This window comes from Homalodisca vitripennis, chromosome 8 (assembly GCF_021130785.1).
Source record: "Homalodisca vitripennis isolate AUS2020 chromosome 8, UT_GWSS_2.1, whole genome shotgun sequence".
Classification (NCBI taxonomy): domain Eukaryota; kingdom Metazoa; phylum Arthropoda; class Insecta; order Hemiptera; family Cicadellidae; genus Homalodisca; species Homalodisca vitripennis.
In genome coordinates, this window is record NC_060214.1 from 68,854,322 (window position 1) to 69,112,478 (window position 258,157).

Sequence of the window (258,157 nt, forward strand, 5' to 3'; positions counted from 1 at the left end):
TTACATGTACGCTCACTGTGGAGCAGCTCTGTGTGCAGCAAGTAAACCCGGCAGTATCCAGTGACAGCACCGTTGAAAATTCGGCAATTAAAGGGTTAAATCTCAAAAACTTTTATGCCCTTGTTGTTGATTATGGATGATGTATAATTTTAAATATTTAATTAATACCCACCAAAGATTTTTTTAATTTTCTGATATTTTTATTATTTTGTAGAAAATATCTCAAATTTTTTTACTGTACTTTATTGTTTACTTAAAATGAACATACTTTACAAAAAAAAAAAAGAAAAAAGTGACTGTATACGTATTTGTCATATCTTTAAAATGAGACATCCCGCATAGTTATACAACCAGAAATAAAGGCATACAGGTGTTTGTAGTATACCATTGTTCTTATGGTACTCAAGGTCATTTCAATACAGCTCGCTCTTAAATCAGCTATCCGAAAGATGGCAGTGGTGATACTTGCTTCAGACATAAACCAACTCTGCAGAGAATCTACACACCTGTAGGTAAATATATGGGTAATCTACCAGCCATGTGCTGGACATAATTCAAAATCCACTACCAACAGATTTTAGTTTTTAATTCATTACCCTTGCATCAGAATGTTCTAAAGTGAGTCACTGTTCTTATTTTGAAATGAAATTCTGTACTTAATTTAACCCCTTAATGGTTTCTGACAATATTTTGTTTCAAAGAGTTGGCTCGAAAGAACTGCCACAACAGCCGGCTTAAATCTTAAATATAGAAATGTGGATTATGGCACATTCAAAAACAAAAGCCTCCAGGTAATTCCAAACTTTTTTATTCATGTATGTACAATAAATAGATACATAGAATAGTAAATAAAGATTTACATCAATCAATTAAAATAACAATTAATAAAATAACAAAGTCAAAAGTTCATTTAGTCAGTCTGATTTTGCTCCATTAGAAAATATTATGCTCTTTTAATCATGTTTACATCATTTACAAATAGTTCTTTAATATTTCTTATCCAGTATCGTTTGTAAACTTTTTAAAACACTTTTTTAAATATGAAACTCCAATCTAAAGTTTATACATATTCTCAAGTACATGTAATTCCTTAAATCTATTACTGTATTCTGTAAAACAATTTCCTAATGAGTTACTTTTATTTTCTTACCATATATAATACATAACTTACAAATACACTGTTTAACACACTTTTTTACAATCAAATGCTTCCTGCAATGAAAGTTTTATAGATCTCTGTTACACTATTCTCACTAATCCCATAAGGCAATATGTGAATGAATAAATGAGAAGTTTTAAAGGTTTAAAGTTACAAATTAATGGACATTTTGCAAATCGGACCGGTTTAGAAATAATTTCTTTTGTAACAACCGATTCTATTGATAGTAGCAATTTATTACCATTGACAATTTTGCATTTACTATAGAAATATTCTACAATCAAATTTTACAATGAGTAAATTAAAGTAACATTTTCTTTTATAACTCAAATTTAATATTTACAGCTTGAAGAAAAGCTAAAGGAACTGAAGCTTGAGAGAAAAGAGAAGATGAAAGAGCTTATTCTTGCCAGCCATGTCGCGCTGGACGAGTTGTGGACAAGGTATGACCTTCATTAATGCCAATTTATAAATCATGAGTTGAGTAAAGAAACTGGAAATATACATAAAGTGACATATAATCGTTAATGGAAGAAAATTCCCCTCTTTTGACACACTTGACAGTCTTTTAAGAATATCAATGAAACAAAGCAAAAAGTAGTTATAAAATAAATCAATAATTAGTTTGTTTGTTGTTTGTAATGGTTTTATTTCTGACTTGGTCTAAAACGAAACTACCATATGCCTCTAAATTTAGTAAACAAATATATTACTGTTAGTATTATTTACTAAAACTACTCACATAAGAACATTACAGGATCATAATAAACACGTTTAGACAATAATCAATAAATAGTTACAGTTAACGAACATAATAAATGAACAAAAGAACCAATAGGGTCAACACCCTATTACTTAATCAATAGTAATAACTCTACTACTATCAGTAGAATCGGTTGTTATTTACTTTTAATACATATATTACTTTTAACAAATGACTATACAAATATTTTTTTTAAATTGGCTCTATATATAAATTTAAATGTTATCTGATTTTATTAGTATCATCCATCATATAGTTAATCATTATATTCTTATGATTTAGTTTTATTAGTTGTTATTCCTGTCATATAGTTGTCGTTCTATAATTTATTTTACACTTGGTTGTTTTATAATATATAATTTTGTTATACTTATATTATACATATATTTCTTTTAGTTTTACTCTTTTGGCTTGGCCGGCCATATACTGCTGTTATTTGAAATTGTAAAATCTCTGTTATTGCCTCTGAAATGTTTTGCCTATTCTAGCGTTATTTATCATCATGTTGTAAATTGTTCGTAAAAAGTGTTATCCGTCAAATAAATAAACAACACTCCAAAACATTTGTTCATGGTCTTGAATGTAGCCATCTTTCTCCTAGTGTAATCTATGGTGTTCTTTTGAAGTCAAATACTTGTGCCAGTGAAGAAGTATATGTTTCAGATGATTAGTGATAGTTTAAAGTCTGTAATGTGACCTTTAGAAAAGTTAATATTTTGTGTTTGCACTGTTATCTACTTTACTTCCACACAGGAATTGGTTTTGATGCTTCAGTACATTCTCATAACGCCATAATGAACAGAAGGACCTTCACGATGTTCATTTTGCCGCAAGGGGTTCATTTATAATGGATATTGTATCTTGTATTAGGTGAATGGCTTACATAACTATTTCACACAAGGTTATGTAAAATTTTTGTTAAAGTATTTCCTTATTATATTATTCTCTCTCCTAAAAAATTATCTATTTGGCATTTGGAATGTTACTGGCAGGACCCATTCAAAAGTACGGTGCCAAGTGAAGTTTGTCCTCAACACTCAATTTATAGCTTTAATATTCATTTCTCTCATGGCTTTAGTCCTAACTGATGTGATTTTACTATCTGTATTACAGTGTTTCTGACGAGGAAGACTTCATTTTTATTGTTTTCTCAGTAGATAAAGGACAATTATTTGATTTGTTTGCTTGGGATGTCCAATCATAAGTCTACTCTGTGATGACTGCCATGGCAGCATTCGTGTAGGAAATTTAGGAGAATTTATTTACTCATCAGTTCAAGTCGTAACAACAGTTAGTGAACAAATCAGTGTCCCAATAATTTGGACTTAAACAAACTATGCCATAGGGGTTTCAGCATCCTTAATTTCTTTTTAGCATACAAATAAATCATCTTAAATTCCCTTTGAAAACAATACGTTTACACTACAAAAAAAAACCTCTGAGTGAATATATCAGAAAAATTGACAACTAAAATGATTTTGGCTTGGTGAGGATACAATCACGAGGCAATTTGTTTTACTTTCCAAATACAAAACGAAGAATTCCGTACAGATAGGAAAACCACATCAGTTTAATACATGTCTCACCCTCATCTCATGGAAGAGATGAACATCAAAGCTATAAATGGTATGTTGAGATCAAACTTCACTGGACAATCTAACAAGAAAATACCTAAAACCAAAACATAAAATCAATCGTACATTGATAAAGTAAAAGACAACTCATCTATTGGTAATAATCAGTATACTGACGCTACAAACACATTTAACAAACAACCGTCTCATTTAGTACGCACAGAAGAGTGGCAAACGAAGAAACTGAAGAATCAAAGTCAAGTCCTGAAATAAGTAATATGGATAACAACGCAGACACAAGAAAACTAACTTATCAACTAGGGAAAGGTCGCGTTACAGACATCTAACTACCTCACCATCTACATCTACAACTTCACTGCCACAACCTAGGTAATCAACCTATTAAATAAATTCACTTTCCAGTAGATTTACTTACACTTCAATTGGTCAAATCATACTGACTAAATTTGTTGTGAAACAGCTATAAAATAAGTATGTACTTTCCATTAATTCATTCACACATAACTGACAGTACTGCAGTACACAAAGCTAAATCTAAAATTAATTTAAGTAGAATATTTGAATTAAAAAAAAGTTACTAACAAAATGATCCCCAACATGTCTGTGTATACATTAATACATATTTAACAATTTTGTACATAAAAAAGTGAAAATCTGTTGTAAGACAACTTAATTATCATGAATATCAAATAAAAAAAATGCAGAGCATTTTTTATATTGATATAATTTTTAATAACAATAGTTATGTTACAGGGTAGAATAAATAATGAAGTATATTATGATGTAATGTATACAAATAATGTATTAGTGAATTAAATATAAGAAATAAATTACTGTACACTTAAGATGAATTAACAGTTTTATGCGCATTCGAACAATTGTTTCAGATCTATGCGTTTAAAAGTGATTAAAATATTAGCTTTATGAAAATTTAAGATGATTAAAAATTTAAAATGTTCAGTCTTATGTTATACTCAAAGCAAATAATAAACCATACTAAATAAGCTTATTTATTTTTGCTTAAGCAACGTACTGATATTTCAAACTTGGTTTTAGACCCTGCGAAGTTTTAACCTCAGAATAATAATAAAGTACATACTATTATACATAATAAACAAATATTTACTATTACAATCTCGATTTTAAGAACACTTTTCTCGAATTCTCCCATTTCTACTTTTATTTTTATCAAACATAGAAAAGTATCGTTGCAACTAGGTAGCAACAGTTATTAGTAACAGACTTTTAAACGTACATCATGATACCTGCACTCGTTAAACAAGACTCATAACACATTTTTGTAGCTGTGTTCTAATTGTATTATGATATGTTTAACCACATGTGAGATGCTTACTATGAGACACACAATAGTAGTAGATAAAATTTCACTTTTCGAGAGTTAAAATGAAATCATCCGTTGCTAATTTGCAACGTTTGTTACGTCATGTTAAAGTGACACAATTTATGAAGATTCACAGTTTATTATTCACTGATATCATGACCTATTAGAAAAATCCAGGTTCTATTTATTACTCATTTACAACCAATAGTTTTACAAACTACAGAAAAAAGAGCAAATAGTTTCTAACAACTGTTCTGCATTAGTACTGTGCAGCATTTCGTTAAGACTCCAAAAACAGTTTCGACTAAGCATGCATTAAGATCACAACAAAATATTATATTAAAAGTTGTTAACATATAAAACAATGCAGTAGTGACATAAAAACTTTAATATTTCTTAGAAAATTACAGTAGTACAACACTCATTGCTGTGTTGTAAAGAGAACATTTAGTCATAATATTTAATAATATGTTTTAATTTATTACATTAAGTATACATCTATAATCCACTGACTTATTTCCAATGAAAAGGAGTTTTAAAACGATTATAATAATCATGTTGTGAAAAGAGAAGGTAACATGTTATCTTTCTAGATTATAAAATTAAAAAACTAAACCATTTATCGATCCAACAAAAAGATACCCAACAGAAAATGCATTGAATCTCTTATAATTGAAACAGCAAATCGTAACTTTCTCCTTATTGTGAACTATACATTTGACACAATAGCCTTTGTTCAGTTGGCTAGGAACTAAAGCAGGAAAAGAGATGAAACAATACCTGCGTAAACCCTCTATGACTGACGACAGTTATTATGTACCATGTATAGGTGACCTAGTATAACACATACTTCATCTTAGATAGAAATTACAATGAATTTGTGCCCAGATCAACTATAACCCAGCGGGCTGGTTAAGCGAATAGATGCGATTTCTTCTACAGCATTTACCAAATACTTTTCTGATTGCAGGAAAAGAAGTGGGTGACCTACTTGTTTATGAGGCCAGATATAACCTATGATAATCGTTCGCCCCCAAACGCAGCGTTACACTTGGGACACTTACGTTGTCTAGTCTCGTACCGAGTCCGTAAACAGTCGTAACAAAACACGTGGAAACACTTGCTGAGAACAGCGTCCTTCCGTTTGACTTTGCACGACGGACACGTTAATGTTTCTTTGTATTCTCGGATCTCCTCCATCATCACCTCGTCCAGAGTTCCAGCCAACTCAATCTTTTTCATGCGCTCCGTCCGCCTCCGAAGCTGCACTATCTCCTCCTGCAGTCGTTTTGTTTTGTATGCTTCCGCCTCCAACGAACTTGTCTTTTCCGCCACCACCTGCTGAGCCTCCTTCATCTGAGCATGGTACTTTTCTGCAATAAGCAGACCAACAATGTTACCATAATGTTCAGATATTTCGTTAAGAAATTCTATAGATGAAAATGTAAAGTACATCATGTGGGACTGCTTTATTTTAAAGTGCTCAAAAAGTAATCAAAGTTGAGTTTGAGAGTTAAAAATTTAGAATACTGACCTAAGTGCAATTTTAAATCTGCCGCAGACTGGGCGGATTCTATTGCTTTCCTCTTGTGCATCTCCATGGCCTGTTGCCTGAGAGCCAGCTCCTTCTCCGCAGTGGCTAGTGAGTTCTGCAGTATCCTCTCCTTCTCCTCCAGTTTCCGTACTACCACATTGGTCGCTTCTACTTGCATTGTCAGAGTAGTCACCTGAACAAACAACAAGGATTAACACAATCACGGTTTACAACCCGTCCCGCCGTTCTGGTGCTGTGTGCAACTGATGCTGTCTGACATCAAGGGTCGCATTTTAAGCCCTAACATTTCTAAATAAAACCTGGTAGTCAGTTACAGTTAGTGATAAGTTGATGAAAAATATAGAACATTTTGTACATACTAATAACAAACTATTAGTAAAATCAATCACGATTTTGATTTTGACTCAAAGACTGAAAAACAAACTGTACATACATGTATATGAAACCATTATAAAGCTAGAAAATAAAAAAATCTATAAAGCGGTTACGCTCACAAATTATGAAACTCAGGTCTATACATAAAAGTTTGGTAATACAAGTTTTGTTAATACAATTGTACATGAATATATGTTATATACATATTTTCTTACTCAAAATAAAATTAACTATACTGCAACAATGAAATAAATTCCATATCACTTTTTGAAAAGCATAAAAAGTTACTTTTTGCCATTATTCAAAACTAATAAAATGTTATATGGCAAAAAGTATAAGATATTTTTGCAGTTTTAAAAAACCATAAAATAACTCTAAATATATGAAATATTACCAAATTTACAAAAAGGAAATGCAATAATGCACACCAGTAAGAAAAATCTAAATCCACAACATACACAGTGTTACTTGACTAGCTAATCTTCATTTACATCAGCTTGAACATTGCTGAATTAGGATGAATAATAACATATTCAAACAGGTATAATATTATTTCACAGATATTGTCTATATCTGACCCATCACTAGATTACTTTATGAGACCTGCTCCACCAGTTCCCTCAAATCACTTGAGGTCAGAGCACGATCTATTACTTAAATGTAGCCTACAATAAACCAGTCTATTTACCAAGCCTACATTGTTACTTCAGGACAAAATAGTGCCAGAAATAATGTTTAGTAAGTAAAAAAACAATAAAAAAAACTATGTGAAATGAATTTTAGTAAACTCTAATAGCCTACTCAGAGCCATTAATTTATCAAACAGATTTCAGTATAAAGATATTTCTTTATTATAAATTTGCACTATTACATATATCCAACAACACACTACACATTTAATATGACACTAAACACGAATAAAACTACTAAAACTTAGAACAATTGTATACAAGACGTAAAAGTAAACAATGCCGGCAAGATGGCATTCACAACAAACAGCTGACATTTTCATTTACGTTTAGAATAATCAACTTGCTACGTTACAACCATAATAAAAAAGAGGAATAAAACTTTAGTTTTGTTTGCATTTTTCGTCCCGAATCCAATGGTGGATGAATCAAATCGATACGTTACCGACAAAATTATGTCGGTTAACAATACCGAAACGGCAAAAGGCAACATAATTTTGTTGATTAACACTACAAGGATTAAACAAACAGTCATAATAGCACAATTTATCTTGCTGATTACACCAATATTATCTTTTCTAGTAAATCTCAAATTTAAATTTACAGAATCCCCAAAATAGAGGGAGAGTTGATACAGTACAAGGTCGATGGTACTGATAAAAAGTGCAAAGGTCACATACAGGATTTGAGAACCTGCACTAGCCTTAACTCAGACCCAAGATCCAACGTCTTAGACCGCTTGGCCATCAGTAAACCCCCAGTATGAGGCATAATGGGTTTTTAAATATGAAGATGTTAAATACATTATGTTTAATCATTTTGAAACTAGAGACATTAAAAAAAGTATTTACCAGATAGTTTGTTTATAGCAAGAAAGTATGATGTGTTTTATGATAGGTTATTTGCCCTCTCTAATCATAAATACTCATTACTTAATTGTTTTTAAAATTCTAGACAATTTTCACTCTAAAAATAAACCCTACATAAGATTAAGGAGTGCAAATGGTTTTAAAGCTGTAATAATAATAATTACTTTAAACACATTAAATGTCCAAAAGACTATTTATATTCACCTGTAAAACTGCATAGTAAAGTATCTTTGTCCATTAAAATTTTATTCACACATTTGATATACATTATTTATCATGTTACCTGCCACACCCAGATTCTGTCATCTTTATTAAACTACTACAAATAAACAAAGGGCCTTAACAGACACTACCAGCAGGTTTCGACAGGGAACAGAAAGAATGGCTAATACAATTCTCTTTATCACCAACAATTCTTTCAACCATGAGGACAAATTTCTCTTTAAGCAAACTAAAAAAGTACAGAAAATCTTTCCTGGAACTTTTTGACCTTACGTTATTTATATACAGGGTGTTTCACGAAGATATACAGAAACTGAAAAAGGTCATTATACTTGTAAAAATAATGAACAAAGTTTATATAAACATGGGTCCGTATATGCTTCGTTAGCCAGTTACGGCTAGCGAAACATTTCACCCGGATTTCAACTCAACAGAAAAGTACATTGAAGTGGGCGGAGACACTTTTTAAAATTTACTGCAATTTGGTTAAATAGGTTTATATTAACGTTTAATTTTACTTTGTATTGTTATGAATAAAAAATGCATTTAATCAAACGTTTATTCACTTTCTGTATACTTTATTTACATAGTTTTGTTTAGAATAAAATGTTCTGTAAGTTTTAGTATAAATTTTGATTTTTCTTGGTAAAATAACAAAGTTATTGTTGCCTAAACATTAAAAATGTGTTTTTCCACTACATTCTTTTGCATTTGATGCTGATTTTTCTCAAACACTACTTAACTTGCAGTTCTAGAGATGTTTTATTGTATTTATCAGGTAAAAACCCATAAGAAACCAATTAAATTTGCCGCTTAAGGTACCTTAGCAGAAATTCAGGAAGACCTTGTTTTACATGGTGAGTTGAAATACGGGTGAAATCTTTTGCTAGCCATAACTCGCTGACAAAGCATTTCTGAACCGATATTTATATAAACTTTTATATTAATTTTACACAGTTTTTGTATATCTTCATGAATTACCCTGTACATATAACGGTTTGTGATTTGATTGTCGGTAGGTCAATGTAGAAACTGTAATGACTCATTTCATACACCCATCTCACATTCATTTCAATACTTAATTTAATTTAGAAATTTATTAGTAATAATAATTAAATAATTAAGGAATAATTATTTATAAATTGTCTCAAATTTTAATACAAACAAACAATAATAAATACAAAATTAAATATATCAAAATTAATCAAAATTCACCTTATTACATATAAAACTCAAAAGTTATAAAGTGAACTAAAGTCAGTGATACAGTGTGCAGGGATGATTGTTGAGTGAAGAGAGCAGAGGTTTAAAAGTTGAGAGGAGAGAGGGATATAGAAGAAGTGAAGCAAGATTATTATTTTAAATAAAGAAAACGGTTACATTTTATTCAGCAGTATTTGATACAAAAGAAAGGTTAATTTATTAAATTCATATTATCACTGAAGTACAGAGAAGCAGAAGACAGACATTGGGTGAGAAAATTCCTTTTAAATTTAACAGTGATCCATTGGAAGAGCATAAAACCCAGGAACATTCGATTTGGCAAACAATTCAAAATTAATATAATTAAAATTTAACAAAATTATTTTTCAAATTACAATATCTTTTATTAAAAACAATACCTAATATTTCTATTTCATTAAGCCAGCACGACCACCCTGCCCTAAAATTTAAGAACTGTATTTTAAAAAAATTTACCATTATTGTATCCTCCATCTTGTTTCAAAATTCAAACCTATATGTTAATTTATCATCATTAAAGTTCACATTTGTATCATACTGAGTTATTTATTATTTCTAGCTATAATCATCAGAATACAAATTAAGTTTAACCATTTATTTAAAATGTATAGTAGCAAATATTACAAAACTATACAGAAAAGATAATCATATTTTTAAGCTAACTTAAGAAAAAAAGCGCAGACTTCAACTGATCAAGTAAAAATAGAACAAACTTGTACTTCTTAGTAAAATCCTTTAAATAACCAACACAGTCTTAGAAGGACTGATTCTTGTATCTCTATGGAGTAACAAAAAGTACAATCACTGAGTCAGTAAGGTGGAACATCCTTTGCACTTTTCTTTTCTTGTAAGCTGTTGATGTGATAACTAAGAAGGTTGCTAAATGATTTGGTCGTTTAGTTACAACAAACATTATAACACCTTAAAAATAATTAATAATAAAAATGGTGTCCCAAAAAGTTGTCTGTACGTGTGAACATCCAGGAGCTCAATCATGGTGGGTAGTTTTATACCAATTGCATAGCGATACGTGAAATAATAATTTTAAACAAGTAAAAATAAAGGCAACACAGATTCTCTGAAGTCTAAAAGACTGATAGTGTTGTTTAAACACTGGTAGGTATCAAGACTATGTGGGGTGCGCAAACCACTAACAATGAATCAGATGGGAGTTGAGTTGAGTCAGTTTGACTAGTATCGTGATGTGCACCAAACGAGTACTGTAGATGGTAGGGGAGAAGTAGTACACTTGCAACACGATTCTGTAGTAGTTAACTGTGAGAGTACACACTTAGTAATTTGGTAAATTTTATTTATGTATAATATCTTTAAAGAAATACAGAAATAAAAAAAATTAATGAAAATTACACTTTATGTATAAAGTAAACATTTTAAGTAAACTTTCCAACATAACTAAAGAACATCTACTTTCAAGCATCAGCAGGGTGATACCTGATCAAACCTGTGAAAAACGAATTTTTAAATATTAACTATATATGCACTTTGAAGTGTAGCCTACTTTTGTATTTAATTTGTTAAAAAAAATATACATATTCAATTATAAAAATACATGTCAAAAAGGATAATTATGATTTATATGGTTATTGAATAAAACATAAATTTTGTTAGGTTAAAAATTTTAAAATTCAAATTTAAATAATAAATTTTGAAATCTTTGAAAATCCCTTGTACTTGATTGATTACTTGAAATCAGTAAACTCAATTTGTGAAACTATGAACTGGTATTTTTTTATAGCTATAATTGACTTAAAATTGTTTTAAGGTAGTTCTAATTATATTCTATAATCATTTAGTAAGTTTAAATCTTGAAAGTAAAATCTTTACATTTCAGACAGTTACAACAATTTATTATGTATAAATGTATATAACATCCACTGGTAAGTATTTAAACTAAAAAAATGAATAGTTTCCTGCTTACCATTAGTATTTTGTAAGGAATATTAGAACAAATTTAAATCACATTATTTTCAACAAGGGTGACACTAGTTTCACTCATAACTTACAACAATGAATTTATTATCAGAAATAATCACTATTGGTTTGAAACAAATAATTTTATTACATTTAGTTTGTAAGTACCTGAACAGATTGGATCTGTAAAAGTGAAATCCCTGATAGACTACACAGTCTACTGACTGAGAGGAACTCAAATCACCAAGAAACCTTGTGCAAGCTGTTACTTGTATATGCCAGTTTGTGTTTGAACTAACCTTGATTATCTTTCTGATAACAAGTGGTGGCTAAGTTATAACAATAGTATCCTAATAGTCTGATTATACATTGAATCCAGGATCAATAGAGCTAGTGACCAATACCAGATTATAAACTTACACTATTTACCACGTTCTTCAATTTTAATGTTACCACACTAACAGCTACTTTGCTGTATCCTACTATATTTGATTTAATAAAGGTGTTTATTTATTTACTGGTGGGATAGCTAAAATTAATATTTTGTTCATAACTCTACAGTTAGAAAAATATACAGGGTGACACAGAATAATGGGAAATTTTTAAAAAAATTCTAAAAAAATAAGAGTGATGGAAGAAAATGGTTTTATTTGTATTAAATGAAACATCAAAACTTGCCATTTATAAAAAACTGATGGAATTTATGATTTTTTAAAAACAACATCCCTTAGGTGGAGTCCTTGTCTACGAATGCATTCTTGAAATCTGCGGTGGAGATTCCTCATTGACCGCTGCAACATCTCAACTGGAATACTGTTAATTTCATCCCGAATTCTCTGTTTTAACTCATTTACAGTTCTTGGTCAAATTGTGAACACTTTAGTTTTGAGGTAGGCCAACAAAAAGAAATCGCACACGGTCAAATCTGGCGATCTAGGGGGCCAGGAAACGTTACCGAATCTTGAGATGACACGGTTACCAAACAATACTCGCACAGCTTCCATTGACTGTTGTGCAGTGTGTGATGTCGCACCATCCTGTTGAAACCAGGATTCTTGAACGTCTGGAAAATTGTTCAATTCAGGTGTAACGCAACCTTGTAACATTTCCACGTAACGATCAGAATTGACAGTTACTGCAATCCCCCGTTCATCCTCAAAAAAATAAGGTCCAATGATCCCATGTAATGAAACAGCACACCATACTGTAACCTTATTAGCATGTAAAGGGCGCTCATGAAGTTCATTAGGGTTTCTGTCTGCCCAGTATCGGTAGTTCTGCTTGTTAACATAACCTGTGAGATGAAAGTGGGCCTCATCTGACATCCACAACTTGCTTAGAAATTCATCTTCATTGTTTATGTGTGTTAACATTTGTTGGCAGAATTGCAATCGCGACTGGTAATCAACTGTTGCACTGTCTGCAGCTTGTAGGGGTGAAATTTTAATTCTAAATGAAGAATTCTGCGAACACTCTCATGGGACATTTCAACCGCAGCTGCTTGCTTACGAATCGAACGGCGTGGACTCCTCAATACAGATCGGCGTACAACATCAATGTTCTGTAAAGTACGAACACTTCTTGGTCGTCCCGTTGGTTTCTTCTTTAAAGCTGATCCACTCTCTTCAAAATTATTAATCCAACTTCTAATGGCATGTTTTGACGGAACAGAATCATGACGTCCTAAGTTGTAAAAACGTCGGAACTCAATCTGGGCAGCTTTCAAACTATCACCGTTTTTATAAAACATTTTTATAGCTGTTGCCCGTTCCACTGGTCCATGGCTACTGTAATGGCGGCTTGTTTACTTGGTCACTGTCACTGTTCCGCAGTGCTGCCACCTGCTCATGGCTGCCACGACGCGTTACAAAAATTCCCGTTATTCTGTGTCACCCTGTATTAACTGATTTTTATGTTGCCATATTATTGGGAATTTTACAATTACTACAGTACGAAATATATTGCAAGTTTGGCCATTGGGCTTTATTATTTATTAATAACGTAAAAGGATCTCAATTAATAATCTTAATAATACTGTTATCACAAGTATCACGAGATAAAAAATATATCATCAGCCTAAGTGCATCAAACAATAATTTACTTGACACAATCCATGTTTGCAATGATATGTCCCGTACTATAGTATTACTATTAACATTTTAATTTTCAACATTTTGAAAGCCACAAGTTCAGTAGTCAGAGAAAATTCAGAAATCTCAAATATCAGATATTTAGCAAACATACCACTAAAACTATTTCAGAGAACATGTGTTCTCAGATGTTTTGGGATCCGGAAGCAATCACATTTGTAGTTCTTCCCCAAGAGCTGATTTTATGAATCATAGCTTTGAGAATACAGAATTGGAGATCCTACAAGGCTACAAGCTCAAGAAAAAAAGGAAAGAGGAATTTTTATTTTGTATATATTTATTTATTTGTCTAATATTACTGTTGTCACCTTCAAAATAGTCTTCATTAGATATTATGCACTTGTGCCAGCGCTTCTTCCAATCCTCGAAACACTTCTCAAACATGATCTGTGAGATAGTCTTTAATTCTTAGGCTCTGGCGAGCCTTTTTCTGTCTTAAACTGAAAGGATCCAGAATGCCTCCATTGGGATGATTGAGCCTTAAATTCAATGTCATAACCGTAAACCCATGTTTTGTCATCTGTTACAACACAATTCAGAAATTCTGCATCATTGTTGACTTCACTTAGTGACTCCTGAGCAATTTCCATTCGCCACTGGTTTTGTTCAAAATTCAACTGCCACATATATTATACCCAAAAAATGTTAAAAATTTCATGGCATGTGACAATTGATATGCCAAAATCATTAGTAACTTCTCTGATGGTAATATGGTGATTGTTAATAACCAATTTTTTTTCACATTTATGCTGAGGTGAAAATGCTGAGGCGTGCTGAGGTGTCAGGAACGTTCGTCACCTTCAATGTCTTCACTGCCATCTTTGAAACGTTTATACCACTCGTAAACCCTTGTTTTACTTATAGCACTGACCATAGGCCTTTGGTAAAATTTCCTACACATTGTTACAATTAATTTAATTTTTCACACAAAATTTGATACATTTTTTTTAAACAAACAAAAATTACCGAGTTCATAAAACATGTCGAACCTTAGCACCTGCCAATGAAAAAGTAAACAATGAATATACTAGGAAAATTTATTAAAATTCAGGAGCATGAGTACCAACACAATAAAAAAAATATGATTGACGCTCAGACTCTCTAAGTCCATTAACCACGGTAAAATCCTTTACCCACCTGCATAAACGTAGCCATTTAGCAATACATAAAAAAGGAATTTTATTCAAAGGTCCAGTATACTTAATATTCGCAAATCAATCATCTTAAAAACTGATCATTCACAGATGATACGAGGGCCATCCGGAAAGTAGTACCCGTTTCCGCCGCGTGAGGCGCTGACGACGCGAGTGGCCGCCGGTCAAGGTCAGATCGCTTCAGTGGCTTGTCTGCCTTCTCTGTTACAAGTTTCGTGACGCTAGCATTGCCTGTGTTGTTTCTGTGGCAGTTCATAATGTTAAAAAAAATTGAAAACACCGCCAGTTGTGAAGTGAGGGCTGTAATAAAATTTCTCAACGCAAGAAACGTTCGACCTTGTGATATTCATCGCCAATTAAAGGAAGTGTATGGAGACAATGTGATGGAAGAGTCATCTGTTCGGCGCTGGTGTCGTAATTTCAACTTGGGGAGGGGGAACACACACGACGATGAGCGTTCAGGGAGACCATCTGTCATTACAGATCAACTGCTGAGGTCAGTAGACGAATTCGTGAGGAACGATCGGCGCGTCACAATTGATGACATCTGTGAACATTTCCCTAATGTTTCTCGAACAATTGTTCATGAAATTGTCAAAGACCATCTGCATTATTCAAAAATTTGTGCAAGGTGGGTCCCTCGCATGCTTACAGATGAGCACAAAACCAAGCGTATGGCTGCTGCATTCACATTTTTGGAACGTTATTCTGATGAAGCAGACACGTTCTTGAATAGTATAGTTACTGGTGATGAAACGTGGGTTTGTTATGCTTCACCTGAGAGTAAACGACAGTCAATGGAGTGGCATCATACTCATTCACCAAAGAAACAAAAAAAATTCAAGACTGTTCTGTCCACCAGGAAACTTATGGCAACCATTTTCTGGGATCGACGTGGTGTACTGCTTATTGATTTTATGGCCCGTGGAGACACTATTAACGCTAATGCGTATTGTGAAACATTAAAGAAATTACGGCGGGCAATACAAAATCGACGGAGAGGTCTATTGTCTGATGGCATCATTATCCTCCATGACAATGCCAGGCCTCATGCAGCGGGGATAACACAACAACTTCTGCAGCAATTCAATTGGGAAATTTTCGACCATCCACCGTATAGCCCGGACTTGGCCCCTTCAGATTTTCATCTCTTTACAAAACTTAAAGAGTTTTTGGTGGGAAAAAGATTTGACAGCGATGAAGAACTTAAAGAAGGCGTGACTACGTATTTCAATCGGCTGGCGGTGGAGGAATATGACGCTGGAATACAAAAACTCGTCACACGTTATGACAAATGCTTAAATTTGCTTGGAGATTATGTGGAGAAGTAGTTTAAGGTATGCTCTTTTCAATAAAAATGTTTATATTTGTTAAAATTTACTTTTGTGTCTTTATTTCACAAACGGGTACTTCTTTCCGGATGGCCCTCGTAGAATGGCAAGACTGAAGGGCTTAGGAAAAACATTTGAATACAGATACGGAGAATGGGAGGAGCCTCAGTCTGAAGTGAAAAAAAAAAAACATTATTTGCAGAAGATACAAAGAAATTCCATGGTCAGGAGGGGGAAGAGATCTCCTGTGAATATGAAAAAATCTTTAAATCCCACTGACTGAAGTGCTTTTTAGAGAGAATGAAAGGAACTTAAAAAATCCCAACTGGAATGAAAAGAAGATTGGTTTTTTTTAACAATACAGGAGACTATCAAACATGGTACATTTTATGAAAATACCCGCACTCTGCCTATAGGAATCGTAACTGTAAATCCTCTGAGAGAGAAGTAAAAATGTGATGTCTAGCTAGACTAGTGTAAGAATTGTCCTATGATACTGTGATTTATCAAATCAGTACCTGCTCTTTAAGTACATCCTTCTCTTCCCGAGCCAGTTTGTGCAGTTGGTTGGACTTAATCCTTTCAGTCATCAGTTTGAAGTTGGCATCATCCTTTTCCCTCAGCTGCTGTATGAGCCTGGAGTTTTGCTCCTGCATGTCCTCGAATGCTTGGCCCGTCACTTCCATCTCGTTCAACAGAGCTTCTTCTTCCTGCCAGCACACTCCCTATCAAATTAAAACTCATAACATTCAACATTTGATCCCTAGCTATTGAATGAAATAAGGGGATTCACAAAACAAAGGGTGTACGGTATTCACAGAAGGAACGGGTAATTTGACCTAGTTTTGTCACAACAGGGTAGGCAGACTACAGTTTTACAGTGAGAAAAACAAATTCATTCAAATAAACATTGTTATAGTACAATGTTACAATTTTTGAGTAGTTACTGATTAAATTAGTTCACCTATTAAGGAGTGACAGGAACAGTGATTCTCAAACTCCTTAAAAGTTAATTGAAATAAAAACAACTGGTTGTGAGTTGAAACAAAAGTAGAATGGAACTCAGCTGTTAATAGTGAACTACACATAAATTGTTATCCATTTCAGCTGTTAGTTCAATTTGTACCCGCTGTTTTAAAACATTTCCACTCACAATGTGTCAATCTGTAGTACACACATGAAAGTTGGTTTGTTACCATCATAGCACTCTAATCATAAAAAAAGAAAAAAATTGTGAAAGAAAGTTAAAAAAGGTTTTATACAGTTTCAAGGAGTCAAAGATAGTAACTGTAATACCTTTAAAGTAGCTTTAAAAATACAATTTATGAATTAAATGGATATAAAATAATTTTCTCACACAGTTTGGCTTTTTGAAAAGTTTTAATACTTAAAAAGCTATGAGTAAAATTCGCTGGTCGTCTGTGTGGCTGATCTTGGGAAGGAGTATTTTGGGTAAATACCCAAAACAAGAAACAAAATTGTCCCCTCTATAACTTTTCAAAGGTCTTTGGTTGTATAAACCATCGAATTTAATATAAAAAATCAGTTATTAAAAACAATAAATTAGCTTGGTCTTCTTGACATTGGGAGTAAAAAGAGCTAAACAATGGTAAAATTCATCTTCCCCCATATGGTCATACACTGATATTACCATCAGATGAGTGTTCATACATGTAAACTAAGACGGCAAGTTCCCAGGAGGGGTTAACTTCTGGCTGGTTTATAACTGTCAGCTCGCCATGCTGAAAACCCTATCATTTCGGAAGTAGTGCAGATTTTTAAGATTTTAAGTAGAGGTTTCATAATAATTTTGTCTTAGAAAAAAACCATACGTAAAAAAAAACTGTGGCTACTGAAATCTGAAAGTTTTTTTTCTAAATAAAATTTAAAATCAAAATCAAAATTGTTTTTGAATAAGCTTATTCTAAGAAAAAAATTATTAGTAGCCTACTATAGTACATTCAAAATCTAGATAAAACCAAATTGTTATCAACTTTTTTTATAAAATTTTTTAAAATATTTTAATAAGTACAAGGGCCATTCAATAAGTAACGAGACAAATTACTACTAATAAGAATGTTAAGTTCAGCTCTAGTTCACTTTACACTTATTGCAGCGTCTAAAGTCTAACGCTGTGACAGATTGACTCCTGAAATCAACATCCATCCAGATTCTGAGTAGTGGTAATTGGTTTCGTTACTTATTAAATGACCCTCGTAACTATCAATGTTCAAATTTGATCAAAACCAACTTTTATTGAAAAAATTATAATACAAGGTTGGAGCAAAAATCCTACTCACCCTATTATTGAATTAAAATTTTTTGACAGCAACATTAAATTATATTCATACATACAGCCATTTTATAAATAGTAAACTCTAAACAACAAAAATAAATGTAAAAATTGGATTTTCAACATTTTAAATACCAATTAGTTAGCCGTCAGTACATTGATTGGTACATTACAACATATAATGTACGCCACATAACCTTTGGCTTATATGCTATACAGAAACATAAACAAAAGTGAACAGATTAACAAAATAGCTCACTTGTTTATGTGTGGCAACCTGCTTTTGTAGTTGGTATGTCTGCTCTTCTAGATGTTTTATCTTCCTCATTGCATCCTCATCAGCAAGTTTCTTCCTCTCCTCTCGCTTGCTTTCCTAACAAATACATTACATTTATTTAATTATTAATTTTCAAATGCAATGTTGAATTAAAATATTGAGATAATACAGAAATTAAGATAAACAGAGCAAGCAAAATATTAGCAGATATAAGTATGAGAAAATGAGTATAACGAAATTAATTCTCTTTAAATTAAAGAGGACAAAATTAATGCTGGGACTCAAAAACTCATCTTCATTTGTGGATAATTGTATTACCAATAATAAAGACTCTGTACGGTTTCATCATCATTAATTTTTGTTAGTATTCATCTCATTCCACTCTGATTACTTGGCACGCAGTCTTTTCCTCCATGTTCTCTCTCTTCTAACGTTTAATATTCTTTTTCACAGCTGTACTTCTCCATATCACACTTCTCCATTCCCAAATCTGGCCGCTTGGCTGAGCTCTTGGTTTTTCGTCGGGTATTTCCCAAATAAACCTCCTTTACCAGAATATGTTTTAACTCTTTAAGTGCCAAGAAAAATTTGGGGGTTGTATAGGTTTCATTCTTAGGGCATTGCACAGGTAAAACAGGCCAGACACAAACAAATAAAAAACATTTTACATAAGTAACAATACATATGTAACTAGCCTTGTATTTGAGATATTTGTTGAAACTTGTGGCAAATTCAATAAATTGATCCAAAAATAAGAAATTTTTCTAAGAAACAACAAAGAATGGAAATAAATAATCACACACATGCATGTGCGTACACACATTTCACATGTATTTAACTGCCTGTATATAGATTGCTATCTAATGTTAAGAGTTTAAAGCCCACATCTTTTCATCTTGTTTTTCTTTTTTAGAGATTCTTCATTCAATGTCTTAATTCTTATGCTATTCTGTCTCTGTCTGTGTCTGTAATTCGTATCCTTCTTCTCTATTTCAATAGTTTGCTCTTTGATCTTTTTTCAGTTTTCAAACACAATCCCCTGCTCCGTATAACCAAATTGTTAATGCGTTCTTAAAATATATTTTTATCCGAATCTAAAATATAATTTACAACAACCCTAATATAAATCCTTTTTTACCTGCAATTTCTTGAGCTGCTGCCTTGTGTCTTCAAGTTCTGCTCTTATTTTCTTCTCAGAGGCCATCAACTGTACTTTGTCTCTCTGCTCCTTACTGGCACCCTTGTACATGTCCAACAGGAGTTTCATCTCCTTCTGGTCGTTCAATGCCTTCCTGAAAAACCACATTTCTAACTTAAAAACTCTTATCAAACAAAAGAAATTGGCTCCTAATCTATGAAAATTGGCCAGTCCATATTTTGCAAAACCTCCACAACTAAGCAGTACGTATTTAGAAAATATTTTCTAACAAACTTTACTGGTACTTTTAAAATTATCTGTACACAATACAAATAATTTCATTGATTGCATTAAAATAATGTATAAAAACTATCACAAGTATTAGTAACATAAAAAAAGTTGATTAACTACTACTGTTTCTGATAGTCCTTAAATTGTTTAGAAACATCTGAACATTTTGATAATAACCGGGTGGCGGCTTTACTCCCAGGATTAATTTCAGTGAAAACACCAAAATAATCTAAATTATACCTGAAGTAGTTCATGCAGTCTAGTTTATATCCTTAAGCTACATTTACACTGGTTGCGAGAGAACTTGCACAACTGCTGTCACATAACGTTAACAAGGATAAGCAATTTTACTCATGAGAACTATCACAATTACTGCAACAGCTGCATTGCTGCTTGTTGCGGGAGTCAATGCAAAATCAGTTCACACATAACAGTGATATCTTGGCAATGTTTATAATTGAAATTTTAATGTTCGACACTGCTCTCCAGTTTTTGAAAATAACTGCCCAACATTAGTCGTGACACCACTTGCGTACGGATATGTTTACACTAGACAATTCTAATGTATGACCATGCTCTCCCATTCTTGTGTACAACTGTTGCGACAGCACTTTGGACTAGCAATTTTAGTTTTACCGGACACAAAATTTATTCAACTTCTTGCCAGTGTAAACGCATCTTTATGTGATTAAAAAGTAAATATTGGTTCTATATTTTATATTAACAAACAATAACCCGAGGTTTTACTCACTGCAAAAACCAAATGATACAAAAATTTGTACTAGATCTCTGACCAAAATTTTACCAATTTGTAAATATTTTCAGAGAAATTACTCCATTTATATACGTTAAGCACTTTTATGATTCAGAAAGTAAGTCACAGAACTGATAGACATATCTATATTAGACTTTATTTGTTTCTAGCGGCAGACTTACTTGAGCTGAGCCTTGAGATCTCGAACCATCTCTGAATCAGGGACCTTAGCCCGGTGCTGCTCCCTATGTTGCTCCTTCTTTATCTCCCGTTTGCCTCCAGGAGTCCCGGCAGCAGCTCCAGGAGTTCCTGCTGCTCCCTCTTTCTCCTTCTTTATTGTTGGTGAGGTCAGCTGTTTGTCTTTGTCTGCTTCTGCGTTGGCCGGATCTTCAGCCTGACAGACAGTCTTAAAATTTAAACTGCTACCATACTGATTATTGATCAGAACTAATTTCATTTGAACATAAATTGAATTTGCTCAATTTTAGTACAATTATCCTGCATGATCCAGGCTGTTTTTAAAACTATCTGAATAAATCATGTTAAGTATGGTAAGAACATCCATTATTGTTTAGCTTAACACACAAAACCAACCATTGGACATGTTAATATTACTTAGTACTTATTATTTTATATATAAGGATAAACCAACAATATAACATTTTGAAAATGACAAAACATTTATTTCAGCCCCTTTATTTTATTGGCTAACATTAAACTATTGTTGCTTGTCTTATAGTTTTAGGATTTTCTCAGCAATACCAAAATTATAATTAGTGAAAAATTTATAATTTGGTAATTTATCCCTCCAATTTCAACCTCCATCAAAACTCATTCCTTTCTTAAAATAAATTTATCATTCAATAGATTGTATGTTTATACAACATACATTTTCACTCACCAACCAGACTATAAACAATTAACATTGTTAGGAACCAATAAAAACTTCTTAATCCTGAATGAAAGTCCTTATATAGAAAGGAAACAATGCCATACCTCTGGCTCCTCATCCTGAGGCTCTTTCTTGATGTTGCTGCTCGGCTCCTCCTTGACCTTGTCCAGTGGCATGCTAGCGGACTGGTTGGACTCCTCCTCCTTGCACTCCAAGCTGGAGCACTCCTTCACCTCCACCCCTCCTTGCTGGCTCAGCCGGTTGTTCAGCTCCTCCAGCTCCTTCTTCAGCTGTAACAGAGACAGTTTGTTTCAAAATGAGGAGAAACAATGTTCTGGTTGTAAATATTATTCGAATCTTCATTCAGATTCCATCTCTTAGATTCCAACTTCAACACAGAGGTCTCCAAAATTTAAAACCTCTAGATTCAGAGCTTCAGTCTACAAAAATCAATTCTAAAGTACCTCAGTGAACATTTGTTATCAGTGAGTTGCTCGAAGAAGACACTATTCTTTGTCCTCCAAATTACATCCAAGCATCTCTTCAGATTTGCGCAGTGTTTGTCATCATTGGTACAATAAATACTTTATTATTCAACCTGGATTTAAGTATTAAAAAATAGTCATAATAAGAAAATCCTTAGCCAACTAATTTTACTTTACACCTGTACATAAGTATACGAAAAAGTAATGTAATGGTCAAAATTTGTCTTTCTGCCTCATTATCATCAAAATACAGTACAAGTCTGATTAACTGAGTGTTTGTCACCATTGGTAAACAAATACTTTAATAATCAATTTGGATTTATGTCTCTTTACTTTAATTTACTTAATACCAAGGCCATCTATATTTGAGGTAATGCTTAGTAGCACCAACATATCTCTGCCACCTTGACCAGCCTTTTCCACTCCCTCTGTAACTCCAATTATATACATATCAGACTTTATTTGGCTTCACCATCTGTCGGCCTTTCTGGAAGCGCCTCCTTCAGGGTTTCTTTCTTCTCCTCTTCTGAGTATGAGTATATGTCCAATCTACTTTATTTTTCTGCAATTTATCTCGCCCATTATGTCACTACATTGGCAAAGATTCCTGATCTCCCTTATAAGCTTTCTTTCCAATTTACCTTGTTCATGTGTTGGTCAATATAAAAACTATTTACTTTTATAATTAAACATGTTAACCAACTCATTTTACTTCCCCCCAATACAAAGTATAAGAGAAGTATTGTATTGGTCAAAAGTGAGTTTGTTTCAGTAAATTACCCAAATACGGCCCAATTCAGGTACTCATGATGGCATACTATGGATTTGTGTTTTTAACATTGAAACACAATATTATTTTGTTACCAAGAACAGTAACACAAACTAAAAAACAGAGAGTTGTAGACCTACAATTAATTTTTTGGGATCATTGACACTGCTCTGCTTCTATATTCTTCAATCGAGAATACAATTAATTTTTTGGGATAATTGACACTACTCTACTTCTATATTCTTCAACCGAGAATTAATTTAGATTAAATGTGATCTCAGAAGAATCAATGCTTCAATTTTACACAAATCAATTTTAAAGTACCTCAGTACATGTTTATTATCAGTGAGTTGCTCGAAGAAGGCACTATTCTTTGTCCTCCAAATTACATCCAAGCATCTCTTCAGATTTGCGCAGTGTTTGTCATCATTGGTACAATAAATACTTTATTATTCAACCTGGATTTAAGTATTAAAAAAATTGTCATAATAAGAAAATTCTTAGGCAACTACTTTTACTTTACACCCTCAAAAAGTATATGAGAAAGTATTTTAATGGTCAAAATTAGTCTTTTAACCTCATAATCATCAAAATACAGTACAATCTGATTAACTGAGCTAAATGGGACCAGGACTACCTTGGATATGGATAAAAGTTGAATAATGCAGACATGGCAATAAAATATTCTAATTTACATCAAGTTGTAAAAATGGATTATTTATATAATAAATTACATGACTTACCAAACTTGTGTATTAACGCTCAAATTAACAACATCTACTAGAGACAAGTAAATGGTGCAACATGTCGTCGCCACAGTGTTTCCTGCTTGCGCACATAAAAAACAGACCGTGTATTTTCAGCCTGATTTTGGACACAATTCCTAAAAGATTATTAACTTTTTTCATCAGATAATCAGACTTCTACTGTATGAACCAATTCACTTACTCATGACTGATGACGACATACTATGAATTTATACATGGATTTAGGCACATTTTGAAATTCTTAACACTATTCTGCCCCTGATTCTTCAAAACATCTACAATGTTTTTACACTCAAATTTTTTTGGCATTTTTGACATTATTCTGCTTCTAATTCTTCAAAAAATCTACAATCGTTTTACACTCAAATGTAGTCTTAATAGAGGCAAAGCGTCAATCTAATTTGAAGGTACCTCAGTAAACATTTCTTATCAGTGAGTTGCTTGAAGAAAGCACTATTAATTTGCTATCATATTCAAGCAACTCTTCAGATTTGCGCAGTGTTTGTCATCATAGGTACAAAAAAAAAAAACACTTAATCAACATTTATTTGTATGTCTCTTAACTTATATTATTATTATATTAACTTAATAAATAAAAACCAATTAATTTTACTTTCTCTTTTAACTACGATGAAGTATTTTAGTGGTGAAAATTGGTATTTCTTCTTTTCAGAAGTGTCCTATGACACAATTTATGTACTGATGACCGTACACTATGGATTTATAGTGTTTCAAATCTCAAATCTACTGCAAAAGAATGGTTATCGTATAATAGTGAATTAAACAATATTCTCACAAATTCAAACACAAAAGATGTATTTTATTCGGTTTTATTTCAACGTTTTTACATTTTCTAACAACAAAATATTAAACCAATTAAATTTTGGTAAATTAAAACAAAAGGGTTCAAGATCAGCATAAAGTTTACATAACATAAATATTAAATGTTTATAAAGTTACAGTATTATTGCAAAACACAACTGGTTGTATGGTTTTTACGCAACGAATAAACAGGTAATTGCACTAAATCGTGTTTACACATATTCTATTTTTATGAACAGTAATAATCTGTACCAGCAGTTCATATTGATTTTATGTTCATTCTTAATTAAAGAACAATCTTTCTAGATGTTTCATTGTTGCATGATGTGGTAATGATGTTAGAAGAAATATGAAAAATCTAAAAAAATTAAACCGCTTTATACTACTAAAACTTTACCTATATTGATTTATTTTAATGTACAGGAGGTTTTATTAACATTGATTTTTAAAAATTTATTTGTAATTGAACTAAACTTATGAGCCTTTAACCCTCCGAGTGGTGAAAGACGCTGCAGCGTCTATTTATTTTCTATTATCAGTGGCAAAGACGCTGCAGCGTCTATTTACGTAAGCCTTTTTTGTTAAGCGGTTTATAAAAACATTCCATGACGTATCCGCGCTGAAGTGGTATGGATAGAAAGAACAGATTCCAATGTTTAATTTCATATAGTATTTTATTGTACTGGCTATACGTTTTGTTTACTGTATGCCGATTTTAAACGCCCTTGGCCAGTCGCGGTAATAGAACAGTCGCGGCTGGATGCAAAGAAAGACTATGTGTTGTCCTCCTCGGTAGACTAATGGATATAGTCTCGGCTCTCTAACTGAGAGATTACGGGTTCAAATCCCGGGGAGGGCCCATCAGGAATAAACATAAAATAGCCAGTGTTCAATGAAGCCGTCATAGCTTAAAGCTGAGGCTTAAAAAAAAAGAACAAAAAAAAGAAAAAAAGACTGTGCTTTATGTGGACCCACAAAAAAAGAGGTAAAAGCCACTTTTGGTGTCCAGCCTGCAATTGTGGAGTTCACAGAGAGTGCTTTCCTTACTTGGAACATTATTGGAGGCCTCTAAGGCCTGGAAGAAAGAGGAGGAAAGAAGATGCCTCAGATACAGACTAAAATGTCAAAAAAACTGGTGTGCATAGTTGTTTTTATGTAATTAGTGTTAGTGTTTTTTTTTTAGTTCATTAAAACTGTGCGTTTTTCAAATTGAAATTAAATTTAGAACAAAACTGCTATCATGAATAGTTTATTTTGCTATTTTTTAATTTCATAATTGAAGCCAAAAATAAAAATAAAAATTTTCAAAAAAATATTTTGGTTTTTCAACTCATCTACTTTTCAACTAAACTAAGGTAAGTAAACTATTTTAACATTGATACATTGTGTGTTTTGTGCAGTTTAATTTGATATATAACATGTCATAATTATATAATTTTTAGAGCTAAAAATATGTATATATTGATACAATACAAAATGTGAGAAAAAGTCCCGCCACTTGGAGAAAAAGTAGTTGCCACTGGGAGGGTTAATGGGAAAGGTTATTACAATAATTGATATGAAAACAAATAAAAATATTGAAATTTTTTGTACATATCGGACGCATTTTGACAATATTTTCAGTGTTTAAAAATAACACTCTACAAAACAAGTTGATGGATATACTTATTGAATACTACAGTTTTAAATTCATCCATAACACGTGTATTAGACAATGAAACTACTACTTTAGTGTCCATGGTTAAAGAAGATAAACAAAAGTATACCTTGTTGGCACTAAACTCCTCATTTTAATTGATTGCAACAGGATCACGGCATGTGCACTTCACACCACATGTCAAAACACAATTAAGACATTTTTCTCATTGAACTTCATTCTGTGCATAAAAATTTCAGATTTTTCTATTAGCATTGTAAAATAAAATACCATGAAAGAAAACAGGAGTTCTCAATTGCTGTGAATATGTTGAATTTTATAATTTTATAGTTAAAGACTTCTCATTCGAGATATAGCTACCTTCAACTTCATCTCTTATTGATGAAATTCCACACTACAGCAGTCCGTAATCCCCTTCTACACCTCCCATCCAACACTGATGCTAGTTTATATTATTTTATGAAATATATCTTATCAATTTCAAGATCTGTTGCAATAAACAAACACCATTAAATGTAATAATAAAGAAATATGTGTACAGAGGAACCTCAATAAGTCGGATTAATCTTATCCGGGTTGACGAAAATCCGGGTTAGCCGGAGAATTAGGTAAAAATTAATAAAATACGGTATACTTACAGATAAACTCCATTATACTGTAATTGTAAAAACATCAAACATATGCACATTTAATTATTATTAATCCTTACAGTACATTTATAACTGTTCATTTCCTGGTAAAAAACTCAGTCAGCTTTGGTTGTGCCAATGTCATCTGCCGCTTGCGTGCTGTGCGATCCCGCAGTCTCTTCAACATGAGCAATTCAGCCGGCGATGTTTCTGCCTGCCGCTCGAAATAAACCATTAGTTCGTTTAGTTTGGTCACTGCATCTCCATGACTCATCACTGGATCTTCAATGTCCCCGTCTGCCTCCTCAGCATCTGATTCATTAGCATCAGGTAAAAACGACGCGATCACTTCCTCGTCAGTAAGTGGCTCATAGCCTCCGTTATTGTCTGCCCCTAACCACAGAGTAATGTCATTTTCAACAACTTCAGAGCAGCCATCAATATTTTGGAACATATCCCAAGTTCTTGGGGCTGGACATTGTCTGGAGAGTCATTTTCCATATTACAGTTCCCCACTGGTTTTCAGGCAAGTCGCATACACCCTTCCACAGTTTTTTCCAAGATTTAATTAAGCTGATTCTATAGTCACTTGTTCCCAAGATTCTGCAATCATGTACATTACAGTTTTCACATTAAATGTTTTGAGAATTCTCAACTACACTGTGTTCACCTTCATTGTCAATGATTGTGCTTAGCATCTGTCTTCTGTAAACCGTCTTGATTTTCTCGAGAACCCCCTGGTCCATGGGCTGTAATAGCGCTGTTACATTAGGGGGCAAAAACTTGACGGTAATGTCCCCACTGACCAACACATCTGCAGACGGATGTGAAGGAGTATTATCAATTAGTAGGACAGCTTTAATTGGCAACCCACAATCTTTTAAATATTTTTCGTCACACCTGGCACAAAACAATCAAAAAACTAGTTTTTAAAAGTGTTGCAAGTCCATCCATGCACTTCTTTGAGACTTGTAGATAACTGGTAGAGAATCCCGATTTACGTTTTTCAGTGCTCGCGGATTTTTCGCTTTTCCTATTAAGAGTAGAGGAAATTTATGCTTCCCCGAAGCATTGCTGCAGGCCATTATTGTCAATCGGTCTTTGCTTTTTTTTATCCCTTTGCGTCTTTTTCAGTTTTTGAGGCCAAAGTTTTGCTCGGCAACATTCTGTAAAACAGATCCGTCTCATCGGCGTTATATATTTGATCTGCCATAAAATTTTCTTCTTTAACAAAATCCAAAAACTTGTTTTTATAGTCATCAGCAGTGCTGTTGTCCCCAAATAGACTTTCTCCTGTGATAGATAGTTGGCGAATACCATGCCGTTTTTTCCACCTATCCAACCATCCTTGACTCGCAGTAAAATTTGGTTCACAATCAGGCAACTGTTTATTCAGCTTGATTGACTTTTCTTGAATGATAGGCCCAGACACTGGCAAACCACGTTCCTTTTCCGCACAAAACCAAACATACAAAGCGTCGTCAAGAATCTCGTTTTTAGCTTTCTTAGCTTTGCACCGATTGCCCAAACTGTCTTTTGTTATCATCTTGAAACAAAATTCTTCGATTTTTGTCCTATTTTTTTCCAATCCGATACTGTAGATGTACCGACACCATAAGATGTTGCAATTGTTTTTAAAGATTCGCCTCTATCAATCCTACCTAATGCCTCTAGTCTCTTTTCCATTGTCACTACAACATTTTTACGTTTTGTTGCCATCGCGTAGATAAAAACAAACGCACAACACAAATGAAGCACACTATCTGAAGCACGATTGCAGAACAGAAGCAAACAATACAGTACACTACACACACAACACGGGCACAAGCGAGCAGAGCGAGGTAGGAATGGTACTGAGGGGCCAGGTGGTAGCATGGGAGAGGATTTGGGGAAATACGCGTCTGTTATTGTTTCTGAGAATCCGGGACAATGACCGCCACTCGGCCACCGTGTGCCATGAGTCACACACTCACTGTCGTATGGTCCCATAAAATACTGATGCAACATCGATTCACGGATACTATACCACTCAAAAATATTACGTTTTTATTATTGAAATGTTTGTCTGATTTTTTATTTTTTAATTGAAAATCGGTCCAGGTTAGCCGGAATTCCGGGTTAACGGGGGCCGACTTATTGGGGTTGTACTGTACTTATGATTTCATTCATCTATTCTTAAGGCAACACGTCAATCCAACAGACAATAGTGGCCGTAGCCACATCATAGCAGGAACAGCTGGTGGCCAGCAGCTAAAATGGCAAAAGCCTCAACTGTCATCAGACTGTTATGGTGCAGCTTCATCTAGTTTCAGATTTATGGCATCATCTCCTTAAATCTTTTTTATATTGAATTCAAAATCCAAATTAGCTCACCTTAGGAATCTCAGAGTTGGCGTCCTTGTACTTGCGTTTGTACCGATGGACCTCTCCCTTTAACTGTTGGTTGTGATTCTGTAATGATGTTATCAGGTGTCTCATCTCTCGGTTGATAGGTCCAGTCTGCTCGTTGGCTGCTAGGTTCTGCTCAAACTCTATCCGCAACATTTCGTACTCCTTGCGCAACTGAGCCAAGAGATCTTCCAGCTGAATCACTTCCGTCCGTAGTTTCTTCTGCGCCATCAGTTCTTCACTCTGAAATTAAGATTTTCTTTTTATGACTGCAATTTATCTACAGTGCTGTTGCTAAAATAATTATCAAGATATTCCATAATCCATTTTGACTCAGCCTGTCTTGGGATGGTTACAGCCATACTTGCAATGAATTAGTTGTACAGAGAACAATGACAGGAGAATCTTGCATTTTGTAATCTTCACAATTACTCACCTCCATCATCTCAATCTGACGTAGATGTGCATTCTTGGAAGACTGCAGCTGCAGCCTGGCCTCGTCCAGCTGGGTCTTGAGCTGCATGGACTCATTGTACAGGACAGAGAACTGTGATTGTAGACACTTGTACTCTGTAGTTTCCACAATCACACTCTCAGGTAGTTGGCGGATCTGACCACAGAAAATAATGTACATCCATTTAATAAGAAGTGATATAAGAGTAACATTGGAATTGGTTGTCCATTGAGAAAGAATTCAACATTGACAATACAACAGTTATATTTTACAGGGAAACATTAATTAACAATTTCAATATTGACTGGATATCGCCATACTCACCCTGTACATGTGCTAAAACACATTTTCCTTAATGCTAAACCGAAGGCACTCAAACTTTGCAAACATGTATTTTTTTGTTATATAAATATTCTTACACACCATCAATTTTCTTATTCTGGGCTATGGGCACCCAGAGCTAGCTTTCTTGTTTAAATTTTTGTACATATATACACAATATACAAGCCATATGACAAAAAAAAACGAATAATAAAGTGATACTTGCACTAAAGTAAAAATATACAACACAGGAAAGTTACATCAAACACAGTTAACAATAGAATAACCTCAATTCTTAACAAAATTAAAAATCTAATTTTGGCACCAAGTGAAAATACAAGGCAAGTTTCCAATAGTTGCTTGCCGCAAACAGCTTGTTTGTAATTCTGTTAACCAAAACAAACAAACAGCTGATTTTGTAAAATAAATGCATACCAAAGTCGTCCAAACAAAAATGAACAGTTAATTAAAACACTGAGAAAATAATATAACATTTATATAATTATTATCATTGAGAAAAAAAATTGATCCCGGCACAAAAAAAATTACGGTGCACAAAGAGCGGACAGGTGCTTGCCACACATTGCTATTGCATACGCGAAGCGCCTATAAATGCCTGCACCAGACAATGTGTTAAGTTACAACTTATACAAATAAAACAATGAGACCTAATTCAACAAATTCAAAGTTGAAGATGCATATATAGATGCTTTGTGGTAAGACAAACAAATGCGATATGGGTGCTCATGTGTGATTTATTGTTTCCTACAATCTTCTTAGACTAAGATGATTTATAGGGATTATGGTTAGTGAAATGCTGTCTGGCTATATTGCTGAATACTTGGTTTTACAAAAACCTCTGTGGTATATTTGTAATAATTTTAAATGGCTCTACATATTTACAAATAACATGTACAAAAAAATACAACGATTTTGTTGTAAATAATTGTATTTCAGTCCTAATAATAATTTTTTAAATGCTTGACTTTATTTATCAGTTTTAGAATAAACATGTATATTGCTCATTGTTATAATACACAAGTACGCCAATTAATTTATTAAATTAGTTTATTGTTTGTTTAGTGTGTTCACTCTGGTCCATTGACTGTTGATTACACTCAGGTATTATCAACAATACTGCAAGCACCTTTCTACAAATAAAGAATAAACAGCTTACATCCATCTTGAGTTTCTCCACCTCCTTGAGAGCTTCCCGATGCTGAGTGTGGAGTTTGTCGAGTTCCTGCAGCCGGTTGTTGGCCAACTCCCTCACCTCCTCTATCTCCTTCTGCAGCTCTTCCATCTGTCACATTGGATTCACATTCTTGGTCAACAAATTTGTACTTCTCCTGAATAGGCAATAAACTATGGAAACTCATCTTACAAGATACGCTGCTGAACTTGGATATGTTTAACATTTTTAAATACATATATGAAATAGAAATTTTCTCCCCGTCTTTAATTCTTAGAGCTTCAACTTACACAGGTTTCATTGTAGAGCTATTAGCACAAAGTTGATAAAGAAGATTTGAAGATCATGGAAACCTACACACACACTGTAACCATAAACACTTATTGTGCAGGGTTTTTTTTATTTATATATATATTATATATATATATTTAAAATTTTATTATAAGTTATTTTTATAAATTCTTAATAGTACTCTTTTTGAATTGATAAAATTAACTTTATGGAATAAGCAGTATATTTCCGAATTCGAATTACATGTACACTTTCACCATTTGATCCCTAATTCTGTCAAATTTAATAGCTCAAATTCATTAATCACAAATTCCCCCCCCCCTAAATTGATTTCACCCTATTTGCTCTTAAAAACTCTTGACATTCATGAGATACAAACCTTCTTCTGCGACACTGTGGTGGTGACAACCGGCTTGACCACACCTTTCTCATCGCCGTGTATTTGCTGGTAGGTCTTGACTTTCTCTATGGCCTCGGCCAGGTGGTTCTCTAACTTGTCGTTGCGACTCGTCACCTTAGCCAACTCATACTGCAGATCGTCGACACGGTTCAGAAGCTCTGCTGCCTCAGTCTCCTTGCATGTCACTCGCTCTTGGAGCTCTGCCATCTATATACAACAGTAGTTTAATTTCTGATAAAACTAAAATATACAGAGATTAACACTAGGCTTTATGGTGTGATCCTGCCTTCTGGTATTCTGGTTCCTGATTTCCGAATGTAGGTTTTCAAAAAATATTAAAATAGTTGTGCAATGCCGAGAAAAGAGTAAAAAGCTAATGCTGCTCTTAATTTACCAATTGAAGTTAGGGCAAAGAAACCATAATATATTAATATATGGAATTGGAGACCAAAGAATCTATGGTGAATGCTTACTTATTATCAATATTAGTTAAATAAAGCAGGCAATCTGGACAAGATCGCTCAGTAAACAAAACTTCAAGGTACCACTTTAATAAATTTTACCTCATTCATTTAGTTAAATTAAAAAGTTAGGTGACAAATTGCTAGAAAAAGGCAGTTTGAAGCAAAGACAAAAGTGCAAAAAACAAAAATGTAAAATCCATTTGATTTTCTCTTGCATACACTAATTATTAAATTCATCATACTTCTAGCTGGAATGCACAATAAGCAAGTACACAGTATTTTTGAGTCAAGTTTGGTGTTGACTGACCAACAAAAAACAAACATCGTGGTTAGATTAGTGTGTCTTTCATAATTTGCATGAAATTAATCCATGTTAACTTATGTCTATTATTATCTGCTTTAAATCAATAACAATAGAGATAAAGAAATAAAAATGTTGAAAACAAAAATTTAACTTGTACTTTATTTAGTGCCTGTGTTAATTTTAGTGTCAATTAAATTAATACAAACCACACTCTAATTTGTCAGTTTTGTTGTAAAAAAAAATTTCAAAAGTAAAGATAGATGTACTTACATAACAAACTTATTATTACTATTCATGTGTAAGGAAGTTAAGATACATAAAAATAACCATAAAGATGGTTTAGATTTTGCTGTTTTAAAATTTCATAAAAAATAATGGCAACAATTTTCAGATCATAGATTGATTTCAGATCTTACTACTAAAAATTTTAGATACTGCTAACTTAACTTTCTGTCAATATTGTGTTGCCATACATTTTTAACCCTATAAGTGGCAGTCATTTGTGGTCTCAGTGGCAGGCCGTCTTTGGGTAAATTTGCCGTGATCGTTAAACTTATTTTTAGAAAATATTATCTAAGTGATAACCTAGCAACATTATATATTTTTGTTTTCCTTATGAACTATAGAATAAGAATAAATATAATATTTGGTGCCCTTACCATTATTTTCATTATTAATATCATTGTAGATGTGTAAAAAATTTTTTTAGAACAAATAATTTTTTAAGTTCTACTGTCCGTCACTTTGAAACTACTGGAGCTACAAAATAATGTCCAAATTCACAGAATATACACAATTTTATTCTAAACAAATTACTTCTTATACATTTTTTTCTATTTACAAGAACAAAAAAGTTAGATGGGAAAAACTAAATCTATGTATAAACTGGTTTTTTTACTCCCGAGTCACTAGAAGGGGCTTGTCTTTTCCTCCCAGTAGTGTAGGGCCTATAATAGTATAATAGTGGCTTAGTTTGTCACACAGTATATTTCGTAAATATAAAACAGGAATTGTCTTATCGCAAACCCCTCCCCATCCTCAGACAGAGGTCAAAGTCGAACGACCTAGTAGATAACGTGACTACAGATTTTCGCCGCCCGTTCAGCTTGTGCGCCGCATTCTTGTACTTTTTCGTGCCGAAGTGTCTGTCGCTTTGTTGTACACTTCCGTTATTTTACTGTGTGTGTCATAGATTGGTGATGGGTGACACTATGAGAATTTGGGATTTACCCAGGAGCGAAGAGGGGGCCATTCGTTTTTTACAAGATCATGACTAAGTTGTCTACATCTAAAATATGCGTTGCGGTCGGCAGTTGCTGCTGAAGGCGGAAATCCACTAGACTCACTCATCCTTGATATTGCTGCTTTCTGGCGTCACAGGAAACCCATTAACAAATAATAATCATTGTAAGTTTGTAATTGAAGAGTTGCTTTTTCGTTCTATAATGTTTTTTTTTCTATAAAATTTATTTGTTTGTGTTGCTCATTACTGGTGTAGTCGGTATAATTCCCAAAGTACCGCAAACATTTTCCATGACGAACGAATAACCTAAACATTTACCCGGTAACACGAACAACGTGATAAACAATAATATACTGACAATAACAGTACGCAAAGTCGCCAAACAAAACAGTGACGAGACGAGTAGACAGCTGTTCTCTTCGTCTGCCGCCAGGTCATACGAAAACCGTCGCAATCATTTAAGCCAGCAAACATTAGTAACATGAATACACCACTATACTGTATGATATGTATAGGAAATTTCATGGAGAATGCGATAGTTCAAACTAGGCCTAAAAATAATGGACGGTTGCGCTTAAATGTGAAAGCGATGGCTGTGACGGCGCTTGCCACTTCGCGGCGGCGTGAATCATACGTCTCAGACGGCGCTTGCAAAAGTAAAGATAGATGTACTTACGTAACAAACTTATTATTACTATTCATGTGTAAGGAAGTTAAGATAAATAAAATAACAATAAAGATGGTTTAGATTTTGCTGTTTAAAATTTCATAAAAAATAATGGCAACAATTTTCAGATCATAGATTGATTTCAGATCTTAATACTAAAAATTTTAGATACTGCTAACTTAACTTTCTGTCAATATTGTGTTGCCATACATTTTTAATGGTTAGGTGTTTTTACAATCTGTTTAACAATAAGAAGAGCAACTCACACTGATGATACTAAACACCTGCTTAACTAATACATAACTAATAATACTACAAATGCTAGTAGTTCTCACTTTTAATGAAATGGTGTGATACTTCTTGTGCAGAGAAGTGTTCAGGGCAAGCAAGTTGCGATTCTCCGCTTGGGTCTCGATGTTGGCCTGCCTGATCACTTCGTCCACATTTGGGGCTTCATCTGCACAAAGAAAGCTTTATTACTAGGAATAGCAAAAACATCACTGCCATCTATCCAAGTTGTTTTTATTTTATGCTGTCAATATTTTATGTGCAATTTATTTCAGAAACATAAAGATAGGATTTTATTGAGTTTTTTTATAGATATCGATTTCAGTGTAGTATCTAATAACTCTTAATGTAGTTTTTCATGACTGTTTCGGCCAACAGACTGGCAGTGCTATCGTGGTTTCACATGAATGTCATGTTGAACACATGCGATACACCTATGCAAACTAGTGACTTTCGTTAGAACTATTACAAGTAGTGTATGTTCCCAATAGACAGTGATATTTTTCTTTATTTACAGCTTTACTTGACACACTTTTATCTCAACTGTTTATTGATTTCAAACAGATAAAAAATCAGCTGATTATTCCAAAATTATAGAAAGTAATGCCTGCTGTAGTGTAGTACAGATCTTGTTTATATTGTTTCATGGCGATTCATAACATTTTATGTTTTAAAAATAATGGTTTTTATTCTCGGTTTTAAAACAGAAGTCATAGTACTAGTCTAAATATATTAAATTTTTATAAAGTGCAAAATAGTGAGCAAGCCACATATTTTGTCAATAACCAATACAACGGATGGTTACAGTATTTTGGTACTATCATAAAAAATAGGCTGGAATTGGGAAACGGCGATGACTAGACATCTGACTCATGACAGTGGCAAGGCTAACAAACTACAGCAGGAGTTATTTTGGACTTATGAAAATCACAATGCTAAAGGATTAATGAATCAATACTCAGAATACAAGATTTATTATCGGTTTAACATAAAAATTAAAATATAGTGAAACCAAAAATATTTTCAACAACAAACATCTGAATGACATGTGTATCCAAGTAGACAAAAATTTAAACTATACTGATCAAACATAAGTAATAATTAGAAAATTGAATTCTGGTCTCCAATTATTGAAAAGAATATAATTATTATTTTTGCAATTAATGCCTTTTTATAATGTTATATTATATTCACATTTAATTGCACACATCTTATTGTATTTTGCTATCAGTGATGGGAGTTTCCATGTAAACTTAGAAAGAAAACTGTTTATTAAGAAGTAAGGACAAATAGAATAACTTTAATTTTATTTATGAATTTTAATTATTTTAGTATTGTTAACATACATAACAAAAGGATCGTGTATCTATAAATAGTAGTATTTTAAAATAAGGTATTAATATTATTCATTGTACCAAATATATTTTAATCATATTAATAAAGAAACATTTTTATTGATTACTGGTACCTACTAAACAGCAACATAATATTATTAGCAAAAATGTGTTAAAGAGGCCAGTGATAACCTTCAAATCATGTTCATATTCATAATGTTTATTAACAATAAATAGCAAATCCACAAAACTTTCTTAATAATTTTTTAATTTAACACCATTTTTCTAGTACTTATGATGTACTGATTCCATTATATATTAAACATTAAACATTATACATTAAATAATGATTGATGAAATTATATTAATCATAGTTAAATCCCTAAATTATATGTTGTCACAGTTGATTTTGATGGCTTTGATTTGTTGAGTCTGAATATCTTTTCTACACCTTATAAATTTTAATCTGTCAAGAGTTTTAAAAACAAGAAAAGAAAAAAATTTCCAGTTGCAACACATATCCTGCTGGTATTACACCACCAAGTTGAAATAAAAAAGATTTTAAAGAAAAAACTGCTTGAAAAAAGAAAACGCTTAAAAAAAAAGCTAAAAGGAAAACGGTTTGGTAATGTCGCTCACCACCATCCAACTCTCCCTTGAGAGCGAGTGTGATCTTCTCATTTCTCTGCATGAGACGGTCAAAGGCTTGGATGACTTTGGCTACAGCCCTCTTGGATACTTGGACTCTGTTGGCCAGTTTCTCATCCAACTCCTCCTTGTCCCATGTAGACAGTTGCATAAGAAATGATGTTGTAGCCTCACTTTCATCTACGAGCAGAACAATCCAAATGTCATTAATTGTAAACATCATTAAATTGTTTTATTTACTCTCCTATTTATAGTCTAAGTATGTGAATTTGATAAATTTGTAAGATAAATTTCTTAACACTGATGTAATCTTTACACTTTGTATCTTAATCTTGTAATGTTACTTTTCAATCCTTTATTTATCCTGAAAATGAATAAAACATATGATTTCCTATGCGTAAACATATTTTGGTTATAATCCAAATCTTGTTCAAACTAAATTTAATATACCTGTAATCAATTATAGTTTCTTGTACAATTAATGTTTGATAATTATATTTGATCCCTGGTTTGTACTAACCGTAATGCATAATGTATTCCTACGCAGCTGTGGTTTGGCACTTATAGGATGCATTATGAAAGTAATGCAAATCTTCTAAGAGAAATAGATTTATTCATCTGATTGTTACAAACGGTTAAAATTCTTCAAAATAGTCTCCTCCAGCTTCATTACACCTATGGAGACGTTTCTGCCATGCCTTGAAATAGAGTTTGGGGGAACTGTCTGTTTTGCAAAATGGTTCCAGACGAAACGGTTATGTAGCGAGAACCGTTCTATTCTGAACGGTTCTACAAAACTGTCTGAATTCGATAGTTCTCCCATTTCCCCAAAGCAGTACTGCTGTTCCAGCGAGCGCTCTCACGCCATGATAAAATTGAAAAACAGACTTCGTCAAAATACACGGCCAACCACTCTTACTGCTAGGAGTGAATTGAGACTGGGCGCGTTTGGAAGGACATAACACCTACCACATTATCTGACTGGTCCGAGCGCACTGCGATAAATAGTCGCGTCAAAATAAAATCATGTGCATTACCTTCATAATGCACCCTGTAACTGTTACATGCAGTTCCAGTCTAACAACACAAAGAATTATTTAAAACATTTTCAATTTGAAACATAAGTGTACACTTCCAACCAGAAATATCGCAAAATTAGTATTGACTCCTGTTCTATGCGTTTAGCAGACACAAATAAATCTCAAACATGAGGCTGTTTACAATCAACTGCTCTGGTATTAGTGAATCAGTGGATCATTGCATCTTAAGGTTATATATACTTGTCTATTCCGCATATTTTCAGCATTTTAGGGCTGTTGTTTATCCCGCGGAGCATTTAGTATGTGAAGTAAGGTGAATTTCAACAACTGAACAAGTGCTATCAACTTATCTATAAATTACTTTATAATAGACTTTTAAATTTAAAACAACATGAATAAACTTTATTATTTTTTATTACAACTCACTAGAAATATTGAAATATGTTTGCGACTCAAATAAATTTTTTTATAATCAATTATTTATAAAATTGTCAAAATACTCTAGAGGCTAGAGATTCAAAAATTGGCTTAAAGGGTTAACTGTGGTTCTATTTAGGTACAATAGTTGCGTAATTTATGACACTGTTAATGTATATATTGAGTCTTAAAAAAAGTTAATTTGATATATGATATAGTAATAGATTACAAGTCTTGCTAGCTGAGGTGGATACAAAAAAGCACTTGAAACCTGTATATTTTGAAAATAATTTTAGAGTGTACAAATAAATAATGAAGATGTCACATAACAACTCACTCTTATTCTCAGACTCGTCAGCTGTTTCTGCATCGAACCGCTGCAGAAGGACTCTGATATCCTCGTTCAGCTGGTTCCAGTACCGGTTGACTACATTGAGCACAGCATCATCCTGAGTCTGCCGCTTCTCCAGCTGTTCTATCCTCTGTCGCAGCTCGGCCTCTAACCTGTTGCGCTGCTCCAACCTCTGTTTAACATAATACAATTTTATTACGTTACATTAATTTGAGTAAATTATTTATTGCCATTTGGCAAAACAGCAAACCCCCAATAAAAAGAGAACAACACCATATTACAGTATTAAGATGTCACAGTTGAGGCACAAGTTAGGCCTACAGGATTTGTTAAGCTCATTATAGACTTCAGACATTTTTGTTATTCTTTATTGCACAAAGTAAGAAATTCGTAACACAATGTCACTATAGTGGTTTCTTTTGTACTGCCTGAGTTGACGTTGACGTGTCTTAAAAAGTGAATCATGCCTAGTGTGAAGAGGAGCAAAGTTGTCCTTGCTTCAATACCGGGCCATAAAGGCATTCCTGGGAATGAAACAGCAATCGCTCTGGTTTAGATAGGTTCTGAAAACTTTTAGGTAGATCCGAAGTTGAAATATGGAATAACCTCCAACTACAAAGAAGCTCTTGTAAATGCCTGGGAAAAATATAGTGAGATCCAAGACAAGAGAAAGACCTCAAGACTCAGGCAATCAAAAATGTTTTTCTCTCTGTATACTAAAGGTTAGATTTAGTCTCCTAGATCCAAGTAAGGAGGATAAACTACTAGAACTTGGGATACTAAAATGACATTTTTCCTTCTTTACAAACATCTGCTAAAGGTAGGTTTAAGCCAGATTAATGAATACAGACTTTGTAGAGAGACAGAGTAATCAGCAGAACAAATTACAGGGCGGTGCGTGTAAAACGCTTCTTGAACCTCTTTTCATTACGCAAAAGAGTATACTAAAGGCAGGGTTGAGGAAAAATGTGCGTTATCCAACTGAGTCTCCCTTTCAGGAATCCTCCCTACTTTCACTACGACAGTTATATATAACAAATTTACTAATTCACATCTACAAAAATGCTAATACAATATTACCAGAAATTTTGCACTCTTACCAAACAAGATATTCAGAACATGTTGGTAGGTATTCATGTAATTAGATTAGATAAATCCTTTTCAAAAACCAATTCTTACTATATTTCACATATTTTATTTAGAAACATATGTAACAAATTTCAGCATTTAAATTTATTTGAATCAGGTAGTATTACAAAATTTAAATATAATGTCACAGAACTGTTGTTACAAATTGGAGTCCAAGGATCTGAGACTTCATTCACTCAGACTGAGGACCAACCTGACCTTGACCCCCTCCCCATCCCCCGGCGCTCGTCATATCACGGTCTTGTGTATGTGGTCTTACTTCTACCGATGGTTTTGTCTAATACGACAGTATTATCCTTCATCACACAACTACATTTCTACATTTTATGCCTTAAAACACACCGACACGTAACAGTAACACTTTTTTCGACATCGAGATAACATAAACTTTTTTGTACGACTCTAGCCTATGCACAGGCTGCTTGCCCAAATAGGCTAATTTCCATTGTAGAATATGTGTTAATATGTAATATATAGTTTACTTAAATTATATAAATAATATTTATCCAACTACTGTACTTAAAATTAAATTGTTTTATTTTATCGCCACTTAGTAAGTATAGTAAAAGGGTAATTTACTATTTATCAACTGTAAATAAATCTAATATCTTGGTGTATATGTTTTTGGAAATAAAACATGTTTCTATTAAAAAATTTTAAAAAATCGCTGAAATGTTCTGCTGTTTGTAAAACCAGGAAAAAGTTTCAAGAGACTTATCTCTAGGACACATGGGTACTAGAGAACTAAGCCCACAAATGTAATTGGTTATTTCACAAGCCTCAGACTTGAGGGCTAAATATAAGTAAGAGATGCACAAAGACCCTCTTAGGATTAAATGCAGGAACTAAACTCTTCCCACGTATATAAAGAGAACTCTGGTATGATAGCTGTGGATGTTACTGATGAGCAGGCAACATCTTATTCAGCAACTTCCTATTCAAAGACATCAGTTCTTTTCTACAGACATTTTCTGGAGAAACTGAGTATGAGGCAATTTCTGTTCCCAATGTCAATATGTGGAACAATCTACTTATAGTTGTTTTTTTTTTAAGCTATGGGCTCTAAAATTGAGAATCAGCAAGTCATTATCTACTTTTATTCATGAAGTTTTGCATATTTTAAACCATTAAATGAAATTGTTACAAAATATGGAAGTAATTTACTGCTACTATTATGAATATGTTACCTGAGCAAGTTTCTTATTCTGGAACTGAAGCACTTTAATGTCCATCTCTTCGAGCGTTGATATGGGACCAATGCGTATTGGCTCAAACTGGACCTTCTTGAGAGGAGGCTCATCATTACTTCCACTATCACCATCTGCACCTCTTTTGGTCGACATAGTGTGATGATTGAGATAAGTTACTTAAGGGAGGATACTAAATTTAATTTTTCTTTTCAGGTTCTGAAAAAAATAAAACATCTTACATTCAATATAAAAAAATGTGTACAAATATTTCATAGTTAATTAGTTCTTTCTTGTAAAATCATCTTAGGATTAAATCAACAATGACTAAACAATTCTATGAACATGTATAATGTTACATCTGTATTATTTCCTTAGAGAACAAAAATATGCAATTTTACGAAAAAAATACATATTTTGTTTCAATATGCTGGCTGTTCAAACGTTAACCAAATACACAACTCCATTATTTATCTACAGATAAACCAAAAAGTATTTTCGATTACTTTATAACAGTCGATGATGCTTACCAATTTCAAATATCGATACTATTGAATAGGACATTTACGCCATGTAGATATTCATAATTAATCATTGCCAGCTTTCTTTATTTAGACTAGTTTAATACATTAATTTCTAAGATTAAAAAACTAGCCTAACCATATTGTTCTTTGAAATGTTTATTAAACGTTATTTGGTCCGACATTTTGCTTTCAGTCCTTTGGGCGGTCATGAATATCGATAATTCCATATTATTCGATAATCATCAACCAATTGAGTTGGTGGCTGCTTATTATACTGCAGCCAAAACATCTTGTAATTCATAATTTTTTTTATATCTCAAATGGTATATTGAATTACATGTCAATTCCAAAAGTTTTTTAACCAAGAACTGGCGATAAAAATTTATTGGTGTGTTGGGATAGTACTGATCAGAAATGGCCCTGGACATCTGTGTGGACTTTGCCACCATCCCATACTTCTAGTGGGAAAGAAACAATCCCTCGAGATAGTACTTACATTCAAGCTCAGATCACATAAGCGCTTGTAAATGTTAACTTTAATTTTTAATATTTATAATAGGTACATATACAGTAGAGTCCCGTTAATCCGACCTAATTGGGACCGACGAGCCCTATTCGGATTATGTGATTGTTCGGATTAGCCAGAATTACAGAAAAATACGGTTTTAAACTTGAGAATGGGTCTATTTTGTTATAGAATTATCAACATTTTTTATTAAAATATGTTTTATGACTGTTGCATTGCATTTCTTGACAAATAAACGTATTTGCGAATACTAAGCACATTTACCGTATTTAGTGTGAGAGTTCTATTGTTAAGCAATGTGAGCGTACTGGATATTGTACGGGTCCACGCGCTACGGGACGACGAGAACCTGGGTGATAAAGGAGAGTTGGTGCCACACGCAGACGGTGCAGCAGCGCTTAACCTTGCACTACGATACTTAGAGCAACAGGCTACTGCTACACCTGCCGATATAATGTTTATCACACGATGGTGAAACTACGCGTCATCCAATAGACTCTCTTCAATGCGACAGAAGACAATAACTGAATTTTTGTCTTTTAACAAATTGTACTCAATAATAATATCAGTACTGTACATCCAATTTTTGTTTGATTTCACTTCTTAAACAGTAATTTAACTCATACTTAACCTATAAGTTTCAATTTGGTACTGTATTTAACTTCATTATTTATGTACTGTACCATACACAATTCTTAATAAAATACTGATTTTCATTTTTTAGGTAATTAGTTCCTATAACTGTTCATTATCGTTATAAATAATTCCTCCTGGACCTGTTCGGATTAACCGACGTTCGGATTACACGTGTTCGGATTACCGGGACTCCACTGTATGTATTTACCTACTTATACAGTTTGACACTCCATTTCATTTCAATACACCAGCAGTTCTAACTTTACCAAAAACGTACAACTCTGTTAATTATAAACCTATAGGAAAAATTAAAGTGTTCTGGAAGGCTTATAAATTTTCCTTAACCTTCTGTTATAAATAATTTTTATCTTGAACAGTTTTTCGAGATATTATGTACATGTAGATCCCATACTAATATTTCAGTTGTCATAAAACCAACTACTTCTTCCATCTTAGCGGGAAGGACTATTCAAAATAGTGACACAAATTACTATATATTGACACACAAAAATGTTCAGAAAAAGAACTTATACAAATAATTAAATACATAAGCAATCTATTCCAATTTTAACCAAAGGATAATAAATATGGACGAGAAAGATATTTTAAATACAAGGTCTTCCCATCTTATATAGAGTGAATATATAGCATGAATATAATAAAATACAACAAAATATAACTATAAATAATTAATAGAATAATTAAAGTGTCTTGTGTTACTATTTAATATAACGGTAGGCTATGCTATATCATAATTAAATTATGAAGGGCCAAATAAAAACTTGCCAGATTACAAGGAATTAAAAAATTAACTATGCACAGTTTTCAGTGTAGTTATGTAGTTTCACCACTCACAATTTTAAAAAACAAATTTTAGAGAAAAAATATTAACTCACTATTGTAATAAGAAAAGACAAACACAAAATACTGATAACACTTGCTCACGATGGAACTTTTCCAAGATGGTGAGTTACAAATGAACAAAATTATTCCATTATTCTGTGAACAAAACTTTCTAAAGTTTATTGTTCAGATGTAAACAACAGCCATTTTTAGTTTTCAAAAATTGTTTAGCAAGAGCTGTTTTTATTAATGTTGTATAATTTATTTTACACATTAACATTAGTGTACACTTTAACAACTCTAGATGAAAAATTTGATTATTTTCTCAGTGTTTTTTTGGGCAGGGTTGATATTGCTTTTCCTGTTAAGTATGTGCCTGTAAAAAAACCAAAACTAGGTACTCCTAAGTGGTATGATAAGAAACTCAGTGACCTTAAACTACAGTGTCTTGATGCTTATAGTGACTTTAAACGCACATGTTCTGCTTATGATAGAGATTATTATAAAAGTTTGAAAGATATGTATAAAAATAAAATAAAAGAAGCTAAGTTAACACATAATTGTGATAGGATTCTGAATGTCAACAACAAACCTAAAGCTGTCTGGGCAATTATCAATGAGAATCTTAACAATAATGATAAGGCAGTTAACCATAGATATAAAGATGAAACTTGTAATTCAGATGGGTTTAATGTTGCCTTTTTAAATAATGTTACTTCTGTGATAAATAGTATTCCAAACTCAAATCAGAGTATGTCACAATACCTGAGTAAAGTTACCAAAGATGTGCCTGTGTGTGCTGTAAATAGATTTAGTTTTAGTTGTGGGTACTTTGGGATTATACCGACCACACCCAGACATGAATCGTTATTTCACATTTCGTTTCTACTGATTACTAGATTAGCGTAGAACAATATTTCGTCAATATAAAACAGGAATTGTCTTATCGCAAACACCTCCCCATCCTCAGACAGAGGTCAAAGTCGAGCGTCTAGTAGATAACGTGATTGCAGAGTCTCGCCGCCCGTTCAGCTGGTGCATCGCTTTGTTGTACTTCCGTGTTTTACCTCTACATTTCTCCAAACACAAAAATTCAACAAAAACAAACATTTACCAAACTAAACTTTTTATTAAAAAAACACTCAAAACTTGTTTTTATTCTTGATCACATTCCGCCACCCAAAATGCGAGTGCCTCCGGCCATCAGCGCGGGCTTCGACAGCACCTTCGGTGCTGCCCCGCGCTGATGTCGACGAAAGAAAAACATCCCTCGAGATAGTACCTATCAGTAAAATATCAAATTCTAGAGGGGCTAATCAGAAATATAAATTGAATTGTAATGGAAAGGCAATGATGTACCGTGCAAATCACGTGATGCCGCGCGGCCTGCCGTAATCAGGATTCTCGAGAAAGATAAGATAACAGCGACAACAATACCGATCACAATACCTGGAAATGCTTGTAAGTTTGTAATTTTGTAATTGAAGAGTTGTTTTTTCGTTCTATCATGTTTGTTTCTATAAATTTCTATTTTTGTGTTCTTCATACTGGTGTGGTCGGTATAATCCCAAAGTACCTAGTTGTGTTACAGGGGAGGAGGTTTATCAAGCTATTCACTCATTAAGTAACAGCATAAGCTTGGATGTGTACTGTCTGAATTCTTTAGTTTTAAAATTGGCTGCTCCGTTCATTGTTGAAGTCCTTAGCTATTTGTTTAACTTGTGTATACAAAGTTCAACCTTTCCGCTGTGCATGAAGTGGGTTAAAGTGGTGCCATTGTATAAGTCTGGCGCAGTTTCAGATTGTAATAACTATAGGCCAGTGTCAATAGTCCCAGTTATATCCAAAGTCTTGGAGGTACTGTTAAATAGTCAAATTGTTAAGTATTTTGAGGGTAATTTATTGTTTTCTGATTTCAGTACGGTTACAGATCTAATAAAGGTACTTGTAAAAAGCTGTTGTAGAGTTTATGAGGGACTGTATATATGGTATAGATATGAAAAACAAAATGTATGGTCTCAGGTTTTATGACATGTCTAAGGCTTTTGATACTGTATCACATGCTAAACTATTAAATAAGTTAACTTTCTATGGTTTTGATAAAAGTTCCGTAAAACTTGTACAATCTTACCTTTCTCTAAGGCATCAAGCAGTATGTTATAATAACTGTTACTCTTAGTATCTTCCTGTAGCTTCCGGCGTGCCCCAAGGTTCAATTTTGGGCCCGGTTTTATTCATAATATATATTAATGATTTGTCTGCTTCTCTTGAAATGGATTGTGTGAGATCATTTGTTTTTGCTGATGATCTTGCTTTACAGATAAGTATTGAAAGAGATACCAATTTGTTACCTGATAGTGTGCTGTTAAGTGTTGACCAAATAGTAAATGATTGGTGTGCAGCAAATTCTTTATGTTTGAATCAGAGTAAAACCCAAAATCTTATGTTTAGTTTAAGAAATGATGTTGATATATATATAATATTAAATTTCTTGGTGTTTATGTACAGTCTAATATTAAATGGAATGTTCATATTGAAATGTTATGTAAAAAGATGGCTAGAGGAATTTTTATGTTGTGTAGGTTAAGATCAATTGTTAATAGAGAAGTGTTAATAGCTGTTTATTATGCCCATATACATAGCCATTTAACCTATGGAATTTTAGTATGGGGTAATGATGGGAATGTATAAAGGGCACTTGTATTACAAAAAAGGGCTGTGAGAGTTATATGTCAGGTGGGGAATAGAACTCACTGTAAACCATATTTTAGACAGCTTAAGATTTTAACTGTTTTTTCTATTTTTATATTGGAATGTTTGTTGTATGTAAAAACTCATTTAAATTCTGTGCCAACTAATAGTTCTGTACATGGTTATTTCACAAGAAACTGTAATATGCTTAGATTAGATCAGTACAACTATCATTCCACTAAATCAAACTTTTTAGAAATAGGCAAAAAAACTGTATAATTTGTTACCAAACCATATCCAACAACTTAGCTTAAGACCTTTTAAAATGAAAATTAAATGTTTGTTGTTGGATTTCTGCTGTTACAATATTGAAGAGTTTGTTAGTTTAATAAGTCAGGTAGATAGACTTAGTAATTAGTCAAATAATCATTAAGCCTAAGCATGACGTTGTGTCGCATTTGTGAAAATGTTTACCACAATAAATTTTCTGATTCTGATTTATTTAGTTGTGTTTAATTTTACATTTGTTTACTTTTGATGTTATTATATACTCAACAATGAAAGTATGATAATTAATTATTATAAAGCTTCATATTTACGTATTTCTAAAAAGGTTTGAGCTAAAAGCTTAAACTTGGTATTTTTTAGTCACAGCACTAAATAAGTAGGCTATTCCAAATTTTAGCAAATAATATAAAATGGTGAAGAAAATATTTTATTTAAAATAACCTCCGTTGATTTGACTGATGACAGAACACATAAAACAATACAATAGAATATAATAAAACATTCTGTGTCCATATTAATTCCACCAAATCAATAGAACAAACAATATAAATTTGTATTTCGATTAATCTGTGTTAAACATAATAATTAAGGGTACCAGTAAGATTAAACGCCGGGGCGGCAAATCACGAATTTGACGTTACCAACGTATTCTGCTCACCCTCCTGAACAAAAAATATATATAGTACTAGGGGGTGCAAATGACAAATAACATGATTTTAGGGGGTATATTGATAAGTGGTAAAGTTTCTAATGTTTTAATGTTCAGTTTGTGTGCTGTGTCTGGATAATCTGTTTACTTGAATATTATCTGCGGCCGGGACTGATAGCAGCCTGATAGCATACCTGTTATCTGAGTTGTCCGGGGCATAGGTCAGTTCTACACAAGATATCGTGTTCAGTAGGTCGGATTGAGTGAGTGAGTTTACAATGATGAATCAACCATCCACTAGTTCAACCAACCCTAGTGAATTGTGTGTGTCGGAGTGTTTCGTAGGGCACGTAAAGAGCTTACGTTTTGACCGAAACGAAATTATCTCTTTTTTAATAGAACAGGGCATTTTAAAAAATGAGTGTATTTGTTCGTCGTGCGGTCGAGTGGTGTTTTTAAACCGGGAGACTGTGTCGTTTCGTTGTGATAGACCACTTTTTTTTGCTGCTGTTTAGCTATATCCGCCAACACACTAATGGTAAGTGTTCTCTGTTAATATCCATCTATATATTTGAGTTTTTCATGATTTATTTAGTTTTTAAACTTTACATAATTGCCTTTGCATTACATTTCAATTTATATATTTTTGATCAGCCCCTCTAGAATTTTATATTTTACTGATAGCTACTATCTCGAGGGATGTTTTTCTTTTATTGACATCAGCGCGGGGCAGAAGCCCGCGCTGATGGCCGGAGGCACTCGTAATTAATTTTTTTCTCGAAATTAAGAAAAACATTATTAATTTTGAACAAAATTCTGCTCATTTCTGTAATTTCTCATTTACGTTTGCAAAGATGGCGGCGCAACCGATGACGTCATCACGAGGTTCAATCATTGGCCACAAAAGGTCACGTGACGCTAGACGTGGATGTAGAACATGGAGATATTACTGGAAAGTTATTTAATTTTTTATTTTCTAGAACTTCGTTATTTCTCATTTCCACCCCATCAAACCTTATACTTTTTTTTATATAGGACGATTCCAATAAGTTAAGAACGCAAAACTCGTATTTTTCCGCCCCGGCGGTTAATATGATAATTACCTAATTAAGATTTGGCACTATTGACCAAAAATGAAAATATTAAAAGAAGTTAGCTAATTATATTAAATAAAATTGATAAATAAAAGACAGACAATCCAACATTAAACAAAACTAATAGGCCTGAATGAAACAAATATGAACCATATTGAAATATAATGATTGATGTCTTGGATACAAATTAATTATTAATCCTCATAGCATTGATAAATAAGAAATGATCCTTGCCAGACAACTTTGCTTCCCCCTCCTGTACATATATTCAGAATGTGTCAGCCTAAATTTGAGGATCTTATTACAGCTCTCCAAGATGTTGTGTCAGCTGTTAGCGGGTCAACAAAATTTGTGATGTGATTCACTGTGAAATTATTAGTCTCCCCGCTGCTTATTATAATGCAGCCTTCGCAAAACCATAATTTTAATTTAGGCTCTAGTAGTTTCCTTTGGATGGTTTATCTGAATCACATATCCTGGAAACTATGGTTGATGACTCATTTAAAAAATGTGTTTTTTCATGTGCCTAAATAAGTACTGAATAAAGAAAGGATTGTAATTCATTAGGGCAGGGTACGATAAGCGGAACCGGTTTTTTATATCGAAATTGGCAAACGATATTACTTAATCATAACCATCGATATAATCAATCGATACTGACTAATGATTTTGAACAATTAGCCTAAATAATCTATATCAACAGCTGTAAACACTTTCAAATAATACACGTAAGGTAATATTTCAATTTTACACAAGTAGCCTAACATTTAATTATTAGAAATGGCAGTCAATTTTAGAAAATTACATTACTTTGAAAGATGATAAGACGTTTTTCGTGGCTTCAACATGTTGGACTCGTACCGAAAACCCCATTATGTGACATTTGTTGGAAAAAAAAACTGTAACTGTGAGAGGAGCAAATATGGTTGTCTTCAGGTTTCCTAATTTTGGTTATAATAATTTGTTTGATCACTGCAAATATTAAATTCATACGTTAATTTAAAACATATGATTGTTATTGAGGACTATAGATACTTTTATATCAATTGATAGTCTAGGATTTAAGATGCAAATATTAGGTATCGATGATTACATTATTCGATATCAAAAACCGGGTCCGCTTATCGTACCCTACCCATTAATTATGTAACTGTAGCATATTAGAAAAACTAGGCCTAGACTGGGCATAGGCTAATAGCCAATAATGAGATAGTTTTCTTAAGAAAGTCTTAAGAAAACTGGGCTTCTGACAAACTTTCTCATTCTGGATCTAATCCTGAGCAGTTTGAAGGTTTGTTTGGGTTTAAACTGCTATCAGAATTCATGATGACCATTAACATATGTTTCTTAACATCATTGAAAGTGTATGGAGGACATAATCCTCTCATTGTAATCCACCTTAAGAACTTCTACACCAATCTAATTGAGTAAGTTATCGAAATTTAGTCTGCCATGTAATGGACCAACTATAGAGTAAGCTACATATACGTGTATTTCTAAATGAATTCAAACTTAGCTATTCTCTTGTAATTCATCAAGAAAAACTTACCGATATTAATCATAAAATCTTCTTTAGAATCAGGATTCACATACTATGTCGTTTACATTTGGAAAGACAAACCTAATATGAAGCGGCAAATCCCGCAGCCATAAATCCCACCATTGATCTAAATTCCAGAAACAAATCTAATCCTGTACTTGAAATACGTTTTAATAATATACAAATGAAAGGGTAAGAATCGAAGACTACACAACAATTTTACAAACAAGCTTGATTGACTGGACGTGAACAGTTCTACCACCTAGGCAAAGTCAAATTAACTTAAATTATTCCAGGTGTAGTAATTCCAAACCTACAGTATATTACAGTACTTACATACTTAAAAATGATTTATTTATGCAATCCAACGTAATTTACATAGTATGATGCATATATCAAGTATATTAGAATATATTAACATTAATTACTGTTCTTACTTGAAATTATAGTTGTGCGCTATCTAACATAGACTATAAAAACAATTTTAGGTACAAACAAAAGAAACAATTAATGCGAAATTAAACCTATATTAAAACATGTTACATTCACCTAATAGACTGTATAATCAAAGCATTGAGCAAACACTAATAAATAACAGTGAAAATACTCCAAATGTTTAATTCACTATAAAATAAAATAATACTCAAGATAACATGGCAGCGCTATCTACAAATTGCTGCACAGATATTGTCTACTAAAAACTAAATCCAAATAAACTATGAGATAATCTATACATATTATAACATCTGTTCATGTATCTTATGGTTACTCTCCAAATCATTTTACTCTTTTGATGAGTTGTTTTGCTGTTTAGGTGAAGGAATGGACTCCAATCTCGTGTAGTACCCCCATCTTGCTTAGAGTTTTATTTTAAATTGTATTTGAAATCTTAAAAAATTCTATTTACAATGTAATTTGCAGTTCATCATCGGGAAATGAGTTAAGAATCAGTCCAATGTATGATTTAAATCCTACAAAAATACATAAATATAAAGATTTGCTTTAGGTAATACTTTCATCAACCACAACATATTTAAACAGAACTAACTTTGGCTGAATATTGAAGGGAAGTGTAGCCTGAAACAAATGAACTGGCCAACTATCTTAAACTATTAAGATCTAAGGCTTTACTATTGATCCGCTGCATACGCGAAGAATCCAAATCAACAATATTTGTAAAGTGCTTGCCAATGTTACCTTTCTTTTCAGAAGATAAAACAGCATGTTATCTTAGGAGCATATGATCACGATTTAACATGGTTTGTTTCATTGTCTTATTGGCTATGGGTTATTACTCTGAGGTTATGCAGCAGGCTGTAATATGACTTTTCCTACAGAAAACAATAGATTGACACGGTTTTTGGCCAGTACATTCTTCAGAGCCCGGTGTATATTAGGAACAATTTAGACTCTTCAATCTAGAGGTGACATCCATCTCTAATATTCTTGGGAGGATTAATAGAAACTAACCTTATTGCCGTCTCAGCAGGGCGAGAAACTGCTTTCTTGTGCTGGCACTAAGAATAGGTTCTCCGGAGAACAAGAGGTTAAGCCCTTATGGATTAACTAACTGGGAATTATATGACCGATAAAGCGACAAAGGATTCCCGAATTTATCTGTATGTTTAAAATGAAATAAAATAAATTAATTTTCTAGTATAAAATAAATATTAAAAGAGCCTTAGAGATATCCACTTGAGAAGAAGGCTATAAATCAAACATTATAAAGTTATTTATTTCTCACAGATGACCTTACAAATTTCAAAGTTTCATAAACCTAGTCACTCATCTGTACTTAATTCAGAGACTATTTTGATATTTTTGAATGGGTTGTATTTCTAAACAATCCATCCCCGTTCCAACAAAAGCAGTTGTTACTTATTGTATTATAAGATTGTATTATGAACATCACTGTTATTATTTTTAATGTATTGTGTCATATACATAGAGCAGTGTTCTTGCTTAGTGTATAAGTGTTGTACTGTTGTAGGACTACTCTAGAATTAATATTAAATAAACCTATTAATATTATCAAGCAATTTGTTTGTTCTATATATTTATAATAAATTGATACTAGATTAACGTTAGTGTCACTTATATATGAAATTATAACAGAATTATTTTTTCAATTGCTTGATCAGAATTTTTAATTATAGTTTATATTGGGGCTTCATGGGTAACTCACAGTGACAGAGGCACAGGCATAGATAAATTACAGAGACTACTAACAGAGACTAGAGAGTGTTGACGAACTGTTACAGTTATTGGTAAATTGATGTTTTTAACGACAGTATTTACTTTGTGAACTGTGATATAGGAAGAACACAAGTCGCATTGCAGTATTGAGCCATTTAACAGCACAGATTTGTTACCTTTATCAGCTTATAAAGGTTAGTTTTGTTACAACATATATGATCAATTTTTATTTTCCATGTTGAGGTTATGTTGCCATATGGCTTTAGGGGTTTAATTAGGCATAAAAGTTGTACTAAAAATCTAATCATATATTAAACACAATTTATAAAATGTGTAATCATATATTAAACACAATATTCTTCCTCAACTTAGTTAAGCAAAACAGTATGAAAACAAAATTGAGACATCTGAGCAGCCAAGAATTTTAGCATATGATAACTTGTGAGTAGCATATGATAACTCTTCCAGTGAGTAGAATGCTCTCCTCAACAACCAAGTCTTGACCCTGGACTTGAACACTTCCAGCCGTAGATGTTACTTGTAGAGGCAGTACATTAAACATTTTCATAGCCAGTACAGGAAAAGAGTTAATCTTTTTACCGAGCCTACATTAGGGTAAGGAAATGGTGTCCCCTCCTTGTAAACTACGAAGGTGAATGTTGGCTCTGGTGGGCAAACTTTGTTCGTTGCTCTTAACGTATAGCAAGCTGTTTAGTATGTACTGGCTATAGACAGTCAAGATCCCCAGTCTGGCAAAGATGGGTTTACAATGATCAAGGTACCCAGATAAAGAGATGATGCGCACAGCCCTCTTCTGCAACCGGAGCACCTTTGAGCAGCCAGGCGCATGGCCCCACATCAGCAGCCGTAGCTTAGGTGGCTATGAAAGAGTCCATGATAGATGGTGACAAGATGTTCCGTAAGAAGGAGAGTCAGCTTATGCAGCAAAAATGTCACACAGGCCAACAAATGTCGGTTAGCTGGAACCGAACATTTAACTTGTTTATCTAGGATCTCACATAGTTTATCATATTCATTGCCATTTTCAAATTCCAAAACATTTGTTACTTCTTGGTGTTTATAGTTTACACTGAAAATAATTGTTATTAATTAATAAGTTGAAATCATGTGTTAAGTTAAATAAATTGTATTTATCGAATTTGGATAACAACAATCAATTTATTACAGTAGTTAAAAATAACCAAATAACAAGTAGGCCACTTATTTATTCTAGCCAAGTTCAGTAGTGGATGTCTCTAAATATCTGTTTGTAACCGGGCCAAGTCCTGAGAATAGTTCCGTAATCCATTACAAAAAAAATTAACAAACAGCTCTCTAGCAAGCAATTTAGTTGTATACATACACTTATGTTTGGTGATTTAAAATTCGTAATACCTTTTTTATTGTTCCAAGATATAAAAATAGACAAACTAAAATAGTTTTGTATTTAACCACTGGTATGATTTCTACCAAAAATATGGATGTTGAAATTCTTATTCAGACGGAAAATAATCTTATATAGATGGCTTTGTATTCAGTGCCATGTTTAGGATAACACCTAAGAAAGCCTTTATTTCTTCTAATATATATATGTATATATATATATATATATATATATATATATATATATATATATATATATATGTGTATATATTATATGTACATATATATACATAGTCATATGTTAAACATATTTACATAGAACATATTGTGGTTTTGTTGTTTGTGGGTGTTTGTATATATATATATGTATGTATGTACACGTGTATAGTGAATACAATTCACTTACTTTGAAAAAATAAAAAATACTATTTAATAAAACTCGGAACATCCTGATATCTGAATGTTAGTCATTTTCAACAGTAACAAGCATATCTATATAGCAGGATGTTAGTATTTCTTGGCTTTTCTATACATATCAGAATATCTGAGCAATAGTAGCTAAAGGGTTAATGAAATTACAAGTTGTTATTTGACTGGATTCCAAGAATATCTGATTGAGGTGCATAAAAGGCAAAATTTAACCACTAGGTTACGTTTTCTTCGGTACTCTTGGGAGTGTGGTGGTATCTGAAGCCAAATTCTTTACAGGAACGTGAGTGGTGTAATGTTTACTCCTCACGTTCCTGTGTCCTCTGAGAGAATTGACTTTAAAAAATCACCACATCCTCAACAGTATCACTCATGTTTCATATTCCAAAGATGAATCGATACACCAGAATCAAAGCAGCAGTTCGCTGGATGGTAACATGAATTTGAAATTCAAGAGAACAATTTCAGCCCGAGAAATTAATAGTACAGTGTTTAGGGACAGGAAGGAGGTGTTGCTTATTGTTTTTACTGTTTGTGACATAGTAAATTCTTGTGAGGCATAAAAATTGTGCTATGCAATCTAAAATAAAAGGTGTGTGCATCGCTTAGTAAAAGGATGTTTTGAGTTTCAAAATATAGTAGAAGATTTAAAACATAACACAAACTCAAAATATTAAAGAGGAACAAGCAGAGAAAAAGAAAGAGTGATTCTAGATGAGAAAAGAAAATTACACTCGAAAGGATGAAGAAGTACTGTAGTGGGTGGAAAGAATGAAGAAAGACAATTCATAAATTGACTAAAGTGATCTTATGTTGGCCATAAAATGTAAGTACAGTAATTAAATAAAAAAAATGTTTTGCTCCATGATGAAAAATGCTGAAAAAACCAGTGTAATCTCAACTGATCTGTGAATCTGGAGAGATTAGTTGTCAGAAATGCTTGTATTCTCCATATCTTAATAGTTGCCAAAGTTATTATCGTGTAAAGTAGTGTGTGTAAATAATTGTGTTTGCGTGATTGAGCTTTCAAAAAATCAGGTATTTTCTCAATGCCATCATGAAGTTGGGTGAGACATAAGTTATTTGCAAAGCTGGTTCATCCCCAATAGTGGCTTAAAACCTTAGAATGTTGGTTGTTGGAGGAGGAAGGAAGGAGGAGATGATGGGTTAGGATGTGAGAAGGAGGATTGGAAGAGAAGGGAGAGATGATAAAGGGGGATGTTGATGGAAAGATAGGTAAGATAGAGAGAGTTGGAGGGAGGAAGGAGTTACTATAACAATTTATTTTGTGAAAGTAACAACATTTTTTCTTCTTTTGTTACTATTTTTTTTAGTAGCATAAAGATTCAGTAACACTACGTTTTGAGATCTGCAATGTGACCTTTTTTTAAGATGGTTACCCAACCTAACACCTAATACAATCTAGGATAAACAATAAATAATATGAATAATAAAATAATAACAAAATAAAATAAATAATAAAAAAATAAAACGAATTGGGACATACATAACTCAGGAATCACTAGAAATATTTTGTCAATTACTTGTAGGTACATTACCTCTTAAGACATGCACGAGAAAACAAACATTAATTATTAAAAAACTGAACTAAAGAATACAAATCACATAGGTCTGCATACAATCACTAATAACTGACTAATTCTTTTCACAATCTTTTCATTGTTAAGAATAATATTAAACAAGAATTTATTTTGATTAGATGTAGTCTAAAAACCAAAATTATTCTGGAAAGACTATTGTATAATGGATGCGGAAAGTTAGTATCAAATATGGTAGCTTGTATTTTAAAAAGTACTAAGAGTGTACAATGTGCAATTTTCATTTTATTAAAATCATACTTTATCAATATATTTAATAATAAAAAAATACTTTGAATCAAAAATAAAAATGTTGAAAATAAATGGTGGTTTTCTTTTGGTTACAGTAAAAAAGGTAGGAGTATGTCACGTAACAGGCTTTGCAGAGCTCAGTCCAAAATTTCAAGTCTGTGGCTCATTTGATTATTGACAGAACGACAGACAGTAATATGGTAAAGACGTTTTTACAACCTCTTGCAAAAAACGGAGATATTGTGTCAGCCTACTGATACAGCCTTCTGAGATGCTCAGCAAAATTCCATGGCTGGACATGCAACATCAATAGAACTCATTCTTAACTATGTAGAAGTGACTTAATGCAAAATTTCAAGTTTGCAGATAAAATCCTTCTTGAGATGTGTTACCACGTGATACATTAACATTTTTCGTTATTTCATATCAGCATTTAAATATGTTGGGATAATTAGGCTACATGTGTTAAAATGTTATATACATATACCGCGTTTATTGATAAATTTATGTAGCGAGCTATTTTCTTGTTGCCATCATGATTATCCATAAGACCAGTGTAAAAATATTTGCTAATGCGCAGTTAAATCCTAGGGAGTAATTTGCACCATAAACAAATTAAATGTTCTTCATATAAAAATGAAGCTTCATATGTAATTTCAAGTCTATATATAATTTTGTTTCTTGAGATATCATGTGCACAGACATACAAATTTCATTCTTTCAGTCCTATGAGTGATAAGCTTCGCTAATGCTCAGTCAGTTTAAAAGGTGTTTGTCTCTCAATGAGGAACGAAATGCCAGAATTGGTTGATTAAATTTGGGCCAGATAACTTGAAATACTTTCAATAAGTCTTCTTAAAACTACATCTTGTCCAACTATCTTACTTTAAAAAGTTGGAGCCTGTCTGAAGCAGTGATTACTTACACAACTTTAGCAAAACTGTACCTAGCTTTATCGATTGTTCCTGATCGTTTATGTAGTTTGTATTTTGTGGTATTTTTGTATGCAATAAAGTTTTATATGCAACTGCAGCAACACATTTTGTACTCTTTGTTGACCTTTAAATACAACTTAAGAAAAATTAATGTTTTAGCAATTTTGTACTATCCAATGTCTTTATTTTTTAGTATAGTATAATGAAAGGAACTATATTTGATTTACCCGGAAATTGTGCTTCATACTCTCATTATGATCCTATCTGAGACATAGTCTCGCTAGGAACTAATCATGTTTGCGTGAAATTACATCCACTTTCTGGCCTTGTAATGTAATATACTATTTTGTTACTGTCACTGAAACTTTTTGAAATATACCAGTAAAAAATGTCTATACTTAAATTCTTGTAACTGCCAATTTAGATAATGGATATAAAAATATCTATTGTTCTCCTTACAACTTGTTTTTAATGTTCCTGATTGTTACATTTGAGTGGAGTAAAATATGTTAAAATGAGAAAGTTTAAATTGTACTGTAAAATTTACAATCCTGGAAAAAAATTAACAAGTAGGGATTTTTTACGTTTTACTTCAATAAACCATTGTTGATTTTGTTTTTTATGTAAATATAATAGCTTCTTTTAATTCTTTGTTGTGAAATTTTATTATTGATTGACAATTGGTGATCTGAAAAGATACAGTGTTATGGACATTTGCCGTATAATATGTGTTACAATTCAAAGGTTTTGGACATTTGCCGTACAATATTTGTTACAATTCAACGGTTTTGTGAACTGGTATTTGGAGAATCCTCAAGATGAAAAATCCTAAAAGATAAGAATAAGCATTTGAGAAAAAAATAGCTGTGCATAAAAGACACGAATGTATACATGAGACAAAGCACAAAAGTCACAAAATATTTCAATAAAAAAACCAAGACGTAACACAAATATACCACTCAACTATTTATTTTTGACTTTTTTATTTCAAAGACAATTCAAACCTATACGACTTACCCACTGAGGTAACTAGAACGTCATGTCAGCAGAAATTTCTAGTAATACACTGTCACACCAATGTCAGTTCATACATATAGACAAGCATTTTTTAACCTTTCCATTGTTTATTTTTTTCATACGTAATCTTATAATTTAGGATCTGACTCCTGAAGAAGAGGACACTTATCAAACGTTGTATTTGTGTTGTAATAATAATAATAATAATAATAATAATTGTAATAGTAATAATACTGTTATCCTTCTGTTTACTGAAAATGTCACCAAAAGGGAGCAAACTTCCTCCAGAACAATTTGTCATAAAAGCCAGAACTAGATATAACATTTTCTTTATTTGTTTTCATTATAAATATTAGAATAAAACAATGTTTCTAATTTTAGTTATTTAACTATGGTTAATTTTAGTATCACAAAAACCATCCCTGAAAGGAAGTTACATCTTTTTGGTTGAAATCTGGTTTTACACTAAAATTCCTCCCGTACTACTGAATAGTAGTAATTTTTTAATAACTAATTTGGTTGCAATATTGAAACAGTTTTTATACTTTCAAATTGGGTTTTTGTAGCCACGAAAGAAAGGATGGCAGGTTAACTTGCGGCCATGTGAATAAAGAAGAAAGTCCTTTTTGCATATTATAATGCCCCCTTTACTCCAAAGATGTTTCACATGGGGTTTTGAATGCCTTGCATTTATATTAGATCAGATCATATCAATAACTTCATCTTTCCTTCCCTTGGTGATGTATCATAACAGTATGCCGTGCTCAGTGTTGCGCTTGTTTAATTACGGTTTCAAGGAGATGTGTAATTGCAGTGCTCTAGCGCAGTAATTGTGAACAATCGGTATGACAGGAGTTTAGTTCCTGTCAATGTCTTCATCCCCGAGGTGATTGATTGCTGCCATCCATCTCTGTCACACTTGTGTGTACACCAGACTGTTATCGTGTCTCGTCAGATCTGGTTCTTAAATTTTACTGTCTGATAATTGTGCACAGTATACATGGGTCGAAATATTGTTTTTTTTGGTGATTAATAATTATTTTTTATCACTTCTCTAAAGAAAGGTTATAAAACTGGTAATCAAAGAGATGTGATGTTAGGGTCAATTTTGAACAAAGTTAATGATTTTTGTAACTAATCCTTAATCTAATAAATATTTCTTGTTGTAATTGTAAATCGCTGTGTATTGTTAAGGGAAAATTAAGTTATAAATGTGGTTTTAAAAAATGCTACAGGATAAGTTAGAACTTGAGTTTTACACCATATGGACAATTTCAAAACGCCTTTGTGGTTGTAAAGTTATGGGAGATTATCCATATGGGAAAGTCTAATTTTAAATATATTTTCAATACGCATCCAAACAGTTTTTAGTTTTTATGTAAAAAAATCTTAAATCTGAAAAGCTTTGTAGATATTTCTTATTAATTTATTAAAGATTATACCTTTTAGAATTTTAAAATGATAAAGTATAAACAAGTTTGTGATTTGTTATAAGTTAAAAAAAAGCTTTTGGAGGAGTATTAAGTACATATTAAAAATGAAACATATCCCATAACTCTACAACCAAATAGGAGTTTGAGCCTTAAGTTTGCCGTTATGAAGTAAAACGCAAGTTTGTTTCATTACAACTGGCTCCTAAATAAGAGAGTAAAAGTTTGAATTGGAACATTATTCTGAAGAGAATGAAATCAAGATAGTTTCCTGTAAATCTAGCTCCAGTTTTTATACTAAACAATTATCAACAAATACAAGTTTGTTTGTATTGTATATCTTTTGTATAAAAAAGGACATTTGATGAAGTTAATACAAGCACTGTACACTGAGAAAATTATTTGTAAGATCGTCTCATACAAGAAATTGTTAATAAAAGTTTTTGGATTTAGAATGCTGTGCAATATTGTAATATAATATATAATTGGATATGGCTGGAATTGGAATGAAAGAAACATCATTTTGCCAGACTTGGCCTTGATATTGTGTATGTTTTCCATTAAGCCAATGCAGTGTGCTGGAAACTGCCCAGGATCTGGTGAGGGCTGTCATAAGTTTGAGGAATTAATTTGGTGAGGGGCCAACTCGGATCTTGTTGTAACAGCAGAGTTGAACTGGGGACGATAGGGGTAGTGGATAGCATAAACCCTTATGCCAATTTCAAAGAATCTTACCGTAATGTATTTCAAATAGATTTGTTTTATTAAATAATTAATTTTTATTGTTTTATAAATACAGAAAAATAGCATCTCAAAAAAAATACTCTGCCAAAAAGTCGTGCACGGTGTTGTTTCTGAGAAATTATTAATTTATTAAAAGATTTCTTCCTTCACATTCTATTTGTATGAATCTTGTATTGTACTTTAAAGCTGTTATGTTTTGTGTTATTAACAAGCATTGTTTTGAACAGAAAGCTTGCTATACAGTGAATAAAATATATCATCTCATTTATTTTTCTAATTTAAAATGAATCTAAAATTTGAAAAATGGTGGCTATATGACAGAGCTGTTACTGTGTGGATACTTAACGGAACACAGTCTGTTTTCTTTAAAACTATGGACTGGAATTATTTAGTATAAAACAATATGTTACAAGATCACTTTTTAAAAAAGCTAATAGCCAATAAATTTGATAGTTATGGGAAAATAAATTGAAATTTAAAGAATGTAATTTCGTTTTGTACATAATTTTAAATGCCACATTTTTTATCATTACCAAAACTGAACATTTTTAACAGGCTTTAACATATTGTATTTATATAATATAATTTTGAGATAACAGTCCAGTGACCTTGTATTTCAAAAAAGTTTACTCATTTTCAGTCTATTCATTATGTCCATTTGGTGAGAAGGGTGGGTATAAGTTTGTTTCAACTTTACAGTAGTTTGTTATAAATTTAAAACAGCTTAGTTAAAACCCAGTAGATACAATATAGATTTTGGGATCCATCGCTAAGAACAATCAATTCAAAATTTGTCTCTACTTATACATTAGTAATAGCTCCAGGAATCGGTGTTTGATGAGAGGAGGGAGCATGCCTTCTTATTTTAAAAATACACAAAATTACATATATAATTATTTTATTACTATTTATTTAATAAACAATCATGTATTTGATTTAAATGTAATGGAGAAATAATTATTCTTTACTAAAAAAAGAACAGTGCCAGAGAAAATTATAACGAAAGATCTATTGTGAAACGTAAACAAAAGTAAGTTGTATGAATGATTATTGTTCAGTAAAATGCTTTGTATGAAAGTGCGACGGGCACATTCAGTTGCAACTGATGTCTTTTAACGCCACGCTGAATCTCCCGGGCTTCAATGTTGCATTTATCAATGCCCTATTATTGCGCTCGGCGGTGATTACCTTCTTTTAATCAACTGTTTTGTCTACAAATAGCATTTTCCAAAGGCTTTGTGCTTTATCTTGATAAGTCTCGCTCGCTAGCGCCTGAATAGTGCGGTTGGCAATATGGATACAGGTACGTTTTGTTGTGATAGTATCACATTTTTGAAGGCGTTTGTCAAAAGCATTCGCAAATTAAATGAATGCACTATTTTAGGATCTTTTTCTCAACGTAAATATAGAATATAACGTATTGTATTTCTAGATTACAGAAAATATATGTTGTGTTGACGTATGTAGTGTAATGACATCGAGTTTGACCCCATAAGGCCTATGTTTAATTTCTAAACCGTTTTTACACCTTAATTTGTGGTCATAGGTAGAATCGTAGTTGATGACTCATTTTAATCCAAATGCTTTCTAATTTTTCGTGTATAATGTATTGTTTTTGAGTGTTTAAACAATAAACTACAAAAAGATGTAGATTTCTTTTCTGAAAAATGAATAAAAGTATTTGAAAGTGTGAAAAGCGTTTGAATGTGTATTAATGACATCTTAAAATGAAACATACTCCATAATCCTACGACTGCAAATAAAGTCGTAAAAGTGTTTCAAGATAACATTATTCTTATGGGGCTAAGTGAAGTTTGTTCTCAGTAAGCAGGCTCTTGTACTTATTTGATCAGCTCTTAATTGGCATTTATTTTAATTGGGCATTCCCTCCCGGCACAAATGGAAGAAATGTACATTTCACGAGTGGCTGTTATCTCGAATTACATCTCGAACTGAAGATTCGTTATCAGTCATGAAAGTTGAATATTACAACACTAATGGTACCGGTATGTGACTCTTTAATGATGGTATGTTCTCTTAACACTTTCAACAATGTACTCGTAGATATCCTCGCATATTCTGTTTACATACAAAGAGTTATAAACGTATAAAGATCGTTTTAAAAATGTGGACTTAGTTGGGTTGTTTATTTGAAATTATTTATGTGGGTTTAAAACCATGTATACTTTTGAATTTCGTTGGTTTTTTGGTGTCTTGGAGACATGATCAGTAAAAATCTAAAAAATGTAAGGTCTGTCTTAAGCTGATTGTAGATGACATGTTTCGAGAAAAACTACCTAAACACTAATGATAAAAATATTTTTGTAGTAAAATATGTACACTACAAGGTAAAGCAGACCTGGTAGGTTTTACGAGTTTGAAAATGTCCTAAATTTTAACTATTTTTCAAAATTGGCAATGTGCTGAAAAGTGACAAATGTAACACATGTTTAGAAAGAGTATCTCTTTGGTAAGCTTGGATAAAAATTTGGATTTGCAAAAACTTTTAACGAGGTAACAGTAAAATAACCGTGAAACCGTAAAAGTTTGACATTTTGCACCACCATGTATACAATAAGCGAAATAAATAAAAACTTTTTCAAAATGATCAGTGGATGAATAAGAAACATTTAAAATGAGGTACGGCTCGGCCTACATTTACATTTGAAAATGTTTAAAAACTGAGCCCCTCCCCCTCCCACCATAGTGCCATTTTGAGCTATTTTTCGGCATTAAAAATTTATTTTCTCAAATTATTTGGAGTCGAAATATGGGGGTTTCGTTTAAACGAAGGAGGTAGGTTTCTCAGTTCAGCCGCTATAAAACACCCTATATATTACTAGACTTGTAAACATAAACGTTGACTTGCCCTTCAGACGGCAGCTGTAATAGACCCTGGTATTTTGATAAGCAGACTGTGTTTTAATACGTGACTGTGACATATTGATGAAATATTGCAGTCTGGTGATACAGTTTGCGCAGTGTAGTGTAGTTTGTGTATTTCATTCCCTGTCTTTCTGAGCAACAAACAAGATAATCAGTGGCGATATATTCGTGTGTCGAGGATCAAAATGCTACTTCTTACTTTTAATTTATAACTACTGTAATGTTATAATACTTCAATAGTTATGACAAGATTTTAATGGAAAATACATTTTTCATACTTCCACATTAAATTTATTTAAAAAGCGCTTTCGCCGGTTAAGGCATCATCAGTTTGAGATTGTTTACAGAAAAAAACGTGTAAAATAAAAAAAACCATGATAAAATAGAATAAAATTTAAAACTAACTGTAAAGACCAAAAACTAATAAATTATAAAAGAATTATGTAGAAAAATATGGTTTGCAATTCATAATTTTGAAATGGATCTCTTTTTTCACTAATGGTATAAAAATATCACTGAAATTTACGGAAGGTTGGGAAATACAATTATCTTTTAAAACTGTCATACATGCACTTTCAATTTTATTTCTTTTAGTCCAGGAAAATTCTTTAAACACTACACTAGATGATTCAAAATTTATATGATGATTTTCCTTTACTGCATGTTCAACTAATTTAGATTTTTCAATGTTTTCTTTTTTATAATTATAAATATGTCCTTTTAGCCTAATTTCCACTGGTCTTGATGTTTGGCCGATATACGTCTTGTTGCAACCACAGTCAATTTTATATATATCACATTCTTGGTTTCTTGTTGTTTGTTTTTCGGTTTTAATTTTGTTAAGTAGCTTCTTATATTATTTTGTGACTTAAAAACAGTGCGGATGTTAAATTTATAATTTATCCTACGAATTGTTTCTGATGTTCCTTTTACATAAGTAATAGTTACGGTAGTGAGATAATAATTAGGATTGTCTTTTTTGGTAATTTGCTTGCAGCTTTTGTTTTTAGCCTTAGCTCGTTCAATAATTGACGGAGGGTAGTTGTTTTTAATCAAAAGTTCTGTAGTATAATTTTCCTTTAAAATTATGTTATTTTACTAATTATGTAAAGATTAGTAGTTATGACAAGACTACTAAATAATAAGAAAACAAAGTATTGGTTTATGAATATTCATATTGTATGTTATTTGGGTGATTCTTAATTTAAAAATATGTCTAGTGTAAAGAATTTATTTTACTTTTGAGTTTTCCATGTTGATTATTCAATTATTAGTCAGAGTCAAATATACCATCAAATATTTAAAGATTTCGTCTAGGACATGGACCAAGTCAATGTGAAATGGTTGTGTATCATTTGCACAACCTAGTTGTACGGTGAAATACCCGCGCCGAGTGTTTCAGTTGGTAGAAGTCGGCGCTGGTTGAAAGTTGGCAAACAGAAGTGTAATATAGAGCGTATTGCTGTTCCCTTTGTTTCTTTTTCTTTGCGCCAGAAAGCCATTTACGCCTTCCCATTCCGAACTTAGGACGTAGTGTAGGTTAACTTTCTGTTTTGATAAATGTGTGGGTTAACAAGTCTCGGATATACTTTGGTATTAATAATCAAAACAAATATTGCTCCCCTTGCAATCAATACATTAACCTTGATTGCTTTAGTCACACTATCATTGTAAATTTGCATAGCTTTAATACACCGCTACGTAGTTAGTTAAAACATAATAGGTTTTCAAATGTTGGGAATTTAAATGTTATATTTTACAAAATACAACATAGCGAAAACAATCAGTAATACATACTGGGTATTCATTTTAACTGTAAAGAAAAGTAGAGTAAGGTGAATATGTCTTACTTTACCAGGCGAAGATAGGGCTAAGAAGCCCTAACACTTAACCTGGAGACCAAAGGTGACTTCCGAACCACCATCAACGGCCGGGCAGGCGGGCTTCTTGCAAGGATCGCTCAGCGGTCACCTATCCAAGCAGCAGACACGCTCGACGTTGCTTGATCCGGTTATCTTGCGATAACCGTTGAGCCCGCTACACTGCGCCATTGGCAACTGTAACACCATTGTTATCTCAAAAACTATTAAATCTATAGGAAAGTTTATCTGGGGGACTTTTTCAAACGTTATTTTGTATCAGTAAACTGTTTACGAAATTGCACCTGTTAAAATAAAATAAACGTAAGCTGTGTTAAAATGGTTTTGTTGTTTTCTTTTAATTAGTTACAATTAATTGTAAAATCTCGACAATCGCTCTGGATATAAGGGACAATATGAACCGCCATTTTGTTTACATTGGACCATTCGGATTTGTGTTCTCAAAATAGTAACGTTTAATTTAATACTATTCGGCCTAATGCACTCATTGAAAATGCTGACTTCGTGTGAACCGATATGGTGAAAAATAAGGTAGCCGTATTTTCCATAAAAAGAAGATATTTGAATGCAATGTTTCAATCACTATAAAACCGCCCCCATATAACTGAATGAGTGTGTCGGCTACGGTGGTCATTATTTTTGCAGTATTCAATTTTTATAGTCATGTTGGCACAACCGTAACGCCATTCGTTTGTATTACTCACACAACGTGTCAGAGCGTGTCGTTTTTAAAAATTTAATAAACAGCTTCTACACGAATAAGAAAAAATATAACATTTAAGATAGCCAAGACACACAAACAATGTTATGTTTTTTAATCTAATAAAAAGGGAAACAAGTGTTTTATAACTAACTATTTGTATAAGTATATTAATAGATACAGACATAATTCCTGGGTAAATGTACTGTATTAAGATGAAGATTCCACAAAACACTAAATATAAATTTTATTTATGTTTATCATAACAGTAACAATTTTTTCTTCATTTTTAGACTATAGTTAGTTTTAGAGATGTTATTGTAGCGAGGTATTTTTCGGAATTCGGCAGCTCGTCTTAATGGCTATGGGGTAGAGTTCTCACCTCCAAGTAAAGAGAATAACATTAAAACTATAAATAATATGTATTTAATAAACTACCTATAACGCTTTTTACATGAGATCAAGTGAAACTACAAAAAAATGTTAATAGCAAAATATCTAATCAGCGTTTCCATAGCAGTCTTAGCGGACGTTGTTAGAATCATCCGATAGAAAATCAATTACCAAAGTCTCACCGATCAATATTGGCAGTTACTCAGTATCAAAATAGACTTGCAGTTATCAGTGTAGTCTTTAAATAGTTATCAATAGAATCTCTACAGTTACATTTTTGCGAGATGGTCACCTCATTGTTACAGAACTTTAATTTCAACAACACAATCTGTAGTAAAATGTTTTGTTCACATTGAAATGTTAAATCTCATTCCGGTAGCTTATCGATGATCGATATATCGATGTTTGTACTGTTAGCTCTCGTCTTGTTGGTGATGTCAGCGAATGCCGTCAGATAATTGGCCAAAGTAATGTGTTCACTCGGTGAGATCAGCTTTCCGAATTTGTGTTTTTGTGTGGCGTCGTGAACTTTCTCTGTGTTGTCTTTGTTGTTCTGCTCTCGCCCGTGGTGGTCCGAGTTTTTCTAGGCTAGATCATGAGTCGGTTCCTGTTTAAGAATTGGTCACGGCAGGATTTTTGCTTCCTAAGCTTTCGGAGGAGATGATCAGAAAGGTCTTGACAATTTGGCAACATGAATTGTCACTCTAAGAAATGAAATTGCTATCCAAATGCTCGGTAGGTGGAAATGTTAAAGTTATTTATTTCTGTAAATAATATTAATTAGATTTTTAAGGTTTAACATAAGTTGAGCTAATTGGATAAGCGTTAGCGATTGTGAATGTGCCAGCTTTATCAATTTATGTGGCAGTTATTTATAAAAAAATCAAATAAAAAATGCACAAAACAAAATAGACAAATAGTCAATAGACTTTTTGACAAACTGAGATACCAGTAACATAATAACTAAAGTATTTAGCTCAGTGGTGTCAGCTACAATTTTAACAAATATACACTAGTATTAAAAAGGATAGATGATAAATACAAATACAGATGGTAAAATAAAGAGCAGTATTAGGACAATGTTTTAAATCATGTTTATAATAATAAACAGACTATATTACAAAAGATTATGAAATCTGATTGATTAGATATTTGCATTATTGTAACACTTAAAAAAATTCCAAGCTTTCATGCTCAAGTTGCCAGATCTTAAGCTTCTTGCAAAACTTTGCCAAGTTCTAAATAATCTTAAAATACTGTGGTAATTTATTAAAATACTTAGGTCCAACATACTGGAAGCAATGTCTGAAAATGGATTTATTACCTTGGGTAATCTAAAATTCGGTTTCGAGAACTTCTAATCTCACGAGGAATATTTATGTTAACCCTATCGCCACTCCTTAAATAAAATGACCGCAGTACTTTGTACACATAACATTATCATTTGGGGTTAAAACTGACTACATTTCCAGTATAGTAACCAGTTTTTGTAGACTAAAAAAGTAATTTATATTGATAATTAGAGTTCAGTAAAGTACTTATTGAACAGCCAACAATATCGCTTACTGCAGTGTCCTATGGATACAACTATAAATATGACTTTATACCACATAAGGCAGACTACATAATTAAACAAGAAATAAAAACTATAATTACATACTAAAAAACATATTCAATAATAAAGAAAGTATTAAAAGACATACATAATAATCGTTTGTATAATTCGTTTTTGTTATACGGTACCACAAATGGTAGTCCCTAGATCTGGCCATTGGATGGTGCTGTTAATTGTTTTTTTGGTAAGACTTTTCTGTTTTAGCTTTCCTGTGCCTAGTTTATTCCAGTTTTCTGAAGTTTTCAACAGGATTTAACAAGCCGACTACTGTAATGGGCTGTCCTTTCTCAATCTCTATGCATGTAAGTGTAAATTGTTAGTATATCGGAAGGAGATACGGTAGTGAGCGTAAAAATAAATGTTTTAAGCAGAGCTAGTATGTTACGTGTATGCATGCAACATGGAATTGTTATAACTACAGAGTACAATCCAAAAGAAATGAACCTAATTCATATTTTCGTAGGAGGTACTCCTTTTTACATGTTTGAAGATATGGTTCTTTTTATAAGCTCACCGCAACAAGAACAGTTCTATAAATTTGTATTGGTCGTGTGTGCTTGTTTGTCGCAACATACGCAGTAAAAATACCCCAATATATACAGCCGGTACACGATCTTGTCGGAGTATTTATTGGGGAAGTCTAGGATGATCCGATCAGCTAGGAGATATGATAATATGCCAACCACACTGTCGTCCGACGGACTTCTACTTGTGCGTTCTTGATGGTAGATAATGTGAACCGAACTCAGCCAAGATTTGTGGCATTGGCATTCGAACTTTCCCCGATTACAGAATTGTTCAAACTTCTCTCCCACAGGAAGGTGGTTGGTTACTGCTGTAGATAATTTGGTATCATCAAGTTCAATTGACCGTAACTGTCGTTGAGATTATGAAATGTTCTTCCAGTTGTATAATTGGCCGAATTGAAGTGTACGTTTCGCTGCGAATCACGGCACAATCCAGCGTCATTTACTACAGCGAAAGAGACATTCCAAGACGGATGTTTGTGAGTACAGTCGACGTGATGTAACATGTAGTCACAAGTTATTGCTCCGTCCGACAGGCGCTTGTCGAATCGCTAAGTACGGCAGGCGCCCATGCCCAGGCGTACTGCACCGCACGACAATGGCGTTATGAAAAACAGCTGATGTTGAAAGGTTAGCCCACTTTCGCTTCCGCTTCCGGCAGACTCACCGCTGTTACCCGGCACTCAGCGTCACTCTTGCCTCCCTTTGTTCGCGTCACACCGCAGGTTAGCCTCGGTTTCACGGCCCCCGCCATGTACCGTGTACCTCGCTCGGTAGCCAATCACTGTCGTGAGATTGCTCGTTACTGAGACAATAACGCAGGGAGAAAGTAACGGAGTTGTCGTCAAGTGGCAGAGTTAGTTGTGTGGGTATCTGCTGTGAAACTGGCTCATTCAATCTTCCCTATCAGTCCTGGGATCGTCGCAAGCGTCTGCACATTATTTAAGACCGAATTCCTATCCTCCTTTCTTCAAACTCTTCCTCATTGCAAGGCTAATCTGGAAAAAGGATTTAAACATGATAAGACATGACAATCTTCACTTCCCAGTCCACCCAATTACTTTATGAACGAGTGGCTCGTTATGATAAATTGAGACTTTACAATATGCTTCCCAACGTACTAAAAACAGTTCAAGGTACCTCAAAGTATCACCTCATAGACTGGACATACTGCTCTGTTAAAAAATTAAATTAAGCATTTCATAATTGTATGCCTAATAATTATAATTCTGATTGATTCATGGTGTAATTTTGTTGTAATGTCCATTATATTTCTTTATTAAATTTTAGTATACAGAGTCTTTTTAAACTTGCGTCTGTATTTATAAAAAGAATTAAAAAAGATATAAACATGGAGTTTACAAGAACAACTCATTTCCATTAGGGGATTTTTTACTTTTTAAAATCAACCCTTCCCCCATCCCAAACTTTAAAAACTCAAATAGAATGTTTTGACCTTCACTGTTACTTAGGAGTAAGGCTGAAGATCTCTAAACGAGAGGTCACGGGTTCGATTGTGGGGGAGGTCAATGCAAATTTGAAAGTGCACTGGTTTATTATCAAATTGGCATCCTTCGACCTCTTGATAGTAGTATAGTCTGTCCATAAACTACTGCCTTACATACTGACAGTGTTTTGAAGTGCCACACTGTACATACCGTAGTATCTTGACCAATACTTTTTTATTGCTCCTAAAAGTACTAATATCTAAAGAACTAGTATTGATATTTAATAACAGACTTCGTCAACAGTTATTTTATAGTTCTATTGTATATTTATTATATTTAGGCGATCCAAGAATGCGTCCGAAGATATGAACTTAACCAAAAAGAAGTACATGCTGCTCAAAAATGATCGTTGGCGATCCGGGATCGATATCTGGAAAATGTGGGAAAATATGTGGAAAGAATAACCCACTTGTGTATATACATTTATTTTACGATACATACTGTATGCTTTTTAGTTATTTTATCATATACGAGTATGTTTGATAAAACAAGATAACTCAATTTGATACGTATTAATAATAATTATACACCGCTTAGTACCAACACGTGTGGCCTACATATGTACAGGTATAGTACTCGAAAGTGTAATACGTATGATGGGATAATTGAATAGCAAATTACAAGTACGGTACAACTTTATTAGCTCATAGCAACGCAATTAGTTGGTTTCGCTATGATAGGTTATATCTACATAACAATATACAGATTGGCTTACATACAAGTGATTATGCAACATAAATGTGACTCATATACTGAAATTAAAAGTTTTTATTACTTACACACCCATAGAAAAATTATTTTAGTTTTTTTAAAAATAAAAACATGAAAATTTGGCTACAATTATGAAATTAATACGAAATTTCAACACATTCCTCGACCTTTATTACTATTGAAAACAAGAATAAAATTAAACCCCCAGTTCTGTTATAAAATTAAATAGCAATAACTGCAATGGAATTGTATATTATGAATGCACTCACATGTACAGATTAATTAAAGATTATTATTACTACCATTGTATTCTACATTAAATTTTGAGTAAGTAAGGATAGCTCTTAATGGATCTGAATCTTCAGAAATGTTAACTAAATCGACTAAAAATGGGAAGTTTCAATAAATAATATACTCGCAGGTGAACAACTTGTATTCCTAACTATCAAATTTAAATACTTAACAGTGAAATGTCAGTTAAACACTGCAGAATAACGGTAATAAAGAATCTCTTTATGAGTCTTCTTTCCAAAATGAGGGTAATGGGTCTTAGTTGTAAATAAAACTGCGTACTGAAGCCAATTTGTTTAATGATTAAAATGTAAAGTTTCTTTTAAATAAGTGAATACGTGGTAATTTTGTTGTCGTTTCACAAACACAATAGTGGTTATAACTCAGAATTTAGGGGTAGGCTAATATAATTTCTATGCCACCCTATATATCGTGACGTTTTGAAATATAAACTATTGAATTTGATTTTTTTTTATTTGTTTCGCCCTGAAGTAAAAGGATACGAGGAGAAGACGCATTGTTGGTGATGATCCAAAACTGCTATTTTGACACATAAATAGTGTACTGTAACAGCTGATTCAGATCAACACCGTTACCATGGTTGACTCGGGTCGGGATGTGTTGCACAATCAACTTGTAAAAAACAAACAGACGAATTGGAAGCGCAAAAAGTGAAACGGATTGGTCCGGCGGAGATCGGTCAGACGGAACTGCGGACTGTGGACCGGAGTCAGCGGGTGGGAACAAATTGACGTACAGGACGGCACGGCACGGCGGGGTCGGTTACGCCCTCATTTGATAGAGTTGTAGAATGACTTTAGTACGTGTTGGATACAGTCATATTGACCGCATGGGTCCCTGAATGATTAATCATACTTGCTGATTTTATAGCCTGGAATAAATACTCAACAGCAGGTTAACGAAATACCACAAACTTTTGCTCACGAAACCTCAGGCTGTCAATCTTTGTTTGTAATCTAGCTTTTTTGTCATCACAAAGTGATTTGATGATTGTGTAACCGGTATGGGCGATTCAGATACTGTCGATCATATTGTCATTTCCCGACCGAAATCAATAAATTTCACGTCTTTGTAATTATAGAAACATAGGAGACTTATCCTAAGATGCCTTTAAAAAGCAATGTAATGTATCGTGCTTGATCTAACAACTTTTTTTCGTTTAAATAATATTTTTAATCTACTACAATCTGGTTTAAATCTAGGTCATTTCACGACAACTTTTTGCGTCGCATCACATATGATTTAGAGCTGCATTGGATTGGTAAAGGTTTGAATCAATTTTGGAACTTTTTGATTTTGCAGTAATAAAATATTTCATTGTATTAACGGATTAACTATTTTTTAGCTAAACTTTATAAGGGCTATCTAAGAGTGTACTACAGTAGGTTCAACTCATAGCTAAGTAGTTGGACGCAATTCTTAGGACGTTAATTTTAAAGATTAAAGATCATATCCGGTTTCTTCTGTGAGTGGAGTACCCCAAGGATCATTAATTGGTCCTTTGATTTTTCCCTTTTTAACTTGGCTAAAGTTTTGCTAATGTTACCTGCAAGTCGATGACTTACAAATATACTTACATTGTGCTTTAACATACATTGGTCAATAGTAAATGCTGTGTATAACATAAAATCTGACGTAGCTACAATAGTGAGCAGTATCAAACAACATGTAATGCGTATTAGCGGCAATAAAACTGATCCTGTTTCATATGCTATAAAAAGGTAATTATGTAGAAGGGTTTTAGGCACTTACTGTAGATTGGAAAAAATCTAGGGATAACTGTCAGTATTACTTTGGCATGGACTGAATAAATATTACAAACATGTAATGTAGTATTTTGTAATAATTGATGAACTAAAAGTCACAATTCTCCAATAATTTTATTGTTATACACGAGGCATTTCAGCATCAAAGATGCCATCGTCAGGTGTGAAACAACAGTTTGAATAATATAAATATTTAACATTTCAAATTAATTATCAGCCGAGTAAAGCTTAATAAAAGATTTGTTTAATTTAAAGTCAACTAAAATAAATATTAATTTATGCATAAAAGTTTGGGTCAGAAAGAATTTTGTTATATTTTAAAGGAAGGGTGAATATTTAATCGGTCCAAAAAATCATAGTTCAATATTTTATCTTTATGTTTTGTTATGTATAATGTTTTATAAGCGCCAAGTTCTTCTTGCTTATGGACTTGTTTTAATAATGTTAAATTTGTAAAACTGTGATTTGTTTCTAATGCATGTTTGGCCATAGCTCATTTTTGAGTTTGTCCGTATTTGTAATATCTTTCGTGTTCTTTAAATCTTTTTTTAATGGTTATTTGTCTGGCCAATGTAAATCTTATCACAGTCTTCACAGTTAATTTAGTAAATTCCACTTTTATTTTCATTTAAAATTTTATCTTTTGGATTTCCAATTAGATTCTTTATCTTATTCGTTGTGCAAAATATTATGTTCATGTCAACATTTTTTCTGAATACTTTTATAATTCCTTTATTAAATGGACCATAATCCATGGATTGCCAGTTTAGTTTTTCTTCTTGTTCGCTTTTTAAAGTTGTTCTTGATGTTTTTAATAAATTCTTCTTTTGTTTTTATTTTAATAAACTGTCAATTAATTTTATTGAGTATCTATTGAAAACTGCTATACTTTTTATATTTCTTACGTCATTAGTTTATTTAATGGTTTTTTAAAGTTTTGTAAGTAATCTATTTATCATGGTGTGGAAAGCAGCGTTTTTGGGAGGGTGGATTGTTCGAATCGTGTAGTATGTATCTGTTGTTGCAAGTGGGTTTTCTGTAAATGTCATATTCTATGCCGCCATTATTCCTTTTTACTAATACGTCTAAAAATGGCAATGATGAATTTGTTTCAATTTCATAAGTAAATTTAATAGTAGGATAAAATGAATTTAATTGGTTAATACAATTTTGAAGATCTTGGTTCTTATTAAATATGGCGAAAATATCATCAACATAACGTAACCACACTCTGGGGAAATACGTCATATTTTGTTTTGCGTTTAATTCAAAATGTGCTAGGAAAATGTTTGCAATGAAACATGATAAATGGTTCCCCATTGCTGTTCCTTGTTTCACACCTGACGATGGCATCTTTGATGCTGAAAGGCCTCGTGTATAAAAATAAAATTCTTGGAGAATTGTGACTTTTCGTTCCTCAATTATTACAAAGTACTACATTACATGTTTGTAATACTTATTCAGTCCATGCCAAAGTAATACTAACAGTTATCCCTAGATTTAAAAAAATGCTTTTATTTTTCAATATTATTTTTTTGAACATGAATTTTAATTCAGTCATGTAAAATAAGAAAGGGCTAAATTGCCGTGATCATGTGACTTATTCAATGCAAATAAATCAATGTACATATTCAAGCGGCAGCTAGCACTAAGAACAGTTCGAAATTGATCGGCACGTTAGCACGTACTAGCTGCGACACTGGCACGATGCATCGTGTAACGTGCACCCAGCATATGTTACTCCCTCTAGCGGCGTTATGTCGTAATGCCGTTTGGTATAAAGTGGCGTCTAATATAATAAATGGCGTACTCCATTGGTAACTTTATCAGACAAAGTGAATATTTAATACAGAAGCAGATGTAGAACATATTACAAATTGAGAAGAAAGATATACGTAGAATGGACCCTTCTTAACCATTATAGCTTCCATCATATATGTTTGTTGATTGCACACCTGTCATTTTATATACAAAGTGTTGAATAGCATTATTTTTTCATGTCCTTGATGTGCTAGGAACCTAAATTAAACAAAATCACTGCCATAACTTGAAAAATAATTTTCCTTATCACTAGATCTACACGGATCAATTATTTTAAGTTTATTGACATCGTGTTTACTAACTGAATAACATAAAATAAAACAAGCACCAAACAGCATAATGCGGACGTTCGTATCTGAGTGTTAACGATCAACCATGCGCGATTTGTAGAGACGAGAGCTGATTTGGTACAGACTACGAGAAATCCAAAAACCACTAAACAGGAATAAAAATGAGCTTTAGAAATGTATAGTTAGTTTATAATGCGATTTGACCAGTAATTGTACCGGTAAAATGAACTTAAAGCAGGGAATGTTTATCGACGCGATTTGCGTCAACTGCACTTGGTAAAAGTCTGAGTGGACGCAAATTGCGTCGTTGGACGCTTGGAGGGTTAAAGCATACAGCACGATAGTCTAAACTGTAGACTAGTGATGGATGATTTTCCCTCTCGTAGTGTAGGAGCGAGCCGAAGAAAGCCGAAAATCAGAAGCTCCAGTGACACGCTCGGCCCTGGCATTAAGGCACGCGATTTCCCCCAATTAACAGAGACTGACTTGACGTTTGACGTGCGAGTTGCTCCCGTCATTGACGTGACTCTCGTGCTCATACACCGTCACGCCCGAGCTCTTAGGAAAGCGTGTGCAGCGTGCCGAGCGTGCACTTTCCATATCCTTCCAGTCTGGTTGTTGTGGCGAGCTTATCAGGCCACGCTTCAGTGTGTGACCTTCTAACAGAATTTTGGAGAAGGCGGGAACAATACATGTTTTACCGTTATTGGGTTGATATTAAAATTACCAATCTTACTAGATTTTTTCAATCTCATAGCGCATGTATCTAGTTAGAACACCACGTTTAGAACCTTAATAGGTTCTGCTTGTTTTGGTTATAGGATAATAATGTGGCTGAGCGTTAGTGAAGCATATCAATCATGAGTACAATACATCCCGAGAACGAGTTGGGCCAACGAATTGAAAGTTTGCAACTTCAACTTCATCTCTACATAGGCAAAATCGAGTAGGGTAATTAGGCATGTCTCCTCTCGGGATTTGGCTGAGCGTTGGCGAAGCATATCACTCATGAGTACAATACATCCCGAGAACGAGTTGTGCCAACGAATTGAAAGTTTGCAACTTCAACTTCATCTCTACATAGGCAAAATCGAGTTGGGTAATTAGGCATGTCTCCTCTCGGGATTTGGCTGAGCGTTGGCGAAGCATATCACTCATGAGTACAATACATCCCGAGAACGAGTTGGGCCAACGAATTGAAAGTTTGCAACTTCAACTTCATCTCTACATAGGCAAAATCGAGTAGGGTAATTAGGCATGTCTCCTCTCGGGATTTGGCTGAGCGTTAGCGAAGTATATCACTCAAGAGTAGGCCTATATCTCTAGAATGAATTGAGCTATCGAATTGAACATTTGCTTACCGTTTGGTTTAACCTTCTGTGGGGAACCTTTCCAATAAGAACTGGAGAGTTGCCCAACCAAAGATTCTTCAGACATGGATGAACACTGGTTTCCAAGACTTTGTGTGGTGTCAAACGTGTTGTAGGTATCTTGTTTCACCACGGTACCAAAGTTCGAGATGGGAAATCACTGCGCATGCGCATTCGTCACTTAATTCTAATCTTCATAACAATAATCTGATTATTAATGCTCTAAATTAATTATATCATGTATTAATACACGAGAGCAGAAGATTCGATATTAGAATTGTCAATGTATTTGAGATGTTAATTATATAATATAACATATAATCATTATGTTAAAGTTAATATTGTCACATTGATGAGTTTTTCTATAAGACTTAGGTACATCTTGCGCTTATCGATTGGAGATTTTGAATGCAACTTCATTTCTACATAGTCACGATCGAGTTGGATGATTATGCATGTCCCTTTACGGAATTTAGCTGAGCGTTAGCCAAGCCTATCATGTATGGGAATGTCTCGAGAACGAATAGAACTGTAGGGCAACTTTTTGGGCAATAGTTAGGGGAAGGTAGTTGTTGTTTTTGACAATAACAACGGACCATATCAGATCAGAAGAATGCTGTCGAGAAAACGCCCATGGCATCGAAACTTAGTGAAGCCTGTTACGCGATACGGGGTCTGGCCGCTAGCGTACTCTCCTACCTCTTAGAACAATACGACAACAGAAGCATTACACCACAATGTGTAGGTTACAATAGGGTAATGCTTTATATTACTTACCTTAATGCTACGATTCGAAAGCAGTTTTTAGAACAGCTGTTCATATAACAGGCACCATGATTTTCCTAGAAGAAGTTGTCAAAGATGTTGAACTTTTATTGCTTATACCCAACACACCTAAAACACGAATATTAACACAGCGTATTTATTTGTAAGTAAAATTTAATTTTAAAGATACTGCACTATTTAAGTTGTCTTTATATTTTTGTGTATTGATTAAATTCCCAAGCACCAGGGGAGCAGAAAACCATCTCAGATTCTAACGCCCTACACGAGATAGAACGGCTATCAAATCTTATCAGGAGCGGTCATATATCCACTACACGATTGTATAGAGAATTCCTGAACATTTCACAGACTGGACCGTTATATTCTCCTAGTACTTGGAACACAGAGTTAGTTTAGCTTTTCATTATTTAACAAAATGTAAATCTTTGGTTTTAGATACATAATTGAATTAACTTAGTTATGGTTTTTATACTTGCAAAACAGTTTTTATAGTCAGTTTTACCATAAAACACAGTAAACTTATATTTTAAAACATTTTACACACCAAGATAAAATTTTAGCTAAACAAAATCACTTACACCAGTTTCCGTGTAAAATAACACAATTTGAAACTAAAACATGATAGTGCTGAATAAATACCCGAATAAAACGAGACTGAAACTGCTCTCATTTGTTTGTTGAACTTGATGCAAACTAATAAAGACTGAAGAACGATCCAATTCGATAATTGCAAGCTATAAAGTTAAATAACGCTGTCCATAAACTAAAACTCACGGGTTGATGTATAATTTGAAGGTTCCTTACCAGTAATAATGATTTTATATATATATATATATATATATATATATATATATATATATATTCTAACCGTTGTATACCGATCGGTCACAACTAGAAATAAGCAAAAATAAAAAACCTTTGAATGTGTTTACAATAGTTAAATTCAGTGCAATCAAACATGTATCCTCGAGATTTCCTATAAATAGTTATGCTATGTTAATGGCTCAGCCAAATTACGTAGATAGACGAGTCTATATCATAAAAAGCGATGTTGTCTAACTAGATTAGATGCAAAATTTCAGTTCCATAACTCAATTCGTTCTTGAGATATATAGCGGCAAACAGACACTCGTATGGCAGGTGTGGAATGTTGTCAGAATCTTAGTGTTATAAAAGTATACAAAATGATAGCTCAATTCATTCTCGAAATATTACTCTGAGGGAAAGTATACAAAATGATAGCTCAATTCATTCTCGAAATATTACTCTGAGGAAAAGTATACAAAATGATAGCTCAATTCATTCTCGAAATATTACTCTGAGGGAAAGTATACAAAATGATAGCTCAATTCATTCTCGAAATATTACTCTGAGGGAAAGTATACAAAATGATAGTTCAATTCATTCTCGAAATACTACTCTGAGGGAAAGTATACAAAATGATAGCTCAATTCATTCTCGAAATACTACTCTGAGGGAAAGTATACAAAATGATAGCTCAATTCATTCTCGAAATATTACTCTGAGGGAAAGTATACAAAATGATAGCTCAATTCATTCTCGAAATATTACTCTGAGGGAAAGTATACAAAATGATAGCTCAATTCATTCTCGAAATATTACTCTGAGGGAAAGTATACAAAATGATAGCTCAATTCATTCTCGAAATATTACTCTGAGGGAAAGTATACAAAATGATAGCTCAATTCATTCTCGAAATATTACTCTGAGGGATAGGCCTTGCATACGCTTGTCAATACCTAATGAAAAAACATGTACCACCATCGAACTCAGGTTTTCTCATATCGAAATTTAGTTTCATACAACATTTAAGTCTGTAGGTCATTTAGTTTTCGAGGTATCGTGCGGACAGACAAAAAAGTATACATACGGACAGACTGACAGATATAAATGAAGTAATCTTTTTCTTTATATGGCTGCATTTATTACCAACTGAAATTTTTATAAAAAAGCGCATTGTCCATTGTGGGTAAGGAATAATATTTTATTTGATACATGTCGTCTACAATGGATAAAGTGTGTTTACAGGTAAATGTTTTTTTACTTTGGTCATGTATAAATGAAAGTTTTGAGTTGTAAATCCCAAAAACAAAGATCCGTTCATAACATTTAAACGCCTGTCAAGTTAGTTAAAATCCACATAGGTAGCTAATCCATAAATGGTTGAAAAACTACTTTTTTAAGGTTTCCACACAAACTATCGCTCCAAAATTACTAAATATAAAAATAATTGGATTCCCCAAAATATTTTCACGTACCTGTATTATAAATTTCATGTTTCTATAAAGATACATGGGCATGTGATGCCATACGTTGTATCTGCTGGTGAGTAAGTCAATGAATCCATCAGCCTGTATAGATTTATGCTGTAGTAATGCGCATATTTTCCAATTAACCCCTGTTACTGTTTGTCGATGAACACCCCATTGTTGGCTGTGAAGTATGGCTCAATGTGGCGGACGTCAATTGGCGCAGAACAGAAGCCGTTATATCTTCATAAAACGCGTTATAAATCACGCGGTGCGCCGCGTCACGTCACAGTGGCCGATGACACGTCACTGTGGGTGTGATGGACGGATGTGACGAAATATCGCCACTGCAGTAACACTCACACTCTGTTACAACACTATCATTGTTACAATTGTTACACCACCTGGTTTGTCAATTGTACCGTTGACTATACACTAGTCTGTGAGGAGACAACCGATGCTACAGTATGTTGCTGCTCAGAAATGTTCGGTTTGCGTGCTATCTAGCGGCTAATAACAGAAACAGTAACTACTTCTACAAAACACGGTCGTATTGAATATTTGAATATTCTTCATTAGTTAAACTCTGACAGTAGTAACAAATAAATACAGTTATATTTATGGAAATCGATGACTAAAACGTGCTTTAAAATAGATCACGTAGTTAAAATACAAGTTTTAAGCACAGTGGCGCCATCTACACATCTTAGGGTACGAATACGCAGACAGAAACGTGATGCAATACGATACGACGCGAAATAATCAAATACACCTACTAATATATTGGAACTAAATGCACATAGAGGAAACCGAAATATGTGTTTTGTGCAAAACCTCAATATTCCCAAATTTACTTGAACGATACAATTGTTTCACGTTTTTTTTGTTAGGTAAGTTTAAAAAAAATTATGTTTAACTACCTGTGTTAGTAGACGATATCAAATCCGGTATTTCTGTAATCTTAACCCTTTTAGTGCCAACGTCCTAAAATTAGGACGTTGGATAATTGTATGAAGATTGCCAGCGTCCTATTTTTAGGACGTCGGCAGTTTATGCATAGATTGCCAGCGTCCTATTTTTAGGACGTTTTGTAAAAAAAAGATTAAAAATATATTTAGTAATTAAAATAAACATATCAGTAGTGTTTTGGAATCACAATAAAACAATCTTTCCAAGTATTACTTTGTTTAATTTAATTTTTTTAAATTTACTTTAATTTTACTTTTTTAATTTTTTAAAAAGTAAAAAAACAAGCAAAAAAAACTGTTGTGTTTGTAGTGTTGAGAGCCCTAAAGGAGGAGGAAAAAGAAAAAAATCCTTGTATATGTGTGTTAAGTGCAAGAGAGGGGTGCACACAAAGTGTTACCCTTCACACTTCTGCTGAGTTTTTTGTTTATGATTTTTCTATGTGTACATATATGTAAATAGTTACTTGTTATTTTTAGTGTTTATAAGTAAACAATTAATTTTTATTCTTTCAAAAACAAGATACGATAATGAAAAGTGAAAATATTTGCAAGGTTGACTAACTAATATTGTTATAGTAACCAGAAACATTAGTTGACATTTAATTCACAAAATGGAATGTTTTCCTGGTAAGTAAAATTTTACATGTTTTTTTAAGTTAGCATTTTCAAATTTTGAGATTTTGTTCAAAATTAAATGAGGAATTGAGTCATGTACCTAATGTTGTGCTAATGTGATTTTTTCTGTACTGTATTTCAAGTCAAACTCAAAAAATATATATTTTTTTTATTTTTTTACTGAGTATTTTTACCTTAAAAAAATAAATAAACAAATTTGGTTGTATAATTAATTATATTTTTGAAAAATACAATTATCTAGGAGTAATATAAAAAAAGAAATAGGAATTTATCTTAAAAAATGGTCCAGTTAGAGTTTTTTTAAAGAAAATGAGTAATTTTTGGCCAAAAGTGGCTGGAAATCTTGGTACAGACAGGTGTGTGAAGGCCTGGCACTTTCAGTATAACTGTAACAAATTATGCTTGGCACTAAAAGGGTTAAAATCACTTTAAAGAACATTTCTTCTTTGTTTGTTTTATTTTTAAAGCTCTTTATATAAAAAATTATGTTTTCGTAGAAAATAATAAGTATTTGTTATTTACAGTGTATAATGGTCTCAATAAGCGTAATCACTAAGACATTTCTAAATAAAACATTTGCTAAAAAAACACAACAAAACTCAGTTTAAAACTTTTTTTAAAGCGCAGTTGTAGCCATCTATGATGTCCAATTATTTTAAAACAATTTGTCTAGTTTCAAAGTGAAAGTTAAATGTTACTCGTATAATTAAAGCATGGAAATGTCATTGCATTATGATTTTTTACTTAATACAAAAAGGTGATGGTGTATGGTTTTGTGTACTTTAAAAAGTTTGGAGGGTCATGTGCTTATGCACTAAAAAGTTTTAGCAGATACATCACTCGAAATTCAATTAGAAAGAACACTGCCTATAGGGAAAATAGCACACAAAACAAGGATTGTTTACAAACAGGAATGCTGATGAAACTATATATCAGTTTGGTAGCCACCAAACACCGACCAAACACGATGAAACCGTTGTCTGTCGAACTTTAGTCAAACAAAAATCGGACGGTTTCGTTACTCAAAGTTCTTTAAACACGCCGGAGCACTGGTTTCCAATACGTTATCTGATGTATAGTATCTGTTTGACCGCGGCACCGAAAGTGTGAGTAATGACGGCGCAGGCGCATGGGTTTCTTAATTTCAATCTACCTAACGTTAATCTGATCAATAATACCATGCACTTAAAGTGAATTATAAGATCAGAAGTTTCTATTTGATGTTCATGTATAAAGGTTTTAGATTCCATTCTAAAATATAACGTGTAAATTATTATTGTTGTAATATTGTGCTACCACATAATAGATGGCCATTATATTACGACTAGTGATAGATCTAACAGAAATACGGCTATTGTATTCATGTGTATGCAATACATTTCGTTGTAAAATTTAAAAATCGTTCCTTATCGAAAAATTTGATCGATTATTTACAAAGAAATCATTATATACAAAAGTGACAAAATGTAGTGACATACGAAAAATCTATCAAGAATATAGAAAAACAATAAAAACAGTATGCTGTTGTTTGCACTGCAAATTTTACCAAATAATGTTTATAAATTTTTTATATTTTGTTTAAGAGAAATCTGTTTTTACTGTAATTTATTGTTTATACTTTGTAATAAACTATGAATTTGAAGTTTTTTTTTTGCAAGAACATAATTAAAATAACTATGTACTACTGTGTAAGAATGGATAATGATGAATTATAAAATTATGCTCGTATTTACCAATATTGAAAAATATTGCATATTTGTTTAAAGGTACTTCGTAATAGAAAAATTTGTTCGAATGTGTTCAGCTTTGGAACTTTCAAAGATTTACATGTTCAAAGCTTGGAAAGGAATTACTGCCATCGAGAATACAGTTAAGGACCCGCAGCAAGCGATTTGTCTGATTCTAGCGTTACGTTGTAGCGAATTGACCTTGCACTTTACTCCTTAAGAACAATGTTAAACTTCAAAGACGAGTGTGTTCTAAAGTGAGTACTTATTGAATATTTACATGATGAAGTACAATGAGGTTTGAATCTCTTTTACCATATAGTTTCCCAGCAATTTTATTCTTTATTTTTTTCAGAAAGTTATAGGAACTATTATGCTTTTAAATAACATACTAAAAATGTAATAATTGGTTTATTTAACAATAGTTTATTTGCTAAAACACAAGCAACAATAGTCTCGCAATATAACCGTTAGTGGTACAATAACGGGAGGTGCATTAAAATGATATTTAATTCTCCGCTCAGTCATATAAAGCAAATTATTTACAAACAATAATTTCCTGTTTTTGTGTCGACAACGACGGAAAAGGTATCGGGTATTGGTATGAATATAACTATTTAAAAATAACAACATAACTTAAGTTTGGATACTCATTAATTATATCTCTTAAATGAGACAATTCCAAAAATTCTATGACTAAAATTAGGATCGTAATAAGTTGAAATCACGATGGGCGCCAGTACAACATAGACGTTGTGGAATAGATATTTTTAGACACTAGGTAAACCATTTTGACTCACGAGAAAGACCTCTTGAATAGGTCTCGACAATTAGAGACGTATTGTTGAGGTTGTAGGTCGACACTAATTGACTGCACGTCGGCTGAGCTGGATGTCCACAAGACAGCGATGTTTGTCATGAGAAAGACCTCTTGAATAGGTATCGACAATTAGAGACGTATTGTTGAGGTTGTGGGAGAAGGAGGTCGACACTAATTGACTGCACGTCGGCTGAGCTGGATGTCCACAAGACAGCGATGTTTGTCATGAGAAAGACCTCTTGAATAGGTATCGACAATTAGAGACGTATTGTTGAGGTTGTGGGAGAAGGAGGTCGACACTAATTGACTGCACGTCGGCTGAGCTGGATGTCCACAAGACAGCGATGTTTGTCATGAGAAAGACCTCTTGAATAGGTATCGACAATTAGAGACGTATTGTTGAGGTTTTGGGAGAAGGAGGTCGACACTAATTGACTGCACGTCGGCTGAGCTGGATGTCCACAAGACAGCGGTGTTTGTCATGAGAAAGACCTCTTGAATAGGTCTCGACAATTAGAGACGTATTGTTGAGGTTGTGGGAGAAGGAGGTCGACACTAATTGACTGCACGTCGGCTGAGCTGGATGTCCACAAGACAGCGATGTTTGTCATGAGAAAGACCTCTTGAATAGGTATCGACAATTAGAGACGTATTGTTGAGGTTGTGGGAGAAGGAGGTCGACACTAATTGACTGCACGTCGGCTGAGCTGGATGTCCACAAGACAGCGATGTTTGTCATGAGAAAGACCTCTTGAATAGGTATCGACAATTAGAGACGTATTGTTGAGGTTTTGGGAGAAGGAGGTCGACACTGATTGACTGCACGTCGGCTGAGCTGGATGTCCACAAGACAGCGATGTTTGTCATGAGAAAGACCTCTTGAATAGGTATCGACAATTAGAGACGTATTGTTGAGGTTGTGGGAGAAGGAGGTCGACACTAATTGACTGCACGTCGGCTGAGCTGGATGTCCACAAGACAGCGGTGTTTGTTATGAGAAAGACCTCTTGAATAGGTCTCGACAATTAGAGACGTATTGTTGAGGTTGTGGGAGAAGGAGGTCGACACTAATTGACTGCACGTCGGCTGAGCTGGATGTCCACAAGACAGCGGTGTTTGTAATTGATTAATGTTGACAACTCAGAATCCATTAGACGTTGCCTTTTGACGTCAACACTCGGCTCCCGCACAATTAGTGTGGAGGTGCGAACACTGTGCAGGCGCAGGTGTCACCCGCCGGGCAATTGTCGCCTCAGATTGGCTTAGAAGGGCTAACTTGATTTGTGGGCTGCGAATTGTAACGTTACCGGGCAGGCTATTGTCGTATTTAGGTACCGTGAGTGAACAATTCCTAGATTTTGTTGGGAAGGAAAGAAATATTCTTTTGACTTTTAGAGTTTTGAAATTTATATAAAAAAGTGCAAGCTTCCAAAGATTGCAAGATTTAATTACAGATGTCATCTTTCACACACTGTTGCAGTAATATAAACTGATACAAAGGATTTTCGAAGTACCCAAGAGAATGTATCAAAAGAGTCATCGTCAGACTGATGGACTGTCCTTTGACCGTTCTACTCCAAAATCAATACAGTTCTTCCTTGGTCCTAAAGAAATTCATAGAAATTCAAAGTTAATTTACCGTGGCTGGTGTCTGCGTTAGTGCCTGCGTGCCACCGTCCCACAGTGGAGTATTTGGCTCTGATTCGTGGCCAAAACTGTTTTGACGCTATTATTAATTTAGAAACGCTCCATTGTTATTTAAAACGTTATTTTTATACTAGTGTATGTATAGACTAAGGAAATTTCAATGAAAACAATGAATTTTTAATTAAAATTAGAATTTATTTCTGAAGATGGTGGTTTAACTAAATTACCAAAAAGACAAATTTTTATGGCACTTTTATAAATTTAACAATGACTTAAAACTTTTTACAATTGTAGTATTTTGTATAAGAGCATCGTTTATGAGTTAATTTTGAAATATATATTACAAAATTATAAATAAGTTAATTTTTTGTAAATTAATGGAATTTTACAATAGTTTAAAGTACATTCCGAGAATAAGTATTACAGAAAACAACTGTTCTTATATTTATTCTATAATATTATATTTATTTTATAACTCCTCACAGCTGTATTCCCCAGAACTGCTTCCTTCTCGCTCTTCACCAGTTTCCTCTTCTTCGCTGTTAACATCAAGAGAAGTTTGTTGTCTCCCTGGTACAAGAAGACTCAGTGTTTCGCTTGAAAATGGCTTGCTTTTCTTCCTTGCAATCTGGCGAGAACAGCTCAACAAGGGATCGCTACTTAAGAGTAGTCTGTTGAGGACGTCTCTGTTACACATTTCGCGATTGAATTTTCTGGCATATCGCATTCTGTACAACCTGAAATGTTTGTTTCGGGCTTCAGCTGCTTCCTCGGAAAGCTGACCAATTGGGAGGATAGCATTCTTTATGATAGTAGCTCCATGCATCAAAACTTTATGCATTGTTGGAGTCATCGGGTACCACCCATAAAGCTGTACATACAGCTCTGCTGTTTCACGAGTGTACCTTTGAAACTTGTCATCATCGATGGCGTGTCCGCTGGATATGGCTTCTAAGATGACTTTAAGTTTTTTTATCAAATTTATGTCAATACCTGTGATACGAGAAGCTGTATCTGGATCTGAGAAAAAACGTCTTGACGTGTTCCCATCGTTTGTGTTGCCGAATCCTTGTTTTTGGAACATCGACAAGTAGTCCCATTTCTTCTTTGAAGGCTTGCTGAATCCTTTTTTTAGCTTCAAGTACTTTTTGTTTGGCATCTTTACTTCGTGCCTGCCAAGTCTTAAGACCAATCTTATAGCTTAAATGAAGAAGAGACTCAAAAAATCTAATTCTTGTGTGAAGGACTGACAAGCCAAACTGTAATGCCTCTGTGTTTACATCATTTACCTTATTTAGGATGTTGAAGTCTTTTAGATGTTAGACCACATATGTAGCAACGCATGGTAGATGTTACTCCTGTAGCAGCATTGCAGACTTTACCATCAACCATAGTTAATAACATCTTATGACTTATTTTAGCCACTCCATGTTGTGTAGGAACTTCGGTGATGGTCAGATTTTCAGCTTGTTGTTCGATATACTTAATTTCTTCTGTAGTAATGTCAACTGTTTCGTGAACAAATCGTATGCGTATAGGTCTACAGAATCTTGTAGAAGATGGGGTTGGGTTTTGCCAAACCACTTTTGGTGTTGAACCTGTATTAGAAACCAACTGTAAAGGGACTAGTGAACTCTGAAATATATTGGCATCACTTTCATTATCACTATTGAATTTTTGTTTAAACTGTGACTGCTGGGATCCATCACAACCCCATTTAGATATTAATTCCAATTTGAGTTGTTCACTTAAAGTTAATCTATTTATGACTTCTTCTAAATATTTACACAATCTTAAAATAGTATGATCTAGTAAAGCCTGTAACTTGACTTCTGCTAATGTCTCCGTAACACAAATTGATTCGTCTTTGGGATAGCATTCTTTTTTGGCTTCTTTAACTAAAGAGTAACATGGATAAACATTTTTATTGTACGATCTTATAGTTTCGTACTGACTTTTTGTAAGTTCGGCATCTACTAACATAGACAGAGCTTGAGATGGTGAGTTTTTCAAGGCTTGGTTGTTTTCTAAATATCTAAGGGATTTTTTAAATTTTGATGCTTTTGTAGGCGTTTCAGTAATCTTTTTTATAAGATCAGCAGCATTTGTATTACCTGACGCTCTTTGGGTCATAGAAGCAGCATAGACCAGTTCTTCAGGAGTTGATTGGTGTCTAAGCTCTTCAGTTTTCCTACGCTTTGTCCTATCACTACATGAATTAAAATCCTTTTCAGGTCTTCCAGAAGAACATGGAGAATAGTTTGGAACTTTTACTGTTCCCTTCAACCAGTCTTCATTTTTATGCAAAAATCTATCCTCTTTGTTATTACTTGAAGCCCACCTTTTTTTTAAATCGGACTTAAAATATCTTAGAGATCGATTTAGCGTTTCTCTTACCTCTTCGGGACACTTGCATATATCAGCAACTCGGTTCTCCATGTAGTGAAGTCTTTCTTCCATTAACCTGCTTGGAGATTCTTTTACCAGGTCATAAAGAAAACTGCGGGAGATTTCCTTTTCCATTTTGAAATCTGAAAAAATAAATCTTTTTTAGTCATAATTTTAAACGAATCCTGCATATTAAGGAATGCAATTTATAATACACTACTGTATTTTACAAATGTAATTTTGAAGGAACCGACTTTAATTTTTCTATAATATCCAGTTTGCCATTTGCATATTTAATTTTATTGTTGTGAATAACAAAATAAGCTAAATTAACTGCATTTAAAATTTTTAAGTTTTTTTTTAAGAAACATACAGTTCTACATATAAAGTCTAAATTAAACGAATAAGCAAGCAGCATTATAAAAGGATGCAAATTTCCTTTTAACTATTGTGTTATATGTTACAGAGGCTGACCACAACGTACATTTCAGGAAAAGTATTTTTTTCCTAAAATTCATTGACCCATTTAAAATGGTTTAAATTGAAATGGCTACAATATGCAATGTATTTTATTTCTCTTATAGTTTCTTTGTATACTAAAAAACAAAACTGTATATAGCAAAATGGCCGACAAGCCCCGACAAATATACTATTGCATTAGTAAAATAAAATATAAGTGTTTTTTTATGAGAAATTTTATGAGTTTTCGCTCAATTTCATGATTCCTAATGATAAATACTACAAATAAAAATCAAAACATAAGGTACTTACCTACGTTCAAACGACCACCAATTTTCAAATCAATATGACGATGTTGATAGCAATAAATAAATAAAATATAACGCTGTAATTAGTAGAGCAAAATCACGTCCAATCCACGGGAGTGCAGAACTCGACTGGCTGTCACTGGGACCGGATGTGACTCACGCTTCTGAGACAGGCGATACTCGACGCGCCAATTAACTACCTTCCCAACGACACCAAACACATTATTGTTTGGTAAATTTTTATTTTAACCTTTTTGGCCAAGTTTTTGGGTCAAATACCCCACTGTCGGCTGAGCTGGATGTCCACAAGACAGCGATGTTTGTCATGAGAAAGACCTCTTGAATAGGTATCGACAATTAGAGACGTATTGTTGAGGTTGTGGGAGAAGGAGGTCGACACTAATTGACTGCACGTCGGCTGAGCTGGATGTCCACAAGACAGCGATGTTTGTCATGAGAAAGACCTCTTGAATAGGTATCGACAATTAGAGACGTATTGTTGAGGTTTTGGGAGAAGGAGGTCGACACTAATTGACTGCACGTCGGCTGAGCTGGATGTCCACAAGACAGCGGTGTTTGTCATGAGAAAGACCTCTTGAATAGGTCTCGACAATTAGAGACGTATTGTTGAGGTTGTGGGAGAAGGAGGTCGACACTAATTGACTGCACGTCGGCTGAGCTGGATGTCCACAAGACAGCGATGTTTGTCATGAGAAAGACCTCTTGAATAGGTATCGACAATTAGAGACGTATTGTTGAGGTTGTGGGAGAAGGAGGTCGACACTAATTGACTGCACGTCGGCTGAGCTGGATGTCCACAAGACAGCGATGTTTGTCATGAGAAAGACCTCTTGAATAGGTATCGACAATTAGAGACGTATTGTTGAGGTTTTGGGAGAAGGAGGTCGACACTGATTGACTGCACGTCGGCTGAGCTGGATGTCCACAAGACAGCGATGTTTGTCATGAGAAAGACCTCTTGAATAGGTATCGACAATTAGAGACGTATTGTTGAGGTTGTGGGAGAAGGAGGTCGACACTAATTGACTGCACGTCGGCTGAGCTGGATGTCCACAAGACAGCGGTGTTTGTCATGAGAAAGACCTCTTGAATAGGTCTCGACAATTAGAGACGTATTGTTGAGGTTGTGGGAGAAGGAGGTCGACACTAATTGACTGCACGTCGGCTGAGCTGGATGTCCACAAGACAGCGGTGTTTGTAATTGATTAATGTTGACAACTCAGAATCCATTAGACGTTGCCTTTTGACGTCAACACTCGGCTCCCGCACAATTAGTGTGGAGGTGCGAACACTGTGCAGGCGCAGGTGTCACCCGCCGGGCAATTGTCGCCTCAGATTGGCTTAGAAGGGCTAACTTGATTTGTGGGCTGCGAATTGTAACGTTACCGGGCAGGCTATTGTCGTATTTAGGTACCGTGAGTGAACAATTCCTAGATTTTGTTGGGAAGGAAAGAAATATTCTTTTGACTTTTAGAGTTTTGAAATTTATATAAAAAAGTGCAAGCTTCCAAAGATTGCAAGATTTAATTACAGATGTCATCTTTCACACACTGTTGCAGTAATATAAACTGATACAAAGGATTTTCGAAGTACCCAAGAGAATGTATCAAAAGAGTCATCGTCAGACTGATGGACTGTCCTTTGACCGTTCTACTCCAAAATCAATACAGTTCTTCCTTGGTCCTAAAGAAATTCAAAGTTAATTTACCGTGGCTGGTGTCTGCGTTAGTGCCTGCGTGCCACCGTCCGTCCTTTCAAACTCTGTTACATTGTCTGCTGTCGTTTGCAGATGACTTTTTAGAGTAAGATATCCTAGAGTAACATCTCCTACAGTACTTTTTATATATTTAATAATTTAAAATAAAAACCACATATGGAAATGTTTGAACAGTGTCCGATGTATGATTCGGAAGACATTTTTAATATTTATGATCTCATTAAAGTGCGTATATTTTTGAACGTACATTAAGAATTACCTTTATATACCTGTATAACTAGAATTAAACAGTGTAATACCGGACTTCAGCACTGATCCATCCAAATTTAGTATAGTGATTTTACTTTTATGTTCTTCAACATAATCAGGTCATTATTACATTTTCCAATGGTATTTCCAAGATTTAACTATGAAATAATTATAAAAATAATAATTTGAAAAAGCATGGATTACCATTACATTCCAGAAATTCTCGGAAAACGTATTCATTTACATTTCGTCCTGCAGCCACAAACTCCTTATAAACAATGCCACTAGAATAAAAAAAGAAATGATCATGGTTTTTATTTTGGATTTGCCTAGTTTTGCTTCTGAACTGATTCTCATCTGATAATGCTGTATACAATCTAAAAATTGTGCTCACGATAAAGCATGTCCATATGCTTTCTTCAATTTTGTAACGTTTTAGTAATTCTCACCACGTAACAGCCTGTTTGATCGCATAACGTTACTTTTTATCCATTTAATTAATTTTAAAATGCACATCAAAAACCTTTTTTGCAAAAGGTTTGTTTACATCTGATTTAACAACAATAGAATAAAAATATCAATCCTCAATGTTTATCAGCTGTTCAGTTAAACATGTGTCTCTACTTGTCAGAATTATAGTGTTCGCTATAAAACTGTAAGTCTCATTACAATTATTACAGTTTCAGGACAATAATTAAGGAGTCTTTAAACGATAACATAAAAATGCCAACAAAAAAAATATAAATGTGCTACTACTTTTATATATTTTTTTTACAGTGTCAGGAAAATAATTGAGGAGTCTTTAAATGATAACGTAAAATGAAAAAAAGATAAAATACGTTAATGTGCTACCAATTTTATATTTTATTACAGTTTCAGGACAGTAAGTAATTGAGGAATCTTTAAATGATACCATAAAACTAAAAAAGATAAAATACACATTAATGTGCTTCCATTTTGTTTATTACAGTTTTAAGAACATAATTAAGTTGTCTAAAGTGATAATATTAAACATAAAAAGATGACAAACATTAATGTGCTACAACTTATATGGTTTATTACAGTTTCAGGAACATAATTGAGGAGTCTCTAAGTGTTAACATAAAACGCACACATTAATGTTAAATAAACTATTATTATACTTCTAACATATACTCACGTTAAATGTTTATTTTTAGTATTTCATCAGGGAAAGGGGTTTCATGGTAGAAGGAGGCGAGCCGACGCGACGTGACCTTTCTTTAGCCGAGGTTTGGCCTTAAGTCTCGGGTAATGGCTGAATCGGTCTTCTGTACTAGCTTCGGTCACGCGAGCTTTCCTACGTGACTTCCACTCGAGAAAAGGAAGTTTTCTCGCATGTGTGGGACACACCTGACAGTTGTTTACATACATTTGTAGAATGGCATATTTGTAGTGATATGTTTTGTCATATAATATACATGTAATTGTACATTTAATATGAAAAGTGATTCAGGATCAGTTTCGTCATTAAACGTTTTACTAAATTATTCGTTTGTTAGAAATGTAATTTGTTGAATACTAATGAGCAACAGAATGAGCTGCATTACGTTTGAATAGTTTATGTTCTTTAAACATGATTACCAAGCAGTTGGTTGAGTTATATAATAATTATATTGTAAAATCCAGCCTACTATGAGTTTTTGTTTCAGAACTCCAACCATTACATTCATTTGACGGTTAAAAAAAGTATAATAGTTCTCGTAATGTTCTGAAAAAATGTGGTTGTCATTTTATTTGATTTTTAAAATTAATTAAATTTGTAATGCTCATTTAAATTGTAGACGACTCCAGTCTTAGAAATCAAAATGGTTTAATTGATTCCTAGCCTTTTAGTGAAGTTGTGAAACTTTTGCTGAGACATTGATGACAGAGCGGAGACGGGGACGTCGTGACTCTGTGACAAATGTCAACTGTGATCAAACTGACGGATCTCGTGTGTCGAGTATCTCGCAGCGCACGCAAAAACAACACGCACGCAAAAGTAGGCCAAACATTCTACTTGCATGCGAGAAATATTACTACTTGCTCTCCGGTTGGCTGAAAGTGAACGATTGAAAATAAAAGAGTTGAATTATCGAGAGGACTGTCCGATTGAACTCGCGTTGTAGACCGGAGTGATCCGTTCCTGTCGTCTACACTGTGATTCTTGAAGAATGAACGGAATCCAACCGTCGAAGGAACTGATTGTTTAAAGGAACCCACGATTGTTAGACCGGAGTGATCCGTTCCTGTCGTCTGCACTGCGATTCTTGAAGAATGAACGGAATCCAACCGTCGAAGGAACTGAATGTTTAAAGGAACACGATTGTTAGACCTGAGTGATCTGTTCCTCTCGTCTGCACTGCGATTCTTGAAGAATGAACGGAATCCAACCGTCGAAGGAACTGATTGTTAAAAGGAACCCACGATTGTTAGACCGGAGTGATCCGTTCCTGTCGTCTGCACTGCGATTCTTGAAGAATGAACGGAATCCAACCGTCGAAGGAACTGAATGTTTAAAGGAACACGATTGTTAGACCTGAGTGATCTGTTCCTCTCGTCTACACTGCGATACTTGAAGAATTAATGAAATCTAACCGTCGAAGGATCAGACTGATTGAACGAACTCACGATTGGTTATGCCGGAGTGATCTGTTCCAAGAATGTCGTTGTTATTTCGTGGTTGGACTCCATTTTCATGAAATAAAATGCAGATTTCCTAGCATAAAAATTATGAACAATAGCAGTTTTGCAGGCTAAGCCCTACTACATGAGTCAATGAGCACAGTTACGTCAGATAGGCGGTGGCGCTTGAAATAGCGGACAAACCATAACTTCAATTTTTGGAATAGTTTGAAATGCTCACTTTTCAAATGTCTTTATGGGCGATTTAAAAGTAGTCCAACAATCACAAAAACCCTATATACACTTTCGTAACCCTTTCTTTAGAGTATTAAAGTTTTTTAAATATATAAATAACGAATGGTTTCGTTCTCTGGCATGTTGGTAAGACGATCGATCTGTCGTAATTATGACACATAAATAATTGTACTCACAAGTCAAACCCGTTGAAAGGCACGTGTTGGTTTAACCGATAGACTTGTTGGTTCATTCAATATTTTATGTTTATCAACATGCAATATTTAATGCATGATGCGTTAGAAGCATTTTACGACTACGATTCGTTCCATAATCTTATCGTAGAGGGGATTGGCTTATATAATGAAAAATTTAAATTTAAATGCACACCTTGTATTTTTAGCTCATGTTAACTCAGAAAACAAGACTACATTCAGAAACAGTGTAATAAAATAATTACTTTATTGTTTGATTATAATTATATACTTCATGTCCCTAGGGAATCATAAAATATGTTTAAAGAAAGGAGCATTTACAAATTTTCAAAACGTTTATCAGTAAACTATACAAACGAGTTAAACATTTAGTTTATACTCAAGCACAATAATCGAGTGGGAATTCAAAATAATACTTATTGGATTGTGGGGAGTCTTCTGCTGCAGGCTTAGAATCGATAGAATCTTTCTGCTGCAGGTGCTAGATAAGTGATCCATCTGCTACAAGAATAGAATCGATAGAATCTTTCTGCTGCAGGTGCTAGATAAGAGATGATCCATCTGCTACTAGAGTAGATTCGATGGAATATTTCTGCTGCTAGTGTTAGATTAGGGGTGATCAATCTATTACTAGAGTAGATTCGATGGAATATTTCTGCTGCAGGTGTTAGATTAGAGGTGATCAATCTGCTACTAGAGTAGATTCGATGGAATATTTCTGCTGCAGGTGTTAGATTAGAGGTGATCCATCTGCTACTAGAGTAGATTCGATGGAATATTTCTGCTGCAGGTGTTAGATTAGAGGTGATCCATCTGCTACTAGAGTAGATTCGATGGAATATTTCTGTTGCAGGTTTTAGATTCGAGGTGATTCATCTGCTGCATATGATAGATTAGAGGTGACTTTCTGTTGCGGGTTTTAGATTCGAGGTAATTCATCTGCTGTAGGTATCTTGGCCACAGCGTTAGACAGTTCAAAACTCTAAAAATAGCCGATAGTTGTGAATTTACTTGTGTTGTAGTTCGATTCATATTTTCACACATTGTTAAACATTTAGCAATGGAAAAGTCTATCGATAATTAATTTACCTAGCATTTTACCCTTATTAGTTTTTTTTTTTACGGTAAGTTAATAATTGTTTATTGTGTATATGTGTTACCTAATAATGTGTATGAGTTTGTAAATTGTATTTTAACTATTTATTTGTAAACTTAATTATGTTTATAGTTATAAAAATCGTAAACCTTGTTATTTATTATTGAAATGCTATTTCCCGGAGTGAGTAAAAAGGTTAGCAACAAAAAAAAAGAAAGAAAAACGAACAAAGGACATAGTTATAGTTGTTGAAAAGGACAGGAAAACATGTAGGCATTGTGCTAGGATTCAATCAAGAGTTGATCACAATGGTCAGTTCCTTGAACGATTGAATTACGTTCATTTCAACGGAGTTTGACATTCGGATTAGACTTGAAATAAATAGTATACAACTAAAACTCATAGTAAATAATAATTATGATATGCAAATTTTAGTGATGTTGGAAAATAGTTCAATTTAATAGTTTAATAACTATTGCTGTAGGTAGTATATTTATTATGTAAAAATTCTAAAATGTATATATAATTGAGTGTCTGAAAGTTTTTTATTTGAAAAAATTAGCTAAAATTGTATATATGTTGCAAATTTAAGTGAGAAAACCAGCGACATCAATGAAGTTTAAAGGTGTATTTTTAATGATTATGCTAATTTCTTAATTTTCTATTGTTCAGTGGATTTTTTTTTGTACAGAGCGGAGCAAGTCTCTGCTTCCACATGGCATTATTTTGTGTGTTGTATTTGTGTCTGTTCTTTTACGCAGTTCGATTTTAACTGGCCGTTTGGTGTGTCATGAAATACTTTTAATTTTCGGTTTCAATTCAATCAAGATTGAGTCTCAAAAATGGCAATACAAACTGAATGGGTCGGAAATTAAGTCTAAACGGAGGTTATAATAAATTATCATAAAAGTTTATAGTATTTAATTATATGTAACTTTACCTATCGGGTGATGAATTTGTGTCATCCCACGTTTCTGGGATGAGGAATATCACATAATGTAAATACATTACAGGATTATGCAGAAAGTTATACAAAGTATACAGATATAAGCAATCATATTTAATTGTAGCCTGTTTAAGGTTATTGCACAACTAAGTATATAATATACGGAACACTGAAACTGTAACACTCGCTCTTAGGCTAGTCGTTAATTATCTGACTACTTTCTTTCGTATAGTGTTATTTTTACGTCGTTCACAGTTTGGCAGCTTTAATAGAAGTTTTTTTTCTTATTTTCAATAAATTTACTCATATATTTCACTTTTGGACTATTAATATTATTTTTATAATATACTGTAACATTGGTTACTCCTGAACTCCTCTCAGCATTTTCTTGTTGCATATGACTTTTAGTTTATGCCACTTGTATTTATTTGATCAAAGTATTTGTAATATTCCAGAAGCCGAGGCCAATATACAGTAAGCACACAACCTGGATTAGGAATTTTTTTCTAATAAGGCCATCGTCTTTCAGCCGCTTTGGTTTTGGTAGGGGTCAACATTGAAGGGTATCAAAAGGGTTAAAAATATGAAACGGTAATTTTTTCTCCGATATTTTTCATAGCTTTTACACCAAATAAGTGGTTCACTGAATGTCTCCTTATTCCTCGGAACTTTCTTTTATTTTTTGTCGATTTAAACACAGTATATTTATACAATTTACAGCAGCACTTCACTCACTCAAAGTACTGTATTTTTTGCAGGTGAATTCTTCATTTATCAACAGTGTCATTATATGTAAGTAGCCTATTTATATTAGTAAAACATTCTTAATAGAATGTTTGACAATGACTCCTACAATGGTTAAAATAAGTAAAAAATGTGTGGTTTCCACCTAAGACGCAGTACTCAAGGAGCCGTACATTTTAGAAGCACAACTCGGTATTTCTTGAAATCGATAGAGGATTTTTTCCTAAAAATATGAATTGATCATCAACCACGACAGTTTTGTTGGAGCTCGAAATGGGAGGGTATCAAAATGGGAATATCATATGAAATGAATTTGTTTCTTTAATTATATATTTCCTAGTTTACTGTTAAAACAACATGAGTAATGATTATAGGCTATCACGCCGTCTGACAAATAGATAGAGTTGCTACTTCAAGGGACTACATGTCGTTAGCGGACGCTGATTTTAAATTTATTTGTGTCTGAAAGTTGTTATTAATTTTGTCAAACTAAGAAGAATATTGTCTAAAAATGTATCATTTCATATGTTTAACCCTTTTGATACAACCTCATTTCGACCTCCACCAAACGGATGACGATGAATTTATTTCTTAAGTGAAACTTATCTATTGATTTCAAGAATAACCTGCTCGTGTCCTTGGCTCCTGGTCTTTTTTTAGACAGAACTAAATACTCCCACCATTCACGTTAGGTAGCGGCACTTAAAGAAATAAAGTTACTTTTTTACTTAGTGAGATATAGATTAGTTTTTATACCAGAGAAACAATCGGGTTTAATTCAATTTCGTGTAACAATAAACAAACAAAACACAAAACACCGCACTTGTGCAACGGTTTCTGTTAATATTGAGTAAAATTAACTGTATTTATCTTCTATTGTGAACGATCTGAAAGAAACTGCCGGTGCTACCTGTGTTTAGCGAACCGTCAGAAGACACAATTTATTTGTGCTGTCAAACATACCGATTTGAAAAGGCACATCGTGCCGGCGCGCTCTCAAAGAGAACAAAAGTGCAATTAACAAATTTGTTTAATTCATGACGGCTCTGCCGCGCCGGCTCAGAACTTTGATAATTCTTTTGAACAGCGTTTGTTTGGGAGTGAAATAACTGAACAGCACCGGAGTAGCTGGTAACACGGATCGATGGGTGCGAGAGAGGTGGAGGTGCGCGCGCCACCTGCCAGCAGTCGATTGTCGCATTCGGTTGTTGGGTATCGATAGTCGCAGTGCACCAAGATATCACAATTAGTTGATATGTTCCAACTCAGTTCTTGTTTGTGAACAAACCTGTCCGTGTCCGTAGCAAACCATACCATAGTGGGCACAAAAAAATTACAATTTAATATAATTAAATAATTTGTATCATTCGACTGCATGTACCATACCTTATGGAATGTTTTTCACTCCTTCTAAAATGCTAAATTTATGAATATACTGTAATGGTCTTTAGACTGTTAAAGTCCATTTCGATCCTGCAGTGTGCTGGTCACAGACAAAATCTGGTATAAAGTGGAAACCGTAATAGTGACATTTTATGTCGTTAATAGCTGTGATACTACTAAAGAAGATTAACGAAACAGAATCCACGAAGATCTATTAGAACAGGATAGAATAGTAGAGTACTAAAACATTTTTTATACACTGTGGGCATGAGTAACGGAACTGGAGGCTATAGGAAAACCTCATTTCGCGGGACCAAACGTGGATTCTTCAAAGTTCAGAGAGGACTGCAACGTATTAATATATAATAAGATTGAGTGCAATCAAACCTAAAGTTCGATACGTTTCCTCCACATTAAAAATCATTTACTAAACATTTTTTGTTTTTAGAAACAGGAGAGGCCGATACCCTTTTAAAAATTATTCTGTCCGTCCTCATGGGCCACTGGCCTGTGCGAGGATATTATCAAACAGAATGAGGAAAGAAGACGAGAGTTTAATTTAACTCGTAAAAATATCGATCTTATCTGGATTTCAAGAGAATGTGGATGATCTCAACTAGTTAATTGCTGATTGCGGAATTAGTCAAAATGCAATAAATATCTGCGGAGAAATTTGAATATCCATCAGCTTACATCTCAGGGATTCGCAATTCAGAACAGATGGTATGTTATTGAACAACAAGAAAAGCAAATATCACAAGCTTGATCCTTGAGGTGCTCCTGAATGGGGAGAAAAACTCTCAGAATATCTTTTTCCAAACAGAATAAGGATTTGGTTTGGAGAATGTTTAGGAGAAACAGCGAAGGCTCTTAGGAAAGTGCAAGCTAGATGAGACAGTAATTTATCAGTCATTATAGGGATGGGAGTGCGAGTATGTAAAAAGAAAATTAGTACTTATTATTTTGTTAAATTATCTACATGTTGTTAATTTATTTCAATCATATCGTGTAAAATTTTACTGTATGCAGACGATACCACAAGTATGAATTCAAGTGAAAGCGTTTATGAGCTGATATCATTCAAGCAATCAATGAATGATTCATTCAATCGTGTTGCAAAATGGTTTGTGGATAATCATGTGTAATAAATCATGATAACACAGAACACATTATTTTCCCGCTTAACCATAATATTTTAATACGTCATACAGTAAAATCAGGAAGTGTCATTCTCAACATATCTTTCCTAGCTAGAATATTGTACATGTTACGTAAACGTATAACCTTGGACATGTTAATAACTACTAATGACGCATCGCTTCATTTACTGGTATGGTATAGCTCTTTGGAGTAACAGCTGTGTATCTAGCAAAGTATTTGCATGGCAAATGACGGCAATACGAATTATAAAATAAATGGATAGAAGAAAGTTACGTGTTCATTTTTTAAAGACGTGGACACTGTAACATTATTATATTTGTGAGAGTAAATGTCTTCTATAGATTTTGAAAAAGAAAATTTAGAACTAGAATACGAGGCTTTTTCATACAAATGGCGCGAGACAAAACTTCATGATAGAGTTTTTAATAAAATACTAGAAAAAGTCAATTACGGTACGTCATATTTGCTTACAAATAAAGTTACTAAACAACTTACTATTAGCTGATTGTTTAATACATTTAAGAGAACTATGAGTAATTTGAAAGTAAAGCGTATTGTTGTTTTGAGCAACAATTATTCTTAATATCCTCGACATAAACGTTTGGTGATCAAATATGTTTATTGCTGTTCTTACTGTTATACAGTTTTGCTATACTTTTCTATGTTGAATCTTTTTACATTGTTAAGTTTATTTAATTTTTGTATTTTATTATTGATTATTGGCAATTTTTGTGTTGTATATTATGCAGCTATTATTTAATTTTTAATTTTTATGGTTATAGTCAGTGTTTATAAACATTGCAATGTGGCAGCACAATAATATATTTGATTAATTTAGGTGCTATGCGAAATTACTTTACATGTATAGTATTGAAAGTATACAGTAAGCTTAAAAGGAACATTTCTTATTTTGCCGTTCTCTGTAATTACAGATCAGCACAGAGGTTATCAAGATAATACATTTCAGCAAATATTGAGTATGCAGTACTTGATCTTTAGTGTAACATATATATATATATATATATATATATAATATATATATATATATATATATATATATATAAAAGACGAAGTCACTATCTAAGTTTTGCTATAGATTTCAAGACCTGACTGTTATAAAACAAATCTTAGTTGATTTTTTAATGTCTTGGGTCTTTTAGACGAATTCAACTATGGCACCAGAAATACCTTAGACCGGAATAAACAAAAATGGCCATTCGTTTACACTCATTGACCCAAATAGGCTTCTCACAGACCTGCGTCCGTGTATATATTTGTGAACGTAGCATCCAAGCAAAATCAACTTTCGTTTCAAAATGACATAGAGCCCCATTATTGAGTGAGTTAACTGAAAAGCTAAGAACTTCGACTTCAGGATTCCTCCACGCTGGCCTAAGATAGTTAGTTACTGTAACAGTTTAGTTGTTATTAAAATCGTTTATCATGAAATATTTGAGCGAAATTCGAGTTATTTTACGGGTATTTTTAAAAGTTGTTTTATTCTCCGACTTTATTCCCCAAAACCGCTCTCTAAATTTAAATATAAAATAGATCAGGAGGTTAGAATATCTTTCAGTGACTATCATTTATCTCACGATTGTTTAGAATTACATGTAAAAAAATATGCTCATGGTGTCTCTGTTGTTCAAAATTAAATTGCGTGCGATGACGCAGGTAACTGCTAGTTTTACATAAACCTCTCAAGTAGTTTGGATGTACTGTATATTACAGTATATCGTAAAAAGGGTCGTTAAAATGTGCTTTAACAAATGTTAAAATTTCTGCTTTAAATTAGAAAAACTTGTTTACCTTTACGAGTATGTGTGGGTCAGACCACCTGTGCAGTATGTATAGCGGGAGAACGGTTTGGTGTATTGACATAAAACAAAGTGCTTTCCTCATAAACCGCCCATGGAGAGTCCATTGAAAATATGTTCCTCAACATCTATGTACAGGGTGTCTCAAAATTAATAGTCGAGCGTTTGAGTATAACAATGTTTGAATGTAAGCATAGAGAAAATCATACACAATTTTAAAGGTCTTGTTAAATGGAACCCATTGACAAAACAGAATTCACTCAATCAATCCGTTTCAAAATCGTGGTAGCTTTTTTTGATCTTGAAAGGTGTGTTACACACTGTATTTTGTTATTATTGTCTAAACACAGTTCAGCTATGGAACGGAATCTATCTACAGCTTGCAACACCTCTTGGCCACTGATCAAATTTACACCATTCCTGATTCGCTGCATCATATCTTCGAGTGTTGTCGGCCGTGTAGTGCACACTAAGTCTACACGTAGACACCTACACGTAGAAAGGTAGAAATTCGGACATGTCAAATCAGGAAATCTTGGAGGATAGTTTGTTGCCAGGACCACCTCTTCCGAACCGATACATCTTCCGTGGTATTGTTCATTGACAGTTTGTTTAACGTTGTTGGCGGAATGAGGTGGTGCCCCATCGTGCATGAACTACATATTTTTCCAAACCTTCATCAACTAAACCTATCAGTAAGTTAGGCATTTGATTAATCAAAAGGTTGTGGTAAGAGTTTGCAACGAGGCGAAATGCGAAGAAGTAGAGATCCACAATTGTCCTTCCAACAATGCCATACCAGTGCAGTACCTCTGATTATCAACCTCCTGCACCCAACGTGGGTTCTAAAATGGCCAATATCTCATGTTGTGGCGGTTCACTTTTTTGCGGAAAGTTGCCTTATCAAACCACAGTAAATTAAGAACGTGTAACAGAGTGTTTATTTTGTTGACTCATTGCTCTAGTCCACAACAAAATATTAATTCTATGAAAGTAGTTATCACCATACAACTCTTAGTGTAGCGATAACCTGTACGGGTGCATTTTATTGTCTTTCAAGATCTTCAACACTGACTTTTGGCTCACACCTGAATACAAAGCAACTCCCCTGGTAGAGTCAGTAGGATTGAGCTGAACCGCTGCCAAAACTTCTGGTGCCCTATCACTAGCCAGTGTTTATCCTTTATTTTTGCCTCGTTGCACCTGTCCTTTTCACGTACACTACAAGCAAGTCTTTGAACGGCCATTCGCGATTGAGTTTTCCCTGTTTGGATAATGTCCAGCGTAGAGATACGCTGCAGCTGAGTATTTCTGAAAAAATTCAGCTAACACAATTAGCATTTGGAATCCTTCTTCATTGTGTATGGCACGTCAAAGAAACATAATAATTCACAATAAAAACACAAAAAGCATGTAAAGTAATTAATTAAAAGCTGTTGAAAATTAAAACCTACTAGGTTCGAATAAAGGAAGTAAACCAACAATGACCCAACACAGTTGTTAGTGGCCAGCTGATAACTATCAGCTGATAAATCAATTATAAGATTAATTTTACAGAAACTCAAGTGCTAAGTATCAAAAATACTGAACAGTGATCAGCTAATATAATGAGAGAGGTTATTGTTTCGTACAAAAGAATGAAAAATTACATTCTTTAATTTTTTGGTTTCAAAGGCCATTTTATTTAAAAATCCGTAACATCAATCAATAGGACCCTACCACATATTTTGCTAACAAACTATCTTAGTAATACTTCTTAAAAAAAATGCGTGGTCTTCATATTAACAGGAAGCAAAATTAAAAAAGCCCTTTTTTGTTGTACGGATGTAAATAGCGCTTTATATTGTGCGAAAGCGTTTAGTGCAACACTATCTAGACGATCGTGTATCACGCAATCTATGTTTTAAAATAAACCTTCTAAAACCAACCTTCCTCACCGCAGCCAAAAATATATTTTTGCGGAATATTCAATAAAAGTATAAGAATTTGAATGTCTGAGGTCAAATTGAGGTAATTTATGATTTAAAAAAACCAATGTTTGTACTTTATAATTTTTATTTGTAGAGATAATAATGTAGATTCCAACGTAGTACGATCGGTTTTGGATGTAAATGGCCAAAGTGTCACTAAAATACTTTGGACCAATTAACTAGGTGGAAACAGAGTTCTGCTTATTTTTAGAAAATCACTGGAGATACTATGAAAGTTTAAATACACACTTTGTTCGTATTAACAAGACCTTTAAAATAATGTACAACATTATCGATGTTGCTATTTTAACTTTTACTTAAATTTTAACTTAAACGAATTTTGCTAAATTTGAGTTGGGAGACTAACATCAAAATACTCTTAAAGTGGTCGTGTGGCATATAAGAATTAAACTGAGTTTCTTGTGAGCAAGAAATCGAAATCAGAATAAGCAAAACTCAAACGGATAAAAAAACATTCAAGGGGTTCTGTAAATTTCAATATATAGAAACGGTAGCCATTTTGAAACTTATTGAGATACGTGAATTCTGTTTTCGTCAATGAGTTCCTTTTAACTAGACATTTAAAATGATTTAAAATTTTTTAGATTCGAACACACTCTTAATTTTGGAACGTCCTGTACATCGATTTGGATTTACCAATGGGTTAATTATGGGGAAATCAGTTTGTTTTATGTCAATACGTCAAACCGTTCTCCTACTATACATATTGCACGGGTACTCTGCCTTACCCAGTGTTTCTTTTGATCTTTATAAACCTTCTTCAATACTTTAATCTGTGGTAATCCGTTAATATTGAAAATGTCTGTGGTTATTGTGTTGTCAAGTTCAAAAGAGAATGCGAGTAGACGTTGCATTGAACCAAGCAGAAGCATCTGGAAGTAGCAAATATATTATGTTTCATAAAAAGATGTATTTTAAGCGTTTTAATAAATTATGTTAGCAAACAAATTTGTTGTGTTATTTACGTTGTGTGTGGAACTTTACTAACACTTTATGTATACAAATAATGATGAATAGGCTTTTATACAAATTTTTAGATTTTTGTAAAATTATAAAGCATTGTTATAAAAACAGAAGTAACAACAATATGTTGTTTGTGGCAATAAATGCACGAGTTAAATTATTTGTTCATATCGATAGTGAAATCGTTTCGATGATGACTATCGATATAAGTAATCGTCGAGAAAAGTACCATCGATGGTTTGCGTTCACCGTAACCGTAGCGGGAGCAGTTGTCAGTGAGTGTCGCGCAGCGCGAGTGGGATGTACATGTCAGCGTGATGGGCGGGCGATGTCGCGGGTGTGCGCCCCCCATTCCGGTCTGACCCCGCCGGAACACCGCAAGTGGCGGAGACTGCACGGCCTCCAGCTGCCCTTGCACCCCCAGCAGGTCGCGGGCTGGCTGACCCTCTTCGTCTTCGCCGCCGCCGTCTTCTTCGTCCTGGTCCCGGCCCTGGGAGATCCCCTTAGACCCCTGGCCTTCTCCGTGCTCGCCGGCCTGTTCTCCCTTCATCTGGTATCGCACCTGACCGCGCTGCTGCTGGACCCGGCCGACGCCCCCCTGCGGAAACTCAAAGTCTCCACCCTCGTTCCGGAGTTCGACCGCACCAAACACGCCCACGTCATCGAGAACGGGCGGTGTCACCTGTGCAACATCAAGACCTCGGGGTCCAGGACAAAACACTGTAGCGTGTGCAACAAATGTGTGGGCAGATTCGACCATCACTGTAAATGGCTGAACCACTGTATCGGGGGAAGGAACTATGTCGCATTCCTCGTGTGTGTGGTGTCCGCGGTGGCTGCGAGCGCCGTCATCGTCGGGGTCGCGGTGGCCGAGCTGGTACTGTACCATGTGGACCGCTCCTGGCTCAATCTCCCGGGCCGACCGGTCCCCAGAAGCTCCACCTTCGACCCAGCTGACCTTCAGCTGGAGCTTCACGACCAGGTCTTCCTCTTCATCGTCGGTTCCATCGGCGTTCTCGCCGCCATCACTGCCGGTCTCCTCCTCCACCTCTGTCTCTTCCACGTGTACATATCCATCCTGGGCATCACCACATACGAGTATATCCGTAGTTACCGCCAGCTATCCACCGGAGCGACGGCCAGCACCCTACCGTCGGCCAGTCAGAGCGAAGCTGAGTCAATTAAGAAGCTCGGGAGTCGCCCGCCGTCACGAAGACTCTCGCGCGATTCCGTTCTCAAAAACAGTGATTCCAATTGTTCTTTTAGAGAAACCGAAAGCAATAAGTCTGTAGATTTCCGCCCGAAAGGTGACATCATCCATCCCGTTATAGTTAGGTCTAGTGGTAAATGTAGATGGAGCGTTTGCTGTAGTCAGAAACGCGAATTAAACCTAGAGTCGACTAGAGAAAAAGACATTTCACCAGGAACTTACTCTTTCCAGAGGGGCTCCCCGCTGGAAAAACGGTGCTCGGTGGAGACTGTGGAGACCGCGTCCAGAAGGCATTACTGTTGTCCGTCCAAGAAACAGCGAGAACAGAGACCGTCCAAGAAGACAGTGGAATCCAGAGGGTCTTGTCGGGGTTGTCGGTACTGCAAGGGTGACGTAGAGACTCCGGCCGTGAAGAAGACTATCGCCCCAAGGACCAGACGGCCCCAGAGACTGTCCACCGTGGCCGTGAGGAGGTTCTTGACTAGATTGATCACCAGAGGGCCCGAGGTCGCAACCTCCCCTGTGAGGAGGAACCAAGTGAGACCCTCCGTTCCGGAGAAGACTCAATCCATCAGTTTCTCCGCGGACGTGTCTCCCTCATCAGAGACCGTTCCCAAGCAGCCGGAGAGGAGCGCGTCTCTGCCCGCTTTACCACCCCCTACCAGAAGACAGATCCAGACCGTGTCCTTGAAGGAACTGGGGGAGGTCCTGGCCTATGTCCAGCAGCCACGAAAACCGTCCCTGCGCCGCCACCCTCTTCGCCGCAAGAGCATCCCGACTCTGAGACCCACCATGTCGCCAACTCTGTCGCCCATCCACGAGTCCGGGTTGTCCAACCCTTCTACCCCTCAGATGACCGACAGGGCGCCCCGGCCCCGGCCTGCCAGCTGGCTCGCCATGGACTCCTACATATAGTAGCCTTATCAGTATCATGTAGCCTTTACGGACAATAACGCCAGAATTGTGTTCATTTCGCAGTGTACGGAATAGTTTTACTTGGTAAGTACACTAGGGTAATATTTAGTTGCCTTGGAATCACTTCTTAATTGTAAAGTAATTTCGAAGCGATTGTAGTAAATAAGTAAAATATGGTCTCCCTCTAAATACAGTTATCACAATCATTTGCTTGTTTCTAGATGCCTCATTAAAGAATTCCTTTTTACCTTTAAACCCCTTTTGAGAAAAGTATGTTTTGAGCTTATTTTAGGCACACCTACTATAGCAAATAATATGATCTCAGGTAAGTGAGAGTATAATTTCACCGAGCTTTTGTTATTTTTCGTCTTAGTTCATGTGGAATCGGAAATAATAAAAACACTCACAATTTAGTCTGAATGTAAAATGGGCATTTTCCTCTACAAACCAAACTCACCAACCAAATGTGACAAAATATCTTTCTTTTATCGTCATGCCCTTGGATTTTATAGAAGAAAGTATTGTGTGATCTATTAGAATTTTGGTTTTCAGTTTGGTTTTACCGAAACTTTTGGTTTTCGGATAACATTTGTCAAAAATTGATTTGGTCGACGAAGTAGGAACTGATTTTATACAACTTTGGTATGCATATGTAGTTCGCAGAGAACCTTTATAAATAATAAATAACTCAAAATTTGTTCATTTTTAAGATTTTGACATACTTTTCATATTATATCGTGACATTGTAAAAAGCCGTTTCTTGTAAGCAGAAAAAAAACTAACGTTTATTTATAGTCCTTACTTATATTAAATAGTACAATTTTAAGTACATGTTTCTCAAAGCAATTGGGAATATATAGCTGATTTTGGTTTTAATTACTTGTTTTTTATGACATAAGTTTCTTACTAAATTTTTAATATTACTGGTATATAATCTATTTTTATACTAACACTTTTTTAAATTTGCTTTTAAACATATAAAATGTTAGTTTTTTACAGTTTGAGGTTACTTAAATAAAGGCAGTAAAATTATTTCTTTTGCAATTTTTGTGGCACAATACATTACTAAAATATTTCTACTGCTGAAAAAGTGTTCTTAAATATTCAAAACCAATGTTTTTTTTAATAACGAGGACCATTAAATATATGTTTATACGTAATAACAAGCCCTATAAATATAGGTTTCAGGATCTTTGTCCTGTTGGATCTCCAAAATGTTTTAAAAGCTTTTTATACTTTGTCTATCCGGGGTTCATCAACTAACCTGTTACCATTATTTTGAAACAGTTTATTGCTGGCGGAATTCTCGATTTGTACACTAATTCAAATTTCACTAATTTTTCAATGTTAAAGACACACTGGAATTCCAATATTTCCTGGATATTGAAATTCGATTGTAGGATCAGCGATAATAAAACATTCACTTGGATAATATAGCAGCTCACTTGGATTTTGAACTCTTCCACGCTTAAATGTGTTCAGAATAAAAAAGGCCATGTTTATTATAGTAATAATTATTCTCAAATAAAATCTGAATTCTGATGTTATATAAATGTTATAGTCAAAAGTAATATAGAATAAAGACACTACTTTTTCCTAAAACTAATAATGGTTTTTTCAACAAGATATATAATTATTAAAATCAAACAAATAGACATAATTTTAACCAGAGAAGACCAAGAATAAAGAATAAATAACGAAAATGTATATTTTTAACAAAATGATCAACCTACTCTTCTAAACAAACAACAATTTTACTTTCCAAAGTATACTGTACAAGATCAAATGTTATTTGTACGTAACATTCAATTGTAACCTTGATAACAAATAACGCTGGAATAGGTTGAGTTTCATGGATTCCGCCAATGTTATTTGTTAGACTAGTAACTTCTCAAGAAAACACAACATACAGTACAAGGTTGTTTGTTTTTTTAATTTTGTATAGCCCAAAACGAAAAATTGGCATAAGTCAAGATTTTTGTAAAATGTGCTTTTACAAAACGATTTTAGTTTGGTTTTTTTTTGAAAGAAAGTAAATTAAATTGTGGAAACTTTCAAAATTTCTTCGTTAGTAAGGAAATATAAAAGTACAGTGTCTTGCAAATAGAGAACTTGTTTATCTTATATGTAAATTATCTATATTCTTTCAGACTCAGTACAAGCAAGGCAGCCATAGAATGTGATTGGATTGCTGTCAATTAATTGTCTGGCATAATTTAAATTGTGGTTTTGTTCTTAAATGTACCAACTGTAAAATTCAATTTTTGTAGACGTCTGAATTTTCAATGTTCATCTAAGTAGTACTGTGAGTGGTTTTAAGAGAAAAGTTTTGGAATTTCCTGAGATATACATACTTTACCTATAAACAAAAAAGGGATTTTTTTATAAAGGAGAGTCCAGTCCCTTTTTGAGCCATATTATTATCTTACCAAACAAAATAGGAGAACAGTTCATACAGTACGAGATCGATGGTACTTATAAAAAGTGTTACAGCCATAGAAATGTAGCCTGCGCTATCTCTAACTCACGCCCAAAGTCCAACGTCTTAGACCGCTCGGCCATCGGCACTCTTATAGTTAAAAGTCTACAAGTTTGGGTTAACGATAAGCCAATATTTTACATTCTTACCCTTTGGTCATTTCTTCATTAATTCAGCATCTACGCGATTTTATCTCTGGAAACAAAATTGAATTAAAGTTAGTACATTTTAGATGGGCTACGATTAAAAATTGAATATAATGATTATGGCTGTTTCGTTGCTAAACGTTTTAGTTAATCTAACTTTTCACATATATTGATGTTCATACGGATTTGGACCACAGAAATATGAATGTAGCATCGTACCGTCGTAACAAGAATTCATTGGTACCATACCGATAGTTACCTAACTGCTAGTCATTATTTACACCTGTTAAATACCTTTTCCAAAGTAAAACCTATTTAAAAAAATATATAAATTCTCTGTAGTAAAAGTTCTTATATAATTGTATACATAAAGTATTAGATCAGCTCTTTTCATTCACAATACAATATCAATTTGGGGCCCATTAATTAATTGAGTATAATTAGGGGTAATTCACGCCTGTAACTGAATTGTAATTTAACATTGTATATTTGATATGCACGTATAATTTTAACGTGTGGAAAGTTTAGATTAAATGGTCAATGTGATGTAACTTAAATAAATAGTGCTTTTTCCAACATAACTCGCTGTTTTTATCATAGGAAAAAGACTTCCCCCAGCACATTTTAGAAATATTAAATGTAGTTAATGTAAAATGCACATGGTATAAGGCAGGTGATATTATGTAGAGTATGTGCATATTCGGGATCGGAGCAACCTGCAGATAGTGGTTTACAACGTCTAGAGTACTGTATGTTTGTAACGTAACTGCTAGACCTCTGCACCGCGCACACATTACAGAGGTTATAAATGTACGTATAGGATAACTTAGTTGAGATGACGATGTGTAGACAAGGTTGTGAAAGGAGTCGTGTATGTGGCAGTGTCACTCAGATCTACAGCGTGACGTGACTGACAGTAGTGACACGTAACTGCTAGACCTCCGCACCGCCCACACTGTTACAGAGGTGATAAATGTACGTACAGGATAACTTAGTTCAGTTTACAATGTGTAGACAAGGTTGTGTAAGGTGTCGTGTATGTGGCAGTGTCACTCAGATCTACAGCGTGACGTGACTGTTGGTTGTGACACGTAACTGCTAGACCCTCGGCACCGTGCACACATTATAGATGTGATACATGTACGTACAGAACAAGTTAGTTCAGATGACGATTTGTAGACAAGGTTGTGTAAGGTGTCGTGTATGTGGCAGTGTCGCTCAGATCTACAGCGTGACGTGACTGTTGGTCGTGACACGTTACTGCTATATCCTCGGGGCACCGTGCACACATTACAGAGGTGGTACATGTACGTACAGGACAACTTAGTTCAGATGACGATGTGTAGACAAGGTTATGTAAGGTGTCAAGTGTGTGGCAGTGTCGCTCAGATCTACAGCGTGACGTGACTGTTGGTCGTGACACGTTACTGCTATATCCTCGGGGCACCGTGCACACATTACAGAGGTGGTACATGTACGTACAGGACAACTTAGTTCAGATGACGATGTGTAGACAAGGTTATGTAAGGTGTCAAGTGTGTGGCAGTGTCGCTCAGATCTACAGCGTGACGTGACTGACTCTCGTGTCACGTTACTGCCAGATACTCGACTCGGCGCCTACAGTGCTTTAGTGTTTTTGTTATAACAGTTGATTTAGAGTTGTACTTTTACTTAAATTTTCATCGTCTAAGTTTAGACGTATTTAATTTGATTAAGGACTTAAAACGTGTTGTGACATCACTACGAAATAGTCTGATAACAGTGCTTTCAAGTGTTTTATCATATTCTAATTATGAAATTGTGTTGTTGAGATATGTTATCACTTCAGTGTTTTAATGCAACATTTCAAAACTTGAATTAGATCATATGCGAATATAATACGTATACCCGTGTAAACAGTCATAATTTGGATAGTTTTCGAGTTTACCGTGATTGATTTTTTAAAGTTACAGCTTTATTATTTTCTTAGTTACCTTTAATAGTATATAACTTACAGCAAAATGTGTAATTGAATTGTTATATGTGTATTCAAATAGTGGTGTTTCTAATACTTTGATTTCAAATTTTTACGATTACCGAAATACAGTAAGCATTCAGGAATGCTTATAGCATTTTAAAACTTTTTAAATAACAAATGTTTTGTACTTCGAAAGGTTTTCGACATATTGATTACATGTAAATGCCATATGAATTTTTCCTAGCAAGTCCCCGGCATTTGGTATCCCCAGGCCTCTAGCAGGTTCCAGCAGATCCCCACAATTTGCATCTCTCGACCTCTGAGAGCTCTAAAATCTTCAGAACCTCCCACTTCATAACCCTATGGGAGTCCCTTGGTTGGATTACGCTTTAAAACTACCTTAACCTTGCCGTAATTTGCAGAAAATTAATTTAATGCCTGGCTCATTATTTTATTATTATGGTTTAAAATTTAAATATAAAATTAAATATTTTGTATCTAGACAATCCTGACGGAGGATCTTGACTTTTTTAATATGGTTGTATAAAAGGTTATATAAATGAAACTAAGTGTGACAGTTCCACTTCGGTGTGAAATCCCAATTCATGAATTGTTTTTAAACGTGTAGTAAAGTGGGTAAAAGTGACACTTCATTTTATTTACACCTCCACACGTGACTGGATTTATTACCCATACAGCGACGAGTATTTCCAATTATTCATCAGTTACCAGTGCATTCCCGTGGGATAAATGAGATGTAGAGGCGTCTGTTATAGTAACACCCAGGCTCTGAAAGGTGAAACGTGTACTGTTAAAAATATTTCAAATAGATTTTGCAATTTTCGTTTCTATATGTGTGAGACACCATACTGGATGAATTTTCAACCGATTTCCTTCAAAATCAGCAAGTAAATTCTTTTATGAATCGTCTTGGTTGAGTTCGAGAACTCGCAAAATTCAAGGTGGGGTTTTTGTGTACGTATATTACAAATGGTTGGAAATTATAGGATCGCTTAAAAAAAAGAGAAAAAGATGCTGTAAATGTGTCAAACTTTCAATCGAGTAAAGTAAAACTATCGTAAGCAGTTTTGAAAAAAATTATAATTGAATTTTAAACTGGTTTCAATGATAAGTGAGTGGAATACTCAAAGTGTCGAAATTCACGAACACTTCCCTATCAAAAAATTAGAATTGTAAGCCTGCTGTCAGAAATTTCATTTTTAGCGTTGAAGAAGTGTATTAAGTGCTTAGAATTGTAAGGCTGTGTACTAAACTGTTTATTAAAAATATATTTGTTTATTTTCGCATACACGAGTTCAAAACGCCGCTTATCTACTAAACTTTTCAGTAAATAAGAAACGTGCAATGAAATGTAGCGATAATTATTATTTTACGTTATAATGTTCACGTAGAAGCGGTTGTCATAACAGTTCTAGGATCCTGGTCCTCTGGCATTTGAAGCATTTGAGTAAACTACTGCAATATTAAATAACACATGAAAGTATGAAAGTAAATAACAAAAACTTTGCAGAGAGATTAATCCTACTTCAGGGATTTTCACCACTGGCTCAAAATGACTTAAAATCTACTCCAAAACTACTCACTTAAATGCCATGTAGTTTTGCACGTTGATTCTCTTTCTCATAGATGGTTACAGCAGAAGGAGAGGTTACTGGATTGACCTTTATTGCGAGCTGTAATAGTACACAATGCTGTGAGGATTTCACTTGGACTCACCAAATTTAATTACGTTGGCTTTGTTGGTAAGCCTGTCAACACCTATATCTCAACGGTATACCACATACGTCCTAGGGTGATGACGAAGTCTGAACAGGACTAGTTGGCGAAGTCCTTGCCAGTTAGAGAAGTCCTTGCTGAGCCAGTGAACTGTAGACCAAGGGCGGCAAACACTGACGCACTAGCTAACGGGTATTCAAGTAGTATAAACGTACGGCTTAAAGCTTATAGAAAGATAAACTTTCTTTGCGGAGAAAGTAATTAAATATACACCTACAAGGATGGTAATACTTAATTAAATACTTTTATTTATTTATTTTATTTTAGGGAGAGGCAGGAAAAATGCAATTACGCACGCAGGTGGCCAGCCTGTAGTGTGGGACTCCCCTAAAAACGGGTTTACCCACTAAAAAAACCTCCTCTACTCTTTAGGATTCTAACCTGGGATTGTTTATCACATTACTTCAGGCTAGGCCTAAATTTGGCTTAAGGCCACTTCGCGGTCCAGATCCACTTTCTTTTCCAGGAGGATGCCCCGGACGAACTGTGACAAACAATCCCAGTTAACCTCATCGTCCATAACCTTTTCGCAGACCGTGTCCACCGAAAAAACGCCGATTTAAATAAATACTAAAACTAGCCTATATAACAATATTTAATTTTTATAGAATTCACTTTGTATTTCATTTAAAAGGCGACAGTCTTTGGAACCACTGCTATAATGGGGGGAAGTACGAACTCTATAGCGTGTATCTTTAAAAATTTACTTCAGGCACGTCAACTCTACTGAAGTGTGGCTTAGATTATTTTTTGTTCACTGTTCGTAGTATATACTTGGAATCTTAGGATAGTGTCAAGAACCACTAAATGGGTTTAAACTTGTACGTGGCACTAATAACATTTTTATATTTCAAACTTTCTCTTGCATTGCGAGGATTTCTTCTTGCCTTGCGAACTACTTTCATAGGGGCAAGGACATAAAGTACTTCATCGCTTTGTCGGTGGCCGAATAAACAAGGTCATTTGTAAAACCTGTTGAGGTCCTTTATGTTTCTTTCTATCCTGGAGGATATAATTTCACTATCAACTGGAGTACAGGTTTTGTAGGGACTCTTCGTATTGTCAGGCGACAGTTCAGTTAGAGATGTAATTTTGTTTCAGGGCTGAAAGCTCTTAGGACTTTCTTACATTTTACACGTGGACTAGTCATGCATTCAACCGGACATTAATCTTGATTCTAAACCATGTTCATATCGAGATTGACAGCAGAATTTGAAAAGTTGAATTCTGGTGTTTATAAACTGCTATCGTTCATAATAGTAATTAGTCTGCCAGCCACTGTAAGTTTGAAGTGATAAAAATGTATTTTCGTAAAAGAAATACACGATGAAGGGTGTATTTTGAAGTGAACTAATTCAAAGAGCCTTCTCCCATGCTAACGATAGAACATTCGAATACATTGCAACAATTCGAATGCTTTTTATTTGGTATTCGAATAAGTACAAATGAAAGTCATTCGAATTAATTTGTCCCGCTTGGAGTGCTCCAACAAACGGCTGAACTAATCACTAAAAATAATGTTTACCACTTCATTAAGTATTATCCAAAATTTAATTAACTATACCAAGTCATTTCGAATAAATATTCAATAATTAAAATTTATTACAGATGGAATATTTCAATGTTTAAATTATATAACAAAATTAAAAAAATAGTTGATTAAAATTAAACAATTTCTTATATTAATGTTGAGATGAATTAAGTACTCGTTAAAGATTTAAAGTACACGGCAGTCAATTGTTAAATAGTCCTCATTAATGTACATTTGTTAAGATTAGTTCAAAACATTCATTGAGGAAGTATTTGAATAGAACAGGCTTATTGGAATTAGTGCATACTTTTGTTATTCCGTCACTACTACATGCTAATGTAACAAACTTATTATTTTAGGTGTAAATTGTATATAAAGTACGGTGACAACTTTAAAACAATTATATTGCTATCTGTATGTTACACCGATTTTGTTGAACAGAATATTGTGAACATTTTTGCATATCAAAACATGTACTCAAAAGATACTCAATTCTGTAATGTGTGAAAAATAAAAAAAAAAAAAATTCGAAGGATTCCACTTTGTTGAAAATTTACTCATTGTAAAGACAGAAAAGCATAATGTGTAAAGTAAAGAAAGGATGTTATACGATATCTTCCCGCAGAAACGTTACTGTTACTTATGTTCATGCGCCAACATGTTAAATATATTCTTTTGATGAATATTACCAATATTTTGAAGTATTACGAAGTAAAAGCGTGAATTCAGGTTACTTGCTGAATGTAACGAACTCTATTATTTCATTAACATACTAGCAGAAGGAATTCATGAGATATAAAAACGACTGACGTGATGGAAGCGATGTTGGACAACAGTCATCGGCCTCTCGGTCAGATGACAATGCGAGAAGAAAGAAAAGAAAGAAAGAGCGTGTTCGTGACAATCTGACTGACTAGCTCATGACACGATCGACAAATTTCACATGCCGTATTCTGATTACTTCCCCGAGAAATAGTCACCATAAGGTCGCAGGCGATAACCACTACTGGTTGCTACACATATTCCATTGTTTTATATAAAGACCCTGTCCTTTGTAGTCCGTCTTTGGGGACGGACAGATTTGGAAGGATAAGCATGTTTATGTACGTTTTAAACCATGTTAGAACAACAGACATGCGACGTCTAGAGAACTGGTACTGTTCACACCTTCATCCAAAACATTGTGAAGGACACTTCAAAGTCCGTTATTGGCGATGGATAGATTCGAAAAGATAAACATGTTTATGTACGTTTTAAACCATGTTAGAACAACAGACTTTCGACACCTGGAGAACTGATACTGTTCACACCTTCATCCAAAACATTGTGGAGACACTTCAAAGTTCATTTTTTGGCGATGGATAGATTCGAAAAGATAAACATGTTTATGTACGTTTTAAACCATGTTAGAACAACAGAGATGCGACGCCTGGAGAACTGATACTGTTCACACCTTCATCCAAAACATGGCCAAGGACACTTCAAAGTCCGTTATTGGCGATGGATAGATTCGAAAAGATAAACATGTTTATGTACGTTTTAAACCATGTTAGAACAACAGAGATTTCGACACCTGGAGAACTGATACTGTTCACACCTTCATCCAAAATATTGTGGAGACACTTCAAAGTTCGTTTTTGGCGATGGATAGATTCGAAAAGATAAACATGTTTATGTACGTTTTAAACCATGTTAGAACAACAGACTTTCGACACCTGGAGAACTGATACTGTTCACACCTTCATCCAAAACATTGTGCCAAGGACACTTCAAAAGTCCGTTATTGGCGATGGATAGATTCGAAAAGATAAACATGTTTATGTACGTTTTAAACCATGTTAGAACAACAGAGATGCGACACCTGGAGAACTGATACTGTTCACACCTTCATCCAAAACATGGCCAAGGACACTTCAAAGTCCGTTATTGGCGATGGATAGATTCGAAAAGATAAACATGTTTATGTACGTTTTAAACCATGTTAGAACAACAGAGATGCGACACTGGAGAACTGGTACTGTTCACACCTTCATCCAAAACATGGCCAAGGACACTTCAAAGTCCGTTTGGTGATGGATAGATTTGAAAGGATAGACATTGTATGGACGTTTTAAACCATGTTAGAACAATACAAATGCGCGACGTTTCGAGAACTGGTACTGCTCTTTTCTTCAGGTGTCAATTCTTAAACATAGTGAAGAACACAACAATGTCAAAGAAGACAACAAAACAGGTTCTTTTTTCACCTGTTATACAAACAATGAGGACAAATGTCGGTATTAGTGTTGTTCTTTTAGATCTTCTGTATATATACTTAACTTTTTATTACAAAAGGAAGGGAAGATTAGTGGGATTTCCACAGCAAAGTGTATAGCGTAATGTAAACAAAATCGCGACCACGCAATGCCGGGGTTTTCCCAACTGGCGCAATCAATATTCATGACATTCCCGTGAGATAGTATTGCGCCATTGTTTGCGGCCGCCAATTAAACCTTTCAGCGAAACTGAGAGTGTTAAATATGTATAATATGTCTGTTTCGAAACTTGTTTCAATTCTGCAATAACAAAACAGACCGCCAGTTTCGAGCATTTTAAATCATATAACGTCCCTATAGTCCCCTCCATATCTTTATATATATATATATATATATATATATATATATATATATATTTATTTATTTATTTATTATTGTTCGTGTGTATGTGACTGAACTCCTCCTAAACGACTGGACCGATTTTGATGAAGTTTTGTGTGTGTGTGTGTGTGTTGAAGGAGATTCGAGAATGGTTTAGATTCATGATTTGGTCCGATTTAAATAATTTATTTAATTAATTTTTTATTTATAAATTGTGGTTGATGTTAGAGTGTTTTATATTGGATCCGGCAGATTGCGCTACGACACGTAATATAAAGTGAACTGATACTTTCAGCTGTTAACACTAATTTCAGGTGAAGTTCATCAAAGAGGTAGAAACATTTGTTTACATTGAAATTTTAGTAACTATTAAATTACTGTGAACTGCTTGATCAGTAGTGTAATGCAGATTGCAGAGACGAAGTTATTATCTAATTTTAAATTTTGATTGCGCCAATGATCAATAATCCATCTAATGCCATGGCAATGCTATTTATACGCTGTTATAAAAACTACCTCATCAAATTAACCTCACTACCTCATTACGATTGTGAATGTTTGCACATTGTGTCTGGCATTTTTACTGTAGTTATTGAAAAGCAAATGGGGATAACATACTCTTGCCCTTATACCAGAAGCATATACACCTTATACATATTTATTGATCGGTATAAATATCAAAATCACTTAATCACCAAAATTTAATCTAGTTGAATTCCGAAACCAACATATGAGACCATTGTTTTGGTTAGTGCAACAGCATAAATCAATTGTGGAACTGTAAATAGATTAGACCGGGGTGGATTTAAACGACCAGAACAGACTCATATTGACCGCAGCAACTTTTTAGTTGGACGATACACTTTCGTCATTGGGATAAAAAGGCTAACTCTTATTGTTACTGAAATCGTCGGAGCACTTCAATAAATTATCATGGAATGTTGGAGGGAATACGAATCTTATGTAAAATGTTTCACTTTACGACTTCAGGACCCCAAAACACTGTTCTTTAAACTTAAATCTAAAATGGATCAGGATATTGGAATAGCTTTGAGTGACTATCGATTATCTCAGGAGTGTTTATTATGTCATAGATAAAGAATACATGAATATATTGTCCGAGTTTTCAACTGGAAAATGCGTGCGAAGCCGCGGGTAACTGCTAGTATTCTTATAAATCCAAATGACGTTTGCGAATACAATTTACAAGATTTTTTTAAACAAAGAAACTGTGATTATTATTATTATTGATTACGTGTATGTGCTAGTGTGTTGCCAAACATTACTTAATCTTGTACTGTTTCGCTCCAGGTATCGAATAGCTATTTAAGTGGTATTTCAAATATTTGTTAATTTATACAAGTTGTTATAGTTTAATGTCAAGCTTTTATACTAAACTACAAAGTTTGCGTTTCAAATACGTCACCCATCCTGTTAACTTGTTTATGATTTTTTTTTAATTCCAATTTTATATCGTTAGCCAAAAACATACTTTTCCTTGTAAATACTACCATATGGAAAACTGTACACTAACGATATTCATCTAACCCTTTAGTCAAGTAACGGCCTTAATGTTTATTGTCTCTCGTAATGATATATTGGATACGTAACGTAACTATTCGATCACGTGATTGTAGTAAATTAGGGTTAAATTATCAGAGTACCACTTTTACTATGGGAATGTAGGGGAGTTTCAATCCAAGATTTATACTACGATATTTCTTTGCTCTAGTTCGGGACCGTTTCTCAAATTACTTCATGCTAGGTTCACATGGTTATTATTAGCGAGCAAAAATACCTTCTCTAACCGGGATTCGAACTCGTGTCCTTGGTGCGGGAAACCCGGACGCTAACCACTTAGCTATCGGGGAAGGTGAGGTTACCGATAGAATATTAACTTTCCGCTATACTACAAGCGTCGGGAGTTGGTAATTCTGACTCTTGTCCAGTTTAGTACCTAAATCGATACATAATCCGTATATATTTGAGAAGTTAAGTGGCAGGTACGACGTTTGTTGTTAATTCGCCTGTATAATAAATACGTTTTACATTTAACTTTATTTCAGATTTTCTATCAATTAAAGTTAACTAAAAGTATTTAATAATAACATCATCTTAATCTCTCTAAACAGATTAAAGATAAATTGATTAAATTGTATATTTATCACATAATAATAAAAAGCTATATTAAGATTTAAGTATTTAAATACAGTACAACATTTCCTTTTCCTTTATTGAAGCAATAAGAGTCTTGAGTTATGCACTGGAAACTCGTGTAAAGTGTGTAAATGGTTTCCATTTAATCCTCAACGTGTTAACAGACGATACGCTGCATATTACGTGGCATGTATGGATGCGAGGTAGAGCAATCTCCTCAGCAGAGATCAGCAGAGAAGTGTCTCGTGTATCAGCGGCTGATACCGGCTCAGCCTCTGCACGAGTCCCATTTGTCGACGTTTCGCTGATATCGCTGCTTCAGCACTTGATCCTGGCATCGGAAATATTGCTTTTTCTCAACACGCAAATGTGAAGTTTTAGTCAAACTACAAATTTTTGGAAATGTTTCATTATTCCTCATTCCATATATGCTGATCATGTTAGTTATTTAAAGGTATTTACGATGAGTCTATTGTTTAATCTTCTTAATAAGCCGTACGTTCAAAGCTATTCAATTCAATGCATATAATTTACCATGTTTGTAGTAATAATTTTCCAACGTGTGATAATAACATACCAATACAACGAAGTATCGAAGAACCTGACCAAAACGTAACGAAGTCCTTATTGAAATGACTAACTCTTTCTGGATTTGTGCAAATTAGCGCTTTAGTAGCCCTTTGATAGCCCTTCGCAGTTTCCGTCTCACAGACGAATGCGCATGTAACAAACTTACATTTATAAAAACACGTCGGACCCTTAATATTTCTACATTCACTTCTACGTTAATTTTCATTAATTTCAAAATGTCTTCGTGGTTGATGAACTGTACATTACGTAAAATATGAACTATTTATAACTTGAACTAAGTTGTGTACTCGTGAAATGATATGCGTTTTAAGTTATTTTTTGCAATAACTCCACTAACTAACTACCTGTCAGTATACGGTTAGTGTACTTACGGTACATTTTTGCTTTTGAAGAATACTTTTATAGTTTAAAATCATAAGTATAGAAATCTGTACTATAGGCTACATCGTAAATCTTAAAAGGAGCAAAACATAGAAGTCTCATGGCATATGTTGAATGCGCTATCTGACGAACAGGTTTAATACTGCTATTGCAGGAACACATAGCTTACTAACCAATCCTGTTGAATGGTCCTTTTACTAATCTCTGGGCGTTTTAGCCTTGGAGCGTTTATTACGAGCACGTTTAATTCTACCATTCAATAAAACTTGCACTGGTTAGATTTTCATGTCAGCCAATGAGAGAAAGAAGCTACAGATTACTTTGAAATCGCTTTTTGTATGTGATTCAAACCATGTTTAGGTACGACTCTCCTGTGTGGGTCAAATGTGAGGTACCCTAGGAGTGGAAGGGGTGAGTGGACAATAGCAAATATTCCCCTCCCCGGGGTAAACTGGCTAAGATCCAAGGGTTGAGATCCATATTTAACTTTGAAAGGCAGATATATATATATATATATATATATATATATATATATATAAAATTTCGATAAACATTGAGTCACAAAAATTACTTGCTCCGCCGGGACTCGACCCCGGATCTCTCACTTGCCGGGTGAATGTGCTACCATTACACCACAGAGCCCTTACTTTTTAGATAGGCCGTATCTGTCAGATATGCGTTTAAATAACGAAATTAACGTATGATCGGAAGACCAAATACCTGTCAAACGACTTTTTTTTACATTAATTAAATTTGTATAAATTGTAATAGCCGAATGTATATATATATATATATATATATACATATATATATATATGTATATATATATATATATACATGTATATATATATATATATATATATATATATATATATATATATATATATATATATATACCAATAGCTGGTAAATTGGACTGTACCTCCAACAATTCAATTTACCAGCTAACCTGTAGGTTTTGTCCCAAGGACTACATTGGGCAAACCTCTAATTCTTTGCGGGTAAGAATGACCGGTCACCGTTTTTCTATCAATCACAAAGACGACAAAAAAACCAGTAGCCTTACACGCTATTCACCATAACAAAAGCTTTGAGGATTGTTACAAACTCAAAGCTATAAGCAAAATTACTCCTTGTGAAAACAGCTCTCGAAATGATTTAAATTTAAGGAATACTGAATTGGCACACCAACTTATATTAAAATCAAAACAACCATATGGACTTAACATTCGCTAAATTATTGTTTTCCACTTGAATAATTAGATTGTGATACAAATTTACCTAAATTCAAAATTATTTTATATTATATTATGTTATTATTGTTAAATTAAAAACAACTAATCAAACCTTGTGTACATGTCAAAATTGTATTTACATTTAGAATGTTTATTATCAGGTGTTTCTTCCATTGTTTGTTTATTTTATTCTGTGTTATTATTGTGTACTTGAAATAGTTGTTAATACAACGAAATATTGTACAAGATAATTGTAGTTTTCTTTTGAACTGCTTAAGAGACTATATATATATATATATATATATATATATATATATATATATATATATATAGCATGTTCTACAAATGTGTTTTAAATCCTGTCCATCCGGATTTACTTATAGTTTACACGCCTAACTTGTAGATTAAAAACTCCTAAAACACTATGCTGGATTGTAGAAAATGTACATAAAACGCGACGTTTACTTTTACATACAAGATAGAAAAGAGATCTTAACGTTGTTATGAATGAAACTAAATCATACTCTATATGATGTTATTGTGTTGGAAGTTGTTTTCAAGTTGGTGGTGTTTAATATAGGAGTATTTGTAGAGGAGGGCATCTCTTAATGTTTAAATATCCACTCCTTTTTTACGGGTAAAATGAAAGACGACTGAAGAACATTTTCCCTTTTTATATTCAATTCTAAACCGATAAATCCAAAACAAAAAATGGAAAATTTACATTAAAATGTTTGTTTTTAAATTTATTTATCCATTTGCCCCAATATTTAAACATTTGAATTTTTAGTAGCTAATATTGTAGGAATGTGCCTAACGGAAAAGGATTGAAACCTAATTCGAATTATCTTAAAAATAGGTTTGATCTTGTTTCTAAAAAAAGGACAAGTGATCCAACATTATCTTGCATGAGGTTTTGTTTTCAGAAATGGAAATAAGAGGAACATAATAATATCAGTATGAAATTTAGTAGTGTAGTGAATGTTTAGAGAAATATTTAGATGTTACTTAATTGTCTAAAGTGTGAAAGAGATTCTTGAATAATATAACCAAAATATAAAATTCCATCTTTTAAAATACCATAGTTTTTTTTTTATACAGCGTTGCATTGGAATTTCGTACGTACTTTAAATATAATCAACATAACATTTAAAATTTGGATGGTTTGACTTGATTTTTACTCTCCATTTTGGGAATAGGAGCAGTACGAAAAAAAGTTCACTCGGCCTAATAAACACAGTTTTATTTTAATGATTGCAAATATGAGGGATGAATGATAACTTCTTTTGAACCCTCTGTATTTGTTTCAAACGTGACACGCTGAAAAAATGTCCAGTGGGAAAATTTGATGGGAAAATGTCGGGAGAGGATTACAATTAGTTGAATGCCCGCACGTGAGATCGCTTCGTCCTTGTAACCCCTGTAGCTCTGGTACTACGCAGTACCTGGAAAGTGCGCAGTTGTTACGGGAAATATTTCATTATAACTCAATGTGGGCGTGTGAATTAAATCAAAACACCGAGTACTCCAGATAAAGTGTGAAGATGCTCGATTTATTAAACCCCCAAACACGGTAATATATCACAACAGTCGATACGGATAACGTGATAAGCGTCAGTACATGCCTCTACACACAGGTGCTTTACCAAGGCCGAGAGGTTGCGTAATACACATACATAGCTGCTGCTGCTGACTTACCGCACACCACCTGGCTCTAGCCTGCCGCTCAGATATCTTCACTTTATAAATTAGTATTTTGAGATTTATATAATATAAATACATTTATAGATCCATTTTAATGCTTTCACCTCACTTAAAGTTGAATAAAGTCGTACTGGCACAGGAATTCTTCTGTATTACAAAGCCAGTGTCGAGGTTAAATATATTACACGCATTATAAAAATCGACATGTATTAATTTACTTTGATATCCATTATCCAAACAAATGCATGAAATTCATACAGTAAAACATGCAAAACTGATCAAGGTAGCAAAATCTGCGATTTTATATACTGATTCAGAAATTCACCAAAATATTGTACTATTTAAAGTGATTCATACTATAAAAGTTAAACATGTTCGTTTTAAAATAGAGAACGAAAAAGAAAAGTTTATAGTATCCTATGTAAATAATTCCGTTTTGAAAACATTTCTATTGTAAAAGCAAGAAGATTAAAACCAAAAGCGTAAATATTATAAACATTTGTTTTTTTCCGGATTGTGTTTTTCTCCTGTTGCGTGAACTAAAATGGAAAGTGAAAGAAGAATATATTGCACTAGTAACTTTGTCTGGTAAATCTATTACAATTATAGCTCTTCTTCGTGTTTTCAAATTGTTGGAGGTCTCCAATAAATAATGTTCTCTGACAAATCGCATTGAATAGACTGTCTTTTAAACGGCATTTCCGGACAATTTATCAATGGAAGAATAATGAGATTGGTACAGATTTAATCATGCCTCCCATCTGAAAATCCCCCCTCCAGATTTACTGGTTGGGACACTGCCGGCTAGGCGGGGGGGGGGGGGTGATGGGAGGGGGTTGATGGAGTACAATCCAACCTCTACCCGTTCTGATGGTGGCTCATATCTTGAGCTCGGAGGTTGGATACAATGGAGGATGATAAGTCTATTGTAGTCCTTTGTAGTCCAGAATAAGCTAGCATTACGACTAGTTTAAAACCTCTTTGCCCTCTCCAATAACCACATTGTGCTGTACTTAGTCTGATTTTACTTGTAGGTCATTTCCATCGCGGTAACACGATTAACGTATACATACAGGTTTAAATCGGTTTACTTTTAGTTTTGACACACTCATATTTTTTATGTTGTGTATGTTTAAAGTTGTACGTGATTTCGAATGAAAGTGCAATTTACTTTATGGGAAATGTTGTAAAAATAACAAGGTATGACTATGTACACCAGATGTTGCTCAACAGGCGTCGCGAAGGTTGCATAAAATCAAGTATATCGCTCATTTCATTGTTTACAAACTTATTTATTGTGCGATGTTCACGACGGTTACCCGTAAGACGAATGTAAAAATGTTCGCTAATGCTCAGCAAAGACCCATGGAGTGCCATGCACCATCATGTTACTCGATGTTGTCCATATAAGCTTCATGCAAAATTTAAAATCTACAGGTCAGTTCTTTCTCGGGATATCGTGCTCACAGACTGAAAATAGACATACAGATACAAACAGAATTTAATTTTCCACCCCTTTAATAATAGGCTTAGCTAAAGCTTTGCCAATAATGTGTAATAAACTTATAGTGAAATTGTAGACTCTTGGAGCAATTGGAAAATTCTTTAAATATTACTAAATGTTAATAAAAACACTACTTTTTCCAAATTGTTTATTTTTTTAGAGTTTAAATAAACTCTTGTCAAATCTAATTTTTCATACTGGCTGAAATATTTCCAAAATTTTTGTATTTACATTTTTACACAATATGTTATTTTAATATTAATTATAACAAACAATGTGTAAATATTTATTTGTGGAGTTGCCTGAAGATGAAACCTTTGGTTTCGAAAGGCCTCGTCCAAAAAATAAACAATTTGGAGAAAGTAGTGTTTTTATTAACATTTAGTAATATTTATAGTGAAATACTTACCCATAAAGCGTGGACAAGACCACTTAGAATTCAATTGATGTAAATAAGTAAAATCAATTGTGTAGTTTTAGCATATCAATCAATTTTTTTCTAAACGAACCAAACAATTAAACATGATATTGTTTACATGTACAAGAAACGATAAATTATTCCTATCTGGCGGCAAACTCTGAGTGGAATAATAACACAATTATGATTTCTTGGTGTTGTTAATCACGTGTTATCAGCTGTTAGGAAATGAATGGGCTAGATAATGTGTTGGCGGCTCGACTAATAAATAAGCAGAAACTATTTTGAACAGAGAGGGTGTATGGTGTTCATATCAAGCGAACTGTAAAACGACTTGTGTTAATCTACAAGTCCTTAAGGAGTTCCTAAAGAGCGACCATGTCCTGATAGACTCTCAGATGCCTCGGTTTTAAGTGGTGGTGGTGGGGTGTTATGTAGCCATTTGTAAATGTTGAATTTACGTCAAACGGTGTGAAGTTGTGCGCATAATTCTAAAGTTTTAATTATTACAAATCTCAATTTAAATTTAATCGTTTCTTTCAGTAATAAAGCGAGTCTTTAAATCGCAACTCGTAATTATACTTTATCTTTTAAAAATAAACAACCGACGGTAGCTGATGAACAAACACTGGTGAATTATGTTTGATTTATGACTATTTCCATTTCGGAGAGATGCACCATAATGTAGATGGAACTATTCCCATTCTTTAGAGGAAAATAAAGTTAAGCCTTAAAAGTTGCCTCCTTGTTGTAAAGATCAATAAAAATTGTGTGAGACTAAGCTGTTTTTGAAATGGTGGTTTTACTTACTAAATTTATATGTTAAATATTTTGACTTGCTGATACAAATCCAATTGCATAATAACAACAAATAAACAGTTTTTGGCTTACTGTAGCAATATAATTGAAAAGGATGCTGTATAATTAAAAGGAAACGATCAGTTTAGTTTTTGTTTTAGTTTTTAATAACACGAATGCAAAATTAATTATTGAAAATTAAAAAGAAAAGATCACTCCAGTTTTTATGGTAGATTTACGTAATAACAAGAGATCAGAAGTTATTGATGAACACATTAAAAAGGAAACGATCAATATGCTATAGTTTTTAATGGCCATTTTTTAATAGCAAGAGTGCAAAAGAAATTGATTAAAAATTAAAATAAAACTATTATTTTAGTTTTTATAACAGTTTTAATAAGAAGAATGCAAACGTAATTGATTAAAACAATAAAATGAAACAGCCAATTTAGTTTTTATGGCAGTTTTTGATAAAACTAATGCAAAATTAATTGATTATTAAATTAAAAGAAAACTATCTCTTTAGTAAACTATTAAAAAGGAAACGATTATTTTAGTTTTTATGACAGTTTGTAATAACAAGAATGCAAAAGGGCGAGGCACGGAAGAGAAGAAAAGCGTGACGCGGAAGTGAATAGAATTATTGATCAGTCACCATAAATTGAGGAACTGCTGGCAGGTTGACCTTTGAACTTGGCCAGGGCTGAACATTTTTGCATCACTTCAGGTTAAAATAATGCATTTAAAACAGATTTAACAGCGATTCGTGACTATTCTGGAGAATTTTATGTTGAATTTAGTTCTTACTGCGCATTATGTTGCATGATGTTGAATAAACTAATGTATATTAAATAATTCGAGTCCACGTTTCGGAACTTGTATCTCGTACGTTTCACATGGAAAACCTTAACAAATTTAGTTCAATATTAAAAATATGTTTAAACAGTATAAAATATTTAAACATACGAGTATACAGGAATACTCATACGTTCGTAAAACAATCATTAGTATGACCAATTTTATTTATTATGATAAGCAGGGGATCCTCTTAATGAATTTTTCTTATAAAAAGTGTTACAATCTTCGTCAGAAATGTACTTTTTCCCAAGATTGCAGGAAGAAACAAGACATTGGGATTCAGTAAATCAAACCTAAATAAAACTTGTCCCTTTAGGGGTGCGACCGGTGTTTAGCGGTGTTAAAATTATTATTTTATTTCAGAGTAATTTATGATAACTTTCTTGAAATCAGGAAAAATAAATTTTTATTGGTGAGATTACAAAAAATTACAGGCATTTAAAGTAATAATTTTGTTTGAGAATTTTTATAACCTTACTGAAGGATGAAGGTTATGAATTTTTATGACTTAAGGAAATAACTAAAATAAAATATACGTAAGGAAATTCTATGTTACTTTGCACCATGGTTACTTTCAGAAATTATTGGTGTTTAATGAAGTATTACTTAATGAAATTATATTTGTTACAAATAAAACCTGTAATTTCCTTCAGTCATATTTCAATAGTGTTGAACAATATATATTTCAATGCAATTCATGCAACAAGTTCATGTCTAGCTATTTTCCGTCAGCCTAATTTCAAGATGGCCCGAAATTTCGCTTAATTGCCTGCATTTCATGGCAAATGATAAAAATTCTATACTTTCAGTTTCCGGGAATATGTTCCAACGGGTTGAGATGATAACTTAAAAAAACAATTAACTTACACTGATTTCTCCACCTTAAAGTTATACTCGTCTATTCCAAACACCTGTGCATAAATTGACAAAACATTCCAACTAGGCAAGATCATAAAAAACATTCCTTTGTACATGCAAATGGAAACACTTTAATCAAGTGTTAGCATTTTTACGTTTTCTGTAAACAATTGTTGTGTTGCTAACAGAAAACGAATAGCTAACCGGAAAGAGTATAGATTTAAGAATTATAGTGTAATGGTTTGAGGTAATGTATAGCTTTGACATTTTACTTTACGACAGGATAGACGTAAACAGCAGAAGTTCTTTTGCGGCTGAATTAATTATATGCGGTGGTTTATAATTGGCGCTACTTGCTAATATTTTGTTTAAGAATTTAAACTCATTTTAATTTTCTATTAATTTTTTTATTGTAATTTTTAAAATGTTGGTTATTTATGTTTATTGTCAGAGTATATTTAACTCCTCTGCGATACATCACCTACTACTTCTACCGTTTGCCAATAGGTAGCGCGCAAAAATCTTTTCAAGTGGCAACAGGCTTAAGCATCGGATGAAATGAAAAATGTCTTTATTAGAGGCGAAGTTAGGACTATAAAGTCCTCTCTACCACTTAACCTCATGATGGATGAGATATATTCTGAACGTATATCATGAGATACATCCTATACGCTATTGTATATTTTATCGAATGTCTCATCTATGCCATACAAGATTTACCCCGACAGGTATTATGTCATAGATAATGATAATTTTAGAAGGAACATCTTTTATTTTCGGTTGTATCTTTACAAGGACACATCGGTTTAGGACAGCAAAGTTTCGGGCACTGTACCATATACATACAAAACCATCCGAGTTATATGTATAGACACTCGATAGCTCCGACAGCATTTTCCTGCCTTGAAATCCTGAGTAGTGCCATTTCTACTCAGAGACGCCTGGTTGTGGCATGGTTCTTTAACTAATTTACTCGGAGCTCGACTGGTGGGATCGGATTTCCTGTGTCACGTGATATCACCATCATCAATCTTTTTTATATAATCGATTCTTATAGTTACAACGGGTTGGGGATGGGCGTTGAAGGGATAGAGTTCGACATCGGAAACTCGAGTTTAGCCAGTACCAAAATCTGGTTCAATTTCCACGTAAAACATTATGACCGACTTGATTGACATTTGTAGTTAATCTTAGCCAGTAATATTACCACGCCTGGCTCACTTATTTACACAACCCCCATTCATATATCTTAACTTATTTGTTTATGTGGGCGTTATGAATTTAATAGCCTTGAGTATTATACCATGCCGATATTAAGATTGATAATTTCATAATCTAATAAGCAACGCTAATCTAGGCTGCGTTGCCATTTTATGCGGAGTCCGAACCATGGAGACTCTGATTTTGGTTATATTGGTGGTTGATACAAACCAGTGAACGATGCAATACCCCATCCCTTGATTACTCAAGGGTAAACAAGACACCGCCTTATTTAGGTTTTTCATTTTGGACTTTGCACTAACCACTCCAAACGTATGGCAGTATTAATACTAGTAGCTTGTACATAGCTTAACTGATTAAATAATTTGATCATTTTTTTAATAATGTTTTGAAGAGATAATCTAAACAAATTACAGTGTAGATATATTTATATGTATATTTTTATTGTCCCATTTTTGTAGGCTATAATAAAAATTATTTCAATATAGAAGAAGGATACCGTATTCATATGAAGACGAGAGGGGTTTCATTGACACTAGTGCATTCCGACTTGCACTGATGAAGTGATAGACTGCCTGAAGGAAGCGGTTATAGTACTCCGTGTAGAGTCCAGAGACATGAGAATAGTGGATCCTATGGATGTTAGTTTCAGTGAATAGAATTTATTGGAGAAACTGAAATTTTATCACCAATATTGGATCATCACTGGTTCAGCACTGTTCAAGTGGAATCTAGTGGACTTTCCTCGGTAGATGGACCATGGACTCGCTACAAGACGCCCAACAATAAAAGGCTGTTCAAAATAAAACCAGACCATTCCTTCAACTGAATGGGTTTTGGTGACAATTTTATCCACGAATATTCTTTGGAAATTTTGAAATGGGTAAAAGTTTATCGGTGTATATTATATTCAGTGTATATTATTGAACTGATGAAAAATGGTTGGGGAAGAGGCCACGAATGGCCTGGAGCATGAATGTTGTTTTCCACCTCTCAAAAACACAAACTGTCTCATTCATTTGTAATAGAGGCCTTAAAATGAATGGGGGAGGGTTTCACCACAATCAACGTTTTTCGTATTCTCCAGATTTGGTTTGAACTGTTTACCTTCTATTTCCCAAAATAGTATTCAAAATTCTTAATTATCAAGATTTTGTTCAAAAATGAATTGTATTGTGAAAATAATTGCCCATTTTTGAACTTTATGACTTGTATGATTCAAACGAGCTTTCTAAAATACAGTAATGATCCAGTACATCCGGAAATATTTGTCAGTTTCTCCAAGAGAAAATAATCACCACATCTGAAAGTAACCCCAATAAACTAGTATTTCAAGTCGTGTCATTTTTATTGGAGATATTTGCCCTCTATACAACTTTCATAAAATGTATGTTTGTATTATAAAAGCAATTACACTTTTTGTTAGATTCGATCATAATCTTCAAATTAATTTGTTTTCGGTAGAATTCTGATTTTGCTGAAAATTATACGATTGTGTTTTGATATGAAACATTGAACTCATTGCCTCGTATCACGTTTGGGGAACCGTTTTGTGTTTCGTTTTAGACTATGTAGGATTTTAAAAGGAATTTACAGTGTCTAGAAGACTCCATTAAAAGTGTAGAAATTTTTAATGTAATAAAAAGTTATTAAGTTGCTTACATAAAGTATATTCAAAGGGTTCAAATTTCTCCAATGTAAAAAACATTAGGAAAGGTATTGTTGGACTTTAAACAGCGTGTGAAATCTATTGAAATCCTCTTCACTGACAAACTTGCACCAGACGCGCGAACTGGTTTCAAAGCAGTGCTATGATTTATTTTGATCCTCTTTTTGTAAACCTGACACTCGGATGGTATTATTGGAGAGCGTGAAGAAATATTGGTCCAACAAAAGCGGCAATATTGGTAGCGGCCAGTGCTCATGGACGCACCGGGGCGGCACTAACCACACGAGACTGCCGTCCAGATCGGCACGGCGCGGCGGCGGTGGTTCCAGCTTTTATTTGTCACGTTTATTTCGTTTGTTGTGATTTCATCTGACAGATGCTTTGCGCATTGTAGTATTTGTCTCTTCTACTTCGTGGAATGCTGTGGCGCACACTTCAATACTCAGTCTTGGGCTCTGTTGGGTTTTATTGCAATCGTTCGACGCTAATGTTGCTACCAAATACGTTGGAGTGATTGCGGACGATGTTTTGCGTAATTTTGATCTCTTTAAAATGGTATCGCAGGGAGCTGCCCTAGCAAATGGTGGTATATCTGAAGATATCCTCAACTGTGCACTCACTTTCTAATCTGTATGTTCTAATATGTCCTATCTTTATGTATACTTGGAAATTCTAGACACCCGAGTTCGAAAAATTAACGACAATAATCAGTAGAGCTGCAACAATGGAAATTACAATAAAACTTAGCATGTTAATTTCTGAGTTTTTATATAAAGGAAATTATTTAAAAATAATAATTTCTAGTTTTTATGTCAAAAACAACGAAAAACGTATCGGTTATGGCGCTTTACAACTGTATTGCAACTTTGAAAATGCATAGTTATTGATTGAAAATTTCGAAGACTTTAAGAACTCCAAAACGAGAATAATGTAGAATTTTTGAACCGGCTGGATATGAATGACCTATATATATAATGGTTATTTAAAAGGTACCTAACAACTTTTTACATATAATTATAATATGAAATACTAAAAAAGGAATATAATTGGAACTACCTTTATGTAAATATTTGGGAGGCTAATGATCGAAACACAAATTTTCGAATTACGAATTTTAAAAGTTGCAGTTTGGTTGAAAGCGCCAAAACGGTTCCTTATTCGTTGTTATAGACATAAACACTGAAATTTATCGTTAGTAAATTATTTGGTTCGGAGATTTTAAATAAATGTTAAAAAAATTGTTTGAGAACTATTATTAAATTATATAAAATATAATAATATTACATGAACAACATTATGCTCTATTTCGAGTATTTAAGGAAGAAAATACAAACATCAATTTCTAATTTATATTTCAAGTATGTAGCATGCTAGTGTTCCAACTTCACTTGTAGCGATGTTAGTTTAATCGTTATACGAATATACTATTACAACATGAATAGTATACATGTGGATATTTCGTGTAATCGTCTTATAAAACACGGTGCCACACAGGGGCGTATCCGGAGGATGGCCTCCGCCAAGATTCTGAAAAGAGAAGTTTTTATGTAAAAACACATTTCACTCTCTTATTGTACCATAAAATTAATGAACTAAACTTTGACTGTGAGTAGATTTCTTTTAAAAATCTTATTTATGTTGTTTCGAAATGCAAATCACCTGTTATAATAAAGATACTGGAAAACTAAAATCAGGGTGGGTCCTTCGGAAAATCAATATTGGATCTGCCCTTGGTGCCACATTTAGTGAGTATTGTATGCCTGAGGGCCCTAATAGATAGGTCTCACTAGATACTATTTCACGTTGACTACAATACATAGTATGAGATGTTTCATAACTTTAAAAACTTAAAACACAAGTATACAGTTATATAATTTCCTACGTTTGGTCAGTGGGAAAATTCCAACTGTTGTCAAAAACGACTACGTAGCAATTGAAACCGCCGGATTTGGTCGATTATACTGAATGGATTTCGCACAAGTTGTACCGAATGGATGTGGTGGTGAAGGGGGGTGGGGTGGAGGGGGAGCGGTTTGCGATGCTCCGTGATTCATATCCCCCGTAATAGCGATCAATGCGGTGAATACCACCTTGCAGCCCGATAATGGCTGATATCAACCCTTGGTGCTCACCTTCCCTTTCTGCGCCCTCGAGAGCTCGGGGCTTTTCGCTTGACATGGCAAGTATTAAATATTTTGAAAAATAAAAGTAGGAAGACGTTAAACAACAACTCTCTATCGATTAAATAAAAAAAAATATATGAAAAGTACATATGTTTAATAAAACCACGTAATCACAGAAATTAAGAAATGTTTTAAATCATGGAGGTATCTGTATATCTTTGAAGTCCAAATTTAAGCATAAAATATTTATAAGAGAATCTAAATAAAAGTAAATGAAGATCAGGAATTTATTACGATTTAAAATAATATTGAGGAGGTTCAAATGCAACACATTAAAAATTCCGATCATGTTGTCGTACATGTTGATCATAATTTTTCAATTTTTAAACTATTAAAGGAAATCTAAAGCAATGATTATCTCAATTCATAATTTTTCAATTTTTAAACTATTAAAGGAAATCTAAAGTAATGATTATCTCAATTCTTGTAAAATATTTAATAAAATAAGCGATTTAATAAACGAAGTATTTCATCAAAAGAATAAAAAAAATTGTAGATCAAATTCCCGATCGAATAAATCAAAAGAAATGAAAACTAAATATCTATTTCACAAAATCAAGTAGCCACAGAAATTAAGAAAAGTTTAGTCATGCAAATGTTTATGTATCTTCAAAGTCAAAACTTAAGTACAAAATATTTATGAGGGAATTAAAAAATGAACTAAGTAAAGAAAATCAGGAATTTATTAAATAATTATGACTATTGTAATTTGAAATACATTTTCCAAACAAAAACAAAAAATTAAAAAGAGATTAAAATAATATCAAGCATGTTTAAATACAACAGCAAAAATATCTGCGAGCGTGGCACAACATGACGTCGAACTGACCATAGTTTTTCAAATGTTTAATTATTAAAGGAAATCTAAAATAATATACCTAATCTAAAACCTATTTCACCAACGTAATGTCAAGTGGACCTGTTTGTTCGTATGCGAGCAGGTATGTTGACTGTTGCCTGAACGCTACAGTCTAAACTGTGTCTATTAGAAGTTATCAGACAGAGATATGCAAGTATTTTTGTTGGGAAACTGAAGTTGTCTATCAATATTCGAAATTCTCGCCACGTCCGCAGCCTTGTTAGCCGCTAATTTAACTTCTCCCGTTCGTTTCCTGCCCCAAGGTCGGAAGTTATTTGTCGGTGAACGTAACTCGGCCTTGAGTGCCACTGTATTGGCAAAAATAAACATCATGCCATTTCTAACTGGCAGTGCCTGGTATTATGTAAAGAATTACAAAACCCGTAAATTTCAAACAATAAATTTTTGTTTTATTAAAGAGTGACTTCTTTATTTTATTTACTATTGAAATGTATGCCTATTGATATCATGTACAAATCCCTGTGATTCCACATATTCCTTAATAATTTATTCTGAATATTGTAAGTAAATACCCACCTCTATCGCGCGCTTTTGTAGTATTTTTTTAAAATTAATTAATTATTTCATCCTAGTCATTCCTCTGTAAGTTTTTTTATGTTTCTAAAACTGTTTGAATTCACATATTACATTATAATGACTGCGTATAACATACTTATAAATTAATAAAAGTGCAAGTTACTTAAGAAACAGCATTTATCTATTAAAAATGACATTTTAGTGTCCATCACTTAAATATATGTTTAAAACACGACTTCTTCTTCAAAGATATGTTGATTTTTCAATAAATACTACGTACCAGTATTAAATTTTAAAATTTAATACGATTTCTGTTTCCGTATTACGTCTTTCTTAAATACCTGATGTAAAGGACTGTAATCCTACAAGACGATACAAACCACTCGAAGGGCGAATTAAAAAAATGTTTAAGAAAGCATTTGTAAATGCTGGTTCAGTCTCAAACAGTTTTTCGTTGGTTTGAAGGTTTGTCTAGTCCTTAACCATTTGTCATATTACAAATACTTCAGGCTATCGCAGTAGCATACTTAGGTATGATTAGATAGTTATTTTTTAAGATGTTGCAATTAGAGTTCGATGTGACGTTTTTATTAAACGTTTCAAAATAGAGTGGTAACAACCCTAATGAGAAACACGGTAACAACTATTTTTTTTTATTCCACGAACTAGAAGAAATTTTGGGGCGTTTCCAAATCTGGTCCACAAAAAATGAATAGTGCATAAGTTTTTTAGTATTTATATGAACGATGGTTTAAAGGAATGGAACGTGTTTTATTTGTTAAAAATTTAATTCCATTACATAGCATTTTATTAAAACTGATTAATTCTTAATTCTCTGAAGTCATAAATTCGCAGCATACTCTGAAACATTCTCATCTACCCAACCGTGTTTCGTTGCAGAAGTGTTCAACATTCATATTTTAATTATTGTAATTCCTCATATGTATTTTAAATCATTTTCTTCCTTTCAGGGAAGTAATCTTAAGGGTATTTAACATTTTAATATTTTAGTACCAAGCAAAAATCCATTATTTGAAGTCGGATACCTGAGATGATAAGTTTAGACACCAACCTCTCAGCTACAAGTTAGTTGATAACTTCAAGAATAGCGCTCTGACTGAAGTTGATTACGTGTAGTTCCTGTGTTACTTGCAGATGAAAGAGACCAAGCAATGTGGCGTGCCATAGTTGTGTTCTCCATTCACCGTAATGGACTGTAGAGAATACAGGACACGGCGATTACACGTAGTAGAATAATTCCGACCATTTTATGATAACGGAAGTATTTATTCTGTATTGTATGAAATAACTGCTTTTGTACATAAAAGTAAACATTGGCATTGTTGGAAATTGGCAAAATCTAACTAACGTAGTTGAGAACATGGTGCTATGCTGAATTCAATCTTATATAAAAACGCATTGTTCCTGAGAATATTTCATTTTCAAACATTTTACTTTCGTGTTTTTTTACATACGTGCACACATTGGAAATGCACGTAAGCGTTGTTGCTATAACGATTATCAAAATGAAATTGATGCGATAACGGTTTTATTTATGTGTATTAAACTTCTGAAGAAATCTGGTGTGAATTGTCAGATATTTTGTTGGCATTTGTGTTATTTTAAACTGAAGAAATCCATATAGAACTGAAGCAACGTTAGTTTAGTCCTGTATATATATATTGGTATTTGAAATATAGGTGACATACTCTGATTGGCTGAGCGTTTGCTAAGGGGCTAAGTGAATTTTAGGGCCTGAGAATTTGCTATTTCTGCCATTTTTTATGTTGTATTTTTACCCAAAAACATAACCTATATATTTAAAAATGTTGCATGAATCTCCATTTCTATACAGTCAACATTGAGGTCGATGATGGTCACCTGTCACTCCATGGTATGTGGCTGAGCGGTCGTGAAGTTTTTTTTTACATTGGTATTATGGGTAATCCTCGTGGAACGAGAAATCGCAGAATAAATTAACATTAAAATAGACTTGAGTTAGTCATTACAACATTATAACGTGTGATATAGTAACACGTGTAGGTATCGAATTGAACGGATAAAGTTCTAGATATCGTTCCTGCACTGAAGGGATAGCAGATTGTTGGAAAAAAGATAAACCAATACATCGAAGTATCGGATGTCCCGATAGAATGTAACAAAATTGTTACAGCACAGTCTGACGGACAGTCGGACAGACTGCCCTTTGGCCTATTGATCTCTAAATCAATAGTGTTCTTCCTTGGACCGAAAGAAACCTATGCACCAATTGTCAAGTCTCTTCTACGAAGAGTTATCGCACAGATGGCCAGATTCTAAGGGTTTGTCGGGGGCTTAATAATTCACTACAATAGCGAGTGTAGAAGGCAGGCACGTTGCGCTCCATGGAGACCCAGCAGAGGAGGCAAAGTGGGGCAACTGCAGTTGTTAGGTAAATTGAGTGCAATCGCTACTGCAGCGGTTGCAGATGCACCGATGTGCTACTGATATGGTAATCAGGACTCATTCACTTAGTTGAGGATCGTTGCGGTTTTTCCTGATTTAGATCTTATATTGCATAATTCAATTTCAGCTTGCAAACCAGTTAAGTGTTGCTATGAAAATTTTTTTTGTTTCAGGTGAGTACGAGGCACAACACCTGTGGTATGTTACAATCTATGAAATATAGCAGATAGGGTGTGTAGCAATAACGCCAGTACTTGTTATATTTGAACATAGTTGGTGAAAATAAATGTTTAATGAATTACTGTTTCGATTTTATTCATAAGAAAGTGCTCAACGAGATCTATCTTTAAATTGATCTTTTTATATCTTCCCCATCTTTCTTCCATATCTGTGGAAAATTGAAGTAAGCGAGGATTGCAGTATGACTCCAATAGTTTCGAATTAAAATTTAATATTGTTTAGACAATGTCTTTTCTTAAAACGGTGAAAGTAATTAAAATTGTATTGCAAATTTTGAGAACGCTTTTTGAGATAACCACGCTTTTTGCATAAAAACTACGACTTTTTAAAGTCAAACAAATCTCATACATGCGTTTAATATCTCAAAATAAAAAAAAAAAAAAAATGGAAACGAATGGGTATTGCGTTATGAATGGTGATGGGTAAGTTGATCTACATCCCGAGTGGTATAAAATATAATAAAAAATGTATTTATGCATTAATTTCTGATATGTAAAAAATGAAATATAACTTTTTTGACGAGCAATTTAATAGAACGTGGTATGAGGAAATTTAACAATAATCAAGTGGGCTCTTATCAGCAAATATGTAATCAATTGTAATATAAGTTTTAATTACTTTAATGTAAAACATGTTCTTTGAATTGTTCGTATTTTTAAGTATCATGATAGTCTGATAAAAATGCCACTTACTACTCTTTTCCCCTTTGTGATTTTTGTATAAAAAACCCGAAAAAAATGGTAAGAAAAGTAAAACATCATTACGAACTGAGAATGAGGCCTAAACGCAGAGTACGAAAGCTCAAATAAAAAATCAGGTTGATCAAATGCCTAGTGAAAATAACTGCAAAAATAGTGAATTCTTTCCAGGTCGATGTTACAGATTTATAATTTTAAGACCATACCATCAGAGTGTGAAGACAGGTCTGTAAATCCCATGATGCGTTCACATGACCGTGAGCTCTCTATCTTCACCATGTCAACACTGCACTTCACGCACCCTCTCCCGTGTCCCCAGGGTGCAGGGGGACGTGAGTCACTGATCGATATCGGATGAGGGTCCTCTATCTAATCGGCAGCGGCAGGACGATATTCTGAAATGTAAACGATATAATAGAGATAGACTCAAGACCATGTTACTATGGAAGAGTTTTAAAACCTTAGATGCACAAAATGTTAATGGTGGCTAACATTCTCTAATATATACGATCAGTACTAGTTAAAACAGAGGACTTAATCTGAATCCCCTGTGTCGAATTGTCTTTCTTTTTCTTCTTTTTTTTAAGTCGAAGCCGATCCCTTTTTAAGCCTTACTCGTTCTCATGCGCCACTTGCCTGTACGAGGATCTGATCCAACGGAATAAGAAGAGTTGATACGACACAAGGTCGATGGTACTGATAGAAAGTTCAATCACAGACAGGATTTCAATCTGCACTTTAATCTAACTCAGATCCAATGTACGACGTCATCCACCGCATGGCCATCAATAAAACCTAGAATGTGCTTTTGCCAATCATAAGCAATAAGCAATAAGATTTAGTTCATAAAAGCAATTAAGGCCTCATATCGCACCATTTTTTCATTTCTTTTAAAACGCCTTATTGCTTGATATTAAGATGATTTTAACTTTACTAATGAGCATCGTGTTACAATAGCACTAGATGTTGGACTCGTCTATGTTGTTGCACCGACCTCGAGTCCTTTGTTAGTTTTAATTAACGTTAGAAGTTGTCTCACCCAGTAAAAAATTGTAAGAGGAGCTAGGTAGTTGTTATGCCGCAACTTCAAAGAAACAGATGGAAATTCTTGCTATTTGGTGCTGTAATGAATGGAACATTACACTAATTTTGAAACCAATAGTGATTCAGGCAACATAGTGCCTTGGCACGGTTGGTATTATTGATTGAATCCCTACCTGGATGATAATGCACCAGAGGTGTCTCACCGTTGCTAGGATGAGTGGAACAGTACAATGATTTAGAAAACCAGTAGTGATCCAGGCAACATAGAGGCATGGCACGGTTGGTATTACATTGATTGAATCCCTACCTGGATGATAATGCACGAAATGTGTCCCACCGATACTATGTTGCCTTTCTGGTCGTTATATTTTGAGTAGTATAATTTTAAGTAATTTATTTATAATTCGTTTGTAGAATTTTTTTACACACTAACAGTGTGTTTCAGACTCCTGCTATAAAGTAGGTTATTGCTCCTTGAGCTAAAAAGGACATAAAAACTAAATACATCAATTATCTATATTTTCCCCGTCTGTCTGTCTATATATTTTTTAAAAATTAAACCAATCTTTAGTACATTGTTTATGTTGACAAGACATTTATTAAAAAGAAAACAACTAATAAATTATGTTGAGTGTGTTTACTTATTTACACATATTCATTGTTACCTTATTTTGAAATACGATTTGACAGAAATGGTCGGTCTAAATTTGCAATAAGTCAGTTAATTATTATTAATCCCATTTTAACATTTAAAATTTCATTTCAATTTATACATTTTCAGTAGTAAGTTTTTTTTCATTTTTTAGTAAAATTAGTACTTTATTAGATATTTTAGTAAGAGACCCCATTTTGAATATTATGTACAGGGTGGAGCGCGGTAATTTGCTTTTTTGCACTGCAGGCTGTGGCGGCACTGTTGGTCGAAGAGAGGGGAGAGTGGGTGTGGCTTATAGTGGCTGACGGGAGATTTGTATTCCTCCTCCGCGTTCCAGTTGCCATCATGCAGTGGACACGAGAAGAGAGGTCGTTTTGTGTTGAAGCGTATTTTTCAAATGCCCACTCGATCATTGAAGTGCAGTGTGCTTTTCGTTTACGATTGCCTGTTCCCCCACGAGGACGTGTTCCTGGTCGGCAATCAATTGTAAATTGGGTAACTGCATTCAGAACAACAGGGAATTGTGTAATGTGTACGAAGGGGACCTCAGAGAAGGATTACAACTCCGGAAAACATCGATAGAGTTAGAGCAGCAGTATTGCAATCTCCAAAACGCTCTGCTCGGAAGCAATCACTTGCTCTTGGCATTTCAAGACGTTCTCTCCACCGGATTCTTCATGATGAACTGAGATTTCACCCGTATAAAATGTGCGTGGTCTATCAATTGTCAGCACGGAACTATTTGACACGGCGTACTTCTTGTGAAGACATGCTATACCGCGTGACGCAATTGTGTTCTTTTCTGAGGAGGCACATTTTCACCTCAGTGGATATGTCAACAAGCAAAACATGCGCTACTGGAGTGAAACAAACCCCAGAGAAGTCCACCAGAGACCTCGCATTCGGACCGCGTCACTGTGTGGTGCGCCATATCACGAGTAGGCATCATTGGCCCTTACATTTTTCAGGATAACCGTCGTGCCATAACTGTGAACTCCGAACGGTACTTGACTATGATACAGGATTTTTTTCAGCCGGCTCTTGAGGCAATGCAATTAGAGGATACATGGTTCCAACAGGATGGTGCACACACAGCGAGGGTTACCATGAATTGTTTGAGGCAAATGTTTCCTGGACGGCTTATCTCTTTGAGGGGTGATGTGAACTGGCCGGCACGCTCACCAGACTTAGCCCCATGCGATTTTTTCCTTTGGGGTTACCTGAAGTCTAAGGTGTATATCAACCGTCCCAACACCTTGGAAGACCTAAGGAAAAATATTGAGGCTGAAATTGGCAGAATACCAGTCGACATGCTTGTTAGAGTTAATGAAAACTTCAGAAAACGTATGCAGCAGTGTGTGGATGCCGAAGGTCGACATTTGCCAGATACATTATTTAAAACAATGTAATTTAAAAATTCCCTTACTGTTTAGTATAATTAAAATAAAAAATATTTTTTTCTAAGGTTCATAATTTTTTAATTTCATTTCCAAATCAGCAAATTACCGCGCTCCACCCTGTATATTGTTTTGTATAGGTCGTTTAAATAAGGGCGTCACCAAGAATTTTTATATAAGCTCCTTTCGAGCGGTGATCTAACACTCGGTGTGCTTTCTCAGAGCGAGCAATTATATACAGTAGAGTACTCCTGGATTCTCTTTAGAGATTTTTAGGCGTGTAGGTTGTAATTGTGATGATTGCCACTTTTCTTGCAGTCACATTTAGGGTAGAGATCTTATGCCGCAATTAAAATTCCGTGGCAGTCTCGGACGACCGTCAATTTGCCGCTTTCTTCACGGTTCTGGCAATTAGCTTTTATCAACAAACTGCCGAGGTGCTCTCTATGTAGTGGCCGACTGTGCTGCGCTCCTTGGCGGTAGGTCGAAATTCCTGTGTGCCTCATGTCGAGTCTCGTTCATCCGACTCTCGTTTATCCGACATGTTGTGTTATCCGATGTCACTCCGGTGTAAAAAGAGGTCAATGGGAAATTTGTAATATTAATGAATAGGGTGTAACAAAATTCTCTACGCAAACTTTAGGATATTTTTCATTGGGTGAAATGAATTAAAAATTGAATTCAACCTATGGTCTATATATTTCCGCTTAAAGTCTGTCTGTGTTTTTTATTGAAAAAATTCCGTACTACCTGTGGCTCTCGAATCTCGCTTATCCAACCCTCGTTTATCCGACATCACTCCGGCATAAGAAGAAGTCAATGAATGAAAAATATGTAATATTAATACACAGGTTGTAAAAAAGGTCTACACAAACTTTAGGACATTGTTCCTTGGATGAAGTCAAGCAAAAATGAAAATGGAACCAATTGTGTGTATCTTTTTAATGATCGTCTATGTTTTTTTATCTAAACAATTATATTGTAAAACCTAACCAACCAACTTTAACGAAACTGTGGTAAACACAGTATGTTTTCAGAGTCATCGGCAAAAAAAGTTGGGTAGAATTAACTTGCAAAATGGTGGTTATTTGAAATATTTAAACTAAAATATCATTAAAAGTACTAATTTTAAAATAAAGCGATAAAATTAGCTTTTTGTAGGCAATTTATCTACGTATCCAACAATACTTTACATATTGTAAGTTTAGTCTGACAATGGATATCCAATCTCAAATTCCTTCACAATAAGGTGTTCGATTAAACAAAAAGCACATAACTATGATTTTATGTGTTAAATTATTTACATTTTCTGTCGTTGTGCAGAGAGTTTTGTTGTACCCTGTAATTGTAAATATAAATATTATATGTATATAAAAGTCAATCTAATATTTATATAGAAATGCTTGTACCACACTCAAAGAAAAGTCTCTTTGTAGTATTTTTTTTAATTTTGTCTAAATTATTAATAAAATTGGAGTAGACTAGATTAGCTTGTTATCAATGAATTTTTGTGTGTAATGTAATAATACATTGTTTGAAAATCTTACGAGGCATTTATTTGGATAGAGTTTAATAAAAAAAAAACAATCTGTTTGCCTTATTTAGGCACTATTTTACTATAGTGAAGTTTAACCACGTAAGTATTTGACCTTATTTTTATCACCGTAACTAACGAAATTGTGTGTTTAATGTAAAAGTAAACCTGGAAATGGGATGTGGGAGAGGGCGACCCGGTGAAAGGACTGGCCTCGCGGTCGGAACCGAGTGCACATAATTGATGAGGGCTGTAAACCACACTTTATTTGAGTCAGCAATATTTTATTAGGTGCCAACTCACATTTCAGAACAATGGACCATTCAATTCACGTCAATTCATTCATGTATAATATGGTTAAGACGTAAAATTGTCATTCACAATTGAGTAACAGAGGAAAATGCAGTTATGCACTCATTAGTGGAGTCTTATGCGATATTAAATTTGCCTTAAAATAGCGTATCGTCTAGTAATGGTTCTTGTTTGGCACAGGATTTTATTTCAAGTATTTAAAAATATATATTTATAATTAGACAAGCAATGAATAAAAAAAGACAAATTGGTGTTTTTGACTTTCCGTAATGTTTAAAGAGACCCCAGGTACACAGAATAAAGAACAAGGGTACGAGTAATTGACCACGTATGCAATATGTTTCCCGTGGCTCAAAGTATGAGAGGTCTTTGTGGTTGTTTAATTAAAAGTTCGTGTGTTAAATTAACGGGGAATTAAAAAAAACTTCATGGTATAAACGAAATAATTGAATATACCGTAAATGCATGAAGCTAAACTAACACTGTGATGGGTGTTTTTTGTAATTATAATATTATAGTAAAGCACGAATCTAAAATATTCATGTCGGATTTTTCAAAGTGTGCGATTTTTATATATTTGAAGGCATGCCCACTTTAATAGAATCCACCGTAGTTTATGAATACATAGCAAATTTTCACTACAAAAGCACACAACGTGGCTTTTCTTGAAATCAATAAAAGAGTTTTTCCATATGGAAGAAGTAGATCCACTCTATTTATGGTGGAGGTCGAAATTAGAGGGTATCTAAGGGGTTAAAATATGTTGGATAAAAACTTTCCCAGATGTTTTTCCTAGCTTTACACGTAAGAAGGTGGCATGAATAGTGTTATATGACCGTTAGAAAACTTGAAAGTCGGTATATTCAGGGTCTGTATGTGGATAGCGGACGCTGATTGAACTTTTTACTTGTTTTACGGTTAGTTAACAAATTTGTAAAGCTACGAAAAATATGATTTGGGAAAAATTATAGTGTCGTATTTTAGTCCGTTTGATACTCTTTCATTTTGACCTACACCAAAACTAACGTGTATGACGATCGATTAATTCTTTCATCGATTTACATAGGTTGTGTACTTACAACGTTAATTGGCTCTTGACTCCTACATTTTAGGTTATATTATTGTATGCATTATTATCTGTTTTGTGGCCAATAGATTCCGTTGATAGTGGGATATCCAATAATAATCTATTTGGCTCTCGACTCCTAGATTATAGGTTATATTATTGTATACATGATCATCTGTTTTGTGGCCAATAGCGTTCAGATTCCGTTCATAGTGGGATGTCCAACAATAATCTAACATGAAGTGTGTTGCAAGTGTTGCAATGCTTGATACAGATTGTACGCACGTGTAACACTGGTTCAACGCAGTAAGCCTTTTGTTTACAACTGTAAGGGATTAGGATTACAGCCACTCTGATTATACATGTTAATCTCATGGAGTAGCTTGCGCCCGGTAATAAATCTCGTGACATAATTAGGATGGAACTGTATTTAAGCCTAGCATTAGTTGGTGATAACGCGGCACCAAATTCAAAAAGGATAATTCAAGAGTGGCTTTCTTTTAACAAATAGCTCAAAATGTGGATGTAAAAGCTAGTGGCTAACTCTTCCACTCGTGATGAGAATTGTATCGAGAAGTCAAAAACTTTAATTTGCATTTTATATGAGCCTCTGGCAAAAAACTCCGAGTGTAAATACAGATTTTTCTAAATTTTTTATTTTAAATCTGTTGACGCGTTGACCTTTTATAGATGCTATTAATTGTTTAAATTAATTGTTGGTGGAACTAACTTAGAGTTAGCGTGTTATGTTTCCTTCAAAATAAACTTAACAATGATTAGGATCTAATATGTAAAATCTAAGAGTTAATATTAATTCTTTTTTTTATATATAATAGAGGGCCAGGTTAGTTGATTGCCTCTTTCTGGTTTAAGCTATGTCAAATCCATGGCCTTTACAAAACCATGAGACCTTCTGAACAATGGTTGCATGTTCCAATCCCTCTTCAGTGCCTAGAGACCTTGGTCTTCATCAATACTTAGTATAGGCTATATTTAGGGAGAGATTGTTACAAACGGTAACTTTGTTTTGATTTTTGAAAATATTTATGAAAAAGGTGAGAAATAGACAATCCGAGAGACTTAAAGGAAGTCCGAATCTGTTGGGCTCCAAAGTTTTACAAAGTCCTTAATGTAAAGTATTACCAAAAAAAATTCCATTCAAAGTTTTTGAGCTGTCCTTATCTAAAACGTATTTTCTTGGGAGGGGATGGTAATTTTAAAATCCATCGAAACATCCTCAACTGTGTTAATACGTTACCTCAGTTGGATATTTGAACATTCTTAACCATTTAATATTTGAAATAGGAGAAGGCGTGGGGCTTTTAGGTCTTTCTGTAAATAGAGGATTTTTATTTTTAAAAGTTCTGAAATATAGTTATTTTTTTATATTGAGGTAATGTCTAATTTTTCTATACTTCGGGTTTCGGACGCGTTACGCACGGAATCTGACTTGTAATGTTACAAATTCTTACGCTTTTAATGTGACTATAATTTTATCTATCAGCAATAAATTAACGGGGAGGGGGGGGTTATTCTAGAACTTTCAGTACAGAATAAAATGGTTTAATTTTCACATGTAATAATTTTAATATAATATACTAAATACAACTTTTATTGTAAAATAAATTTCCACTGTGTGGTTTTGCTGGGTCACCTGAAAAGAGAGACAGACGCAGGACTGCCTAATACAATTAGCAGTTTAGAAGCGCTGACACAGGACTTCTACAGCCAATGCTTTAGCTAAACAAAGGGCCGTACCCTAATTAAGAACTTCAACAGAACTTTCTGCTAATCAACAGTTTTATGGCACTGTGGTATTCTAATTATAGATGAGTTACGTTTCTGTCTGTACGCGTATTCTTTTCAATTATAACGCCATTAAAATGTTTTATCTCTTGTTTAATCGTTGGATTGTTGAAGAAATTGTAAACATTGTGTAATGAGGAAAGTTTACTCAAAAGTTTAATTTTAAAAGAGGTGATAACACTTCGATTATTTTGCGATAAAGACACAGCCGCAGTCATGTCCAGAGATTATGACTTGTGTACATATTTGGACTGTGGTGGTAATTTCAGATAATGTATTCTCCCTAAATTGTGTTCTTGTCATGTCTAACTGAATATCCTTGAATCGAGGAAAAAATTAAACCTGTACACAAGGTCAAGGAAAACTGCAACAACTGGCCGGTTATCACTAAGGAAACTCACTACAAATTCTATTTCTCAGTAATGGCTATACAAATAAGTAAAATAGTTAATGTTAGATATACAGGGTGAGTGAGAAATATGGTAAAATATTTTAATACGTGATTCTAGAGCTAAAAATAAGAAAAAAATGTTATATAAAGGTAGTTCCGGAAACGCTCCATTAGTGAGTAATGGCTGGCAAAAGATTTTGCTTTTTTGTAAGTTCACCTGGTGAACAACAGAGGTCATTTTGAGCATCATCTTTAATCTTCCGGGGAGACTTAAAGCGATCAGATATGTTTATGGTATTTAAAAATACAATTTTTAACTAAAAATATGTTTGTTTTTCACCAGCTGTTACCAATCATATACTCATTCCTTATTATAAAACAGCAAAAGTTTGCTGTGTAGTGTAATACGTGAGGAGTAAATTTCATAACTTTTTTACACATTTAGGTAACTTTGCTTATTATGGTTGTTTTCAGAATTAAATTCCCTACAATCTGTATTAGGAAATACAATTTGTTTATTGGTCATTTAACAACGTTCTTGGACATCAAACATTTAAGACGGTATTTTTGTTATAGATTTTTGGCAAATTTTATACTTTTTCTCAAAAACTGTTCACACTACAACCTCTAGAGTGGTTTTATTTGATTTTTCAGGTGATTTTCCTTATAAACCCACCTTATTTGAGTTAAAGAGTAAGAACAAAACATTTCAGAGTGACTTAATTTCACCAGGTGAACTAACAACAAAGCAAAATCTTTCGCCAGCCATTACTCACTAATGGAGCGTTTTCGGACCTACCTTCATATAACATTTTTTTCTTATTTTTAGCTCTAGAATCACGTCTTAAAGTATTTTACCATATTTCTGACTCACCCTGTATAATAGCAACTCTTTAGTTCAAAGAAAATTCTTACTTTTACTAAATACATTGAGAATGTTACTAACAAAGTACTTGGAGTTAATTTAATGATATTATGGCTTCTTGTAAGACACTACTCAATAATGAATGTTTTAATGCTGCTACAGAAATTTCATGAACTTTGAGTAAGTGTTGGTTGAAAATGTAATTCTATCATTTTCAGTTAAGCAGTTTTCGCAATAAATTTTTTATTTATGCTAAATTCTATTTAATTTTTTTATAGCATAAGATGTGATTATTATTTCCATGTTATAAATTATTCTATCAGTAATAGTAATTTTTAGGCACTAATATTTATTGTTTTCAAAGAAAATCGGATAACAGTTGTAAATTTTAAAGTGTTTTAAATTGTTTTATATATTTAAAATTTTACAGACGAATAAATTTTGGTTGATTTCGTAACTGAGCAAGAAGTAAAATTAGGTTTTGTGCTGTATTTTAATTCACTACGGATGATATTATGCACGAAACACACCCACTTTCTCCATGGCGATCATTAAAGTACCCCGGGCGAGCATCGTTCCGCTCGTTGAGCACTCTCCTTCTCGTTATATCGTTAGTTGCGCAACCGTCGCATCGTTAGTTACAGCCGCTCCCGTGGCGTTTTCTGTGGACCTTAGCGCCCCGTTTTCAGCGTGAAGTTGACTCATTTTACCCGTGGTGGTAAAGTAAAGTTTCTCAAAACGTGGATGTCTATGTATATTTGTGACTCATTTGTCACTGCAGACTCGCCGTGTTATCAGAAATACCATCTGTCGACTAAAATACTGGATATTGTTTAAGTTACGTGCGGCTGTCGTCGTGACATTCCCCACGCAGCCTGTACGTGTGCACGCGCTCCCGGAATTCCTTCCCCCCGTGCACAGTTACAGTAGGCAGCAGGTAACGTTCTGCCTTGCATGTTCCAGCTAATGGTTACTACTTCAAGTTATGTGCGAAAAGTATGTTAGGTGCGCTAAGATTGTCGGAGGGTGAATAGCCGCATGATTTGTTTACTCGCGATATTGAAACTCGCTAAAAACGATGTTAAATCACAGATGAGGAGTGGTGATTGCTAAAAGGTCTAAGACATCGAACTTTGCATCTGAGGTAGAGGTAGTGAAGGTTCAAATTACGTCTGTGACGAAGCATCATCTACTTTGTTGGCTGAGCTTTAGCGAAGCCTGTCATTCGTGAGGCTGGAATAATTTAATTTCTGTCCATCTCGAAAACGAACTGGCCTTTATACCTGAAATGTTGCATGAAGCTTTATTTATATATTAGAAACACCCGGTGGTGCATGTCACTCCATGGGGTTTGGCTGAGTGTTAGCTAATATTTTTACATTGGTCTTATACATGATGGTTACGAGAAAATAGCAGAATAAATGTGTGAACAAACTGAACCCAATCATTTGAGATCTCAACATGTAACTGAATAAATCATGGAGTAATGAGAAAGAAAAAGTTGAAAGTCAATGTTAAAAGTCGGTGACAATGTTAGATTTCAGCGCTCTCTTGCGTTGTAATATCTTCTATACCTCACCGAGCGATTATTATTTGAACACTGCTATGAAACGCAGTTCAAAGAACAAAACTGGGAATGCTTTACGTTGGAAGAAATGTCGACAATTTTAATTTTACGTGGAACTTCAGTTCTATTCAGACAAGAATGAGTTCTATGAAGGGGCATGTCCAACCATTTACTCACATTTACTCTTTTGCCTACCGGGGGTGATGTAAATACTTCTTTATGATTGTTCGTCATTCTATATGTCCGCAGGACCTCTCGAGGATGAATAATGTGCAATAGATGTGAATGTTTGCATCTAATCTTTGCGACACGTGGTGTGGTGTACTCTTATCTTGTATTATATCGACTATCTATCCTTCTTATTTCGTCTGATAAGATCCTAGCACAGGCCAGTGGCCTATGAGGGTGGGCAGAAGCTCATAAGGGGATCGGCTCTTTAAATGATTTGCCAAACTAATAGTTTATACTGTATGGGTATGGATAAGTTCAATCAGCTGTATAATTAAAGAACCTTATAGTTTTAATTGCAATTAAAATCAATACAGTACACAAAGCTGTTACTGTCGTTTGTAGTAACAATCTGTTTGGTTGGGAAAATAATTCAGTCTCCTGTTGACAGATGTAGTAAAACGTGATTTGTCCTACAAACACAGCGTTGACTTTTTACTGTAGAATGAAGGAGGGGACTTGCGGGGGCGGTAATTAACTCGGAACTGGGCCACGGGCTTTGACAATGTACGAGTACAATCAGCTGATTGTTGCCGACAGTACAATCAGCTGTTGTCAGAGGGCGGGTCGCCGCACCTGGATCGATGGTAGAACAGCGTGGCGGATTTGCCCTTTTGGAGACGTGATTTTGGGGGAATGCTGTTAACGGATCGAACACTGCGTGTGACGTAGGCGTGACCATACTTCTGGTAAACTAACATTGATGAAGTCATGGATCATCCGCCTTTTTTCAGTTCCACTGTTCAGATTAAATTAAAAATAGCCTAAGGATTTTGATAATTCCTCTTCATTATATCTTTATTAAAGTAAATAATAGTTTTATTATGTACTTGCTAGCTTGTTTGAGTCTTTGAGCGCATAAGTTTGCTCCAACCTATGTTTCTAAAATTCCATTTTCAACCAGTACTTTAATGTGAAGTATAATGTGCCACATTAATATATGGATGTGATGAATCCTTAGATCAATTTTGCATTGATGGTACTATTGTTTTATATGCTAGTCGCCAAACCAAGGCCCCTATCTCGACTGTGTTAAAATCAATAACTTTAGGAACCATACCACATATGAGTTTGACATTTTGTATCACTGTTTATTACATATTTTTAAATGGAATAGACTAGGATCTTCATAGCTAACGAATATAAAAATAAAATTTTTTTCAAAAATCAAGATTTATTTTACATTTATTTAGTTAAAAAAAAATTTTCCTTTAGGAATAATTTAATTATTGTAATCTATTTTGTACATTATGATGTATACATACACCTTCAGTAAATTTTCAAAGCAATATCTCAATTAGAACCTCAATAAAATGTTCCTAAACAGCAAAAAATAAAAAGAAGGTAGCTGATTCTAAAGAAAATACTCTTGGGCAGTTTTGGGAGTTATCTAATTCATCTACTTCTAGTCTCTTTCTTCTTCTGGCAATAATGGCTTCTTTAGTTGCTTCTTGTGCTGCTGAATGAGCTTTGCGAAGACGAATTTCATCGGATATTTTTTAGTGCTTTAATAGTGTTTATACCACAACCAATAATTCCTAGTTCTTTCAGAACTTGCAATCTCCCTAAATTACCATAATTAAATATCTAAATGGCATCAAACACTCCTATTTTTAAAGGTTTACTCACAACAAACTCATTTTAGGAATCCTACTCCAAACTATATTATTGAAGGGTTCATTCACATTTTGAGTCTTGCCATGGAGGCACTTTTTCAGAAGACTTGGTTGAGCTAATGCTCGAAATGTGGGCTTTTCAGCCCCCATTACGGATGTAGGAACTGTTTTTATGCTTGAATTTCTTTTTTCATGAATATCTTTATTATATTTGCACCAAGTTTCTGGTGCAGGTGGGACACAGCTGATGGCTCGGTTGCTCGTCTGTAGAAAGGTAATGAAAAATGGATTATACGGCTCGTTTCATTTTATCCTATTTGTTTACATTAGCTCTTATTGCATTTCCATAATATGACTGAAATTTATCTATAACTATATCTGTCAGTTTGCCATTTCCTTTTTTTTATTGGTTTAACATCTAAGAGAGACTTACTACCAAGCGATTTCTTCAATTACCGTAGTCTTGTGCTCATTCTCTTGGAAATATGACCTATACACTCCAGCTTCTCCACAGGTGTATCATCTCCATGTGGTATATCTTCCACCACAGCCAAATGCATGTAAATACCTCGCGATTGTAAACAACATTTATTTAGCAAACCGTAATCAGACTGTGAAAAAGGCGTGCAGGCTGTTTTAAAATTACATAAAAATACTTAGAAACAACTTTATTGAATGTTTGGTATCAAACATTGCAAAAACAAGTGGAAAAATATTTTAGTAAGAAAAAAAATTAAATATTTTTATTATAGCCCCTCAACCCCCCTTAACAATTTTACGTTTTTTTCATTTTTTTTAATGAACACAACTTTAATATGAGTAGACGGTTTCTTTATATACCTGTATTAATGTTTAAGAACTGACACATTATATTTAGATATAAAGGCTGGTTAGCATTAGATAGTAAGATCTCAAAAAGGTCAAGGATTATGAGAAGATGCAATTTACTTACTAATTTAAAGCTACTTGCAGCTTTCAAAAGGATTCGGTTGGAAAATACTAGAGAATTTAATTGGTCTCTTTGTCTTCTTGAACAATTGATAAACATCGCATCCAGCAGGGTGGATATTGCCACGTCCGGCGAGTTAAGTATAACGTTATAAAACACAATGGCTCGGAATGGCTGTGTTGATGTTATCGACCAGGCACTTGTTCTCTTCCTTTTCCTGTGCTGGCATGACCCACTTTTGTCTTTTTAAACAATTAATAAACATCGTATCTAGCAGGCTGGACATTGCCAGGTACGACGAATAAAGTTTAGCATTATAAAAACACAATGGCTCGGAGTGGCTGAGTTGATGTTATCGACCAGTCACTTGTTCTCTTCCTTTTCCTGTCCTGGCATGACCCACTTTTGTTTTGTTAAACAATTGATAAACATCGCATCTAGTGATGCGCGATTGCGAGAGGTTAATACAATCGAAATGTTCCTTCTCGAGAGGTTCTGCTTAACGATTGTTTCGATTGCTTAGCGAGAGGTCTTTACAATCGAAAGGTTTCTCTCGATTGTTGCATTCGTTAAGCCAATTTGTTATTGTTTACTTTTCACGAGCCTGTCTCAAACTATTTTTCATACTTACGTTCCATATATTGGTTTGCACCACTCTCCTCTCCATTAATTCCAGTAGTTTACTTTATAGTGTCTAGTCAAAATGTAAATTATAATTCTTCAAGCATTAAGATTGAGTATATTATCTTGAATTATAATAAATAGCTTTTCTTGGTTATTATTTTAAAATATTAAATGTTTTTGTTTTGTACCATGTTATTTTTTGGATGTTTTACCGTTCATACGTCATTATTGTAACGTGAATAAGCGTTTAATGTAGTATAATGTTAAATGTAGCTGCTAATATAATAATTCATTACATAAACTCGGAAGTCAAGTCAGTAAAAAAAAGTAACTGAATTAATTTATATTTCAGTTAAATCCTTCTGTTGATCGGCAAACATACCTCCCTTAGAATTTCTATTGCCTAGTTAAAGAATGGAATAGATCGTACACGTAAACGAAACAATCGCTAGAAACCTCTCGGTAGGAACCTCTCGTCAAGCGTGTATGGTCTATCGCAAAAACAAAGTTATGGATCATGGAATCAAACATTTCGTTTTCAACATTTCGTCAAACACTTCGAATGCCCGGTACGAGAAGAGATGTCGTGTCGCAATGAAACAATCGCTAGGAACATCTCGGCAAAAACCTCTCGGTAAGAACCTCTCGTTATGTTATCGACCAGTCACTTATTCTCTTTCTTTTCCTGTCCTGGCATGACCCACTTTGTCTTGCTAAACATCGCATCCTGCAGGGTGGATATTGCCACGTCTGGAGAGTAAAGTATATCATTACATAAACACAATGGCTTGGAGTGGCTGTGTTGATGTTTTCGACCAGTCACTTATTCTCTTTCTTTTCCTGTCCTGGCATGACCCACTTTTGTCTTGTTAAAGAATTGCTAAACATCGCATCCTGCAGGGTGGATATTGCCACGTCTGGAGAGTAAAGTATATCATTACATAAACACAATGGCTTGGAGTGGCTGTGTTGATGTTTTCGACCAGTCACTTATTCTCTTTCTTTTCCTGTCCTGGCATGACCCACTTTTGTCTTGTTAAAGAATTGCTAAACATCGCATCCTGCAGGGTGGATATTGCCACGTCTGGAGAGTAAAGTATATCATTACATAAACACAATGGCTTGGAGTGGCTGTGTTGATGTTTTCGACCAGTCACTTATTCTCTTTCTTTTCCTGTCCTGGCATGACCCACTTTTGTCTTGTTAAACAATTGCTAAACATCGCATCCTGCAGGGTGGATATTGCCACGTCTGGAGAGTAAAGTATATCATTACATAAACACAATGACTTGGAGTGGCTGTGTTGATGTTATCGACCAGTCACTTGTTCTCTTCCTTTTCCTGTCCTAGCATGACCCACTTTTGTCTTATTAAACAAAATTGTTAAACATCGCTTCCAACTGGATGGATATTGCCACGTCCGAAGCGTAAAGTATATCATTATATAAACACAATAGCTCGGAGTGGCTGTGTTGATGTTATCGACCAGTCACTTGTTCTCTTCCTTTTCCTGTCCTAGCATGGCCCACTTTTGTGTCTTATTAAACAAAATTGTTAAACATCGCTTCCAACTGGATGGATATTGCCACGTCCGAAGCGTAAAATATATCATTATAAAACACAATAGCTCGGAGTGGCTGTGTTGATGTTATCGACCAGTCACTTGTTCTCTTCCTTTTCCTGTCCTGGCATGACCCACTTTTGTTTTGCTATACATCGCATCAAGCAGGGTGGATATTGTTTTATCACAATGGGTCGTAGTAGTTCTCGCTCGAGTTTAAACATGTTTCGACGGGAGACGGAATATGAATTTTATGGTAAATCCTTTTCGGTTAAATATTATGTATGCGAACAGAGTGTATGTTACTAGATCTAGTGATATTGAATGCAGTGATTTAATATGGATGAAGTTCAGCTAATTAAGTTTACCGTTGCAATGGTGGTGATGAGGAGAAGAGGGGAGGTGGTAGCGCGAGTGCGTATGCAGCGATGGATCGACTTGTGCCGTTTCCATGGAAATGTTTATTCAATCTGTTGTCAACTGTGGCAATAAATACACAAGTTGCGTCGCCCGGAAAGACGGCGTGGCATGGCTGTTGACAATATCAGTGCTGAACAATGTACACAATAGTAAGTACGTGAGGACACAGTAGATATGCAGTCCAGTGCATCCACGGTATATTTAAAACATTACAAACTGATAGAAGCAGTAATTTAACTGTGTATTGGTACGAAAAATAAAGTAAAATAAATAAATATCACACTTGGTTACTTCCGACATTCAGTAAAAGAACAGACAACAGTGTTAAAAGACACGTAATGCAAAACTAAATTGAGAATTCTAATAGGATACAATTTGAAAATGACACTAATGGAGTACTAAGAACAGATTTTTGTTTTTATTTGTCATAATCAAATCATATCAAATATGTCACATAATTCATGTAAAATTTATATTACCGAAACTAATGTTGCCAAAATTACGAAAACACCCAATTTTGGTCATGTATGTATATTTTTAAAATATTTATCAATGCATTATTCGGCACATACCTTATAATAATAGAGATGAATCATAAAGAGGAGAACATATCCTTGTTTTACATGCTATATGGTACATACGGATCGCAAAGAGGGTAACATTTATGCAGTAAATAATATCATCTTATTTGTAGCAAAAACAAAAACTGTTAACAATAAAATTACGCGAATGAACAGGGTTAAGATGATGACCTTGAGCAATTATTGTAATCCAACGTTAATGGCTAATAACAAGTGTAATGAAACAATTACGGGTTAACTGTAACACAAAATTAACAATAACAAGAACAATAAATAAGCTATAACAAAATACATTAACTATTTGTTCTATTTCTTATCATTATAATATTATATATATTAATCATGATTAAGCAACAAACTTTATCAGAAATGATTATATATAATACATTATGAATTGGTAACAATAAAAAGTATTAAATAAATTTGGTTAATAAATAGTTTACAAGTGCAAAAGGCATAAATAGTGAAAGTGGAAAAGGATGATGAGGGAAACTACCTTTATATTCATGGTATAGTGGTACACATAGATCGTGAAGAATGGGACATCTCCTTGCTTTACATGTTATAGTGGTACACATAAATCGTGAAGAATGGGACATCTCCTTGCTTTACATGTTATAGTGGTACACATAGATCGTGAAGAATGGGACATATCCTTGCTTTACATGTTATAGTAGTACACATAGATCGTGAAGAATGGGATATCTCCTTGTTTTACATGTTATAGTGGTACACATATATCGTAAAGAATGGGACATCTCCTTGCTTTACATGTTATAGTGGTACACATAGATCGTGAAGAATGGGACATCTCCTTGCTTTACATGTTATAGTGGTACACATAGATCGTGAAGAATGGGACATCTCCTTGTTTTACATGTTATAGTGGTACACATATATCGTGAAGAATGGGACATCTCCTTGCTTTACATGTTATAGTGGTACACATAGATCTTGCAGAATGGGACATCTCCTTGCTTTACATGTTATAGTGGTACACATAAATCGTGAAGAATGGGACATCTCCTTGCTTTACATGTTATAGTGGTACACATAGATCGTGAAGAATGGGACATCTCCTTGCTTTACATGTTATAGTGGTACACATAGATCGTGAAGAATGGGACATCTCCTTGCTTTACATGTTATAATGATGCATATTGAAAGTGAAGAGGGTTACTCTTCTTTCCTTTATATGTTATAGTGGTACACATGAATAGTGAAAAATGGAACATCTGCTTGTTTTACATGTTATAATGATAAAGCTGGATAATGATGAGGGTAACACTTTCTTGCTTTATATCATATCATAATAATTGTACATATTGCTCATCAATGATGAAAACATATTCTGACTTCTTTTTAAAGTAGTATATAGGAATAGTAAAGGGTGAGACGAACTTGAGTTTATTGTCGTTAATGATACATGCGCATGATACAGAACAGAACAATTCATTGTTGCCTTTATTCAGAGAAATCTATAGCAGGCGGAAAACGTTATGATTAGTCGATCGTAAACGTCAAAACACATCGTAGGCTACATGTTTTTTCATTCATACATGCGGATGACAAAGTTAAAACAGAATAATTGTTTTGTTGATATGACACATTTGGATAATAGTATTATTTTATCATTTCCAAACATTTGTAATCGGAATTCAAATGTAAAAAATGCGTAACATAAATAACAGGATTAGGTTTTAAATTTCAATTGGTTGTAACGAGACATTATTTTAATTAACAATATTTTAACTAACAATTCTTGAAATGATAGTAATATAAACATTACACAATTATGAAAGAATCTTACAAAATATGAAGAATCTTGGAGCATTGGAAAAAAAGGTTTAATTTACTCTCACTGGTAAATGAATAAAAAAATGTTTCAATATAAATTTTATTATTGCGCAAGACCTTTCGAAATCAACGACTCCATCATCGAGCAGTTCACAAATGAACAAATGTTTCCATTTTTCTAAATAATAGATATTATAATAACATATGATAAAAGGTTTGGATATATGATTAGCCAGCATAAAATATTTAAACAGATTACTCTCATCTCAATTTATAAGAAAATTAAAATGTAATTCTCTAGAAAAGTAAAGGCCTTGAGCAATAATAAATGTTATATTGGACATTTTTTTTATTAATTTACCACTGATAGTAAATTAAACCTTTTTTCCAATGCTCCAAGATTCATTCAAAAGTTTTCGGTTAGCTATCTCGAAGTGTTTTTCTATGAATTTAAAATTTAAGAAACTGTGATTTTGGTTGATAACAGTATGATGTCAAGTGTATTTATTATGTGATACGTGTTTTGTAAATATAACACCTAATTTGGTCACTTTTAAAAATTAAAGGCATAATTCAAAACTACACTCAACATTCTCTGTGACTTCAGCGAAAGTATTTCTATCACTACAAGGGTATTTCGGAAAATACACAAAAACACGTGAGCACTGTTTCTGTGTATGAGCTGAAATTGTATCTGAGCGTACATCCTACGGGGATTCTGGTAAACGAACCGAACCTGACGTAACACACCCTGCTCAAACTAGCAATACATCACAACACTTGTACGTGTCTCAAAATTCTGTACCAGAGAACTTGTGAAGATAATACTAATATTCAGACAGCGTTACTTATGGTTTGTTATGATAATTGAACCATTCACGACTTGCTATGAATAAATAGTTATTACTGACCTAGAAATGATTTCAGACATCTAAAGGTTTCTCAAAATAGCAAGTAACTACGATAATATTTTACGGTTTACCAGTATAAAAGAAGTTAAAACTCCGCAATAACGATGAAAGGATAAAAATATTACAGGTATTTGGCATTGTTATGTATTGCAACACAAAAACCGACGTTTCAAGAACTGTAATCTGTTCTCTTCTTCATGTGTAAAAATCATAAAACTTATTGGTAACAAAACTTACAGGTAAAATTCGTTTTGAGGTTAAGTATGCTAGATTTGTCTTATTATTGTATATTTTAATAAGGATGACTTCATTGGCGAGGGTTAGCGAAACCTATTACTCGAGAGTCTGGAAAAATTTCTGTCTGTCTGTCTGTCTGCACGATATCTCGAAAAGTAACTAATCTATATTCTTAAATTTAGCTGAGCGTTAGCGAATATTTTAACATTAGTTTTATAATGTTTACAGTAAGAAATTAGCAGAATTAGCAAATTAGTAGACACATCATTTGTACAATCAAATGAGATTTCAACATTGAGTATTTTTATTCTTAGAGTTAAAAAAAATATATATAGTGGTGTTCCGAGTTAGTGAAAAATACAGGAGGCCTCGGAAGCGTGCCCCTCCCAAACTCGGAGCAAATCATAAAAAAAAAACAATCACATGCCACTAGTGGGAAGAGACAAAAACGAGACAAGATTTCGAGTACAAGAAATATAATTAGTAGGTGGCAAACATTTCCATGCAAAATACAATTATGCAGCACCACGGTGCACCGCGTAACTTAAAAACTAAATAACAACAATAAATATAATTCCAATAATGACAATAACATAATAAATAAATAATATAATAATAACACAATAAATAGAAATTTGGTCTATAAATAACATATATCAGGTACGGCGGTGGTAAATATAAAATTTTTAACAGGTAAATTTTTTTATGAACTGAGGGGAGGAAAAAGGTTGTAGAATTTCTAGGCCCACTATTTTTGAAAAGTAATTTTGTTTCAAGTTTGTAGCCGAAATTAAAAAAAATATATTTAAAGCCAATTTTCGAAGGAGGCGGGGGCTTAGTTGCCTCCACGAATCCGAATTAAAGATGAAATCCTCCCCTTCAGGTCATGTAACTAACTAAATAAATACTGGCTAGGTACTGGCCCTCCTCCAGATCTAACATCTGGCAGCGCTCCCTGCACCCCAGTCCTCGCAAGTTCAGTATAAGAAGTAAAAAAAAACATTTTTAATCCAACCTTGTTACAGAAGAAATGAATGGGAGCACTACACTCCGGTTGGATGCCGATCCAATAGCGCTGGCAGGGCGCGGGCATTCAATTTTTCAGTTGTGGGCAGACTCGCCGCATCAGTCCCGCTGACGGCACTCACGGGGACCCTGCCGAAAGTCGGTGAATTAGCCAGCCATGAAGAAACGGGAAGAACAGAGAACAGCCAGAACACAGTAAGCTTCTCCGAACGTGTCTGACCGCTCCGAACAGTAGCCAGAGCCAGTGCCGGTGCCGGTGAACAGCTGGTCGGTAAACTAGTCAAGGTCAACCAGCTGACCTCAACCAGGCAGAAAATCAATACTCTGACGGAGTGACTCCCCCACCGACTGACAAGAGTGGCCGAGGTGGGCAAAATAAAAGACAAAAATAAATGTCCAAACTGAGCCCCGGCTCAGTGGAAAATCAATGTTAAAAGTTGGCGACAAATTGTTATTTTATCACACTCTTGCGTTATAGTATCCCTCCTAGTTCTCAGAAACTTTTATAAAAACGCAGCTATGAAACGTAGCTCAAGGAATAAAAATGTGAATTTATGACGTGAGAAGATATTTTGAGAAAAATTTCATTTGTAAACTTAAATTTTGCTTAACATTTTATTTCTAGGCAGACAAGTATAAGTTCTATGATGGCGCGTGTCAAACCACAGAATTTGGCTGAGCGTCATTGAAGTCTACCACCACTCAGGAGGCTGACCTCAGCGAAACTCCGATACGTGGTGTTGCGTATTCCTACCTTGTATTTTGAAAAGTAACGAAACAAATAAATTCCGTGAAAAGCGCTCCCGCCGTATGCGATGTTCGCTCTGATTATTTTCTTATATTCCCCAAACAATGTGGTTAGGGGAATACGTAATAAGGGGTTGTATACTGCATACAGAGCCGCAGTGTCTTGTGTCGCTGTCCGATCCATTATGCATCAGAACAGTGATGTAGAAATGTGAATATATGATTCAAGAAAATATTTACATCTATCAGTTGTATCTTTTGAAAAACAATAAGTTAACTACTGGTTTGACTACTGTCAGTGGTATTTACAATAATTGTGTAATTCATCAAGCTATAAACACAACTAGGGTTTTTATCTCGTTGACTATCTAGATTTACACGGCAGTCCTTTATGAGACAATATTAGATACTGAGCTGCTCGATAGTCGAAGTGTTGATACAGTGCAGTGCTTCAGATGTACCAGACGATATTGGTTTGTCGCAATATGTTTATACACATGTCCATACCTACAGACAGCTTCTCCTTTATAGCTCTACCCTTCTACATTTGCAAGTAAATAAAGATATAACCGAGGATATATAATTTTATTAAAGACCACTATGATCGAAGACCTTATGGAATTGTATGCGCAAAATTATGTAGCTTAGGATATTTAATATCAAACACCAAGATTTGGAAATGATGTTTCCATTAAAAGACGTCTATAAAATGTCTAAATAATTGTCGAATATGATATGCTTTTTGAGTTTGCTTAGTTATAATATTTTTCTGTGGATTACAAAAGATAATTTCCTCCAGGAAGTAAATAGTCGCTGGTGACAACGAATTTAGCATTATGTTTATATGCTAAATTCTGTTGGCTGAGTGTTAGCGAAGCCTGTTACACAAGAGGCTGGAAAAATTGTTATCTCTGTCTGTCCGCACGATATCTCTCGAAAACTACTTCAGCTTTAGACTTGAAGCTTCATTTCTTTGTGAGGAACACAGTTCGGTGATGGGGCACGGGATTCGGTTGAGAGTTAGTGAATATTTTTACATTGCTCTTATGGATAACCATGAGAGCAATGAAAAAAATAGTAGAATTAAAATATATTGTAAATAGACTCAGTATGCTTATAATAGATCTTAATATGTGATTTATTAACACATGTAGCCTAACCATCCGAACAGATACACCATTTTATGGCAACTTGGTGTGTGTCTACACCATTATTTTTATTATTTAACTGATATGAAATCCAATGTGATGAAAAATGACTTGATGGATGTATCATGTGGTAAGATATCTCGAGACATATTTCAGCTATGAACTTAAGAGCTTGCATGAAACTTCGTTTCTACGTAGACAAGACTGAATTCTGTGATTGTGAAATGAAAATCTTGGTATTTGACTGCATCATTGAAGAAACCTGTCACTTAATTTCTCTATTATTTGCCCGGGGATGTAAAAATATCATTTTTGTATAAATCGTCTGCCGCTCAATCTGACAATATTGAAATGAGCAACAGACTTGAAATTTCTCATTGAACCTCAGCGAAACCTGCTATACTACACGTGGTGTTGCATACTCCTACATAATGTTTTAATTAGTCTGAACAAGAAAAGATTACTCAGTTGGTTCAGTGCATAATCCAACCCTGGATGAAACTTGAATCACATAAGCATTTTGTTTAGGATTTTAAAAGTTAGTAAGCGGCCACTTTGAGTTTCACACGTAGAGCTCATTTCTCACTAACGGATATTCCCGAGTCCGAGCGTTTTTGCAACAAGCACTGCAGGGTATTGTAGTGTGGCTTGGCCTCGACCCCCCCCCCCTCCACTCCACCACCCACTTCAGCCCATCTCTACTTTACCTCACTTCTTTTATTACCTCCTTAATGCTTCTTTTGTCTTCAGTCTCCCCTTTTGTGCTCCGTCCGGGAATTCAATTCAACCTTTTTCACTTGCCAATTGCAAAGAGAAGTGAATCGACTGTTTGGATACGGTTAAATGGATTTAGGAATCTTACTGTAAAGCTCCCCGACGATGGACTGCTGTGAGCTTTATTCAATTTCCAAACTATTTTACTCCGTGACAACGTATATATTTTTGAGCTCGCTTGGTTTTAAAACCGTCCATAAATCCGCTACCGTGTAGCAATTATAACATTGCAGTAATGGTGAAACAGTATTGCTGTCACCAAACGTATTGGGGACATTCAGAAAGGTTGTATTTTCGTTTCTAAAATACTCTTGGTGTTTTGGCAAAAGCTAAACTTTACATTCGTGCTGAGTAAAATCGTCTATTTGCTGTCGACCTTTATCTGTTAACTCATGACATTTAGCGACACCCAGTAAATCGTTAATATTTTCCTCCGCATGCTGTTTTCCCTTTTCCTTTTCTTCGTTAATGGGCAATCTTATCACGCTCAGCGTTTGCAGAGAAAATACAATCGGATTAGGAAGTACTTAACTTGTTTAATACAAAATTAATCCTTTTATTAAAAACAAATCATAAATATTGGAAAATATGAAAAAGCAAATTATTCCGCGAGTAATTTTATGAATTTTTCACAGTATGTATTAAAAGATGATGGAAGGAAATAAAAAGTTCCTTAATTACATTGTAAACTCTTGAAGTAATATTTTACTAAAACATGTTAAATTGTGTTTTATTGTTAAAAAATGTCGTTTTCCTAGGTCATCATTAAATATAAAGGCTGTGATTTAATTTCACAAAATTCATATAATGCTGTTCTGAAAAAAAAAAAACACTATCCCAAAAATTGTTCAGTATTTTAACTTGCTCGTATTCATCGCATGGAAGTTTATGTTTTAGTGAAACAGTTAATTTCATTAAAATAATTTGTGAACAAAATTTAATCATTTCTTTAGCATTAGGACATTTTTAAATGCTTTGTAACGTTTACAAACTGCTTAGCATAATATTGAAATTATACCAATACTCGTGATTAATAGTTATATATATCTTCTTTCAAGAGTTGGATTGTCCAAGTGTTTTTTAAATTGCTACAAATGACACCGATAAAGAAATTCCACTACTTACAGTTGTACTGGTTGGCAGTGAGGTTGTTAAAGGTACATTATTTTCCGTATGCACTGAGTATACACAGTGTATAACAGTGTCGTAGTCGAATAAACGATTCGACGCAAATGAGTATGCAGCTGTATAATAGCCGATGGAGTTTTAACCACTACAGCATCGCTGGTTAATGGTTTTACCCACATGCCAATAAACTCGTTTGGACCGCTAATGGACGGTTACGGTGGGGTGTTCTTTAACATGTAGCTCACTAGGTGTCAAACTTCGTCATCTGTATTATTTACTTATTTATTGATCGTGAGAGGACCAACATTATTTGTATATTTTTCGAACAAAAAATAATAACATTTAATTTGGAAAAGAATATAGGCTAGTTTAAGTATGTTTTGCAGTAAGTCTTATCGATATCGAACTTAATTTTATATTGGAACATAAAATACTTGATCATAAACATTACGTTACGAGTTTTTGTTGATCTGTGTTTTCATCTTTGGAGGTTTTCTATTTTACTTTAAAACTTTTTACACATTTTCTGGATGCGCTATAAGCTATTGTTGAATTTATTGCTAATTAAGTTAGTGAGTTTATTTATTTTAATTTAAATAACAGTTTGGAGTATGTTTTCCCTGTTGTTATTGTGATATTATTTAGACGATGGAAATATTATGTTTATGGATGCGGATCATATGCAAATTTTCAAAATTTGCCGTCTAAGGTGCTAGGTGAACAGAAACAGCTGTTTTATCTAAAGGATTTAACTTTTTCCGTCCCATAAATCAGTAAGAGCTGATTCTCTTAACTTTGTTACTGGAATGGAGTCGGCTGTTTTCCAGTTATCTGAGAAACAGGGTGACAGTTTTCGTTGTAAAACTAGTCTCCTACTAAAAGAATCCTCCCTAAAAACCCAGCATTACTGAGGAGGAACTGAGGACAGTATTGATCCTTGGGTGATATGACACAGTCAATGCGACAAAGGACCATAATACGCCTACGCTACTAGTAGTACCGTAGTACGCTACCATTGTACTAGACATAGTAAAGTACGAAGAGAGAATCGCGAACTTTTAATGCTGGCAAATAATATGATTTTAATCGTCGCTCGCCTTCTCTGCGCGCGCGCGCGCGTGTGTGTATGTGTATGTGTATATGTGTACAGTAGGTCAATCTATAGCTGACAATCTAGCTGTAATAACATAGCTTTTTATTGTATTTTATGTTAGAACTTCAACAGTTACAAGTTTCGTCGATTATTATATATAAATAAAATTATTATTTTATTAACAAGTTACTCGGTAACTTTTATTTTGTTAATATTCAGTTTTGACTCAGATGTTTAAACGTTTATCTTTCAGTATAGTTAGTTGGAGGAAAGGTAAATTTGCCGGATTAAAAATTTTAGCTTATCTTAATGAATCGTTTGGATAAAACTTACATTGTATGGCTAAGTTTGGAAACGTTTCGAGTTAGAGTTATCAGTTTCACGTCAGAACAACGCCCGAAGTGGAAGTGTCTCCGCACAATGGAGGAGAGTCTGAACTGGAAGTGTCCCCGCACAATGGAGGAGAGTCAGAACTGGATGTTGATTGCATCAGTAATTCTGATTATAACGGACCCTGTTTAATTACCGAGGGTGGATGGTTTGAGGAGGGCATCGCAAATCCAGGAATAATCTACCCTGGGGTTGACAACGAAATGGACTGGGGTTGTTGGTCAATGACATTTCAACTTCGTATCTCTCCCTCCCCCTTTCCCCTCGTTATATTTCCTGAGTCACAACTAGCCACTCCGTGTACAATTCTGTTATATTAATGTAAACAGTGTAGATATGAAGTGTTGTACTTGCAAAGTATTCTGTCCACAAAAATGTGTTCTTTGGATTTTTGCTTATTCGTCAAGAAAATTGCGGTTATACTAGGTAAGCTCCGGTCTATAATTTTTTTCTGAACTCAGTTATGAACAGGAGTTTTTTGTGGTTAAAATACATATGCAGCAATAAAGAGATGTAAAACTAAGACGTGATTTATGTATTAACTGATACTAGATTTAATCATAAGTTGAGCGTCAGTGACGTCTGTTACTCATTTAGAAGTGGAAATGTGACATTTGTTCAAAAGCACAGTCAAGCGAACTTTTATCGAGCATAGTTCTTGCCGACTGCTTCAAAAGGACTCTTCAGAGTCAAATTCTGAGCATCTTATGTTTTAGGACATTTTCTAAGGTAGATGAGTACTAATCGATGAAATCTTATACGGTTTAAAGAAAAATCTTTACTCCTTATGGAATTTACTTACTATAAATGTAAACAAATTGAAAATAAAAAGAAATGTTTACCCAGAACAGTTGATTACATTTGACATATTTCTCAACTTTAAAGACTAAGATAGGATTTTTCGCTGCTGTGGGGCGTAGCTCGGAGGGATATTCGAAATAAGAATAGGTCTATATTCATTCCACGGACCATACGATTGACCATGTAAAATTGCAGTACAATCGGTTGAGTAGTTAATACATGAAAGCAAAACAAACAAACAAAGGTACTTACGCATTTTTAATATTATTAGGATAACAGTGTGAACGTAGCAGAACCAATGATTACATAGTATAAAACCATAGGTTATATACTATGTAATCATTGAGCATAACAAACACATGACATTTTAGAATGTGGCATACTAAAAAATGTGACTATTTTCGTTTGGTTGGTTCGAAGCCTATCATTTAGTAAGGCTGCTAACATTTCTCTTCTGGCTGCCTGAGGTGTGTAAAATTTCGTTTCTGTTTTATTGTCCGTCTGTATGTATGTCCGTAGTATATCTTGAAAATAAAAATTAGCTGTAGACGACATTTTGCATGCAATGTCAACAGACTACTACGCGACACTTGGACCGGCGTACTCCTGAATTGTCTTGTAAAGTACTCGGATTCTTACGGAAATTTGTTATTGGGAATCGAAACCCAACGTTTTGAAATGTGCAATCTGGTGTCTTCGTCAATTTATAAACAACAAATAAAAATGTGAGTGTCTCTAGAAGTCAAGTCGAACGTGCATGCTAAACAAGCTCTAAAATCTCCAAACAAGCCGTCATTGTAAAATGTATCAAGGTATTTGTTTATGAATGCCGCCAGCTTTGCCTGGATACGGATTCTCATTGCACTCAGGATATTCACAATCAGGCGAAGACGTCCCCAGCCTGTTATCAGTCAGTACAGGTATGTCTGTACTTCTCTCTTAAGCATCAGCCTGTATAAATGGGCAGCTGGGGAAATTATCCTAATGTAGGCTGCAGGGCTGCAGGGTGGTCTTACCCGGAGCGGGAAGCTACATTCTGCGGCACGATATACATTTTTATCTTGCAGACTTGCAGCTCGTCGGATACATTAATACATTTATTTTATTATAATAATAATTAATACATTAATTTTATTTAAGTATATCTTATAGAAATATGGCTATCATTTACTAATATTTTACAAAATAATTACCTAAAAGGCAATTTGAAGTACCTTTTCCCAACTTTCATTTAGTATTTCTTCTAGTATAATTAAATTATTACAATACAATAAAATGTAATAACTTTTACACGGTACCGTATTAAAGTGACATTTTAAGTAATTTTCCAGAATGGTGAACTCGTTTTTTAGTCAATTGTCGAGCTGTGATCACTGGATAAAAACATTAATCACTCCATGCTTTTGCTGATTATATTTTTCCATTGATATTCGATGTTTTAGAACACATCTTTCTAACTTACGTGTTAAATGATAAATGAGTGGATATTTGATACTATAACTATTGTAATTAAGTGTATGGTCTGGTCTTTAATATTTTAATATTATGTCATAATTAATAGCTTTTCATTATACAGTGTGTTGTAAAGTATTAAATAGGTAATAGGACAGGATAATATCGTATCTAATGTTGGTAACAATATTGACTTTATAAGTTTTAACAGGGTTATATAAAAGTGTATATACACTATAATCACTTTTGTCCTGGAAAAATCTTTACGTTTTCTAATTATGAACATCAAGGTAATAGAGAATTACCAAGTTGAGTTTTGTCAGAGCAAATTAAAAAGTTACTTCTTCAACAAACGGTAATTGAAATTGCACTCCCGTAACAGTGCAGCGACAGAATGATTCAACAGCTGTTGGCAATGTGAATGGAAATACATAAAAGTGGGTTTTTTATCTTTTTTTTTTTTTTTTTTTTTTTTTTTTTTTTTTTTTTTTTTTACTTTCAGCACAGCGATTTCTCATGTTGTACTGTCAACTAATATGAAAATAAATCGAATTGATTTAGTGTTGCAGCTCAATTACGTTTACCTTTAATACGATAATGATAAAAAAGTTTGAAATAAATGCATTTCTTGTATTTTTTATAGCCTCTAAAAGTGTTCAACTACACAACTTGCAAATTATTTCTTCAATTATGCCTTTACCGTCTGTAAGGAATAGATAATTTTGTACTCATTCTTACAAGAATTACATGATTCCTATTTGAAGTACGTTGTTCAGGAAGACGGATGATGTTGAATGGATTATTTAGATTGAAAGTTTTAATGAATTAATTTGATATGATAAAAATGTAAACAACTAACTCTACGCTACTTGGTTTAAAACATTTAATCTTGGTAGTGTGGCAAGTGGCATTTAGGTTTACTAGGGTTGTGTTACAGTCGTATTTATGTTTATACTCTTCTATAGCGTACACACCGAAATTGCACTGATACTGCACCTTATCCTACTCCTCATCTCGTTTATCCAAATTAGTCCCAGGTTTTATATCTAGAAATGAATTCAAAGAAACAAATGAGTTTGATATCCTTAACAAAAGGTCCCAACGATTGTCTAAATTCATAGTCTGCTAATTATGCATTAAAGGACAAAATAATAATTGTTTTGTAAACATTTATCAGAATGTATATTTAAAATAATTGTATTTTCAATCTACGAAAATGATTGTATTGTATTAAATGTTAAAGCAAATTTCAATTGAATTTTGTATCCTTATTGTGGTGTCCTGTTTCAAGTCGATCGGAGCAAGATGAACCAACTGCCCTCTTCTGTGCCCCTTCACTTTATTGGTAGGGAAAGATAAGTGATTTCGTGACCGCCGGTTTATTGTTACGACAGCTATAAAACCTACTATGTCGCAGCTTACACACTTTAGGTTAGATGTTCACAAAGTTACCCTGTTTAAAATTTTATGTCTTTGTGGTAAAATCATAAATACATACTGCTACTCATAAATATATGTGCTTTCTAAGAAATTTAATTCAGGAGCAGAGTTTTTAATCTGGGAAATCATTAGGCTGTTAATGTTTCAATATACTAAGTTTGCCTCGATCTAAAAACTATGAAGGCGGTCTCAAACTATTTATAAACATTATGGTAAAGTTTACTGACGAAACTTCAGTGGATAAAAAGTTTGTGCTCTTCAATATTACTGCTATAACGTGTGAAGTGGTGTCATCCTTATGAAAATAGTCATTAAGAACTCTCCTTGTGTAGATAAAAATGTGTTCGGAAGGATAGATACACAAGTATGTTTAGTACATAATATGTGGGGTTACGGTAAAAATAATTAATATTCCTGATGGTTAAACGATTATGATGTTTTATAGTTCCGAATTAATACCAATGAACAATAAAAGGATTCCAAAACAAATTTGTGCATTGCGAATATTGAGTTAAACTCAATTTCAACTTCCGTTTAGTGCAGTGTCTGAAATATGCTGCAAGTAACCAAACAGAGCACTTTTTATAGCGTAGGTATCTCTGATGTCGAAAAGATGCAAGGAGCTCGTTCTGATTGTCTCAGTCGCCGACATTTTGTGGATCTTTTTAGAGTTTAGACAGACGTGGATTCCAAATTTCATCACGTGAAGTCAATTTCAGACGCTGCACTAAGCGTAAGGTGAAATGGAACTTTACTCAAAATTTGCATTGAACAACCCTTCCTACTGTAGCCAACTGTTCCTGTGTGTGAACTTGGACATTTAACATTACTATAAGTACAAAATATGAAAAAGCCGCCGAATACAATACATTCAACTATAGCGCATGAGCACTTGTTCATCGATCTAATAATAGGATGTAACCGGCAGAACGATCGTTGGCTTTCAATTTTTGGTGCCAAGGAAGGGATTCCCAATTAGTGATCACGCGAGTTATTAATTCTGGGGGCAAATTGAATATTTGATTAGGAGGGGTAATTTTAATCGGGGCAATTTCCTCCGGCTGCATTTCCAGTTTTAATATTTCACGGACGGGCGGCTGGGTGTAATTATATCGAGGGTTAAAGGGCTGAATAAACTTGTCAAGTTATGGGAGTCCCTCCCCTCGACGTCTGAGCCACAGGTAACAAGACTCGACTCGAACACCCTTCAGTGAGCACTCCGCCCCCTCTTCTGACGTAAGTCGTGGTGTGGCCGTAGGCAGTTTAGCGGTTAAGAATCACGCAAGACGTGTTTTCAGAAGCTCGTCCGTCCTTTAGTAAAGTGTACAAAAATCACAGAAATAATTAAGATAAAATAACCATCACTGCAAATTCTTCATTTAGTAAAATGTTCGTAACGAAGTAAGAAACTATCTTGTCTTTGTGTAGGAGTGTACGAGGAATCTTCTGCCTGTGAAGGAAAGTCCTCACAAGAATTAGTTTAATTGCCTCAGGCGACTGGGTAATACCAGGGTGAGAAATGTCACAGGCAAAACAACGAAAAAGAGAACAGGAACAACGGATAGGCTGGTATATAATTTATGTTATGCTTTCAGGTTGTGGCTCCAACAAACGTGACTAGAACCCTGTTCACCACCACACGGATTATAATCACGGCCAAAACCTAAATAGGAGTGTGAGGGGCAAGAGTAAGCTAACCGCCCTAGTATCGTCATACCTGTACGATCAGCCCTTGGTACGATCTTCCAGCACTCGACGATTCCCTCAGACTCTCCGATCCGCAGCAAATTTGGTAGTTTGCAGGACTTGTAACCATACGAACAGTCAATGTAGGTTGCAGGACCTGTGACCTTATGAACAGTCGATGTAGTTTGCAGGACATGTGACGACATGAACAGTCGATTTAGTTAGCAGGACATGTGACCATATGAACAGTCGATGTAGTTTGCAAGACTTAAGGAACAGTCGATGTAGTTTGCAGGACCTGTGACGAGGTGGACAGTCGATGTAGTTTTCAGGACTAAGCGCATTAATCCGGCAACCGAAAGTCCCCTTTCATAATACCAACTCCTCTTTCCGAACTATCCAAAAATAGACCTACACGCGTAGGACGAGGAATATAGTTGGTCTAATTTTAGGTTTCGCAAACAGCATACGCGTATAACCCATTTAAGTAAGGTGTTTACATTATTTGTTTACCCCACCCATACTGCATGTTCGACACAATAATGAATAAATAATTAGTAATAAAGATGGTATATAACCTAAACAAGTAAATGTAAATAGAGAAGTAGCGACTACCTCCTTACGATGTTACTTGCAGGATACGGGTGATGACCCTAACAAATCTATCACTACGTACGATAGCTAAGAATTCATTACAGATGAATCGGTTTCATTTTATTATACGTATCTATAGGAGCTGTATTGGTGGCCACTTTGATTTAGTACCCTAATATTGGTGTTACATGTCTGTAGTTTCTATATGTTACTGACAGTTACCCGCGGCTTCGCACACAATTTCGTATGTTTTTGCAATTGTATAATCACTTCTGATTCAAGTGCCAATTCCGACGACAATGTTGAGAATCTTTGTTGCCACAATCAAGAAAATACGTCAAAAATTGTATATTTATTGCCTTTGCAAATAAATATCTTCGTTCTTAGTATGTTTTATTCCATACTTGATTTTGCCTTGTTTCCTGATCAAGAAAATATATTTCACAGGTATAAGAAGACTACTTTTGTCAAAAGTAAACTAAGATGGGTTTTATGCCAGTCTTTAAATTTTTAGTTAAAATTAGATAGTAACTTTGTCTTTTGTATCTAATAATTAATATTTTTTTAAAATATTTTATTAAAAGTATATTAACATTGACACTACGCTTTGCTTCTTTACAAATTGAAACATATTTTTAGCATTTTAAAACATTTAGATGTTTTAAAGTTGAAAAGCATAGTTCAGTGAACTTTCATATGGCATAGTTCTTGCACAAAGTTTCAAAGGAAGTCTTCGGAGTCAAATTCTGACCATCTTATGTTTTAGGGCATTTTCTAAGGTATATGAGTTCTTTACGTGATCGCTGAAATCTAAAACGGTGTTTAAACTAACTCTCTCAAAAACTCACTTATACATGTAAACAAATTTAATATTTTACAATTTTAGAGATCAAGATTATTTAGGTCTCTAGCAGTAGTAGCATTTTTCGCCAAATGAGGCGTAGCCCAGTGGGATTTCAAAATAAGAATAGGCCTGTTTCATCCCTGGTACTAAAAGAATGTCCATGTAAAATTTTAGTACAATCGGTTGAAAAGCTTACGCGTGAAAACAAAACTAATAAACAAATGTACTTTTGCATTTATGATATTATTAGGATTAATGCGAATATAAACATTTTTTTATTTGTATAAAACTTGTACTGGTTTATTGAGAAAACAATTCCAACACTTCTTCACTTAAATATTGAAAAATACACTCTAGGAAATAAACTAAAAAGAATTTGGATGCGCATTAGTCGTATCTTTAAAATGAGACATCTCCCGTAATTCTTTGGCTAAAATATCGGCATAAAAATATTTGACGTTTTATCATTATTCTTGTGGGGTAAAACGCAAGGTCGATTCACTCTTAAAGGTACCTCAACCCTGTCAGTTGGGGAGTTTCCGTAACACATCGAAGACGCGCGGCCTGCAATATGGGGGGTGGTTGTCCCGCGCTCGCCGTTTTAACAAATTACAGTTATTGTATTTAGGCAGTATACGTTCATTGACCTGTATCAAAACTATTTGAATACGTGTTTTCGCCAAATAAACGTAAGAAACTGAAATGTTTGTCGTGTGGTTGCTCGGTAAATATCTGTCAACACAAACAACTGTCCACTCAAGTCGGTGTTTGACAACATTGATTTTATAGCAATCGAAACAGTCTTTACTTGTTCTATCACTATTGCCAATTCTCAGTTCTTCTTCATTTTATTTTTTTACGACAGTGAACCCTGATAAATAACACGAATGAAAGTGTTGGCAGTTTTGTGGCGAATGCTGGAAGTGATAGTGAGACTGCTATGGATACAAATTTCTGTTTTTATTATTGGTCTCATTTTTGAGGTTTAGAAAAAAAAACACATTCTCACTAGTTTTGACCGAAACGAAACCGTTAGTAAGCAAAGGAAATCTACCAATGATTTTTTTCTAAAAGATTATGGTTTAAAAAGTCACAAAAGTTCTTTAGAAATTGTTTTCGGTGCGAATAATTTTGGTGTAGAAGCGGTGTTAAAAAAAATAATTTTGTATATAAAGCATAGACAACATAAAACATTATTTTATAGTTCAGTGTGAATAATATCGAAGCTCTTGTTGTTTAGGGCGTTTGTTAAATAAAGGTTTCTTTCCTTGAACAAATAAAAATAATGTGATCTAAAAATGATAAAATTATCTGCCGTCTATATAAGGAAAAAATTCTTTTTCATATCAAACAAGTGAAATGTTTAAGAAATGGTGAGCCGCTAAGCTTAGAAGGTACACCTCAAAATTGTAGAACCCAAGAGAAAAGCAGGTCTCAGATGGTTGGAATATGAAGGGTTTAAATAAAAAAGTTAACCCAAGAGAATTTCTTACAAAATCTCTTATTTAAGAGGAAAGATAAAGAGTAAAACGGATCGCCACCCTTAGAAGATTATTCTCTCCCCGCATTCAGTGCATTTCCCATTTGCCTCCAGTGCGCATTATTCCAGCCATTAGTTCGCAATTTACAGCCGTCAATTATGGAGCCAACGCAGCTTGTGATGAGAACTGCGCGGAACTGTGAATCACCATTGGTTGTGACACCGTGTGACGTTTGGATATATGCAATGCCCTTGTGTAACAGTTACACATTTCATTTAAGTTATGTCTGAATAGCGCTCTACGTAGATGCCTTATTATGATAGAATTGGCTTAGCGTTAGCAAAGCCCACCACTCAGGAGGCTGGAATATTTTACTTGTCTGTATGTCTGTCCGTACGAAATCTCGAGAACGAAATGACCTATAGAATTAAAATGTGGCATAAGGCTTCATTTCTGTATAAGCAACACCGAGTTCGATAACGATGCATATTACTCCATTGAATTTGACGTGAAGTTAGCGAACATGTTTACATCGGTCAAATGGATAACCATAATTGCAACGAGACAATCGCACATGACATTTTAACGTGTTACATATTAATACTTGTAATTCTGTAAGATATATCGAGAAAGAATTCCTCTGCAGACTTCGTTTCGCATGAAACTTCTTCTTTCTACATAGACAAGAATGAGTTTTGTGATGGTGCATGTGTAACATGGAATTTGGCTGAGCATCATTGAAGCCCATCACTCTGTATGCTGACATAATTCGTCTTTTGTCTTTTGTCTACCGAGGAGTTGTAAAATGTTTTTTTTCTATATGATTATCCTTCTGTCCGCAGTTCAAGAATTAAATAAGCTATAAAATTGAAAATTTGGTTGCAGCCTCAGCGAAGTACTTTACGATCCTCATGTTGTAGCGCACCCCTATCTTGTTTAGTAAATAATTAACCAATGTTGGTGTCTATGGTCCATGTTCTTTCTCCTTCTTTTTTAAAGAGAAGCCGATCCCCTTTAAGCCTTATTCTGCCCGTCCTCATGGGCCACTGGACTGTGCGAGGATCTTATGAAACAGAATAAGGGGGAGAGTCGGTACAGTACAAGGTCGATGGTACTGATAAAAATGCAACGGTCACTGACAGGATTCGAACCTGCGCTATCTCTAACTCAGACTCAATTCCAACGTCTTAGACCGCTCGGTCGTCGGCAGGCACTACCAATACATTCTAAAGGTACATTACAGACATACTGTTTAATTTCATAATCAATTGGCTGTTATACAGGGTTAATAAAAAGTCTGGAGACCCCCGACTAATATGGTAACGGCTCACACGAGAAAAACTAAACTCGCCACACATTTATGTTATTTATGTGATCTGTAAGGTATCATCCTGATGATGTATATAGATCTATATTTTTAATATTATATAACTGATAAAATATGGCTCAGTCAAATAGTATACGAACTCTCCTGAAGGGAAATTGATTTCCACCAGAAAATAATTACGCTAATTATTTTAGATGTCTACATTTTATTTTCTTTTATAAACCAGTAAAATTAGGAAAATCAAGTTATAAAAACCTTTTCTACAGTAAATTTAAATAAAACGTGATCATGAATTAGCCAAAATATAAAACAAGATATATACTCATAAACCTTATACTAATATATAATACTAAAGTAAAGTAATTAGTAGAAATATCATTCAAGTGGAAGTATTTATATAGTAATTCTGTAAACGTTAATGGATGAACTGATCCGACATAGCTAATATTAAACATCTTGTACTACAGAAATAAATCAGAATTAAATCAATTAAGAGAGGCAACAAAAATTATTTAAGAATTCATTTACTTCCTGATCACTATCAAGTGAATACAACGTTCAAAGGAAAAAATGCATACATACCAATGGCCTATGAGTAGTCGATATGACAACTTTGTAACTACTGTGTATCATCGTTTAGTAGGAATGTGACATGGCTAAGATGGTCATCACTAAGAAAAAGCTGTTTAATACTTTGCACAGAGCTATATATGATGTCCACTGTGGTAATTAATCCCAAAATCTCCTTTGCTGTAATCCAACAACTGATCAGCGCCAGACCCTCAACTGTCAAAACATTGGTGAGCGTTGCGATCACGCCTTTCAAACGTAGCCTTGAAATAGCTACTTAATGTAGAAACAGTGATGGGTTTCATCAAATGTAATTATGGCATTTGGTAACGAATAAATCGATATATCGATTAAAATAATTCGATATTTATCCGACATTCAAACTGTCAGTAATAATATGAGACGAGGAAAAATTGCACAATACACTTGTCAGCCGCTTTTTTATTGAACGTTTTATTGCCTTGTCGATAGTTTCGTTTGTTTACGTTGTTGTTGCAGATACATTATATTATTTGTCGTTTTTATAACTAGTGAAGAATAACATTGAAGATTTGGTATTAGGGAAGAGATAAGTATTGAAGCAGTTTTGTCTGCATAAATAGCCTAGTCATGCACGGGAAGTTTTATAGCGCGTTCTGTTTATTTGATATAAATTGCATATTATCCTTATCGATGCGAAATCAAACTATCCGATGGAACATGATACGCATAAAAACACGCACGCACGAACACACAGGATATTAGGGGAAGATGAAAAATTCAATTATTGTTATTGTTACTATAGTACATTTTCAATTATTACATGTTTTGTGATAGTCACATTTTTCAGAGAAGTGTTCAATTCCGAGTTTTATTATAAATATTAAATAAGCCAACTCACCGTATAAATTATATAAAATTGAAAAATCTTTAATTTGAATTTTTTTTTAACTATATTGATTTTATAATTTTATTATGGTCTCCGAGTAATAAAGATATTTATTATTGAAAAACTTTAGACAGGCTTTAACGTAAAGTTTACTTTACTAAAAATAAAAATTTTGTTAAAAAGATATTAAATATGATTGGTTACTGTCAAATACCTTTAATAATTTTTAATAAAATACCCTAGCAAAATAATGAAAAGGGCTCTGGATTAGTCGTGTTTTAGTTTACAGTAGATGGGTTAAAAATTGAGTTTTTGTTACAAACTGATAACGTGTTTATATTCCTCCGATCGCGTACCTCTTGCACGTTCCAAAACCACATTTCCAGGGTTCTATTACTTTAGCTTAAAATCACAGCTGGAAGTTACAGAGTATAGCATAGGGAGTTTCTAACGATGTAACCTTAGTTCATGCCTTTGCATTACAATTTGCTTCATCTGTTCTCACACGATTTCCATGCCCTCCAGACTCAGAAACGTGTTCACCAATTGCGTCTATTGTAGTGCTTTTGAGGCTTAATTCACTAAATCTTGCATCGTCCATTGATTATCGGCAGATATTCTCCAAGCCCATTTTGTCCGAAGTTATCAGTTGACTTCATTATCAATAAGTTAACGCTCTTATGTTTTCTCTCTAAGAAGCAACACGCCAAGTGGAGAGCGTCAAGTGTGGGTAACCGCTTATCTTCTTCAAATTTACTTGCATTGTAATCTTTTATATTTTAAAGTGTTACATATCTTTCTTGGCGTGAAAATTCGTGAACAAACTGTAGCTCCGTTAGTCGTCTTTTATACATTGTGGAAATATTTCCTCATTGTGTGTTTCCAATTGGATACATTTGTACAAAAATATTACATATTATATTAGTTTTAAAAGTATATTATGAAAATGGGTAACTGAGACTTTTTATCCTATAACAGAAATTGTAAAAATTTAAATTTGAAGAATAAAGATGATTTTTTTTTTAATTTATGCTATTTTAGTGATGTGTTACAGGGTTTAATACCAATTTATGTTTATATATTCCTAAATATATCATTGTGCTTCTATGTTTTTGTGATTAGCATACAAAGTTGTGTATTACGGGGATCGTGATTACACATGATGCTCGGTTAAGGTTTCAGAGAGAGACAAGGGCAGCACTTCCGTTAAGTGGTGGTATGATCTGGTCGTGATGAAACAGCCAATGGATTACAAAAATAGCTTGTATCAACCCCATATTCACATCATACATCATACATTTATCTTTGGCTGTGGCTTTTTGCTTTTATAATATGTATAATAATTATTATTATAATTATTATTGTAATTCAATACATTAACACATACTATGCTTTATTTTCGTGATTACATGATGTTCGATTTTACTAATGAACGGGATTGAATAATTACAAAAATTGCATGTGTACAACAATTCCTAGTATCTATGTACCTCAACTTTTGCGAATTGTACCATTGAGTCTGTGAGACTTTAAACTTACACACATTAACACACTATGCTGTCTGTCAAAGTGTTCGATTTTACTAATGAACGGGTGAATAATTAAAACTGCTCCTAGTAATGTATCTCAACTTTTGTGGAATTCAGCGGGTTACATGATATAATAATGGCCATTAATAAAGCTGCTGTTTGATGAATGTTTTACTGATTTTGGTTTTGTTTTGCTTTCAGGTAAGTGTCAATTCCAGATTAACATGAAGGTAAGATACATTATATGTTCAGATATCACTTTTGTAATCGTGATATGAATTAATTGTTGTATTATAATATTAGGATATACAATTTCTTGTCGTGGTAAAGAATGTTTTGCGTTAAAAATGGATTTAATAAAGTAATGTTTGCAAACTAAAATAAATTCTTTGTAATCGAAACTCGACATTTCCGTTTTTAAATTAAATGTTTAACTAAAATCAAGAAAATTTGTCGATCTTGGAAGAATGATCTTGCCTAGGCAATCTTGGCGGTTCTATACGAAAGATAAAAATAATCTTTTTAAAAACATCTACACAAAATGAAGGTAAAACAAGTGACGATTATTTCAGTATAATTGATAAATATATCATAAAGTGTATAAATTATAAATCGAAGGTATGCAGAATTTTTCGCATTTCCTGATCAATGTTCACGCACTGTTAGATCTTTGTTACTGGCTCCATTTTACGATAATAAAAACAATGTAATACCTCGTACGCTTTTATCTCATATATTTTGGTTGTAGAATTATGGAGATTAATTAGTTTTTTAATATTCCCGATACTGTTATTAGTTATTTTTTATCTCATGGGTCATGTATGTAAAAAAAAAAACTGAGAGTAATTAAAATAAATCAAACATATCTTCAAAGCGAAACATTTCAATTATTATATGGTCAAAAATGTAGCCGTTCAAGTATTTGAGGGGTTGCAATCTTTCGTAGTATTGGGTACAAGTCGATAAATTTTTCGAAGCTCTCATACAATGTTCGTTAATTTATCACCTTTGAATAAAAACCCGGTTTTGTTGCATTTGTTGAGAATCACTTGCAAAACATTACCACTCGAAGAAAGAATTGAAAGCAGAAGTGGGCCACGCGTGATGAGCTTAATTAGGACAAAAGCCGTTGTTTAATTAAACGTTCTGCCCTTTGGGAAGCCAGCGTTGACAGTCCTTAATTTAACAGCGGTAATTCCATGTTTATCCCCATATTTATGGGACCGTGCGGCGAGTCATACCTTTCACATTTTACGTAATTAATGGACTTAGCGAGGCATATTTCATCGCCACTTTTGTTTATTGCGATGTGACCAACAGAACAAATTTTGTGTGCAAAGGAAATAAAAGTCTAATCCCAATTATCAGGCACCAAGTTTCATATGAATTGAATTTTTCCGGATACTATTTTCTACTCTATCCGGTGTTACATGCAAGTATGACTTATTCAGTTAAATGTCATCAATCTAATAGAAATCGATACATTAAGTAGTTGTGTAGCAATTTTAGGACCTATATCTTAAATTAAGCATATTTAGTAATGACTAGCTTAGGTTAGTTCAAAAACAATTTGGTTTTATATTTACTGTTAAAATTTAAAACCGATATACAGTGCCAACTATAGCCACGCAGTTTTGTTTATTAATATTACAAAAATATATTTTACCAAAATAAAAGTACAATAAATTTGTAAATCCCAATAGTTTATATTATAAATAAACTATACTTTATATTGAATTGTGAACATGCATGTAGATGACAAATTAAAACTGTTCCGTTCAAATACATTAATCGTTAAATTGGGAATACACTATGCCAATGTAAACCGACTCAAATTCGATTATATGAAAATAAAAAATGTATTTTGTCAGTTATAATATTTTGTAAAGATAAACTCGTTGATTGATTAAACAGTTTAAACCTCATAAAAGGTTATGAAAACATTCAATCATACATTGATTGGATACATTCATGATAAACAAAATAAAGCATTTGTATTTTCACAACTGTTTTCTGTTAATTTATTTTTTATTAAATAAATTACGTGTTCCATTTTATTCATGTGCTTTAGTACCGAAGTGCGCTTGTCGTTATTCTAAATGAAAAGAAATAATCAATTCTATCAATATCAAATTAGTGGGTATAAAATTAATTCATGAAGTAGAATGCAATATCTTTGATGATCTGGCCCATGATTGTAGAGATTACGTTAGCCGTTCTGGTGTAGCGTTATAATCATAATCATAACTTCATATTGATGATGTGGAGTTTGTATGATTGCGTGTGGCGTGTTCATTATGCACGACTCATCATCAGTCTATATTTATTTATTTATGCTCATCGTTTTGTCACCCTAAGCAGAATGCATACGTTGTTTCACTACTATAATGATGTCTAAAATAAAACAAGACAAGTTTCATTTCATGAATTCAAAAATATCAATGATCTTCGCGACACGTCTCAAAAGTTTACAACCTAAAATTTATTTTAGGTTATCAGTTTGTCATAGTTACAATAGTGATGGTGCTGTGGTGTGAAATTTGGTAAATACGGAGTTTCCCAGTAGCAATGCAGCTAAGGCCCGCCAGCAATGCAGTGGTTAAGTTGATTTCCACTTTTAGAAACGAATCATAGTGGTACAATACTGATTATATCTCAGCATGTTTCTATTCCCGCGTTTGGACGTGTACTTATATAATTTATCGAGATCGTTATCGTTTAGTATAATATAGTTGATAGTTAATTTTAACTACTTGTTAATATCGTGGTTCTTTCAAAATCACTGTTTTAGCAATCTCAATTTTTTGAAATCTCACTGCGATGGGCAGTCACGTTTTTCCAATATGAATTACAACCTTTAAATCATATAAGTCTTCTAAATAAATTCGCCCTAAAACTAACAGCAGTATGCGTTATCTACGAAATGGATCTAAGAGACACAGTTTCATTTAATCTTAGGTATAAATTTATTTGAAATGTTTATCATAGTAGAATCTTTATAGGTAGTATAGTATGATACACTTCAAAACATAAACATATCTCTTTTTATATTTTTCCTCTCTTTTCAAATGAACTGACTATTTTTTCACCTGATGAAGAGAATAGATTTCAATCCTCGAAACGTTGTGCTATACATTTCTTAAAATATAGCGATGTTAAATGTCCGAAATCCCATTATCCTTTCGAACCTTCCATCGTCAGTAACAAACCTACTCGTATATTATATTTCTTGCTTTGTTAAGACTGGATTTTTATAAAAATAACAGGAATACAGTTTACCTTCTTTCGACGACGGTTCTCGAAACGTCCTGTTTTTTTAACACATTGACTGCGGCGTAGTTTCACCCCGCTCTAGTAAGTGGCTACACCACACTGAAACGGTAAATAAGTGGTAGAGTGGCGCCACGTGGCGGTCACCGGTGACCGCGCCGCACCAAATGTGTTTCAATACATGGCATATTATTGCACTTTTGTCAGAATTTCAAGTTATTCATCACAAATAATGGACACAATGACTTACCTTGGCTCAAAATAAAGCGTCTTCTTGAGTCGTTTAAATATGAATCACTAGAATATTATTGCCTACAACAAACTTAAACCAGGTTGTGAATTTATCAATTATTGTTGCTATCTCCGTCAGAGAGGCAATGTTAAGAACAATTCCGCCTCAGATGTACACAATGTTACAGAACAGTCTCGTAATACAATCGTTTAAATATTACAATCAAATGATGGAGATTGTTGAGACGCCTTGTGGATAAACCTCCAATGCCATTGCAGGTCAACGAATGTACAAATGGTCTTGTACTGTATAACAAAGAAAGTCGATATACTCGTGGATTAAGTCTGAGATTGTTACAAGGTTCCGTGCGTACAGTCCGTGTAGAAACCAAGGCATGTGACACGCGACGTTCCGGGACGTTCCTCTGCGTTCGGCGCGAGTTTATGTTCCCAAGGTTGTGTCATCGCTCATTCTTTACATCGCTGTGTGTTCAAACAACTTCAGAAGATGGTAAATTGTGTGTTGAATATAATTTAGTTTTTTACCTCTACAGTCGGTTTAATACCAACTAAGCAGTTGTACGTTACTCAATGATTATTAGAGAGTAAAATTATTATGTAGTTTTCGAAACACTGAGACTGTGGACCTACCCGTCTCGACTAGTAACCAGCTTGTATATTGGCAGCCATTTGGATTTTGGCCAACTAAAGCAATGTCGAACTTGAAACCATTTCCTGTCTAACTTGAGCCAAATCTTTCAAAACTTGCAAAGTAATACATGGGAACGGTTTATAGTTTAAGATTGTTCTAATCAAGTTCAGCATGGCCGATTATCAATCGGTTTCCTTTTCAAGGTTCCACGATATACCTTTTAGTTTCCTAGACATTGTTAGTTATTCAACACAGTCATAACATTGTTCCTAAATGCAAACACTCCACCATGAGAAATTATTAACGCTTTACAAATCCCTCCATAAAAGCGTACTAGCTGTAAAATTACAATGAAAATTACTTGCTAAACTGTACTTGCTTTTCAGTGCAGGTTTACAAACAAAATTTTGCTCAGCATAAAGATACAGAGGTGAAACCTTCAGTACATTGCCGGAACTACAATATCCATGCTTTTCTTGGGCACAAAGGTACGAACATAATTTTCGTGTATCTCATCGTGAATGACTTTCCTTTCATATGAAAACAGAGATAACACCATGTTATTTTCTTCCCAAACACGTCTGTGATATCTTTGCCTTCATTTGAACACAAAGGTGTCAAAAATAACTCCGTGTTATTTTATTCCTAGTGTGACACGTCTTAAATATCTTGGGTCCCATTTAAACACAAATATAACATGTTATTTCTTCTAAGCGTGCCATGTCTTCAATATCTTTGCTGTCAATTTAACACAAAGTTAAGAAAATATTTATCTGCGCAGTATAACTCTTTTTCAACAACTTTTTTTCATCTGAACACAAAGACAAGAATGTTTTTACCTCATGAGTATCTATTCTTCAACAGATCTGCTTTCATCAGAACACAAAGATACAAGCAGGCTATTTATTTTCATTGTATTCTCTTTTTATTCAAAGGGTATAAAAGACAAGAAGAATAAGAAATTCTGCATTTTTACGTGCAGCAATTTTTACAGTTATGTTATATGTCCTCTGATGCCATGTTTCTTATTGAAAAATCCTATTATTGTTATTCCGGACAGGCCAAGATAGAATATGATACCTGTTTTTTTTTCGGGGTATAAAAATGGCCTACACGTTGGAATAATTTGTGATTTAAAACAGCCCGATATCCAGCATAGTGGAAGTATTAGTAGCTGACGCTGTAAGTTTGTGGATGGGAAATAGTGGTCGATGGGAAATTAGGACAAGGTGTGGATTACTGAATTGGATAGGCGGGCGTTATTTCGGGGGCGGCTGTTGGAATATTGCACCGCCATCTGCGAATATTGCTACACATGCAATATTCATGTACGTTTTGTTGACTACCATTTACGTTGTGTTTAGCAAAATTGCCAAAGTGTGCAACCACCAGCAAGCAATGTTATTGAATATTGATTATAGGTTTCAGCGAAATGTCAATAATTAGGAATCGATAGAATATATAAATAAAATAACAACGGAATTCCAGTATAGTAGTTTTGGATTACATGTTGGATTTCGCCTTATTTTTATTGTGTATATTTTTAACGTGTGTATTTTTATTGTGGTGGTTTTACATCAATTAATAACTTCTTAATAGGCTTTACTCCTAAGCGTGTTAACATGTTAGAGCATTCAAATTATAACAATATATTTTAGGTGTTAACATTTCTGTTTAATTTTTTTAAACTGATTATAACAATGGTATGATAACGTATAATAGTTATACATAGTTTATGACCAATTGTAGGATAATAATTAGGGATATTCTGTTTTCAAAAAGTGTAGTAGTTGGGTTTTTAACGCCAATCAAAATTAACTTGTTTTTTTTGTCATTGTCTTCCTTCTAATATGATATACCATATTTTGCTTGTCTCGTATGACAATTTTGAGTTATACTTCCCAATCACCGCCATGCCCATGGTACAAAATTTCAAAACTGAGCTGTACAGAGTACTATTTGGCTCTTTTGGAATCATGAGCTTGCTATTTATTAAGACAGTAGATTTATGAATTTACAAGGAAAAAATAAGATGCCCTCTCTGATAAGCAGTCCGATTTACAGGATGCATTATGAAAGTAATGCACATGATTTTATTATAACGTGACTATTTTTCGCAGTGCGCTCAAACGCTCGGATTCTGCCCTTCCAAAAGCACCCGGTTTCAGTTCACTTTAAGTAGTATGAGTGGTAGGACGTGTTTTTGCACGATTTTTTTCGATTGTGTTATGGCACGATAGAGCGCTCGCTGGAACAGCGAAAAAAATGCACAGAAAACTTATCAAATGCTTCAAAGCGGAATGCATTTTGAAGTCTTAATGCAAAAGTGGCACACACTCTCAAACCCAAAAAAGCATGCGTGACCAAATCTCGCATCGAAAAAATGCTGATTGTCTTTTTTGATGTCTGAGGAATCGTCCTTTTTGAGTTTGTACCGCAAACTGTCAACACAGCCTTTTACCTGGACGTGCTCAAGACTCTAAACCGGCAGTTTGTGCGCGTCAGGCCTGAAATCAAAGAAGTCTTCAAGCTCCACCACATGACTGTAATTCGAAGGCAGTCTGGGAATGCCATAAGGTCTTGAAATTGCTGGCGAAAACCAATAAAGTTATTCTAACTTGGGTGCCTGGACATAGAGGAATCACAGGAAATGAAGGGGCAGACGGTTGCGCTAACTTGGGAGCCAACCGTCTTCTTACCGGTCCTGAACCAACGTGTGGGGGGTCTCATATAACTTAGCACGTAGATCAGTTACCAATGGATGGCTAACAAACACCTACAACATTGGAGAAACACTGAGGGGAATGTACAGGCAAAGCGGATGCTCAAGGGACCATCAAGGAACATTGCAGCAGATGCCCTTAGAATGAGTAGAACGGAGATCAGAAAGGTGACTGGTTTTATTACAGGTCATTGGATATTCCGAAGTCACCTGAACAGAATAGGTATTCCAGTTCAGGAAACACTGTGCAGGAAATGTGGCGAGGCTGACGAAACAGCCAAGCACGTCATATTTGAATGTCCGGCATTACAGAGCAAACGCTCAAGATCCCTAGGTGTTCTTATGCATACGGAAGAGGGGTTGGAACAGGAAAGCATTGTTCAGAAGATCTCATGGTTTTGTAAAGGCCTGGGATTTGATACAGCTTAAACCTGGGAGAGGGTGCACAATAAGCCGGATGGCTGAGAGGCAACTACCAGGCCTAGGAAACCTGGCCCTCTGTTAAAAAAAAAAAAAAAAAAAAAAAAACTCCACCACGTCTATGCCTCCAGCTACACGGCCTTTATCGTTACCAACTACCTGAGAACAAGAAACCCATAGTGCTCCAGCCTCCTTACAGCACTGACTTGGCTCTGTGTGACTTTTTTGTTCCTCCAACTGAAGAGAGAGCTGAAGGGAAAGCACTGAGAGCCTGTGGAAGACATCCAAGTTCACGTTACAAGGTTTCTGAAAGGCATTTCAGTTGAGAAGTTCCAGTCGTGGCAAAATCGATTTCGCAGATATATTGATATATGGGGAGACTATTTTAAACCATTTGTACCAATCAAATGAGTAAATCAATTTTTCTTAGAAGATGTGCATTACTTACATAATGCACCCTGTATGCATATGCTCATTTTGCACGACATTCTTTTTATCCACAATGTTTCACAATGTTTATTCCGTTTCTTTAAAAAAATAATAACCAAAATCACGCATAGAATAAAATTATCTTACATGTTTCAATTTTACATTTGAAAATCTTATCCCAGTTAAAATTAAAAATTATTTGACCGTACGATGTGAGGTAAGTAATTGCTTCAGCTTTTCTGATGTTAAGGAGTGAGGAGTGGTATTATTGTTGGCGTTTTCCTACTTTAGAGCAGTAGTAACGTAAACTGAAGATCCTTATATTGTGCAAATCTGAAGGTACAAGGAAGATATTTTTATCACTGGTAAACAGCTGAGGTTTTCCACATAAAAATGTTAAACCTCGTGCAGTTTTATGCCTTTATGTTTAGTGGTAGATATTTGGAAGATAACTTTTTAAAGATATAATTAATACGCATCCAAACGCTTTTTAGTTTTTTGATATTTTTATAGGTTGTTCGGAAAAAAACATCAAACTTTTGTATACTGAATCATTTAAATATTCAAAAAGTGTACACTTTGAAACAACCACAAAGCGTTTGGATGCATATTAATTACACCTTTCAAAGAGATATCTAACATAACCCTATGATCAAGAATGGGGACGTGGGTTATGTTATACTGCACGAGGTTTTAACGTTGCTCTTATGTGGGAAAACTTAAGAGCATTTTATTACATAAAGCACAACGGCTACTGTTGTTAAAAACCAGACGTGAAAGTGATTGCAATAAGTAAAGGAAGGGTGTGGTGGTTGGCAGGGCACTGGTATCTTTTTCTCCTCCTTCAACCTCCACTTTTTGGTAGATCGGTCAAACCTTTTGTTGCACTTTAAGGGCAAATCCGTCTTTTATTCTTTTAGTAAGTAGAATTGAGGAGATTTTTCTTCAATGGCATAAAAATAACAGAAAGTTCACAGTTATCTTTAATACAACCCTACAAACTCACGTTTTTTAGGAAGGTACAGTATATTTTAACATACGATATGCTTGTTTTTTTTTTAATTATCATTATATCCCAATCAAAAGATTTACTTCTGTGGGAGTTTACATAATCCAAGCAAGAGTTTTTTGGCGTCTCAAAATGTTTTACCACTCTCTCAACAACATGGAATTTATACCTAATTATACATTGTTTCTAAGTAAACCTGTCATGTGATAATTTGAAACTTTTGATAAGAGAAGAAGAAAATTTTACAAAATATCAACTGAAGTTAGAAATTCACCTCTTTTCAATTGATACAAATTTTGGATTGAATTATCAAATATGTGTTTTTCATGTTATCATCGCCTAGTTCCGTTTCATGGAATCCTTCAATTTCATGTGTTATTCTTAATGGGACTTCCCACTTTCAATGTTTTCCTTGCCCTCCATGCATAATTTTGGGGAGAGAGAGTGTGTAATTTTCAAATTCGTAAAACAGTCCGTGTGCGATGTTATCCTCAAAGGAAATTTGAAATTTCAAGATCATTCAAAGGTTAAGATAGGGAAGGGTAGCTGTCAATAACGCCCATTGTTGAAGGTTGTGTTCCCAACGTGGTGCTTATCTAATAAAGGGGTAAAGAGAGAGTTGCCGTTCACGTATATTGCCAGCCACCCTTGCCCTTACTTAGCTTTATCCTGGGGTGCCAATTTAATCTCTTCCTCCTCCCCACACGGCTCCTCGCGCCAACCCCCTCCCTCCCCTCTCAACGGCAACACACCCACTTCTAAATCCGCTACCCTTCTGTTATCACCTCTATAATTCTTTCTTTGTGCTCAATCGCATCTCTTCTTCATCCGGCTTTTCGATCTCTTTGGCTCCCCTGTTTCCTGAATATTGGTCTCGTTTTATTTAACAAAAGCTCTTTTCGCTGTGAACTTTTGTTGGCTTCAGCGCATGATCTTCCCGTACACTTTTACATGTTTTGCCTCAATTCAGACGATTTATTCTTAAAATTTGTATGAGTGAAATAAAAATTAACTTTTTTTAACGTAGCACAAAAAGATAAGGAATTCTCTCATTGCACATTGCCCTTTAAGGACCTTCGTGCTTGCTTACAGAGCGACAGGATATTAGGGATAAGTAAGATTGGAGATAGGGACCTCCTCCTGTCGAGATCCCATGAGGGCGGATAATGGGCCACCTTGGGAGAAGTGAGGGTAACAATGTACAAGCTTCTTTCCGGCAAAGCAAATAGAGGAACCCATACTCCCTCATGTTCAGACTTTAAAAAGCCTCTAACATTAAGGGAGCCCCGCCCACTCCTTCAGCCATCTTCTGTAGTAACTAGACCTATCGACCAGCCCTTTTCATCTAATTATCTCGACATTTGCGTTTAATGATAACCTGCTCCTGGAGATTCAGTATAGGTGCTATTGCCAGATATAAAACAGCCAGAAGTGAACCCTCCTAGAATTAATAATACATACAATAAGAAACAAATGACCTCGCAAACTGTACTATATACAAATAATCAGGACTCCTAAAGGAGTGAATTACATCAACTTCAATGTGTGCAGAACAAAATGTATAATTTGGGTAGGTTGATTGATATACTTCCTTATTAAGCTAAGATCTTGAGGATGCCCCACATAATATTAGTTTTTCGACGAAGTAGATTCTCATATACGGGGGGGGGGGCGTACACCAAGGTAGCTAACTATACCAGATTCGAGGGTATCCGAATGGTCTTAAATTAGTTGCACTGTACAAGAAACGTACCTTTTCTTAATGACATTTTAAAAATATTCCTGCAAGAAAATTAGATTTCGTTTGGCTGTTAAATGGAAATATCAAATTTCAGATGGAATAAAAAAGTGTTGAAGATTAACTAGTGCAGGGTTGTCGCTCGGATGAATATTTACAGCTAGCATGTTATATCGTTTTAGTAATTTGGAAGCCTCGTTATCGTAACACCGTTCAAGACAATTAATAAGTTATATGAGCTCACAATTTGTTTATAAATACGTCGTTTTTAACATTTCATTTGTGCTCTAATTGAGGCCATAAGTGGATGATACGTTTTATAAATATAGATCCCACAGGTTAAAAAAATTTAGTTCCATTGTCTGTCTATGTTAACAAATAACATAGAAAAACATATTCTACGAATTCACGTGAAAAAAGTACCTTTCGAAACTTGGAACGGTCGTCACTTGGAAACGTTAAGAAATGTAAGGGGTCTAAAATTGGGGAGTGATAAAGGTAGTTTGAAATTGCTTAAAATGGTTTACGGTTATTTCTTGTTCCATAATATATTTTGTAATACAATTTTACTTTTTGTAAGCCTTACTATTATGCAGCAGCTAAGATAAACTTTCCGCAAATATGAACGGCTGCCATCTTCAAACGGCATGAGGCATGTTAAAGTACTGTTTTCCAACCAAAATTGCTCAGAGTCTGTTCAGCCAGTACTTCTTACATTTACTGTTGAAGCTGTTATATCATTTTATACTTCTCAAATTGCTGTATCGTCTGTATCATAAAACCCTATGAGATATTAAAAATGAATAACAACATATCACAATGTAAAGATCTAAGAATGTAAAGACTCTTCAGTTTTCATCTACAGGTATGTCCCCTTGAAAGCTTGAACGGCTCCATATTGAAACCTCAAGAGCTATTAAGCAGTGTAGAAATAAAAGGCCTTTAGAGTGGTGCTCAAGCTAATTTACGCTGTCAATTAATTATTTGAATGGAAAATCTCCGTCATAGTGTTTTAAATATAACATTTTAACTCTTAATTTTGTGTATTAGTGTAATTATTAAAATGGCATGCTTAATTTACACTAAGATTGTGCATTTATTTAAAAAGTATATATATATTTATCACGGCGAGGACGCCGGACTTGGCACAGTTACGCCTTAATCAGGTAATGATTCGGGTCAATGCCTGGATGACGAGCCATGGACTTGAGCTGGCGGTCTCCAAGACCGAAATCGTTATGCTCACTCGACGGAGAATCCCCACTCTGATCTCTATGAATGTGGGGGGTGTCGAGGTTCGGACAAGGACTGCGGCGAAGTACCTGGGTGTGTTACTCGACTGCCGTCTTCGGTATTGGGAGCACATTCAGGCGGTGTGTGTGACAAAGCCTCTAAGGTGGTTATGTCTCTCGGCAGGCTGATGGCTAACGTAGGAAGCCCTAGGTCAAGTAAGAGACGCCTCCTCATGTCTACTGTAAACTCAACCCTTCTGTATGGCGCAGAGGTTTGGGCGGGTGTCATGAGGATAAGGCGATACAGTCAAAAGCTGTTATCGGTACAGAGAAGAGCGGCACTTAGGGTCGCCTGCGCCTATCGCACCGTTTCCGGTTCAGCCGTGGCGGTCGTGGCTGGGGTGATTCCTATTGACCTGCTGGCCATCGAGAGACAGACCGTCTTCCGGGAGGCTGCCGAGCGGGGTAGAAAGGATGCCTTGGCTGCTGCCAGGGCGGAGACTCTGCAGGTTTGGCAGCGGAGGTGGACGGAAGGATTGGACGGCCGCTGGACCTTCCGTCTCATTCGAGAGCTTCAATCCTGGATAGATCGTGGCCACGGGGAGATAGATTTCTACCTGTGTCAGTTCCTGACGGGGCACGGTTACTTTAGGAAGTACCTCTACAGGATGGGAAAAGTCAGGTCGCCTCGGTGTGCTTACTGCCCGGAGGAAGATGATGATGTTCATCACACCTTCTTCGCTTGCGGGCGCTTCACCGAGGCCAGGCAAACGCTCGCCACCACAGTTGGTGATGTTACGGCAGAGACCATTGTGGAGATGATGCTGCAGAATGAGGACGCCTGGAATGCAGTCACCACTCACGTACATGCGATCCTTCATCAGAAGCGTGAAGACGGATGCCTGGCTGACCCCTAGCTTCCGAAACAAGTAGTTTTGTCCTGGTTGAGACATAAGACACACGGACCAGGCAAGATGTCATCCGAAAGGGTTCCGGCCTGGGCTCTCCGTGGCCCGTAGGGGGTTTAGTGGGTAGTCCGCAAGGGAGTCCCACACTCCGTGCGCAAATGCATTCCCCCTACGTAAAAAAAAAAAAAAAAAATATATATATATATATATTTATATATGTTCATATATATATATATATATATAAATAAATACATAAACATAAGTACCGAAAATATCGCTCAAGGCCAGGTGTCTCCTCTGTGTATGCTCGCACGCTCGCTCGTCTATGCACTCAACTCCACAATCAGCCAAGTACCCAAAAGGTCATACACTTTTATAAGTACATGTATAAATAACGAAATAGGTCACGATTTGGTTTTTATGGGCTATTATCAAATTATTCAAATTACATATTTAAAAAAAATGTATTATAATGAGTACATTCAATACGTTTGAGATTACAAATAGTTCTTACACAAAATATCATCAGTGTTCTAAGTTTTTCATCTTTCATTACTTGTGCCATAGTCTAAAACAGTATTTTTTGTGATAAATGAAATGAAATATAATAAATCATTAATTATATTATATAATTGTATTAAGACCACAAGGTTTATTTCGTAAACAAGTTATAAATATTTGTTTTGTTTGTAAACGCTAAATTGTTTATTTTAATTCAAAACTAAGATTATACTGTAAATTCCCATTTATAAAAAAAATCACATTTAAAATACACGTAATACACTGGAATACATAACTGTAAACATGTGTATTCCAGTGGATTCATATCAGAAAGACTTTAAACCATTAATATACTGCCTGATAGTTTAATAATGGAAAAAAATATTAAAACCTGATAACGGAATCTTAATAATCAGATAATAAACTCCAGTAATATTCATACGCTCTAACGTTTATAAGTCTGTTATACTAAATTAAATATGTAACTTTACTGAGAAAATCTATTCGAACCATTACAGACCTGCCAAGAAACTAAAAGGTGTACTGCAGGTGGTTTTATTGACATTAATTTGTTGTTTATGAACTAATAAACTATAATATTCACCATTGAAAGTCTTGTTTCAGTATACTTTGTTAAAGTTTGCAGTAAACTTATTATTGTGGTGTTGAAGAAAATTTCCAAAAAAATACTTACATAATTAATTGAATTAAAATAATTGTGTGTTAAAGAATATACGAGTTAACAATCTAACATCGATTCATGTAACTAATATCTAATATCGATTCATCTAACCCCAAGTTCATTTATCGAAGCTGATCATTTTGCAACAGTAAAGGTGTCCAGTGTTCAAGCAAAGTTGTGTCCAGATGTCGAGAGATCGTTAATTGGATTAGCGTTAACGAGCTGCTCAATTAGTAGCCAGGAAACCTTACATTGTAGTAAGTGGGGCAAGAGGTAATAACTCAAAGTAGATCTAACAACCTCGGCAGGTTCTGGCTCTAAAGAGTGTTATACGCCATGTTGGTTAGAAAAATGTATTAGTTTATTTTGCCGAAATGTAAGGTACAGGCCGATCCAGTTTGCAAGGAGTTTTTTGCAAGGAGTGACAATGCCCCCCCCCGCAAATTTTACAATAGCCTAACATTCTCGCAAATTGACCTAGTACATCCCGCTCCAAAATGGAAGGGTGGCTCACGCGCTTGCGCTGGCCGCACTTCGAACTTCATGGCTCGTTCTGTAATGATGTTATGGAGAATGGATATTAAAGAACTGCGATTCCTAGCTCACTAAAATCACGGCATTATCTTGTCATGTGACATTAACGGCATGTCTATGTGGCTGCTCAAACGCTGCTTTAAGCACATTTTGACTCCACTGAAAAATGTGATCAATATGTTTATCGCTTAAGGCATTTTTCCTTCCACCCTGAAAACAGCGAAAGTCACACCAATTAAAAAAAACTATCGTCCTATTTCAATCCTTCCAGTTATAAGCACAACTTTTGAAAAGTTTTTTTCTGTCGAGATTAAAAAGGTTGTTTGAATGTTCTTTTTTCTCATCAACTCGGCTTCAGAAAAAACAAATCCACTATCGATGCCATCACAAATTTATTCTAAACCGTTGTCGATGGCCTGGAGAGGCGGGAACATGTGCTAGGCATATTCCTCGATCTGTCCAAAGCATTCGACTGTGTACATCATGAGACATTGTTGTGCCAGTTGAAGACATGTGGTGTTTGAGGTCTGCCGTTCGAATGGCTTTCGTCTTATCTCAGTGATAGAAGTCAGTGAGTGCAGATTGCGAATTCCCTGTTAGAGTAGGAATTCCCTGTGAGAATAAGTAAAAAAATTGCCTATGGTGTCTCGCAGGGATCTGTACTCGGACCAGTACTATTTCTTGTGTACGTCAAGGGATTGAACTAGTCGCTCCTAACAGGTAAAATGATTCAATATACTGGCGATACAACGCTTTGTTTCAAAGCCAAAACAAAAAAACCAATTAGTAATCAATTCTCAACATTGAACATGAGAGCAAACAGTTCCACATCAAATGTAATAAATTTTTGCCTTCGGCAATATGAGCCCGGGGATTGCGCTGCTGTGATGTGTTGGATGACGTCCTCCTAGAGGAAAATGATTTTACCAAGTTCCTAGGGATGTGCCTTGAACGAGGCCTGTCATGAGACGATCACATAGAAGACATGTGTTCTAAGGTTTCTTCGGGCATTTATGCTTTACCTCTCAAATATTTGTTCTTTAGACGTACTAAGAACGGCCTATTTTAGCTTTGTATATCTTTGTATCATTTACGGGCTGAGATTGTAGGGTAGCTGTTCTAAATACAAATTTGAAAGAGTATTTAGAGTTCATAAGAAAGCGGTCAGAATAATTTCAAAATTGAAAATTCAGAGATTCATGTACAAATTCCTTCAGGGAGCTTGAATTTTTATTTTATAGAGCTTGAATAATTATATAGAGACTTTGCCCTGCCTCTATATAATTGAGAACTGCCACGAGAAACGTTTACCATCCGAGGTTGGCGTTAAGTTTATAAAGAAGCTCTCTGACGAGATAAAAAATTTAAATGATCCTAAAAAGTCCAAAGCTTGATTGAGAAACCTATCGGTGTCGAGGGTGTTCTACTCTGTTGAAGAGTGTATGATGAGCCGCTGGGATCAAATTTGAAATGAATTGGTTAAGTCCTTTAGTTCTGTTCTAAATTTTAATCAGCATAGCTGAAAACTGTTTAATAAACGAATGACGTGTATTTAAATTGATTTATACAGTTCAATTGTATTTTACTACATGTATATTGACGATTGTATACAATTTTCTTAAATTGTGAACGCAATAAAGATTTATTAGTATTATTATCTTATAATTCTGAACTGAATTGGATCACGCTAGAGGTTAGCTTATAAAATCCGAAAACGTATATTCAACAGTCATTTTATTTTGGGCGTAACTAATATCGCGTTCAAATCGCGTGGGAAATCTCAATATGTATGCAACTTTTCTCAGAAGAATTCAACACTGATTAAAATAAATGTCTGTGAACACAATAAAGAAATTATAAAATATTATTAGGTATCTGGTATTTATTTGTTATATTTTAATTTATAAAATATTAATGTTAATGATGGATTAGAATGATTTTACGTAAATAAACTCAAATATTTAATACCAGCACGTACCTAGGGCTTTGCACGTAATTTCGTTGGCTTTGCACGTGGTTCAAGTGAATTATATTTCTGACGGCAATTGAGACTTTACCTTTCGGTCAAGAATATCCGTCAAAAACGTATATTTTGGCCATTTTAGTTTACACCAGTCGTAGTATCTTTTGTTCCTTACATTATTTTTCTTGTCAATATACATCAATAAAATATATCACAAGTCTCAGAAGCCTACCTCTGTCCAAAGTCAACCTAGATGGGTTTTATAACAGTCTTTAAATGTATAGTAAAAGTCAGAGAGTAAATTTGTCTGTTTAATCTGGATGATTAAAGTACTGACCAAACGGTGTATATGTTACCGGCAATGTGTACAATTCAGGCATTGTATGGAATACCTAGGCATTGTATACATTGCCGAGTGAATCCAGGCAAAGTATGAAATAAACTCATTTCTTAACAAATTGTACAAACTTTGCCTAGGCATTATATAGAATGTCGAAAGTTTTGCAGGCAAAGTATAAAATGAACAACATTGTTAAAATTGTTTATTGCAAATAAAAAACATGAAAATGTATTAAACATAGGATCTGAAAATCCTCATATTTTACTAGAGTAAAATTTAAAAGTGAAATATTAATTTAAGAAATTACTTGTTACAGCAGGAAAGAGAACTATGGCACTTCGAGTTGCATTTTCGATTGTTTTTAACACAAGCACATTGTTTGGTTTGACATTTAGTTTTGCAAGTGCATCTCACAAATCCTTGGCCGCTTCCTGTTGACTGAGCTGTTGCAACGGTACGAAGTCCTGTTTCTTGATCAGGCACGTCTTCTACTCGAACTAGGCTTTTTTGGCAAACTGTAAACTGTGACCTTGCGTACAGTTGTTTCAAAACTCCGTTGGCGGTCCCTAATTTGTAAAACCCATCTTCTGTCGTATCCATGACCACTGCCAGAATATTTCTCAAGTCACCTCTTCCTTTGTCAACGTCAGGAATTGGAACACGAACAGTGACTCCCTTTGGTGACGGGAGAAAACTTTTTATCGGAATTAGCTTTCATTTTCCTAGCTTGTTTTTCAAGACAAGCTTTTGACCTCTTCCTCTCTTTATCAATATTTCCGAATTAAAACAAGGGACACACAACAGGGTTTTTTTCAGTATCATCACACCCCTGAATTGAATGGCCACATGAATATGTATGTCCGCTAAACATTTTGTGCACTTTTGTTTCTCATTAGTTTGCTGCAAACAAACGCTACACATTTGTAGAAGGCTAGAACTGGCCGAGACATCAACGTTTGCCTCATTAACTTCTGAAGTGTTATGATCGGTTTGGAGTGGAGGTTCTAGACTTGACATTGTTTGTGTTTCTGTTGTGTGCATGTTATTAACCACTCTTTCCAAATCTTCTTCGCTGTTAATGGAATACAAAATGTCTCGAGGCAGAGAAGATGTTGTAAGACCGATCTTTACTTTACAGCCGAAGAGAGCCTCATAGGGCGTTCTTTTGATTCCTGAATGTAAAGCTCTATTTTTCATAAGTTGCACAAATCTCAATCCCTCACTCCAACGGTCAGTTTTTTCATCTTGCATCCAAGTCGAAATCATGTTTTCAATATCTTGGTTTGCACGTTCTACACTACCCTGACTTTGAGAATGACGTGGTTTGCCATGAACGATTTTTAACGTAGGCCAATAATCTTTTAAATTGTAAACTATTTTTGTTTGCAAACTCCCTTCGATTGTCTGACTGCAATATACTTGGTGCTCCAATGAGAGTAAAAATATCAACTAGGTGATATGCTACTTCCTCAGCGGTTTTTAGTTTTGAGAGGCTTAAGAATCACACAAATTTTGTCAAATGATCCTGATTGACCATTATGAACTTAAACTCCCTGTCGGGCTGTGACTGGAAATCAATTAAATCTACTTGACAACGAATATTAAATTCTGATGAGATCAGGGGCTTTACTACCACTCCTCTTTTCGAACCCTTTTGTTTCTTCTGACATGGCTCACACAAAACTAATATATAGCTCAACATCATGACGTGTAACATTTTTGTACTTAATATCTAGCTCTTTTAACATTCGATCTCTTCCACCATGACCAATAGCTACATGAGCTTCATGGAGAACAGTAAATAAATCTGAATCGTGGACATAAAATTTTTACAACATTGTCTCCTTGTTTTAATGGGTGTATTAGTTTTTGCACATTTTTCTACGATCATTACATCATACCTGTTGAGTAGCCAGTAGTGGACGAGGTTCCTTTCTGGGCTTGGCCTTGGCATCTTCGACCTCCAACACCAGCTTCTTATAGTCGTCTTCAGTCACAAAAAAAAACACTATTTTTAGCACTTGTATTCCGAATTTTTACAAGTTCGACACTAAAACGAAGTTTCATTAGCGATAAACGATCACTAGAACTACTGATACTACTGTTCACACCTTGTGACATTTTAAAGCAACAATACAGTGGCACGACAGAACAGAACTGAGAGCAGCGTTATAGCGGGGATGGGCGGGGGGAGTAGGTGAGGCAAGCACGTTGTAACTTGAAAACAATGGAACAGACAGATTTTTAACTCTGCCTGAACTCCAGCAGGCATTCTATAGAATGCCTAGGCAAAGTATGAAATGTTTAAAATTTCACACTTTGCCTGCTTACTTTTGGCAATGTATAGAAATGCCTAGGTATTCTATACAATGCCTGATTTTACACTTTGCCGGTAACATATATAAAATATTGATTAAAATGTGCATTTAAAAGTGTATTTTTTACTAAAAGTTAAATTTTCGTATCTCTTTATTTTATCACTCTGTACGCTGATGCGGTTCCAGAAAAACTTGACAAGCCTACTCTATGCTGATAAATGTAACCACATTGAAAGTAGTGGTTAAATTAATTTAAATTATGGGTTTGCTGTTATGAAACAATATTTATACACAACAGATGGTTACTTTTAACAGGATCTTTAAATTAATGTTCCGCAGCTGTAGTGACCAAAATGGAGGTTTTCATTGCCGTAGAGTCCAGTGGAGTGTATAGCCCGGAGGTATTTTCGAAATTAGAATAGGCTTAAATTGATACCTGGGTCTCTAAGAATGTCCATTTAAAAGTTCAGTAGCATCGTTTCAATATGTTACGTGTGAAAGTAAAAAAAAAACGAACAAAGACACTTTTATTTACATTATAATAATTATTTACATTTATAATATTAGGATTAGCATAATATTGTATTATACTGAGAATAAGAGCCTAGGAAAGTAGTAGTTAAATTCATTAAATATATAGTTGTTCTGTCATTAAACAATATTTACACACAAAAGTTGGTTACTTTTAACAGGATCTTTAAATTAATATTCTACAACTTTAGTGATCAAAAAAGAATGGCTTAAATTTATACCTGGGTCCCTAAGAATGTCCATTTAAAAATTCAGTACAATTGGTTGAATACATTACTTGTAAAAGCAAAATATTAAAACAAAAAAAAACAAAAAACAAAAACAGTTTGTACGGAAACGGAATATTTTAATGTATCGTTATACACACATCGTTATCTGTACACATTACACTATTATCTCAACTACACCGATTAATAGATACGAAATATTTAATTACACTTGTATACAGAGTGGCTGACAAGTAATTAGCAGAAAACATAAAAGACTTAATGTCTTAAGAAACACAGTGCCATGTTTTACTGAGTGCCCCTTAACAAAATTAAACCGGAAGCCGGAAACATTGCCACAGTAAATAATCGTCGGCACTAATAGCCTTACTGCTGTCAGATGTAATGGGCAACGTTCCCGTCCAATCACTCCTCACTGACTGTTCCTCTCTATAATGGATTGTTTGTTGGGAGTTTTTAAAACATAATTAGGGGGCACCACTGCCCGCTTCGTTCGTAAAACCATTCTGGATCATGATATTGCTTGTTTTCCTAATCTCTGCACTGAGTGTACGCCACCTTTTCTTAGTAAGGCCAAATACCCACAGTAGAGCCGTGTACTCCGTTACGTTCCGACACTAATGTAATACAGCAACGTGATCCCTCGCTAATTAATATTGGACAGTTTCTTGCTTTAACAAGGCAATCCTATTAAGCACTTTCCGTTCCGACTATAGGTTAACATGGTTCCTCGGCATTTAACTTGGAATTATATTACTTTGTGCTTAAGAAACGCAATGCCGTGTGCTCCGTTTGTCTACTAGCCCTAATTTGCTACGTTCTCATGTTCCCACGGTATTTTACTTCGGAAAGTATATCCTTCCCCTTCTGATATCCAAGACAATTAAGCCACTATCGAGGAAACGGCGACAGGTGGCACATACCCAAAAAGTAATTTTTATTTTACATTTACTTATTATTTTTACTCAGAATTAAAATTAATTGTGTTAGTTATTAGATTAGGACTTTTATTTCTATATGACGCTTGCAATACAATTATTGTTAATTGTTTCCTGCATTAAAGAATATTATTATTATTATATGATACTTACGCGTGAAAAATTCAATGCCGTGTGCGACGTTTGTCTACTAGCCCTAATTTGGTAAGTTCACATGTTCCTGCGGTATTTGACTCCGGAAATTGTATGCTACTTTATGCTTGAGAAACGCAATGCCGTGTGCGCCGTTTGTCTACTAGCCCTAATTTGGTAAGTTCACATGTTCCTGCGGTATTTGACTCCAGAAATTGTATGCTACTTTATGCTTGAGAAACGCAATGCCGTGTGCGCCGTTTGTCTACTAGCCCTAATTTGGTAAGTTCACATGTTCCTGCGGTATTTGACTCCGGAAATTGTATGCTACTTTATGCTTGAGAAACGCAATGCCGTGTGCGCCGTTTGTCTACTAGCCCTAATTTGGTAAGTTCACATGTTCCTGCGGTATTTGACTCCGGAAATTGTATGCTACTTTATGCTTGAGAAACGCAATGCCGTGTGCGACGTTTGTCTACTAGCCCTAATTTGGTAAGTTCACATGTTCCTGCGGTATTTGACTCCTGAAATTGTATGCTACTTTATGCTTGAGAAACGCAATGCCGTGTGCGCCGTTTGTCTACTAACCCTAATTTGGTAAGTTCACATGTTCCTGCGGTATTTGACTCCGGAAATTGTATGCTACTTTATGCTTGAGAAATGCAATGCCGTGTGCGCCGTTTGTCTACTAGCCCTAATTTGGTAAGTTCACATGTTCCTGCGGTATTTGACTCCGGAAATTGTATGCTACTTTATGCTTGAGAAACGCAATGCCGTGTGCTCCGTTTGTCTACTAGCCCTAATTTGGTAAGTTCACATGTTCCTGCGGTATTTGACTCCGGAAATTGTATGCTACTTTATGCTTGAGAAACGCAATGCCGTGTGCTCCGTTTGTCTACTAGTCCTAATTTGGTAAGTTCACATGTTCCTGCGGTATTTGACTCCGGAAATTGGATGCTACTTTATGCTTGAGAAACGCAATGCCGTGTGCTCCGTTTGTCTACTAGTCCTAATTTGGTAAGTTCACATGTTCCTGCGGTATTTGACTCCGGAAATTGTATGCTACTTTATGCTTGAGAAACGCAATGCCGTCTGCGCCGTTTGTCTACTAGTCCTAATTTGGTAAGTTCACATGTTCCTGCGGTATTTTACTCCTGAAATTGTATGCTACTTTATGCTTGAGAAACGCAATGCCGTGTGCTCCGTTTTTACTAGTCCTAATTTGCTACGTTAACACGTTCCCACGGTATTGAACTCAGAAAGTATGTTCTTTGTGCTTAAGAAATTATGCTCTCGGACTAACAGTTCACAAATAACTAATTATATTATGTATAAGAATAAATAATGTTACTACTTTAAATTTGAGATAGCAGTGTACAAATCTTAAGTGAAAAAGATTTAAAACAATAGTTGTAAGATTTTTTCCTTGAAGAGTTCCGTGTTGATTACTGTTTTTTTCCAGAAAGAAAGTAACTGTATTTCAAATGGTTACGCCTTTTTCAACCCAGCCGATCCAAATAAAATACTATAACTACTACCGTTACTAGTATTTTGTCAAAGAAAAAATGGTTAAATATATTATATTTTACTGTCGATATGAGGAGGAAATTATTATATTTATTTATTGAAGCCTTTCAGTTCTAAACTTTTCAAAAGCTACGTAAAATAACAGTGTGTGTGCAGTTAGGTCATCACATCGGCAACACTGTTTACAATTATTGTGAAAGTAACAACTTACACATGACAAATATGGAAACCAAAGAATATTGTGTAAACTGGTTGATAGCAATTTTCCTCACATCATCAACTATTTCATAATTCTGAATGGCATTCAGCTCCGTACTGTAAAATAAACGCTTTCGTAATAACACACGTTTTCGTTGGATTTTGGTATATGATAATCATCTTTGTGGACAAGACATCTTTGAGAAGATAAAAACCAAGTGGGTTCCCATTTCCAATTATGGGCTATCTATCATTAATACCAGTGGCAAATTGGGTAGTTGATGAGGAGGGGTGATTATAATCAGGAAACATCCCTCCCCCTGCATTTCCAGTTTTAATATTTCACTGGTGGGGGCGGCTGGGCGTAATTATATCGGGGGTCAGTGAGTCAGGATCTAGAGTCAGTGAGAGTGTGCTTGGGTGAATGTGTGGAAGTGTAGGTTTGGATGCATGTGTGAATGCTTTAACTTTGGCATGTGTGAAACTATTTACTAAATGATTTACTGACATTTGCAATGCAATGTAAAATTGTAAAAATGCAATAAAATGTGATTTGATTTGATTTGGGTTGAATGCAGAATAAACTTATCAAGTTATGCTAGTTGTCCCCACAGGCATAATGTGGTTCATCTTCAGGCGAGGACTTCTTTTAGGTAGTGTGATCATAGAGAATTGAATGCCAATTGTAAAAAAAACGTTTAGAAGACAGTAATAAATAAAATGTTTATTTATAAATACAACTAAAATACAAATCAATTAATTTTTTGCATCTAAAATGTTTAATTTTGTGTTATTTATATTAAATTGATTTGTATTAGAGAAGTTTTAATCATAGTATTTGAATCAGTATATAATAAGCCGTGCGTTTTTATCGTTATTATAAAACGTTTTTTTATCATAAGAGGTTAATAATGAGTTGTGCGGTAATATAGTGTTCTTTTGGTATAATAGGAATAATAGCTCCGCTTTTATGAAATCACGAAATGTTTCAGTAGTATTTTGCTTCTCTTCTGGGTCCTCCATGTCCCTAAAATCGTGCATTATATTATTCTGAAGGCAGACAGACAATCATACAGAAAATAAATGTTTACAAGCACCTGGCAGACAAAACTGAAATTTTCACATGTTACATTCTTATGTTTCATCGTGTTTAATAGCAGGGTTTAAATAACAAAAGTCTACACACCAAGTCACCAAAGATGATGTATTTTTTGGGGTAGTTAGGTTTCATGAGTAAATTGTGTTCACAATTATCTGTCATCGAATTCGGTGTTGCCTATACAGAAATGAAGCGTCAAGTGTGTAGATCTGTTATCATGCGGACAGACAGACCAGACATTTTTCCAACCCCTCTAGTGATAGGCTTCGCTAACGCTCAGCCATATATTCCTATTAAGCAACACGCGCTATGGCATACTCTGGTCACCGTGTTAACAATACAACTTGATATATGTTTATCATTACACAACACTGAAAATAATTTTCCACGTAATAAACACTTTTCATAAAAGGACATCCACTGAGTTTTCTTACAGTAGAATAGAACTTAGTTCATCCTTATAGACAATCAGTACACGTATTTTATAATGTCTGGGCATTAAAGTTCACCATCAAAAAACACTGTATGTACACGGATAGCGTTATTTTGAAATACACATTGCAAGTCCCAATGCTAAAAGCCGCTTGTTCGCTGTAGTATTTGTTATGTACACCTGAGGGGTGGTCGGTGGATCAGCCAAAGCCACCCATTGCAGGCGGTTGGGGTGGAATGGTGGAGCCGGTTGTGGATGGGGGAGGGGATCTTCCATTGTTTGGACAAATCTCTTGAGTCCTCTTGATTCAGAGCTGTCTCTCGTCCTTTATTTGACTGCTTTATATGGACGATACATCTTATGGACTGTCTTATTGGGTCCCGGCTGCCTGAAATGTATAGTTGTGCGTCTTTAACTTAACATGTTTATCGGATCTCAATTCCAGCCCGTATAACATATTTGACTGTATTTTGTGTCTTTATCATTGGATTTCATAACACCATTTTTATAATGTAAATTATATAATTTTTTTATTAATTATGTGGCCAAAGTTTAACATAGACTTCGCTCAGTTTGAGAAATAAATCCATAATGTTGCATTTCATTATTTTATGAATGGAAATGGAAATCTATACACGATTTTTAATTGTATGGATTACGTTAGGTTTAATACCGATAATTTGATCACTTCTTATTTAGTAATGGTCGTAATCGAGGCTTCCTTAAAAAAAGTGTTGGATATGATTGGCAATATAGGTCTCATCATATTGAGTGCACTACGATGTTTTAGGCACGATCTCAAATTAGACAATATGAGAAAATGAGAGTACCTCTTCCCGTAGGTTACACTATATCTTGTAGTCTGGGTGTCTCTGATGTCGAAACGATGTAAATAGTTAATGTTGAGCTTCTTCGTCGCCGGCTTTTTTATCTCTTCAGATGAATGACTCCAGATTCCAGGAGTCAGGTCTGTGACAGCTTCAGTAGGTGAACTGGAACTAAACTCAACACTCACATTGTTTCAACCCTTCGCACCATAGATACGTTATGTGTAATGATTAAATTGTATTAATTTATTTTTACTGTAGTTAAGACTTGAGTGAATACATTTTGATAAATTATTTAAATTTTTTGTTAGTTTGAAATTGCTTTTATATTGGTTTTTCGACTATTACTACTATGGTTATTTACCTTGATGCGGAAGCAAGTTTGAATGCGGATACGCTAAATTGAAGATTGTTGTTTGTGCTAGTACAGTTTCTCATGGGTGCAAAAAATTTCTATAAAACAATTAGTTTATTTAATATAAAGGCACATCCAGTATAGAAACTATAGAACAAAAAATGAAGTTGTATATAAACCATCGAGCTATTGGTCAAAAAGCTTCGTCATGCAAGGTTCAGAAGACGTTATGCGTGATGCCCTTCGAGATCTCTTATCATCAGCCATTTATCAGCATGTTGTCTAACAATAAACTGACTATCACAAGCTATTTATCAACAATCAGTCTGTCTACAAGCTGCACTGACATGAATAAGTGGGAATTGAAACTCGTTCTTCTCCGGCCACTATTTTAGGTGTAATTTCAGTATATCCAACTTTGTAAGCTAATAAAGCGTAGCTCTATTGCTAGGGTTGTTCTAAGAGTTTACTGCACGGGAGGCCTTCTCGATTTATATCCCACAAAAACTATGTTTAACCTTTATGTTATTTTGTCATTTACATGATATTATTGGTACGCACACAAACGCTTTATTTTACAACATTTTGAATAGTTACTAGAAAAATTCGTAAACTTCGAAAATATGAAAGCACACTTCCTTGCTTATAAATTCAAATAATCCTTCCGGCACACTCGAAGAAGTAGATAGAATTTGTGACAACTGTTATTAGTTTGCTATCGTGGGATTTGCATATACTCAATATCTAGAAAACTGTTCGAGTTGTAGCAAAATTATATAAAAGGTTGGAAAATGTTACAGCATTCCAGAACACTTTTAGGTTTTCCTATATGTTCATAAATAACAGAGTTGTGAAAAGGTTTAAACGGCCGCCATATTGAAACGAGATGGCGTACAAAGCTAGCCATCGAACGTAGTATTTGTATTTCAAAGTTAAATGTTTGAACCTAGTTTGAATTTCCCCCCGTTCCCATCACCAACCGATATCTCTAAAACCGTCGGAGGCACAAAATAATTGTTTATTGTAAGTGTTTAGTACTGTAAATGTTATAAGTATCTCAAAATACGTTTTGTGTTTTATGTAGGTTCATACATTTGGACCCTTGGAGTCATGTTTGGTGAAGATATGCAAAAGTTTTCGTTATTAGAGTGATTCAATAGGCTGATTGTTTATGCAAAATTAACTTAAAATTATACAGAGGCCTTTTAATCGGGAGTGCCGATTGCCGAGTGGTCTAAGACGTTGGACTTTGAGTCTGAGTTAGAGATAGTGCAGGTTCGAATCCTGTCAGTGACCGTTGTACTTTTTATCAGTACCATCGACCTTGTACTGTATCGACTCTCCCCCTTATTCTGTTTGATAAGATCCTCGCACAGGCCAGTGGCCCATGAGGATGGGCAGAATAAGGCATACAAGGAGGATCGGCTTCTCCTTAAAAAAAAAACCTAAATATTTTATCGTGGTTTGTTTTCTTTTGGATCGTATTATAAAATAAAGACATCTTTTATAATTGAAGAATCAAAAATAAGGATGTCGGATTCTTTGAGGCTTAACATTTTTATGGGGTAAATATCATGGTCGATTGGCGATAGTCCGCTCTCAAAATAAAAGTCTAAGGTTAGATAATAGAGTATAATCCTTTTCTTTAAGATTGTAGACAGTATCTCGATTCTAGGATGTTGTTTATGTCAGATTTCACTTAGTAATTAAGTGTGTTACAATAATTAAATTAATTAAATTTTTACTGAAAAGCTATAGTGTGGAAAAATATATTATTAGAACACCTAATCAGAAAAAAATATATTAAAACTATAGATATTATTTCATAATGAACCAAATATATTGTACCTTATATGTAGTATAAAGCAATTAGCATAAAAACATAATAATGTTATGCCGTAGGCATGAGTATTACATGACCTTTTTATAATTGAATCTTAACTAAATGATCGGATGGACATCTCAGTTGTACAATAAACATCTTACTATTTTACACGTAGGATTATTTTATAATTATAGAATTCAACTGTGTTATGGATTGATCCGTACATACTGAATGTGGATAGTGTTATTTCCCATATGTCTCTGATGCCCAAATGTGGAAAACATTGTGTTATCTTGGCAAGTCACTGTTCCTCTTGTATTTATGGAAAGCTGAAGGGTAGATTTGGTATAATAAGCTGAACTCGAGCCCACTACAAAGGAGAGGTCTTCAAAAGAACCCACCCTCATGTAGAGAGACGGGGATCATCGTTTCCCCTCTCCCCGGCACATTAGTTGATTTCCCCTTTACTCGCGGGGCATTATTCCAGCCATTAACCCGTCATCTACATCCATCTGCTTCACCACTCATCAGACCACTCGCTCGCGATTGCGGGAATTGAAGAGGAAATCGTTCTTCACCATTTGTACCCACTGTTATTTTAAGACGAGTGGCTCCGTATTAAAGGAGGATGTGAGTGAAAGCATGTTGACTAAGATGCGGAGAACTATTGCTATATAAACAGCCACGTTACAAAGTAATATGTGGGAGAGTTGAGAAAGTGTGGTCCAACATTATATTTAAGCCTCTATAAAGTGTTATTGTAATTTACACAGCTATCAGCGAAACCAGCCAATGGAACAGTTTTGTTGTAAGCAACACCGAGATACCCAGGGGATCCTCCAAGTCTTCTGGTCCACACCGGTGATGATACCGGGCGCGTAATTCTAAGGACTATGAAGCCAACAGAGGGAGTTCTCCGCAACTTATTGAACAGCTTTACACTCACATTCCCTTTTACTTTGAGTAATTTCTTAAACAACATCAGAAACAAAGAAGACGACGATTTCTCGGTAAATACGCGTAACGGCAAGCGAGTGTGATAGCTGATTAAGTAGTGAATGTACTAGCACGTAGTCACGTCGCGTCGTGTATACTGACTGTACGAAGGAAGGTTGTGCGTTGTGATGAATGTGAGTATAATGGAAGAGTGACTTTTAACTTTATTATAACTTTATGTAGTGCTTAGATCATTTTATTAGCCGCCCATTATGTGTGATTGGCAGGAGGTAAATTTGATGCCAATTCATTTTACATGGAATCCGAACCACAAAGATACCGGTTCTGGTTGTCAGTACACTGTTGAAGTGTAGTTTCCAATGGCAGAATTTCATTGCCACATAAATGCCGCCATAAACAAAATTTTTAGGTTAAGACCCTATGTCTGTCTATCTGTCCGCAGCATATCTCGAGAACGAATTCAGTTATGGATTTGAAATTTTGCAAAAAACTTAATTTCTATATAGACAAAATCGAGTTTAATCATGTTGCATGTCCGCCGACCTTGGAATTTGGCTAAGTGTCAGTGAAGCCTGTCACTCAGCGGGATATAACGAGAGCGAATTAAGCTATAGATATGACATTTTGATATAACCTTTCTTTCTACATAGCCAAATCGACCTCATGACTGTGCATGTATTGGTATGGGATTTGTCTGAGAATCAGGTAAGGGATGTATCTTGAAAACGAATTGAGCTATAGATTTTAAGATTACATTTAATTTCCACTTATCCAAGAGCGAATTTGATCATGGTGAATATCCGACTATGATGGTATATGGCCTAACTAGTGTTTGCGAAGGGATAGATCTCGATAACGAATTGAGCTATAGATTTTAAGATTACATTTAATTTCCACTTATCCAAGAGCGAATTTGATCATGGTGAATATCCGACTATGATGGTATATGGCCTAGTGTTTGCGAAGGGATAGATCTCGATAGCGAATTGAGCTATAGATTTTAAGATTACATTTAATTTCACTTATCCAAGAGCGAATTTGATCATGGTGAATATCCGACTATGATGGTATATGGCCTAGTGTTTGCGAAGGGATAGATCTCGATAGCGAATTGAGCTATAGATTTTAAGATTACATTTAATTTCCACTTATCCAAGAGCGAATTTGATCATGGTGAATATGACTATGATGGTATATGGCCTATATAGATCTCGATCGAATTGAGCTATAGTGTTATGCGAAGGGCTATGATGGTATATCTAGTGTTTGCGAAGGGATAGATCTCGATAACGAATTGAGCTATAGATTTTAAGATTACATTTAATTTCCACTTATCCAAGAGCGAATTTGATCATGGTGAATATCCGACTATGATGGTATATGGCCTAGTGTTTGCGAAGGGATAGATCTCGATAACGAATTGAGCTATAGATTTTAAGATTACATTTAATTTCCACTTATCCAAGAGCGAATTTGATCATGGTGAATATCCGACTATGATGGTATATGGCCTAGTGTTTGCGAAGGGATAGATCTCGATAACGAATTGAGCTATACATTTGAAATTTTAGGTCAAACATAATTTTTACATAACACGATCGACTTTGATGATGTTGCTAGTCCGCCTTTGGTATTTTGCAGAGCGCCAGTGATGCTTGTGACTGAGGCGGATATATCGAGAACGAATTGAAATGTAGATTTGAAATTTTACATAAACGTTGATTACTAAATGGGGAAATTCTAATTCGATGCTGGTGCATGTCTTTTAAAGAAGGGGAGTCTTTCATCATAACCTTTGCGTAGTCTGTTACGCGACTCGCGTCGTTTGCCGTACTCTTACTGTATTTTAAATTTGTGTTTATATAACCTAAGAATAATGCTCAGGATTTGGTTATCGCGGCCTTGAGAAACGGACCTGGAAAGGCGATAAAACTTGTACGAGGGATGATCTGTCGGCCGTGAGAGGGTGCGAGAAAGAAAGGAGAGATAATGTCGTCTAGAGCAGACTCAAGGGCCATAAATTGTTCACGAGCTAGGGGTGATAATGGCGCGTAAACTGTGTATGCTTACTTTGCAATTCCACACTGGGTCTCTTTAAAGTAGGAGTCTTAACTTCTAAATTTTTGTTTAAGGTTTCACACATACAGTGTAAGTTTCATACATCAATTTAATTTAAACTTTGTTGTTGCGTATTTGATCAATCGTGATTGGTAGCATTTGTTTATGAACGAACATTTCACCCCAGTGCCTAGTGAATGACCGAATGTTTATTTTTACTTGACCTCCAAGTACTTTTTAACATTTTAACGTATAAAAAAATACATTTATTGGTCTGAATGATTGAGATGCTAGAATTGCTTAAACCCTTTCAGTCGACGGTCTTGCACATCTATGGGGGACCCAGGGCCGTATTTACTTGGTAATCAATGTGAAGCCTACTAGGCACTGATTGTTCCGGCGCCCCCCTCACCGGGCCATGTATACTCTCCTCCACTGTTTCTCTTTTAATCAATAGATTTCAAGTATACATTTCGTCAACATCATGTTCGTTCAAGCCCCACTATTTTCAAGGAATTTGTCAATGAAGAGTTTCCGAATTTCATCAATATTTTTACTGTTATTTTTAAGAAATTCAACTATTATTAAGTTAGATCAATTTAAGCATGCTACATCTAGTAGCGTAAATAAGCGACTCTTTAAATAAATTACTAAAGATAACAAAGGTAGTCTGGTTATTACAGCTTCTTGGTACTACAGATAATTATAGTACTAAAGACAATTTGGTTTACCGAATTAGTTATGTAACATCGCCGATTTGTTTAGTTGAATAGACGATTTAGCGTTCTACTCTTTAGCTCATCAGGCTCATTTTCGAGAGCGTTCCTATTTCATGTCTCTATTTTACTTAGTGTATGGTTAGAAGTTTTGGCATTGCTTTAAGCATAAACGATATCGCTACTATATGCTTTAAGATGGCAAATCGAGTTTGAAGGTTAAACATTGTGGTTTTGCAAAGTTTACAGCAACGCATGGTTCTCGAGAGATCATTTTTTGAAATTTTAGGCTTCCAACGGCGTGGCGTACCGGCCAGTAGTGACGGTTGTTCGTGTTGTTAGGTAAGGGATATCCTCTGTAATGATTTTGTAAAATATCTGTATTCCTATTGGGCTTTGTAATTTATATTGGCCGGTTAATAAGGAAGTGGATATAATGTTACTATGGTTTTACAAACCATTGGGGGAAGTGGGGTGGACGGTGGAGCTTCCAGGGGGTACATTTCCGTAAGAGAGAACTGATCCTTAGATGTTGGTAACAGTTTTGAGACCAGCGGCGACTAGGTTCCGCTCCTGTGCGGAGAGCGGACGGCTAAGTGACAGTGACAGTCGGATGGGCTGGCCGGCAGTCAGTGAGTTTACAAAGTGACCAATTCTCTAATGGAGTCAATCAGTGAGAGGACATTGTGTCACGTGACCTCGACCGTTACGGTCCGTCTACTATTGTGATGTGACATCATATACAACAGTCATTTTTACTCCCACTGAAGCTACATTCGTGCTGGCATTCGTCATGCGACGCTTTGTGTTATGGACCATTCTGGAGAATGTTTCATTGTTGGGCGATTTTCTGTAAATTTACACCGAAGCAAATCCGTGCTGGCATTCGTCATTCGACGCTTTGTGTTATGGACCATTCTGGAGAATGTTTCATTGTTGGGCGCTTTTTTTGTAAATTTACACACAAGCAAATCCGTGCTGGCGTTCGTCATTGCAACGCTTTGTGTTATGGGCCATTCTGGAGAATGTTTCATTGAAGAGCGCTTTTTTGTAACTTTACTCAGAAGTAAATTACACTACATCCGTGCTGGCATTCGTCATGCAACGCTTGTGTGTTATGGACCATTCTGGAGAATGTTTCATTGAAGAGCGCTTTTCTGTAACTTTACTCAGAAGTAAATTACACTACATCCGTGCTGGCATTCGTCATGCAACGCTTTGTGTTATGGACCATTCTGGAGAATGTTTCATTGAAGAGCGCTTTTCTGTAACTTTACTCAGAAGTAAATTACACTACATCCGTGCTGGCATTCGTCATGCAACGCTTTGTGTTATGGACCATTCTGGAGAATGTTTCATTGAAGAGCGCTTTTCTGTAACTTTACTCAGAAGTAAATTACACTACATCCGTGCTGGCATTCGTCATGCAACGCTTTGTGTTATGGGACCATTCTAGAAAATGTTTAATTGAAGAGCGCTTTTCTGTATATTTACGCAGAACAAATTACACTAAATCCATGATTGTTTCATTAATCGCCGTAGAAAACCCATCTATAATGTTCAGTGGTACGTCACAAAGTTACCAAGATTAAAGTATTTTTATCACCTGGAACACAGAACTTTCTGTAATAACTTAAATTTTAAAGCGGCTATGAAACAGTCTTTCTTACTTTTATAGCATCTTTTTATTTCCATTATACTTACACGACGGGGATCTGAGGAGTCAAGTGTCCCACACGAGTGTTTATTAAGATATTGTCATTTAAGGTATCTTAATATTTTCTTCGTACGTATAACACCTGTGAAACTACAGCCATTGAAAAACCAAAATGATCCCTTTTGCGACATCGATATCTCTATTTTACAAGGTTCCTACCACACGCGTAACAGGCCACATCACGTAACAGGCTTCGATAAGGTTGCATTCCATTTAAGCATGTAGCTCATTTAATTCTAGAGATGTCCTGCGGTCAGATTGACAGACAGAAACATAAAAAAAAATTTACTGCTCCCGGGCGGACAAAAAATAGTGTCATCCTACACACTATAGACTCCAATTGCATTTAGCCAAATTCCATGGTTGGTCATGAACCATCACAGAACTCATTTCTTGTCTACGTAGAAATTAAGTTTCATGCAAAATGTAAAGTGTGCAGATTATATTTATCAAGATATGTTGCCTTGTTCGCTGAGTTAGGTTTTATAGTCGTGTTTAAGTTCCGATGGGGTAGGAAAGAAGAGTACTACAGTACACCACAAGAGCCCACTGAAATTAGAACTTGTCATTTCCATAGGATAGTTTCATTTTCAAGATATCGTACGGACAAACACAGGCAAATTACATATTTAAACAGCCCTGGGTGTGATAGGCTTTACGTAACACTGAACTAATAATGTGTATTCACATATCACAATATCACTGTTGTAATGTATCGTGGGTTGTTGTGATATGTGGAGAACGTGAGACAAAGTTCAGCCACGTATAAGGCTCAATTAATTATAAAGTTAATTATTAATTAATTTGTCGACTAGCACGGGGACTTATGACTTGGGAATAAAATGTGTTTGTACTTGTATATCGGTTTTGTTAAGTGTGTACTCTAGCCGAAAACTACAACAAAGAATAAAATTACATGAAAGATATTGCAATTTTTTAACGGTTATACCGCACAACTTATTGATAACATACTTCACAAATCAATCAAAAGAAAAGCAAGATAACAACTGCCCCTTCAGAATAACAAACAAGAATTCATTTGTACAACATACAGTAATATTTCAAATCGATCACAGAAAACTTTTAAAAAAGCGTACAAACAAACATGTCAATTACAAAAAAAAAAAAAAAAACAACAAATTATCACAAAATATTAATAAATCCAAGGACAGAAACACATTCGAAAACAAATCAGGAATTTATGAAATTAAATGCAACGACTGTGATTAACTGTACATTGTCCAAACAAAAAGGAAACATCAACACACGATGAAAGAACACTTTGCACAAATAAAATATGGAAGAAATGAAAAATCTGCTATTGGGAATCACTGTATTGAATCTGGACACACCATCTCTAATACAAATTTACGAGTATTGAAAGAAGTAACTAACACAATACACTTAAATGCTTGGGAAACATTTTAAATTAACACAAATCAAGAAAAACTTATCAATAATGAAGATGGACCTATTCAAAATTCAATTCTTCTCTCATCTCAATTTATAAGAAAATTAAAATGTAATTCTATTTAAATATTTTATACTGGCTAATCATATTTCCAAATCTTTTACCATATGTTATCATGATATCTATTATTTAGAAAAATGTAAATATTTGTTCATTTGTGAAGTGCTTGATGATAGAATCATTGATTCCGAAAGGACTTCGCAATAATAAAATTAATATTGGAAGATTTTTTATTCATTTACCAGTGATAGTAAATTAAACTGTTTTCCAATGCTCCAAGATTCTTCATGAATACAGAATGTTCATGTAAATATAATAGTAATTTGAATCGGCTGCGAACTGTACGGCCATGTAGAAGTGACATAGAAGTAATTCTATTCCATGCTACAGATATAACTTGCATGGCCAAATTGATACAATTCTGGATTAAACATAATATATACACAAATGTTTTTCCAGTACCACCTGGCCCATCTATAAAATATGCCATACAAAAACTTGTAGAATTGTCTGTGTTGAGGATTAAGTTGAGAACTGTGTCTATAGCAAATCATTCTTCATGTATATTTATATATTATGTGATTTTAAAAATTATTGCATTACTATTTTTAAATTTATCTAACTGTGTAAATATACTTTTTATTTAGTTCATCAAGTGCATTAAACGTAATTCTGTCTTGATTTGAAATTAAGACTAATCATAATATAATTGAATAAATAATTAGCTAGCAATAACTGCCTTTAGATTTTCATAAATTCTTTCATATATACAGTAGATAGACATAGTAACCAAGCTATGCCAGTGCTTCAGCTGTCGATCAAAATACAGTCCTCTTTAATCTTGTTTTAATACACTAAGCTAAAAACACGATGACAACGTTACTGCCTGTAAAGTTTTTAGTTTGCATTCGCCAGATATCGTGCATTTGCTTATTTTGCAGGTGCGTTATTTATGTTTGATTCACCAAGGTTAGGAAGTTCAAATGGCGGAGTTCCAAGTTGAATAATTATATAAGTGAGATAGCAATACATGTCGTTTTAAGGAAACAATTATTATCTCCTCGCTAAATACAATGGGCGGATGGATGTTCTTGGAGTACTTTGTATAAACGTTTTGAATTGAACTATCTGACGTCATCCTCGAGTATGAGAGAAGAAAGTGCAAAGCAACGCGGACCCTTTTATGCAGGTCCAGAGTCGTGTGTAGAGAAACTTGTATTGCAGCAGAGAGCGTCTAGTGAAGTGCACTTGAGATTGTATAGACTCTCAGCTCACTTGGAATATCCTCATATGGAAATGATATGGACTCTGAAGGTGGGTCCTATCGTGTAATATACAGTATTTGGTTTTGCCTAGTTTATCTTCGTGTAAAAATATGGTGATTATACAATGATTTGTATAGTACGTGTTTTTATTTACTATGTACGTACATGTTCACTAGCAAAATAAATTGGATGGAGAGCCAGTTGCCACATGGTCTAAGGCGAGGGCTTTGGGTTTGAGTTAGAGATAGCACGGGTTTAAGTCGTGTCGGTGACTGTATGTAGCACCTTTTACCAGTACCGTCGATCTTTTACTATCCAGACTCCCCCTTATTAAGGATCCTATAAGTTTTCGTGTCGTTGTCTGTTTTTCTTTATGATAACTCTGGATTGATAGGTCTTAGAGTCTTGAAACTTAGTACAGTTGTCCATCTTGGTCTAAGTAGGAACTATATTTATTTTGGGGTTAAAAGGGCAAAGGTCATCAAAGTCACGGTCCGGTAAAATCACTAATTCGGAAATAAGTTACAGTATTTCGCCGTCTTCCGCTGGTGCGATCCTTGGACACCTTTTGTATCGGTTTATTCTGTTAGATAAGATCTGTCTTTTAAAGAACTTACATTTGAAAAAATATGCATACGTTACAACGCCTTCTAAAAAAGAGAAAGTGCATTACAATTTATAAACGTTCTTTCTGATGTCTCTGCATCTACGAGTATTATTTCAAAGTTGATCTAATCTACTCGCGCTGCCAGACTAAACTGGCGTCTTATCAGTCAGCCGCCTTATCAGTCGACGGTGTTACGTTGTGTAATAGTTATGCGATCGTGGGTTGTTGACACAGTGCTTGTCGCTCTCGGTGTCGTTGTGTTGTCACGGATAACCGAGTGCAGCCATGGTCCGATTAACCGACACAACGCTACTAGGTTTCACGGTCCTCCGCTTTCGTAAGTGCACGGTTACTCTGTAACCGGTTATTCAACTGGTACGGATATGTAGACTGCATGGAATAACGTTAGAGAACGGGGAGGGTTTTTCTGTAGGAGGAAGTCTTAACCAGATATTGTACTTTTGATTAGACACCAGTGGGTTAATTGTTTGTGCAGCCGTTTATAATGGAGCAGGGTTCAGTGCTGCCAACTTTAGCAATGGTAAACTCAAATTTGTCTGCGCTTAGTCGTTCTTTTACATTTATTTATGTAAACCCCAAGCAACATGCTGAGACCTTGGATAGTATGAATAAAATTAAGCAACTTATATGGAACTCTAGTCCTGAGTTTAAGAATTTAAGTTATTTAAGACTCAACTGGCATAATTTCTAATGTGCTCAACCCAATCTTGGTTCGGATATATTACTTACTGTTAGGCTTTGGGTAAGTCCGTTAGCCAGTCTCATTCATTCAAAAGTGTCAATATGGCGGCCGTTCTTATTCGTCAAATGTTATCTCGGCTATTGCAAAACACAGACCAAAGATACTTTTTTTGTACATTTGAGCATTTAGAAATAAATGTTATAAACTTGCAGGATTTTTTAGGTTTCACATTGACAGGCGTTTCAAAGGGGAATAGTTTTGAACAAATCTCATGTAATTTGCAGTTTTTGTTTCTATACGTATTTGAAATCTCATAAAGTTTCAAAATTGTGGCCGTACTTAGTTATGACAAAAAATAAGATTACACCGCCGCAATACGTATTAAAACTATTACAAAGTTTCTAATTGATGGTAACCAAACCTACCAGGAATTCATAGTGCCATTATAGTGGTATTTATATAATATTGTGACGTTCTATTTAGATTACAAACCCATATAGAGAAACAATTGTCTACTTCTTTCAACAACAAAAACTTTAAATTTCTTAGAAACCACTTAAGAAGTTATTACTTTTCAAAACGTGTAAGCTTTAATGTGTAGGAGCTCCTGCATTTGTAAACTAAATGATGGATAGAAATGGACAAACGACATTTTTTAAATTTGCTGTACTTGAGTACAATGTGTTTGTTAATAAAAAAAATTGTTATTTACACAGATTTAGAGCGTCTTTTAAGTTGAACACCGTGTATGTTACAAAATGTTTAACACAACTTTTCGAGAATTGAAATCAGTTTGACTCAATCCTCAAAACGTGTTATACATTTTGTAACATTTAACGGTGAAAAATGTCAGAAATCCTGTTATCCTTTCAGTTCTCCAACGATAAGATTGTTTTCATTAATTAATATCATAATTTTATTTCCTAAATTTATTTACTAGATGATTACTATTTGAATATTATAACACGTTTTCTTATTATGTCAACGTTTTATACTGCGTGTATGTGGTGTATAGTCCTAATTGTAATGGATGGGAAGGAAATGCAAGATGAGTGCAAAGCTGAGTGTAAGGTCCCGTAGCAAACGTTTACACTGGACCCCGTACAAGCTAAGGCCGCTTCTGTGTACAAATTTGTCTTACAAATTATAAATCAATCTTCAAATCCACCTCTCCTTCGATATTCCTGAAAGGGATTTAGCTGCTAGGCACTTCAGCTATTAATTAAACAGCCGAGCTGTTTGATAATCGCTTTAAAAGGAGCTTTCATTTGCTTTCAGGACAGTCGCGAGCCTGAAGTTTGTCCGGCCGTCACAGAGAACGGGTCGAGGGGCAAAGTTAAGTGTTTCCACTTTAGATTAATGACCGTCTGTCTGTCTGTCTGCCCGAAGCTCTCTAATTGTCCTACAATGCAGCTCCCTGCTGCCACTTGTTTCTTTTCCGGGTACAGTCAATGAATCTTTCGCTCCATTTTTCTCTGTCAAGTGCAACAACTGTCGTAGGATAGGTTTCATTATTGCCGATGTTATTTAGTTTGAGTAGTACAGTAAGTAAACATTATATTCCGGACGATAAATTAAACCTTTGATTGTATTAGTTACACAAAAGATAATACATCCCGTGCTATAAATGAGACATGGCAAAAGTGAACACTCAGACTGCTATCTGTAGAGCGAGAGATCAGTTAGCAAAATATATTTGAACGTAACGTTATGTGGTGCAGTCCTAGCGTCGGACCCCTGAACTAACTTAAATAATCCCCTGGACCTCAGCACACCATGTCCTATCATTGATATATCTTGTGTGCAAGACTGAATAGGGGGAAGCAGTGTTAACGGAAAATATAAATTATAACACTCTTTGGAAATGTTGAACCTCACTTAGCAATAGGATCCCCAAATGAACGCCACCTCCTCTCTTTTATTTCTTCTAATCACTTTTAACAATTTATAAAATAAAATTTTAAAATCCCCTATAGTGATTTGCAATTTTATAATTTCAATTTTGTTTCTTGATGAGCATCATAAACTCTCTCAATACATCAGTGGCTTAAAACATATGTGATGAATATAGTATTTTAGGCTACACTGCACTTGTAAAATGTGAAAAATAATAAAAATGAAAATTGTACTAAAACAAATGTAATACTTTTGTCTATAATGATGCCTATTTTGTTGATATGATGTAATAATCTGAATGAAATTAATTTTGTAGCAAGAATTTTTAAATTTACCACATGTGCCTGTTTTCTTAATAATGCACCTGTAATGTTGTATGTAGTTTAGGTTATTTGGGTAGAGCTAATAACCTACTCCCTCAGCCATAGATTGTTAGAGTATTTTTTTAATATTCTGTAACCAAAAGTATAAATGCATTGCTATTACAAGTTGTTCTAGAAGTTTAAACTCAAAATTAGAAGTTATCTTTTATTTTTGGAATGGCTATTTCTTACTTTACAGTTTAGGTTTACACTATATAAGTCATATAGGTAATAATATCAGCACTTTAAGCTAACCAAGAAACACTTTATACATAGTAATTTGGGAGGAAACATTACATACAATACAAGTACAATTTTAGTATAAAGAACGAAAATGTTAGTTTCCGACATGAATGAGAATACCTTTTTAAATATAAATATATATATTTAGTGAATCTCCAAAATTTTATACAAAAATATGTCATATCCTGTGGCATTCCATTCTTAACAGTTATATGTGCACCTCCAAACAAGATTCCCAAACATCTTCCATATTTGAAGTTTGAGAGTTGCATTAATGCGCCCTGGAGTTAACACAGAGGCAGTGCCTACAGTTGTGGTAGGGGGGGGGAGATCCAGGATCCTCCCTCAATAGATGATTTCAAAAAATCATCTTAAAAATTTCAACTTGTCACACAATTTCCTTGTCATTTGTAACCTTTTGTTAAATTTGTATTCTTATGTCTTGATACTCAACTTAGCAACTAAATCAAGACATTATGCCATATACAAGTATGTATGTACATCAATACCTAATTTGTAAACACCATCCAAAAGTCAACTTGCCGCAGCATTCTGTAAGTCTATGCTGCAAGTCTAAGCAGAATAATGTGCCATAATATTTGGATCGCTTTGTAAACATTTTGTATTAAATAAACGTAGCGACTGATTTGTGTGAACCATAATCACAAAATATACAAGAACAGAGAAATATTCTTTTTTTACTAGTAGGTCATCGCTGCACATTGGTGTGATATTTAAAATCGTATGGAATGATTTGCTATTCTTCCATATATACTCAACAACAATTGTGAAAAGTTCAAAAGTATTTGTGTGTGTGTATTAAAGTTTGGCTCATGATTAGAGATTTAATTAATAAGTTATTATTGACTTTAAATTTTGTATACAACCACAAAAAAAAAAGCCTGTTACATGTCACCTGGTGTGATGGTCTCCTTTCAATAAGTTACATAAGTGTTCATAACCATTATCATTGTAAGATTTATGGCATCATAAATATTGGGGATCTCCATACATTTTGTGGCAGATTTATGAATTGTAATATCTTATTTTTACAGTTTATAAATTGTCATGGATTTTTCCCTCATTAGGGAGGAGCTTCAGCATTCAAAGCCCTTGGGTTTGCTCCTATATGTCTGTATCAGATTGATGTTCACCAAGTGAGTGTGGTGACGTGTTTCAGAAGCCCAGCTCTGCTTCGTCCCCATGTTACACTGCTCTGTGTTTGTGAAGAATGTGCCTGCATGTCTGTGTCAGACTGATGATCACCAAGTGAGTGTGATGTGGTGTCTTGTTGCAGAATGTCGGTGTGGGAGCGACTGGGCAGTCCCAGGTATGTTGTTGCACCGATGGTGGACGCCAGCGAGCTTGCCTGGCGCATGTTGTGTCGCCGCCACGGAGCCCAGCTCTGTTACACCCCTATGTTACACAGCTCTGTGTTTGTGAAGCACCCTCGCTACCGCGAGGTCAGCTTGGCCTCATGTCCTGAGGACAGGCCTCTTATCATCCAGGTAATCTATTGTAGCCAAGTTTGCTGGTGAAACAGTAAAAGCATATCATCCTTTCTAAAGACTCACTTTATTACTGTAGTTTTAATGCCAGGTTTGTTTGAATGGAATGGGAATACTTGTGGTTTATAATGTACAGGGAACAACTCCAGTGAACTACCGATTGTTATGACTTGTATCAAGCATAAATTATCTGGTTGGCAACAGTGTAACTGCTGTATCTTACAAAAAGTTTTTTTCCAATATTTTTTTGAGGAGTGTCATGCTGATAACTCCTCTCTATTGGCTTTCACTGACTAGGGCCAATGCTAATGCACAACATGTATGGGTGTTGATTATGGAAACTTTTGGAGAAGACAAGAATGTTCAAAAGTTTAACTATATAATAATAACTATTTAATTTTGGTATCAAAGTCTCTTTATTGTAGTCTTGTAATGCTGGAAATCAATTTAAACAGTTAAAATAAATTTATATCCACTTTAGATATATCAAGAATTTTATTTGCACTCACCTTTATGTAGCTAACTCAAAAGACTTGACTGGAAGTTGGTTGAAATTTTTTTAATGGAATGTTGGGATGAGGTTCACAAAATTACAACTGAAAACCACATTTGAATTGCAAAATTTGAATATTTCTATTAGGTACTTAATTATATGTATCTTATAAAATTTATTACATTTTACCTAAATCATTTAAATGAATTTCAGCCACCTATGTAAGAGAGTAAAACCGCATCACTTTTAAATTAAACAGTGGGCTTGTGGACCATGAAAGACAAAGGTAGTTTAGCTCAAACATGTGATTTATCTAAAAAAACAAGTTAAGGTTAAACTGTGTACTCATACAATGAGGCAGTTCAGGAGGTGACTCGAAGAGAACATAACCAAAGCAATCGAAATAAATTAGAACTGGTTACAAATGATAGGTCACTAGCAGGAAATTGATACTGGATTCATTATACATACATCAGCAATATTGTTATAACTGTAAGAACATTAAAAAAAATTAATTCAACAAGAATGTTCGATTGTTCAAAATGAATTGAGGATCGACGTAAATAACAACCAAAGAGTAAAACACTTGACTTTCTGAATATAAATAATAATGGTTTTGTAAGGAAAATTCCACCTTAGCTGCATATCATAGTAACTGATTGGTAGGTACAAACAAATGAGGGTAATGCTATTGACAGTATAGTAAATTTTATCACAGGTGTTCTCTTTTGAAAAATCTATTAATTATTTCTGACATACATCAAACTGCTTTACTGCTGTGCAGTTCTGTGGCAACGATCCGGCTGTGATGCTGGAGGCGGCAAAGCTCGCTGAGGCCCACTGCGATGCCATCGACATCAACCTGGGCTGTCCTCAGGCCATCGCCAAGCGAGGACGCTACGGCGCCTTCCTGCAAGACGACTGGGAGCTGCTCTCCAAGATTGGTATGTCACACCTCTCAATAGATATTTAATGGCTTCTAAATTCAGGGAGCTGTTGATAAATCATAAAAGTTTCTCTGGTCTATGACTTATTAATTCATTACACTATTGAACGTTCAGTCAACTGTAGTAGCAAAACTAAACATGGCACTTATATTTATTGGCTGAGCGTTAGCGAAGCCTGTCACTTGAGGAGCTGGAAAAATTTCATTCTGTATGTCCTCACGATGTCTCGAAAACGAACTGTCCTATGGAAATGGGCTTATAGGTTTCATGAAGCTTCGATTCTAAAGGCAACACTGAGTTTGATGAAATGCCCATGGGGTTTGGCTGAGGATTAGTGAATAATTTTACATTAGTTTTATGGATAACCATATGGCAACAAGAGAATAATATATTTTGTAAACAAAGATATTTGATATACATATGAGATTCTAACATGACATATCAATATATGAAGCCTTAACTACCCCAATATAGCATTATCTTTTTATGACGTGATGTATAGCTTAGAATTAAAAAGTAAGTGTGTAGGTTTTAATTATTTAAACACTGCTGTGAAACAGAGCTGGATAAACAAAAATGTGAATGTATCATGTGGAAAGATATATTGAGAAAGATTTCATCTGTAGATTTTCAATTTGGCGTGGAATTTATTTCTACATAGACAAAAATGAGTTCTATGGTGGTGGTGTAAATCAAACCATGGAATTTGGCTGTGCGTCTTTGAAACCTATCACTTAGTGGGCTGGCACAATTTTCTTTTCTACCAGGGTGAAAATTTCTTTTCTGTATGTTTTTCAGCCTGTGTGTGTGTCTATCTGTAGGGTATCTCGAGAATGAAATGATCTATAGACTTGAAATTTTGTAAGTAATCAAAGCGAAGTTTGTTATGTGACTTGTGTATGGCTTACTCCTGCTTTGTTATGTATACCATATATAACACACTCACTGCATATGTAACTCCATAAAAATGAAGTAATTAAGAGAAAACTCCCTATGTGTACCAGTATTGAGTTAGTTATCTGTTCTTTCCACTTCATTATATTCACATAATAATTTGAACTGGCTCTTAGTTTTAGAGGTGACATAATATCAATTACCATTTTTCTTGTTAGTGTGACGTAAACTGTGAATAAATGGTCAGGTAGAATATGGGGGATCAATGCGCTCTCACCAAATTTCCATTTCTTTTTTAAGATGCAACTAAAACCATTCAAAGTTCCAACAATATGTTAAAACACTCATGTTCTTAATATTTTTTTTACTGTCAGTTCTAAATTAATTATTCTTAAAACCCATAACTCGTATTTGTTATTTTTTAAGAGAGTAAATATTTAATTTGATATTTGATATGAGTTAATTTGTAAATTTTCTTATTCCATTTTTCATATATTTTTTGCTGGTTACATATTATTGTAGTATAAGTTTGAATATTTATCTTGCTTAGTAGTAAGCATTGAGAAAATGAATTACAATAGTGTAACAAAACTTATGTATAGTTTCAATGAAATATTACTTTCTTTATGATTATGTGCGGTAAAATGAAATCTATCCTCTGGGAACACGAGAATATTAACTGAAGTAGCGGGAGCACAAACCCAAATTTAATTTCCACAATGCGCACACGGGGACCAGCCCTCTCTGAAGCCCCTCTTGCATAAACTTGGAATGAGTTATTGAATTTTCTCCCCTCCAAACATCATAAAAACTTTTGCAATGATCTATCTGTAACTTTTAACCTCAGTCGTAGGTTGTCGTGTCCTCCCCCTCTCTAGCTGTATAAGTTATTTTCTCACACTGAAATATTTTGTGCACATTTCATATCATAAGTATTTATTAGTATTTTTCTCACAATCAGATATAATTGGACTGCTAATTATAATTATTCATCATCCTGTAAAAAGAGGTGGAAATTTAGAACTGGATCTTTAAAAAAAGTTTGTTGAGCTTAGGCTCATCAACTCTTATTTTGTAGAGGGGGTTGATTGAGTTCTTCTGTTTTTAAATATTTTGTATTAAAAGTGAATGATGATTGGGAATGCGAAACAAAATTTCAAGGAATTAATCAATGGATTAGGTTAAACAAAATGTTTTATTCTGCCAGTGAGAGAAAAGTGAAGAGGAGGGCAAAAAAGTATTTCAAAACAGGCTCATGATTACAATGAATTATTGGATGAGCAAATCCTATTTCTTAAGGGATTAAAAAATTTAATTTCTGTTACATCTGTATGCACAATATCTAAAGAACGAAAAGGCTTGAACTTTTGCACAAAACTTCATTTCTGTATAGGCAACATCAGGTTTGATGATGTTGGATGTCACTCCATGGAATGTGGCGAGTGTTAGTGAACTTTGGTATACTGGTCTTGTGGCTAACCATGATGGCAACGAGAAAATTGCAGAAGAATGCATTTGTACTCAAACTGAGACAATGTTATGACATTTGATCATGTGATAAAGTAACACATTTTGGAGAAACTGTAAGCAAGATATCGCGAGAAATATTTCTTCTGCAATTTTAAATTTTGTATGCAACCAAAGTGAAGCCTGTTATTTGACAAGTAGTATGACTACTCTTACCTTGTTTAGATATCAAAGAGATGACAAATGATAGAAAAGATAGTAGAACCAAACAAGAATGTCTGTTTGTAAAAGAATATGGAATTCAAGAGTAAAACATCTAAGATCTAATAATGCATATTAAAAGTAGCATTGTTAATATAGTAAAAGTTCAATATTATTTTCCTTGTTTAAAAAAGAAATAAAATAAAATCATCCCACTGTGATGATAAGTATAGACAATAAAAATGTCTTTATTAATAAAGTATTTATAATGGTGAGGAGTTCTGAAAGGGCAAATCGCATTGTCTCTGGAAAATTGAGTACATGAGTGGGTAGAGTATAGCAATGAAGCCAATTCAATTTCAAACTGCACACAACTAAAATCCATTTAGTAACAATACCTTCATCCGAACTGTGTTGTGAACTATTCCATTTTCTGTCCTATGACATGACATAATGTCATTATAAGTCCCTAACAAATTGTACTGTTGATCAAAGCACCTGTAGAATGTAATGAAAGTCATACCAACCAATCCACACCAAATATCAGAAATCTATCAATATGAAATCCATAGCTTACCTTATTCTTGTGGTGTCATGCGGATAAACACACACAAACACAACAGAAATTTCTACATCCCTCCGGCATATAAAAGAGAAATTTTGCCAGCCAGATCTTTCTCGGCACATGTTGCTAGTTAGTTGAAATAGTTAGGCTACATGTATTACTATTTTACAATATCATATGATTGTAGTTTATTTTAAAATATTCGTTTCAGTAATTTTCTCATCATCATGCACCTATAAGACGGATGTAAAACTTTTCACTAACACTCAGTCAAATTTCACACATTGACATGCACCATCATCTGATTCAATATTGCTTAGGTCAGTTTTGATTGAGGTATCGTGCAGACAGACATACAGACTGACAGAAATGAAATTTTTCAGCACCGCGAGTGATAGGCTTTACTAATGCTCACCCTGTAAACATTCACCCAGGCACAAAATTTTTTACACGTGTATTTTATTTTGGTTTGAAAACATTCTCTCCATAGTTTTGAAGTTTTATACTCGTTATTGTGATGGCTACCCAATAAAATCCACTTAAAATACACAAAGCTAGAAATCAGAAACAGATTTATTATTTGATTTTACAAGTTCATCCCTACATTAGTCACACTCAGTTTGAAATGTGTTTGTCACTCACAGTCTTAGAGACCGGTTTTAAAAATTCCTGAAAATCATGGTTTAAGATAGCCTGTTGCTCATAAAGTACAGAAATAAATAATCGCAAAAAGCCTTAATGAAATTTTGTAAACATTGTGTGAAATATTTTATAAATCAAATCATCTTAAAAGAGATTTAAAAATTATTCGTATATATATGTATTCAAAATATTGATCAATCAGTAACAAAATTAAATAATTACAGTAGACATTAATTTTTTTAACATTATAACAGTACAAGGAATATAATTTGTAAGATAAAAATAATATGCCTGAGAGAAAACGGTAAGGAATGCAAACAAAAGTGCACTGGCTTGGTGATTCATTAAAACACTTTTCACCAGTTATAATAGGAAAGGAGGTTCTAAAAGACAGCTAAACAAAAGGATAGTGCATACAGACAGTCCTTAGAAAAGTAGTATGAACATTTACCAATGCTGAAATTAAAGAGTATACACATTTGATGCAGGTTTAACTGAACTGCTATACACTACAGAACTGAATAAATAATTTGTAGGCCAACAATTTCATCCTTTTCTTTCCCCTTTGTATTTGAATATATATTGGTAAATAGAGGTATAGAAACATATCTTTTTAAATTAATCAATTTGTAATTATAGAACGCAGTCTTGTCTAGTTATCTAAATCTAATTAAGACTGTCTACTTTTGAGATTCAATATATCAGTATTTTTCATTGTTTATGATGGTGCTGAGACGTAAAAATATTACCAAAACTATGAATAAATTAATTTAGCTGTTTTATTCGCTGTTGTAACCCCTAACAGACACTGACTATTGTTCTAGATAATCTCAAAATAAAAACGAATTTTTACTGATATATTTCAGACATGTTTCTCATGAAGGGAACCTGCTTATACCAGCTATCATATGGTATCTAATTTGAAGACCAGTAAAATAGGTTAACTGTCAAAAACTTTTATTAGGGAAGTAGTTCAGTACAGTGGTTATTTGATTTTAAAATTAAAAGTGGTTTTTATTTTATATCTGACACATAGAATCTTCTTCATACAGTTAAGGGCGCAATCTTTGGAACAGAAGATTCTATTACATGTTTGACAGTGGGGAGAAATCGGTGAAGTACGCCCAGATGCTGCAGATGACACGGGTTGCAAGATGCTCATGGAACATAATTTTCTAGTATGGTAGAAATTATGTAATTTGTTGGTGTTACAGTGCAAACATTGTCACAGTAGGTCAGCATGCCAATTACATGCAAGGTGAGGGTGTTTGAAAGTGTGGAGAAATAGGTTCTGTACGTCCAAATGCTGGAGATAGCGGGTTGCAAAATGCTTACGGTCCATGGTGGTACCATGGAACAGAATTTTCTAGTATGGTAGAAGTTATGTAATTTGATGGTGTTACAGTACAAATGTCGCAGGGAGTCAGCGTGCCAATTACATGCAAGGTGAGGGTGTTTGAAAGTGTGGAGAAATAGGTCCTGTACGTCCAAAAGCTGGAGATAGCGGGTTGCAAAATGCTCACGGTCCATGGTGGTACCATGGAACAGAATTTTCTAGTATGGTAGAAGTTATGTAATTTGATGGTGTTACAGTGCAAACGTTGTCGCAGGGAGTCAGCGTGCCAATTACGTGCAAGGTGAGGGTGTTTGACAGTGTGGAGAAATAGGTCCTGTACGTCCAAATGCTGGAGATAGCGGGTTGCAAAATGCTCACGGTCCATGGTGGTACCATGGAACAGAATTTTCTAGTATGGTAGAAGTTATGTAATTTGATGGTGTTACAGTGCAAACGTTGTCGCAGGGAGTCAGCGTGCCAATTACGTGCAAGGTGAGGGTGTTTGACAGTGTGGAGAAATCGGTCCTGTACGCCCAGATGCTGGAGACAGCGGGTTGCAAGATGCTCACGGTCCATGGCCGTACCAGGGAACAGAAGGGGCCTCTCACTGGACTGGCCAGCTGGGCCCACATTAAGGCTGTCAGGTATTTGTCACATCTCTCTGCCCAGTTGACAGATGTACTGGATTTTATTTACGTTAGTAAATGCAAAATGGAAAATACTTCTCTATATTTAAAGCATACTAATGTTTTGAGGGATTGAACATTTGTTACGTATTTATTAATTTTTGCTGTGATTTCACAATTTGAACATTACCCCGTTCTTCTTTTACAAGCATCAGTCTTTTGGTGGTTAACATTTTTTCTGACTATAAAATCCTTTATTTGTAGCCATGATGATATTGTGTTATGTTGTATGTATTTTTTTTACATGCAAATAAAAGCACTCTAATTATAGAAAAGCATTTTGGGGAAATCAAACAAAATTTCAAATTAACATTAATGAGGTATAACTTGTATACTATACTATACTATTTATACATTTCCCTAATTCACTGAACTTCCAACCTTAGTAATTCTTCTAGTTATAATTCAATTCTTTTACCCAAAGCATCTAAATTAGCTGTAAGTTTACTAAACATGAAAATTTGATTTGATTATTGTGTTTGTCATGTACAAACGGCAAGTTAGTCAGAAGTCAGAATATTCTTTATTACAATTTCTTTAAGAAATGCAATGGTGTCAAAACAATACTGTATACAATATATGAGTAAATACATAAAATTGTAATACAATACATAACATCAAGTCCAGGTCGTTTGATCAAATTCATCCATGGAATAGATTGGATTGTCCAACAAGAGGTTCTTCAGTCTGTTTTTTAGTGTTGCACCAGTTTCCTGTCTGAAGTCTTGTGGTAGGTGGTTGAGGATTTTCATACCGGCATATATTGGTTTTCTTGCATATAGAGAAGTTCGATGAGCTAGGAGGTTGAAACGGGTTGCATGTCTTGTATTATAGTTGTGAAGGGCTGATCCTTGAGCTGGTTGTTTGATTGATGCATAGTGATTGTACACCTCACAAATGTACATTGCATACGCAGTCAAGATTTTAAGACTTTTAAAATGTTCTTGGCAGCTCTCCATAGGATGTAGGCCTAGTATAGTTCTTAATGCTCTCTTTTGTAATATTAGTATCCTGTACATATTGGTCTTGGTAGTACCACCCCATGCGGCTATGCCATACATTATGTGAGTTTCACAGAAAGCATGGTAAATGATTTTTGCTATTTCTGGAGTGCCAATTTGCATCATTCTTCGAATTAAAAATATGCCAGTGTTCAACTTCCTGCATACACTGTCAATGTGGGCTGTCCAGGTAAAGGAACTGTCGATGGTAATGCCCAGGAAGCATGCGGTCTCTTCCACTTCCACCTCAGGTAATGCTGGTTCCTCCCTTCCTCTTCTACCAAACATGATTTGCTTTGTTTTTTGTGTGTTTATAACTAGGTAATTTTCGTGGCAGTATTGAGTGGCTAGGTTTGTAGCAATAAATGCGCTTATCTGAAGTGATTCAATACTTTCTTTGCCCAGCACAAGGGTGGTATCATCAGCGTACATTATTGGGGTACAGCTGTCTCTTAGATATGCTGGTAGGTCATTTGTGGTAAGGATGAAGATAGCAGGGCCCAGAACAGAACCTTGGGGTACCCCTCTTGTTATTGGTAGAGGTGTTGAAAGAACTTTTTTGGTAGTACTCTTTTCTTGACACAGAAGCTCCACAAGCTGATGTCTATCAGCCAGATAGTTCTGAACCCATTCTGCTGCTTTTGCCACAATACCAAGGGATTGTAACTTGGTAAGGACAAGGTCATGGCTGAGGCAATCAAAGGCCTTGCTATAATCTAGCATAATACCTGCTGCTATTCTTCCAGCTTCTATGTGGTCAACAGTCTCCTCAAGCAGACTTATTAAGGCCGTTGTTGTGGACTTATGTTTCCTAAAGCCATGTTAGGTGTCATCAACTCATTTTCGTTGCAGTGATCCAATAATATTTTGAGGGCTATCTTCTCGAACAGTTTGGAAATTGTTGAAATTACTGATATTGGTCTGTAATTATTGACTTCCAGTTTATTTCCACCCTTATGTTTTAGATAAACTTTGGATTTTTTCAGCTGTTGGGGAAAAATTCCTTGTTGAAAAGATCTGTTAATTAAGTATGACAGAGGTTCAGATAGCTCCTCACAGTTAATATACGAGAATAAATGTAGTGTATGGTGATTATTAACTTTTTTAGTGTATGTCAAAAACAGTTTGTCTTTCAGCCAGAAGAGTCAAATTTACTGCTTTAATTGTTTGCTGATATCCGCATGCACATTATTGATGCCAATTTGCGATGAACCACTTCTATTAAACCCCTTTCATCACTTCATGATGGTGTTTTTAAGGCATTTATTGTGTATCCCTCCAATCACATGTGTTTTTATACATTAATATGATTGTTGCTGATATCTATACTATTAGGTATAGGTCCCTGGTAAACATATAGGGCTATTCTTATTTTGAAAATCCCTCCGGGCTACGTGCCACTGGTCTTTAAAGTTGCATAAAACTCCAACTTGGTCTGTAAAGTTGCATTACATCAAAAACAGGTATTAATTAAAAGAGCCTGTTAAATGTAATAAACTGTAAATATTGTTTTATGACATCACAAGCAAATGTTTAATTAATTTAACCACTATTTTCAATTCATTTGCATTAATGGCTTTCAGAAAGTATGAAACGTTTTTGAATTTAAAAAAATCAAAGTACAAGAAAAATATTTTATTATTTCATGTGAAAGAGGGGCTAAAGTACTACTTTTCTTCATAATCACCATAAAAATTCAGTCACTTATCATAGCGGTAGACAAGCTTTGAAATTCCTGTCATAGAATTCTACAGCCTGTGATTTCAGCCACTCAGTGACGTGTACCTGGGGCTCCTCATCGTTGTCAAAACAATGTTTTGCTAGCCATGTCTTCATTTTTGGGAACAAGTGAAAATCACTTGGAGCAAGATCAGGACTGTAGGAGGGATGAGGAAAAACTTCCCAGTTGAACGAGTGGAAGAGTTCTTGCATACGGTTTGCCGTGTGAAGTTGGGCATTGTCATTCAAAAGCAAGATTTGGGGTTTTCCTCTGCACTAAAATGTTTTGCAGTACCGCTCAGAGTTTATTGTTGCATCACACTAAAGAAAATCAATAAGGAGAACACCTTGCCTGTCCCAGATCACTGTTGTCATCATCTTCCTTGCCAACAAAGTTTGCAGATATTTTCTCGGTTTTTGAGGGGACCTAGTGTGCCCTCACTAAATAGACTGTAGTTTTGTTCCACAATTCACATACTTCACCCAGATTTCGCCTCCTTTTACGATTCGATCCAGTAGTGCATCACCATAACTGTGGTAGGCCTCCAAAAACGTTAAAGCTGCTCCCATTCATTGTTCTTTTTGGTGATCTGTGAGCATTTTTGGCAGCCATCTTGCACAAAATTTGTGGTAGCCTAGCTTCTGTGAAAAAATTTCAATCAATAAAGTCCATGAAACTTATGGGAAACACAGAGAAAGCTCAGTTATTGTAAAACTGCGGTTTTCATGGATCTTATGGTCAACTTTTGCGACCAGATTGTCAGTCACAATGACCGGACGTCCACTCTTCTCTTTATCATGAACGTTTGCTCTACCATTTTTAAACTGAATGCACCACTTCCTGACAGAACTTTCAGTCATTACGTTGTTGCTGTACACTTCACACACTTGTAACCAATGAATTTCTATTAATTAAAAGTTTTTTGCCAAACAAAAAACGAATCACAGACCACGCACTTAACAACTGGCGAGATTTTCGATTGCAGCACACATTTCAAATATGAATATAAAAAACAGGCAGCGCGGAGTTACGCCCGTGTCGGCTGGAGACTGACTGAGGTGTAGAGCACGAGCCCACCAATATATATATATATATATATATATATATATATATATATATATACGTGATTGGTACATGCCTGGTGGTGTCAGGTGGAAACATACCTTACTTTCTGAATAGCCCTCGTAGTCTTGGAAGCATAGGGTAAGCTTGACAGTAAAAACACAGTAATAAGAAAATTAAAATAATATCCAGGTAAAAAAAATTCCAAAAATTCACGAACAAGCAATGAAGTGTGTGAAGGTGTATTGGTCATGGTGCATGACCAATACACCCATCCATGAATCGTTTTGCCAAAAATCCAAGAATTTTTATTTCGGATTGCTTTGTGCAAACGGCATTGAACTTGCAGGTAGGACTCCTTATTGACCGTTTGACCTTGTGGCAAGAATTCATGATGCACTATGCCATTAAAATCGAAGAACACATTGAGTATGGAATGAACACACAGAAGAATCTTCACGTTCAACTGCACTTGTTGAGCCTTTTTCAGTCTGCATGATCCAGAATACTTCCACTGGGATGATTGGACCTTAGTTTAGATGTCATATCCCCATGTTTCGTCACACATTTCATGCCCAAAACATTCAAAAATTTAATGGTATGATTTAATTGATATTCCAACATCATCAGCGACTTCTCTGATCATAATACAAGTTTGCTAATTCATAATTCTAATTCATAACAGTTTCTTCCACATTTTTCTCAACGTTTTTATCAGTGGTTGATGTGCTGAGGTATCCAGAGCGTTAATCATCTTCAACATCTTCACGGCCATCTTTAAAACAACTGTAACACTCGTAAACCCTTGTTTTACTTATACCACTCATCATAAGCTTTTGTTAACATTTCCCACACTTTATTTTGTTTTACACACAAAATTTGACATAAATTCTTCTATACATTTTTTTTGTAACAAAAGAAAATCACGGAGTTAGTATAAACATTTAATCTAAATGTACAGCTGGAAATGTTATACTTCACGAGAATGAGTACCAAAAAATTAAATAAAAAGTCTTGTCAATCGTATTCTCTAAGCCTGTGAAACTTAAAACTTTCCTTTACTTTTTGAAAACACCTAATATTTTAATGTAATAAATCACATTTACGTAACACTTATTTATAAAAAAGATTTAATTTTGATTTTGGTTAAAAATTCAATTGAGCTTTAGGAACCCAAAAAAATCATTCCAAGGTACACTTTCCAGAACTCTAGAACTGAATATAGCTATGTAAAATATAATTGAATTTTATCTCTTTATTTTTGTACTGTTTATTTTAATTTCTCATACTTAAATTAAATTAATTCATTACTAAGATTGTCATTGTAGTGAGTTAAAATATGGGGAGCTGTGTGAGAAATTGTGTGTTCATTTTTTAAAAGTTTAAAATAAAAAAAGTAATACAGGGTATTTAGTGTCTGTGAAACTTGGGTTTAAAATGGGAATGAAAGAATATGAGTTGAAATAGTGATCTTTTACTATCCTACTATAAAACTATAACGAACCACCTTTAGATGACTTATCAAAACAACATCTCAGTCTTTTAGGCCATTGTTTGTTTGTTTTTCCACTCAAACACATTTTGCCCAGCAAACACAAAATCAACTTTTTTAATACAAATGTGATGTTTTGCAACTCCCAAATAAAGCTTGGGTCAAAATGCTTTGATTTGAGGAATTTTTGGATGTTATCAGTAGTTGGAAGCAATCTCAGGTGGCATATTTTATGCTGAGAGGAATATTAATTTGGTAAGGATGACAGGTTATATAAATGTCTCCTCTGAAGGTGTGCCACTATATATTTCCATAATTGTATTAAAACACTGTAGACTAAAAGTGGAAATTTTATAGTTTCAGAAAAATATTGTTGTACTTACAAATTATTTTATAATCATGATTCTCTTGGAATTTAATTACCAGAAATTTGGGATTTTCAGGGGAAACCAAAAAAAATTTGCAACTTGCCAGATACCTAGTCAAGCTGTTACCGTTTGCGGTTACTCTCCCGACTTTTCAGTCGGCCGTCGTTATATAGGTTCGCTCAGCCGTGTGGTGAGGGAAGCGTTCTCCTCTCGGTGGGGAAGCAGTGATATTCCGTGCGGGCACGGACCTGTCAGTTATTGTCTGACTCATCGTTAGTAAAAATAATAATTTTGGCAATTTTAATTCAGATCACTATAAAACCCAAGTCGTTAATATTATACTCTTACCAAAAAGAAATTTTTTATGTCTTAATTTTGCAATTTTACTAATCAATACTTAATTTTGTATGTTAAGAAAAATAAACATGTTGAAATTTACCTATGTAATATATAGTACACCATAACTAAAATGTTTAAAACTTATATCAAATTTTTTTTATTTACTGGAAGCCTGTGTACATTTTCGCTTATTGCGGTTTCAACTCCAAGATTGGTAAGAACCTTTTTATTGTTGTTGACCTGTTCCTTAAATCTGTGATAGTCATTAGAATAAGACACCATTTTGCACCATATTTCTCCTCGTCACACTAAGCCGGTAATTTTGGGGTTAAATGTAAATATCGAGCACCATTACATTTATCATTGTAAACAAACGTTTTCACTTTTACAATGATTTCTACACAAAACTCAGCCAACTATAAATAAGGTACCTGGTCTTAATCATTGAAGTTAGACTAATGTTGTTACCTTTAAACTTATGCATAGCAAATAAATAATTGACAATAATTTACATAGTAGGAAACATTTTAAATATTTGTAAGAATAATAAAAAAAATTTATTTTTAACTCAAAGAAAGTATTTCACTTTCGTACAAGTAACCTGTGATCGGAGTGTAAACAGCGATTTCCAGGGTAGAGTTGTAACGTCTCTATCAAGCTCAGGAACAGGGGAGGAGGGGGGCGGCACTCAGGCCAGCCAAGTGTTTTCCTAATGACGCTACACTGTTAAACACAGCATTCCCACTTCTCTCGCTCTGTTTAGTTTTAATGTGTTCACAAGTTTATTCCGTTCCACTCTGCAGATTCATTTACTTTATTAAGTAATTAATTACTGTTTCCCTTAGCTAATTCCTACAGCTTGTATAAATTAAAGATTTTTACATTCCGATGCTAAAAATTTTATTTTCTCCAATTAAAAACTTATTATTTGTTTCTTAGGATAAATAGTATTGTTAACCCTTGAAGTGGCATGAAACAAATATTAATCATCAAAAGAGACATGTATTATAAGTTATAGTTAGACATTTAACTTCCTCTACTTGGCTTTTCATAAATATATTGTCACAGAGCATCTATTACATTACTGATTTATTGTGATCACATAGATCCTCCTAGGTCAACAAAAAATATTGTGATCAGGTGAAATCTCGCAGATATATGCCAGTCATATTATCAAGTTTTTGTGGAGTAATGTATTTTATAGTGTTTTATTGTTGTTAATATTGTGTTGTATAGCTTTCATAGGTATTATTCTTTTTGTTTATTATGGGTGAACCTTGAAGCAGTGACCTTATAGAGTTTGTTTTATCAAAACTGTCTCAAACATGATTTAGAGAGTAAATGCTAGTTACATCTATGTAATTTTGGAATTAGCTCAAAATTTGTAATAAGTCATATATTTACTGTTTTGGCATATTTACATGATGTTAAATGGTATTTTTGATGGTTTGTAGATTAAATACTTTTTAGTCGGAAGGGCAAAGTTGTACAAATTTCTTACAAAGGCCATTGACCTCTATTATTTTTAATTTTTGTGTTTTTTCTCATACACAAAATCATGAGTTGTGTTTATAATAAGATTGTTAGCTGCCATCTTATTTCTCCACATCAACCTGGCTTAACAATATCAAGTTATAGTGATTATTCTTTCTTCCAGAAAGTATGTGATGAGCTCCCTTATCTCCTATTCTTTTTTAACTTTACACCTTTAATAATCAATAAATGATAATGATATTTCATCAGCCATTCCTTATCTTTACAACACTAGTAAAATAAAATTTATCAAAAGGCTGATGAGCTATGAAAATTACTCTAATCATCTCAGTCCTGAAACTGGTGGAAAATGTGTTCCGGGGAAACTCTAAGGATCTCAGTGACATCCAACAGTAACATCCAGTGCTTGGTATTTAGAGGGATGTTTGCAGGAGGTGGTGTCATGGTAACACCTGTTCCATGGATAAATTGAGAATCCCAGTGATGGCCAGCAGTAAAATCCAGTGCTTGGTGGATTTAGAGGGATGTTTGCAGGAGGTGGTGTCATGGTAACACCTGTTCCATGGATAAATTGAGAATCCCAGTGATGGCCAGCAGTAAAATCCAGTGCTTGGTGGATTTAGAGGGATGTTTGCAGGAGGTGGTGTCATGGTAACATCTGTTCCATGGATAAATTGAGAATCCCAGTGATGGCCAGCAGTAAAATCCAGTGCTTGGTGGATTTAGAGGGATGTTTGCAGGAGGTGGTGTCATGGTAACACCTGTTCCATGGATAAATTGAGAATCTCAGTGATGGCCAGCAGTAAAATCCAGTGCTTGGTGGATTTAGAGGGATGTTTGCAGGAGGTGGTGTCATGGTAACACCTGTTCCATGGATAAATTGAGAATCCCAGTGATGGCCAGCAGTAAAATCCAGTGCTTGGTGGATTTAGAGGGATGTTTGCAGGAGGTGGTGTCATGGTAACACCTGTTCCATGGATAAATTAAGAATCCCAGTGATGGCCAGCAGTAAAATCCAGTGCTTGGTGGATTTAGAGGGATGTTTGCAGGATGTGGTGTCATGGTAACACCTGTTCCATGGATTATTGAGAATCCCAGTGATAGCCAGTGGTGATATCCAGTGTTTGGCAGGTTTAGAGAGATGTCTGCAGGAGGTTGGTGTCATGGTAAAATCTGTTTCCATGGATAAATGTGACAATCCCTAGTGATGGCCAACAGTAACATTCAGAGTTTAGTGGATTTAGAGAGATGTCTGCAGGAGTTGGTGTTATGGTAAAATCTGTTTCCAGGGAGAATGTGACAATCCTAGTGATGGCCAACAGTAACATTTAGAGTTTAGTGATGGATTTAGAGAGATGTCTGCAGGAGTTGGTGTCATTGTAAAATCTGTTTCAGGGAGAATGTGAAAATCCTAGTGATGGCCAACAGTAACATTCAGAGTTTAGTGGATTTAGAGAGATGTCTGCAGGAGTTGGTGTCATTGTAAAATCTGTTTCAGGGATAACGTGAGGATCCCAGTTATAGCCAATGGTAATATCCAGTGCTTGGCGGATGTGGAAAGATGTCTACTGGAGGTGGGATGTGAGGCTGTGATGACTGCGGAAGGTAACCTCCACAACCCCTGCCTGTTTGAGGGCTGCAGTCCCCCAGTCTACGAGGTGGCGCAGGAGTACCTGGAACTGGTTGAAAGTTACCCCTGCCCCACATCCTATGTGCGCGGACATCTTTTCAAACTCTTCCATGAATGGTAATATCTGCTATTTTATTGTTGTATTCTATGTTGTAAATTACTCAACTTATATATAAAATTGTGTGTTTTGTTTATTTGAATATGAGTGATTGATTGGTAATAATTATAATATTGGAGTATCTGTTGTAAAATTACAAACATTATTTCTTTGAAAGATTTCATAAAGTTTAAAATTATGATGAGTTGTTTCTATCTATTATTTATTTAATTATAAATTTGATTTCAAGTTATTTTTCTGATGAAATGTATAACTTTTATAATCTTAAAGTTTTTAAATTGTACAAATTAAGATACTAATTAAGAAAACTAAGTATCCCAACGGGCTAAGTTCAAAATTCCCAATTTATATACAAGTTCTGCTGCATTTAAGTTAACTGGTTTTGTTCAAATGACATTTCCTGCTGTGTTGAGGGTCGTGAATATAAATATTCCCAATTGATCACTGTTTTTGGAAATTTTCTATAGTAATAGCTGCCGTGTCATGATTAGGATATGTGGTGTAGTAGTACTTTTGTGTTTCTATACTAAAGGATTTAGATTTTTTAAATAGGACCTTCAATTGTAAAACTATTGATTAATATCTCAAACCTTTTCACAACGATAAATGATTGTATGTCTGTCATACCTCTATGTTTATAAATATTTTCTTTTTCATCTATAATCTGCCATTTATGATAAGTACTTCAAAATGAACATTATATTTCACTTCTGTATACTTATTTTCTCATTAAAATGATTTTTTCTGTTTCAGCCTAAGTTTACCTTCCAATTCGGACCTAAGAAACCAGTTGGCAAAGGGACCGAGTATAAGTGATTTCAAAGCAGTTGTCGAGAGACTGAGAGCCATCTACGAGCCAATCCACGAAGGGAGACAGCTCTGGACACACGAGTATACTAGTGAGTATGCCAGTGTATCAATTTACTGAAATCAATCTTTTTTAATGTACAAACCAATCCACGAAGGGAGACAGCTCTGGACACACGAGTATACTAGTGAGTATGCCAGTGTATCAATTTACTGAAATCAATCTTTTTTAATGTACAAACCAATCCACGAAGGGAGACAGCTCTGGACACACGAGTATACTAGTGAGTATGCCAGTGTATCAATTTACTGAAATCAATCTTTTTTAACGTACAAACCAATCCACGAAGGGAGACAGCTCTGGACACACGAGTATACTAGTGAGTATGCCAGTGTATCAATTTACTGAAATCAATCTTTTTTAACGTACAAACCAATCCACGAAGGGAGACAGCTCTGGACACACGAGTATACTAGTGAGTATGCCAGTGTATCAATTTACTGAAATCAATCTTTTTTTAACGTACAAACCAATCCACGAAGGGAGACAGCTCTGGACACACGAGTATACTAGTGAGTATGCCAGTGTATCAATTTACTGAAATCAATCTTTTTTAACGTACAAACCAATCCACGAAGGGAGACAGCTCTGGACACACGAGTATACTAGTGAGTATGCCAGTGTATCAATTTACTGAAATCAATCTTTTTTAATGTACAAACCAATCCACGAAGGGAGACAGCTCTGGACACACGAGTATACTAGTGAGTATGCCAGTGTATCAATTTACTGAAATCAATCTTTTTTAATGTACAAACCAATCCACGAAGGGAGACAGCTCTGGACACACGAGTATACTAGTGAGTATGCCAGTGTATCAATTTACTGAAATCAATCTTTTTTAATGTACAAACCAATCCATAAAGGCAGGTAGCTCTGAACGCAAGAGTGTACTAAAGAGTATACCTGTCTACGTGTATTCTATTTGCTGAAATCAATCTTTTTTAATGTACAAACCAATCCACAAAGGCAGGTAGCTCTGAACGCAAGAGTGTACTAAAGAGTATACCAGTTTATGTGTATTCAATTTGCTGAAATCCCTTATTTGTTAATGTAATGTGTCCCAAACTTGTGAACTGTCTACCTTTGTCTATTAGTAAGTCACAGATGCAATTGCAGCAAAATTAGATTTTTTTTATACCTGTTAATCCATATTTTAAAATGCTCCTATCAATTGAGAATCCTGTCGACTGTTATTTATTTTCTTGGTGCTAAAAGACATGAAAGCACATGAAATTCACTATCAGGATTGTGATGTGTGTGAACCAAACATTATAAGTGATGAAATGGAGTTCAAATGGGTAAGATCTTTAAAAGATGTCCAAAATGATGTTCATGATAAGAAAAGGAATAGACAATCATCAATGATCACCAACGATTTGGTGCAAAAAATGAATAATACAGTGAAAATGAACAGACATTTCACAATTTTGTCTTTATCAGAAGACTTTCTTCAAGTTTTAAGAAGTGTTCTCTATAACATTTTAATCGAGGAACATGTTTTGCTGTATGTCAATGTCCATCCACATGTGGAAAACCAAACTCAAGATCTCATCATGGCATTTTGCTAGGAACAATTTGATAATCCCAAACAGCCCCAATTTTGCACCCAGAGACTAGCATTTGTTTTTTCATCAGGAGAAGTATCTTGAAGGTCAGCACCACAACAACGTCAATTTTGTCAAAATATTGTGCTGCAGTCACTTAATTCAGGTGGCAATCTTCTATGAAGGCAGTATACAAGGTTGTATTTAGATATGATATTGATGACAGTAATGTCAAAAAGTAGATAAAAGTAGGCTATGGGCTTTTATCTAAAAATAAAATGTTTAAAAAAGTTTACTTCATTTTTTTATATATCATAACAGTACTTACTTAAAAACATGCCTCATATTTTAGAATTAACCGCAGTTTGATAAAAAATTTTCATTCTTATTGAACATTTTTATTGTACGCTTACCTTTGATGAGATGTCTCTCTTTATGTATACCAGTCAAATGAAAATACCATTCGTATTCTTGGTAACTGTTGCATGAAGACCACATTGAACTAAAAGCGATAATATATTTGATGATTTTTCACTCACCAAGACAAGGAATTTCTTAATGACGTGATGGCATAACTGTTGCTAGTGAGACTTAATATATTCTTTCAGCTCCTTTGCCATGTAGTCTCTGCCCCAGTACATTCTGAGCACTCACCTGATTAGGTAGCAGCTGGTCAAAAATCAGAAAATAAAACTAACATAAATACAAACATTGTTTCCATAGTAATCAAAATTAATTCTAAATTAAAAATTGGAACATCAACATGCTATGGAGTTTAGGTCAGATTTAATAAAACAATCCTAGCTACTCCCACTTACTTTGAATTGCTCTCCATTACAAATGATAGTTAAAATATGTTATTAGAACAGATATATCAAATATACCCCATTTTAATTGGCTGAGGAGAATCTGCCACCTCTGGTTCAAGATGACGAGGTAATTGTATGGTACCTTGACTGTTAAGGTAAGCAGTAAGAAAAGGATGGAGCACAATAGATCTTTTGGCTAACATTAAGAAGTCAGTGAATTCATTCAACAAGTGGAACCCAAATTCAGTGATATTCTCGTTAAGAAAACTAATCTCCAGTCTTATTACTGTTCAGACCATTGTAAATGGATAACAGCAGTAAAAAAATTCGTTGTGAGAAAACCAATTTTCAGTCATACTTATGGCTGAGCCCAACGTAACTGGATAACAGCGGTAAGGAAATTCATTGTGGAAAAATCAAATTTTCAGTTATACTTACTACAGAGACAAACATAACTGGTTAACAGAGGTAAGAAAATTTGATGTGGGAAAATCCATCTTCAGTCACTGCTGAGTCCAACGTAACTGGATAACAGCGGTAAGGAAATTCATCGTGGAAAAATCAATCTTCAGTCATACTTACTGCTGAGTCCAACGTAACTGGATAACAGCGGTAGAGAAATTCATCGTAGAAATATCAATCTTCAGTCATACTTACTGCTGAGTCCAACGTAACTGGATAACAGCGGTAAGGAAATTCATCGTAGAAAATCAATCTTCAGTCATACTTACTGCTGAGTCCAACTGTAACTGGATAACAGCGGTAAGGAAATTCATCGTAGAAATATCAATCTTCAGTCATACTTACTGCTGTGTCCAACGTAACTGGATAACAGCGGTAAGGAAATTCATTGTGCAGAAATCAATCTTCAGTCATACTTACTGGTGAGTCCAACGTAACTGGATAACATCGGTAGAGAAATTCATCGTAGAAAAAATCAATCTTCATTTATACTTACTGCTGAGCTCAACTGTAACTGGATAAACAGCGGTAAGGAAATTTACTGTGGGAAATATCAATCTTCAGTCATACTTACTGCTGAATCCAACGTAACAGGATAAAAGCGGTAAGGAAATTCATTGTGGTGAGAGTATTCACAACATTTTTCTCCAGTCCTACATGCTGATGAGAAGCCTGATATCCTTCCTTACATATCCACGGTTCTCCTATCGTTTTACATATTTTGCACTCTTGAGTCCTTCAAAATTGTACGTTCGATTAGTCGTCTCAGTCCTGTAAATAACACATGACTGAGGGAGTGGCAGAGGGCTAATGTTCATCCAACTATGTATTGCTATTGTAATAACAATTTAAAAAATAAATTCTTGTACTTTATTATTAACTTAAAAATAAAATAGTTATATTTTGTGAATAGAGAAAAGTCCAGGTATATATACGAATGTTTTGTTAGACTAAGAACAATAGTCTTAGCTTTATCAAACTGGAAGTCTAGTCTTCCATTTAACAAAGAAACATAAAGTTAAAATTAAAATGAATTTTTCATTACCTCTAGCCACTTTTTTCAACCACAGGTTAATGGAATTACATTTTTAAGTATTCAGTGTTATCTAATCGTATAAAAAAGAGGTGAATCATTCACGGTTCGGGTTAGACATAGACAAGAATGAGTTCTATGACAGAGCTTGTCACTCCATGGGATATTGCTAAGTGTTGTTGAAGCCTCATATTCAGTAAGCTCACTCAGTATTTCTTTTATATGCCGGAAGGATTTAAAAAACTCCTTTTCTATATCCCTATCTGTTTGTAGAACATTTCAAGAATGAGAAGTGGTGTGCCGTATTCCTACCTTGTTTATAAATTATATGTGATGTCCACAGTTCAAATAGGTTTTTTACAATTGTAATTCCATATATGATTCCATTTACCTCATGGCTCGCGAGGCATACAATATTGCATAATCAATAAATGTGCATAAAATATAACTAGTGTAAACAGTCATTATATTTAATGTTTGAAATGTACTTTCATATATTGTAGCCTGCCCTAAGTACTCCACAATACAAATTTTTTAAAAAATTGTTTTTGTAAAATTAGACTTGTATGTAAGTTCTATTTTGAAGTGGCACCATATATATTTATTCCAAAAGAGATTAGAAGCAACCTTTTAGTTAGCGGCATTTGTGTGTTTAAGTCACTGACACAAAAACAAGATTTATTACAATTCTGACTCATTCTCTGTCATTAATCAATGTTTGAGATTTTGAGTGGTCAGTTTTTTATTGTGAAGCTCATGTTCTAGGCTACGACATGGAACTACCTCCCTGGATATGTAAGCCTAGAGTGAGGATGGCACCAGAGGAACATATCAAAAAGATGGAGGCTGTTGTGTCCGCAGAAGCAGCTCCAGTGGACGAAAAGGAGGTAATTATGATTGTTTTTGGTTGGCAATCAAAAACTTTTCAAGAAATTATGCTCTGTAGTGGAAAACTCTAAACATTATTTAAGTATAAAACGATTTGAAGTCTTTTCTTTATAAAGTACTATTGTGTACATTGGACACTAATGGCTTGCACAACATTTAAAACCGATTCAGGAAATAATTTATTGTTTCAAACATAAGAGTGTAATAAACAATAATTATTTCATTATAATTAATTCGTTACTGTTTGTAAGTATTAGTGGAGATGTATGTATGTTTGGCAGCAATAAATTGTCGGTGATGAATCTTTAAACACTTAGTTCGTATTCCCTTATCTGTTTTGGTTTCAGTGAACTTCAAACTCATTTTGTAGTGAAACTCCAAACTCATCAAGGAAGTGCTGTCTGTGATTTTGTATCCCCTTACCCTCTGTGTTAACTTGTGTTTGGTGTCTGGTATTTTTCCTGAAAGTCGTAAATTGTCAAAAGTAGTGTCTATTTTCACAAAAGGTGATTTTTTTATGTCCTGAAAGCTATCAACCGATCTCCGTTGTACCAATCTTCTCAAAAATTATAGAAAAGGCTGTGATACACCGGATAACAATTTTTTTTTTAATTTTTCAACTTGTTTTCTAAATCTCAATTCGGCTTTAGAGGGGGCTTGTCAGCTGTGGATGCAGTCAGAACCCTTGTCTCTGCTGCTTTGAATGGTTTTGAAAAGCATGAAAGCACACTTTCCATCATGTGTGACCTTTCAAAGGCTTTTGACTGTGTTCCACATGACATCCTCATCACAAAACTTGAACATTACGGTATAAGTGGTGTTGAGCTAAACTTTTTTCGGACCTATTTGGCCAATCGCACCCAGAAAGTCCTGTACAACAACAGGCTCTCTGAGGTGGCGGTAGTGAAGAGTGGCGTACCCCAGGGATCGGTCCTTGGCCCTTTCTTATTTTTAGTAGTGATTAACGACTTGCCGTCTAATTTAACTTGTAATTCTGTAATCTTTGCTGATGACTCAACTCTTTTCTGTAGTAATCGTTGTTTGGATTATCTAAATGTTCACATGTCTAACTGCCTTTCTGCATGTAACGATTGGTTTAAAAATAATGGTTTACTCTTAAATAACAGTAAAACTCAATCCATTATTTTTGGTTTAAGTAGTAATGAGTAAATCTTTCCACAATTGAGTGATCATGTGGAAAATTACTAGGCATATACCTTGATCCCAAACTAAGCTGGGGTGTGCACATTAGCCATGTTTGCATTAGGCTCTCTAGAGTAATTTACTTACTCCGTAAGCTCAAAAGATGTATCCCTAGACACTATTTACGGGTGGCCTATTTTGCATTCTTCAATAGTATTATAAGTTATGGTATTTTTTTGTGGGGCTGTGGTCATGAAGTAAATAGAATTTTGCTCCTGCAAAAAAAGGCACTCAGAATTATCACATTCTCTAATTATAGAGCCTATTGTAGACCCTTGTTCATTCAGGAAAGGATATTCACTGTTTTTAATCTGTTTATTTATTCATGTTTAGTAAATGTTAAATTAGGTATTGGTGCCATACCTCTAAGGTCACACTCACATGCTCATTTTACCAGACATAGAAATAATTTAGATTTACCTCTTGTTAGGCTAATCAAGTCCCAAGATCATTTTCATGTATTGGTTTAAAAATGTTTAATTGATTACCAGCGGAAGCCCACCGAGTTGAGTTAAAATGATTTAAATAATATAAAACAAAAATCTTTTGCTGGTTACTAAATAATCCGTTTTACAGTATGAATGAATTCTTTACGACTGATATTGATATTAGCTTCTAGATTTTGACTGAGAATATTCTTGTTACATTCCTTGTTTTGTACTTGTTATTTTATTGTTATATTATATTAATTTATGGTTAAATTACATTTCTTATCATTATCTATTGTTAAATTTTATTGAATAACTATAGGCTAGGCTAGTCATTGTTTCTGTTAAATTATATGGCTATTGAAATATGCTTATGAAAGATCGATGCCTTGGTCTTAAAAAAGTAATATTGACGTCAACTATACAAAATGTACATTTTGTAATTTGTTGAATAAATTCTTGATTCTTGTAGTTTTAGGGCAGAGCGTGAAGTTGTTTCCTGTGATATAACCACAAACAGTTATGGCATAATCTGATCAAATGGAAAGTTTAAAAGAACATTTTTGTAAAATGTTTGTGTTTTAATATAGTTGACAAATTTTTAGTGCAAAATCGTCATTGATACTACAAATTGATGTTACAAATTTGATGTCACAATTAGAATATACAAATAAAACCACTAAAATTAGTTTTGTTTATATTTTTCTTACAAGAGGTTGATTAATTTCTCCTTGAATATCTAACATCCATTTACCAATTTAACCTACAACAATGCACCTTTTATTACATTCAATAATTAAACAAACTTTTAATCATTCGTGTTTAGCATCAAATTCATATGATTATCCTCTTATAATCACCTGGCCACATGTGAGACAAAATACCTAATTGAGACAAATTTTATTTTTATTCTGTAAATAAAAACATCTTAAAAACAGATCAACCTATAACTTAAATTGCATATTAATTGATTTGTTTAAAAGCTAATAATAAATAACAATCTATAAAATTTCAACCTTGAAGCTAATAAGTTTTGTAAATTATTTGATAATTTAATTTAATTTCAGTAATACAAAAAGCCGAAGGTCAAATACTGATATTTAAGTTAGAATCAAAGTAACGTACATTGTTATGCAAGTGCCGCAATATGACACAGAATATAGCGTACCACTATGCACGACTCAGCGAGCTGAAAGGATAACTACCTGACACTAAATCCGAGCTGAGCAAGAAATAACTTGAGGGAACATTAATGGCCTCTCGATTTCTAAGGGTTAAACGTCAAAATGTAACTATAATAAATCTTATAATTATAATAAATAAAGAGCAGCTAAATGAATGAATAAGCTCTTCAGTTCATTGTTAGTAGCAGTAATCTTTAATTTGTTGCATTGATTGTTTTATCCTTTGTTTTCAGAACAACATGACTACTGCAGTGAAGAGGGCTAAACGGGAAAGCAGTTCAGAAGCAAATATGTCAAAGAAGAAATTGAAAAAACTACAAAAGCGCCAGTCAGAAAACCCTCACTGCAGGAAAGTGTTCGAGAAATGTTGCCAGTGCCCAAATCCTGTGGTACGTCTCTTATTGTTGGCATAATTAATCATACTACATTGACTTTGCCTTAACTTTTTGTGGCAACCCAACCCCAACAGTTGGAGTGCTCACAACTGGATTGGAATAGATTTTTCTAAACTTACGTACAACAATATTTTTTGTATCATTTCAAGTAAACATTTAAATATATTTTTTTATAATTACTCACCACATAGTTGTAAATAATAACTGAATTTGAGTGAGTTAGTGGGAATTTATATACACTTTTTCACATTTTGATAAACTTTTACATTCATTTTAGTTTTTGCATTAACTTATAAACATTGTTTATGTTTGTCTAAAATGAATAAAATACAGTTCACTTAGCTACGATGTATCCATTTGGAATATTCCCACTGCCATAAAAGGGCGTTCCCTAGTGCGAGTGGTAACTAGAGTTACCAGCTGGCAAGGAAGACTGTCCCTAGGAGCTAGCGGTAACCACAGTTACCGTATTCCCAAGATGGTAGAGAGTGATAATTTTTGTGACTTATGAGTAATTTTCATATATTTCTATCATATTTCACCCGAAAGTAAGTAAAAATATATTTTAAAAAATTTCAGCTTATAGGGAACTCTATACAGGGATTTTTAGCAGCGAACGTGTTAAGAAATAATATATAAACAGGTTTTTAATAGTAATTTAAAAATGCATGTATTTTTAAATGAGGTAAATCATAAATAATAAGGAAATGTCAAAAATGAGATGTTACCATCTTTCAGACATTATATAGTGGTTTATTAAATCATGGTAAATTCCACAAACTGATAAGAAACTTTGAGGTGTAATAGATTTATTGTGGACAAATGAGGCCCATTTGTATAGATATTTTTAAGGTGAATTAAATTTTTTTATGTTTGCATTTGAATTATTCAAGATAATCACTGTATAGAGAACCCACAAAATATTTATACTTATAATTTATTATACAATTGTTTGTTCCTATAATTTGCATTCCTTATAAATTAAATTTAATACGTTGGATATAAGTGGGGTTAAATGTGAAATTTGTGTAGAGAGGATCAATATCCATAGGTGGGATTAAACTTATTTTTTAATATTTGTGAAACTTTTCAAATAAGAGAAATGTCTTTTATTGTGCTTTAACTCGTCTTTACAGCCATCTTAGTGCAGTTTTCTCGTATGCACTGTCTGGATGGGTTCATCATCAAAATCAGATGATTATTGCTTATTCTGTACACACAGGGACTGAAATGCGAGTTCAGCATGTGTAAGGCGTGCTGCAAAACCAAGTGCTACCTGGAAAACTGGGACTGTCCCGGCCACCGTATACTGACACGTACGCGCAGAGAACGTGCCAGGACTCGTGCAGCTCCGCAGAATCCTGACCCTCAGTCACAGCTGATCTGCAGATGAGATCACATAGCCTACCTGACGTGACCACAACGCACCTTATTGTTCGTACTGAGGACTACTGAATATGTACAAGTTCAATTTGTTTTAAGTTTAGCTTAAAATTTGTATTTTTATTTACTCTTGTAAAGTTCTGAATATTTTAATGACCTCAATTGTATATAGCTATTCAACTTGTTTATATTGCTATCTTTATAATGGCCGAACATATTTTATTGATATATTTTTTATCCAGATTTTTGCTTGGGTAAAATAATAAACACAAAATAGCTATGACAAAATAAATACTGACATTATTTGTCAATTAACTTTTTCAAGGTTAATACTAAAAGTTGTTATTGATTATATATTAATAAAACATAATAATTTATGTTTTCATTAAGATTAGTTTGTTGCATGTACCGTGTGTATTTATTTGTCTTACAATAAAATTTGTTATTATAGATTGAATTTGTTACATTTTGAAAACTTGAATTGACATTGTTTGTCTTGCTAGTTCTTTTTAATAATTATATGTTATTTATATACTTTTTGTAAGATTTGTATTCGATTAAAAGGCAAAACAATGTAACAATTATTCAAATTAGATTCATTTTTCTTTCAGGTATAGAAATGTTTTGTTTAATTTTCTCCTTTATTGCTATATTTTGGTTATAATGTGTGTTTGCAAGTGTAAGTGTGTATGTGTTGTGTAGTTAATGGGCTTATATGCAAATCATTATGATCAGTGAGAAAATAATTAGCATTAAATGTAGCCTCGTATTAAAAAATGCAAATTATTAAAAGATTTTAATTTTGTTTGTTGAATATGGTAACTAAAAGAAGTAAATTAATTATAGTTGTGTAGTTAAATATGAGTGTAATGGTACTACAATACTGTATTGTTGGGGTGCATTGTAACAGTCTATTTTAATAGAACAGATTGCATTATAAAATACTTGTTCCATAATATTATTTGTTGATTATATGTAAATAACCGTACATAAAAATGGTTTGATGATTACATTATTTATTTTGTATATCGAGCAAAAGACATTTTATCATCCTTAAAATAGTAATGTATTTTTGTAGAATTTAGTGAAGATTTGTATATTGTTTTTATTGAATTGTGATAAGACATTTTATGTTTGTAAGATATTTATAAGGTGTTTGTAAATAAAAATAATAAACTTAGTGTCATAAAAAGGTGTTTTGTAAATCATTATTCGCACTTTATTTTCTATATCTAAATTAAAACGTATCTAAATTGTATCATAGTAGTTTACAGTATTGCTTTAAACAATATTTTCAGATTTCCAAATTAGTTTTAAGAACCGGTTTTTTTGGTGGCCATCTTTATTTTAGCCTTTACGATCAATAATAAACTTCATGCACTTTTACGACTTTATTTTTGTAGAAGAATTATTGAAGAGTCTAAATTTTAAGATTTAATATGGATCCAAATCCTTTTTAAATTTTTGTGATATTTTTATACGTTTGTCTGATAAAAACCAAAGCGTTGGTATGTGGATTAATTAATTATATATTTAAAAAGTAAGGGTGTAAAGATGCATGAGGTTTAACATTGTTCTAATGGTGAAAAGCTCATGGTCGGTTCACTAAAGCTGGCTCATAACCCTTTGACACGGTTCTTTTAGTGTGCACAGTGTCCTCCTATGGAAGGGTATTTTTTAACAAATTGAGTGCAAAAACACAGACATTTAGTAAAAACTCAAAATGTTACACAATTTTGGTCAGATGATTTTTAATAAAACGCATATTGAAACTCATAATAAATCTTAAACATAGTTTCAGTTTTTATAATATAGTTATTTTGTAGCGGTTAGTTTCACTGTCTCAAACTGGAATTTGTACCACATATTTGTAACTTTTGAGATAACATATTACAATTTTAAAGACTTTACTAACAAATTTCACTGATGTAAGAAAAAAACAAATATCTTACCTCAAATCAGTTTTGCCACTTTGTATACTCACAGCACCCGAACTGCAAGCAGGTGACAGAAAACTGTTGAATACTGGTAATATTCAGCAAAATAAAACATCTTGAACAAATAACAGTAGAATCTAGTTATGTCTAAAATGTTCTCTTATGGTTAATTAGTCTAAATAATTAAAGAATTGGCCATAAGATAGAACCACAAAACAGGCTGATAACCTACATTATATGGACGTCAAACCTCATATTAGGTTCAGTAGTCAGTATGTCCGTATTCAAATCATTTTGAGGGGCTAAGTAACATATTGTACAGGAATATTTATGTACACGTTTTCACTGCAACAGTGAAGTGCCAGATTTTCAAACCTCTTCAGATATCATTAAAAAATATTATACTGACTTGTTAACACGTTCCCTGCGTTGTTGTTATAATAAAAAACTCATCTAGGTGCGAAACGACTAATTGGTTACCCGTACATCAACATAACCTGTGTGCGTTACGAGTAACGGGTTACTCATTGCGCAGCGAACTTTCTGCGCATCATTTCTCAGCAGCCGAATACAACAGAGTGCTCTAGGTTAGTTTGGGAGAACTACAACGTTCTTGTTGACTATGTGGCAACTCAGGAAGAGAATCTGACGCCATTAAACGAGTAACCGGTTACTCGCTACGCACACAAGTAAAGTAATGTTGTTTATTAGTAATAGTAAATCTATTATATAAGAAAAATTAGTTTTTGCGAAGTTTTGTCATGTAATCTATTTACAAATACAGTGGAGTCCCGCTAATCCGAACACGTGTAATCCGAACGTCGGTTAATCCGAACAGGTCCAGGAGGAATTATTTATAACGATAATGAACAGTTATAGGAACTAATTACATAAAAAATGAAAATGGGTGCATCATTTCGTACATAAACAAAGAAAACTTTAATTAAATAGACATACAGTATTTTATTAAGACAAATTGTGTACGGTACAGTACATAAATAATGAAGTTAAATACAGTACCAAATTGAAACTTATAGGTTAAGTATGAGTTAAATTACTGTATTAAGAAGTGAAATCAAACAAAAAATTGGACGTACAGTACTGATATTATTATTGAGTACAATATTAATTGTTAAAAGACATAAATTCAGTTATTGTCTTCTGTCGCATTAAAGAGAGTCTATTAGATGACGCGTAGTTTCGTACAACTATTGAACGCGTGGACCCGTACAATATCCAGTACGCTCACATTGCTTAACAATAGAACTCTCACACTAAATACGATAATTGTGCTTAGTATTCGCAAACACGTTTATTTGTCAAGAAATACAATGCAACAGTCAGAAAACATGTTTTAATAAACAATGTTGATAATTCTATAACAAAATAGACCCATTCTCAAGTTTAAAACCTTATTTTTCTGTAATTCTGGCTAATCCGAACAATCACATAATCCGAATAGAGCTCGGTCCCAATTAGGTCGGATTAACGGGACTCTACTGTATCACATATTTAGAGGAAGCAGAATAAAAACTACGTTTTAATTTTGTTTATGGATATATTTTATAAAGATAGAACAACAATTTATTATTATACAATGTATGCACATACTAGAAACAGCTAAAAACTGAAAATTACAGTTAAGAACATTTACTGTACAGAAAAATATTTAAATCTAAAATCAAGAGTACTGCTAAATTATCCATTTAAAGTTTAACAGTTTCAATTTAATTTTCCAATTTATGAGTTGTCTGTCCACAATTAGGTCTGGCTGATTTATTTGTGTTTGCTGTTAAAGCAGTCTAGACTCATGTGTGGCTCTCCGGGGCAATCTTTACAGTATGTGTTCACTTGTTTGGTTAATTTGTCCGCCTCTTTTGATGACATTTTTTTTGCCCTGTTTATTTGGTAACACTCTACACAGCAGCGCTTAGTTTTTTGCATAAGTCCTTCCTTTTTAAGAAAAGTGTGAGGTTTCTTTCTGTATGAGGTTCCTTTCCCATCAACTGTCTGGCTACAATTTCTCTGAATTTGATGATGGGCATATTGTTTCCACTTGTTTTACCAAAAACTATCCAGGAATTTACCTTCGTTGTACCTGTTAATAGTTCAACAGCAACCTTTTTATACCACTTTTGGGTTTTTCTAAGGGTTGTGTAGTAGGCAGCCATTTGGTCACTGTAGTCCACTCCCATTTTTGCTGCGTTGTAGTCTAGAACACACTGTGGTTTGAGGACCGGCTCATTTTTTCTGTTTTTTTTTCCCCTATCTACTAATTTGCTGCTCTGATCTAGTGCAGTTGTCAACATTAGTACGTTCTTTTTATCATGCCATTTTATAATTCTGGTGCCATGCTGACATTTAAAGCCTGTAGATTGACCCTTACCAACTTTTTCCTTAATGCTTTCTGGCAATCCTCTTCGTTTTGAGTTCAATGTACCACACAATCATGTTTTACTTTCCATCAGTTTCTCGGCTATAGGAACGCCAGTATAAAAGTTATCTGTGAAAAGTGTTCTACCCTGATTTAAAAAGCCATCAAAGTGTACACCACCGTCATTGAGCTCTCCCATTAACTCCATGACTACATTGTATGTGTGCGATCCTTTGGATCCTGAACTTCTAAATTATTTGTAAAGTGCCAGAACTTGTTTAGCAAAAGGAACCTATCCCTCGTCATCACACTTTTTATCAAGTGGTTTTCATACAAGATGTTTTTTTGACCAATACAGATTTATGTGTGGGCATTTAACCAAACCCATACAAATAAGGATTCCAACAAATTTTTTTCATTTCAGGAACATCTGTAGGCTGCCATTCCTTAACTCTAGACCTATCACCTAAGTTAGCAGTTGATATGTGTTGATAGGCGTACCTGTTATTTTCCTGTACCATGTAGTTCCAAAGTTCATCATCCAAGAAATGGCACTTTATATCTAGAGGTGAAGTGTTTGATAAGTCCTCTGTAACCTTTGCATCTTCCATGTAATCAGAAAAATAAATTGTTTCTGGAAAAGCAGAAGGTGTATCTTCCGTGCTCCAAATACACTCTCCACGGCCACCTCATATGTCTCGGTCACGCTGAGAACGGCTACTAGGAACTCTGCTACCATCACTACCTCTGCTGCCGTCAAGATGTCCGCTGCCATCACGACCTACGCTAGAACTCAATTCCGTAATGGCTAAGCCTGATGTACGGCTTCCAGACAAAAAATTATCTTCATTTTCTGATGACGATTCTTCATTAGAGTCATCAACATCATCGTTGTCTGGCTCGTAGTTGAGGTCCTCTATGTCACTTCCACAAAAATCTAAAAGCTCTTCCTCACTGTCACTTTGCACAATGTCAGGATCGATGCTACTCGGAACGTCGGAAGCTAACCCCTCAGTAACTAGTTCTTGTAGTAGTTCCGTATTAGTTACGAGTACTAAACTATGCTGACTTCGTTTAGCACGTGGCGGGTTATCATCACCATCCGAACTCATGATGAAAACAAATATATAAACGCAAACACGACTCAGAACAGTACACCACGCACAAAAATAATTCAGTCACATCACCGTTGTGCCGGAGCAGAGCACGTGTGTTGGAATAGACTAGCGCTTTGTGGGAAACGTTTGAACTATACGAATAACCGGTTACTCGTTCCACACAAAATTAAAAAGTTATAACTGCAGTGCGTCACATGTAACCCACTACTCGTTATGAGATTTACAGTTTTAAAGACTATTTGGAAAATAACATTTCCAAAAATACAACTTTCATTTACCACAAGCTTTTGGTTCAGGAAAAACAGCGTACGCACTGGGGTGAACACTGATGTTTTGCCTCTGCACGTAAATTTAAGGTGTGTTACGAGTAACCGGTTACTCATGGTGCAGTGACGTGTTAAATATATTATAACATTATTTCTAAAACGGAATAAAAGTCAAATACACAATGTGGTTAGTTCTTTCTTAACAGATAAAAAAAATGTTAAATGATTATTTAACCGTTCAAAAGAAATTCATAATTTCCCTTCAGTGTTTTTAATTCTTTTCAGATCATTGAACCGAATGGACAAAATACATGGTGTTGGAGATCTCTGAGGTAATAGTAATAAATACTTAGTACTGTATTGTAAAGTTTACTTTTAAGTTTAATTATGAAAATAAAACCTACAAGCACCACTTTTAGATGTTAAAATAAAATTACCACTTTGCTGCAGGAATAGAGTAACAATTAACTAAAATGTTATCTTGGGGGTGGGCCTGGTGGTTCCAATGTCTTTGGAATTTTGCCTATGAAATTAATCACTTAATAAAAATTTTAAACGACTTCACATTGACATCGACTTACACATGCTGCGTTACTATCTTGGCTCGACATTGCAGCTGTAGTCATGAAAAGGAAAATTGAATCAAAGTAGTCCTTAAAGAAGGACTCAAGAACTTGATGAAGAACTCAAGTTCGACTCAAACTCGCCTAAAACAAAATTGTAATGGTATTTGCCATTTGTCGACGTTTGCAACTTATAATCATGAAAACGTGGTCTTGTAGGAAGGACATCACCAAAACTTATCTATATTAATCTGGCAAATAAAACATCATCAAAGGTAAATTACTTTAGTATTTACAAATTTACTTTTTAATACATTCAAAATAGTAATCTCAAATGGAAGGGCAAATTTATAATACGAAAAATGTAAATTTTACTTACAGACAAAGCGCACAAAGTGGTAACTGGTGAGCTGTCAAATGGCTACAGAGTTCAAGAGAGAAAAATTTCTATGTGTGCCAATTAGATTATTATTCCACCAAGAATTTAGTTTTAAAAAACATAAGAGAAAAATAATAGAAACTCTCATTTCAAAGTATGATCAATGTATTAATTGTATGTGATTAAATAAATAAATTTGAGTTTGATGATTGAATCAAATAAATTTTTTTATTTTGGTTTATGATCTCTAGAACGATGTCAAAGATGTGTAGAGTTTTCATTTTGAGTATGATTTCATAACACTGACACCAATCCCGCCATTTGAAAGAAAGGATGCAGGAAAAGGTGTAGCAGCACTACAGTGTAAGAACAGTGTGTGTGCAAGTGGACGAGAGACTATTTGAGGCTGGGTCGGTAATGTTACTCTTCTGTTAAAGGTTCATTAGATATTAACCCAATTTATTTTTGTTCTCTTAGGACTAGAAGCTTATAAATTGCACTTAGTCCTATCAGGACCTAAGTGCTGCTTCTGGAGTGACAGTATATTCAGGATGGGTAAGTTTAGAGAGTAGGGGCCGCCTCCTACTGAGATTCATGAGGATGAATTAGAGCACTACTCTCAAAGTCATGACCTCCCAGAAGAAGGGAGGCCAGCTCTGAACCAGCCTCTCTAGTCAAAGCAGGCAGGGGGTGGCACACCCTTGTTGAGGCTAGCAAGAACCTCTGATACTTAGGGAACGAACCCCACCAACTCCAATTAGCCATCTCCTGCAGTAGACTATTGAATTACCTTTGCACCCCAGAATCTCTACATTTGCGATTAGTGATGTGCCACTGCTGGACATCCTTAAGGTTGCCCAGATTTAAGTGACACGTCGGTTTTTGCTGTGCCCAGTGGTAGGTTCAACTGGAAGGTATAAATCCAGCCAGAAATGATCCCTGCTAGGTGAGGGTTGACCCAATGCAGTGGTTATTCTACATGGTACTCATGTTGTAAATTGTGGTTTAGGATCAGTATAGTGTTTAGAATCTGTGTCAATATTTGAGAAAACTGTGCACAGTTACGAAAATTGAGGTGTCTTCAATTCTACTATGACTGTGTTTCCCCTCCCCCCATTCACAATAAGGAGAAAGTTGTAATGGATGAAGGAGTTTGGTCTTTCATGCTTCAGTTTAAGTTGCCACATGCTGCTGTGTTTTGAATTTGATGCTTCTGTTGTAAAATTCTCATTTATAGTAACGGATCAAGAGGAAGAAAAAACAGATTCAGTTATTTATAGAAAGTTTGAAAAAGAGAAAGAGAATTATAATTTTCAAAGGATCATTTGGCAGCCTGTATATAATTGTTTCATATAAGTGAGCAAAATTAGTATAATTTGAGTTGTGGATTATGATAACAAAAACTGTTTTCTGATAGTAAAGGTAGTGAAATATGAGAGAACGTAGAACTATTGACAGGAAAATATTCTGTAGTGCTCTAAATATAAGAAATATTCTACAGAAGAGAATTAAGTGTGTTGAATTTGAATTGACAACAGAAAGACAATTACTCAGGATGATAACTTTGTTCTAAAACAAGTCCTCAATGCAGAGTTGAAAGTGTTCAGGCCATTTCAGCGCAATAAAGAAAAATATGATTAATCATTGTGTGCTTTGCGACAGAGCCATAAACCGAAAAACCAAAGCATTATGTTGGTAGTAGTGGTATTTGATTGCTGAGAATGCATGAAACCTCAATCATAAAATGCTTTGAAGAAGATTATTGTTGAATGTTTGAATAACAAGTAAAGGAATTGTATATCATTGCTTTGTTTATTACAGAGTACAAAGTGAGTTTATATTCCAACTCTATAATTTATGTTAAAATAAAATGTTTTGATTTGTTTATATGATATTATCAACTATTTCCGGAAAATAAACATAACAATAATGTACATATTGTACACACAAGTGATTTATATTTTTAGAGCTTTTTAATTATTTATATTTCAATTTGGCTGTCAGTTTTGATGGATTGAATTTTTTACTGAAGTGGTAATATATATCGTAAAATATTTTGCAAAATTAAAATAAGGGTTCTTAAAACGTAATGTAATGGTTTTTTGGTATTTCTACCTATTTACTCTTAAAACAATCAAAAAGATTAGATGCATTGCTTTGTGCGTCCATTAAAATGACAGGTGTTAGGTTAATTGGACTTAATTTTCTCTAGAATTGGTGAATCCAAACACTATTGGTTGATTAAAATTCAGTCTTGTCAAGGTTTTAATTCCTTACTTTTTCTAAATGTAAATGTTACGTGTACGCAATACTCCGAAACTGCACTCAACTCATGCACTAGTGTAAATGCAGAGATGTAAACAATCAGTTGTGACGAAGTCACTTATTATGGTCATAGCAGCATTCTGTCACATATGCAGAAACAAGAAAACTAACAGCTGACCTTCCATGCCAGAATGGCACATGGGCAGATTATAAATACTGTATAGTGTACACGACTAGAATTTTCAATGAGGATACCATTTCCAGTCATTTATTTTAAATAAAGTAGTTGATGAATCTTATTCAATAAAAGGGAAGCTGTTGTCTCTTCTTACTAATTCCATAATAATTATATATCTCTATGAAGAACTTGAGAGAAGGATAGTAAATGATAAAGTTGCTCTTGGTTTTTGATATAACACAAAAAGTGACATTATCATTTCAATGTACTAGTTTTTACTGTCAGCTTTGAGTTTGGTGTGCTTATTGTGTTAGATTGTTTTACATGTTTTGATATTTGACTTTATGTTTTTAGATTTGACACCTGAAGCAAAACTAGTTGATTACCAGTTCTTAAAACTGTGTGTTTCTGTACATATAATGACTAAATTAAATTATTTATTTCCTTTAGAAATACTTCTATTTCCTATAAAATAGTTTTAAAAAACTGGTACTTTTAGTGAAAGGAGATATTTCCAATTGGTTTCTCCAAAGCTGCAACCAATTATATTTTATAGTTAAATGTAGCTATTACTATGATATTTTCAAATGTAAGTAGGCGTACGACCAGGTACATATTATTTCATTGTTCATGGTTATAATATCAGATGTTGAGGGATTCTGATATAAAGTTTTGTACATATGGGAGCATTTCTAATTCTAATTAATTAAATTTCCGATACCGCAGCTGAGTTTGCCTTGTTGCCCCCATCAAGAAAGTATTTACAAAGGTCTCAAAAAGATACTTTGGTTAAAAAACCCACCTGTTTCCAGCTCTTGTGATCTACTTTCGGTCCAAAATATTTCTAGTGCCATAGTTGAGTTTGCCTCGTTGTTCCAATCAAGGAAATACATTTATCTCGTAAGCACTGAGAAGCCCACATCTGTCAGAGTAGGTGAGTGAGAGTGTGTACATAAATCTAGAATACCTAGTCTTGCCATAAAGCACTGCCTTTGATATTTCCAGCGTCATAGTAGACTTTGCCACATGGTCCTGATAAATAGAATATATGCAAACACATAGAACTGAGAAGCCTACTTCGGCCAAAAAGCGTCAGTATTTGTATTAAAAAAATGTATGTATGATGTCAAATTTGAGTTTGTTTCATTGTTGCAATAAAGAAAATATATACATATGTAAGATTCAAAAACATACTTCTGTCAAAAAGGTTTTACTTACACCTTTTTTCGGTCTTAGATATTTCCAATGCAATAGTTGAGTTTGATTTGACGAAGAAAAGTTTTGCCTTATTGTCACGATGAAGAAAATATACATACATAGTGACAAGTCTACCACGGTCAAAAAAATCTACTTGTGGTGAAAGGGGGAAATCCTTAGGAAGTTTATGCAATATTTCAGAAAGCAATCATGATAAGTTTGAGTTATAAAAGTCTTGTTTTCGTGCTGTTGTCTGGGTAAGAATGGCTTGTTGAAACATATTATTGTTAGTAGTCTAGTGTATCTTACACATAAACATTTCAAGCTTTCTTCATTAAGGTGGGTCTTAAAACAGTGTTTTAACAGTATTAACAAACTTAAAGTTACTGGCTCAAACTGGAATAAAAGTTGTAGAAAGTATTATTTGTTATCTAAATTACACTACTATTCAAGTACTTATATTTTAAATTCAAACCAATGTTTCAGTCTCTTTGACGTCTTTCAGCTGAAACATCAAACTGTCAAAGAAAGTTTAAAAGTATCAACAGCGGTTTAGTGTCAGTTAAGTTTGTATTTTGAAACATAAATATTATCATTAAATAGTAGTTGAATAATGAAACATATGGTTGTGCTGTCATAAAATAATGTTTACACAAAACAGTTAATTACATTTTTCAGGATATTAAAAATATTCCACAAATTTAGAGACCAAAATGGGATTTTTAGATATCTTAGAGTCCAGTGAGGTGTAGCCCAGAGAGATTTTCAAGATAAGAACAGACCTATATTCAAACCAGGGACCCTAAGTAACTTCATGTAAAATTTCAGTACAATCGATTAAGTTTGCATGTGAAAGCAAAACAAACAAACAAAAGCCCTTTCGTATTATAATATTACTAGCAGTTACCCGCGGTTTAGCACGCAATTTTGTAGGCTTTACATGTGTAAGACCTGTTGGTTCCTGTGAATATTTTGCAACGCCGTTATTGAGTTTGCCTTATTACCATCATCAAGAAAATCTGTCAAAAAGTGTATGTATATTTATAGCTACTGTAATTTACTCCATTCTTAATATTTCTTGTTCCATAGTTTATTTTCCCTTGTTTCCTAATTAAGAAAATATATAGTACATACACAGATCTGAGAAGTCTACTTCTGTCAAAAGACTTCTTAAAATCATGTCGTTATCTGTGACAAGTCTGGATATAAAGGTCCATGAGATTTGAATCAGATTTTTTTAGTCCATAAAGAACTCTATTAATATTGGGATCAAAAGATCCAAATTTAAGGTAAAAACATTTTCTCATTTTTACATTGGTCTTACGGGTAACCATGATAGCAAATAGAAAAATGCAGAGTAATCAAATTTGCGAATAAACTGAGCACAGTCATGTTACATTATAATATGTGACGTAGTTGTACATGCGTTGTTTATTTGTTGAATTGTTTGGCAAGACTGGTTTGTTGCTTTGTAGGGGATTTAAAATCTCCGTCTATTTGTTATTTCTCACAAATATATTTGTATTATAGTATTTCTTTCTTTATAGGTTAAAAATGTAACGCATATTGTTTTACTTCCATTAACCCTTTGCACTCCGACGTCCGAAATATCGGACATTTGCTGTTTAGGCCAAAACCTCGGACGTCCGAAATATTGGACCTTTGGTAAATCCTTTATAATGGCTTTATAAATTATCCAAATACGGTAAATTTGCGATATACGCAAGTTGGATACTTGTTGGATGTAAAAACGTAGTAAACCTTTATACTCTATGGCGGTGATTTTGTAGTTTTGCATTGTGTTGTAGAGGTTTGTCAACTTCGCCTGGAGTCAGTGATGTTTATTAACAGTGGCCTATAATATTACTGGATATCCCAGCTGTTTAAAATAGTTATCATAAATTAAATCCTACGGCGGTGCTCAATGGAGGGAACCTCCTTTGTGTCGACCTATCCCACTAGACAGTTGCACGATTTGGAGCGAAAACACCTCTACAGAGAACAATGGACACAATGCCTATCACAGTTTCGACATACACTTGACAAAAGCTAACAGACAGAACAATGCGCGAGAGCGATGTGTGTAGTGACGCCCAACTAACTGCCGTCAAATTAACATCAGTTCGCGCTACACTCACTGTAAACTGCGAGCACGTTGTGGGACAGGCTTGGGGCAGAGAAAATAACCCTGATAATCCCAATATACAGTGTCCACTCTATCTCAAATAGTCCTTCAGACTCAGACGGTAGTAGATTTTGTGACAAATGTAAGATTATAAATTTATTCCCATTCTATTCAAAATTTTGAAAATTAATATGCTGAAAATTACCGTAATATAAATCTCGAGATCAAAATTTTGTTTTTAACAAAAAGCTTAGGAAATGTTATATGCATTCTAGAACACTTTATTTTATTCTCTAGGTTTATGTGACGGAGTTGTGAATTTTTTAATTAAAAAGGCCCCCCTATTGAAAAAATAGCCTACCAACTTGTCCAGCGATGTCAGCCGAGATATTTATAAGATCAACTTTAGTTTCAAAGTTTCGACTTGTTTCAGTATTCCTATCGTCAATGATTGGCGATGGAAAAATTCTTATGGGATTTGCAAGTAATCGATATGTTGAAAACCATTCGATGCAAAAAAATTATAACTACAAAATGTTTAGTAAACGTTATAAGGAGTACACAACACATTTTTCGATTTTCCTCTAGATTCATAAATAACGGAGTTGTTTTTTCAGTTTTAACAGTTGCCATAATGGAACGAAATGGCGAAACAAGCTGACCAATACAGGTAGCCAAGATATTTACAAGATCAATGTTTGCACCAATTTTCTTTCAAGTTTGTTTGGGGTTTGGGAACAATCATCGTTTCCACAAGCCGCGTTATATATAAACTGAGATCCCCATAAATAAATGGTGCGCACATTTGAGGTAAGAATTGAAACCCAGTTATTTCATAAGTTTCGAAACCATTAGAATTCTTTCATCTGTAATGATCACTCAATTAGTCAAGTTTTGTTACAGAACACAGGCTTTACTCTTATTTTTATAGTCCAGTCATTTTATACACCTTAGTTTTACAATAAATCGTGGTATTCCGATTTCTTTTTAATTTTGGTAGAAAATACATAAACATTTTTATGACATAACGAGACAATTATTGAGCTTACTGATTTTATTCTGTGGTTAAATCTAAAAATACGAAACTGCCCTACAACTTGAATCTCTCGTGGCTGCCCTCATGGTATGAGCATTATAGCGAATATTTTACTCAAAAGACGTCTAAAATGTTAATTTTTAAGGTTCTGATAAAATATTAGATCTTTTTAAAACTTAATTGTAGGATTTGACAAATTCACGGGACTGCAATGGGACTAAAAGTGTAATAAATCTACTTTAAGAAAGATACCTATAGCTTTTTCGAAAGAATGTCCAAAAAAAATTCTGTTTTTTAGAATTATCCAAAAAAATTCGAACATTTCAAGGTTTTTGAAGCACTGCACAGCGAGTACAGGCCCTTCAAAGCTGCAAACTTAACTTAAAACTCCAAAGCTAGCGAAATAACAATCAGAACAACGCGATCTGTTGGTCTTCTTTTGGCCTACGAAAACTATCAAATTATTCTGTCTTCAGCTGTTATTTCTTCACTATCTTCATATTTTAACGCGCGTCACTTCCATATCTTATAGACCATCGACAGTAATTTTACGATTGATACAATTAAAACCGACATTCTGACACGTAAATTAAATGTTATATCATTGTCGAACAACTAGTTAAAGGTAGTGAAAGTTCCCACTCTGCGAGTTTGTCTATGGTTTGGTATGGATGATTCTAGATTTATTTACGGTTAGTTTTAAGTGCGCAGAGTTAAGAAAACTTTTCACATTAGTATGTTATGTACTCACGATACTATTCCATTACATGATTATCTGTGATCTCACATCTGTAAGTCATCGAACTATTACCTTTAGTAAGTCGTTTACAGTTTCTGCCTGTCGATTGTGGAATGCTTTACCTGTAAACATCAGAGTCATCGATAAGCGCGCTCGCTTCGGGGCGCAGGTCAGGGCCTTGGCGCTGGGGGCTCAGGGGGTATAGCGGTTGGCGGCTTTGGAATGTGGTACTTAGGTCAATGGCATGCAAGTTGAATGTGTCTTGTAATAGTAGTGTAAATATGTATAAAGTTACATTAATTATTGATGCTTGTTTCTTAAGCTAAAGTTCATTTAATATATAATTTAAATAAATGTATTTATGTTTAGTTATAAATGTATTTATGTTAGTTTAACTTTTTTGAGGTTAAGTGGTAGAGAGGACTTTATAGTCCTAACTTCGCCTCTAATAAAGACATTTTCCATTCCATCTCATCTTGTAAGGTAGGCTAAATATATATTAGTTTAAACTTTAATAGAATTTCTTACCCTATTTTAGAATGGTTCTTCAAGAACTGTACGTTTAAGTTAGGTAGTAGATACCCTAAATTGGATTAAAACTGACAAGAAAATCCTGAAACAGCTCATCAAGATCCATTTCAAACATTACTTACAGAATTTATTTTGTATGTAAACATTTCCTCACTTCCACAACTCTCACTTCCTGAGCTGAGAAAATATTATCACTTCACGTTTTTAATTTTCAATTACCCATCTTGACATCTATCAAAACTAACGACGATTAAGCTGACGATTAATTTCTTTCTTAGAGGAAATCACTGGATCGATTTCACAAAAAACCAGGTTGCGTGCTTATACAGCGCAAGTTAGCTCTCAATTCCTCGAGCAATTCTCCAAAAAAACGCTGACTGAATTCGATGCTTCAAGCGTCCCCTTTCCGGCGTTAACAGTCCTGAAAGGTTATCAGACCTCCCTGGAGTCCTGTTATTACAGATCGCCGTGCGCCGCTCAGCTAAGTGGCTGTGGCCGGACAGAGAGCGCTGTGGGTTACACAACTCTGCAGCTGAGCGGATAAGAGCTCAAGCTCATACCCACTAATGGCAAGTAATTTCGTGAATATGAGCCCCACAAGTGTGCCAAGGTCGGGGTAAGTTACCTCACGGTCCACGTCGAGGTACACTTAGACCGCATTACGTTGTGAGAACTCGAAGAGGGACATAAAGCCTCAATATTACTTTGACATTTCAAAAGTATGCAACCACGGAACTAATATTTTCAGAACCGTATTGAATTCGATGCTGAAATGCAATGTAGAGATTTCTGGCAAGAAAATGTCAAAACGCGCGCTTGTAAATATTTGTAGTAGGTTTTGAGCGTTTAACAAAACAACCAAAGAGAATCGTCGAACCAGCATTTACAGAAAAAAAGTCACGTTCGCTCAACATTAAATTGCTTGAATAATGGTTAATCATTAAGAACATGCTCCTTAAGATGAAGAAAGTAGCGATTAAGAAAACCACACATACTATTAAATTACAAGATCTTTATTTGACACAACAGAATTTCACAGTTATCCGTGTGAGTGAAATCTAAGAATATCAGTTTAACACGCAATATATAAAGGTATTAACACATACACACAATGACTTTCGGACAAAGTCGGTTTCGGCTTCCTATAACGAGTAAAAGGCACTTCTACCAACCATATGTCATTTATCCTCAGATTTAAAAGATATTAAATTTGATATTAGATTTTAAAGTGGAGGGAAAGAATTTAAAAATAGTTGGCGTAAAAAGAAAAAGTAAGTGATTTGAAAGATAAACTGCATATTTCTGTTTCCAAAGTTAGTTTGTTCCTAATGGTGTAATAATATTCAGTGAGAAATAAGTTTTTAATGTTAAAACAATAAACTGCGATAAATAAAGAGAGGCGTAGATATGCAACGTTAGTGGTTTGAATATCGCTTATTTATTTAGTATTTTGTATCCTACGGCAATACACCATTTTACATTTTATAACAAATAGCAAATAGACGAAGATTAACTAAAACATTGAGACTAAACCGCTAATAAGAACAATCAGCCAGAGAACAAAAGAGAAGAAATAAACAACCCAGTATTTCACATGTAGAAAATAAGAGATTTTTAATAACAAAATTCAAAACAATAATAACAATAACGCAAAAATTTAAATAATACCAAAGCAAAAAAAATCATGGAAAATAAAATCATGAAGTGACAGGTCAATAACAAATCGATAACAAATAATTACAAATAAT

General features: G+C 34.4%; 2 protein-coding genes across 7 annotated transcripts; one reads left to right on the plus strand and one right to left on the minus strand.

The window, feature by feature from the left end:
• Positions 1-786: 786 nt before the first annotated feature.
• LOC124367692 (E3 ubiquitin-protein ligase Bre1) lies at positions 787-50,326 on the minus strand. Of its 2 annotated transcripts, none has more exons than XM_046824724.1 (16): positions 50,092-50,326; positions 41,292-41,510; positions 38,941-39,127; positions 37,138-37,326; positions 35,212-35,333; positions 32,178-32,405; positions 31,493-31,618; positions 29,977-30,150; positions 29,526-29,783; positions 22,128-22,313; positions 21,314-21,525; positions 20,087-20,240; positions 18,931-19,044; positions 16,897-17,088; positions 6,394-6,586; positions 787-6,232 (listed from the first exon to the last, which is right to left on the minus strand). In XM_046824724.1, the coding sequence occupies exons 2-16, from the start codon at positions 41,445-41,447 to the stop codon at positions 5,874-5,876; spliced, it is 2,850 nt and encodes a 949-aa protein (XP_046680680.1). In that variant the 5' UTR covers positions 41,448-41,510; positions 50,092-50,326; the 3' UTR covers positions 787-5,873. The 2 variants fall into 2 exon arrangements, with proteins under 2 accessions (XP_046680680.1, XP_046680679.1); XM_046824723.1 differs by having other exon boundaries at positions 16,897-17,103.
• Positions 50,327-52,324: 1,998 nt separating this feature from the next.
• LOC124367693 (tRNA-dihydrouridine(16/17) synthase [NAD(P)(+)]-like) lies at positions 52,325-242,896 on the plus strand. Of its 5 annotated transcripts, none has more exons than XM_046824727.1 (9): positions 52,325-52,472; positions 214,836-215,046; positions 216,324-216,483; positions 222,040-222,235; positions 231,252-231,500; positions 232,255-232,400; positions 236,986-237,107; positions 240,157-240,312; positions 241,541-242,896. In XM_046824727.1, exons 2-9 carry the CDS (start codon positions 214,837-214,839, stop codon positions 241,709-241,711), a joined length of 1,410 nt encoding a protein of 469 aa, XP_046680683.1. In that variant the 5' UTR covers positions 52,325-52,472; position 214,836; the 3' UTR covers positions 241,712-242,896. The 5 variants fall into 5 exon arrangements, 3 of the variants coding, with proteins under 3 accessions (XP_046680683.1, XP_046680682.1, XP_046680681.1); XM_046824726.1 differs by lacking the exon at positions 52,325-52,472 and adding an exon at positions 105,103-105,225; XM_046824725.1 differs by lacking the exon at positions 52,325-52,472 and adding an exon at positions 210,529-210,671.
• Positions 242,897-258,157: the final 15,261 nt, after the last annotated feature.

Excerpts from the sequence above, each read along its gene's own strand:
- LOC124367692 (XM_046824723.1), bottom strand. The coding sequence starts at position 41,447 with ATGTCGACCAAAAGAGGTGCAGATGGTGATAGTGGAAGTAATGATGAG. Across the intron at positions 37,327-38,940 it reads TGACGAGTCTGAGAATAAGA|ATGAAAGTGAGGCTACAACA; the intron begins GTGAGTTGTTAT and ends TTCTGCTCGTAG. Across the intron at positions 29,784-29,976 it reads GTCAGATTGAGATGATGGAG|AGTGAAGAACTGATGGCGCA; the intron begins GTGAGTAATTGT and ends TCTTAATTTCAG.
- LOC124367693 (XM_046824725.1), top strand. The coding sequence starts at position 210,544 with ATGCGATCGTGGGTTGTTGACACAGTGCTTGTCGCTCTCGGTGTCGTT. Across the intron at positions 210,672-214,835 it reads TTTCACGGTCCTCCGCTTTC|AATGTCGGTGTGGGAGCGAC; the intron begins GTAAGTGCACGG and ends GTCTTGTTGCAG. Across the intron at positions 215,047-216,323 it reads ACAGGCCTCTTATCATCCAG|TTCTGTGGCAACGATCCGGC; the intron begins GTAATCTATTGT and ends ACTGCTGTGCAG.